Source organism: Lynx rufus, unplaced genomic scaffold, assembly GCF_022079265.1.
Source record: "Lynx rufus isolate CCGP_SWC_20201006 ecotype Redwood Valley unplaced genomic scaffold, mLynRuf1.p SCAF_20, whole genome shotgun sequence".
Classification (NCBI taxonomy): Eukaryota; Metazoa; Chordata; class Mammalia; order Carnivora; family Felidae; genus Lynx; species Lynx rufus.
Window position 1 is genome coordinate 27551245 of NW_025814835.1, and position 257525 is coordinate 27808769.

General features: G+C 43.9%; 2 protein-coding genes and 1 pseudogene across 6 annotated transcripts; 2 read left to right on the forward strand and 1 right to left on the reverse strand.

Moving 5' to 3' along the window:
* Positions 1–45998: 45998 nt before the first annotated feature.
* On the forward strand, positions 45999–145951 carry PIAS2 (protein inhibitor of activated STAT 2). Of its 5 annotated transcripts, none has more exons than XM_047086165.1 (14): positions 46001–46156; positions 75764–76238; positions 87275–87359; positions 97582–97632; positions 97755–97845; positions 107377–107511; positions 109901–110006; positions 111388–111461; positions 121296–121456; positions 122653–122786; positions 124397–124568; positions 130898–131037; positions 135759–135796; positions 138466–145951. In XM_047086165.1, exons 1-14 carry the CDS (start codon positions 46133–46135, stop codon positions 138646–138648), a joined length of 1869 nt encoding a protein of 622 aa, XP_046942121.1. In that variant the 5' UTR covers positions 46001–46132; the 3' UTR covers positions 138649–145951. The 5 variants fall into 5 exon arrangements, with proteins under 5 accessions (XP_046942126.1, XP_046942121.1, XP_046942122.1 ...); XM_047086166.1 differs by having other exon boundaries at positions 46002–46156; positions 138469–145951; XM_047086168.1 differs by lacking the exon at positions 46001–46156 and adding an exon at positions 61313–61347.
* LOC124516971 (40S ribosomal protein S25-like) lies at positions 129267–129640 on the reverse strand (annotated as a pseudogene).
* A 48791-nt stretch (positions 145952–194742) lies between the features above and the next one.
* ST8SIA5 (ST8 alpha-N-acetyl-neuraminide alpha-2,8-sialyltransferase 5) lies at positions 194743–249226 on the forward strand. Its single transcript, XM_047086318.1, has 8 exons — positions 194743–194873; positions 211777–211884; positions 226104–226196; positions 237609–237695; positions 241111–241255; positions 245138–245250; positions 246051–246143; positions 247277–249226. Exons 1-8 carry the CDS (start codon positions 194743–194745, stop codon positions 247743–247745), a joined length of 1239 nt encoding a protein of 412 aa, XP_046942274.1. The 3' UTR covers positions 247746–249226.
* The last annotated feature ends 8299 nt before the right edge of the window (positions 249227–257525 follow it).

A 257525-nucleotide genomic window follows, 5' to 3' on the forward strand; every position in this document is an offset into this window, starting at 1 on the left:
CAGTAATACCTCCCTTATTTGTGAATAACTTACCTGACATCTTTTTCTAAGGAGCATACAGGTAGGAACTGGATAAAAGCAAAAAAGGCCCCTTGGTGGCCCAAATAAACACGCTCATGACATGTATAAAGACTTTCAGACATTCATCCGAAGCTTTCTAAAAATTAATGTAATACAATTAAAACATGTGTGCAGTTATTTAAATCAAACAGTATTGGGGTGCCTGGGTGGCTTGGTTGGCTGAGCATCCGACTTCGGCTCAGGTCATGATCTTGCGGTCTGTGAGTTCGAGCCCCGCATCGGGCTCTGTGCTGACAGCTCAGAGCCTGGAGCCTGCTTGGATTCTGTGTCTCCCTCTCTCTCTGCCCCTCCCCTGCTCACACTCTGTCTCTGTCTCTCTCTCAAAAATAAATAAACATTAAAAAAAGAATCAAACAGTATTATAAATTATTTTTTTCTTACATTGCTTTTTTATGATGAAATATACATAACATAAAATTTACCATTTAAGCCATTTATAAGTACAGTTTAGTGGCATTGAGTACATTCATATTGTTGTTAAGCCATCGCTGCCATCCATCTCTAGAACTTTCTTCTCTCTCCCAACTGAAACTCTGTATTCATTAAACAATAACGCCCTAACCTCCTCCCCCTAAGCCCTGGCGCCCACCATTCTACCAGTCTACTTTCTGTCTCTAAGAATTTGCCTTTACTATGTACCTCATGCAAGTGGACTCACTTCAACAGTATTTGTCCTTTCGTGTCTGGCTTATTTCATTTAGCATAATGTTGTCAGGGTTCATCCATGTTGTAATATGTGTCCAAATTTTCTTCCTTTTTAAGGTTGAATAATATAGTACTATAAATTTTTATTTTTATAATTTTCTTAGGATTGAATTTTTTTAAGTAATCTCTACCTCCAACGTGGGGCCCAACCTCGTAACCCCGAGACCAAGAGTCTCATGCTCCACTGACTGAGCCAGCCAGGCACCCCGATAAATTTTTAACAAAAAATAGACTGTGCCCCCACTCCACTACCTCACTCCCCACTTCCCCCCTAGAGGCAACAACCTTAATTAGCTTAGCCATTTCTTCTGACACTCACCTCCATGTTTCTAAATACATCACTGTTTTGCGATACGTGAACACTAGGCATTAACTGTTCACATCCTGTTAAGGTAGATGAGAACTACGTTGCCATCCAACTTCTCACCCTCCCCTCCCCGCTACACTTATATCAATATTCAGTGCTTACATTATTATGACCATGTAAATAATGTTCACTGCTGAGTCAGAAAGCACTTACCCATTTCTGTACATTATTTTTTCTTAGAATGAATAATTGCCTCATTGTTTGTAGCTTGGCTGTATACATATTACTAATTTTCAAACAGCAACACACCTCTAAAGTCCCCTCCTATCACTTTGTTCACCATCAAATACATCAGATAATGTGTCACATACACTTTCCCCACTCTTCCAAGGAATGCATTTTCCTTCAGTGCAAAAGAAATGGTCTCAGAATGCACGACAGGGAAGAAGGCTTAGGATTGCCCTATGGAGCTTCCGTTGCTTTAGCGTGTGTGTATATGGGTTGGGACCCAACCTAAAATGTCTTACAGTTGGGTCACAGTAACAGATTGAAAGTCACTACACAAAATGACATTTTCCTGATCTTAAGATATTCAACACTGGCCATTTTTGCTCATTTTTCTGAAGATGTTGACATAACACTCTTGATAAAGACTGAAGCTTTTCTAATTTACCATATTTAGTAACTTTGACTCTGATGGTCAAAATCTACTCCCCCTCCCCCACTCCGTTTTTGTTTGTTTGTTTTTGTTTTTTTGTTTTTTGTTTTTTTGTAATTTGATTTGACTTGCTTGTAGTGCCATCTAGTGTATTAGGAGGCGAACACTTCATGAAATTTAGGTTAGTTCCAAATTATTATTCGCATAAAAAATGACAATCATCGCAAAATTCAGTCGAAATCAGGTTTGCAAATAAAGATATAACCACATGTTAGAGAAGCAGTAATAAGATTGATAGGATATGTTTCTAAGTAGAAAAATTCTCAAGTTCAGGCTTGGGGTTTTGATTCAGAATTTTAGAAGTCTAGAAGGTACTGGGAGATCATTGAGTCTCAAGAACCTAAGATCCAGATAAATTAAGGGATTTGCTCAAAGCCTGCAGACTTGAGCTCAGAACCCAGTGCTCTTCCATCAGTTCCTCCCGGTTTAACCCCCTTCTCGGCAATCTCTGCTCCCACCCCTACACCCCTACTACAGACTAGAGAGAAACTGCTATTTTAATTTGCCAAAACCTGCCAAATTTGCTAAAATCAAACAACTGTGGTTACCAAACAGTCTTTCTTAGCGGACCTCACATAGTAACACACAAGTGGTGGCTCTTACAATTCCTCAAACCTAAAATCCCACAATTTTAGTGACCATTTCGAAGCAATTACTGGCTAGACCTCCTTCAAAAAGTCAGTCTCCTTGCTGCACCAGGAGTGTTGTGTCTCGTAGGATGATCATGCTTTTTAATTTCTGAGTAGTCAGATTCCTGCTGTAAATGAAGCTAATCCATTTCACATGCATGTAAAGGTCTTTGAGAACAAAAGGATTGGAGCTAAAGAGCCATGAAAGCCATGCACATTCTCAGAGGCGCTTCAGTGGACACTGGCTAGTGCCCTTTCCAACTGGGCAGTGTTTTTGCAGACTGTGGGGTGCTGTGCCCGTATCAGGGTCAGTGATTGGTGGGTGCTCAACAGCTGTTAGTTGCTTGTTCGTATAATTCAGAGTCTCTCCATCCTTCACTCTGGAAGCATGCACTTCTTAATCTAAACGTGCACAGGTGCACATGTTCTCTTATGAGTAGGATGCTGAGAAAAATTAGCTAAGGAGCGTTTTGCTTCTGTTCCTCAGTACTGCACACACTGCAATGTGTTTGGATGATAGCTCTAGATTTCCTAAAGAGGAAGGTCTGGGTAGAGCCAGAAAACTTATTAGGTGAACAGAAAAAGATCTTGAGAGGGATGTTTTTAAAAGGGGATGGGAGGGAGCGCCTGGCTGGCTCAGTTGATCTGAGCATGCAACTCTTGATCTTAGGGTGGTGAGTTCAAGCCCCACACTGGGCATAGAGCTCACAAAGAAAGAAAGAAAGAAAGAAAGAAAGAAAGGAAGAAAGAAAAAAAGTGGGGGATGGGAGGGCTGGGGAGGATGGAAGAATGGGGTGGGTAACAGTTAAGGGATGTACAGTTTCTTTTTGGGGTAGTGAAGATGTTCTGAAATTACCGTGGTGATGGTTGTATGTGTACCTCTGTAAATATACCTCGGGTGAGTTGTCTGATATGTGAATTATATCTCAAATAAGACTGTTTTAAAATGCAAAAAAAAAAAATGGAGAGAGGTAGAGAAAAAAAAGACTAAAATTAATGTAAATAATTTGAGTAACTTTTTTACCCTGATTCACAAAACAAATGGTCTGACTGAAAATAGAAATCCTTTTGTGCAACATTTTGAAGTGATTCAAAATGGAAATGGTGGGGAGAAAGAGCTGCTGATCACCCACATCGCTGTGAGAGCCTGCTCCCCACCCTGGCGGCAGAGCCCGGGCCGGTCCTGGTCCCGGGTCCCGTCGTGGGATGCGGCGACCACTGGCGCTCCTTTATGTGCTCTGATCAATCAGCTATGTCCAGCCAGCGAGCCCAGCGTGAGCACTGGGTAGGTGTGCTGGACAGAAAAGAAAACACGAAACCCTCTGGGCAGACATTTCCCTTTACTGTATACTTTTTGGTTTTGTCATCATGGGCCATGCACATAAAAGTTGAAGAAACCACCTTAGGGGCACCTGGGTGGCTCGGTTGGTTAAGCCTCCGGCTTCAGCTCGGGTCATGATCTCATGGTTTGTGAGTTTGAGCCCCGAGCCAGGATCCGGGCTGACAGCTCAGAGCCTGGAGCCTGCTTTGGATTCTGTGTCTCCCTTTCTCTCTGCCCCAATGCCCGCTCATGCTCTGTCTCTGTCTGTCTCTCAAAAATAAATGAAGATTAAAAAAATTTTTTTAAGTATTTAAAAAAACACCCGCTCATGCTCTGTCTCTGTCTCTCTGTCTCTCAAAAATAAATGAAGATTAAAAAATTTTTTTAAGTATTTAAAAAAAAGTTGAAGAAATCACCTTAAATATTGTTAATATTTCTTCAGTTCATTGGACAAAAATAAGACTCTTTCAGTAAAACAAAAATTCCTTTTTTTTTTTTTTTTACAGAGAGAATATGTGTGCATGTGCGTGAGTGGGGGACAGGGAGAGGGAGAGAGAGAGAGAGAGAGAGAGAATCTTAAGCAGGCTCCATGCCCAGCCCCAAGCCCAAACGTGGGGCTCAATCCCATGACCCTGGGGTCATGACCTGGGCAGAAATCAAGAGTCCCACGCTCACCCGACTGAGCCACCCAGGCGCCCCTCAAATTTCTTTAAAAGAAAGATCTTTTAAAGATCTGGCAAGGTCTGAAAGAATATGCTCTCACATATGACTGGTGGAAATGTAAACTAGTGCAAACCTTTTATAGAGCAAATTGGCAAAATCTATCAAAATGAAAAACGCACAGACTCCTTGAGCCAGCAATTCCACTCCTAGCAATTTCCATTGTAGAAGATCAATTATATTATATCGTAGAAATAGTCCATGTATGCACAGTGATTAATGTTCAAGGATGTTTAATACAACATTATTCGTGTTCGCAAAAAAATAGCAATAGGCTATAGACATCCATCAGTGATTAAATAAGTCATGGCGCAAGCTCACCGTGGAAAGCAAGGCACCGGTAAGAAGAATGAGCCGGATCTATTTACACCGCTGAGGAAAGATTCTGAGCACGTCGTGTTTTCGCTCCACATGCTCACTGCCCCCCCCCCCGCCCCCAAATATTGTGTTACTTGGGGCAAGAAAGCTTGAAACACAAGCCTGAATTAAATTTGATTAAAAAAAACTTCAAACAGTACAGTTTAAAAAGAAAAGATTCTTGGGGACCTTGGGTGGCTCAGTCGGTTAAGCATCTGACTCCTGGTTTCCTCTCCGGTCATGATCCCTGTGTTTGTGAGTTGGAGCCCCACATTGGGCTCCTCGCTGACAGCGCAGAGCCTGCTTGGGATCTCTCTCTCCCTCTCTGCCCCTCTCCTGCTCGCTGTGTGTCGCTCTCTCTCCAAATGAATACACTTAAAAAAATTTTTTTTAATAAAATAAAAAATAAAAATAAAAGATTCTCTCTTCTTTCTATCCACTATTTTAATTTCTTGTGTAATCGTTCAGAATATCATCTCATACCTATCAACATACCTATGTGCAACTTTTTTAAAGTTTATGAAAACAGGATAGTTTTGTTTACACTGTTGGGCATCCTGCCTTTTCCCACCACTTAATAATGTATCTTGTGAATCTTCCAATTCCAGCATATGTAGATCTATCATTCTAAGACATACTGTAAAGTGAAAAATCACATACACACCTACAATCCTTCACTCATAGAAGAAGTAAGGAATAAAACCCAGATATGTAATTACCTCTGGGCACAGGAATGGGATGGGGACACGGCAACTTAAGTGCCAATCCATATGAATTGTTTAAATTTAATACGTTGGCAAGTAAAAAGCAAACAAAATGTCAACTTGGGTTGGACTGTTCACAGATTAGAAAATTTCTAGGCCAAGGAATTACATCCACCACCTTGGCAGAGAGCCACTCTGACATCCGGGTTCCCTGCCCAGGCTTGGTAGGTATGGGGTGCAGGGCTATGTTTTCATTCACAGGGAGGGGAAGATCCATACAAAGTCACCCAGAGGCACCTCCTCCTCCACACCACGCTGCCTACCCTCGTGACTCCAGACCCCACCTGCCTCACTTCACCTCACATACACAGAGGCTGAAAAACCTAGGAATCGTATCGTCCTCCATCCATAAGTAGGGCCTTTGGTTTCACAGCCACCCCGACAAAACTTGAGCTGGAGGATTTGTCAGAATTATCTCCCTTGGATTCCCTGGAGTGTTGTTTACACAGTGGACCCTCTGACCTGTGAACTCATGGAGATCAGGCTGAACTGGAGGACAAAAGTCTAATGCTTGAGAGGGAGGCACTTCTGGACCCTAGGCTGATCTGGGCAATGTTGGCCATATTCTTCAAAGAATATAAATAACCTATCAGAGAGGCTTGTTCGGGTGTTTGATTTCATTCCTGGAAAATGGTAGCCATCCCAGCACTAGTTGAGAGTATTTCCGGGGGGTTTTGGCCAGAATCACAAAGTTTGGCAAATAGTCCTGATGTCTACGGCAGATGATGGGGATTCAGGGGCATCCTTTGGTTCAGTGATTCAGAATTCTGTTTGGTAACGAAGCTGCTTCAAAGAGAGCTTTCCTACTATGCATATTGTGAAACGGCTTGTACTTGGGGGCTCCAGGCCTGGAAATAATACTTCAACTTTTTCTTTGAAACAAGTTTGGTGGTAGTTCGGAATTTAGTAAGAACAGAAAAAAGGTATAAGAAAATACTGTTTAAATACCTAATGCGAAATATTTAAGATGTGCTATCACTTGAGATACAGAATGTGGTCTTATAAAGTTATTGATTAAAAGTGTAAAGTTTACCAGATCTGTAACATCTTTATACTCCGGCCATTCAAATTAGCATGGAAAGTTGTCTTCTGAATGAAAAAACTAAGAATGGATCATCAACAAATGGCCAATTTAAACTGTAAAAGATGGTGTGCCCCTGAAATGGACACAATTAGATGCTCAATTAATTTCTGTCTACCAAAGAAAGGAGGACCAGAAGTGAACATAGAACGGGAGGTATCTCATTTGTCTCTGCTTCAATGATCTGGCTGTTTTCTTCTTCCTTCATTTCCTTTGTGGGCAATTGTGCAACAAAAATGCCTCCATTATCAGTTTCAAAATTGAATCCTATGATACTGTAGCCTGAGGAAAAGGAAGCATTGAATATCATCCCTAGTTTTAGACCCAGAAGATATTTAGGAAATGTTACTGTATATACACCACATGCAACATTAGTGCTTTTAATTTCTTTTTTACGGGTGCAATGGAGATTAATTTGCATGGGCTCGTTTCAATTTCTGTAATAAGATCCAAATTTTGCATTAAGCTTTCCATCTCAAAAACAAACAGTTAAAAAGGACACATTTCTTCTTTCAAATGTTTTTATTATAGTTCTATTTTACAGTCCCTGCATCTGATATTCACTTAAAAGCTTGAATATATACCCATAGGTTCTAATTTGTTTTTTGTTTGTTTCCTGATTACCTCCTGTTTGTACCAGGAAACTTGCTAAGTTTCAAACACTGTACAACTTGACAAAGCACTAGAACTACCAAAAGAGTGTCTACGGATCCAGGGAAGGCATTTATTGTATTTAATACAAAGTCAGAACTGGTCAGCTATGCTCAGGAACAGTGTGTTCCATGAGAAGAGACACTTGTTAATCCTGAGTATGAACTGGTGATGGAATTTGGGATTTCAGAGAAGTGTAAAGTCTACTGAAACACAGAAGACTTTCCATGCCGCACGGTGCCATTGTTATTCAACACTGAACCAGATTGCGGAATTATGATATTTGTGTTCTTTTCAAAAGCCCATGCTCACACAGGCTACTTTCTGCTTGCAACAGAGCTGCACGATGGGGAGATCAGACTGCCGGGCACAGAAAGGCGATATCAGTCCCCTGACATGTGCGATGTGAAGTTCTCAGTATCACCTATGAGGTAAATGAAAGGATTTGATGTAAATCCATCAAGCCTTTAGAACCAACTTTTCTTTCTCCAGGGATCGAGCCTCAGAGATAGAGATCTCAAGGAAGCAATCAGACAAATCTAGGAGGGGAGATGTTCTGCAGAACGGTTCTCATGGTTTCTGGAACAAGTCAGTGCCGTTGAAAATAAAAAAGAAAAGAAGAGAACAATAGAGAAAGTACGGGTGGGGGCTGTGGCAATGCAAAGAGACTTCAGGGCTATGACAACCACATACAATGCATGACTAGTTAGAGAACTGTCTAAGTTCTCTGGTTAGAGAACTAGTTGGTTAAAGAACAGTACTTACTATATGATTTCATTTTGATAAAACGTGTGTGTGTGTATGTAACTGTATACACATAGAAAAGGATCTGGAGGGGTGTAAAAACTGTCAGGAATTCTTAAATCTAATAAATTCTAAGACTTGGGGTATCTTTAAACCTAAAATGATGGGGAAAATCTAGACTATAAATAAACTACTATTTATAATGTTAAGACAACTGGAAAGTGAAGGAAAAGTTGAATAATACTTAAAACATATACCCATAGCATTGTTCAAGAGATTAAAAACTTTAAATATAAAAAGATAAAGGAAGTGCAACCAGCGAGCTTTCCTGATTTGGGCAAGGGGTCTGGCCAGATGCATTCCTGGAGATCTGACTATGATCTAATTGGATCCAATCCAATCAAAGCTATAATCAATGCTGCCATTTTAAGTTAAGACTATTAAGTGATTAGTTTTAGTTGTAATAGTAGTAATAATAAAGTGCAGGGGCACCTCAATGGCTCAGTTTCTTAAGTGTTGGACTCTTGATATCAGCTCAGGTCATGAGCCCAGGGTTGTGGGATGGAGACTCACATCAGGCTTTGGCACTAAGCATGGAGCCTGCTTACGTTCTCTCTCTCTCTCTCTCTCTCTCTCTCTCTCTCTCTCTCTCTCTCTTTGCTCCTGTCCCCTGCACTCTCTCTCTCAAATAAATAAATAAAAATAAATAAAAACTAAATAAAATGTAGTCCTTCTAAGATAAGGGTAAGTGCCCTCAAGGATAATTAGGGGGAGTCGGGCTTAGGCTCATCTGACTCAGGCTTTACTGCCGATGTTCAGGTGGTCAGAGCAAATGGCTGTTCATTCATTCATTCATTCAAGAATGTATTCGATGCCTGTGTCCTACACCACTTTGGGGACAAGCCAGATGTAGGAACTATTACCACCCTCACGGGGCTAAACTGTGTGACTTTGAACTATTCCCTTTCTCTCTCTAGGCCTCAATTCCTCCACCTACTCAGAGGTGTGTGTTCACCCAGAACCTAAACTACTTTGATTCAGGTTCCAGCTTCACCTCTTTCCGTTATGTGACCACATGCAAGTTAATTTGATCTGTCTAAACCTCAGTACTCTCACTCATAAAATGGGGGAAGTATTACCCGTTTTGTTGGGTTAAGCTGAGGTTAGAAAAGATCGTCAACAGCAGGCGCAGGGCACTAGGGACCGGACCAGAGCCGGGCAGGGGGCCCAGGGACCCCCTACAGGAGTCAATTTCCTGGGGTAAAGGTCCACAGCCCACACAGACAGCGTGGGTGGGTCTTTGTAAGGCCAGGGTCAGGGTCCGGGGCTGGGCTGGCCACTGCGCTGGCTCCGCACCCCGAGGACCAGAAGCCGGGCTGCCGGGCACGCCCAGGCTGCAGGCCCAGCTCTCCAGGGCACGCTGGTCCGGGCCAGGTCCACATGGGGCCAGAGGTGGTACCCGAGCCGTGCCCGAGCAAGGGCAGAGAGGTCGGGGCACCCCGTGGTGCAGGAGCTGCAGGCGAGCCAGCCACAGGCCCTGACCCGGAGAAGCTGCAACAAGATTTGAAGGGACTCTGCCTGGCTCCACTCAGTAGCTGTGCTCGCCGAGACCAGGGTGGCGGGACAGTCAGTCGCCTGCACAAATACCAGCAATCCGGCGGCCTGGCCGGGGACGTGGCCCAGGGGCAGAGGCTGGCTCCCATGGATCAAACACTGAGCCTGCTTTGGAGAAGAGGATTCCCCAAAGCGTCCTGGAACCGCTCCTTAGGAGGCCGGAACCGAGGGAGACCAGCCACAACCCTGCAAAAGCCTCCAGCGGCCGATCAGACGGCCCTGAGCACAGACAGAAAAACCACAGAAAAGCCTCCGAGCTCAAGAGGCCCCACCCGGTGTCCCACAGTCGTGAGAGGAGATGGGAAGAGCCACAGCGTTGCTCCAATTTAGCCCTGAGAACAGGAATCTTCTGGTTACACACTGTCCCGTCCACTGTCTGCGGGTCCTCAGCAGTTGTCCGGAACCAGCACAGATCCCTGTCAGAGGCCCATGCTGCAGTGGCCTTCTCCAGACCACTCTGGTGCCTCTCAGGACAGACGGGGACACAGCCAAGAATGCCACCTGGGTGGCCCCAAGGGAAAGGGGCTGTGAGTCGAAGCAAGGGGCACCAGTCTTCCCAAAGGGACAAAGTCCTGGTGGGTGCCAAAGGACATGAGAAGTCCTCTGCTTTGCTCGGCCAGAAATCACGCCAGGCCTTCTCCAGGGAGGAAAGCCCAAGGCCTCTCTCCCAAGACAACACAAAGAAGAAACACCCTCTGTAGGGCTGTCCAGAAAGAAGGAAAGAGGGCCACTGCCTTCACAAGTGTTCACTCCGTCGCGGTTGCTTCAGACTGCACCGCCTTAAAATGCAAGAGCGCAAGGCTCAGAGAAAACCAAATCAGACAAAAACAAGCAAAGTCTAGACAGCTTAGACTTGGAAAGTGGGCAGGAGGCCTGTTGCCCAAGGCGAAAGAGAAGGTTCTAACAACCCAAGGATTCAGGAAGGGAAAATAAAAACTTTGAATTTGGATAGAAAGCCAATGGGCTCCCTGAAGTTGAGGACGCAGATCTGGGTGATGAATTGCAGCCACCCACTGTGTCTTTTGAGTCCTGCTTCAACTATGACCGCCCCCCCACCCCGGGGCAGGGGGTAGGAAGACTGAAAACTTCAGCTACTGCATTCTGAGAAAAAGGACTTCAGAATGACTCTAAAAGCACTAGTGAAAACTTGGACTCAGTTCAGAAATGACCTCAGGTGAACAAAAAAGCAAGTCAGGGAAGGCACAGCCATCTGGAGCCCATCGGGCCAGGCGGAAAGAGGTACCCGCTGACTCACTACCAGTGTTGACAGACCTCCCATTACCCAGGGCACAGGCCCGTTACCGGCCTCTCGTGTCTTTGCATTGATGTGCTCCTTCCCACCAAAGCAAGAAGCGCTGTCTTCACCCCAGGAAGAGGAAGAAGCTGGATTTACCGGACGCAGAATGAATTCAAAGATGCAGGTGTTTTGTGGTCCCAAGTGTGCCCACCTCCACGAAATGATGACCTGGTGCAACCAGTGCATCCGGATACTTAAAAACAACATCGAGGGGCGCCTGGGTGGTGCAGTCGGTTAAGCGTCCGACTTCATCTCAGGTCATGATCTCGCGGTCCGGGAGTTCGAGCCCCGCGTCAGGCTCTGGGCTGATGGCTCGGAGCCTGGAGCCTGTTTCCGATTCTGTGTCTCCCTCTCTCTCTGCCCCTCCCCCGTTCATGCTCTGTCTCTCTCTGTCCCAAAAATAAATAAACGTTGAAAAACAACATCGATCTTTGAAGTGGGAGGAGCCACGCATTCCATTCCTGAACCCATTTTGGAGATTTTATGCCGATCAGCTATATCGCATACAGAAATACAGTCGTGTGCTAGTTGAAGAAATCGATAAATTATGGAAAACTCATTGACACCAATGAGAAGATCCAGAAGAGCGTGAGGCGTGGTGGGCGATGTTCGTGCAGCTTCGGGAGGCCCGAGGGCGGCGGCTGTGAGGGCTGACAATGAACGTGGGGTCTGCACGGGCCAATAAGCCCTAGGGCTGACCAGCAAAGCTGGTCCTTTTCAAGTCGGTGGCCCAGCGCCCTACTGATGTTCTAAGGAGCCGGGAGACGTTTGCACGGAGGAGCCGCTGATCAAGCTAGCACCACACCATGCCCTCGGCAGCGGTGACGGAGGGACAGCTTTAACCTATTCTCAGAGAAGCCGGCCTGCGACCGCCCGAGCTCCGCAGTGCCCACTGGGCCGTGGAAACCCGCCAGGAAAAGTGCCCAGATGACGGCCAAGCCAGTGTTAGACTTCAAGAACACATTCTCCCCACATAAGCTGAGACTTGCCTTGGACATGGAATTTGGGGTGGGGGAGACAAGGGCGGCGGGGGTTCCGAGATGGCACTTCCCCAGGAGACCAGAGGCTCTTGCTTTGCGGAAACTTCGGGACTCTCACTCCTGTAGTTTGCAAAGGTTGCACCTGAGAACCTATGTGCCACAGCCACTGCCTCCCCGCCTGGAGCATACTCCAGAATTCCCAAGACGTGAAGCCTCAGTTTTACCGAGGATTTAAAAAAAAAAAAATTTTTTTTAATGTTTTTGTTTATTTTTGACGGGGAGAGAGAGAGAGACAGAGCGTGAGCGGGGGAGGAGCAGAGAGAGAGGGAGACACAGAATTCGAAGCAGGCTCCAGGCTCTGAGCTGTCAGCAGAGAGCCCGATGCGGGGCTCGAACCCACAAACTGTGACATCATGACTTGAGCCGAAGCCAGACGCTCAACCGACTGAACCACCCAGGCGCCCCTTTACTGAGGATTTTAAGATCAATTAGAGTTTTGTCAAGTAGCCCCTCTGTAAACAATAAGACATTGTTTTAATTAATAAGTAGTATTCTCAGATTGTTCATACATACGTATGGCATGGAATTATTTTTTTTAATCTCAGAGTAAATAAGGCTTTCTTGGACACAAACCCAGAAACCATTAATTAAAAAGACTGGTAAATTTAACTACATAAAAATTTTAGAAATCAAAAACAAGGTCAAAAGACAGCAATCTGGAAAAGATTTACATTTTTTTTTAAACATTCAAAGGCCAACCTCCTTTATATATAATAAGCTCTCACAAATCAGCGGGAAAAAAATTTGCTATAAAATTTACCACAATTTGCTATAAAAATGAGCAAAACATAGGAAAAGATGGTTCACTGGAAAGGAAACACAAATGACTCTTAATTTTATGAAAAGATGCTCAATCTTACAAAAATGCAAATGAAAAACATAATGTGATACAAAATTTTACCTATTAGATGAGTCAAGTTCAAAAGAACAGCCTGCTGTGTTAGAACAAATTATCATGCATTACTAGCAGAGGTGTAAATTGATACAACGTTTATTGGAGTTAATAGGCAAAATGCTGAAAGCATACATTCTTTGGTACAGAAACATCACTTTACGAATGAGAGACTGAATATATAAGTGGGTAATGGTCAGACCCACATAAGCTCAGGAAGCCAAACCACAACCTCTGCAGCAACCAACCCAGAACACCGGACCACAGCCTCCACGGCAAGCAGTCCCGGAAACTAAATCACAGCCTCTTGTAGCAATTGGCCCAGAACGGTCAGGATTCGGTCAACAACTGACAGCCTCACAATTTTTGCCCCCAGCTTCCAAATCAGGACAGAGCAGAGAAAGCCAAATATGCTGTCCAAATCAGGTACATAAGGTGCCCTGCTTCTGGGTAGCCTGCCTCCAGCTTTCCCCAAGTCAACAACCTCCAATCAGAAAATACCTGAAGCCTTCCTTTTTTTCACCGCAAAGCTTTCCCACTCCCTTGCCTGCCTTTGATTCTCTGCCAGATACATGCAAGTGACGGTACCCGACTCCTTTGCTACAGCAAGCTCAATGGGGATGGTTAAAAAATGCTGTCATTTGGATGGTTTTCATTGAGTTCCACAAGAACTTTATTCTACAGATGCACCTATGCCAAATATACACATATAAAAACTCTTGGACATAACAACTTCACTTATAGGATTTTATTGCCCTATAGATCTACCTGCGTATGTACGTGTATTCATTAATCCACAGACATAACTAAGACATTTAAGCCACATTTTCCCCAAGTATATTTGCCTGCCTCTAAGATACTAAGATGCCAAGTAGTATGTTTGACAACCTCAAGGTGCTATAGGTGCAAAAGTTGGAATCTAGGACACAGCATAATAGGGGATGCTGGTAAAAAATATGAAGGAGGGCTCAGTCCTAGGACTCAGGGCTAAGGACAAAGGAGAAGTTAAGCTGCCCAAGCTCAGTTTCCCATTGTCTATGTGGCTCAGAAAAATCTCAGTCCCCGAAATTGGATTAAGATGTTCCTGGATTGCTAGTGTCTTCCCCCTCAGGTACAATAATGCCTCCTATCCCCACTTCTAGTCAACATTATAATAGAGGTCTAAACCAGGAAGTTTAGGCAAGAAAACCAAATGGCGTAAGAATTTGAAAAGAATTAATTCTGTCTTTATTCATGGATAATATGATTGTGTAGATAAAGAAGTCAAAAGAATCCACAAACAACTCTTAAAATGAATGAATGAATTTAGCGATGCTGCTCAAATAAAATCAACATACAAAAATCAATTACTTTTCTACATACCAATAATAAACATAAAATGAAGTTTAAAAAAACAAGAAACCATTTGCAGTGACCACTTACAATAGTATCAAGAAACTAAAAGCGTATCTAACAAAAGATGGACCAAATATGCAGAAAACCCTACATTGCTCCTGACAAAAAATTACGAAAGTTGTCAGAAAAAAGATAGGCATTGACCAGAAGGCTCATTATTTTTAAATTGTCAATTCTCCTCACGTTTATCTTCAGATTCAATTCCATCCCAATCAAAGTCCACCAATCTTTGTGGAGTTTGACAGTTGATTCTAAAATATATAAATATGTCTTGTCAATAATAGTAACCATTTAACTTAAAAAAAACCAGTAGAAGTATTTGATTTAATAGATATGGAGATTATGCAACTATAGGTATTAAGACAGTGTGGTATTAGCACAGGAAATAGACAACTAGACCAGTGGAACAGACTTGAGGGCCCAGAAACAATTCTGCATATACATGGATGAAGAACAGTGTTGGAAAGGACATCTTTTCAGTAAATGCTTTTGGAAAAATTGTATGTCCTACCTCCTTCCTTACACACAGACGTGTGTCTGTGTGTGTGTGTGTGTGTGCACAAATCAGTTTCACATGGATTACAGATCTAAATGTGAGCACAATATGATTTTTAGAAGATAATATAAAAGAATATTTTCATGATTTTGGAATAGGGAAAAGATTTTCTAAGGGTACAAAAAAAAACATTAACTGTAGAAGAAAAGATTAATAAGGTGATTTTTATGGAGCGCCTGGGTAGCTCAGTCGGTTAAGCTACAGGCTCTTGGTTTTGGCTCAAGCCATGATCTCACGGTTCGTGAGTTCCAGCCCTGTGTTGGGCTCTATCCTGACAGTGCAGAGCCTGCTTGGAATTCTCTCTCTCTCCTTTTCTCTCTGCCTCTAACCTGCTAGCACTCTCTCTCTCTCTCTTTCTCAAAAGAAATAAGTAAACTTAATAAATAAATAGTGACTTTTATTAAAATATGAATTTGTGTTCATAAAAGAGAACATTTTGGTATGTTGAAAATATCAACATTTGAAAGAATTAATATACAAATACATAGTGAATTCCCCAAAAGAATCAATTAAAAAGACAAAGTAACCCAATAGAAAAATGGACAAGAAAAATAGGTGCCTTGCAAAATGACATCTCCAAGTAGCTAATAAACAAAAGGTACTTGACCTCATTTGTAATCAAGGAAACATAAAATAAAGGAAAAATAATTGGTAATACCACATATTGATAACGGTGTGGACCAATGGGAATTCTCATGCACTGCAAGGGCAATATAAACTGATATAACCACTGTGGGAAGTTGTCTGGCATTACCTACGGAAGTTGGACGTATGGCTAGTCTATGTTTCAGCAATTCCTTTCCTGGGGGTCCTATGTTTACCTGTTAGCTGCCTTCCCTACTAAAATATAATCACCATGAAGGTAGAGGAAGTGTCTTTTTTTCACCACTATATCCCCAGAACTTAACGTATCTCATTCAGGTTCTCCATAAATATTTGTGGAAAGACTTCCAAGATATGTAATAAAGTAAGGGGGAAATACAGAATGAATAAAATAATCTCTTCTGTGAAAAGAAAAAGATATAAATATATATGCAGTATGACATGTAAATATATTTCTAAATAGATATATAAGAAACTATAGGTGATAGTTTCTTACAGGGTGAGAAACCAGAAGTGGGCAGGGGGGTAGAGAGTAGGGAAGAAGGCATTTACTTTTCATTATATACCTTTCGGTTAAATACTGTTTGAATTTTTATACCATTTTTAATTTTTAAAAAAATTTTGTAATGTTTATTCAGTTTTGAGAGACAGAGACAGAGACAGAGCGAAAGCAGGGGAGGAGCAGAGAGACAGGGAGACACAGAATCTGAAGCAGGCTCCAGGCTCCCAGCACAGAGCCTGATGTGGGGCTCAAACTCACAAACTGTGAGATCATGACCTGACCCAAAGTTGGCCACTTAACTAACCAGGCACCCCTTTATTTATGTATTTTTTTGAGAGAGAGATAGACAGACAGAGAGAGTGCAAGTCGGGGAGGGAGTAAAGGGAGAGAGAGAGAGAGAGAGAGAGAGAGAGAGAGAGAGATAATCTTTAACAGGATCCATACTCAGTGCAGAGCCTGACGTGGGGCTTGATCCCACGACTCTGGAATCATGACCTAAGCTGAAGTCAAGAGTCAGATGCTCAACTAACTGAGCCACTGGGCACCCCTGCGTTTTTATACCATTTTTGAAAGCAACTTTATTAAGGTATCCTTTAAATATAGTTCAATGCATCCATCTCAAGTGTCCAGTCCCATGAATGTGTGCACATCTGTAATCAAAACTCCAACCCAGACTTAGAACATTTCTGTCACCCAAATGTGTTCCTTCTGCCCCTATGGCTGTTGGCAGAATTCAGTCCCTTATGAGCTGTAGTACTCTGAGCTTCAGTTTCTTGTCGGCTAGTGGCTGGAAGCTTCCTTCAGTTCCTTGCCACATGGGTGTCTCCGAGGGCAGCTTATGATGTAGCAGATGGCGTTGTCACAGTCAACAAATGTGTATCCTGCCTGCAAGTTTTTGAGTTTCTTGGGTTTGTGGGGAAATTTTGGCCATGGTTTCTTCATATTTTTTCCTCGTCTTCATCTCCAATCTGGGCTATGAACTGCACATACGTTAGACTACTTGACATTGTCCTTCAGGTCACTGAGGCTTTGTCCATTTTTTTCTTCAGACTTTTTCTATGTGCTGTGGTTTAGTTTCCAGTGAGTCTTTAGATTAAAATTACCGTCTTTTTCAACTCTGTAAGTTGTGTTTTATTCTTTTTGTATCTTCTGGTTTTTTCCTCTTTATGTTTTCCTGAGGTCCCCAAAGTCCTTGTCTGCTAATGCTGTCTTCTCTACTATTTCTAAACCCATTTCTGTTAACTGCTGCTTGTCCTGGTTTTATTATATTTTTCTGTTTCTTATGACTGCTAGTAGTTTTTTTTATTGAATGTCAGTCTTTGTGAATATCTGGATTTTATTGTCTTCTTTTAAGTGTGTTGAGTTTTATTTTGGCAGATAGTTCAGTTACTTACAGGTGAGTCTGATCTTATCAAGTCTTGTGTTTAAGCTTTGTTAGGAAAGATATATCTAAAGTAGCCTTGCTCTAGGGCTGGTTTAGCACAGAATCCAGAATCTCAGCTAAGTGCTCTGCTGGTCCACAACATTTCTCCACTCAGGCTGGTTGACATTAAGAAGACTTTCAATGCTATAAGGAGGTTCTATGAGCACCAGTAGGTAGGTGTTCAGTTTATTGTTCCCTGGTAATTGGTTTCCCCCCAGCTTTGTACATTTTTACTCGATGGATGCACAGCTTAGTATTCAGCCCAAACTCAGAAATATGGAGCAATTTGTTTGCATAGACCCTCCTGTCTGGTCCCCTTTCTCCCCAAACTCCTTTCTGTCTCATCTGTGCTCTGCGTAGATACTCCCGTGTGGGCCAGAACCCAGTTACTTCTTTCAAGCGGAAGGCCTTCACTCATGAGCACATTGTTCACTGTCTGAAAACAGATCATTCATCTATAATACAAATAAACTGCAGGCCAGTTTTCTAGCTTTGTACAGCAGGAAGGCTATCACAGTGGAAAGCAGAAGGCTATATCAATTGTTTTAATGCCTACAAACTTTATCTGGGTGGTGAGATATATACTTTTTACATTTAAAAATAGAACCTGATAAATGTTATTTTTTCCAAAGGAAAGGGTGTTTTTAACCCAAGACATCAAATATATAAATTCACATCTGTATACTCTCATGTTCTCTTTTAGTGGTTAAAAAAAGAAATAAAACACAAAAACAAGTGTCCAAGAGTAGCCATCTGACATCAGCAAAGTGTTCCAGGTTGTCTGATTAGTCTCCCTTTCTTGGTCCAAGTTCAGAAAGAACGTGGTCCCACGGCAGCCACCACATTTTACAGGATACCCACAAGGCTGCAGCAGTGGTCAGCAGTGAAGTGGTTAATCTTCCTTATGTAAGAGCAGAGAAGAGCACTTAAAACATAAAAGTTACTTAAAATTCAGCTTAGCTTTATGGTGATTTAGAGTTTGTTTAATTAGTATTTAGAACTGCACATTGTTTATAGCTATTGGTATTTCAATAGATGCTTAAATGTTTAAACATTTAAAGTTTAATGCGCCTCAGTTCTTTGAAGAAAAACATTGATGTAATTAAATTTTCAATTACTCTTCTTTTTTTTTAGGGGCCCATGCAATTAATAAAAGCTAAGGCATTTAACAACACTCATTTGCAAACCTAGTCAACCACCTCATTAATTAGCTAACACTTAGAGTAGATATTTTTAATATAAAGGCTCACAGATGCAAAGTCACAACTTTTGAAAAGTACATATGATGACACATGAGAATAAATAAAATTAACTTTGCTTCAGGATTATTTTGTGTCACACATGAATGTGTGGATCAATTATGGCTTTCCAAAAGCATTCTTGTGCACTGATACCAATTACTGTTTATTTGTTTTGAACGTGTGGTCAAATTAAAAACACGGAAGCAATTGCTCCTTGGAGGTGCCTTGCCCTTAGCACATTTTAGAGGATTTTAAATTCAGGTCGGAAAGAAGAAAGTGGCAGGGGCATACAGATTGGAAACAGTCTTATTTCAATTAAACACTACGTTTAAAATGGAATCAGAGCAAATTCTCCATTCCCAGATCTTTGCTACCCAAAGATCACCAGCAGTAAGAGTATTACACGAGAGCTCACGACATACACCCCACCCCAGAACTACCGGATCGAAGCAGCATTTTCAAAACATCTCAGTGTTTAGTGTGCATGTTAAGGACTGAGAAGCACTGAAAAAGCATGACCAGTGTGCTTGTCAGGAAAGAAACTTGCCAGAGTCCTTGCCCTTAAGGAGCTTATTGTCTCCTGGGGTGGGAGAAAGGGGTCAACAAGGAAGAATTCAATTATGATTTCCAGGGAAAAAGGAGGTGTGGTGATGTCTGCTTACTGCATCAAGGAGGCATCAAGTCTGAGAAGCAGGCTGACCAAGAAAGGCAAGTTCAGATCCTAAAGCACAAGACTTTATGGGGCAGAGACAGAGAAGCTCATCGAGGAAGCCAAGAAGGAAAGTAGAACACTAGGAGACTGAAAACCAAGTGGTAGTATCATGAAAACCAAGAGAAGAGTCATGTTCTAAGGGTAATCAACAGTCAATACTCCCATTTATGGATATCTCAGTATACCATGTTTGATACATGTTGGGCGCTGTTTACTAAGTATTTACCTCAGTGTTAAGTAAAAACCAGGATATGAATTAAAAAATGTCTAACTCTCTTATGCTCAGCCATCAGCTCCTACCATTTCCAAAGAAATAACCATATTTAAAACCAAATTTGAATACATAAGTATATGTATGACAAACGCCTAACTTGAAACCAACAAAAAAATTAAGTTATCTTTTCTTTATTTTTAAAAATTTTTAAAGTTTATTTTTATTATTTATTTTGAGAGAGAGAGAGAGCATGCATGAGTAGGGGAGGGGCAGAGAGGAGAGACAGAATCCCAAGCAAGCTCTACCATCAGTGCAGAGCCTGATGTGGGGCTCAGACTCACAAACTGTGAGATCATGACTTAAGCTGAGATCAAGAGTCCAACGTTTAACCAACTGTGCCACCCAGACACCCCTAAGTTATCTTTTAGATATGAATCATACATTAGTTGATTTTATATATTCACTCCTCTGAACCCCTGCAAAAGCAACTACTGTGATTCATTGTACTCAGTAGGTATTCAATAAATATCTGTGAAATAAAAAATGCTCTAGAGACCATTTATCTTTTATTCCTCCAAAAACCACATTAAAACTATGATAAAGGAATAAAAACACAATGATCCATCAAGAACAAAGACTCCACCCACCATGGGAGCACCCAGATACATAAAGCAACTATTAACAGACATAAAGGAAGAAATTGACAGCAATACAGTAATAATAGAGGACTTTAACACCCCACTTAAATCAATGGATTGATCATCCAGAGAGAAAATGAACAAGAAAACAGTGGCTCTGAACCACACATTAGACCAGGTAGACCTGATAAATACGGAACATTCCATCCCAAAACAGCAGAATACACATTCAAGTGCACATGTAACATTCTCCAGGATAGATCACATGGTAGGCCACAAATCTCAGTAAATTAAAAAACATTGAAATCACATCATGCATCTTTTCCAACTACAACACTATGGAACTAGATATCAATCACAAGAAAAAATCTGCAAAGAATACAAATACACGGAGGCTAAATAACATGCTACTAAACAATGAATGGGTCAACCAAGAAACCAAAGAAGAAATCAAAAAAAGACATGGGGACAAATGAAAATAAAAACACAATGGTCCAAAATCCACGAGATGCAGCAAAAGCTGTCCTAAGAGTGAAGTTTATAACAATAAAGGCCTACCTCAACAGCAAGAAAAATCTCGCAATCTCAAATAAACAACCTAACCTTACATCTAAAGGATCTGAAGAACAAAGTCCAAAAAGCCAGTAGAAGGAGGGAAATAATAAAGATTAGAGCAGAAATGAGTGAAAAAGAAAAGGACAAAGACCCTAGAAGAGTGACAACAAGCAGTTATGACCACAAAATTGACATATGAATACAGGAATGCTGATGCATAGGGGCACATGTACCCCAATGTTTACAGCAGCTCTTTTAACAATAGCCAAATTATGGAAAGAGCCTAAGTGTCCATCAATGTATGAATGGATAAAGAAGATGTGTTTTATATATACAATGGAATACTACTTGGCAATGAGAAAGAATGAAATCCTGCCATTTGCAGCAACGTGGATGGAACAGGAGGGTATTATGCTAAATGAAATAAGTCAGAGAAAGACAGATGCCATATGTTTTCACTCATTGGTGGGTCTTGAGAAACTTAACAGAAGACCATGGGGGAAGGGAAGGGGAAAAAAAAGTTACAAACAGAGAGGAGAGAGGCAAACCATAAGAGACTCTTTTTTTTTTTTTTTTCAAATTTTATTTATTTTTGGGACAGAGAGAGACAGAGCATGAACGGGGGAGGGGCAGAGAGAGAGGGAGACACAGAATCGGAAACAGGCTCCAGGCTCTGAGCCATCAGCCCAGAGCCTGACGCGGGGCTCGAACTCACGGACCGTGAGATCGTGACCTGGCTGAAGTCGGATGCTTAACCAACTGCGCCACCCAGGCGCCCCTATAAGAGACTCTTAAATACAGAGAACAATCTGAGGGTTGATAGGGGTGGGGGAGAGGGAAAGTGGGTGATGGGCATTCAGGAGGGCACTTTTGGGATGAGCACTGGGTGTTGTATGGAAGCCAATTTGACAATAAATTTATTTAAAAAATAAAAAATAAAAAAATGTGACATATGGAAAGCAAATAGATAAATGCCTGCTGACTTAAGAGAGCAAAGAGGGGCACCTGGGTGACTCAGTCGGTTGAGCATCCGACTAGATTTTGCCTCAGACCATGATCTCACGGTTCATGAGATCAAGCCCCATGTTGGGCTCTGTGCTGACAGCATGGAGCCTGATTGGGATTCTCCCTCTCCTCTCTCTCTCTCTCTGCCCTCCCCCGCCATCAAATAAACAAATAAACATTTTTAAAAAAGAGCAAAAAAAGACAAAAGCAAAGACAACCAAAATCAAAGAAAACCAACACCTGTAGGGAAAGTAGTGAACAAGAAGCACATAAGTATGACAGAGGCCTAGACAATTACAGGAACTCATGGCACTGGCTACTTCTGGAGTCACCAGGCACCTCTAAGGACAGAAGTAATGAGTAGCAGGCTGAACACAGTATAAGAGATTCCCTCCCTCACCCCGGTCAGGTGACAATCCCTCCCCTCCCCTGGCTAAAGATTGGACATTTACCCTGAGGAGAAACACAGCCGGATAAACTTTGGGAAGGAAAGAGTAATTAAGTATTCAATTACATATATTTTTTTAAAGTAGGCTTCATGCCCAGTGCAGAGCCCAAAGCAGGACTTGAACTCACAACCCTGAGATCAAGGCCTGAGCCGAGATCAAGAAGAGTTGGACACTTAGTTGACTGAGCCACCCAGGTGCTCCAGTACCCAATCATGTAATTTTGGAAGGAGTAATTAAGTATAAGTAATAAGTAATCAAGTGAGGAAAAACCCCCACTTTCCACATAGCTGCCTTTCCCTGCTTAACTCCTACAATGATGGCAATCATGCTTATTTTGCCCTCATTCCTGTAGGAAAGTGTAGAGGATGTCTTCTTGGAGAAATCGAAAACCTCAGAGCAACATATATACGTATAAATATATATATACATATGTATACATACATATATATATTTGAAACAACAATAAAAATCAGCCGAATAAAAAGCATGTATTCTGGAAGTCCTAATATAGTAGATGATGTAGATGATCAAAATTCCTTGTGGACACACAGTCCTTTTTATATCCAGTTCACCAGATCGCCGCACCCACCTCCACCTTATTCCTTCTGCAGACACAACTAATCACAACTCCTTGCACTTGCACCCCCTGCAAAATCGAGACACCAATGGGCATACCTAAATATGTCTCTCAGCACCACCTAGGGAATAAAACGAAAAAATAAAACTGGGTGTGCCTTCAGGTTACATGAATTCTGTTGGAGAGGCCTCGTTACATGCAGGAAACAGATAGGAACAAATTAATCACAATTAAATACTAACTTGTATGGTACAGAGTATATGGAGTTCAGAGACATGTCAGATCAAAGAGAACGTGCCACAGATCAAAGGAGCTGTGGGAGGCAAAGTGGAAAGTGGTGAGGAAGAGGCTGGATGTGGAAGTTGGGCCACATCATTGCAGTACTCTGTAGGTTATGTCAAAGTTCGGGGGTTTTATCCCAAGGGTAATGAAAAGCCAATAAAAGGACCCCAGCCAGGGAGTGACACGATTTTAGGAAGATCACTGGATGAAGAATGGACTAGAGGGAGGCAAAAACCAATGGGAAGAATAGTTAGGAGGTTGTTGCAGTGGTTCAGGTAAAAAATCATGGTGGTTGGGTCAGGCTCTCAGCTGTGGAGAGAGGGATGATTAAAGACCTATTGTAGAAGTGGAACAAAAGGTTTGCTGCTGTCTTCCTTATGTAGAGGACAGAAGGGAGGGACTAGGAGGAAGGAGCTAAGGATACTCCGAGAATTCTGATTTGAGCAATTGGGTGGATGTTGGTTTCACATTCCCAAGTAGACGAAGGTACAGGTTTTAGAAGAGAAGGCAAAAAGTCAGATATTGAACAAATTAAGATGCAGACACATGACACAAGATTTGTCAAGTAATCTGTTGATTCATTGTCCTCTCTGTATTTCCATTTTCTAGGACACTATGTGGGCTTGGGGCCCAGCAAAGTAATCCAGTCTAGAGTCAGTTTGGGTAGTAGGGGGTTGTGGGCATATAGATGGCATTGGAAATCATGAAAATGTATGAGACTATTTAGGGCAATGGGTTTTATTTATTTTTAATGGTTATTTATTTTTGAGAGACCGAGAGACAGAGCATAAGCAGGGGAGGGGCAGAGAGAGAGACACAGAATCCCAGGCAGGCTCCAAAGCTCCGAGCTGTCACCACAGAGCCCTGTGCGAGGCTGGGACCTGAACAGAAGTCGGAAGCTTAATCGGAGGGCAGTGGTTTTTAAACCTGGGTGTGTGTTTATAAGGCGCTTTTCAAGACCTTATCCTAAACTATTTCTGATTCAGTAAATCTTGGTGAGATCCAGGAATCCGCTTTTTTAAAAGACAACACAAAAGGCTCTTATGTGGGTAGTTTGGGCTGGATTGAAATGGGCTTGAGCACAATCCAGACGTGAGGCAGTAGCAACACAAGCATCACCAATCTTTTCCAGAAGCTGGAATGGAATGGAGGTTGGTAGGTAGAGGCGAATGTGAGGCCAAACAGAGGGTTACATCATCTTTTGTATTGTTAGTATTTTTATTTTTTTATTAAAAAATTTTTTTTAACGTTTATTTATTCTTGAGACAGAGACAGAGCATGAACAGGGGAGGGGCAGAGAGAGAGGGAGACACAGAATCTGAAACAGGCTCCAGGCTCTGAGCTGTCAGCACAGAGCCCGACGCGGGGGGGGCTCGAACTCAAGGACCGTGAGATCATGACCTGAGCCGAAGTCGGACGCTTAACCGACCAAGCCACCCAGGCGCTCGGTGTATTGTTAGTATTTTTAAAAAGTGGGACACACTAGAGCAGAGGTTCATAACCTTGGCTACACACTGTAATCACCTGTTGGGCTTAAAAAAAAAAAATGTCGATGCACAGAACCCATCCCAAATCAGTAAATCAGAATCTCTAGAGGTGGGGCCCAGGTGTAAGTTTTTTTTTTTTTTTTTAAGTTTATTTATTTTGAGAGAGAGCTAGCTGTGGGGAGCGGGGGGAGCAGAGACAGAGGAAGAGAGAGAGAATCCCAGGCGCTAAGAGTGCAGAGCCTTAAGCAGGGCTAGATCTCACCAACAGTGAGATCAAGAGTCCCACGCTTAACCCACTGAGCCACGCAGGCACCCCCATCAGTATTTTTTTTAACTTAATTTTATTTATCCTCTCTCCCCACCAAAGCATTGTTTTCTCCGCAGTGCCTGGCATTATGTCCTCAATTCATGTGCGTTGTTGTGGAAAGTACTGCTGGCCTTTTAGCAGATGATACAACAGAAACCACGTACGTATTGTAAAGTTCATGTAATCTTCGTGTGAAAAGGATTATAGTCCATTTACTTTATTTTCAAATAAGGTAACTCAAGCCCGAGGGGGGAACTAAATACCTAAGATCCCTCGGCCTCGGTAAGTGGCCAATCAGGACCAGAACCCAGTGTCCCAGCTCGCAGGTCAGAGCTGTCCTGCTTTTCAACACTCTTCATTTTGACCACTCCCCCAAACCCGCTCACCCATCAAGGCAGCCTGTTTAATAAATACCAAACCGTTTCCTCAATCACAAACTGCGGCCCCTTTCATCAAACCCGTAGTCACTCCCAAACCCGCCCCTGTCCCGGATCCATCCTATCCCCATCACCACCTCAAGCCCAGCCCCGGGAGTTGACCAGTGGGGCCTACCGTCCCTCACTGCGCTTGCGCCACGCGGCTGGGGACTCTGTCGCCATAGCAACCAGAGACACGCGAATCGGCCTGAAGCAACAGGGGAGAGGAGTTCCTGGTACGGTTCCTTTTTTTTCTTTTTTGTATATGCTTTCCTTACCGCTTCCCGTGCCTGGTGCGTGAATTTGAGGGTCTGGTAAGAAAGCTCCATCGGCTACTGTATTAGGGCCGGAAAGGAGAAAAGGGCCAGTCACTGGGCTGACCAGTACTTCCAAGGAAAGCTGCTTGGGGGAACCTGACGCTTAACCAGCCCGCCCCTTTCAGGATTGGCCGGAGCCTAGACAGGTCAGCCAATCACTGGGCACCATTGGATTCTTTCTCATGCCAATCAATGCTAAAATAAGCCCGTTTAAGCCAGAGCGTTTGCACTGCACTGACCAATCAAGAAATGGAGAGGGGATGATTGACAGGACTTGGGGCGGGGCTTGAAATTGTTTCAGCTGGCTTAATTCTGTCTCTAAAATGCAAGTTACCAGGTTTGTGTACCAGAGTACTTGTCCTTGATTTCGGCAGTTGTTGAGTTCTTTGTGACCCAATGTTTGCGTTCCCAAGACTACACTTTAACATCCATCTTTTCCAGGCCTCCTTCTCCCTCCCTTTTAAGGTAAAGATTTGGAAGGAGCTTCCTGCTTTACTTTGAGATGCCTCCAAGTGGTCCTTTTAGACTGGAAGAATCTGCTGTGGACTTTGGCTGTCAGAGGCTTTCTGGGATGCAGAGTGTGCATCAACCTTTCCCTCCTCCTCCAACTCCCTCCACACCCGACCTAAGATCACTCGAAGTGGACAAACATGGACTTGACATTTTCCTCTGCTTCATTTTCTTCTTTGTGTTAGCTACTTTGTGTCTTCGATATCTTTCCCTTCTGTCTCCCTTCCTGTTAATCCTATTCTAAACCATCCCTTCTTCATTATCTTCGGGTTTCTTCTTCCATCCTCTGCCCAGAGGATACAAAAATATTCAGATTTCCTCAATCTAAAACACACACACACCTTCTAATCTTATGATTGTTGAATTGAATCACCTCTCTCCCATCTACTTCATGCTTTTTTAATGTTTATTTATTTTTGAGACAGAGAGAGACAGAGAATGAGCTGAGGAGGGGGAGAGAAAGAGGGAGACACAGTATCCAAAGCAGGCTCCAGGCTCTGAGCTGACGTAGGGCTCAAACTCATGAGCTGGGACGTCATGACCTGAGCCCAAGTCGGTTGCTCAACCGACTGAACCACCCAGGCGCCCCCACTTCAAGCTTTTTGAAAGGACTGGCTACCCTCTTCACTTTGTTACCTCCCATTCATTTCTCAACGCATTCTGCCTCTAGCTCTTTGAAGTTGTCCTTACTAGAGTCTTCAATAACTTCCTAATTAGGAAAGCCAATTGTAGATTATTTTACACTCTCTCTTATTTAAATTTAGCACCATTTGAAACTGTTGACCACTCTCCTTAGAAACACTAGCTATAATTTACTAAACATCTGTAGTACCAGACAATGCACTATGTGATTTATGTGGCTATCTAATTTAGCCATGGAGAAGTTATTACTACTCCCAATTTACAGTTGTGGAAATGGGCTCAAAGAGCCAAATTAGCCAATTCTAAGTTATCCAACAAGATAACGTTAGGATGCAAAACTAGGTCTCCTGACTAAAGCAGTGTGCCTTTCCACTACACCATGCTGCCACCCTCCCTGTCCAGGCTCACTTGTCATTCCCACCCCAACCCAGGCATACTCCACCCCACCATCCAGCATACATGATTTATAAAGTACTGAACGTTTTCTTTTACTTGGAGGATCACTCCCACCTCATTTGCCCAATAAAACCCTATATTGCCTCCTAAGACTCAGCTTAGAAGTCACCTTCTAGGACAATTCAGTGGAGCTTTTTCTATCACTACAGTTACCCCAAGCAGAGTTTAGGCAGAGAGAAAATTGTTCCTGATTTCTTTACATACCTTTCATGCTGCTCTTATTACATTGTTTTGATGTGATTTTCATAAAATTAAAAACGTAACCCTTTAATATGAATGGACACATGTCAAAGATTCCCCTTAAGTCCTTGAGGGAGCCAGTTAAATGGTAGAGGCGGTTTAAAGAGCATTTTGAGGTACCAGGTATTTGCAGGCACTTAAAGAAAACAAAGTTAGCATAAGATTGCTAGGTGAGATACAAAACTGGTTAATGTTCTACAGGGTAATACAACCACAGCCTTTGGAATTTTTTCTAAGAGACACAGATACATTCCTCTAGTTTTGGCCATTGACATTTAAATTTTAATTAAAATTAAATAAGGTTATCAGTTCAATCCCTCAGTCACACTAGCCACATTTCCAGTGATTAGTTGTCACATGCAGCTAGAGGCTAATATATTGGGCAGCACGCGGATAGAACATTTCCATCATCACAGAAAGTCCTACTGGAGAGAGGTTGAACCTCTTAAACATTGTTCTAGTGTGACATTGAAAGGTCATAATACTCTGTTTTGCCTTATTTCCAAATTTAACATAATTTTTTTCTAAAGAATCTCCTTCACATGACTACTGGCTTTCAAACGTTTCTAACCAAGACTCACATTAAGAAATTCATTTTGATCAACTAATATTTGACAAGTGAGCTGAGAATGCTCTAGGGGGGAAGGATAGTCTCTTCAATAAAAGATGTTGGGAAAATTAGATAGTCACATGCACAAGAATGAGACTGGACCCCTATCTTACAGCACTTACAAAAATTAACTTGAAATGGATTAAAAACTTAAACATAAGACCTGAGACCATAAAACTCCTAGAAGAAAATGTAAGAAAAAGCTCCTTAATATCCATCTTGACAATGATTTTTTTTGGATATGACACTAAAGCACAAGCAACAAAAACAAAAATCAACAAGTGGGCCTACATCAAACTAAAAAGCTGCTTCACAACAAAAGAAACTATCAACAAAATGAAAAGACAACCTATGGAACAGAAGAAAATATTTGCAAACCATCTTTCTGAGAAGGGGTCTGTCTCCAAAATATACAAGAAACTTACACAACTCAACAGCAAAAGAAACCCAAACAATCCGATTTAAAAAATGGAAGAGCTACAAGGGAACAACGAGTACATGAAAACATGCTCAACATCTCTAATCATCAGGGAAATGCAAATCCTAAGCACAATGAGATATCACCTTACACCTGACTGTAAGAATGACTATTATTAAAAAGCCAGGAGATAACAAATGCTGGCAAGGATATGAAGAGGGAACCCTTGTGCCCTGCTGGTAGCAGTATAAAATGGCACAGCCACTATGGAAAACAGCCTGGAGATTCCTTTAAAAGTTAAAAACAGAACTACCATTTGATCTTGCAATTGCACTTCTGGATACATATCCAAAAGAAATGCAATCACCCTCTTGAAGAGATATCTGTACCCTCAAGTTCATTGCAGCATTATTTCCAATAGCCAAGACATGGAAACGACCTGGGAATCTAGATGACTAGAGAAATACATCTCTAAAGTGCTGAAAGGAAAAAAAAATAACCATGAACTTAGAATTCTATATGCAGTGAAAATACTCTTCAGAAATTTAAGGTGACATTGAAAAGATGACCGCCAAGAGCTGAGAGGTCAGAAGGGAGGTTATGGAAGTAGTGTAGATGAAGAATAATGGGGCAGGGACTGTAAGGACTGAGAGGGGAGATTCTCAGATGAGGTCTTTAGACATCACCTGACCACAGAGTTATGCCCAGAGTGGTGTCCCAGATCATCCAAACTCTTCATCTTGACATGTGTGTCCCTCCCCAGTCTCATCTCACCATGTCTTAAAATTAGTTTTCATTAAAGCCACCACTTTAGGGGAGCCTGGGTGGCTCAGCCAGTTAAGTGTCGACTCTTAGTTTCAGCTCAGGTGACAGTCTCATGGTTTGTGAGATCGAGCCCCGCATCAGGCTCTACGCTGACAGAGCAGAGCCTGCTTGGGCTTTTCTCTCTCTCCTCTCTCTCTCTGCCTTTCTCTCTCAAAAAATAAACATCCTTAAAAAAAAAACCCACCACTTAAAAAGAAAAAGCAAACACCTAAGTTTTCCCTTTGAGTAAGGAACTCAGGGGCGCCTTGGCTGGCTCAGCTGGTAGAACATGCAACTCTTGATCTTAGGGTTGTGAATTCAAGCCCCACGTTGGGCATAGAATTTACTTAAAAGAAAAAAAAGGAAAGAACTCAACTTTTCTCACTGAAGTTCTCTGCTAGCTAGACTTGTTGCGCTAGGGCGGCATTTCTCAAACTTGCCCCTATTGACATTTGGGGAAAGATCATTGTTGTGGGGGACTGACCTGTGCAGACTAGGATGTTTAGTAGCACCCCTGGCCTCTCTCCACTAGTCACCAGTAGCGTTTCCCAAAATTGTGACAACGAAAAATGTCTCCATGCCTTTCCAAATGCCAAATGTCCCCTGGGGAGTAAACTCATCCCTAGATTAGAACCTAGAATGTACACATAGGCATGCACACCTTCCCTCCCCAACCCAGATAAATTAAAAGAAAAAAATAAGAGCAAAATTCTGTTCAACAGATATATTTTTTTTCTTTTTTAAAAAGTTTTATTCCCATATAGTTAACATAGAGTGTTCTGTTATTTTCAGGCGTACAATGTAGTGACTCAACAGTCCTACACATTACTCAGTGCTCATCAAGGTAAGTGTACCCTTAATCCCCTCCAGCTATTTCCCCCATCCCCTCTGTTCAACAGGTCATTTTATCTTCACTTCTGGAAGATGTTTCCATGTCCCATCCCATGCCCTCCTCCTCTTGGGGCCACATGAACCTCTTCCACTGCTGACCCTTGGGCCTGGTTTTCTTTTCCATTCTCTTTAACATGGGCACACTTTTGGGAGTGTCAGGCAAGATCAGAACAATCTTGCTATCCTGGGTGTATGCCTCCAGCTATGCCATTTGTCATCTCCGTAGGGGACTGTGATATTGGACATCTGGCAGTTCCCATTGTCCTCTGCCTCTGAGTTTCCCACAATACACCTCAACAGTGTTTGTCTCTCGTGTTGTGGCCTTCAGCATCATGTAGGACTTTGACCGACACACCGTTAGACAACTCAACGGGAAGTGAGTGTGGCCCAGCGTCCTCTTCCTTTCTGGTGCAATGGTAACTCCAGGGACTGTGAGGGTGTGAGGTGAGCGAATGGTCGGTTCCAGGCTCTCAGAACCAAGTTTTTTAAGGTGTCAATTAGCTTCCTAACCTGTTAATACCTACAGAGAAAAAGAAAAATTCTCCTTTTTCTTAGAAAAACTTATTTTTGGGGCGGCTGGGTGGCTCAGTAGGTGAAGCATCGGACTTCAGCTCAGGTCACGATCTCACGGTTTGTGAGTTCAAGCCCCACAACGGGCTCTCTGCTGTCAGTGTGGAGCCAGTTTCGGATCCTCTATCCCCTCTCTCTTTCTCTTTTAAAAATAAAATATTGGGAGAAACAAGAAAAACTTATTTTCCCTCCTTTTATACATCACATTAATATTTCTTATGCTTGTGTTTTAAACAGTTTAAATACTGGGGTGCCTGGGTGGCTCAGTCGGTTAAGCGTCTGATCTCGGCTCAGGTCATGATCTCACGGTCCATGGGTTCAAGCCCCGGGTCGGGCTCTGTGCTGACCACTCAGAGCCCGGAGCCTGCTTCGGTCTATGTCTCCCTCTCTCTCTGCCCGCCCCCCCCCCCCCCGCCCCGCTCATGCTCTGTCTCTCTCTGTCTCAAAAATAAATAAAACATTAAAAAAAATTTTTTTAACAGTTTGAATACTTACCAAAGTAACAAAATTGTGTCTGATGCACACATTGTGTCATTTGATGTATATGAGACAGAGCTCAAGCTTTACCACTTGTTTCACAGGGCATATTATTTTCTCAAGTATTCAAAACATGGGGCGCCTGGGTGGCTCAGTCGGTTAAGCTTCCGCCTTTGTCTCAGGTCATGATCTCATGGATCATGAGTTCGAGCCCCTCGTAGGGCTCTGTGCTGACAGCTCAAAGTCTGGAGCCTGCTTTGGATTCTGTGTCTCCCTCTCTCTCTGCCCCCTGCTCTCAAAAATAAGTAAATATTAAAAAAATAAAGTATTCAAAACACAGTCCAACTTCAGTTGGAGAAAACAAGTTATTCCTCTCTCTCACACAGCAAGGATGTTATATAAAGTGAATTCTGAATGTTTTTCAATCATAAACTTTGATTTATTGTTTACTCTCTTCAAATCATACCTTAATCTATCAATCCCTACCAATTTCTCTCCCCTAGCCTCTCCCCCAATGAACACTTGGATTTCTGTACTCACAACTTCACTTGTGTCAAACCGCCCTCCACGGGACTTCTCTAGACGTGCAAGAATGAGGGGGAGTTTTCAAGAATGACCAGAAATATACCTGCCTAACTGCAAACGCTGTGACAGTCAACTATAAGTCACCTCTGAATATATGTCGTTAAAACTCCACATTTTACGTTGCTAAAAAAATCCTGCCATTCTTTCAAAATTGTCAACTCCGTCAATGGGAAGAGAAAATGTTTTAATCATACAGACATTCCGTGTCGATAGAAATCTCCCTCTGCCAAAGATTGTTGAAATGCAAGAATAAAACTTTTTCTGGATCTTATCCAAAAACAGAATGAAATCTGGGTTTTGCCCCATCACGGAGATCAAGCTCATTTTCTAATTTACCCCCAATAGTATTAAAATGTTTGCTCTGTTTTCCTAACTTCATCTCCACAACAGCCCCTCCCTCTGCCCTTCCTACAGCCACAGGTAGCTGCTCAGCGCTCCTCTCCAGAGTCAGAGTCCAGAATGGCAAACTTTACTGCTCTGTGATACTGGGAACAGTATTGGACCTGCCCAAGTGCTGTCTCCTCATCTGTAAGATGGGAATAGTAATACCCTCTCATAGTATTGTAAGAATTAAATGAGACCATGGCTGGGAAAGACTGTCTTAGTCAAGTTTCTTTGATCAAGAGGTTGTTTACTTTTCTGCTTTTAGGATGAGTCATCAACAAAACAAAGAGGCTTACCCACATTCATTTTAAAAATGAAGGGACTGGATTTCATGGGAAGGATAGAGGGGTAACTATGTCTTTAAGCCAAGAAAATATTGACCAACAAGTCCAGAAAGGGCAGATACCAGTGCAGCTTCAGGGACCTCAACAGCTGTTCCCATCATTCAAAACTGTCCTGCCATTAACGTGACTCATCTTCAAACTTCTTTAGCCTGTGCGTCTCTCAGCACAAATTTTCAAGAAAAAGAATCTGATTGCTTCCTCCTGGCTAACAGATGAGCTTTTCTCACCCAGCCTTTGATCCAGATCCAATTAGCTGTGACTAGGGAGGAAAATTTCATGTCACAGATAGGTTCTCAGGGCCTACGAGAAGGGAGGGAGGCCGATGCGCACCCCAAAAGTTTGTGGTCCTCGTGTTTGGAAATGCCCGGTACATAATGTGTGCTTACTGAGCCTTAGCTATTGTTATTGTTGACAGAGTACCCTGTAATTTTCCCCTTCTATGTGTTTGATTATATCTTTAAAAAATTTTTTTTCTAACATTTATTTATTTTTGAGAGACAGAGCATGAGTGAGGGAGGGGCAAAGAGAGAAGGAGACACAGAATCTGAAGCAGGCTCCAGGCTCTGAGCTGTCAGCACAGAGCCTGACGTGGGGCTTGAACCCATGAACCGTGAGATCATGTCCTGAGCCGAAGTCGGATGCTTAACCAACTGCGCCACCCAGGCACCCTAGATTACACCTTTAAACAAAACAAAACAAAACAAAACAAAACAAAACAAAACAAAACAAAACAAAACACTAGAGTGTCATTCCTCTCCTTTTTGAATGAAAAAGAAATCTCTCATTTATTTGTTCATCCAAAAAACATGTCATACTTAATGAGTCAAAAATATTCCCAGCACCAAAGATATGGCAGAGAGCAAGGTCCCCACTTTCATGGAACTTATATTCTAGTGGAAGCTGACTCTAGGAATAACTATATCCATAAACCATGAATTAATATAATTTGAGGTAGTGAGAAGTTCCAAAAGAAAAATAAAACCGTTTGAGGGGATAAATAATGATAGTAGAGGAAGAATAAGATCTTAAGAGCTAAATGTCCAAGATAAAGCAAGGGCCTGTGGACTGCGGTATGGAGTTGAATTTTTATTTTTAGAGTGATTAAACCCACTGAAAGGTTTTGCATAGGGAGATGGTAGATCAGATATATATTTATAAAATATCATTCTGGCTAGCATGTGGAGAATAATCGTGGAACAAGACAGAAAGCAAGGAAATGAGACGGGAGGCTACCGTGGTCATTCAGGAACAGGGAATTAGTAAAGAGTGATCAGATTTAGGATCTGTTTTGTTTTGGTATGAAATGTTTCAAGCACACAAATATAGAGAAAAGTAGATTGGTATATCCACCTTCCGGGTCTGTCATATCTTAACACTGTGCCATATTTGCTTCAGGTCCTTTGTTTTTTGTGTTTTTTTAAAATTTATTTACTTATTTTTGAGTGGGTAGAGGGGCAGAGAGAAAGGGAGAGAGAGAATCCCAAGTAGGCTCTGAGCTGTTAGCACAGAGCCCAAGGTGGGGCTTGATCTCTCAAACTATGAGATCATGACCTGAACTGAAATCAGGAGTCGGACACTTAGCCAACTGAGCAACCAAGCTCTCATGCCTTTTTTTTTTTTTTAACAAAAAACTTTATAAATACAGTACAATCTCCCAGAATGCCCCCACAGACCCCATTCCTTTCTCAGAGGCCCCAACTGTCCTGGTTTTGGTATTCATCATTCACATGTTTGTTTCTGAACTTCTATCACATATGTGTATATCCATAAATATATACCATTGTTTCAAATTTGGGAAAATTTGTAGAAAGGATATATAACTTTTCCCACCTTGATTTTTTCATTTCATAGTTTTTGAAATTTGTCCACTTATTATATATGTAACTCTGGCTTATTCATTTTTCTTCTTATACTATACACATAGCATTCTTTTTCAGGAATATAGCGCAATGTTTATATCCACTCTCTTCTTGATGGAGATAAGTTGTTTTCAGGATTTCATTATTACAAACAGTGCTTATTACAACACACTTGTACATGGGGTGCCTGGGTGGCTCAGTCAGTTAAGTGTTCGACTTTGGCTCAGGTCATGATCTCGCAGTTTATGAATTTGAGCCCCTCATCGGGCTCTGTGCTGACAGCTCAGAGCCTGAGCCTGAGCCTGAGCCTGAGCCTGCTTCGGATTCTGTCTCCCTCCATCTCTGCCCCTCCTCCACTCATGCTCTGTCTCTCTCTCTCAAAAATAAAAATACACATTAAGAAAAAGAAAGAAACACTCTTGTACATATCTCCTACTGTGCCTGTGCGGGTATAAGAGATTCTCTAGGTGGGTGCTTCCTAGCCTTTTTCAGGTCACAGCACACAAAGAAAATGATAAAACTTCTGTGGCATGTTGATAATTTGGAGGGGATTTAGAACACCTCTTATGGGCCTTGGTAAAAAACAAACAAACAAACAAACAAAAAACAAGCTCATTACTTTTTTCTTATAATTATGAGAAAAAATGGAATAGTAAAGTGCTATGGAAACTGTGAAATATTAAACTTCTATAAAACTTAAAAAAAAATTTCAAAAGTTTAATGAAAAGCTTGAGAGAACTTCCATAAGCAGGTTTAGTGCTTGAAATGTCTATACTTCCTGATCAAGACATTTTAACGACAATGTCTTCAAATTCTTATAGATACATCTGAAAATAAATTTTACACTTTTACCATTATTTAAAGGTTGAAATTGTTAGCAAACTGGAGCAGCCACTGTAGAACACAGAATGGAGTTCCCTTGAAAATTAAAAATAGACCTGTGATCCAGTAATCACGTTACTGGGTATATACCTAAAGAACACAAAAACACTAATTTGAAGGGATATGCGCAGTCCTGTGTTTATTGCAGCTTTATTTACAAGAGCCAAATTATGGAAGCAACCTGTGTCCATCAATACATGAATAATAGGTAAAGATGATGTGGTATAGGCCACCTGGGTGGCCTCGGTTGAACATCCCACTCTTGATTTTGGCTCAGGTTGTGATCTTGAGGTTCATGGGATCCAGCATGGAGCCTGTTTCAGATTCTCTGTCTCCCTGTCTCTCTGCCCCTCCCCCACTTGTGCTCACTCTCTCTCTCTCTCTCAAAATAAATAAATATTTAAAAAAAAGACAATGTGATGTATACACACACACACACACACACACACACACACACACACACAGGAATATTACTCAGCCATTAAAAAATGAAATCCTGCCATTTGCAAAACAATGGACAGAGCTAGAAAGTATAATGCTAAGTGAAATAAGTCAGAGAAAGACAAATACCACATGTGGAATTTAAGAAACAAAACAAATGAGCAAAGGGGGAAAAAAAGAGGCAAACCAAGAAACAGACTCTTAACTATAGAGAAGAAACTGATGGTTACCAGAAGAGAGGTGGCCATGAGCGGGCGAAATAGGTGATGGAGATTAAAGAGTACGCTTGCTGGGTGCCTGGGTGGCTCAGTCAGTTATGCATCTGACTTTGGCTCAGGTCATGCTCTCACTGTTTGTAAGTTTAAGCCCCGTGTGGGGCTCTGGGCTGACAGCTTGCTCAGAGCCTGCAGCCTACTTCAGATTTCTGTGTAAACATCTCTCTTTCTGCCCCATACCCCCCACTTGTGAGCACTTTCTCTCTCTCTCTCCATCCCTCCCTCTTTCTCTCAAAAATAAATATTTACAAAAAATAGAGTACACTTGCGATGAGCACTGAGTAATGTATAGAGCCCCGCTTCTCTCTCTCTCTCTCTCTTTCTGTGCCTCATGGGATTCTCTCTCTCTCTCTCTCTCTCTGCCCCTCACTCACTTGTGCCCTGTCTCTCAAAAAAAAAAAAATCTAATACCCACCAGGGTGCTTGGATGGCTCAGTGGGTTAAGCATCTGACTCTTGATTTCGGCTCAGGTCATTATCTCACGGATTCGTAAGTTCAAGCTCCACATCGGGCTCTGCGCTCATAGTGTGGAGCCTGCTTGGGATTCTCTCTCTCCCTCTCTCTCTCTCTGCCCTCCCTCACCTGCACACACCCACACTCTCTCTCTCACAATAAATTAATAAACACTAAAAAAATCTAATGCCCCCCAAAATAAAATAACAAAAATAAAAGTCTAATAGCCATTTTATTTTCTATCATTGGAAAATACAATTTTGAATGATAAACATTTTATCATTACAATATGGTTTATCATTTTATGATCAACAAAATAGGCTTTACATTCTAGCTGTGCTTATAGTATAGAAAATTCACATATACCCAGTTCCCTTATTATTAACACCTCATATTAATGTGGTATATATGTCACAATTAATAAACAAATAATAGTACATTATTATTAACTAAAATTCATACTTTATACAGATTACCTTAGTTCTTGCCTAATGTCCTTCTGTAGCAGGATCTCAGCCACATTATATTTAGTTGTTATATCACCTTAGGTTCATCTTGGCTGTGATTGTTTCTGACTTTCCTTGTTTTTTGATGACCTTGAAACTTTTAAGGAGTATTGATCAGGTACTTTGGAGAATATCTCATAAGTGAGATTTGTCTGATGTTTTTCTTTTTTTTTTTTTTGAAAAATTTTTAACGTTTATTCATTTTTGAGAGACAGAGAGTGACAGAGTGTGAGCAGGGGAGGGGCAGAGAGGGAGATACAGAATCCAAAGCAGGCTCCAGTCTCTGAGCTGTCAGCACAGAGCCCGAGGTGGGGCTCCAAACCCATGAACCATGAGATCATGACCTGAGCCGAAGTTGGACGCTTAACCGACTGAGCCACCCAGGAGCCCCTGATGTTTTTCTCTTAATTAAACTGGGGTTATAGGTTTTTGAAAGGAAGACCACAGAGGTAAATTGCCATTCTCATGATATCATATCAAGGGTGCATACTATGATCATAACTTACCGTATCTCATCAGAACTGGGGAGATGATAAAAAACTGTCTCATGACAGTCTCTGTGATACAGAAGCAACTGAGAAACAGACTTGTAGCATCTCCTCACAAATCTCCATGTTGGTTTTTAGTCATTTGATCCTGTTTTCTGGCATGTCTGGTAATTTCTGAGCACATGTCAAGCATTGTGTGTAAATTATATATTAGTTTTCCCCTTTATTAGTTTCTTCTTATGTTTAGTATGTCTTTCTTCTTACTTTCCTTGGATATTTTTCTGTTCTCTTATTTAAAGTTGTTCAGGTCAACTGACCACCAGCTTTTTATCCCTAACTGTAAATTTAAGGTTAAATTTCTCTATAACTGTAGTTATAGGTACAACTCAGGGATCTTTTTTTTTTTTTTTAATTTACATCCAAGTTAGTTAGCATATAGTGCTATAATGATTTCAGGAGTAGATTCCAGTGATTCATCCTCCACGTATAACACCCAGTGCTCATCCCACCAAGTGTCTTCCTTAATGCCCCTTACCCATTTAGCCCCTCCCCCCTCCCACGACCCAAGCAACCCTGTTTGTTCTCTGTATTTCAGAGTCTCTTATGTTTTGTCCCCCTCTCTGTTTTTATATTCTTTTTGCTTCCCTTCCCTTATGTTCATCTGTTTTGTATCTTAAATTCCACATATGAGTGAAGTCATATATTTGTCTTTCTCTGACTGACTTATTTCGCATAGCATAATACCATCTAGTTCCATCCATGTTGTTGCAAATGGCAAGATTTCATTCTTTTTGATTGCCGAGAATACTCCATTGTGTATATATACCACATCTTCTTTATGCATTCATCTATCGATGGACATTTGGGCTCTTTCCATACTTTGGCTGTTGTCAATAGCACTGCTATAAACATTGGGGAACATGGCCCCTTCGAAACGGCACACCTGTATCCCTTGGATAAATACCTAGTAGTGCAGTTGCTGGGTCGTAGGGTAGTACTGTTTTTAACTTTCTAAGGAGCCTCCATACTGTTTTCCAGAGTGGCTGCACCAGTTTGCATTCCCACCAGCAGTGCAAAAGGGTTCCTCTTTCTCTGCATCCTCGCCAACATCTGTTGCCTGAGTTGTTAATTTTAGCCATTCTGACTGGTGTGAGGTGGTATCTCATTGTGGTTTTGATTTGTATTTCCCTGATGATGAGTGATGTTGAGCACTTTTTCATGTGTCTGTTTGCTATCTGGATGTCTTCTTTGGAAAGTGTCTATTCATGTCTTTTGCCCATTTCTTCAATGAATTTTTTTTGGGGGGGTTGTTGAGTTTGATAAGTTCTTTATAGATTTTAGAGACTAACCTTTTATCTGATAGGTCACTTGCAAATATTCTCTCCCATTCCATTGGTTGCCTTTTAGTTTTGGTGATCGGAGATTTTGATACGTAGTATTTTCATTACCATTCAGGTAAATAGTTTAAAATTTTTCATAGTGATATTTCCTTTGACTCATAGGCTATTTAGAAGGGTATTTCTTCATTTCCAAAAATGTGGCGATTTTCTAGTTATCTCTTACTGAGTTTTAGTTTAATTGTGCATAGGTCATAATCTGTATGATTCCAATCCTTTTAAATTTAGTGAAAATCAACAACAAAAAAACCCAAACAACCTGATTTTAAAAATTGGTAAAGGTTTTGAGTAGACATTTCTTCAAAGAAGATATATATGTGGCCCATAAGCACATGAAAAAGTACTTACATTAGTAATCATTAGGGAAATGCAAATCAAAACCATAAGATATCAGCTTGCTCCTATTAAAAAAAAAACAGAAAATAACAAGTGTTGATGTCGATGTGGAACATTTGAACCCTTGTGCACTGCCGGTGAAAATGTAAAATGGTGCAGCCACTGTTGAAAACGGAATGGCAGTTCCTCAAAATGTAAAAACAGAATTACCATATGACTCAGCAATTCCACTTCTGGGTATATCCTGAAAAGAACTGAAAGCAGGGTCTCAAAGAGATATTTCTATACCCATGTTCATAGCAGCATTATTCACAATAGCCAAAAGGTGGAAGCAACTTTCTATGAACGGAATGTCTGAGTCCCCCCCCACCACCCCCCCCGACCCCAAACCCATCTGTGTTAAAGCCCAGTTCCCAATTTGATGGTAGTTGGAGATGGGGCCTTTAGGAGGTGACTGGGTTTAGCTGAGGTCACGAGAGTGAAAGCTCTAAGATGGGATTAATGCCCTTATGAGAAGATGAAGAGAACACAGCTCTTTCTACTGTGTAAGAATACAGCAAGACGGCAGCTATCTGTAAACTAGGAAGCAGGCCCTCATCAGACACCAAATCTGCTGGCACCTTGATCTTGAACTTCCCAGCCTCCAGAACTGTGTATGTGTGGGGGGTAGTTGTTGTTCAAGCTACCCGGTGTGTGAGATTTTGTTTTGGTAGCCCAGACTAAGACACAACCTGTGTTGACATATGAACAAAATATTGTATATACATACAATGGAATATTATTCAGCTTTAAAAAGGAAGAGAATTCTGTCCTATGCTACAACATCGTTGAACTCTGAAGACATTATGCTGAGGAAAATAAGCCAGTCACAGACACAAAGGCCCTATAATTCCACTTACATGAGGTACCAGGAGCAGCCAAATTCATGGGGAAAGCAGTATGGTGGTGGCCAGGGGCCAGGGGCAGAGGAAAATGGGGAGTTATTTTTAGATGAGTTTTGGTTTGGAAAGACAAAGAGTTCTGCAGATGGATGGTGGTGATGGTTACGCAACAGCAGCTATTCTTTTTTTTTTATTAAAAAATTTTATTTTAATGTTTATTTTTGAGAGAGACACTGCGAGTGGGGGGGAAGGGCAGAGAGACACAGATTCTGCAACAGGCTCCAGGCTCTGAGCTGTCAGCACAGAACCTGATGCGGGGATCGAACTCACAAACGGTGAGATCATGACCTAAGCTGAAATTGGATGCTTAACCAACTGAGCCACTCAGGCACCACAACAGTATGACTATTCTTAATGGCAGTAAGCCGTACACTTAAAATGGTTTAAGATGGTAAATTTTATGTGGTTTATTACAATTTTTTAAATTGTTGAGACTTGCTTCATGGTCAGTGTATGTTTAATTTTTGCAGATGTTCCTTAAGTGCTTGAAATAACACATTTTCTGCACATTAAAGTCACTTGGTTCAGTTTGTTAATCATGTTCTAACAAAAATCTAGATCTTTAATGATTTTTTCTTTGCCTTTTTGGATCAATTACTAAGGTAGGTATGGTAAAATGCTTCACTGTACTTGTGGATTTATTCTATTTCTCATTGTGGTTCTATATGATACATGGAAGTCATGCCATCACTTGCACACAATTTAAAACTGCTATATTTTATTGGTGAATTAAACTCCCTTGGGAAATCCCAAGTATGGCCTCCCTATAAGGCATTCACAATTCATTTATAGTCAGTTCCTCCTGATCTAGAGGCAGTTTACTGGTCAGCAGTCGTTTTTAATTTTTTAAATGTTTATTTATTTTGAGGGAAAGCTCATGAGAGTAGGGGGCGGGGAGGGTCAGAGAGAGAGGGAGGGAGAGAATCCCAAGCAGGCCCCGTGCTGTCAGTGCCGAGCACAATACTGCGCTCAAGCTCACAAACTGAGATCATGACCTGACCCAAAATCAAAGTGGGACGCTCGGGGGTGCCTGGGTGGCTCAGTCGGTTAAGCCTCTGACTCTTGGTTTTGGCTCAGGTCATGATCTCAAGGTTCTGTGGGTTTGAGCTCTGAGTGGGGCGCTGCACTGGCAGCAAGGAGACTGCTTTGGCTTCTCTCTCTCCCTCTCTCTGCCGCGCCCCTGCTCACACTGCCTCTGTCTCTCAGAATAAATAAATAAACTTAAAAAAAAAAAAAGAGTGGGACACTTAATGAATTGAGCCATCCAGGTGCCTCCAGAGGCCATTTTTTAAATCATAACACTCTATCAGTTTCCAGTGAACAAAGTTGGAAAGTTAACTGAAGGTCAAGTTCTCATGCAGGATGGGAAAGGGTTTTGTTACCCTTTCACCTAGTGTTTTTCATCAGTCTGGAAAGTCTCAGGTTTTCTTTCTCCTCACATATTACTTCTGCCTCATTCTGACTTTCTTGTTCTTTGAGGACTCCAATTAAACATCTTTTGGACCTTTTCAACATCATCTCATGTCTCCATGAGATGTCTTCAATATTTTCCTAGGCATTTTCCATTTTTTTTTCTTTTGTTTTCTCTGTACTTCCTTCTGACATATGTTCTGGTTATTGTCTCCTAAACTGTGTGTAATATACTACTAAACCTATGCATTGAGTTCTTAAACCTCTCAATTCTGGAATAGAGTTTCTGCTAGGTTATTTTTTTATGCTTTTTATTTCAGTCTTCTGACTACATGTTGGTCATGTTATTTGGAAAATTATCCGTGTCGGGTAATTTGAGGTTTGGGGTGATGATATCTTCATCTGGAGAGAACTTCAGTTTGTTTCTGCCCAGTGCCTATAGCTTGCCACTCTAGGCCCTGTTTATTCAATATACAAAACTTGAGATTTTATTACTGTTAAACCTGATTGCAATCTGTGGAAGTGCTGATTGACTCCTGGTTCATCTTTACCCTATAGGGTCTTGTATTAAATATGTGGGGTGTTTATTAGACTTTCCATCTTCTGTGGCACTACATTTAGACTTATTTCTCTCTTGCTCAGCAATCCTGCAAAAGTCATAGTTACTTTATAGATTTTACTTTTGGATCATTAAATGCCTTCAGGACAAATGTTTGGTTTCACTGCCTGGAATACTTCCTTCTAATATTTTGGCTGGATAATTCCTTATACAGTATTGGGCATGTGGTTCTGCTTTTCTAAACCCAGATTTTTATGTTGGTTTTCAGGTGGTGAGTTGGATCAAATGACCAAGTTGTTTATTATATATGCTGTGTGAAACCATCCTTGCATTACAAAGGTAAGAGCTGTTTATAAGTTAGATGGAAAAACTAATTTTTGTCTAGTTTTGGCATCAAAATTATTATAGCACTTAAAAATAAGTAGAGAATGTTGCTTCATTTTTTAGTTCTCTCTATAGTATTAGAAATCAGATCATTGGTTGCTTCTTGTGGGAGCTTTGACTGGGAAGGGGCAAGAAGTAACTTGGAACTTTCGGGGCTGATGGAAATGTTCTGTATCTTGATAAGCATTTTTCAAAACTAATTGAAGAATTTACTTAAAATATGAGGATTTCATTATATGTAAATTATGCCTTAGTAAAAATTATTGTTCAAATATTAATAATTGTTGAATCTAGTTGGGATATATACAGGTGTTCATTGTATTATGCTTTCAACTTTTCCTGGTGTTTAAAAATTTGAGGGGCTCCTGGGTGGCTCAGTTGGTTAAGCTTCCCACTTGGGCTCAGGTCATGATCTTGCAGTAAATGAGTTCGAGCCCTGCATTGGGCTCTGTGCTGACAGCTCAGAGCCTGGAGCCTGCTTCGGATTCTGTGTCTCCCTCTCCCTCTCTCTCTCTGCCCCTCCCCAGCTCACGCTCTGTCTCTCTCTCAAAAATAAAACATTAAAAAATAAAATAAAAATTTCAGAATAAAAAGTTGGGGATATGAAGTTAAAAGATAAATTCATTGTTCAGTTTCTTTCATATTAGTTTCAATAACGGTCAAGATCAAACACTATCAGAAGAGTGTTAAGGAGTGAAGAAATGTGATTAAAATAGATGTATGCTTGGCAAAGGAAGAAAGGTGGCTTGGAAATATAGGAGGCTTGAAAATCATGATTATACAGAGGAAGAAACAAGTGGAAAAGAGAGATGTTGAGATCAGGGAGGGTTGATGGGTTTAGAGATAGGAAGGAAAAGGATTAACAAGACAGGTGCTTGGAACTGAATTAAAAACTTCACTGCATGGTCCAACCACGTTAAGTCTTTTCTAAAGACACTGGTATATATTACATGGGTATATGAGAGTCTCTTAATTTTATTTTGGTATGTGGTTTATCAGCTGTTTAGATATAAAAAAATCATCACCTATTGCTTTGTAAGTTCATAAAGTCATGTATCTTAACTCATTTACTCCTTCACCATCCTGAGTTCAGGAATAATCATTCTTGTTTTATAGATTAGAAAATGAGGTTGTGACTTTGCTAAAGTTACACAGCTAATAAGTGAAAAAGCCACTCCTGAGACTTTTGACTTCATGTAACCTTAGGCTACTTTAATTACAATACTGAGGTTTTAAAATTTGAGCTAGATTAAGGGGGTGGATCAGTCAGGTAATTGCCTTGAACATCAATTCATATAAACTGTTGACACATTCTATCATTGAAAATATGAGGGGGGGGCACCTGGCTGGCTCAGTTGGTGACGTGTGTGACTTTTGATCTCAGGGTGGCAAGTTTGAGCCCCACATTGGGTGCAGAGATTACCAAAAAATAAAATCTTAAACAAAAGGTAATAAGGAGAAAATTGCATTTAATGTAATTCCCCCCTGGGGTAATAGTTCTGTGTGTGGCCAGAAGTGGTACTTTGGTATGTGGCCTCAAGTGGTGGTAAGGTTACCACACCTTCCTCCTCCCAACTCTGCTCCAAGGACATTTCATGCCACATTATAAGGAAGTTAGATTCAAGTAAGTGCAGGGCTTTCTTTCTCATGAGTAGGATACACAAATTTAGACCAGAGCTAAACTGTTTGTGACAGTAAAGAGACAGGCGTCTTCTCTACCCTTTAGCACTCAGGCCTTCCTTAAAATAAGTATTGGAATGAGTATTCAGAGTATAGTTTAGAAAAGACGCCAAGTTAGTAATCTGGTCTAGGGAGACAAAGTAGCATCGTATTTCAAATGCTAATAGCAAACCCATCTAAAACTATCTGAAACAGTTATGGAAGGGTATTGGCTTATGCAAGGTGACAAGTACAGAGGTCAAAGTTAATTCTGATATTGTTAAGGTGATTCTTCTCCATGAGTTGGGCTGGCCCCTCATCGTAGCAAAATAGAGCACTCCACAAGCTAGAAAGTCTCATCTCTCATCACTGCATAAATGGGCCCACTCTTGATCTCATTGGCAAAGCCTGAAAATGCCCTGTAGTAGTGGATTTACAGGTTCAGTTCTGACGTAATCACGTGGCAAGGAAGACATTAGTTATTATTAGGCCTGTCTGGGGCAGCACTTAGAATTCTTTGCAGTCAAACCTGCCTAACCCTATAATGAATACTACAAAACAAGCCTCAGTGAGGCCGTGCTTCTCTTAATTTTGTGTGTATGTTGGTCCCTCTTATGTGCTGTAAGCTTCTTGATGGAAGGATTGTATTATATTCTATTCATCTTTGTTATTCCCTCAAAGCTCCCAGTTCACAGTGGCCTTCACTTAACGCCTGTTGAACAATGTTAAACTCCACTGAGGTATAAACCAAGGCCTAAGCAGAATCAGCGAAGATCGAGGATGCGCCACGCTAAGACCCTAAAGTTCATGGTAGAGAGCCAGCGTTAGAACCCACTCTAGATACTGTTCACTCTTTCTTTTATTCATTAAACATCCAGGAAGGAATGGGAAGAAGCACGAGGCAGGAACCGGATTAAACAGGGCCTTGCAAATTATAATAAGCGTTTTAATATTCTGTCGTGGGTGGGTTTCATTCACTTCTTCAAAGAAATTTGAACCCTGTACTTGGTCCGGTGAGTTTTCTCAACAGCTTGACTCAGCATCTTCTCTCATCCTTTATCAGCACGTCAGGGCTGCCATCGAGCTTCCTTCCATCTATTCTGCCCTTGGCATTTCATTCTTTCCTAGCTATCTGATTTCCCTGACCCCTCGACTTTTTAAAAACCAGGGTTCTTCTGAGCGCTCTTATTTCGCTCTCTTATTTCACGTCTCCCCAGTCCCACCGCCCGGCCCTCTCAACTCTGCAGTCCATGACATTCAGTCGCCCTTGAAAGTCTGAAGGAATCAGCCAGGTTAGTACTTCGAGGATATTACCAATCCAAAGAGATCTCACCCATCCTGCACCATTAGATCGGAACAATGGCTTACCCGACACCCATATTTTGATTGTTCCGCTACTACAATGGGGGATGGTTTTATCTGCGGCTGCTTCCTCCAGCTACAGCCACCGTGTGGAAGGGCACCGTTAGAATTTTCCCGAAATGTTGCCGCCAGGAGTCAGGAGTCCCGTTCACCTCTTCTTCCTCTCCGCCGCTCCCCCGGGCCAGGCGCTCCCGCGGGCCGGCCGGTAACGCTCAGTCGCCACCGCGCTTCCAGGGGAGGGAGGCGCCGTGCGGGGCCGAGGGGTGCACGGCCGCAGGCCCGGGCGATGGAAGGCGTGCGGGAGGCGGGTAGGCCGCGGGAGAGGGCGGGAGCTGACGCGCCGCGAACGCCGCGCGACGGGAGCCCGGGCGGAAGACGTGGGCGGAAGGTGGTGGGCCCGAGGGTGGGGGGGTGGGGGTGGGGGCGCCGGAGGGCGGGGCCCGCGCGCCCCGGGGGCGGAGCTCCCGCGCCGGTCACGTGACAGGCCCGGCGGCGGCAGCGGCGGCGGCGGCAGCGGCCGCGGCGTCTTCAGCGGCGCCCAGTGCAGGATGGTGCTGGAGGCGGCGGCGGCGGCCGTGGTGGCGGCGGCGTCGTTGGCGGCAGCGGGAGGGGGTGCTGTGGCGGCAGCGGCGCCCGCGGGTGGTGTAAAATGGCGGATTTCGAGGAGTTGAGGGTAAGCGGGGGCGCGGGAGTGGAGAGCGGAGGCCGCGGGGGAGGGGAGGGGAGGCGGGGAAGCCGCAGCGTCGCCGGCCGCCACCTCCTTGTTTCGCGGGGACCGGTTGGCGGAGCCGCTAGCCCGGCCCGAGTCCGAGCGGGCGCGGGCGGGGGAGGGGAGGGGAGCGAGGCGGCCGAGGACGCCCGGGCCGCGCGGGGGCGGCGGACCCTGGGCCCCGGCCAGCGGTCGGTGGGTCTGGCCGGGGGTCCGCACACCTGGCGCGGGGCGGGGGCCGCCGTCGGGAGGGGCTGGTTGGGGACCCTCCTGCCTCGTTTGAGGGCTGAGGTGGGAAGCGGGATTTGCTTTTCCACCTTTACGGGGTGTACGTGTGCGTGGCGATTCAGAAGTCTCCACGTTACTCACTTGGTGGGAGACTGTTTTCTGAAACGTGAAGTTGCGTTTAGGAATCCTCTCTTGTGGCTGATGCTACTGTTTAGTGAGATCTGTCACGAGAAAGGCCCCTTCCACCTACCAGTGCTGCTTCCTCTTGGAGAGAAGCGTGGTCTTTGGGGGAGCATTGCTTTTAATAATCGACCTTAAACCTTGAATATTTTCTTAGTGCGGTGGTAGAACACCCGCAAAGGCCGTGTTGTCAGGAGGTTTGTGAACTCCTTTTGCTCTTGAGGGAAAACATTTTTTCTTCGTAGCCTTAAAACAAGGTCACAACTTTATTGTTGATATCTTTGTATAGTAGAGGTTTGAAAATGGGTGTGCTGGGGATGGAACGGAAAAGATAGCTTTCTCCGGGCTGCTAACCTTCAGAGTCCTCAACTGAAACAAAACTGTGGTAAACGAACAGAATTTATGTTTTACGGATCCCTGAATTATTGGCGACGTAAATGGATTACTTAAGGACGAAAACCCTGATTTAAAAAAAAAAAAGTCAAAGTAGAGATGAATGTGAACTTGAAATTAACTGCAATCTTTTTGCGTCACAGAGGTAGGATATCAGGGTTACTTTTTTGGAATAGAAAGGAAGAGGAATCCGATAAAAGATTCAGTTTTGTATGTTTATTGTTTTTTCGACGAGAGATGGAGTCGGGGAAGGATGTTGGCTGCTTACCTGGATGATACAGTGGACATCAGCAAAAGAACGGATTGGTGATTCCGATCTAAAGGGAGAGTGTGTTATAGTTTGCAAAATACCTGCCATTTTCCCGTCTTTTGTTTCAAAAAGAATTGCTTAATTCCTAGTGAAAAGTGCATTAATGCATTTTATGCCCCATGTTAGTTTATGCAGAGAACCTTAACAGTAGGTTAAGGGGTGTTCGTGTTTGTAAGTGTAAGGGTTTTTGTGTCCAGAGCCCCAGCTGTGGAGCTTTTAACACCTGTGGAGCTTTTGAAACAGCCAGGCCTGAGCCTCAGCTATGTAAATTAATACGTTAGGTTTAGGATTGGTTGAGAAAACTGAAATTGAGGCTATTTTTTTTTTTTTTAACCTGCAGTATCCTCTTAATTTTTGCGTAGTAGTATATGCATACAACTTATCCTCTTCTAAGGTTTTTGTTGATGAAAATCTTTCCAAGACTTGTGTTAGACTTTTATAAATGTTGTTGGTCAATCTTAATAAAAAGGGGAGGATTTATTTACCGGTAGAGGGCACAAAGGGCAGTCAGTGCTGAGGTTCTAAGTGGAACTGCAAAGTGGTTGGCAACCAAGCAAGCTTTTTTTCTCTTTGGGTCTACCTTTCCCTTCTTCCTTTTCTCTTCCCCCACCTCCTTTCCCCCTTTGGCCCTCTCCTTCTTCCCCCTCCCTCATCTTCCCCTCCACAATTTGTTTTGTGGGTCAGCTGCATCATCTCTTTCTGTAAACCAGCTGTCTTTGCTTCTCCCTATACTTGATGGAAGATGGCCCCTCTTGCACAGTTCACATCAGGTGCCCAACAGAGACTGACTGGGGAGAGTTTTCAGAGGAGGGGAAGGTGTGCAGATAGATGCTGGAAGAGTCATCAATCCCAGTCTTTGCCTTAGTTGCTTAGCAGCACCCTCTACATTTAAAGGTGCACTGTCCCTCTCTGTGCCCTGCCCCCCCATTTCAAACAGTGATGATGATAATGATAATGGCAGGTATCCATTGTCATATAGTGGCTATTACATGCCTGGCTGTGGTCTAAGCACTTCATATACTTGTTTAATTCTCAGGACAGTTGTAACAGAATTGTTAGAAGAAATTGTCAGAAGAAATTGAGACAGATTGAATAACCTGACACAGCTTGAGCTGGAAGACCTGAGGTTTTTAACCTCAGATATGTGGCTTTAGAGTCTATCTTGTGTGCAGTTTCCTGCAGGTCCACCTGGTGCTGCTAGCCATCATCCTGCAATCTGTGAGCTAAACTGAATGATAAATAGCCAATGCCCTTCTTGTGTGACATATAATACTGGAGGGGAAATAGGACAGCTGACTGAAAATCTAATAGAAAGGAAAAGGGGAAGAAACATGTAGGGCATTCTAAATGGTCTCTGCTTCAGAATGTATTCTGAGGATCAGAGAGATAGTCAAGTAAATTAAAGGACCAGGAAAAGTAGCCAGCATTAGTTTGTTGGTTAACTTGGCAGTAGAAAAAATAGCCGACCTGGATGTCACGTATTTGGCTGCTAATTCTGCTGCTGAAGGGATTTCCATTATCTTTAGCCATCATCATTCAGGGCTACTCCCTAGGGGCATGTATAACCAGAGCAGGTCACTCTGGCTCTGCTGCCCTCTCCTGTACTGGAGGTCAGGAATGCTGGGAAAGGTCATCCTCACTGTTCTTTAGTGACTCCTGTGCCTTTGCTTTGTAAGCTTGGGGTGGGGTGGGGGATATTTGATGAGGCAACGTCTGTGGAACCTTAAGAGGCTGCCAGAGGATCTTAGTTTTTGAGACTGCTGTGTAAGCCAATACCAGAGTTCTTGTCCGGTCATAGCAGAATATGGCAGTCCTATGCTTTGCTGCTTTCATTTTAATAGAATACCAGCACACCTTTCTTCTAGTTCTTCTGAGAGAGAGGGTCTGACTGGCTGAGCTTAGGTGAGCATCCACCTGTGTTCTAATCATCTGTGGCCAGAAGGTTAGAGTCCTATTACGCAGACCTGACTCATGAGATTATCTTGATGGATTGGGGGAAAGGAAAAAGCAAGTTCTCAGTATGGAAATTGTGGGCTGAGTAGTCAAGGATGATTATAATGTGTCATGTATTTGAAACTTTCAAGGTGCTAGAGAAGAAATTATTCAATCCACTGGTTGCCCATTTATAGCATTTATGTTGGTAGAAGTTTGTGAATTTACTAGTTAGCTAGTTATGAAAAAACCTGGGACAAGCTCATAAGATCTGATGGCCTGGGCCTCTCTTATTGCCACCTTCTTTTCCCCCCACAATAGTCTGTAGCAGAGCTAAGCACATAGGCAGAAAAGTGGGGGTCCTGAAGTCCCTCATTCTTTCAACCAGAGTGGCTTTTTTTGTAATCTTTGTCTTTCTCTTCCCGTTGCGTAATTGTATACTGTGGGCTGTGGGTGCAGTCTTTTGGCAGTCTTTCTTAAAAAGGTTCCTGCTAGGGGTACCTGGGTGGCTCTCTAAGTGTGCAACTCTTGGTTTTGGCTCAGGTCATGATCTCACGGATCGTGGGTTTGAGCCCCGTATCGGGCTCATGCTGGCAGCAGAGAGCCTGCTTGGGATTCTGTCTCCCTCTCTGTGTACCCCTCCCCTGCTCAAGTGCACACAGTCTCTCTCTAAATAAGTAAGTAAGCAAATACATAAACATTAAAAAAAAAAAAAAAGTTCCTGCTACTTTAACCTCGTTAGTCCACTCTCCTTACTTCTCACCACCCGAGTGTGGGGATGGAGGGGGGATCTATTGCAGTAATTTTTTTTTAAGTCTCTTTTTCCTGTATTCCTCATCCTCATCCTTTTTGTGCATTGAGTTTATTATCTCTGTGTGTGTCAGAACGAGAGTGAGTGTGTGTGCAAAGTCTTGGTGTGTATTTGGGCAAGTGAAAGTGAGTGATCATAACTTTCTTGACAGATACTGGTAAACTAGATGCAGAAGATTGTTTATGCTGAGTCTTAAGTACTTCTACAACAGCGATTTTCTACCTAGAAAGCTTGAGGATTTGTTTGGTTCTTTACACCTAGGAAGACTTGCCATTCTGGTAGCTTCAGATGCTCTTGGGATGTAGAGGGAGCGTCAGAAGTGAATCGGGGATTTGAGGTTAGAGTTCTTCATCTTTCATAATACCCCCCAACTAATGGGCAAGAAAATAGACTAATATATATGACAGATGTAACAGAATACCGTATGATTCAAAGCCATCATTGGACACAACTAAAATTTCAAAGATGACTTCACTTGAGATCTTGCCTATGAAAGCAAATTCTCACCTCAATATTTAACTTAAATAGATAATTTTTAATAGTAAGCCAAGATATTGTTAGCTATAGTAGATATTTTTGCATTGGTTTGGTCCTTAGGTCCGTCCCCTCCCTCTAGTAAACATGAATATCTTTTCTGATAAAGCTGGCACTTTTCTAAGTATAATATTGTCCAAATGTTTCTCTTTTCTCGGCATTTTGCCTTTGTTTTTCTGGATTGCATCTTAGCTAGTTTATTTTTAAATTTTCTTATTGAGATATAATTGACATACTATAAAATTCAGCCTTTCAAAAAATGTTTATTTTTGAGAGAAATTTGGGGCTGAGATAAATTGAGAATTATATCTCAATATACATATTGTATATGTATACAATATACATATAATGTACATATACAATACCTATACAATATGTATATTGAGATATAATTCACATGCCATAAAGTTCAGCCTTTAAAAAAAAATGTTTATTTTTGAGAGAGAAAGGGGAGGGGGCCGTCAGCACAGAGCCCGGCATGGAGCTTGAACTCACAAATTGTGAGATCATGACCTGCACTGAAATCAAGAGTGGGATGCTTAACTGACTGAGCCACCCAGGCACCCCTAAAACTAAGCCTTTTAAAGTAGTTTTGGTCTATTCACAAAGTTGTGCAAGCATCACCACCATAATTCCAGAACATTTTTATCACCCCAAAAGAAACCCCATACTCGTTAGCAGTCACTTCCTGTTCCTTCTTTTGCCCAGCCCTCAGATTCCGGTAATCTTTCTGTCTCTATGGATTTGTCTGTTTTAGACATTTCATAGAAATAGATTCATACACATGGCTTTTTGTGTCTGGCTTCTTTCATTTAACATAACCTTTTCAAGGTTCATGTGGTAGCATGTATCAGTGCTTCATTCCTTTTTCATGGGTGAGTAATAGTCCATTGTATGGAATATACCACATTTTGCTTATTCATTCATGAATTTATGTACATTTGGGTGATGTCCACTCTTTGGCTAGTATGAACATGGCTAGTATGAACATGTGTATAAGTTTTGTATGGACATACATTTTCAGTTATTTTGGGTAGTTACATAGGAGGGGCCTTATTGGGTACATGTGGTGACTCGGTTTAAGTGTTTGAGGAACTGCCAAACTTTCGCTACAGTCATTTTACATTCCTGCTAGTAGTTATGAGTTCTGATTTCTCCATATCCTCACCCACACAGGTGTAAAGTGGGCTCTCATTGTGATTTTGATTTGCTTTTCCCTGGTGACTAAGATGTTGAGCATCTTTTCATGTGCTTATTGGCCATTTGCATGTTTTCTTTGGAGAAATGTCTATTCAAACCCTTTGCCCATTTTAATTTTTTTATTTTATTTATTATTATTGTTTTTTAATGTTTATTTATTTTTGAGAGAGAGAGACAGAGACAGAGCACAAGCAGGGAGGGGCAGAGAGAGAGAGAGAGGGAGACACAGAATTTGAAGCAGGCTCCAAGCTCCGAGCTGTCAGCACAGAGCCCCACGCGGGGCTGGAACTCACAGACCGTGAGAGCATGACCTGAGCCGAAGTCGGACATCCAACTGACTGAGTCACCCAGGTGCCCCAAACCTTTTGCCCACTTATAAATTGGGTTTTTGTTTTTTAAGTTCAACTTCTTTTAAAAAAAAAAATTTTAACGTTTATTTATTTTTGAGACAGAGAGACAGAGCATGAAAAGGGGAGGGGCAGAGAGGGAGACATAAAATCTGAAACAGGCTCCAGGCTCTGAGCTGTCAGCACAGAGCCCGACGCGGGGCTCAAACTCACGGACTGTGAGATCATGACCTGAGCCAAAGTCGGCTGCTTAACCGACCAAGCCACCCAGGCACCCCAAGTTCAACTTCTTTATATAGTCTAGATACATGTTTTTTTTTTTTTATCAGATACATGGTTTGCAAGTAATTTAGTCCTTTTTATGGACTGTCATTTAACTTTCTGCATAATGTATTTTGAAATACAATAGTTTTTACATTTTGACAAAGTTTAATTTATCATTTTTTTCTTTTCTTGCTTTTAATTTTGATAAGAAAACATTGCCTGATCCAATATCATAAAGATTTATGTTTGTTTTCATGTAAGAGTTTGTATTTATAGTTTTAGTTTTTACATTTAGGTTGTTGATCCATTTTGAGTTCATTTTGTTTATGGGGTGAGGTAGGATTCAAACTTCTTTTGCATGTGGATATCTAATTGCCCAGCATTATTTGTTGAGTTTAAGAAATTGCACAGTGGAAATAAAAGTGATGTGTGGAATCATTTGGTATCATAGTCCAAACTATTCTTTATGAATGTTTACTTTGAATCCTCTGGTAATGTGACTTTTTTCCTAGACTTTATTGGAAGAGTGGTTTGACACAAGAATTTTTGTGACTTTGCAGAGAACAGTATAAGCCTAACATAGCCATTCAGAGTGCTCCATTTGATTATTCATGCAGGTCAATAAAAGCAGTTCTTGATAATGTTGCCAGACAGTTGTTGTTTTCTTTTCTTTCTCTTGCTCTCTCTCTTTCTCTCTCCCTCCCTCCCTTCCTTTTTGATATTAGCTTTGGGATGAGTAGCTCTTGACTGTATGACCGTGGCCAAGTTATTTCACTTTTTCTTTAACCTGGAAGGTGGTTTTAATAATAATTTTTTTAAGTTTATTTATTTATTTTGAGAGAGCGTGCGAGCTTGAGCTTGGGAGAGGTAGAGAGAGGGGAAGGGAAAGAATCCCAAGCAGGCTCCATGTCGTCAGTATGGAGCCTGATATGGGGTTTGAACTCATGAACTGTGAGATCATGATGTGAGCTGAAATCCAGAGTCAGATTCTTAACTGACTGAGCTACCCTGGTTTTAATAATAGTTTTTATTCTTTGCTCCGTTCCTCATTTTTCCCCCCCCAAATGAAAGCAATACTGTGTAGATAGTACAGAAAAACTCCTAAGGGAAAGTAAAAGCCCTTCCTTTCCCAGTAGGTTCCAAGGTTCCATTCCTGATGTAACTGCTTTTAACCGTGTTTGGGGTTTTTATTTTTGGTTTGGTTTGGTTTGCCCTGGTCTCTAGTCACCCCCCCCCCAATTTGGTCATTTGTTTCTTAAATTCCACATGAGTAAAATTGTATTGGTCTCTCTCTGACATATTTCACTTAGCATAATACTCTGTAGCTCCATCGGTGTCATTGCAAATGACAAGATTTCATTTTTTATGGCTAAGTAATATTCTTGTGTGTGTGTGTGTGTGTGTGTGTGTGTGTGGCCAGCCACATCTTTAACCATTCCTGTATTGATGGATACTTGGGCTTTTTTGTAATTTGTTATTGTAGATAATAATATTGCTGTAAACAATGGGGTGCTTGTATCCCTTTGAATTGGTATTTCATATTCTTTGGGTAAAAATCTAGTGATGCGATTGCTGGATCATAGGGTAGTTCTATTTTTAACTTTTTAAGGATCCTCCATACTGTTTCCCAGAGTGGTTGCACCAGTTTGCATTCCCAGCAACAGTGCAGGGAGGTCCATTCCCCTTTTGCCACATCCTTACTAACACTTGTTTCTTGTGTCATTGATTTCAGCCATTCTGGCAGGTGTGAGGTGATATCTCGTTGTAGTTTTGATTTGCATTTCTTGATGATGAGTGATGTTGAGGATCTTTTCATGTGTCTGTTGGCTATCTGTATTTTCTTCTACCAATTACATTTTTTTTTAAAAGGAGATCTGTTTTATTCCTCTTTGCACACATCAGTGTATGAAGGTGGCTATCTCCTGACTCCATACATCTCTGACACAGAAATGCTCCCTCACATATGCCCAGTTATTCACCCCTCTTCAGTCTGGGAGAATTGGCAGTTAGTGGGTGGGACAGAAGCTTTACATCTCAGGAAGGTGTTTTTTGTTTTTTGGAGACATTTTTGTGGGAAGTTTTGGGTCAGGGGGAAAGATAAGATCCAAGAATGGGTATTCCATCCTCCATGTTCTTGGGGAAATCCAAATCCCAAAGGTTTTCTGAAGAAAGGCATCTCTCAGCAACCCAGGAAGGGAAAGAGCTCAGACCTACTGCCTACATGTAAGTCTGAGACAGAAGAGGGGGTTAAGTGGCAGAGATTACAGACCCAAGGCAGAGGAGTGAAATGCTTGTGGGGGAGCGAAGGGGACAGAGCCCGAGAGGCCCAAGTCGTAAATCCCACCCCCTCCCCAGTTTTGAGCAAAAACTCTTTTTTGTTTCTAATTCTCGTGTTAATTTTACTTTTTATTTTATTTTATTTTATTACATTTATTTATTTTTGAGAGACAGAGCACAAGTTGGGGAGGGGCAAAGAGAGGAGACACAGAATCCGAAGCAGGCTCCAGGCTCTGAGCTGTCAGCACAGAACCCGATGCAGGGCTTGAACTCACAAACTATGAGATCATGACCTGAGCCGAAGTCAGACACTTAACCGACTGAGTCACCTAGGCGCCCCTAATTATTACTTTTCATAATAGTTAAACTTCTGTTTCTTGACTGATCAGTTTTAGACAACATCTTTTCAGTTCCCAGTTCACTTCCCTTTGTTTCTCCTACCTCCACCCTTTGTCTGCTTCTAACCTTCATTTTCTGTTGCATTGTCAAGATTTATAGCTTTTATATTATAACTTTTCTAGGCTTTTCTGTGCTTATATAGGAAGATTGTAGAAATTGAGTACTGATGGCCTTTGTAATATGTATCCTGATAGAAATATTAGTCACTGTAAAACCAAGTAATGTGGAGCTATAGAAGAGCTTGTGTTGCTAAACCTGCGCTCCTTTAAGGAGAAATGTAATAAAGTCCTGCTTGGGTGAGGAGAGCTTATGGAAATTATTTTTTAAATTTAATATTATAATGTGTTCTTATATGTAACCATTCAGCTTTTCTTGAAGGTAGGCTTGCTGGAGCTCTCAACCTTCCTTTTCTTATTTGGGCAGCTTGCTGTCTAGTTCTGCTGTACAGCTGTCATCCTGGGCTTACATTGTACTCCTGGATTAGGTCTGTTGCTTGAATCCCGTGTCTTTTTTAAATTCCTTTTTTAATATTACTGGAATGTAATCATGAATAGTTGTTTTAGTAAGGACACGTAATGAACAGTCTTAATTTCTTCAGTATCCGAAAAATGACTTGCCTTTGTTCCTGATTGGAAGTTTAGATGTAGAACTATAAATTGGTAGTATGGTTTTTCCTTACGGATTTTGAAAGCTTTACTCTAGGAATTTAAAACATCCAATGTTGCTAATATAGGTCCAGTTACAAATCCGATGGTTATCCTTTTGTAGTCATCTTGTTTAAAATCTTTATGGTGATCTTTTTATCTTTCGTATTTTGTGAAATATGTCTGGTTGTAAGCCTTTTTTCATTCTTGGGGGAGTCACTTTTCAGTTCTAAGACTCACCAGGTCTGGGGACTGTCTTCTATTTCTTTGATAATTTCTTTCCCTCCTTTTCTGTTTTCTGTGAGACTCTTGATGGGTGAATGTTGGACTTCTAGATTGATGTTTATTTGTTTATCTGAAGGTTTCCTTGGTTTTGTTTTTGAACTCTTCTATAGAATTTATTTCAGTGATCGTATTTTTAGTTTATAGAATCTTTTATTTTCTTCTTTCTTTTTTCTTTCTTTCTTTCTTTCTTTCTTTCTTTCTTTCTTTCTTTCTTTCTTTCAGTGGCAACTTGTCTTCTTTTTATGGGGAAAAATGTCTTGAACTGAGGATGCTAGTTGCTTTAAAAAGGTCTCTTGAGACAATTTTCTTATTGTAATCGTGGTTTGTGTATTTGGGTACACCATGCTACCCTTTTTTATTTCTTAAATGTTTAAGTTATTTCATAAATACAAAAGATTATTTATAACAGGTAAAGGTACAGGTAAATAAACATGAATATAGCCATCATGTAAGTTAAGAAAATAGTTCATTAGGTCAGCAGGGTGCCCTTTCCTGGTTTAATCCATGATAACATGATATCATGTTATTTTATAGGTATATAAAATCATGTTATATCTATGTAAGTTTTTATGTGCTTAAACATTTTATACAAATGGAATAATACTGTATTTGGGGTTTTTATTTATCATTGTTTTTAATTTTCCACTGTATGAATACCACTTTATCCATTCTCTTGTTGGAAGTTTGTGTAGTTTCCATTTTTTTCCTATTACAGTCTCTCACGTTCCTTATCTACACTTTGGAAATCCAAAAAGTTTTGAAAATGCAAAAAAGAAAAATTCTATAAACTTACCCTGCACTGATGTGACACTGTTTGGGAATTTAGTGATCTCATTTAGTATAAATATTTGTATATTTCACCATACAAATTCTAGGAGTAGAATTGCTGGGATTTAAGGGTGTGTGTATCTTCAAATACTGGATGATGCTAGATTGTTTTCTAAAGATTGTGTCAATATTTGCTCTCTCCATCAATGCAGAAGTTTTCATTGCTTAGCTTTCTTGCTAACACTTAACTTTTATCAAATTGAAAGTTTTTGCCAATGAGTATAAAATTTCACTTGTTGGATTTTAATGTTCTCCTTTGGTAAGAAGGTGAGCATCTTTTATTATGCTTATTACCATTTTCTTAACTCTTCGGAGATTCTAATTGTCTATTCTGTGTCTTTTGCCTGTGTTTGTACTAGCATAATTTTTTTTTTTTTTTTTTACTAATTTGTAATAGTTCTACAATCGGATCTGTCTGTGCTTTCTGGATTCTGATCTCTTAGTCTGTGCTAACAGCACCATCAAATTGTCTTAATTTCTCTTAACTCTGTAACAACTTCCACAAAAACTTCTGTTGCTCTAGGGCATTCATATAGAAAATACATAGATCGTGAGAGTACAGCTGAATGATTTTTTTTCAATATAACCATCTGTAGATGAAGAAATTGTACATTACCAGTACCCTAGAGACTCCTCTTGAGTTCCCTCCCAGTGACTAACCTCTGCCTCCTGAAAGATACTACTGGCTTGACGTTAGTCTTAGATTAGTTTTGTCTATTTTTTGAGCCTTACATAAATGGAATTGTCTGATGTATATATTGTTTGCGTCTGACTTTTTTCTCAATTTAGTTTACAAGATTCATTTGTAGGTAGTTGTAGTTTGTTCATTCCTTTCCACTAGCAAAATAAGGGTTCCAGTTGTTCCATGTTCTTTCTTGTCTACTCTTTTAGTTTTAGACATTTTGGTGAATGCTTGGTGATTTTAATTTGCATACTCCTAATGAGTAATGATTTTAAGCCCTTTTTAATATATTTATTGCCCATTTGGCAGTCTTTATTAACATGACCTGCCAGATTTTTTGCCCATTTTTGGGCCATCTGTCTTTTTCATACTGATTTGTAGGAGTTCATCATATATCCCAGATATCAGCTTTTGCAGGTTTATATTTTGTTAGTAATCTGCTCGATTCCCCAGCCCTATAAGTCTATTCAAAGATCTTGACTTCTCAGCCTATCCATTGCCCTTTCCCCATTGGCAAATATTTCTAGGCGAAAAGAGGCATCAAATGTTGGACTCTATTTTCTAGACTTCCCTTCTTTCCACAGTGTTGGCCTCTCACGTCCTTGCTGACTTGATAGTGCTTCATGCCTTCAGATGGATGTTTTTCATATTATATTCCGTTTTTAAATTTTCACAGAGAGGGTTGGTCTCAAACTGTTTACCCATCATTGAGGGATAAGAAGTAGGTCAGTTCCTCCTCCCTTGTAGTTCTTGAGGGAACTCCTTGGCTGTTTGATCCTCTGTATAATTTTAAAATCATTTTTTTTAAGTTATGTAGACGCATACAAACATGCACAATCTGTTGGGATTTTGATGAGAAATGCACTGAATCTGTAAGCCAGTTTGGAGAGAATGAAATTTTCTTAACCATGAACATTGTGATCTTCATTTATTTAGGTCTTTTACAATATCTTTCATAAAGTTTTGTAATTTTCTTCCATTAAGCTATTGCAAATATTTTGTTAGATTTATTTTTAGGTGCTTTATTTTTTTGTATCAAATCATAAATTATGTCTTTTCATAATTTTCTACCTTGCTGGTGTATAGAAGCACAATTTGACTTTGTGTAACAACCTTGCTATACTCCTAAATGTGATAAATTATCTGTAGAATTCTTTTGGATTTTCTGTGTAGACAGACCTATCTGTGAATAATGACCTCTTTGTTTCCTCCTTTCCAATTCTTATGCTTTTTTTTTTCTTTCTTTCTTTTTCTTGTCTTAATGTGCTGGCTAGGATCTCCAGTACAATGTTGAATAGAAGCGGTGATGGGGGCATCCTGATCTTGTTCCTGATTTTAAAGGGAATGCTTTCAAAGTTTCACAGTTAAGTATGATGCTTGCTGCAGGTTTATTGTAGATAATATTTTCAGGTTAAGGATGTTCCTTTCTATTACTAGCTTGCTAAAGGAAAAAAAAAAGTCTTGAATGGATGTTGAATTTTATCAAAAGCCTTCTCTGCATTTTTTGAGATGTTTTTCTTTTATAACCTGTTAACATGGTGAAATACATATAATTTCAAGTATAAAGTCAACCTTGATTTGTTTCCTTTTTCATTATTGGACTCAAATTGAAGATAGTGAATTTAAGTTTTTTCTGATAATTAGTAATATTGACTTATAATTAAAAAAATACATTTTTCTTCTTGTGGAAGAATTTATTTAAGATTAGAGTGATCTGTTTAAGTGTTTGGTAGACTCCCTGGTAAAATTGTTACTGGTGTTTTCTTTGTGGGACACTTCTTAACCACTGATTCAGTTGCTTTGGTTATAGGATTGTTCATATTTTCAGTTTTCAAGCCAGTTTTGGTAGGTTATACTTTTATAGGAAGTTGTCCATTTTATTCACATTCTTGAATTTATGGTATTAAGTTGTTAATCTCTAATTTTGTAGTCTGTAGTTAATGTCCCTTTTATCTTTTTTTCTTTTTTTTTTTTTAAATTTTTTTTTTCAACGTTTTTATTTATTTTTGGGACAGAGAGAGACAGAGCATGAACGGGGGAGGGGCAGAGAGAGAGGGAGACACAGAATCGGAAACATGCTCCAGGCTCCGAGCCATCCGCCCAGAGCCTGACGCGGGGCTCGAACTGACGGACCGCGAGATCGTGACCTGGCTGAAGTCGGACGCTTAACCGACTGCGCCACCCAGGCGCCCCTATCTTTTTTTTTAATGCCTTTAAAAAAAAAACTTCTTAAAAAAGAATCAAATCCCTATTTTTTTGTTTTTGTTTCTGTTTTTTAATGCTCTTCATTGTTTCCTTCCCCCATTCGTTAATTTCTGCTCTTTGTTTCCTTAAACTTCTTTTGGGTTTATTTCTATTCTTTTTCTAATTTCTTAAGTTGTACGCCTTTTTAATTTTCAGGCTTTTAACATAGGTCTTTATTGCTTTGCCTGCATCACACAAGTTTTGATGTGCAATAGTTTCATTATTTTTCACTTGTAGTTTACAATTTTCCACTTTGAATTCTTTAGTTTATGAGTTATTTAAAGATTTTATTTCTAAACACATGGGAGTTTCTTTAGTTGTTGATTTGTAATTGTGTTGGGTTAGGAAGCATGATCTATATGCTACTAATCCTTTGAAATCTCATAAGACTGTGGTCTGTTTTTATTTTTGTTTGTACATGGAAGAGAATTTGTATTTTGCAGTAGTAAGCACAGTTTTATACATGTCTGGTAGTCAGGCTTGTTAATTCTGTTCAAATCTTCTGTATGTTTTTAGAGAGCCGAAGTATGTTAATCTTTTAGCAGAATGTTTTTCCCCCCAGTTTTTTTCTTGTAGTTCTACCAGTTTTTAAAATATATTTGTTACTAGTACATGGAAGTTTAAGCATGTATTTTCCTGTTGAGTTGGAATATTTATTCTATGTGGTGACTATGTCTATGAATGCTTTTTATATGACATACTACTGTTTTGTATTATACTATTTTCTTCTGGTCAGCTCACTTTTTCTGATTTTTAAAATTCTCCCTCCTATATTTTTGTCTTGTTTTGTTTTAGTTTTCTCTCTTGTGAATATCATGCTATTGAATTAAAAAAATTAATCTGCTCTGGTAGTCTTGGTCTTTGTAATTTTTAATTAAACTTTTTATGAAGATAATAGTTTGCTCACAGTTAAGAAATAGTACAGAGACATTTCATGTAGTCTATACCTAGTTTCCCATAGTGGTAACATCTTGCAAAACCATATCAATATCACAAGGATATTGACATTGACACAATCAAGATATGGACCATTTCCATCACTATAAGGATTCCTCAGTATTGTCATTTTTATCACCACACCCACTTTCTTCCCATTCCCTTAATATCTCGGACCCACTCATCTGTTCTTCATTTCTATGGTTTTATTTTTTCTAAGAATGTTATATACATGGAATCATACAGTATGTCACCTTTGGGTTTGTTTTTTGTTGCTTTGTTTTTGTTTTCATTCAGCATCATTCTCTGGAGATTCATATGTGTTGTTATATGTATTAATAGGTTTGGATTTGTTTAACCATTTACCTGTTGAAAGACATCCGTGTTTAGAGTTTTGGGCTGTTACAAATAAAAGTACCTTAAGATTTTGCAAAAGTTTTTTTGTAAACATAAGTTTTCATTTCTCTGGGATAAATATCCAGGAGTGCAGTTCCTGGGTTGTATGGTTATTGTATATATAGTTTTTTAAGAACTTGCCAAACTGTTTTCCAGAGTGGCTGTACCATTTTACATCCCTACCAGCAATGTATGGAGTGATCCAGTTTCTCAGCATCCTCGCCAGCATTTGGTGTTATCACTGTTTTTCATTTTAGTCATTCTGGTATGTATCTAGTGATCCTTCCGTGAGGTTTTAATTTGCATTCCCCTGGTGGCTATAATGATACTGAACATATTTTCATGTGCTTATTTTTTATCTGTATATCCTTATTGATGAAATGTCTCTTCATGCCCTTTGCGCTTTTTTAAATTGGATTTTTTTTTCTGTTGAGTTTTGACAGTTCTAGATAATATTCTAGATACCAGTCCTTTGTTAGATAATGTGGTTTGCAAATACTGTTGCCAAGCCTGTTGACTGTCTTTTCATCTTTTTAACAGGGTCTTGCAGAGCACAGGTTTTTAATTTTGATGAAGTCCAATGTATCATTTTTTCTTTTGTGGATTTTGCTTTGAATGTCAAGTCTAAGAACTCTTTGCCTAGCCCTGGCTCTTGAAGATTTTCTTCTGTATAGCTTTATTCTAACATTTAAGTCCATGATTCGTTTGGAGTTAATTTTTGTATGAACTGTAAGACATAGTGGGATGCATAATTTGCTTCAGCACCATTCGTTGAAAGGCAGTCTTTCCTCCACTGAGTTACTTTTGCATCTTTGTCAAAACCTCTTTGGGCATATTTGTGTAGGTCTGTTTCTGGGTTCTCTGTTCTGTTCAATAGACCTATGTGTTACTTCTGCTAATAACACATAGTCTTGATTACAGAGCTACGTTGTGAAATGAAATAGACTGATTTCTATTTTTTTAAAATTGTTTAAGTTCTTCTAGTTTCTTTGTCTTTCCAGAAAAATTTTAGAATAATCTTATCTATATAAAGAAGTCTTGGTGGGCTTTGGGCAGAAACTGTGTTAAATCTGTGTCAGTTTAGGGAAAATTGATGTAGTTCCTTTGTTGAATCTTAAAAGCCATGGAGAATCCATTCATTTAGATTTTCTTGGACCTCTTTCATTAGCATTTTGTAGTTTTCAGTATATAATTCCTGTGTATGTTTTACTTTTAAACATGCATTTTCATTTTTTGGGGAGTGATTATGAATAGTATCATGTTTTTAACTTGTGTTTTTACCTGTTCTTTGTTAGTGTATAGAGATGTGATTGGTTATTTGTGTGTTGGTCTTGTGTCCTGTGACCTTGTTGAAGTCAGTTATTGGTTTTAAGAGTTGTTTTATAGAGTCTTAAGGGATTTGCAAATACAGGCAATTAAAATTTTTTTTTCTTTCCAAACTACATGCCATTTATTTCCTCTTCTTGTCTTTTTCCTTATCCAGAACTTACAGTACTATGTTGATTAACAGAGCGAGAATCGGTATTCTTGCTTAATTTCCAATTTTGGGGTGATGTGTTCAGTCTTTTCCCGTAAAGCGTAATGTTAGCTCTAGATATGTTGTAGGTAATTTCTATCAAGTTGAGGACGTTCTATATTCCTGTTTTTCTGAGAATTTTTGTTGTGAGTGGGGTGTTGAATTTATTAAATTCATTTTCTGCATTGACTGTTTTGATCATAGGGTTTTCTTCTTTTAGCTATTAATAAGGTATACTGCATTGATTTCAAACATTGAACTAGCCTTGTATCCCTGGAATAAACTTCACTTGGTCGTGGTATATAATTTTTTTGTATATTACAAAATTCTGTTTGGTAACATTTTGTTAAATATTTTAACATCCATAGTTGTGATGGATATTGGTTTGTAGTTTTATTTTTATACTACTTTTGTCTGGTTTTGCCATCAGGGTAATATTAGATTTATAAAATGAATTTAGAAGTATTCTCTCATCTTCTATTTTCTGGAAGAAATTATATCAAATTAGTGTTAATTCTTTTTTTTTTTAAGTTTATTATTTTGAGAGAGAAACAGAGAGATAGCGCATGCATGGGCAGGGCAAGAGCAAAGGGAGAGAGACAGACAGACTCCCAAGCAGGCTCCATGCTGTCAGCACAGAGCCTGATGCAGAGCTTGAACTCAAAAACTGAGATCAAGACCTGAGCTGAAACCAAGAGTCGGACACTTAACCTACTGAGCCACTCAGACACCCCAATACTAGTTCTCCTTTAAATGTTGGGTAGAATTCTCCAGTAAAACCATTTAGCCCTGATCATTTCTTTTTTGGAAGTTTTAAAATTATGAATTAAATTTCCTGACTAGTTGGTGGGGTATTAAAATTATCTATTTCATTTTGGGTGAGTTGGGTAGTTTGTATTTTTCAAGGGATTAGTCCTTTTTTTTTTAAATATTTTTAAAAGTTTATTTATTTTTGAGAAAGAGAGTGCAAGTGAGGGAGGGGCAGAGAGAGATTGAGACACAGAATCCGAAGCAGGCTCCAGGCTCTGAGCTGTCAGCACCGAGCCTGACATGGAAGCCTGGCACAGGGTGAGATCATGACCTGAGCAGAAGTTGGATGCTCAACCTACTGAGCCACCAAGGCGCCCCAAGTCCTTTTCATATAAATTGCCAAATTCCTGTGTATAGAGTTGTTCTTAGTATTCTTGTACTATCTTTTTGATGTCTGTGGTTTCTGTAGTGATATCTCCTAATCTTGCTGTTTTAATTGGAAAGTTTATTTCATTTTTATTTGTTGGGATTATTGATGTATTTATATTGTATTTGTATTTACTCCTTTATTCTGTGCTATCCATTTTTTGTGTGTTTTGTCTTCCCATCTGTTTTCTTGCCACCTTTTGGGCTGATATTTTCCTGCCCTCTTTCTCATGTTTCCTGCCATTTGCTTTCTCACGTACTCTTAGAGTTTTCTTAATTTTCTTTTGAAATTTTAATACGTCTAAGTCTAAAACTATCCTATTTTAATCTACAGAATACTTCAACCTGCTCTCCACTCTACCAACCTCCACACATACCATTGTTGCCTGGCAGTTTTGTTCTGTCATTTCTTAACCTCACAAATTTGATACTGTAATTTTATATAGTAAATACATGTTTAAGCTAATCGCCTCATTCCTGGGTTTGTCATTTTCTTTGCTTATCATTCTGCTACCTTAGATTCCTCTGGTTCAGCAGTGATGAGCTTTTTACTTTCCCTTCCCTGTGTTAGACATGCTTTCTTCCTCAAAGGCTTTTGCACCTTTTGTGGCCTATGCTTTGGAATGCTTTTCCTTATATACCCATTGGGTGCCTTGTTACTCCTTCAGTTTCTTATTCAATTACCTTCTGAATGAGACCTTCCCTCTTTAAAATTGCACATCCTTTACCTTTTCATTATGTTTCCTTTTTTCCATTATTTTTGTTCTTTGTATTCATCACCACCTGCCATATTATATATTTTGTTTTTTATGATAAGTTTTAATCTGTGAAACCCTTCAACTCATTCATTGGAATTTTATTATATTTGTAAAATAAAGTTGAGGATTATTGACATATTTTCAGTATTTACTATTTTTATTTACTAACATGATATATTCCTTAATTTATTCAAGGGTTCATTTATGTCTTGTTGCTTTTATGCAGCTCTTGCAAAATTTTTAAATTTATTCCTTTGTATTTTATATTTTTGTTACTTAGACTTATCTTTGCATTTTATATTTTTATGTTATTTAGACTTTTTAAAATACTGGTTTTCCTTATCAGTCACTTAAAAATCTATTTGATGTAGAGAAAACTACAAATTTTCTTAACTTATTATTAGGTCTTAATTTTCAGTGGATTTCTTTATTTTTCCTTTTTTTAAAAAATTCTTTTAATGTTTGTTTATTTTTGAGAGAGAGAGAGAGAGAGAGAGAGAGAGAGACATACACACACACACACAGTATGAACAGGGGAGGGGCAGGGAGAGAGGGAGACACAGAATCTGAAGCAGGCTCCACGCTCTGAGCTGTCAGCACAGAGCCTGACGCAGGACTCAAATCCATGAATTGCAAGATCATGACCTGAGCCAAAGTCGGATGCTTAACCGACTGAACCACGCAGGCGCCCCTTCTTTACATTTACAGTGTAGAAAGTTCTGTCATTTGCAAATGATATATGTTACTTCTTTTATTCTTTTAAATGTTTATTTAGAGAGACAGAGAGGATGAGCGAGTGAGAGACTATGTGCAGGTGGGGAAGGGGCAGAGAAGGAGAGAGAGAGCATCCCAAGCGGGTTCCATGCTTTCAGTGCAGAGCCCAGTGTGGGGCTTGATCTTACAAACCATGAGGTTATGACCTTAGCCAAAATCAAGAATCAGATATTTAACCAACTGAGCCACCCATGCACCTCTAAATGTTCTACTTTTGTAGTAGACAATTTGTATTGTCTAGATACTTCAGAATAACTTTCAATGAGAAAACTTATCTTTTGTAGGTGTTTATGATATAGTGTTTCATCTTTAAAGGTGATATTTGCTACTGATTTCTGATAGCTACCCTTTATCATGTTAACAGAGTTTCATTCTGTTTATTGAGAAGTTTTATCAATAATGTAGATAGGACTTCTTCAAATGCCTTTCTGGCATTAATGCAGATTAATCACATGGCTTTTTTTTTTTTAACTGACAAATCTTTTTGTATTGTTTTACTTCCTTTATCAATTTTCAGAATAATGAGTTTCTCAACATCCTGTAACAGAGATCAGTGAGCTGTATTTTTTGGTTTTTGGTTTTTTCATTAAAAAAATTTTGTTTTAATATTTATGTTTTGAGAGAGCATAAGTAAGTGGGGAGCAGACAAAGAGGGAGACACAGAATCTGAAGCAGGTTCCAGGCTCCGAGCTGTGAGCATGGAGCCCAGTTTAGGGCTGGAACCCAGGAACTGTGAGATCGTGACCTGAGCCGAAGTCAGATTGAGCCACCTACGTGCCCCTGGGTTTGTTTGTTTTTTTTTTTTTTTAAGTAGGCTTCATGCCCAGTATGGAGCCCAGTGTGGAGCCCAGTGTGGGGCTTGAACTCATGACTCTGAGATCAAGATCTGAGCTGAGATCAAGAATTGGACGCTGAACAGATTGAGTCCCCAGGTGCCCCAGTTGTGTATATGTGTTTTAAGTATCATTGTGAACGAATGATTTTTAATGTATTTGATGTGTTTGAATCGATGCGGTTTTTGTTGTCTTCGATGGTCCAGTTGTCGTCTTGGGGCTATTGGTTTGTTTTCTGTGTCCTTCTGACAAGATTCCAGTAGTGTCTAATAACTTCTTTGCTTTCTGGTATGATAAAATCTTCTAGGCTCATCTTGTGCATTTTCTACCCCTGACTTGGAGTTAGCCATTTCTTTAAGGAGCCTGGTTTCCTTTTGTGGGAAATGGTATTTAGATCACAGTCTGTTTTTCCCTACCTTCAAACAATGTTTACTTAATTAAATTTGTAATACTTTTAGATTTATGGAAAAATTAGGAAGATTGTGCAGAGAGTTGCTATATACTAGTTTCCTCCATTCAAGCCAACTTTTTACTATAGAAAGATTCTTACATTTACAAGGTTGAGAATTCCCCCTGTACCCAGTACTCAGCTTCAGCAATTATCAGCTCATCTTTTTTCATGTATCCACTCCCCCCAGTGATTTTTTTTCAAGTTTCAGATATTTTTTATTACTTTCTTAATTGAGGTATAATTGACATATAATGTTATATTAGTTTCAGGTGTACAGCATGATTCACTATTTGTATGTATTGCAAATGATTACCACAATAAATCTAGCAAATATACATCATCTTACAGTTACTAACATTTTTTAAGTCTGTTTTTTTTAAGTTTGTTTATTTTGAGAGAGTCAGAGTGTGCAAGCGGGGGAGGGGCAGAGATAGCAGGGGACAGAGGATCCGAAGCAGGCTCCATGCTGTCAGCAGAGAGCCTGATGCAGAGCTCAAACCCACGAACCATGAGATCATGACCTGAGCCGAAGTCAGACACTTAACTGACTGAGCCACCCAGGCGCCCAACTAAAAATTTTTTTCTTAGGAGAACTTTTAAGATCTCTCTTAGCAACTTTCAGATATACAATATGCTATTACTAACTATACTCATCGTGCTGAACATTATATCCCCATAACATTTAATTTATAACTGAAAGTTTGTACCTTTTGATCCCTTTCACCCATTTCCTCCCTCCCCCCACCCCAACCAAAACCACCAAACTGTTTTATGAGCTTGGTTTTCTTGTTTTTGTTTTGTTTTTAGGTTCCACATTTGAGATCATATGTTATTTGCCTTTCTCTATATGACTTATTTCACTTAGCATAATGCCCTCAGGGTCTGTCCATGTTTTCGCAAATGGCAAGATTTCATTCTTTTATATGACTGAGTAATATTCCATTGTGTGTGTGTAAGCTGCTATATATGTAAAGCTGTGAGGTGTATGTGTATATATACAGCTTCTTTATTCATTCCGTTTTTGGACACTTAGGTTGTTTCCATATCTTGGCTATTGTAGGTAAATAATGCTGCAGCAAACTTGGCAGGGGTGCATATATCTTTTCAAGTTAGTGTTTTCATTTTCTTCAGGTAAATACCTGAATGGAATTCAGTGGAATCGCTGGATCTTTTTACAGTTTTATTTTTAATTTTTTGAGGACCCTCCATGCTGTTTTCCATAGTGGCTGCACCAATTTACACTGCGGCCAGCAGTGCGCAGCGGTTCCCTCTTCTCCACATCGTCACCAACGTTTGTTATTTCTTGTCTTTTTTGATAGTAGCCATTCTGACAGGTGTGGGGGATATCTCATTGCGGTTTTGATTTGCATTTCCCTGATGATGAGTGATGTTGAACATCGTTTCATGTCTTTGTTGACCATTTTTTTAAATGTCTATTTGAAAAGTGTCTATTCAGATTTTCTGGCCAATTTTTAAAAAGTATTTAAATTCCACTTAGCATACAGTGTAATATTAATTTCAGGTGAATGTATAGGGATTCATCACTTCCATACGACTGGTGCTCATTGCAAGTGCACTCCTTAATCCCCATCGCTTATTTTACCCATCCCCCCCCCCCACTTCCTTTCTGGCAACTATCAATTCCCTGTAGTTAAGAGTCTTGGTTTGCAGCTCTGTTTTTCCCTTTGCTCATGCTTTGCTTCTTAAATTCCACATGTGACTGAAATCATACGGTATTTGTCTTTCTCTGGCTGACTTCTTTCACTTAGCAGAATACTCTTTAGCTCCATCTATGTCCATGCAAATTTGCTCAATTTTTAATTGGATTTTTTGGGTTCTTTTTATGAGTTCTTTATGTATTTTGGATATTAACCCCTTATTGGATACATGATTCGCAAATATTTGCTTCCATTAACATAGGTTGCCTTTTCGTTTTGTCGATGGTTTCCTTTGCTTTGTGGAAGCTTTTTAGTTTGATGTAGTTGCACTTAGTGTTTTTGTTGTTGTTGCTTTTGCTGGTGGTGTCAGATTTAAAATAACATTGCCAAGGCCTGTGTCAAGGAGCTTGCCAGCATGTTTTCTTCTAGGATTTTTATGGATTCAGGTCTTGTGTTCAAGTCTTCAGTCCATTTTGAGTTCATTTTTGTGTATAGTGTAAGATGTTGGTCCAGTTCGTTCTTTAGCATGTGGCTGTTCAGTTTTCCCATATTGAAAAGGCTGTCCTTTCTCCATTGTACAATCTTGGCTCCTTTGTTACGAATTGATTGACTGTATACGAGTGGGTTTATTTCTGGGCTCTCTATTCTGTTCCATTGATGTATATGTTTTTTCATGCCACTACCTTACTGTTTTGATTATTTTAGCTTTGTAGCATAGTTTGAAAATAGGGAGCCTGATGCCTTCAGCTTTATTCTATTTTCTCAAGATTGCTTTGACTATTTGCAGTCTTCCCCAAATGATTTTAAAGGAAATCTCATGTATAATCTTATCCATAAATATTTTAATATGCTACTATAAGGATAGAAATCCTCTAAACTAAATAACGTACAAGGTTTATGTTAAGCCATTTTTATTTTCCTGGATTAGACTATATTTGGGTACTTTGAGGGCTTTTGTGTCTATACTCAATGGTAATATTGATGAAAGACTTCGCTGGTCCACATTGGGAAATGAGAAGAAATAGGTGGTATTCTAGGCTCCCTTTTTCATCAGGCTTTTGCTTAAAATTTGGTTGGATGAGTCTGACTCCCTGATGTTTAGAAAACAAAAAATTGCATATTTAAAAAATTTTGTCTTCAACAGATTTTTTTGTTTGCCTTCTAACACGTATTTAACTTAAAAAAAATTTTTTTTTTAAATCTTTATTTATCTTTGAGAGAGAGAGAGAGAGAGAGAGAGAGAGAGAGAGAGAGAGAAAGCACGAGCAGGGGAGGGGCAGACAGACGGAGAATCTGAAGCAGGCTCCAGGCTGTGAGCTGTCAGCAGAGTCTGCCGTGGGGCTCGAACTCATGGACCGTGAGATCATGACCTGAGCCAAAGTTGGACTCTTAACCGACTGAGCCACCCAGGTGCCCCCCAAAAAATTTTTAATGTTTATTTACTTGAGAGAGAGAGAGAGAGAGAGAGAGAGCGAGCGCGAGCGTGCACGCGCACACGCGTGCGCACACACCAGTGGGGGAGGGGCGAAGAGCGAGGGAAACTGAATCCTAAGCAGGCTCCAGGCTCTAGGCTCTGAGCTGTCAGCACAGAGTCTGACGCGGGGCTCAAACCCATAAACCATGAAATCATGACCTGAGCCGAAGCCGGAGGCCCAACGATTGAGCCACCCAGGTGCCCCTGTATTTAACTTTTTGACTTATTGTTTTGAACAGCTTTTAAGAAACAGAATTCCATCTTTTCCTTGAAGGCTTGGTAGAAACTATTCATTAAGCTGTTTGGTCCAGGTAGGTGCTTTTGGAAGTAGTGGGGGCAAAGATAATAGATCTCTTCTCCAAATCAGGTTGCGTATATTTTTGTAGGAAGTAACTTTAAGTTATTAGAATATAGTTGCATGTGCTGTTCTCTTTGTTTAAAGAAATTTGCTTGGTGTTTGTGGTCTTTAATGTTCTTTTTCTCATTCTCAAGACTGTTTTCTTTCCCTTTTATGGACCTGATGTTAGAGACTTTTCTGCGTTTGCTATATAATTCATGCTTTTTTAATCTTTTAATTCTTTACTCTTTTGAGGGTGTGCGTTACTGTTTCGCTTTTCTAACACTTACTAATTTTAAATTTTGTATTGTATGATAATAGAAGCATTTAGGGAGATGTTCTCCCAAGCTTTGGCTTACTTTATAAATTTTGAAGTGTAGTATTCTCTTTATTTCTTTTATTTTTAAAAAGTTTTTTGCTTTTAAGGTTTATTTTTGAGAGAGGGAAGGACAGCGGGGAGGGACAGAGAGAGAGGGAGAGTTGTATCGCAAGTAGGCTTTATATTCTTGGAGCTTGAACTCACAAACCTTGAGATCATGACCTGAGCCAAAATCAGTAATCAGATACTTAACTGACTGAGCCACCCAGACACCCCTTTATTGTTTCTTTTAATAGTTGATTTTCAGTTTTGATTCCTTCAGCCTAGGAGTTAATTTAATCAATGTGTTGTAAGGAAGAGATCCACATATGTTCTCTCAGGTAAAAGGGATTTAATTATAGGGAAAACATGAATTCACAGGAATACAGTGCTACGAACTAAAGCCTCCTGTGACCTCTGAAATGGATAGGAATTAGAGTATTTTTCTAATTTGTCACCTAACTTCTCTTATGGCTTGGCCACTCCTTTGATGAATTGGTATACATCTGGTAGTTTTTCTTTATCCATTCCTACTTATAAAAAAAGATGTAAGCTGTTTTAATATTGTAGTTGGGGGGCACCTGGGTGGCTCAGTTGGTTAAGTGTCTGACTTTGGCTCAGATCATGATCTTTCAGTTTGTGAGGTCGAGCACCACATTGGACTTTCTGTGGTCAGTGCAGAGCCTGCTTTGGATACTCTGTCCTCCTCTCTCTCTGCCCCTCCTCTGCTTGTTCATGTTCTTTCTCTCTCTCAAAAATAAATAAACATTTAAAAAAATATATTGTTGGGATAGACAGTGTTAATAATGTGATTTATCAGCTTCCCACTGTAGCTCCTTTCCCTACCGTATATAATACATCCTAGCAGATGGAGGATCTACAAAGTTTGTGTTGATCTTTACCATGGCTTCCAACCTATTAGAACTTCCCCAAATTCTGAACTACTTGCGCAGTTTCTGTCTTATGTTTAAGAGTTGAAGAGCAGGGCACCTGGGTGGCTCAGTCAGTTGAGTTTCCGACTCTTGATTTCAACTCGGGTCATGATCTCACAGTTTGTAAGTACAAGCCTCGTGTTGATCTCTGCTCTGGGAGTATGGAGCCTGCTTGGGATTCATTCATTCATTCATTCATTCTCTCTCTCTCTCTCTCTCTCTCTCTCTCCCTCCCTCCCTCCCTCTCCCCCCTTTTCTCTCTGTCCCTCCCCGACCTGCTTGCTCTCTCAAAAAAAATAAACCTAAAAAAATAAAGTTGAAGAGCAGTCTCAGAAATCTTCTTACTACTCATTGGGTATTGCATGTGAGTATCATGTTTACTTCCTTAATGAGGTGTTTTCTAAATGTAGCGCTTTTCAACTTGCCTTCACTCCTATAACTAATGTTCCAATTATATGTCCCAGCTTTAATTTTTAAAATAATTTTGTTACTTTAATTTGATAAATAAGGTTGATTTAAAGTTCCAGTTTTAATTTATATTAGCTTTTCTTTAGAAATCCAGATTGTTTATGTATGTTCTTAAAAATTAGTCATGCCAACATATTTCTAGTTCATAGAATTGCCTTAAAATCAGTTAACAAGTATTTATTGAAATTCTTTTGTGTAGAGCATATAGGAATTGTCACTGAAGTTTTAGGAGACAGACTTTGGGAGGCAGCAGGGTGGACTGGATAAAGTCCATTTGAAAAAAATTACACTAAAAATTATACTAAAGATATAGACATTAGAGGTTGGTGTAGAACAACAACTGAAATCCATTCTTGGTAGGATTGGTAGCAGGCCCACCTTACCTGGTGACAGCTGAAATTTGGTTGAAGACTGAGTTAAAAAAAAAAATCCCTTTAAGAAGAAATGGGATCCAGCAAGATTTGTCAAGAAAAATACACCCATAGAGCTTGACTTAGCTCCATAGAGAAGTATCTTAATAGCAAATGCTAACTAGAGGAGAGTTTTTGCTGTTGTTTGTTTTTGAATAGAAATAGATGGCCAGAGGGATGAAGTGACTTTTCCAGCATCCTGAGTTTTGATGCCAGGACTTGACCTACATGCAATTACTAATTGCTGTTGTGAGGTTTTCCACAGGACACCACTGGCTCAAAGCCGTCCTTTTTCGGCAGTACTTCACCTTTGCAGTATTTTGCAATACAGAGAATGCCCTTTCCTGGTTTCCTTTGCCCTTCCCCAAACCAAGGGATTTTTTTTTTTTTTTTGCTTCAGAATTTCCTGATTCCACATTCATGTGCTGCGTTCTTATCTCTTCCTTTTTGTTTATATATTTACAATAGTTAATAGAGCCAATTGCATTAGCATTCTTTGCCAGATAAAGTTACCATTGGAAAATAAATGATATGAGACCTCCCAGAAATTCAGTTTTGAGATCACAGCTTAGGGTGACTTTGTGTTCTTTTTTGTCATTTCTGTAAAAAAAGTCTCCTTAAAGACTATCCGAAAATAAGGAGAGAAGCAAAGTAATGAATTCAGAGTTAGATTTCTTTAGAAGGTATCACAGATATATCTGTATGACTGCCTTTGTTAGTGTTCTCATGATTTAATGTTGCTTACGCTACTGTAATAATATAAGCCAGCTTCAACTGAAGTATTAGGATTGGGGACTTTGGGAAAGGTGCACTGCATTGTTGCTTGGGAAGGCATTTGGCAAAGCTGTCCTGGTCCTTTTTATACGTGAAACCTTGAGTAAACTGTAACTTGACATAGGCCAAGAATGTTCTTGTTTTTCATCATTGTCCATAGCATTGGGGTAAGATAGATAAAATCCTCATTTTAACATATGGAGGAAATGGAAGTGAGTTGAAGTGGAATGGCCATGGTATATGTTGCTGTTAGAGGATGATTTAGGCTGCGTAGTTCAGTGTGGTAACTGTGGGCTGCTGAGGCTCTGAAGCACTTGAAAGTTGTTAGTCCAAATGGAGATATGCTCCAAGTGTAAAATATACTGGATATTGAAGACTTAGTATTAAAAAGCATCTGAGACTTTTTTAAAAAAATGGATTACTTTTAAATCACAAAAATTGATTACATGGGGAAATAATATTTTTGATAAATTGGGTTAAATAAAGCATATGAAAATTTTAACTTTTACTGTAACTGCTAAATATTTAGAATTAAATATGTGGTTCCTATTTCTTTTTTTTTTTTTTTTTTTTTTTACGTTTATCTATTTTTGGGACAGAGAGAGACAGAGCATGAATGGGGGAGGGGCAGAGAGAGAGGGAGACACAGAATCGGAAACAGGCTCCAGGCTCTGAGCCATCAGCCCAGAGCCCGACGCGGGGCTCGAACTCCCGTACTGCGAGATCGTGACCTGGCTGAAGTCGGACGCCTAACCGACTGCGCCACCCAGGCGCCCCTGTGGTTCCTATTTCAATTGGACAGTGCTAGTTGAGTATAAAAAATGGTTGCTAGGATTGCAGCTTCTAGGATTACAATGTTCTCTGATTTGTACAGTATAAAATACGGAGATATATGGAGGAGAACTATGATACAGCTTGTACATGCAGAGTACTTTGACATATTTAAATTTTTTTTTTATTTTTTTTATTTTTTTATTTAAAAAAAAATTTTTTTTTTCAACGTTTATTTATTTTTGGGACAGAGAGAGACAGAGCATGAACGGGGGAGGGGCAGAGAGAGAGGGAGACACAGAATCGGAAACAGGCTCCAGGCTCTGAGCCATCAGCCCAGAGCCTGACGCGGGGCTCGAACTGACGGACCGCGAGATCGTGACCTGGCTGAAGTCGGACGCTTAACCGACTGCGCCACCCAGGCGCCCCTGACATATTTAAATTTGTTTGCATTTTAGAAAACTAACAAGTATCATTCTTGACAACTATTTAAAAGCCATCCAGAGTTTAAACAATTGCTACTGGGCTATCCATGAGACGTAAAAGTGCATAACTGAGGACCTACATGAATCAGTACCAGCTGTAGGTATTGCCTCGCATACTTACCAGATTGGGAAGGAATCCCAGGTAGCTGTGGAGTGTGTAGCACTGAGGAGAGGTGGGCAAATAATCCTTAGGGACGATTTGTGAGGGTCAACTCAGATCTTACTCTTCTTTCTGACTAGATGGGGCACTTGTGTACCAGTAAATCAGACCCGAGTGTGGTTTAACCTCCCAAGTTCTGAGAATCACTAAGTAGATGGATGTAAGAGGCAGCCAGTTATTAAAAGTATCTGCTAGGTTTTGTTAATAAATAGATGGCGAGATGTGAAGCAAGAACTGCTTGTAAACTTCATCTTATACCCAAGACCAAGTTAGCAGAGTGGCATGGGGAGAATCTTGCCCTTTAAGATTTATGACCGATCCTTTCCTTGCTTTTCAGAGGTCTTTTCCTCATTGGATACTCAGCTGGGGATTTCACTTGTTTTAGAAGTGTGCTAAATAAGATGTATGTGAATTTTAGCTTTAATATTTAAAAATGACTTATTTTCTTACTGTTAGGGTCAGGCGTAAGGCAGGGTAAAGATAGGAGTCAGAGGCTAAAAAGTTTTAGCAGTCAAAGGCTTTATTTGGGAACTAAGGTCTTGGGCGAGGGTCTGTGACGCAGGGAGAGAGAGAGGAGTCAGGGAAGTCGCACCCAGGTGTGGTGGGGTGGGGTTTTTAAGGCGCAGCGGTTCCGGGTTTAGGTCTGGGTGGGCCTTTTTCGCGTCAGGTCGTGCTGTCGCTCGGTGATTGGTTGACCTCCAATTCCTTCCGGCACGCTACTGGGGGCTTTTCATTGGGTTGCGCTGGCAAGATGGCCGCCCCCTCTACTGTGGTTCCAAGGACATCCTAACACTTACGTGGTCTGTTCCTCAATAATTTGAGTTGGGATGAAAAATTCGTTGGATTTTGAATCACAATTTTGTCTTGATTTTGCAGATTTACTGCTTCGCCTCGGAAGTTACGCTTATAGTTTTTGCAAAAATCTAATTTTTTGTTTGGTTAATTTATGACAGTACTGTAACAAACATTACATTGTGTGTTGATAGGGCTTACTTTTGTAAAGAAAATTTTCATTGGTTATAAATTTCATAGGCGTAAAGCAAATATGCGTTTACACTTGAGCATAATCAGATAATGAAGTGGTTAGTAGAAACCGATAGACCGTAGATTATCAAAATTAAGAATACAGCAAAACATAACACCATAACTTGAATATAACTTGGACAGGCAGTGGCTCTATAAATAGGATCAGTTCTAAGTGGTATGTGAAAATGCTGGTTATTGGCGTATACCAGTTGATAAAATGCTGGTAAATCAGATTTTACAGTCTGTCTTAGTTGGATGGAGTTTTTATAAGCTTGGGGATGACTCTTGGCTTATGTCCTTTTTTTTTCCTTTCCTTTTAGAATATGGTTTCTAGCTTTAGGGTTTCTGAACTACAAGTGTTACTAGGCTTTGCTGGACGGAATAAAAGTGGACGCAAGCATGACCTCCTGATGAGGGCGTTGCATTTGTTGAAGAGTGGCTGCAGCCCTGCGGTTCAGATTAAAATCCGAGAATTGTACAGACGCCGATATCCACGGACTCTTGAAGGACTTTCTGATTTATCCACAATCAAATCTTCGGTTTTCACTTTGGATGGTAGCTCATCACCTGTAGAACCTGACTTGGCCGTGGCTGGAATCCACTCGTTGCCTTCCACTTCAGTTACACCTCACTCGCCATCCTCTCCTGTTGGTTCTGTGCTGCTTCAAGATACTAAGCCCACGTTTGAGATGCAGCAGCCATCTCCCCCAATTCCTCCTGTCCATCCTGATGTGCAGTTAAAAAACTTGCCCTTTTATGATGTCCTTGATGTTCTCATCAAGCCCACGAGTTTAGGTAAGTGTTAGAGAAATCAATTCCTTGTAGATGAGAGAATAAATAAAGCAAGAGGCTTTCAGCTATTGATCAATGATTTGCTGTTACTACTATAAAATTGAGACATTAATGCCAAATAAATGCCAGATAAGAAATATCGGCAACCATGATGGAAATCTAATATAAAACTGTTCATTCATCATACCAGCATTCTTATGGCTTAGAACTCAAATTGCTTCTGTCTATATAGGAACAGATACAAATATTACTGTCTGTAATTGGTATTTTGATGCTTTTACAGAGATTTAGTTTCTGTTTAACATAGTGTTTAGACTACTTTCCTAAGAAATAAACCTTTCATACTTCATTTTTTTCTAAATTGGCATGCAGAGTTTAGGTTTTTATTTAATACCCATCAACTGCTCAGAAAATTTAATGGATTTTATCATTACTAAAAATTGATACATGGGACTTTAACAAATTTTTACCAACATTGATGGCTTCTTTGTTGTAATGGTATGATTTTTTTTTTTTTTTTTTACCACCTAATGGAATTGTTTATAGAGTTCTTGGGATTTATTGATGAAATAAATTGTTTGGGAGATGGCGTTTCATAGTTAATTTGGGAGATTTTTCCCCCCCATCCTGGGAAAAACCCTTTTTATTTGGGTTTTTATTTCAAGTCATCTGAAAATTCTCTTAAATATATCAATGTGCTTTTTCCCTTTTGTTTAGCATTATGCTGGTGTATATCTTGATTGAGCCAGAAGGAAATTTTGAGGGGTAGGGCTTGTTAATGGGGTTGGTATGGCCTGATTGATGGTAAGCCAAGGTGGCTATGCTTTTCCCAGCTCCTTTATCCTCACTTTATCTTTCTTTCTTTTTCTTTCTCTTTCTTTCTATCTATCTATCTATCTATCTATCTATCTATTTAATTTTGAGAGAGAGTGAGCAGGAGAGGTGCAGAGAGAGAGGAGGATAGAGGAACCGAAGCAGGTTCTGTGCTGACAGCAGAGAGCCTGATGTGGGGCTCAAACTCACAAACTGGGATTATGAGCTGACCTGAAGTCAGATGCTCAACTGACTGAACCACCCAGGCGCCCCTCCCTCCCTTCTCCTCGCTTTGAATGTTTTTATTTAGCAATACTTAGCCAGACAGAGTAATGCATTTTATTCCTTCATTACATTCATTATGAAGTAAGGGTTCTGTGTTCATGTTTTATTATTTGTGCAAAGTCCTCTGAGTAGAATTATTGTATCAAAGAGTAAGAACATTTTAATTTTAAACTCTTGATAACCTATTGGTAAATTAGTTCCCAGAAAAGCTGTGCCATTAAAAAAAAATTTTTTTAATGTTTATATATTTTTGAGAGAGAGAGAGACAGAGTATGAGCTGGGGAGAGGCAGAGAGAGAGAGGGAGACACAGAATCTGTAACAGGCTCCAGGCTCTGAGCTGTCAGCATAGGGCCTGATCCAGGACTCAAACTCACGAACTGCAAGATCATGACCTGAGCTGAAGTTGGCTGCTTTACCCAACTGAGCCACCCAGGCATCCCAAAGCTGTGCCATTTTAAACTACACAAGCAAAATGAGAGAATGCCTCTCATTGCCTTTCTTCCTGCCTTTATTAGGTATTATTAAAAACAGATCTTGGCAGTTTCGACAGGCAAAAGCTTGTATCTTTAGATTTTTTATTTTTAAAACATTTTAATTGTTTATTACCCATTTAACTTTCTTTTATGATTTTACAATCATCTTTAACCCTTTTTTTTTAAACTGGTTGATTTAACTGGTTAAAATGTTTCCATAATTCTTTTTATTTCTCCCTCTTGTCATGGTTTTTGGTTTATACCAGTGGACAACACGGCTCATTCCCATGTTTCTTTCTCAGCAGTTGTTGCGAGTTTATTTTTTGTATGTATTTTGAGAAAGATTCAGACTGGTAATATGCCTACTAGGAGGCCCTACCTCATGGGACTCCTCAGGAGTATGGCTAAGGTGAGGGTCTTACCTTGGGAGGTAAGAGGGTCTGTGGGGTTGTAGTTAACACTGGAAGGTACTTAAGAGACATGATTGCATGCCTAGAAAGAAGACTGGAGAGAAGGTGAATCGTGTGTCTTCTGTGCTTATTAGCGTCAGTGGTGCACCAAGGGGTGAACTCTGGAGGGGCTTCGTGAGATCTTTTCTCATTTTCCTGCTTTGTTCAAAAATAGAAAATAGTTTTCTTGCTTTTCTGTATTTCAAGAGTTCTGTTTATCTTTATTTTTATGAACTTTATAAACTGATACTTGTTTTATCTACTTTAAAATTTTTCTTAATGTTTATATATTTTTGAGGTGGGGGGGAGAGGGGCAGAGAGAGGGAGACACAGATCTGAAGCAGGTTCCAGGCTCTGAGCTGTCAGCACACAGCTGGACATAGAACTGGAACTCATGAACCGCGAGATCATGACCTGAGCTGAAGTCAGACTCTTAACCAACTGAGCCACCAGGGCACCCTGATACTTGTTTTAAAATGAGGCTTAAACATTTCCGTACCCTACCTTCCCTAAAGAGAAGAAGTTTTCTTACTGTGTATCATCTTGTTATGTTAGATTGATAAAGCAGTGATCTGAGAAATGCTCTTAGATTTGGAGGCAGAAAGTTAGAAAATCCACATTAGTGTATAGTCTGCCAAATGAAAGTGGCAAAAATTTAATCATTTCCAGTAATGACCTTCAATTGAGAATTTTTCGTGTCATATTGTCTAAAGCTGCGTAATGACATCCAGAAGTTTTCTTAAGTTTTATTAATTTGGTTTTATAATATTGAAAATACATTATAAAAATAGAAATTCTGGGAAAGTCCTTTTGTTTGGAATCCTGCTATGGAGAAACCTATTTACATTTGGGAATTGAGAATTTAAAATCCTTAGGAGTCAAGCGATGTCAAATCCATATTTCAAAGCACATACTCTTGACATCTGTAAGCCAGTCTGTGTATTCTTGTTTTTATATACAGTTGATTAGATGATTTTTAGGCCATCAGCATATTGTTAGGTAGGAAATTATTGACTACACGAAAGAGAATAGAAGAACCAGGTAGAAAAAATAGACACAAGAGGTAAAAAAAAAAATGTCCTTCTAAAACCTCTTGATATTGAAGCCAATAACCCTTTAGTATTGAGGGAATTGCTGTTACAGCATGGCACATACATTGATGCTTAAAGAAAGAACACAGGGTCCCTTGGTGGCTCAGCTGGTTAAGTGTCCTACTCTTGATTTTAGCTCAGGTCATGATCTCACAGTTTGTGAGATTAAGCCCTGCATTCGGCTCTGAGCTGACAGCACCGGAGCCTGCTTGGGATTCTCTCTCCCTCTCTCTCCCTGTCTCTCTCAAAATAAATAAACGACCTTAAAAAAAAAAAAAAAGAACCCCTAAAACAACCATCATATGTATATTCTATTTAATAAGATACATTGTTACATAGTTTTGCAGTGTGGAATTATTTCCTTTAAGAATGGTTAAAATAAAAATATTTTAGCATTTAAAATGAAAAACTGTGGCATCTAAAAAACATGAGTGTACACAATACTAAATGACACAGACAGCTTTTTTCCTTCTTTTGTAAGACAGCTTCTTTTAAAGATGCAATCCTTTGGGATTTTTCTATTTAAGAAATTTGTGTTCAATCTGTACAAAAAGAATATATATAAAACATTAAGCTATAAAGGACATCAGTGAAATGAACACTTGTGAAACCACAATTTCATTTTTTTTAAAAAAAAAAATTTTTTTTTAAACGTTTATTCACTCCTGAGAGACACAGAGAGACAGAGCATGAATGGGGAAGGGGCAGAGAGAGAGGGAGACACAGAATCTGAAGCAGGCTCCAGGCTCTGAGCTGTCAGCACAGAGCCTGACATGGGGCTCGAACTTGCGAACCGCGAGATCATGACCTGAGCCGAAGTCGGACAGACACTCAACTGACTGAGCCACCCAGGCGCCCCCAACTTCCTTTTTTAAAAAGGAACATTGCCAATATCTTCAAGCCATCTCCTTGCCTTTTCTGAGTTAAATCACTATTCTGAATTTATGTTCCTCTTCTTTGCTTGTTTTACCATATGTGTATGTGCATTTTTTTTTAAAGTAATGTTAATTGACTTTTGAAATTAGGTGATGGTATATATATTCTTTTGTGGCTAGCTCTTTTTGTTCACTCTGCCTGAAAGCATTATATGTTGATACATCTGGCTGTTGGTATTTTGTGAAATACCTTCAATATATTTTGAGCCTTTCATTCCTTAAAATCTCCTCATTTTGCTCTTCAGATTACAGAAGTAATTTATGCTAGTAATTGAAAATTCAATAGAAATATAACGGAAAAGGAAAGCCCCTCATAATGTCATCTGTTACTCAGCTAGAGTTGTATCAATAGTTAACTGTTTTTCTGCATATGTTGTGTCATCTTCTTTTCTCCTTGTTCATTTAAAAAGCTTTTTCTAACTACAGAGCCACTGTGCCACATTTCTAGCGAGAGAGGACACGATTCTACTTGTATGCTCTGTGAATACCACCTCCTGGAGCTTTGTATCATGATAATCTTTCTTAATTAACACAGTTTCTTGGAAATATATTATAGATTTCTTGGAAATATATCTATAGATTTATAGATAAAAGTAGATCTTTTATCTTGTAGATGTGCCATAACTTAACCAGTATTCTGTTGATACACATTTTCAATTTTTTATTATTTATTTGGAAATATTTTGGTATCTAGCATGTGTCAGTCATTATTCTTGTAGTTTTTCAACATTGCACTGTTAACATTTTGCATACGTGGTTCTGAATACTTGTGTGCCTATTTATGAAGTGTAATGTGTCTGTGAAATTGTTGGGTCAAAGAGTTAGGAGTACTTAATATTTTGATATTCAACTTTTGGAGAGAATTTCAGCAGTTGCTTCAGAAGCCTTGTGCCAGTTTATAATCCAGTAGTATATGAATGTGTTGTTTTCTCTACACCGTCATCAGCATTGGTCTTTTAATTTATTATTGGTCTTTTAATCTTTAAAAGTTGAAAAATTAATGAGAATCAGCATCTTTTCATATTCTTAAATTCCCAAGTTATTAGGAAATAGTCATTAAGCTTCTGGGTACAATTAAACAGGTTTAAAGTGGTATGCACATTAATGGAAAGCCATTAAAGTAGAGTCTCACTTCTGAAGAATTTGGATACATTCAGACACTATACACATCATTTTTATTAACCCAGTTAACACATATATAATGAGGATGTCATTTGAATATGGTCATTGTAGTCTAATCGTGGAGAAGTCAGAAGTATGAGATGAGATTAGGAAGTTTGTTATGTAGTTGGGGAGGTAATGTTAACATGAGAGTCAAGTAGCAATGAGGTATGTGCCTGTATGATGAAGCACTGTAAATTGTGTATCTGGAACTCAAATGTCAGACTAAAGAATGGGGAAGGCAGTCAAGACTTGTTGGAGTAGGAGTGAGACTTTGAAGGATGAATTTGTCTACTTTGAATTGGTGGTGTTCACAGGAGAAGAAACACCAAGAGAGGGGAGAACTGTGAGTAGTCCCAGGAGTAGAAATGAAAGTGGCACAGTTGTGAGACCTCACTGAGGAAACTGCTTTTGAGTAGAGGACGCCTTGAGGGGAGACATTGGAAATGCAGGTTTGCTAGGGAAGAGGTGGCCATTGTTTTGGGGACCCTTCTAGATAAGGGGGTTTAGATTGGGCTCATTTGGAAGTAGGGCGCTGCTGAGCATGTCTGAGCAGAGGAGAGGTGGTGAAGGTGATGCCAAGGGTGACTCGCTCATTTCTGCTGGGAGGCAGCAGAAGGGCAGCGTTGAGACTTTGTTTGCACAAACAGGTTTTAAATAGGATGGTAGTAGTGAAAATGGAGAGGAAGCCGTCAGTGAGAACATCTTAGAAAGCAGGACTTCATGACTAATTGGATATAGAGGATGAAGAAGAGGACTGGAAAGGGAATGAATGATTTCTAGTGACTGGAAAATTGGTGACTAGTCTCCTTTTCCAAAATTCTGAATTAGGGTTGCCTGGGTGGCTCAGTAGGTTAAGTGTGCGACTTCGGCTTGGTCATGATCTCACAGTTCATGAGTTTGGTCTCTGTGCTGACAGCTCGGAGCCTGGAGCCTACTTTGGATTCTGTGTCTCCCTCTCTCTCTGCCCCCACCCACCCCCCTCTCTTTCAAAAATAAACATTAAAAAAAATTTCTGAATTAAAGTCACTGTTTTTATAAGAAGCACGAAACCTCAGTACTCTACCCTCCCCTCGTGATCTTTGCAGCTGTTGTCTAGGGAAAAAAGTATTTTCATATTAAATATCACTGATGATTATTAATATAGTGATGGTTTCTGTTTAGATAAAATTCTTTTAAACGACTCAGGTTTCTGAGTAAATGTCATTAAATTAGAACAGTTTGGGTGTGTATATAGGAGGATTATCATTTAAAAAGTATTCACATAAAACAGGAGTGATAGCTGTTTGTAAACAGTTGAATATTGGAATATAAAATCACTTAGGTGTTTATCGAAAGCATTCTATGTGCCTGTTATGTCCAGTGTGTTAAGAAATAAGTTATCAAAAATGAATAATTTGTGAATATAGAACAGAACTCCTTATATTTCTTCTATTATAACTTTTTATATTGTTGTGTGTGTGTGTGTGTGTGTGTGTGTGTTTTATTTGTACATGTTGAAGTTGTTCCTTCTACTTTTGATGCAGAGATACAATGGGAAAAGAAGTAAAGTAAGAGTATGCTTTGATTGGCGGTGATGGTACAGTTAATTGATGGGTGACAGGGAAGCAGATAGCTCAGGATACAGATCTTAGGTAATGCGGTGTAATAAACTGATTTATTCATTGTTACTTTATGAGTTATTTTATTTACAAATAAGCTAGACTGAGCCATGATAATGCACAAAGCTGCCTATAAAACATCTTGGTTTCTCTCTTCTTTCCTGAGTGGGAAAGCCCCTGTTAACCTAGGCACTCACTGCTAGGAAGTATTCTTGACCAAATATAAACCAGTTTATCAAAAGGTGTCCATGTAACTTTCTGCGCTGGGGGAACTTGGGAGGTTTCCTGTTTCACTAAGAATATTTCACATTGTTAGGCATGTTACAATATTTTCTACCTGAATATCTTACCAGGAAAAGTCATAATTATTGAATAGTTGGCAAAATGCATCTGTTGGACTGTATTTCTTTTTTCTCTTGAAATTTTGCTATCTCTTTCAAAACAGACACTTTTGGGGCACCTAGATGGCTCAGTCGGTTGAGCCAAAGTCCAACTTTGGCTCACGTCATGATCTCGTAGTTCGTGGGTTCAAGCCCTGCATCAGGCTCTCTGCTGACAGCTCAGAGCCTGGAACCTGCTTTGGATTCTGTGTCTCCCTCTCTCTTTGCCCTCCCTCACTGTCTCTGTCTCTGTCTCTTAAAAATAAAATATACATCAAAAAAATAAAAACAGGCTTTTTATTAGTAAAAAGCTTTTAATTAGTAAGACTTTTAATTAGTAAGACTTCTGGAACTGAAAATATTATCACATGTTTTCAGAATGCTTCCACATACATTATTGATTTGATCCACAAAATAGCCATTAAGAGGCAGCTGAGCAAAATGTTATTCCCATTTTAATTGAGGAGTAAAGAAGGACTTGGAAGATCTTATGTGAATTTCCTATATCACTTGGATAGTAACCAGTAGGGCTAGATGAGGATACGGGAATGTTCTGGTCCACTAATGCTTCAAAAGGTGGAAGGAACCAATATCCATAAAGGTAGAGTAGTCATAAGTATTATGTCATATCAGCAGGCCTCGTCAGTTAGTTAATTATAAATGAAGCTGGACACAATGATAGAACTTGGAATTTACAAGATTAATGCTAAAATTACTTTATGAAATTGTGGCATAGTTTTACTTATTGCTGTATAAAACATTGTTTCAAAGTACAGTGATGTAAAACAACCATCTTATTATGTTCATGGATTTTATGTGTTAGGAATTGGAAGGACAGTGTGGATAGCTTGTCTCTACCCCAAGATGTCTGGGGTCTTAACTAAGAAGACTTTAGGGTTGGGGGTGACTTGATGGCTGGAAGCTGGGATTGCATCTTCACTCGTGTGGTGGCTATGCTACCTGTTGGTTGGACTCAGCTTGGCTCTTGGCTAGAGTACTCACATAAGGCTTCTTCCTGTGGTCTCTTTTGTGCTCAGGAGCAAGGAAGAAGTGCATGGTGTTTTTATGATCTAGCCTTGAAAATTATATACCATCACTTATGCCACACACTATCGATTAAAGCAGTCACAAAGGGACATTCAAGTTCAAAGGGGGGGGTAATAGAGACCCCACCACTTCACTGGAAGAATGTCAAGGTTATAAGAAGGGTGTGATGGAAGATATTGTTGTAGCTGTCTTTGAAAAACAGAACATACCTTATGGAGGTTTGTTTAAAAAAGAAAGGGTTTGAGTAAAGTCATACCTGATTCATGTCCCGGAGTCATGGTCTTTTTCATTTTTCATTTGCTGCTGTTAACATAAAAGTGTTCATGGGATCGGTGTAGATTTGGTTTTCTGATCCCAAGTTGGAGACACTACTGGGTAGAAAATGTACTGTAAAACCTGCAACTTTCTGCTTGATATCCTGCCATTTTTTTCCCCCTGATTTGTATTAAAATGACAGTTCAGCTAATAGATTTACCTTATGGCAAGTTTTGTGTGCTTTTGGCTGCTATTCTGTCATAAAATTGTCTTGTCAGTGTTAATACAAATTGGATTTTATTAGCATATGCACTGCTTTTTTTGTTGTAAGTCCCTGAAGTTCAGTAATGGTACACAATGATGAAACATCTTTTTTTTTCCCCATAGAAACAAGGTAGTTATTTGGTATTATATTTTAAAGGACAGAAAATTGGGCATCAAATAAATTGGCAAAAACTATGTCAGAAAAAAGGCTCTGCAAAAACATGTTAAGATATAAACTGCTAACATGAAACTGCAGATTCTGTAAATTGTACATGTTGGCATATGCTGATTATGGAAGCATTCCAGTTTCAATGTAAGTTTCATGGTATATGGGTACTTTCTGGGTAGGTGGACCCCAGTCACCCAGTCAAGGCCTCAAATACTGGCATTTGCACTGGGTGAATTGACCAAAGGTCTTGCACCTAGTTTTGCAGTTGTAGATATCTGACATTTTTAGTGCACAAAGAGTGGATCTGTCCCTGGGGAGACAGACCTAGGTTAATCAAGTTTATCAGAATGAAATAAGAATCACAGCCGTTGGGCAGAAATAACTGTATCCTTTTTGCCATTGTCACATCTTCTGCGTATGTTAAAAATCCTGCCTTTCAGTGCCATTCCTTTTGCTTTAAAGGGTTATCTTTTTAAGGAATTCATAAAAAACAATGTATTCTTTTACCTTTACCACTTATTTACTGTTTGTATTGGTTTTCATTCCTGAAAATTTGGTTTTGAATTTGGTATCATTTCTTTTTATCCTGGCAGTTTCCTTTACATTTCTTGTAGTACTTGCTTTCAGCAAATTCTCTTGGCCTTTGTTTATCTTCAAGTCATTATTTCACCCTGTTTTTGAAGGGTATTGAATTTTCAGTGACAGTTTTTCCTTTCACCACTTTAAAGATGACTTCTGGCTTGTGTTGCTTCTGGTGAGAAGTCAGCCTTTATTTGTATTGTTTTCCCCTTGTATGTAATGTTTCTTTTTTTTCCTGACTGCTCTCAAGATTTTGTAGTCATCATTGGTTTTCAGTAGTTTGATTTTGATGTGACTAGGTAGCTTTCTTTGTATTTATTTTGCTTGAGGTTTGATCCTGTAAGGGCTTCCCCCCAATCAAGTAATATTTTTTCATTATTTCTGCAACTTTTTTTTTTATTAACTGTTTGAAAATGCAGAGTGTGCACCTCTAATCTCAAAGTAAATGTTACTGAATTTGACAGTTAAGAGCTCATTGATGCCTTTAACTGTGGATAGAGAGTGGGAAATGGAATTTGCACAAGAAAGAGTTGAGAAGTGAATAGGAATTGAAGAGATGGACAGACATACTATTGTAGCTGCCTTTGTGTTTTTTGCCCCATACTTAGAGTTTTGTTTGACTTTTAGGCTTTCATCATAAATAGCATTCCTTTCTCTCCCCTCCTTTTTAAAATGTTCTGGGAAAATATGAGCCACTTTATGACATGATTTCTAGGAGCATAATTGTTACACTAAACTATGCTTAAATAAAAATGTTTTACTCAAGTTAATGTTTTTCTTGATTTGGTGTGTCTTGTGGAAGGAAGTTTTCTGACACTGGGTATTCAACTGGCACCTTGTTTATTCATATTCGTGTATCAGGAAAACTGGCCACTCACACACACGAGAGCCGTTTGACCTTTTCTTGTGTGTTGTTGCAGTACTTGTTGGGAAGCAGCCGGTCTCTATTAGCTTTTGCTTTGTTTTGTTTTAAAGTTCTTAGTGAAGGAAATACATTTCAGTTTTAATAATATAGTTAAGGATGACTTCATTAGGTAATTTTTTAAACTAGATAATCTGTATGCAAATAATTATTATATATCTTTTTTCAACTTAGAAGCTAAAGTTTAAAATTTTATCTTCTATGAGTATTCTATGTAATGGAATATAAAGGCTCGAAAACAAAACAAAACAAAAGACCAAAAGACACCTAAATCTGGGATAGAGATCTGGGGGGAGTTTGTGACTTCTTCAAGTTTTCATTTGAGTCAGTAGAATGAAATGTAATTTTGAAGAGTTGTGTTGTATTTTGACCTTATTATAATTAGTCTGTTAGAGTAATGACTAAATGCTTAAAATTGAGCCTGCTTTAGAGTGACTTTACTTTCATGATTCCAAGATGATTGCAATTTAGTACTTATTTTGGAGTTATTTTAACCATAAAAATTCCAGAATTTGGCAGACTTTATCAGAAGTGCATTGTTATTGCAGATGGTTACATCTTTGTACTTGTTTCGTTTTGGATATTGGAATGTTATCTTTTTTTTTCCTCCTCAGTTCAAAGCAGTATTCAACGATTTCAAGAGAAGTTTTTTATTTTTGCTCTGACACCTCAGCAAGTTAGAGAGATATGCATATCCAGGTAAGAAGAATGTTTGGAATATATGATGTTTCTTCATGAATGTTGTTACATTAGTCCACTAGGGCTGCCATTTACAAAGCACACAGTGGGCGGCTTACACGATTGAAATTTATTTTCTCAAAATTCAGAAGGCTTGAAGTCCAAGATTAAGGCTTAAGTCAAGAGTTGGTTTCTCCTGAGGCCTCTCTCCTTGGTTTATGAGGATGCCTTCTTGCTGTATGTACCCACTTGACCTTTCTTCTCTGTGTCTGTGCATCTCTGGTCTTATAAGGACACCAGTTGTATTGGATTAGGGCCCCACCCTTATGACCTTATTTAACTGGAATTACCTTTCTAAAGTTCCCATCTTCACAGATAGATTGGGGGTGGGGGGGGTGGTCAGGTCTTCAATGTGAATTTGGTGGGGGAGGGAGGGGACACAGTTCAGTCCACAACAGTTGAACTATTGTTCCTTAAGTAAGCATAGTATGCATTGACTAATGTTAGCCAAATATTTAATAAATACTCTGTATTAGAAAACAGTTTTAACCTTTGACTAAAACCTCATCCTACTTTTTGAATTCCTTTTTGGCAATAACTTTTTTAATGAAAATTTTATTCCAAATATAGCAACATAAAAAAGAACTTGTGACAACAGCCCAAAGTAGAATGTCTATAAACCTTATCATCCAAACTGAGGCACTTTTAAGAGTTAAAGTACACATCATGTTCTTTTCCCAGAAAAATGAGTACACTGGAACTGTTCTGGGGTGCCTGGGTGGCTCAGTCGGTTAAGCATCTGACTCTTAATTTTGGCCCAGGTCATGATCTCACAGTTCATGAGTTTGAGCCCTGTGTTGGGCTCTGTGCTGACAGTGTAGAGCCTGCTTGGTATCCTCTCTCTCTCCCTTTGCTCCTATCCTACTCCTGCTTGTTTTCTCAAAAAATAAATAAACTTAAAAAAAAACCAAAAAACTGGAACTGTTTTGAGCTAGGCGGTTACCTGGGCCATAAAATTAGCAGAAATCAGAAAACAATTATGAAAAATACTTAGCTTTGCCATTTAGAAAAATTGGAGAACCTTAAACACATTTATGAAGAACAAACTAAGATGTAAGAGGAAAGAAAAGGAAGTATGTAGTGTATACTTTTCCAGTTAAAAATATAGTCATCTTAGGTGTCAATAACCTGACTCTTTGAACTTGTGTTCTTAAAGATACAGTATTAGAAAGCAGAGGCTCTAGGAGGTTAAATGATTTTCTGGGATTGTAAGGTTAAAAGTAGAACAAAGAATTGAGCAAATTAGAGGTTTTTTGCCTCCTTCCAGCTGTTCATTAGAAAGCTCGTCTTCTCTGAGATGTTACTAATTTACAAAAATAAGGTCTGTAGTTAGATTTTGGAAATTCTGTATTTAGCCCAATTACATAAGTTCTTTACAGTTGGACTTTTTGGTCTTTACTATCTTCATGTGCATTGTCAATCTCCCAAGATGGTGAATCCAAACTTAGAGGCCTCATGTCTCCTTTAAGCACACTAACTTCTTGAGGATGCTGTTTCTCTGTAGAAAAGTCTGGGAGAAAATTTTAGATTCTTTCATTAGTCATATCACCCTTATCAATATATATAGGGAGAGAGTGCTGTTGTCAGAATCTCAAAATGATTGTTATGTTCTGACCCTGTAAAGTTTGAGCTCTCAAAGAGTATTGTGTTAGATAGACTGCCTCTTCCATGAAGGGGGAAAGTGTTCATAACTAAGTAAAAAAAAAAAGAAAAAAAGACAATGTAAGGATTAGTCCAAATGATCCAACATCCAAATAATAGTTTCAGAAAACATGGAGAAAATCATCAAAGAAATAAAATGGTTCCTTCTCACCAAGGGCAAGACATTGCAGTGAGTTTTTGTACATTAGAAGTGCTTTAAATCTTGGGGATTTAAACCAACTAACAAATAAATAGACTAAATTAAAACTTTAAAAATTATGTTTATATTATTAAAATTATATTTTTTAAGTGTTTTTTAAAATTTATTTTGAGAGAGAGCGTGCATGAGTGGGGGAGGGGCAGAGAGCGAGAGAGAGAGAGAGAATTCCAAGCAGGCTCCACACTGTCAGCACAGAGCCTGCTGCAGAGCTTGAACTCCCAAACTGTGAGATCATGACCTGAGCTGAAATCAAGAGTCAGCCACTTAACCTACTGAGCCACCTAAGGTGCCCTAAAATTATATTTTATACCTAAAACCGTATCATTAAGTTTTGTTTGTTATTCATTGATGATCCTTTGCTTGGTATCAATGTTTACTGTTTATTAGGTACAAAGCATATATTGTAAAACATGACCTTTTTCTACAAGTTGGCTTGCAGTCTTGTTAGTGAACCAGCTCATATATATAAAATGATCTTGGCATTAGAAGGTGTCATGAAAAGATCCAATTTCAGTAATTACAAATAACTACTGATATATAGGAGGGATGAGGTTACTATTAACCTTGGTGGTCTTGGAAAGCTTCAACCGAGTGTTGGGTGGGTCTCCGAAGGAAGGAAATTGTTTAGAGTAAGTAGATTTATTTATTTTTTAATGTTTATTTTTTGTGAGAGAAACAGCGAGAATGCTTGAAAGAGCACGGGGGAGGGGCAAAGAGAGGGAGAGGGAGAGCGAGTCCCAAGCAGGCTCCAAGCCCAGCACAGAGCCTAATGTGGCACTTGATCCCTGGACCTTGGGATCATGATCTGAGACGAAATCAACAGTCAGGCACTCAACCAAATGAGCCACCCAGGTGCCCCTTGAGTAAGTAGATTTCTTTTTACGTTTATTTTGAGAGAATGCCAGCGGGAGAGAGGCAGAGAGAGAGAGAGAGAGTAGGCTCTGTGCTGTCAGCGCAGAACCTGATGCGGCACTTGAACTCACGTACTGTGAGATCATGACTTGAGCCAAAGTCAAGAGTCCAGTGCTTAATTGACCAAGCCACCCAGGCGCCCCTAGAGTAAGTAGATTTAAAGATACAGATTTCTTTTTTTTTTTTTTTTCTTTCAACGTTTATTTATTTTTGGGACAGAGAGAGACAGAGCATGAACGGGGGAGGGGCAGAGAGAGAGGGAGACACAGAATCGGAAACAGGCTCCAGCCTCTGAGCCATCAGCCCAGAGCCCGACGCGGGGCTCGAACTCACGGACCGCGAGATCGTGACCTGGCTGAAGTCGGACGTTTAACCGACTGTGCCACCCAGGCGCCCCAAAGATACAGATTTCAAGATACATTTTTAAGTGAACAAAAACAAGGCATCAAAATGTGAATAATATACAACCAATTGCCCTAAAAAGGTGTGTGTGTGTAATTTGCTTTAAGTGCTAGAATATGTCTGGACAAGTATGATCAGCTGCCTCTGGACAGGGGAATTGGATGGCCAGGGCCAGAGCTGGGATAGTCTTTTTCAGTTTATATTCATTCTGTATCTTTTTGAACTTCGAACTATGTGAATTTATTAAGTAGTCAAAAAATGAATGACTAAAATTTAAATAATCTCAATTAAAAACTTTGATAATGTTCTGGAGATGGATACTGGTGGTGGTTGCACAACAATGTGAGTATACTTAATGTCACAGAATTATACACTTAATGGTTAACATGATAAATTTTATCTTATGTATGTTATGTATAAAATTTTTTTAAAAACCTAAGACTATTTATAACCCTCCTTCCAAAGGAAAAAAAATAGATCGAACATACACATGTATAGACAACATCCAGTGTTTACTGAGTTGTGTAATAATACAGTATCTCCTTCATCCTGATAAATGGAAGTGAAAGTTTGGTACCCATTAAACAGCCTCAGTGATTATCAACATTTTGGCAGTCTGTATGTGGACACCCCCCCCACCCCCCCCCCCGTTTTTCCTGAAAGATTTTTTTTTTTTTTAATTTTTTTTTTCAACGTTTATTCATTTTTGGGACAGAGAGAGACAGAGCATGAACGGGGGAGGGGCAGAGAGAGAGGGAGACACAGAATCGGAAACAGGCTCCAGGCTCTGAGCCATCAGCCCAGAGCCCGACGCGGGGCTCGAACTCCCGGACCGCGAGATCGTGACCTGGCTGAAGTCGGACGCTTAACCGACTGCGCCACCCAGGCGCCCCTCCTGAAAGATTTTAAAGCAGATCACAAGTATTATATAATTTCAGCTAGAAATATCTCAAGACACATTTCAAATCAATTCTTAATCTAATCACAGTAAAATTAATAATCCTTTAATATAAAACAATGGCTAGCTCCTATTCAGATTTTCTCGGTTGTTTTAGAACTTAAACACAGCCATGTAATTACTTTTGACTTCTTTATCTCCGAAGACTTTTAAAAACTTTATACTTTGAAGTTTCTATGGATTCATAGAAAAGTTATGAGAATATACTCTTTACCCAGCTTTTCTTAATAGTAACATCTTGCATAACCATAAGAACAGTTATCAAAACCAAGAAATTAATGTTGGTATAATACTATTAACTATAAATTTTATTCAGATTTCACCAGTTTTTCTGCTAATGAACTTCTTTTGCTAGATCCAGTCTAAGATACCAAATTACATTTAATTGTTACGTCATTTTAGTTTCTTTCGGTATTTGACAGTTTCTTAGTTTTTCCCTATTTTTCATAACTTTTGATAGTTTTGAAGTGCACTGGCCAGGTATTTTGTAGAATATTTTTCAGTTTTGGGTTTGTCTGATATTTTGTCATGAGACTATGCGTTTTTTGGCAAGAATACCTCAAGTTATATGCCCTTCTTAATGTATCATATCAGGCTACATAATATTGCTACATCTTATTTTTGGTGTGTTAATTAACCTCGATCACTTGAGTAAGGTACCCTTTACTAGATTTTGGCACTAAATCTAAGTTGGAAAATCTAAGTTGCTGGTTTTTCCTTTGTTAGTAATAAATCTTAAGGGAGATACTTTGAGACCAGGCACCTGTTCTGTTTCTCGTCAGATTTTTGTCCACCAATTCAGCATTCTCTGATGGACCTTTCCTTCAGCAGTTACTTTGTCCTAAACGTTCTGTGTTCGATGGTGTCGTTTTCTGTTGTCCTTACTCTTTTTCACATTACAGTCATTCTTTTGTAAGGAAGAGTTATTCCTTCTTTCCCATTTATTCAGTTATTTACTTGTATCCGTGTAGGCTCTTGAGTATTCTGGATTATAATGCAGCACTATGGTAATTTATATTGTTCAAACTGCCTTACCTTTGGCCATTGGCTGTTCTTTCCGGTTGGCTCTTGTGCTCTTTGGTATGTCTCCATCTGTTTCTGAGCACTATTACTTTTGGGCACCACAGGATGCTTCAGGTTCATTTTGTCATTTCTCTGCCCAAGTTCTGGAATTGATCACTTCTCCAGGGAACTCTGTTTCCTCTCTTACAATGCTTCTTACTATCCTCTTTGAAAATAGTAGTTCATTGATTCTGTAGCATATTACACATTCTGGATTTGGATCCAGATGCACTTCTTGTGGTGTCATTTAACTTCTATGCCTGTGGTTCAAAATGCTTTGCTGCATATTAGAATCACATGGGGGGCTTTTAAGGCTCTAAATACCCATGTTTCATTCACGCCAGTTCAATTAGAGAATCTCTGAAGATGGAACCCAGTTTTTCAAGTTCCCCAGGTGTTTCCAGTGTTTCACAAATTTGAGAATCGCTGTTGTGCATCCAGCTTTTCCCCCCTTGCCTGTAATGGTAGTAAGGTCTAAATGAGGCTCTAATACATTCAGGTTTGGGTTGGTTCTTTTTATATTATGTTTGGTGAAGATTGATCAGTGAGTTCAGCTCTCTTCTTGGTTTTCACACTACCCCTTCCACTTGCCTCTCTAATCAGGCCGACTCAGCTCCTCACACTTACATGTTCCCGGGAATCAGTCTGTGATTCTCTTCTCACTACTCCTTGATAGTATCCGTGAATGTGCTTTGTTGTTTTTATGTTGGTGGTTGCAAAATCTCTGCTTTGCCCTGGAGTCCTTACTCACTGCCCTGTTTTGATGACTCACAGGCACATCGAACACGGCACATCCAGAATTGCACTTGCCTTCCTCCCAAACCTGCTTATTTGTCTTTTGTTCTTTCACTCATTCATTTAGTCTCACGGCAGATATTTATTTACTATCTATGATGATCCAGGCACCAGGGGTGCAATGTTGAAAAAATAAACTGGCTTCAAGGAGATTTTTGTTTGGTATATTTTCTCCTGTTGCCCATTTCATCAGTGCCATAGGATCTGCCCGGACAGAGGACAGAGCCCTCGTTGTATTATCCCACACTGCCTCCACCACATCTCATCAGTTTGCTGCTCTCCACTGATCCTTCTTTTATGTCTCTTTTGTGATTTAAAATTCCATGCAACTCTCCCCTTGAGGGAGCTAGCATGGTCTTTAGAGTCATACCAGTTGGAATCGGAATTCTGGCTCAGCCACTTAAGTCTGGATGCCCCTAGGTGGGTAAGTTATTAAAGCCTGTTGAATCTTACTTGTACAGTGTGTAAAATTGGAAAGATAATCACCACCTCACTCTGTGGTTGGGGCGATTGAATGCCAGAACTTGCTTTACCTTTTAACCTGCTGAGTAGCAGCAACGTGAAGCCAGTGGCACCATTCCAAAACCTGGGTCCAGCCTAGATGGTCCCCTTCCCTTATCCTACCTTCTTGTAGCCAGTCATTGAGTTCTGTCAGTTTTTATGCCTAAATATCACTCAGTGATGTTTCTGTTGAAATAGATTTCATCTTGGCCGATATAGTTGCAGTGGTCCCCTGACTCTCCCAGCTGATCCTGTGATCTTTCTAAAGCCCACTCAGTTTTCTCTCTCTTCTACTTAAAAACCCTGGAGTGATACTTTGTGAAGTCCACACTCTGTTGCCTGGCAGTTGTCTCCAGCTTCTTGTGCCGCTCATCTTCTGTATCCTCACATCTCCCTGGCAGCTTATACTCCCGACTGGGCTGTCACAGCTCTGTCGCTTTGCATATCCTCTTCCTCCCTGTCCTAGGGCATATCTTAGGGCCAGTTTAAAGCTTAGCTCTTCTATGATGCCTTTCTGGATTTCCCCCAACACAGACTTTGTCTCTCATTGCACTTTGTACGTAGTTTCTATTGAAGCCTCCTTGCGTTTATTTGAGTACTTGAATTTACAAACTTGATGAAAGCAACACCTTACTCATTTTCATATTCTTAAAGCCTGTCACAGTCCCTGGCATATAGTAATTCCTGCTTCATATCTGATGGATGGGATGTACATGTGTAGACCAGTGACTGGTAGAAACTGAATGTCAGAAGATGCTTCCTCATTACTCATCATGTTTGTGAAGATATATAGCCCATTGCATTTCCCAGTTGATGTTAATTTCCCATCCTGGAATAAAGTATAAATCCTTAAACAAGCTATTTAAAACCCTTTATATCATTCTCCCATTTATCCTTGTAGTTCTGTTTTTTGCCATTTCTCTTTTTCCAAACGTTTCCCACCACAACAAGATTTTGTTACGTATCTCCAGTTGGTCTTCACCCGATCCCCGCTTTTTTTTTTTTTTTTTTTTGCTGAGAATCACTGCAGTGGTGACCACTGTTACTGATGGAAGTGTGTCTAAATAGAAGTAGGTAGAACCACTGCTGTGCAAACCCGATTTTCTAGTTTATTGAACTAATGGTGATAACTGCCTTGAACTTTAAAAAAAAATTTTTTTTTTTTTTGGGGGCGCCTGGGTGGCTCAGTTGGTTAAGCGTCCAACTTTGGCTTAGGTCACGATCTCATGGTTTGTGAGTTTGAGCCCTGCATTGGACTCTGTGCTGACAGCTCAGAGCCTGGAACCTGCTTTGGATTCTGTGTCTCCCCCCCTCTCTCTGCCCCTCCCCTGCTCGCGTTCTCTCTCAAAAATAAATATACATTAAAAATAAATTTTAAAAAATTTTTAACGTTTATTTTGAGAGAGAGAGCGTGTGCAGAGGAGGGGCAGAGAGAGAGGGGAGAGAGAATCCCAAGCAGGCTCCTGCATCAGTGCAGAGCCTGACATGGTGCATGAACTCACAAACTGTGAGATCATGACATGAGCCAAAATCAAGAGTCAGCTACTTAACCGACTGAGCCACCCAGGCGCCCCTGCCTTGAACTAAAAAAAATTTTTTTAATGTTTATTTTTGAGAGAGTGAGAGAGCTAGCAAGCTGGGGAGGGGCAGAGAGAGAGGGAGACACAGAATCCGAAGCAGGCTCCAGGCTCCGAGCTGTCAGCACAGAGCCCAATGTGGGGCTCAAACTCAAAACCGTGAGATCATGACCTGAACTGAAGTCGGACGCTTAACCGACTGAGCCACTCAGGCGCCCCCCAATTTTTTAAATGTTTATTTTAGAGAGAGAGAGAGAGAGCAAGCAGGGAAGGGTCAGAGAGAGAAGGAGACACAGAATCCAGAGTAGGCTCCAGACTCTAAGCTGTCAGCACAGAGCCTGACATGGGGCTCGAAATCACAGACTGCAAAATCATGGCCTGAGCCGAAGTCAGACGGTTAACCGACTGACCCACCCAGGTGCCCCCCTGCCTTGAACTTTTAAGACAGAGTTAAACTTCCATCTTTTCTGTAGCACTTGTTTTTCAGAATTTACTGTAACCTTTAACACATTTTAGTCCTATGTATCTGTTACCTACTAGCTGTTAACCTACTAGCATGACACCTTTGAGAGCAAATATGGAGTCTTCATTTGTGGTAGAACCAGCACCCAGACTGTGAAATGTTTCTCGATTTTCATGAGTGGAGTGATATGGGTTACTCACAAGAGGTCAGTGTTGTCTAGGATACTGGGAGGTTTTGAATAGACATTTGAGAAGGGTGGAGGCTATTGGCAAGGGAACGTGCAAGCAGAGTTAGTAATGGTAGCAGCTGGCTGCTCACACTTGTTGGGCACTTTTTCTGCCCAGGCACTTTGCATGTGCTATTAACACATTTAATCATCACAACTCCTCCATGAGGGAGGTGCAACAATTTTCCATCTTGAACAGATGGAGAAACAGAGGCACACACAGGTTCAGTAATTTGCCGGACTATAGAACTCAAGCTGGTCACTGTTGTGCTTTACTGCCTTCGAGGGAACAAAGCGGAGCAGAAGACTGACCCAGTTAAAGCAAGGTGAGGGCTAAATGCCCTCTCAAGAAGGAACTCGTTTCTAATATGCTTCTCTCTGACAGGGTCCCAAGATTTACTTCTTACAGTATAACGTGCTTTCGTGTCCCTTGGGGATCATGGGAAAGCACAGATTCTAATTCTGTAGGTCTGTAGTGGGGCCTGGGATTCTGCATTTCCGACAAGCTCCCAAACAGTCACAGTGCTGCTGCATTGTAGGCTCCAGTTGGGGTGGCGAGGCTTTGGAAGGTTCAGTGCCAGAAATATTTTATTTGGCACTCCTTTAGGTTCTCATCTAGAAATTCTAAGACGTTCTGTGTCCTTAATTGGATATTTGATTATAAAGTTGCTGTGGTACAGAGATGCCAAGGCTCTAGGCATTTGTTCTCCGTTTTGCTTCTATATAAGAATCACCTGCTGTAAAAACTAATGCTCAGTCTAGGGGTGCCTGGGTGGCTCAGTCGGTTGAGCGTCCGACTTCGGCTCAGGTCATGATCTCACGATTCATGGGTTTGAGCCCCGTGTTGGGCTCTGTGCAGACAGCTCAGAGCCTGGAGCCTGCTTCGGATTCTGTGTCTCCCTCTCTATCTCTGCCCCTCCCCAGCTTGCACTCTGTCCCTCTCTGTCTCAAAAATAAACAAACATTTAAAAAAAAACAAACAAACTAATGCTCAGTCTGTATTGCAGACAATAGACTATCTGGTGAATGGGTCTATATAGTTAAAAAAAAAAATCACATGATTAAAATGGTCAGCCGGGGTTAAGAACCATTATAAACAAATAGCTAAATTTATTAAACTCTTTTAGAACTGAGGGTGCTCCTTCTCATGTTAACCAAATCTGTTGCCTGTTGCAATAAACACTGTATCATGAGAAGTTCCTGTGAATTGAAAATACCTTAAAATTGCTGTAAGGACATGACCAAATGTTAAGTGAATGATGGTTGTCATCACAACAGTGTTTTGATTAAGGCTTGTGCTGTTGGTAGGGTATTGTTCCTCTTCAGAGATAAGAATAAAAATACTAATAATGCTTTCTTTCTGGTGAGAATGTTTTGCGAATTCTTGTTTTACCTTCTTAACCCAGTTTCTTTCTCTTTCCAACAGGGATTTTTTGCCAGGTGGTAGGAGAGATTATACAGTCCAGGTTCAGCTGAGGTGAGTTTGAAGGTTTCTGTTAATTTTATACTTGCTAACTATGTGCATATAGTCCTGAACTTGAAAATACATAAGCATGTTTGGGTATACTCTTTAATAAGAATTTTTTTTTCTTAATGCAGACTTTGCCTGGCAGAGACAAGTTGCCCTCAAGAAGACAACTATCCCAATAGTCTATGTATAAAAGTAAATGGGAAGCTGTTTCCTTTGCCTGTAAGTTTCTTTTTTATTTACCAGGCTTGTGTGTAAGTTTAGTCTAAATACAAGGCATAGAATCAGTGACAACTCAGCACCATTGAACAGTCTTACTCTCCAGGTTAAATACTGTTTTCCACTAGAGGGATTCATGACTCCTTGAAGAAATGGCTGATTCCAGGTCTAGGGGAGTTGGAAAAGGTGAGCCTGGAATGTCTTGTGCCAGGAAGCAGGGAAGCTGTGAATGACTCTTAGGATTGTATCAAATGGCATAATAGGACATGACTTGCATATAAAGGGCAGCATGTTGTGGTAGTTGTCTGACTGAGCTGGGCCTACTCCATGGATGAGATGGTGAAAGGCAGAGGCTGCTGAGAGTGACCGAACATGGAGATCAAGGGTTCCAGGCTTGGGCTTTGGGGAATGGATGAAGTGGTATTTGATTGACAATCCATTGTTTAAGCAGTGAAGCTGTATATGGGCGTCAGCACTTAGGGGAGACACACACACACACACACACACACACACACACACAGAGTGGGAACAGCCTGTTTCTGGCCTGATAGATAACTCTAGACTCTTTAAATCCTGTTAGTCAGATCTAAAAATAACACTTAATTGTTGAACTTGATTGTGTATCTGTCTTCTCTAAGGCTTTGAATAAGCCAGTGAATCAGTGCAGCTGTTCAGTAAAGCCATAATCAGAAAAGTAGGAGAGCATGGCCTGTTTGTCAGGCACTACCAAGTGGAGGTGTATTTAACTGAGGATGTGCTGTGAGAACACTGATTCCACCAGTATGCTAAGTTGCCATTCCAGCACAGCAGAAACCATCGTGACTACAGAGAAGGAGTTAGGGGAGCTGTTTAGCATCCCTGCTGAGCACTCAGACTTGGCTCTGGAGTAGATAATAGAAGCAGCACTCGTGAATAGCTAAGCAGGCCGGACAACATGGTCCAGGACTCTGGGCTCTACCAGAGCCAGATGATGGTATTTGTGCCCCCAAAGTGAAGCTAGCCCATGACCAAAGCCAGTCCTTGTAGTCAAAGATCTGACTTGGTCGTCAGGAGTCCCATTTGTCTCCTCACAGCTTGTGGGTTTAGAGACCTGAGAGGTGCCCAAGAGTTTGAGCAACACTGCACTGTTGCTGCCTGACTCCTTTTGAAAGATATCCGTGGGTCTGAGAGCATGGAGATCGTCCTTTGGGGATGAGAGGGGAAATTACAGAGGCTGAGGAGGTGTGGTCAGGAGGAATGCTTACATGGCCTCTGGCATGTTCAAAACCCAGGTGAGACATTTTGCTTCTCGGGTTGTTGGCAGTCAGCCACAGTGGATTCTCAGGAGCTGTCTTTTATCTGGATCGATCATACAAAGATCTGAACTAAGGAAAGAAGCAGTTTTACTTGGAGCTGAAGGATGCCGGTGGGTGGCCAGATGTGTGGCAGAGAAATTCTGAGAAAATCACAGATTGTGGAACCCCTTGTGCACACTTTCCATGGCTATTCATATCCAGTTTTCTTTGTTTGGGGTGTGTTAAAATCTCTTTGACCCTTGACTTTCATTGCTATTTTAACTCTGTCACCACCCCTGAAGAAAGAGCAAACTGTGAAGATCTTTTTGGTGTCTATGAGACCTACCTTGAAGACCTGTCCAGTATATGACTATGCCAGTGATGCGGGCTATCTGAAATGTGTGAGGTTCTGTGGAAACTCTGGCTTTGCTGCAGAAAATATGGTGGGTACACACACCAGTTCCACAAAATACTCCAAATACAGCAGTGTTATGCTTTGGAATGATGTCCTCATCCATGAGATCTGCAGTACCATTATGGAACTCTGAGTATCTCTGAATTTTGTCTCTTTCAGTCCTTTTGAGAGAGAAGAAATTAGGCAGTGGAGTACTTTCTCTGGTGCAGTGTTACTCAGTTACTGCTGGTTTCTTTCCCGAAGCACCAGCTAACCCTTCAGTACTTACATGAGGCTGTTTGTGAACAGATCAGTTACTGTGTGATGAATCTGGCCTTCCCCTCTGGAGCGAGGGCCCTGCAGGAGCTCCCTGAGTACTTGTGAAGGAGGTGAAGAAGTGGAGTGTTAGGACAAAGGCAAAGGCAGATTTTAAAAACAAAGCAGTGGGAGCTTGGGGATGGGTAGGGGGGGCTTTTTTTGACCCTGATAGGGCCATCCCTGAAATCAAATGCCAGCCTCTCCCAAAGAGGCTTTTCAGCCCTGTGAACTTCTGTGAATGACTGACATAAATTTATATGCAACTGATAGAAAACTCCTCAAACCCTCTCTTGATCCACAATTGTTATTGATTGAGGTAATGAAATATGGAGCGTTTACTGGCATGAAGCAGGTTTATGAAAATCATGTTGAGTATACTGCAGCCTCAGAAGAGGAAACTCCAGTGACCTTGCGGGAATTAATATATTGAGCTCTTCACCACCATGAAGATCCTCAGGGACTTTGTTCCAGTTATAAGAAACATTGACAGATCTCAAAGAAGTTTAATATGTGGTCCTTGCCTGTGATCCTAGTTTATTGCATAGCAAATCCTAGAGGAATAAGCTTGACACAGTCATGGAATTTCCCATGAGAACTGTGAATATATTTGAGTTTGTGTCCTGGAACAAGTTCCTCTGTGTAGACCTTACTGCAGCACTCAGTCATTATGGAACCATGATACTGCGTATACAGGGAGACAACCGAATGAGAAAGGGTATAACCTTGATAATAGCATCGTGTCCCTAGATTCTTAAGGGTCAAATAGTGATGAAAGCAGTTTCTGTGCGGTTTTACCCATGTCATGATAACAAGTTTTAGGAGACGCCTTCATGCATTGATTTTCTAGATTACCTTGATACAGGGACAGCAGTAAGCAGCTCATAGCAGGACTTGTGGAATGACAAGTGCAGCATGGACAGACAAAAATGAAGTGGTCTCTGAGAGTATCCCCCTCACCCTATCTTTGACTTCCAGACTGACAGCAAGATGAGAACATTTTATGTTTTTAAGGACAGAAGGGGTGGGGAGGGAAAGATCCTCCTTGCTTATTAGAGTTATTGTGAGAGACTGAATTATTTTTCTTTTTAAACAGATTTTGAGAAATTTCTGTCATTCTGTGGAGCTGTAAGGTTGGGGGGTCGTAGAAGTGGATTGACAGTGGGAGTATTACTCGGAAAGATTTTGTAGAATGGCGAGGACGTGTGCTACAATTCAGCTGACAAAAATCAAATATTTCCTCTTGGTGCAGTCAGAATTCTTCTCAGTGCTAGGCCTCTTATCCTAATATATTCTATTTCTGTGTTCATGGATTTCTTTTTTCTGATACATGTTTTTTTTCCTGTATGTATTAGTCATGCAGATGGTCTGCCTCACAGTAAATCTGGAGGTAAAGTCAGCATTTTCTTCTTTTAAACATACACCTCTGTCCCCCAATTTGAAGAGATTCTTTGGCCTTAAGATAGGATAATGTTGGCATCTAAAAACTACAGTGGACTCAAAACCATCACATACATGATCAAGTTTATCATTATGCTGAAATAAACTGCTGGAGTTGCACCAATTCATTATTCTGAAATTGGTAAAGGCAGAGAGTCATTGATTTCAGGGTAACCCAATATTGACATGGTCGAGTTTTTTAAGGAAAAATTTTAATATAAGCAAAGGGAATAATGGATAAGAAAACTGTTCTTTTCAAATCTCTAATTATATAATCACTCTAGGTAACCATCAATGGATGCTAAAACCATTAGGTCAAAGCTTGATGGGGGAATGTTACTGTGGAGGGATCGGCTGACATGAGCTGAATTCCTGTTCAATCTTGGCATCCCTGAAAATGGGGCAAACTTGCTTCATGATATGGTGCAATGGAAAGTATGTAGCACTCCCCTTGAAGTTTTGTGTCTGAATCTGATTTGAATCTTAATCTAATCAAGTCTGCATAGCTAATTACCAGCTTAAAACGTGTACAGGAGATAGAACAACAGAACTTCGTACCATGAGGAAGCAATATGCCTCATTTAGAAGGTAAGGTCATTCTTCAGGTCAAAAGTCCTGGTAACTCCAACAGAAAATGACATTGGAAAAGAAGAAGCGAGGGTGGGGGAGAATAAAATTTATTCTTTAGTGTGTATATGTATGTATGTGTATGTACACATATTATTCTTTAGTGTATATACACACATATATATATAGTATATATGGACATATATATATGGACTATATATATATATAGTTTATATGGATATATATATATGGACACACACACATATAAATAAAGGAGATTTTAGAGACAGCTAAGCATAGTGTGAGGCTTGGATTCTGAATCAGTGGATTCAGAACCTACTGAGGTTTGGATTCTGAATCAGACTGTAAAAGGACATCTTGTATACCAGGCTGTATATGGATAAAATGATATGTATGGGATTTGCTTTAAAATAATCTGGGATGGGAGTATTAAAGTATTGAATTGAGTGATGGGTATATAGGAATTCATTATACTTTTTTCTCTATTTTTGTATGTTTGAAATGTTCAATAATAAACCATTTGAGGCAGTTGGGAAATTTGAATATAGACTGGATATTAGGTAGTTTTTAAGAATTGAAGTTAATTTTGTAAGGTTGTGATTTTATTTTGAAAGACGTTATTAAAGATGTGTATAAAAGTATGGATCAAGTGGCATGTCTAGAATAAATGTGTATATGGGTAGGGTGTGTATTTTTGGGTGGGCTGCGGGTGGAGCCAGAGTCAAATGAAGCAAGATTGGCAACATGTTGATAATTATTGAAGCTAGTTGGTGGGTACTTCCTGTTCTCTCTACTTTTGTGTATGCTTGAAAACACTTTTTTTTTTAAAGTTTATTTATTTTGAGAGAGACAGACACTGCAAAAGGGGGAGGGACAGAGAGAGAGGGAAACAGAATCCCAAGCAGGCCCTGCACTCAGCGTGGAGCCTGATGCGGGGCTCAAACTCATGAAACCATGAGGTCATGACCTGAGCTGAAACCAAGAATTGGATGCTTAAGTGACTGAGCCACCCAGGCACCCCTTGACAATTTTTATAATGCAGTAAAAAAGTAAATCTTTGTTGGTCGTTTTAAGGTAGTGGTAGTAGTAGTAATTAGAAAATGTCAGGGAGGAGCTCCCGGGGGGGCTCAGTCAGTTGAGCGTCCAACTTCAGCTTAGGTCATGATCTCATGGTCAGTGAGTTCCAGCCCCGAGTGGGGCTCTGTGCTGATGGCTCAGTGCCCGGACCCTGCTTCACATTCTGTGTCTCCTCTCTCTCTGCCCCTCCCATGCTCAACCTCTCTCTCTTTCTCTCTCTCTCTCTCTCTCTCTCTCTCTCTCAAAGATAAATAAACATTAAAAAAATTTTTTAATTAAAAAAAAAATAAGAAAATATAGGGGGAAATGGTAAAGGAACAACACCGTCAACTTTTGTCCCAGTTACCAGTCAGGTAGGATGTCATACAGCACAGCACAGAAAGTTTTTGAATCTTTTATTGGAATATTAGGTTGACACTAACAGACTATCTTTTACTGGCTCTCTGGCAGCCCTTTTTAAGAAAGCTTTTAAACTTGTTCCAGAGGTCCCCTATCAAAAGAACTTAATTTTATTTTTGCTTTAGCTGTGGAAGATTGTTAGAAATATATTAAAGCTACACATTTATATTCTAGAAAATTGCAATTATATAACCTGTTCTCAGTAACCAGGTAATTGATGATTGAGTGGAGGTGTGATGCTAATGCTCAGAAGGAGAAGAGAAGTTAACAGGTAACTCAGAACTACCAATGAAATCAAACTGGTCAGGTGGGATGGAGAATAGATTTAAAATACTTTAGGTGGCTAAGACTAGTACCATAATTGATTTTGCATTTGCAGACAACCTCATTTTTAAAGTCTCTTACTCTCCCTGCTCTTGGTGCTCTCTCCCTGTGTCATACTGACTTAAAGCTGTTGCTCGGTGTCTCAGATTCCAGTTTACAGAGTTCACTGTTTAGCAAGTTCGTGTGTTATTTTTATCATCTTGGCAGACCCTGTACCATTGTTTTATTTGGTTAACCTACCAGTGGACATACCAGAAGACCAAATTAACTTCCAGGCCAGAAACAGACAAAACAGGTTTCGTTCAGAATTACCCAGATCTTGGTGTTGATATTCCTTATACTGTTTGCTCATTGAACCAATTCCTAGAGTCTCTTTATAAGGGAATGATTTTTGTTTGTTTGTTTTATTTCACTTGAACAACTTTAGATGGGCATAACCTTTCTACATACATGTACACAGGCACACACACACACAGTTTCTCTTTTCCATAGTATAAATGGCTGTTAAGTTACTCTCTTTGACTTTCTTCTCCCCTTCTCAAACTATTTTTAGTGATTTTCAGAGTCTTGATGCAAGTTGTAGATTGCAAGTTAGGTGAATTCCCACTTAATAATTACTATCCTATCTCCTATGAGGCAGTGAAGGATGTCCCCTAATTGTGTAATACCACCAATACTATATTTCATTGTTTCTAACATGCATATTTCAACATCACCAAAACCCAGAGGTATCTTACAATTGCCGATTACCAGGTGGCAGCTGTAATGTATTGTCATTGCCTATACTTGTGCAGCCTTGATGTTGTTCCTGTGGCATGACTGGTTAGCTAGCCTCCTTGGGTTTTTTAGCCAATAAATGATTTAAGAACATTTTAAGGAAGGTTCATGAATCCTGGTTGTTGTTTGAAAACCTTTGATCAGTACATTGTCATAAGATCCAGACTGTATCAGCATTAACACATGCAGCTGATTTAAGGGTGTCAGTGACCTTCAGGGAAATCTAAGAGACGCTAGTGGAATGGAATATAGTTTTAAGGAATACTTTTATCTCCAGAGCTCTTGGTGGTGTATTGGGAGATACCATGAAACATATGCATTGATAACTGAGTGAAAAGTCCTTCAGAAGATTCTTCAGTATATTTAAAAGGAATACGTTAGCCAATTCATTTTGCTTATATTTCTTTGCTGTGCATGCAGAAATAAGTAGTAATATACTAGACTGTGTCACTAACTTTGTATTTTTTTCTTCTCAGTGGTACATAGTTAAATTACATACCAAGATATGGTATTTGCTTTTTTTTTTTAAATACATAGATGTTTTCACAGCTAAGAAATTTTATTTTATTTTATCATTTATTTTAATTTTTTTAGGGAGTGCCTGTGGCTCGCATGAGTGGGGGAGGGGCAGAGGGAGAAGAAGAGGGAGAATCTTAGGCAGGCTCCACTCTGGGCATGGAGCCTGGTGTTGGGGCTCAATATCACAACCCTGGGATCGTGACCTGAGCTGAAATCAAGTGTCAGACACTTAACCGATGAGCCACCCAGAAATTTTAATTTTCTAAAAAATATATTATTTACTTTTTTTTTCTTCAGTATATGAAATTTATTGTCAAATTGGTTTCCATACAACACCCAGTGCTCATCCCAAAAGGTGCCCTCCTCAATACCCATCACCCACCCTCCCCTCCCTCCCACCCCCATCAACCCTCAGTTTGTTCTCAGTTTTTAAGAGTCTTTTATGCTTTGGCTCTCTCCCACTCTAACCTCTTTTTTTTTTTTTCCTTCCCCTCCCCCATGGGTTTCTGTTAAGTTTCTCAGGATCCACATAAGAGTGAAAACATATGGTATCTGCCTTTCTCTGTATGGCTTATTTCACTAGTTTACTTTTGAAAATTACAAACTGAAAAGTCTTTTGGTAATTGAGAATTGGGTGTAATGTGAATCAAAAATGAGTACACTTGCTATTTAAAACAAATACTAACTGGAAAAAGTAGAATAAAGCTTAAATTCCAGTGTTAGAGTCATCAAGCTAGTTTAATGTCAATTGAAGTAATGATTATTCTTTGTCAACATGATCTGGTTTCAAAGATGACCGTTTCTTTTCTACTGGAGTGAAGGCAGTGGAGAGCTTTTTTCTTATTCATAAGACTTTAGTAATTCCTTTGAGATTCATTAATTTGTTCCTTTTTTCCCCACAAACTACAACAAATATATATTATTATTTTTTTAAAATTTTATTGTTTTAAAATTTTAATTCCAGTATAATTAACATACAGTGTTACATTAGTTTCAGGTGTATAACATAGTGATTGCACAGTTCTACACATTGCTCACTGCTCATCATGATAAGTGTGCTCTTTAATCCCTACCACTTATTTCACCCATCCTCCACACCCATCTGGTGGCCGTCAGTTTGTTCTCTATAGTTAGGAATCTGTTTCTTGGTCTGTTTTTTGTCCCTTATTTGTTTTATTTCTTAAATTCCACATACGAGTGAAATCATATGGTATTTGTCTTTCTCTGACTTAACTTCACTTAGCATTATATTTTCTAGCTCCATCCATGTTGCAAATGGCAAGATTTCATTTTTTTATGGCTGAATTTAAAAATGTACATATATACCACCTCTTCTTTATCCATCCATTCATCTGTTGATGGACATTTGGGCTATTTCCATAATTTGGCTATTATGGACAGTGCTGCAATAAATATAGGGGTGCATATATCTTTTTGAGTTAGTGTTTTTGCATTCTTTGGATAGATACCTAGTTCTCTTTTTCATTTTTGGAGGAACCTTCACACTGTTTTCCACAGTGGCCGCACCAGTTTTCATTCCCACCAGCAGTTTGCACAAGGGTTCCTTTTTCTCCACATCCTTGCCAGCACTTGTTTCTTGTGTTTTCGATTTTAGCCATTTTGACAGGTGTGAGGTGATACACCTCATTGTGGTTTTGACTTGCATTTTCCTGATGTTGAGTGATGCTGAACATCTTTCCATGTGTCTATTGGCCATGTGTATGTTGTCTTTGGAGAAATGTCTGTTCATGTCCTGCCCTGTTTTTATTTGGATTCTTTGGGGGTTTTTTTTTAGTGTTGAGTTGTTTACGTTCTTTATAGATCTTGGATCCTAACCCTTTATCAGATATATCGTTTGCAACTGTCGTTCATTCAGTAGGTTGTCTTTAAATTTTGTTGATTGTTTCCTTTGCTGGGCAGAAGCTTTTTATTTTTATGTAGTCCCAGTAGTTTATTTTTGCATTAATTTGTTCTTTAATTCCCAGACTTTGTTTTCCCTCTTTCCCATCCCCAGTATTTGAATGCATTTTTTTTTTAAGTTTATTTTTCTATTTTGAGAGAGACAGAGCGAGCAAGCGAGCAGGGGAGGGACAGAGATAGAGGGAGAGAGAGAATCCCAAGCAGGCTCTGCACTGTCATCACAGAGCCCAGTGCGGGGCTCTAACTCTTGAAGCATGAGATCAGAACCTGAGCCGAAGTCGGACACTCAGCTGACTGAGCCACCCAGGTGCCCCAAAATACAACGTTTTTAAGAAGATCATTTTCCTCTTTTGGGTTGGTGAACTTAGGATGACAACTGTATGATTTCCAGGATAAGAAAAGAATAACTTAGTATAAGTGAAATCAGGCAAATCTGTATCTGTCTTGGAGAAGATGTTTGATCCCCTGCAGAGAATATAAAATTATTTTTCTTTCTTATGGTTCTAGGGCTATGCACCACCACCTAAAAATGGGATTGAACAGAAGCGCCCTGGACGCCCTTTGAATATTACATCTTTAGTTAGGTTATCTTCAGCTGTGCCAAACCAGATTTCCATTTCGTGGGCATCAGAAATCGGAAAGGTAAAGACTCTCTTCTGGGTAGCCTGAAAGGGATCTCACTAGGAGCTGATTTGTTTTTTCTTAGCTCATGCTACTAGCTCTAACTTGTCAGTTTTCTGATTGTAATCTCCAAGAAGCAGTCATTTTCAGTTTGGGGTGGAGATGTAGAGATTCTCAAGGTTAAAAAGTTTAAGGTTTCCTGAATGCCATCTCTTTATTTTCTTGGAAAAGAAGTGAGTGTAATTACAGTATTTCTTAAGGAAATTGTTTAATCACAGTTGTGTTTGTGTGTTTAAGTGGTGTTCTAAGAAACTGGAAACTTTGGATGATGTTATATATTTGTGAAGGGGAACAAAGCTTTATCAGGCTTTGAGGAAAATGTTTAAATGCGCTCATGTTGTGGTTGGAAATAATCCATTCCAAGCTTTACATGAACAGCTTCCTCAGATAACATGGTGAAAAATACATTATTTTTTCATAATGTAGCTGTCCCTTCCCTAACGTGCATTTGGGAATGGGAGTTAATTTGTCAAAGTTTTTCTTAGAAGAAAGCCAATATTGGGTTCATTTAAAGATTTGCTCAAGGCCATGTATGAAGTGGTCTCTTCTTCCAGAATTAGAACTTTGAAACTCTGGATTTGAAGTGTTAATTCACATCCCTGAATTATGAAAATACATTATGTTTTCAGTACCTTTATGTTTGAACCTGGCTTTCTACTAATTCTTAGTCTCAAAATGTGTTATATCATTTATGGGGTACTGACTAATACAACATGGGATTTCTATTTTAGAACTATTTGTTTATATTTAGAAATAATAGAATGGCAAAAGAGATTTCAGTTAATTTCTGAACATCAACTTTAATTTTGCTGTTTCATAGAGGTAAAGGGTAATATTCCTATTATATGGATGGAGAAATCGAGTCCTATAGCAGGAATTTTGTGGTTGTGTCACCAAGGCAGTTGCAGAGCTGGACATAAAGAATATTTTGTATTAATATTTGGACTATAAAAATATTACTGTCTCTTTAATGATTGTTTTCTTGAGCTTTCATATTTGAATTGTTACTGTTCACTTGTCTTTATTATCATAGGGCACTGATTCCTAATATTTTTCATTTTCACAAACTGAATGTGTAATGTAGTGAAGCATTGGATAAAGATTCAGAAAATTTTGGCTTAGTCCCAAGTTGGCCCTTGTTTGATTTTAGCAAAGTTGCTTAATTTCCTGAGGCCTACTTAACGAATAAGTAAAATCTTGAGAATGGGTGTTGTATGCAAGGAACGTTGTTAAATGAGCAAGTATTAAGGCTTTAAAGCTTAGGAGAAGGATTCGAATAGAAGAGTATATCTTTTTGAAGTAATTATTAACTTGCAGATTTTTGAGTAAATGATTGTAGACATGGAAGACCTAGAAGGGTTTTTTTGCCACATAATGAGAATAATATTCTTTCCTTATAATTAAAATGATTAATTGACTTAAAACCTGCACACTATATTGGGTACTCCTCAGATACTTAAAAGGACTGTTGGAGAACATTAAAAATAATATTTAAAATACTTGTTTTGGTAACTATTAAAAGTATTCCATTTATTGTAGAATCAATTGAATGAATATATGTAGTTAAATTGCAAGAGATTTTTAGTATGTAGGTAAAATTATATTTCATCTCTTCATAGCTCTATAAATAGCTAACGAAGGTTCCTTTGTGCCAGATCCTAGAGGTATGGGATTGGATGCTGTTTTTTTTTTCTGGGCTTGTCTTTTTGATTTTTATCGTTTCTCCGTGCGTCTTATTTACTACAGTAGCTGTCCCTTCCCTAATGTGCATTTGGGAACAGGAGTTAATTTGTCAGAGTTTTTCTTAGAGGAAAGCTAATACTGGGTTCATTTAAAGATTTGCTCAAGGCCATGTATGAAGTGGTTTCTTCTTCCAGAATTGGAACTTTGAAACTCTGGATTTGAAGTGTTAATTCACATCCCTGGTGTTTGAACTTTTTTTCTGCAGTGGAACCTGTTCTTCAGTGAAAATATTCTGACAGTTCCAATACATAAAAACAGAACAATTTTAGTTAGAAGTAGGCATGAGAGGGTACATTCTCATTCATATCATCATTGCCCCTAAGATAGCAGTTTTGCTAAATTAGAAACACAGTTTGAAAACTACGGATATATGTTATCTTTCACATGGATGTTTTAAAGGGTTAAGTGATTTAGAAATACCTTTAATATGATTGAGTTTTTGTCTTCTGTAGAATAGCTGAGTTGATTTTTTTTCCCTTCCCAGTCATTGACCTTCCTGTGAAAGTTATCTTGAATGTTATTTTTAGCAACCAGAATTTTTAGACAAGTATTTTTTGTAAATAGGCTATTATCTCTTGTCTTTAATACAGATTATCTTTCTTTGTAGAATTACTCCATGTCTGTATATCTTGTACGACAGCTCACGTCAGCCATGTTATTACAGAGATTAAAAATGAAAGGTATTAGAAACCCTGATCATTCCAGAGCACTAAGTAAGTAAAGTTAGTAATGTTTGTAAGACTAAGCATATGAGATGCTTTAATGGGGAGGGAAAAAAAAAAGCAAGCCTCACATATACATCAATACAGGAATAATTGGGAAGAATTATTAGAAACTTGAAATGAATTTTGAGTTAAAAGTATTCTAAGAACAGAGCCCTCTAACGTGCAAAACCATTCTCTTAGAAATCACTCCCAGTGCATCAATTTTAAAATCCCAACTAGTCTGATTTGGGGGTTTTTCATGAAAATTTATTTAGGTAAATGTCAGGTTGGTGGTAATTTGGATGCATACATTGACTTGCAAATAGAAATGCAAGTCTTCAGAACCTCCAGTGTGTAATAGAATGTACCTTTTAAAAATTCCTAAATAAGAGGCTCTTTTTGCAGAAGAATGTTGATAACTATCAACAGTATTTGCCTTCTCAGATGCTTTGTTTTATGTAATAATAGAGAAAAAAGTCTAACCCAAACTGTAAATAATTCAGTTCAGTAACTTAATTCAATTGAACAGACATTTTCCTGGGAAAGAGAATATTTTCCCTCAAATTACCTTCCATACCAACTGAATGAACCGGAAGGGAAAAGAGGATCTACAGATTGAAAAGGGAGCCAAGTAGGGCTGTTGAAATGATGTTGCGTTGCTTGTACTTAAACCATCCTCATCTCCTGAAATGACACAGTATCCATCTTCCTGCCTGGAGCGGGAAGCCAGAGAAGCCCGTAGTTCTTCTTGCTTGCCCTGTTCGGATTCAGCGGCCTCCATTTCCTGATGTATTCTCAGGATGGTGTTGAGAATTAGGCACCTAAAGGCCACACGTATAATTGTTAGCTTGTGTATACAGTACCTTGTATCCATCACCTGGTCAATAAAATTGCAGAGACATTCCACGTCCATTGTAGTTTTCAGTTGTCAAAGGAAGTGTAAGAATATTGTGCCCCTTCTGTTTACAAATTACTCCCTAATAAAGTTACGAGTGTGTGTGAGGAAAGCGTTAAAGCCCAGAGTACTGCTGGTTTCCAAGTGCCTTTCCTAACCGTTGGATTGTTCTGAAGCCTTAAGCAGCTTTCTGTTTTTGAAACTCTTCCTTACCTGCAATTTTACTTTTAAAAGGAAACTTAAAAATTCAGTTAAACATGTGATCTAGAGTTTGCAAGTTTGTAATGCTTAAACCTGATACTGGAAGTAGGATTGTGTTTTCAGTATGTTAATCCTTAATGTTTCGGGGGTTTTTATGTTTTTATAGTTGGTTGACCTATTGGAAATGTTTGGGAAACGTATCAACAATAAGATGATATATATTTCTGTAATTCTGTTCATAATTATTACAGTTCGTTGAAAAACTTTTTAAATTCTTTTTCTTTCTTTTTAAAGTTAAAGAAAAACTTACTGCAGATCCTGACAGTGAAATTGCTACAACTAGCCTCCGGGTATCTTTGATGTGCCCTGTAAGTAATGCAGCAAGACATTCTGGGGTGTTTCGCTTTCTATAAATTACTAATTTTCCTATAAAAGTAAGTGTGGGACAAATGATATAATATGATAGAATTCTGAACTTTTGTTGTTTTTCCATTCAGGAAGTTTAATGATTAAGCATTATAATTCTAAAGAATGCAGACATTGTTTAAGCACTAACTGAACAAGAAGAGACCTAAAAGATTGTATCAAAGAGGGAAGAGAGCTTTATTTAGTAGGTTCAAAATAATCTGTCAGAGTTTTTTGCTCTAGACCATCCACAGCTAACAGTAAACGTATGTAGAGAGTTGGCTCCTTTTATCGGAATATAAACAGTATTGAAAAGTAGCAGTAAAATTACCAGTACCTGATAATGCTGATTGATAGTTCTGGTTTAATGAGTTAGAATGTGTGAGATTCTTAATCTATAATATACTTCAGAGTTGCACAGTAATTTTTGTTTTCTTGAGAGAGCCCACACACACGAGTGGGGGAGGCACAGAGAGGGGGGTGAGAGGGAAAGGGAGAGGGAGGGAGAATCTTAAGCAGGCTCCCCACCCAGTGCAGAGTCTGACATGGGACTCTATCCCACCACCCCTGGGATCATGACCTGAGACGAAACCAAGAGTCAGACGGTCAACCGACTGAATCACCCAGGCACCCCAGTTGCACGATAATTTTTATATCTCTTTACATAGAGGCTAGGGGTAGAAATCAGTCAGGAACATTCAGATTCTCCTATGTGCTTGGTACTGAGCTAATTTCGGGAGAAAATACTGAGGACTTGATAGGAAGTTGTCAGAAAGTGAAGAGTCTAGTTTGAGAGATAAAGCTAACTCGTACTTACCGCATGTAATCTTGCTAATAGAGTACCAAAGAGATGGGAGGGGTCAGGAATAGTGAATGACAGTTTCTTTAAAATCAGTACTGTTGGAGGGGACCCTTTCCAGATGTGAGGAACTTTATGAGAAAAGTCCTGGAATCAGGAGTGTAGTTTTGGGAGCAACTCATGACCAGCCACCATTGTGAGAAATGTACAATATTTTACATGGAGAGAGAATTGTGTCAGAGGGAGGGGGAGAGAAGGGAATACTTTGTTGAGTTCCTATCATATGGTCCTTAATTTAACTGTCTTAGCAAAACTTTGCAGATGAGAAAACTAAGACTAAAAGAGGTTGGCTAACCCAAATCACACAGTTAGTAGTAGAACAAGGATAAAAATTTTGATCTTCTGACATTATTCCAGTTCTCAGAACAACATGCCATAATGCCAGACTGGGCTGAAATATATCCTGGTTAGAAGTCCACCTCTCTATCACCCTGGAAAGTGGTGTTTATAGATATCTTTCTTTCTGAATTTATTTTTTAAATTATCATTAACTTGAACTAACTTAGCTTTATTGAAAAGGATTAGAATTGCATGAAATTGGGATTGCTTAGAAATTGGGAATCTCTGGTTATTAGACCCAGAGAGAATGTCTGCAGTCTCAGGAGAGGGGGGGAACACAACCCATGCCCCGATGGGGAGGCAGAGGCCCTGTAGGGCTTGTGTTTGGACCCGGGACCTCCTCTTCTACTTATAAGCTGTGTGCAGACCTTGCGGCACAAGTTCTTCTATCTTCACATTACCCTTTCCTCCCTCTTGTGTTAAAATTGATACTAAATTGAAACACAGGAAATTGTCATTCTGTTAGTCAAAAACAGTTGAATATTGACAGTTCTTTATGGTTTAACACTAGTATATCAAGTAAATGTTAATTGCTGGCTATATTCTAGGCATAGTCGCTATATGCGAAGGGAATTCATGTTACCTTTATTGTTTTCTTTTTAATTTGTCTGCAGCATTTAAAAAATGTTTGTTTATTTTAAGAGAGAGAGCGAGTGAGTGAGCAGGGGAGGGGCAGAGAGAGAGGGAGAGAGAGAATGCCAAGCAGGTGGTGCACTGTCAGCACAGAGCCCAATGCAGAGCTTGAACTCATGAACCGTGGGATCACGACCTGATTGGATATCAAGAGTCAGATGCTTAACTGACTGAGCCACCCAGGTGCCCTGTATTATTTTTATGCTTTAGTAGCAGAATGTTCGGTCAGGAAGAAAGTGCTTCGATACAACTTACCTGAGGAGTTCTAACAGTTGCGTGATGCCATTTTCTGTCTTATTTTCTTGGCATTTGTTTTTTATTCTTTTAATTTGTTTCCTTTTTTTTTTTTCTTCAAACACTGTGCCATTCTGTATGAGAACAACCAAAACAAAACACAATAACCCAACATACTAATGGATTTTCAGATTTTCAAAATAGTGAAGGTGGTATATCAGAGTGGTTAGGATTCCTTCTGTATAAGGATAGGGAGCAGTTTCTTTTCAGTAAAGCTGACCGTGTTTAAGAACATTAACATTTCAATTTTTTAAAGAGATGAAGTAACAAGATCCTGCTTTAAGTTTATTAAATACTCTCTTTCTCTGCTGACAAGTGAAACAAGTCTGTTCCTTGGACTGTCTTTTGAGCTTAAGTATTCATCCTACCTGGTTTGTTCAGCACTAAGAAAAGCATGAATGGTTCTTTTCAGGCTGTGGTAGTGGTAACATGAAGTTGAAGCTAACTGTAGGATATGATGCATATTAATTAAAACACCAAACAGGTGTTTCGATCAAATGAAACGAATGACAGTCGTTTTTGAGGAAGAGACAGTACTGGTATTAGTTGAAGAAAGCAGAAAAGAGTGCAACTAGCTGGCTGTGGAATTAACACAGGATGTGGTGCAGTGGTAGGAAATAGAGAAGCACAGAATGGATCGTAGGCATTTGGAAGGATAAGAGGTGAACCCTGGGATAGGAGGCAAAAATGAGAGAAAATGATAGCTTTAAGGTAGTAGAAGAGATGTTAGTTATATTTCACAGTATGTTTACAAAATGATTCAGACATGAATCTGGATAGTGGGGAGCACAGTCCAACGCCTCTCTCCTTGGGACCTACGAAAGGTAATTTTACAGTCATTATTGAAGGCGGGATCTGATTGAGTGTGTGTAATTATATTTCTGAACACAGTGAATTTTACACAGGAGTTGTATTGTAGTGATAGCAGCTAGTGATTTTCAGTCTGTCCTGCAGACATGGGCTGGGTAGCTGGGGAATAGAAAACGAAGCTGGGTTTGATTTTATCTCTTAAGATTCTGACTCATATATAGCTTGGAACCACTGATTTGGGCCATTTTTTACTTACACACATTCTTTATTAATTTAGAGAGATACTGATTAGACTATAGTAGAGTGAAAATCAATTTAGACACTCTGCTTAACATTTTACCCTGGTACTTATTTAAAAAAAATTTTTTTTTAATGTTTGTTTATTTCTGAGAGAGATTCAATGTTTGTTTATTTTTGAGAGAACAGGAGCAAAGAGGGGCAGAGAGAGGGAGACATGGAAACCAGAGCAGGCTCCAGGCTCTGAGCTGTCAGCACAGAGCCTGACGCTTGAACAACCCAGGAACCGTGAGAGGATGGCCTGAGCCGAAGTCAGATGCTTAACCAACTGAGCCACCCAGGCACCCCGTACCCTGATACTTATTTTTAAATGTTTGTTTATTATGTTGAGAGAGCATGAGTGAGGGAAGGGGAAAGAGAGAGAATCCTAAGCAGGCTCTGTGCTGCAGGATATGATGCATATTAATTAAAACACCAAACAGGTGTTTCGATCAAATGAAACGAATGACAGTCGTTTTTGAGGAAGAGACAGTACTGGTATTAGTACTGGTATTAGTACTCAGCAGCGCAGAGCCTGATGCGGGACGCAAACCCATGAACCATGAGATCATGACTGGAGCTGAAATCAGGAGTTGGACGCTCAGCTGACTGAGCCAACCACACACCCCTTACCCTGATATTTATAGCAGCATTATGTGGAAATGGCCCATGTGTCCATTGACTGATAAATGGATAAAAAAATGTGGGGTGTGTGTACAAACACACACACACACACACACACACACACACACACACACACACACACTGGAATATTACTAAGCCATAAAAGGAAAGAAATCTCTCCATGTGCAACGACATGGATGGAGCTAGAGCATTAATGCTGAGCGAAGTAAGTCAGTCAGAGAAACAAATACCATATGATCTCACTCATGTGGAATTTAAGAAACAAATGAGCAAAGGGGCAAAAAGAGAGGCAAACCAAGAAACAGACCCTTTTTTCTTTTTCATGTTTTTATTTAAATTCTAGTTAGTTAATATATAGTGTAATATTGGTTTCAGGAGTAGAATTAAGTGATTCATTACTTATAATACCAAATGCTCGTCATAACAAGAGCTCTCCTTAATACCCATCACCCATTTATCCCATCCCCCATCAACCCTCAGTTCTCTATTGTGAAGAGTTTCTAATGGTTTGCTTCTCTCTTTTTTCTTTCCCATATGTTCATCTGTTTTATTTCTTAAATTCCACATGTGAGTGGAATCCTATGGTATTTGTCTTTCTGACCTATTTCACTTAGCATAATATACTCTGGCTTCATCCACGTCGTTGCAAATGGTGAGATTTCATTCTTTTGATGGCTGAGCAACATTCCCTTGTGTATATACCACATTTCCTCTATCCATTCGTTAGTTGATGGACATTTGGGCTCTTTCCATAGTTTGGGTATTGTTGATAATGCTGCTATAAGCATCAGGGTGCATGTACCCCTTTGAATCTGTATTTTTGTATACTTTGGGTAAATACCCAGGAGTGTAGTTGCTGGATCATAAGGTGATTCTGTTTTGAACTTTTTGAGGAACCTCCATACCATTTTCCAGAGTGGTTGCACCAGTTTGCATTCACACCAGTGTAAGAGGGTTCCTCATTCTCCACATCCTCACTAGCATCTGTTGAGAAACAGACTTAAAAAAAAAAAGGTTTTATTTATTTTTGAGAAAGAGAGCACAAACAGAAGAGGGGCAGAGAGAGAGGGGACAGAGGATCCGAAGCAGGGTCTGCACTGAGAGCAGTGAGCCAAGTGTGGGGCTCGAACTTAACGTGAGATCATGACTTGAGTTGAAGTCGGACACTCGACCGACTGAGCCACCCAGGTGCCCCAAGAAACAGACTCTTCACTACAGAGAACAAACTGATGGTTAACAGAAAGGAGGTGGGTGGAGGATGGGAGAAGTAGATGATGGGTATTAAGGAGTGTATTTGATACGGTGAGCACTGGGTATTGTATGAAACTGTTGAGTCACTGCATTGTATACCTGAAACTAATATTGCACTGTTAACTGGCATTTAAAACTTAAAAATTTTACAAATCAAAAAAAGTGTTGAATTGGTTGGGAACCATTTCATTCATAAAACAGCACCATCATCTGACTAAATAGAATATTTTATTTTGTTATTTTTTTATTAGAGACATGTGCTAGTGGGGAGAGGGGCAGATGGGGAGAGAGGGAAAGAGAGGGAAAGAGAATCTTAAGCAGGCTCCACACTTTGTGTGGAGCCCCATGCGGGGCTCAATCCCATGACTTTGGGATCATGATCTGAGCCGAAATCAAGAGTCAGGTGGTCAACCGACTGAACCTCCCAGGTGCCCGTTATCCATCAGACATTTGACTAAATAGAATTTAACGCATTCAAAATTTCTTTTACTAACACACCATGATCAGTATTAGGAAATTGGTCACATTTGGCCAGATGGTAAGAAATGCCTTTTTAACTTGGGAAATGCTCATTAACTCTTGAGAGATGGTAGAGTAGGATTAAATTTAGGATCATTAACTTCCACAGCAGTGAATGTTTTCAGTTCTGTATGTTGTGGAAATTCTGAGGCAGTGACAGGAGAAATGAAAATGGCACTGAAGAAGATAAAAGGCAAATTCTCAAAGTGTGACCCAGAGATACTTGGGGTCTCCTGAAACTTTTCGAAGAAGTTCACGAAGTCAGAGCTATTTTTATAATAATACCAGGACAGAGTTTGTCCTTTTTCTGCTCTCATTCTGTCCTGAGTAGACAGTGGTGGTTAACAAGGGTCACTGATGGTGGTGTAGTGTGTACTTGTGTATTCTTGTTTTAAAAATGTCTGCTTTAATTTCTATAGTAAATATTGATTAATATATACATAAAAATTATTTGAGATTCTCGATTTTTAAGAGAGTAAAAGGATTCTGAGGCCAAAAGTTCAAGAACTAGTAGCCAAAAAAAACATAGTAGGCCAAGTTAGAGCATTATTTTAAAGGAATAAATTATGAAAGTTGACAATTAATACCTACTTTATTGTAAAAGTATTCAGATAAAAAATTTTTAATTGCTTAAGTCTGTTACTCAGAAGTAACATTACTAATGGTATGAAATACATCTTTCTAGATTTAGCTTTATTCATAATCATGCATGTTTATTGGAAAAAATTGTGCTGCATGCATGGTTCTGTGCTTTACTTTTTTAAAATTAACAGTATATCTTAAAAATTAATGTGTAGATGTATCTTATTTTAGTCACTGTAGGTATTTTGTTGATTGGGTATGGTGTAAATTACTTGTTTAACCTTTTTAAAAAAAAGTTATTATTTCGGTTATTTCTAGGCACTTGATTGTGTAAAAAAAAAAAAAAAAAAGCAATGATGGAAAATTCCTAAATACAACACTAGCCACTAGAATCCAGTACTTTAAGAAGAATCCAGTATTTTAAAAGAATAATATGTGATAACAAAGGGATGCCTCTTAGGAATGCAATGGTTTGATTTTAGAAAATCTATTAAAATTATTTATATTAATAATTGAAAGGTGGGAGGGAACCCCTGTGATCATCTCATTAGGTGCTAAATCCATTCCTAACAGAACAAAAACTGTTAGCAAAATTGGGAAGGATAGATAATTAAAAACCGAGAACCGGGACCATGTATGATGTAAAAACTAGGAGGGTTCTCATGGAAGTGAAAAACATTTGGGTTTGTGTTCTAGCTCCAGCCACTGTGTCTCAGTGAGTGTGGTGTTTGTAGTCTCATGTGGCCTCAGCATCTTCATTTCAAAAGCATTAATATAGGTACTACTCTTTCTGGAGTCATAGGGTTGTTACGAAAATTATGTGAAGTTTATGTAAAACTCCTTAGCACACAGTAAGATTCTACATCACTTAAGGGATAATTTGTTATTAAAGGAAAGGAAAACATAGCAAGTATCATAAGAAGAGAAATTGCCTATTTTAGTTCTATTCTCACTTTTTTTCTGCCTTAAATAATGAGTTGTTTGTGCTACATACTTGCACGAATCACGGTAACTTCTAAGATCCCGTTTAGAATTCTAGTTAGACCCCAGATGGAGTCAGCACAGTGATCAGGAGTATAGACTCTGGAGCCAGGGCTGCTTGGTTCACATATTGGCCCTGCCACTTTCTGACTTTGCAATGGTCATCATTACTTACCCTCTTTGTGCCTCAGTGTTCTCAGGGGCGGATGATAATATAGATGGATCATGTAGCACACTTGTTAGGTTTAAAAGCTCACTAGGATTGGGGCGCCTGGGTGGCGCAGTCGGTTGAGCGTCCGACTTCAGCCAGGTCACGATCTCGCGGTCCAGGAGTTCGAGCCCCGCGTCAGGCTCTGGGCTGATGGCTCAGAGCCTGGAGCCTGTTTCCGATTCTGTGTCTCCCTCTCTCTCTGCCCCTCCCCCGTTCATGCTCTGTCTCTCTCTGTCCCAAAAAAAAATAAATAAACGTTGAAAAAAAAAAATTAAAAAAAAAAAAGCTCACTAGGATTAATAAATATACTCAACGTTGCACTTCGCGTGTAAGTAGAACTGTGCAAACATTAGTTATGGCTGTGATGATGGCTTGGCTACGTTATTTTCTTTTTAATTACAAAATAACCAAATGTTCATTTTAGGAGAAAGAAATAAGAGGTAAACCAAAAGGGAAAAAAAACAAACAGGAACATTCTAAAAATCCTACCCCTCAGGCAAAGTTAACAATGTAATTTTGCTGTGAATTCTTCTGGACTTTAGAGGGCATATAAAGAAGTCCTTCCTTCCTCCCTTTTCTCCCCTTTGTTCCCTTTGCCACTTTCCCCGTCTTTTTCCATTTGTTCTACCATCTGCTCAACAAATACTGCGCATATGCTGTGTGCCAGGTACTGTGCTGTGACACTTGGATTATAGTGGTGAACAGTGACGTGGACCTTGTCCTTGTGGAGTTTAGAGTCCATAGTGGGAGAAACACATTTTCTGTCAGAATAACAGAGAGCTGGTCATAAACTGATAGGTTCTCTGTAAAGGAAATGTATAGGGAAGGTTGTTGAAAGACTCTGTCTAATCTGGGTGTGTGTCTTGATGTTGGTGTACCTCTCTCAATTGGAATAAGAATTGAACAGAGCACTGAATTATATAAAAGTATATTGGAATATCAGCACATGTGATTATACACAAGTAAAACATTTTTGTAAATAAAAAACACATTTGCAATTCATATCACATACACGAAGCTGACTTAACGTAAAGCTTCTGTAGATAAATAACCAAAGACTAATAGCCAACCAGGAAGGAGAAAAGGTTATGTATAGACTGCTCTTGGAAACACAGATAACTCTTAGAAGTAAAAAAGAACAGGGCACCTGGCTGGGTGAGTAGATTTCAGCTCAGGTCATGATCCCAGGGTCATGGGCTCGAGCTCTGTATCGGGCTCTGCACTGAGCATGGAGCCTGCTTAGGATTCTCTCTCTCTCCTCCTGCCCCACTCGCATACTCACTCTCTCACTCTCTAAAAATAAAAAGTAAAAATAAGCTCAGCTTCACTTATAATAAGAGAAATGTAGTTCACAATTATAATGGGGTGGTTTTCACTTATCAGATTGGCAGAGATCAAAGTGAATTAATAGGACTGTGTTGACAAAGTTGAGGGGAACCAAGCTCATTAATGCACGTATATGCATAAATCAATACAGTTTGTTAGTATGACAGAAATCACAAATGCACTTTCCCTTTGACCCAAAAATATCACTTCTGGGAGTTTAGCCTATAGTTATTTATTACAGCATCATTGGTAGTGATAAAATATTAGGAACAATTTATATGTCCATCACCAGGGGAGGGTACTGGTTAAGTAAATAATGATCATTCATATCACGTACTTCACATCAATTATATCTTCATATCATGGTAGCTTTTTATGTACTGAATATACGTGAAATAATTATTAAGTTGTATTATGTGACAGATGGCACAGAATTGTGTGTATTGCTTGCCACCATTTATGGGAAAATGTATTTTTAAAATACACACTGGGTTATACATAGAATATCTATGAAGGAGCATACAAGAGGTGGGTAATAGTGGTTCCCTCTAAACAGGGTAACAGGTGAGAAAGAGACAGGTTTTTGTTGTATATGTATTTTTTTCTGCATCTGAATTTACGTGTTAATTATTTTCAAAAACTGAAATGGGCTTTTATTTATTTTTTTAAAATGTTTATTTATTTTGAGAGAGAGGGAGAGAGTGCAAGCAGGGGAGGGGCAGAGAGCAAAGAATCCCAAGCAGGCTCCACACTGTCAGTGAAGAGCCCAATGTGGTACTTGAACTAACAAACTGTGAGATCATGACCTGAGCTGAAATCAAGAGTCGGATGCTTGCTTAACCCACTGAGCCACCCAGGTGCCCCTGAAATAGTCTTTTAAAAGTCATAGGGCAGTGAGTGAACACAAATAATATATGTAGTGATCTTGATTAGAAAGAAATTCTGGTTTGAAAATCTTCTTCATTTTGATCTTCTTGTGAGATCTTTTCAGACTTTTGTGACCGACTTCTTGCCTTTGAGGCTTTGCTACCCTTTCTGAAAGGTTTCCCCTGTTGTCTTCCCTTTCTGTAGTTAGGGAAAATGAGGCTGACGATCCCATGCCGTGCAGTGACTTGTACACATCTACAGTGTTTTGATGCTGCCCTTTATCTGCAAATGAATGAGAAGAAGCCCACCTGGATTTGTCCTGTGTGTGACAAAAAGGCTGCCTATGAAAGTCTAATTTTAGATGGGTAAGTATATCCCAGCATAAGTGTTAGCTGTGTAAACATGCAGTACAGCCTCATGTAACTTCTAGTCTAGCATCATGTTATCCTTTTTATCATTGGCTTTGTTTTGCTAAATTTCACGAGGGATATTCGTCTGTTGCTTTCTTGTAATGCCTTTGTCTGGTTTTAATACTACAGTAATCCTGGCCCCATACAAATGAGTTGGGAAGTGGTGGTATTTTGTCTCCTCAAATATTTGGTAGAATCCCCCAGTGAAGATGGTTGGGACTGGGGTTTTCTCTGTGGTAAAGTTTTTCACTACAAATTCAGTTTCTTTAATATACGTGGGGTTCCTCAGGTGATCTGTTTCTTTCTGAGTGAGCTTCAGTCTGACCAGAAGGTTGTCAGTTTTACTGAAGGTTGCTAGCCTTTTGTTTTGATTGATTTTCCTCTTTTTCTATTTCATTTGTTTCTGTTCTTTGTTGTTTCCCTTTTTGTGTGTACTTTCATTTTAATTTGCTCTCTAGTTTCCTTTAGGTAGAAGCTGAGGTTTGATTTGAGTCCTTTCCTAATATAAGAAGATTAATGCTGTAACTTTTCCTTCAAGTACTGCTTTAGCTATATTCCACAAATTTTATTAATTTTCATATTCAGTTCAAAATACCTTCTAATTTATGTTTTTATGTTTTCTTTGTCTCATTGGTCATTTTGTTTAGTTTCCAAATATTTGGGCGTTTTCCACATATTTTTCTGAAGATTCAGACTTCATTATGGTCATAGAACATAATTTGTATGCTGAGTTCTTTTAAATTTATTGAGACTTTTTAATGGCCCTAATTGCTCCTTTCCCCACCCCTATGACATTTTTTCTTGATAATAAGCTTATAAATTATTTTTTGTATAATAACCTTTATATTTGCTCATGTCTGTTTTGTATGTTACTCTGGAGGTTGCTCTTTACTACCAGTCCTGGCTAGGAGGCTCCAGGTGTCTATTTAGTCAACTGGTTTCTTAGATGATACTCAGTAAACCCCTTAAAGATCTAAAACCTAGGAGGGAAAGGGGGGTGTGTAACAGCTGTTGTAAAGTGTGAAGTATTGAAACACCAAAACAAAAAGGTCAAATAGCATCACTTTTGTCTCCAAGGCAGTATGTGTTACTTAGCTCACCTTTGAACAAAGCCATGGATTACATTTATGCACTTCTTAATTGGTTTGTAGGCTTTTCATGGAAATTCTCAATGACTGTTCTGATGTGGATGAGATCAAATTCCAAGAAGATGGCACTTGGTGTCCAATGAGACCGAAGAAAGAAGCTATGAAAGTGTCCAGCCAGCCGTGTACAAAGATAGAAAGTATGTGCAGGATAGCCACGGAGAGCAAAGCAATGAGACCCCCGCACCGTTGTCTTTATCGTTGACTTTGGCCACTAGACCTGCATTTGGAGCTTTGTTTGCGAACTGTATCTTTTGATCGTCTGTTACATACGTAATTTCCCTCAAGCGGTTTTTACTCTTACCGTAAGAAATTTGGTAAAGTGTATGTCACCTTATAATTAGCTTTTTCGTAGTATATTTGTCATATATAAAGTAAATGAAATAATCACCCCAAGTCATTTTAATATAATGTGTTTGTTACAGAGTGAAAAGTTATAAATGACATTTTTATGGATAGCTTTCAGAATTTTTTTGAAACTTTTGGGGGAAACCCCAAGTTTAGGTGTCCTTAGGCCACATAATCCATCAATGGAGGGTAGAGGCAGGTGCTCACAGGTTAGTTGCTAACGAAGTGAACAGACTGTTTCCATTTCTTTGTGGGAAGAAATTTGACCATTGCCTTTACCTAGGATGTATGCTTAACCTTCAACTCCCTATATCTGCCCACACTGAGTGGGGAAACTAAGGGACAGTTATAATAATTGAACCCATAGGTGAACTGAATGTTTCTTCTTATCTGACCATGTCCACTCACTGCATTTGAGTTTTGTGTTGATTATATTTGACATTCTAACAATATAATGAATAGTGAGTATTCAGAGTAAAAAGTAAAAGATTTATGTCACTATTAGTCATTCTTTTGGGGCACCTGGGTAGCTCAGTTGGTAAAACATGGGACTCTTGATCTTAGAGTCATGAGTTTAAACCCCCATTGGGCATGGAGCCTATTAAAAAAAAAAAAAAAAATTCTCCTTGATTGTTACCGAACCTGTAGGTAGAATGATCGAGGTTTCCCTCATCTTTGAGAAGAATAGTGATTTAGTTGAGTAGTTGCTGCTGCTTTTCCACTATCAGCCAGCCTTAGTTTTCTGTTAAACAGATTGTAGGACATAATGTAATTTCTGTGAAATGGTGAGTTAACATATGGTAGGTATATGTGGGCAGAAAGGAGAACCTAAGTGATCAGTAGATGGTTGATAAGAAGAGCTTCAAATATCTGAATAACTTAAATGAGAGGCTTGGAGTTTTTTCAGTTCATCGAGGTGAACATTTTTACCCAGTTTTGGCTTACAGAGAGGGGCCTATACATGCTTTGACATGGGTACTGCTTTGCTGTAATGGAAGTGCCTGATTCTGACTCAACACTGCCACACGTCTATGAGAATACACAGCTAGTGAAGCCACATACTTTTGTCTGTGACTGGAGATTGGACCCCTAACCCCAGGCTGTCTGTAAAATGATTGCTTACCTGGGGAGACAGCTTGAGCAGCAGGATCTGAACAGATTTTTTGGCAGTACTGGGGAGATAGCTAAGAGCATGCTGTCCAAAGGAGGCTTTGACTGTCTGGCAGGGCATAGAGCTCACCTTTTCTCCCAGGTGAGCAGTCATTTTATAGATAGATGTCCAGAGTTAAGGAGTCTCCATCCATAGAGCAGAGTATGTGGCTTTTTACTGGCTGTATATTCTCCTGGATGTGTATTGCACCTTTGATTTTTTTTTTTCTTTTCCTTCTCTTCCCTACATCAGGTTCAAGTGTCCTCAGTAAGCCTTGTTCAGTGACTGTAGCCAATGAGACAAGCAAGAAGAAAGTGGATGTTATTGACTTGACTATAGAAAGCTCTTCTGATGAAGAGGAAGACCCTCCTGCCAAAAGGAAATGCATCTTTATGTCAGAAACACAAAGCAGCCCAACCAAAGGGTTTGTTAATTTATAGTTCACTATTGTTTATTACACTTGGAACTAACTGTTCTTGGTATAGGTTTGTAAATGTCTCTTTGAGAGTTGCATAACCATAGAAGGCTATTTTAATTTGCCTTTGTTCAGTTGAAATCTTTTCAAGAGAGCACATTGTTTAAAGGAAAGAAAATTTTGATGAAATTATTTACATCTTTGGGAAGTGAGAGTTCAGGTCTTCTCATGTCTGAGTATTTATTTCATATTTGATCCTTTTTGTCATTTTCTTGAACCAATTTGTAAGGAGTATATTTGGCGTCACAGACCAACATGAGGAAGCCTGGTGTAAAATGGAGTGTGGAATTGGGAATCTAACAAGTGTGGATTCCAATTTTGACACCATTGCTTACTCGTTCTGTGATCTTGGATGAAATACTTGTTTGAGCCTCTTTTTTTGTGTTCTGTAAAATGGGGTTAAATGATGCCTACCTCATAAAATTATTTTCAGGTTTCAGTAAGATAAGGAAAGAGTTAAATTGATTGCTTTCCCTTTTCATCCTCTCCAGGGCAAACTATGGGCAAGTAAATGCATTCTAGCATGTAGTTTTTATGATTCATCTGGTAGAAGCTGTTACTGTCCTGTATAGTGACAGGTCTGAATACTTAGCAATAGGTGCTTCTAAAAAATTTTGGAACCTGCAAGAAAGTAGCAGAGGGTTCCCTTGACATTCCTTGAACATATTGTTTCAGACTTGGGTGTGCCAGTCTTGTCCTTTGGGCCTCTCAGTGCACTTACTTTTTCTAATGGCTTTATTGGGTCGTTACTTATATACCATAAAAATGTCCCGTCTTAACTATTAAGTTGCCCAGTTCATTGATTCTAATAAATTCAGTTGTCCAGTCATCATCATAATTCAGTTGTAGAATATTTCCAGCACCTAGTTAACTTCTCTCTTGTTCATTTGCAGTTAATCCCCATTCATACCCCTGAACTAGGCAATTGTTGATCTTCTTTCCATCTGTATGAATTTGCCTGTTCTAGACATTTTATATAAATGGACTTCTACTCTGCATTTTGCTTTAAAAAGTCTGTGAGTTGCAGCTACCCAGCTCATTCATGAAATCAACATAATTCCTAGTACCCAAATGAGATTTGTACATTAACAACCGTACAGAATGAAGCTGGCTCATATTAGAAAACTCCATGAGAGTTCTCAGTTCAATCTTAGGAAATCATTTAATTGTATATTCAAACAATATCCATCCTTAGGACAAAGTAGGGTACCTTCAGGAATGCTTTATTATTAGGAAATACATTGATAAAATGAATCTTGTCATAAGGATGACTGTGAAGTCATCTTAGTGGATTCTGGAAAGGTATTTAGTTCATCAGTAGCCATTCCTGATAGGAACTCTTTGAAACGTTAGAATTCACAATGGTTTGAAAGGTTTACCACTCTAGAGCTGATTGATTCTTAGGCTACGTTAATGAAAGAAGCATAGTGTCCAGGAGATATACCCATGCTAGTTTTATTCTGTTTATGTCTAAGTGATTTTCACTTAATACCATCTTAGTCCGTGTTGATCATCAGGAGATGAGAACAGGCTGGTAAACTGTGCAGATTGTAACGTGATGGATGGATGGGTCTACGGACTGAAGCTGTTAAACCAGGACAAGAGAATATGTGAATGTGCGAATATCTTGTAATTCTTAAAAGGGAATCGTTGATGAAGAGGATTAAGTTTATTCTTTGTTATAATATTTGGGAGATCTAAGTCCAGTGGAGGAAAAGATAACATGGAAAGACTTTCCATAGGAGCTGAACACTAGGAAAGTTGATGTTTTATACTAAAATCACATCTTCTGTGTTGAGGTAGAGTGGATGCCACCTGTCCCAGCGGGTGTCATGGATCCAGACTTATGCTGTGGTTAGGTCACCTCTGTAATCCTTTCCAAGTCTTAATGCTTTTCTGGTTTTGTTCCTGGTCTTCTTTTCCCTATTCTGTCTTGTGGCTCAGCATCCAACATTTTCATGGTTTTCCATTGCTGTAGAAGTTTATCATAGGACTTCTTGGCCAGTGATAGTAAGCAAATGGGAAAGAATAGAGAATAAGAAAGCAGGAAAAACTTGCCTTCAGTTAAATCCCGGAGATCTGAGCAGTTATTTTTTAGGAGGTACTGTTTTAGTAAAAATTACTCTTAAGAACAATTTCACAGTGCATCAAGTAGAATGCATTCCACCTAGACATAACCTGTGTTAACATTTTGACAGGAATCCTTTTAGCCTCTCTCCTTATGTACCTATTGTAGTCCTTAAATGCATCATACAGTACCAATCAGAAGAGACCGACACCTTAACCTAAGACTTAGAGAAACCTCTGATATTTTTGTACATGGAAAGATAATTTTAAATATCGTATCCCTACCACATTCCCTGAGCCAATGAATGATTGCTTTGTCATTAATAAGGTATTCTAAAGACAGCAAATTTTGGTAGCAAAATTGAGTCTTTTTTATGCTTGTATGATAAATTGGGAACACAGGGAATTTCAGGTTTATGGATAAATATTCAAGTTATTGAACTGTTAACTCATTTTCAGACATCTAAATGTGGGCCAACTATGATGAATTCCGTGATCCAGTGCACATTGTAGAATACTATTTGCTGTCCAGCAATGTTCCAGCAGTATCTTTGTGCTGTGATGTTATAGGTAAAGCTACAAAAATTTCAAGCAGATACATACACGGGCATATGTATACATTAGGCATATGTACCTAATGTATACATATGCCCGTGTATGTATTTGCCAATTCCATGAGGAGGCAGTAACATGTTACAAACTTTAAATTTTTCTTATTACTTTATAGCATCACATTTTTATACCCACAGTTCCGTCAGATATAGCCATTTACATTTCTCCATGGTCTCTGTTATTCCATTTTTATAAATGCATCTATTTTTGGCATAGACATTAGAATCCTTTACCTTTCTGAATGTTGTCTTTGTGAATATTCTGATTAAAACCATAATCTGCTACATAATTTGATAATGGTAACAAATGGCTAATTTACCCATTCTATAAAAATTGAATTTGTGTTAATGGTTACAAAGTTCAGCTAATAGAAATTAATCTACATTAAATAGTTTTTCAGATGTTTGCTGAGGTTTTAGATGTTGATTTAATAATTTGTACCTTCATTGCATTTTGACATTTTCACATATTGTGACAGTCAGCGTTTTGTATTGGAGAAACAAGGAGTAGTTACTTAATCATTTAAAGTTTCATGTTATGAGGTCAGAACCTATGCAATAATTAGATGTTACTGTGATGATAGTGAGTTGGGACACTGACTTGACTCTACAGGTGTAAGTAATGGGGCTTGGAGGAAAGGAGTTTTGTTATTGTCGCCTATAAATCTGATTCAAGTTCAGGGTTCAGTTCAGGGTCAAGACAAAAGACACTTTCAGTATGAGATATGAAAGAAAGAGAAGGGGGAGCAGGAGGAAGGTAGGCACAGACATGCATGTGTGTGTGTGGGGGGGGGGTGTGTGGGTGTCTGTCTTCAAAAGCTTATCTCTTACATTTAAAAAATACGATTAAGATATTAATACTATGAGATAGAATAATCAGAGCCACTCTTTTAATCCCTTCCTCAGCATGAGCACGCCAGTCTCTTTCCTTTTTACCCCCTCTGCCCCCTGTTTCAGATACGTATTCCCATGTTGATGGTAGGATCACGTGTAATTTGAAAACGCTTTTGGTGATTACTTGTTGTACTTTTCATCCCTGTAGAGGACCACTGTTTTCAAACCTCTAGGAAAAGATGTGTTTTAATACAACATAACTTATTTGATCTCATCCCCAGTTTGTTCTTTCCCCCTCCAGAGAATCTGCCTTTTCTAGTATTGTTCACCTCCTGCTTGTGATTTTAGGTCTCTAGGTAACAGTGGAGACCAGGAAGCCTTCTGATTCTAAGTTAGGCAGGTTGCTGTTTGGATGATGACTTCCATCTTCATCTACCTCTGGAAAATGTGTTTGAAATGCCAGGCTTCTGTTAATTGTCTCAAGTGTATTGTTCCCGGTGGATCCACTTTTAAGACTTCGGAACTCTGACCTGTGTTATTTATTCATTATTCTGAGAATAACACAGTTGTCAACATAGCCATATATGTACTCTGAAGATGCCTTCCTTTTCCACATTTCCAGTGACATCCATATTTTTGACAGATAGTGTAGAGTAAGAGCTGGACAAGATCCTCGTGTCATCATGCAAACTGGTTTTAGAATGACTCCAGTGCCTAAATAGGTTGTGATTATTTAAATGGTTTGAGGTTTAAATTGAGGTCATGAAATATTTTGTCAGTTGTTTAGGGTATGAAAAGTGTCATGAAACCATGTCATCAATTCTTACCGTTCGTATTTAATAATCTGAGCAGTGACAAGAAGAGTTCCAGCCAAAGGAAAGGACGCCTAGAGGTCCTCACGGTCCTCTTGGTCTAGCTTTGTGACCATGGTCCTAAGTTTCTGTTGGCTTCGTTTTTGTAATGGTCCCTCCCAGCTACATAATTCTGTGCCTCTCTCATGAAGCTTATAGTAAGTAGTTCATTGGCAGTGCTTTGGGATGCCAGCATTAATGTCCCTATGTCTCTGTCCCCTCTCCTTTTTTTTTTTTTAGTTAATAACAAAGTTGTATTTTTCAAAATGTACAGTTGGTGGAACCTATTTATGCCTCTTTACTAGCGGCAAGGCATCTCCACCCTTGGTGTTTCTGGTGTAAATCACTTGAACTCTATGTTTTGAAAACAGTTTAATGAGTCCTTTACTAAGGAGCTCCTGAAGGGGGCTGCCCTGGCCAGGGAATTGCAAATCTTCAATTTCTTAGAGACAGCCGCTGGGGTTAGAGATGGGAACTTCCTTGCAGAGTTTGTCATATGTGGCCTTGTCAAACAAGACCAGGTTAGTGATCTCAGATCCCAAACTTTGCCTTTGGACTATTTCTTTTTTGGTCTTGCCCCCAGATTGGTTCAGTGGGTCTTTGCCTTTCTTGTCTGATTTGCCTGCCTGTTTTGCTTCTTGTCGTCCTTGGGTGGCATCAGGAAGCTCAGAGAGTAGCTGCTACCACTGCAGCCTCACCAGGATGATGGCCAGAAGGGATGACCACCATCAGCCACAGGGTCCATCACATTGCTTATACTGTCTTGTAAGGTTTACTGTCTTGTTTAACCTGGGCTAAGAGAAAATGAAAGCTCAATAGGAAGAATGCAAAATCATCTCTTTATTCCTGAGCATTAGAAAAAATATGATTAACTAAACTGCTTCTTGAAATTATAAAGCTGTAATTGTGTGTGTGTGTGTGTGTGTGTGTGTGTGTGTGTGTGTATCTATTAATCAGTTAATGTATTTTTAAAGTGTATTTAATTTGTATTCTTAGTAGCATGATTAGTTAATTTCAAAGTCTATAAACCCTCTTAAAGTAGATGATATCATAGTAACTTAACATTTTTATTTCTGGATGTTTTATATTAAGTCTTGAGAAATCATCTTATTCTAATTTCTGATTGCTGCCTGTCGTCAGGTTGGCTGGCGTTAGGATTGGCAATGTTGCCTCAGGTGATTCTCAGATAAGATTGCTAGTAATTAACACAGTTCAAGTTAGAATGGAAGAAATTCTGGTTGAACTGTATATAATAGATAGCTTTACTTATCAAGGTGCCATGATTTAAATCCAATCTTAGGAGGCCTCAGTTTATTTCTGACTTTTTTTTTCTTTTTTTTAACGTTTATTTATTTTGAGAGCAAGAGAGAGTGAGTGAGTGAAAGCAGGGGAGGAGCAGAGAGAGAGGGAGAGACAGAGAATCCCAAGCAGGCTCCACACTGTCAGCGCAGAGCCTGATGTGGGGCATGGTCTCGTGACCTGTGAGATCATGACCTGAGCTTGAAATCAAGAGTCACTTAACCGGCCGAGCCCCCCAGGTGCCCCTCTAAGTTTCTTTCTAGATACAGTTACTAATATCCACATCCATGTTACACATACATTCATAAAAGCATATGTAAAATATATTTCTCTCTGTGGATGAAAGTTTTATGTATTCCTCCAGCACCGTACACTATGTTTTAATGCCAACTTGCTCTTATGTCACAGCTGCTGTTGAGAGCCAGCATACGTTCATGTTAAAATGAAGACTGTTATGAAAGAGGAGAGTAGAGTGGAGTACTGTGTAGTGAGTAGCCGCCATGTAGTTGTGTTGAAACTTAGTGCGCTGACGACTGAGAATGCCCGGTGGTGCAGCCCTTCTCTCCTGTGAACTAACAGCCAGATTGTTTGTAATTTCCCATGCTATTTAAAACAGGGTTCTCATGTATCAGCCATCTTCTGTAAGGGTGCCCAGTGTGACTTCGGTTGACCCGGCTGCTATTCCGCCTTCATTAGCAGACTACTCAGTACCATTCCACCACACGCCAATATCAAGCATGTCATCAGATTTGCCAGGTATGTGAAGAGTTGTTTTCTTTTGTTACCAAGTTTTATTTGTTTTTCCTCTAAATCTGTGGAGCGAACGTAGTGTTACAATTTAAACGGAAATACTGAGGAAATTTGAAGCCTTCATATAAAAGTCGTATCTGTTTTAATATATCACATTCAATTCCTGTCATTTTAACTACAGAGCAATCTGTGGATTACTGATGATAGGAAATCTAGTAGGACAGTAGGAAAGTTTTTTTAGGGGTTGCTCTCCCTCATGAGGAATTTGTACTCGGAGACACTGTCTTTGTCATCGAAGCTTCGCAGGTTCGGTAGAGTGTTCTCTCATAATCTTCTCGGTAGCCCATCACAGCTTTAGAACGTCCTGGTGTACCACAGGGTTAACATTATCAGTGGCTTTGCCCTGTGAGGCTGTTTTGCTCTGTAAAAATAGGATCTACCAGCTCTTTCCTTAGAGCACTGCTTAATATTTAGGGATATCTTTTGAAAAAGGCAAGGCTGCTCGAATAACCCTAGAACCAAGGCCATATTATGAAATTTGGAACTCCCCCACAGACCCCCCACTTTTCTTCCCTCCATAGCCATTGTTTTTGTAGGCATTTTTGATCAATCAAATTGGAGCAAGCTGAAGCCAGTGCCTCTTACATTCATGACTTTCCTTCTTTCCGAAGGGCCCTTTTAGTGGAATACCCTTCTCTTTTCCTGTTAATAATCTTCTTTTCTAGATTTGTAAAGTTACTTTTGACCTACAATTTATTTTTCACATCCCTCTATATGAGGCCTTTATTTCAAGCACAGCATATATTTTGTTGGGCAAAATTTGTGTTGTTGAAACAGTTGATAGTTGTGGTACCTGGCCCAGTGTAATCTTGCCACTTGAAATTTATTCAGATTATTTGAGTAAAATTTAATGGAGAAGAATAGACTAATAATAGTATCTATCAAAAAATTTCAAAAAACCTACTTAACTGTCTATGTTTACTCCGTATGTACTTGGGGAATTGGCATTTTAAAACTTGGTTAAGTCCAGTGGGCACCAATTAAAAAATATTTGTTGTATACAAAGCTTGATTCTAAGGTACAGGGGCAGTTTCATGGTCCATAAGACAGATGGAAACTCAGAGATACTTAGTTCGTAACTGCCAAGTTTTCCTTTAACTGTGGCTAGTTTTAAAGGAGGTTGAAGAGTGTGTATCATCTTCATGTGTGTTACAAACAAACATTCCAGAAGGATTCGTTTTCCTAAAGACCTTGAAATCACAAATAATCCTGAAAAAATTTTTGTTTACGAAAGCGACCCTGGCCATTTAGGAATAGAACAGCCACAGTTTACAGATCATTTGTTTTCAAATTACGTGAGTCTGGATGAATTTTTAATTTTGGAGAATTGACATTATTTCAAAGTTTGGGCATAAGGGGAGACTATAAAAAGTGCAGGCGTAAGAAGCAATAAGTTATGTGAACTGTGTATTTTGTAAAATACGTTCCAAGCTGGTATTAAGGAACTAAGACTGATATGCAGGGCTGATACTTAGCGAGTGTGAACTAGGATGGTGACACTGCTTATTACAACGTTGACCTGCTTTCTTACCGTTTGATAAATTGAACAGAATAGGGTCTGTTGTACTTCAGAAGAATTACCAGTTTGTCATCATCTATGAATTATGCAGTAATTGCTACATCTAAATAGTCTAGTTTTTACTTTGTTTTATTGTTAATGTGCTCTTCTGTAGTTAGTGCTTATTTTAGTTTTATTTTTGTGCATAATTTTTATGTAATTAGTCCTACTGTGCAGAGTTTTCATATTTATAAATTTAATAATTTATAATAAAATATTAAATAGAACAAGAATGGAGAGATGACAAAGTTTTAATACATTTCTTAACATTCCTTTTAAACATCATAAATATGAATCTTCTGAATCTGCAGGAGAACAAAGAAGAAATGATATTAATAATGAACTGCAGCTTGGATCATCTTCTGATACTGTGCAACAATGAATTACAAAATAAAACAAAAAATTTGTATTTATGGAATGGAAAACAGCTTGATTATTTCAAGAAAGAATATGACTGCCTTATTATTGCTAGTGCCATATTGTCAGGTGTGAATGGTGCTCAAAAGTTGTACATTAAAATTGGAAAGTGCTAAACATTTACATACTTAATGTTTTGTTAAAGTTCATGGCTCAAGTAAGGAAAATGTGGTGTTATTAATAAGACATGTAGAGTCAGTTTCACTTAAGGAAGCATTTAAAATCCAGAAACTACAATTTCATCAGTGTTAATAAAACATTTAGAATGTACCATCTGAATTTTTAACACTACCTGCTTTTTAGTTAAAAATAATTGAGCGTTTTCACCCATGAAATATGTAGGTGGGCATAAAAACATATCAGTACAGCATATTGCAATTGAAACTTAACGGTGAAATAAGAAAACAGCATTTTACTAAACTTACAAAAACAAGGCAGCAATGTTTTAGTCAGTATTCATGAAACCTCATCTATTTCGTGTAAGAGTTTTAATAGTATACTTAATATGTAAAATGCAGGACTTTAATAATAGTTTAAAGTTTTTTTGTCAGAAGGAATAACATCTGAAATACCGCATCAAACCTCAGTGTTAGTGTTTGAGAAAAAATGGTTTCAGTGAAAGTATTTCATTACAATGTTGGATTTTGTATAGAGAGCATCTGCGTAATGCTAGGGAGAAAGTCAAGTTTAACCAAACTTAGAAACATTTCTAGGTGTCTTATTACGGCATTTTATAAGTCACCATATTCAGTTATCTTTGGATAAAGTGTCAAAAGATACAGATCAAGTGTCTTAAATCTCTCATCGGTATATATTGACTGGCACACATGAAATGATCATCAAAGACAATTAGAGTACATCTGAAGAGCTGAGAATTGAACTAATGAAAAAGTGAAGCATCTTTGCACCTTGCCGGGCAGCCTCCAGTGCTGGAGCTGCACAAACCGTTTGAAGACTATATCAAGCCTGTATATTTATCTCAATTGGTTATGAAGTGGGGATATTTAAACATGTAGAAAATAAGCATTTTTGAGTGATTTGGCTCCAATGCACAATATTGCAAGAGATATTAATACTTCCTTCCTTTAGCTTTATAAAAAAAAAAAAGAAAGGTTTAAGTTATTCAAATGGACTGATTGAACAGACATTAAAAGTGATTGAACATATAAAATTAAGTAAGCTACAAAAAGCAGAAGCTCTTTTAAAAAGAAAAATGTTATACCATTTGAAGCAAAACCAAATTAATAAAATTAAGTCAATTAAAAGACATGCCAATAAACTGTCTTTGTGACTTGGTCAATAGTATGAAATGTTGACTATATAAAATTCAAAAGGTACTATAAGGGCTAGATAGATTTTGAGTTACTCTCTTCAGAAGCACAGGATTTGCTGAACAATATTAAAGTGAAGAAACTCTTGGCTTATTGAGATGTCATCTAGTGAGTATCAGTTTAATGGGGAAGTCGTTGGAAAAGTTCGTTGTGATCCCCTTTGTCCAGTTTTGGCTCAAATTCCATTGTATCATATAGCTAGTGACAGGCATATGGAGTGAAAAATCATATTAACAGTTTTTAAAGATGCTTTAGAAACTGATTTCATTGAAATGATTGGTGCTATAGCGTGTATCACTTGATAAGCATTTTTATCATATCCTTAGAGATTATAAGGGAATAAATATACTTTAAAAGAGTTATAAATTATTCATATTGGTTATTTAATATATTAAATATCATTTCCACAGATATTCTCTATTTTGAGTAACAGTCTAATATCAGACTTGTATTCTGTATGATCGTTATATTTGAGGTGACGTTGAATGCTAGCATATAAAAATTCATAGAATTGAACAAGAAATTGGCCTGTCTCACTGACCTATACCTAGTATGTGATTTTTTTTTTTTTTAATGTTTTGAAATTTAGGGAGGTTTAGGGGAACTGACTTTGAAGTTTATTGCTAGACTTTTCACATCTGAAAATTTTTACTATTTATTGTTATAATTTTAATACTTTAAAATGGTATTACTGGGCAACCTTTTCCACATTCCTGTTTCTAAAGCTTAATTGGAGAGTCCCAGATCTTTGGTTCAGAAAACTGCATTAGCTTATAACCCAGTAAACCCTAAGATTTGGCTTGTTAGCGAGCAGCAGTTAACCAGGTGCCTGCTTTGTGCAGAGCACTGAACTGTATACTACTCTTGATGTGGGGACAGAGTGACAGAGAGCAATCCATGAAACGGATCTCTGTTTAAGAAGTGCTATTAGTTGAAGCTCAATGTGGTTGGTGTATTTCTAAAAAAATAAATGTGAAGTATCTTTTAAGAGCCTAAGTATGGTTTTTTTTTTTTTAATAGTCCGAATCCAGATCATTCTCTCATCATTTTTATTGCTTCTCATTCTATTAAATGATGAAGGGGAAAAGTTGACTTTGACTAGTCCTCCTCTGGCAGTTTTTGGACTGCTCCCTTTAAGTCTCTGGGTGGTGGTTTTTCCAGTTGTTTTGTGAGGGAATATGTTCATTTTGGGGTTTTATGCATCTAAATCTCACTGATCATGGTATTGAACTTCTCTGTGGCAGAATGGTAAGCACTTACCCCAAATGTTCTATGACTCATGATAAATACAAAATGATTTGGGGAAATAATTCTTGTCTCCAAACTATGAGACAACTATTAACAAAACATTTTTGTTTTAGGTTTGGATTTTCTTTCCCTTATTCCAGTTGATCCCCAGGTATGTATCCTGAATTTAAGCAACTAATTTGTATTTGATTGTTGGTTATGTCATACTAACTAAAAAATGACCAGTTGCATAAAATCAGGACAGTCAACTTGCAGTTACTTAACTTGATGGAAAGGAATTTCTTTGTAAATATTTCACAATTTTATTTGGAGGACTACAGTTGCTGTTTTTAAATTTATGATATTTTGACTTAATACCTGAATTTTTAGTTATATTTTATTTAGTTTTCAGAATCAGTTAGCATTTCTTACAAGCATTTGGGTGATTAAAGTGAGGGGAAGCAGTGCTGATGACTGGAAGTTAAAATTTCGGAGATTATCTGTGAAGCACTCGTTCTGTGCATAGAAAATAGCGGAAGCTGATTCAACAGTCCTGAATCATTAGCTTGATTCTTCCTTGTTTTTAAAGGCCGTCAGATACAGACTTTGGGGATGCCCCAATCCAAAGTTGCTATAAACCGATCATTCCGGTTTTCTCTGTCAGCAATAAGAAACTCGAGAATCCCAGGGACCCAATAGTAAACGTGGACTGACGGACGTATATATCAGAGGCAGAACGGGGGGAGAAGGGAAAGGCATGGGGAAAGCAGATGGGGAAAGTGAAGCAGAGAGTGACTTTGAGAGAATTGTTGCAGGTAGGGAGGGCCAGAGGAAGACCCACAGAGCACTGCTTCATAGGCTGCAGAGGCCGCTAACCACAAGTCTTATACCGGCCTCCTGTGTCCGTACTCTGTATCTGATCACGCAAGCAACACTGGAAATTTGGGCCCAGGATAACGTGTGCAGAGTGAGGAATTTCTTCTCACTCTGAGTCAACTCTGTTACATTAGTAGATTCTATAGCAAAAGTATCTATATATCTTTCTAGGAAATGCATTCTTCAGGCTTGAAATATTACTGAATCTTAAGAGAACCACCCTTCTAAAAAATGATCTTAGAACCCATAGGATTTTGATTTCATAGTGCTATTTGGCATCCTTAGTGTCAGGCTAACTTATTTGATAAGCCAGTAGAAGGGTAAGGTTGTGCCTTCCGTTTTCCTTAGAATCCTTAGATTTGTCCTCCTTTACCTCCATAGTACCCCCCTTAGGCCCTGTTACCTTTGTGCAGATACGTGCCAATACACGTGGTTAGATACACATGGTTAGAGGTAAAATGGCTGCACCCTGAGTATGACAAGAATTCGTAGAGCCTATTGATAGCAGAACTGTGGTATCTAGCGTTCATCTTATAAATGAAGAGAATACCTTTTTACTACTAGACAGTCAAAAACTGCCTGAGAGGAAGTAGAAATAAAATGTAAGTTTCTGGGCTTTTTTCCAGAAGATTTAGCGGAAAATCAGAATTGATTCAATTTTAAAGAAGTTTAATGCCTTAGAAGTCTACTCTCTTTAGAGCACCCGAAACGCTCTCCCCCCTTAACCAGAATCCCTTTGATCTCTTTGTGTATGACATTTATTTTATGGATGAACCAAGACCGTTACCCATGCTAAACACTGAACTACTTTTTCTGTCAGGTGGCCTACATTTCGGTCGTTGCTCTTCCACTGATTGGCAGCATGAGCCTGGGGCTGTCGTTGCCATTTTAAGATTTTTTGGAAGATCGTGTAGTGAAAAAAACTTCAGTTTTAAGTTACTGTTTGGTAACTTAGTAGCTCTAATGATAGGCTGGAATACTTTATAGAATTGATACCATTGATTGAATATTCTTACTGATCTTTTTTCAAATAGTCAATCTGAACACAAATTTTTAGGACTCCTCCTCTTGTATATAACTGGTCCTCACTTATTTTACTAAAATCAGTCGGTGCTGCTGTTTCTCACATTAAATATTTTCGTGGCGGTATTTAGCTCTTGTCTCTCTACTCCTCTTGGACGATATTATAGTGTTAAAACTTCAGGTTTGAATTTGAGAGTCAGCGATCAAGATGGTAAGGAGACTTGAAATCGGAATTCTTGAAGGGAGGCAGTATCAAGCCCCACAAGGAAGATTATATCTCCTTTCAGATTTATCCCCAAATTTTGTGATTATGTGGGATAATTCTCTGTTCTGAGTATCCTGTGGTAGTTAGCTACTGTATGGTCTCTGTTTTAGAATGAATGCTCTCTTCCTGATTACACAGGTATCATTTCATGTATGTCTAAAGGATTCAAGTGGTACTGTTGAGTTGATCAGTCTTAAAATTCTTGCTAAAGAGCCTGATTGACACTAAATTTTAAAAGAATTATTGAATTTTGTACTAGCATTTTTGCTTAATGCCATTAGAAATAAATATTGTTAGCCTTTATGATGTGCTTTAAAGCTGGCATAAATGCATTTAGTGAGCAAATTCTTTTTGAGGTTAAGTATGAGTCATAATGGTGGGGCCAGTATTTACTATTAAATAATCTTAGTAGTTGTTGACATTTTGTACTTGGACCTGTATACTTGGTCTACAAATTCTGCAAGACTTGAGAGAATCAAAAATATGCTGCACTCACTAAACAGTAAAATAGCTAAAATCATACCACCTTCCATCCGAAGATGTGAAGTTTTGAGAAATTCTAAATCCCACTAGCATTTAAATATGTGGCTATCACTTATGCATATCTAACAATTTCTAGTCTCTTTATTTAAAACCAATGTAGCCTCTTCCTCATCGGCATCATTGTTTGTTTCAAGCAGTACTGTCCTCCTATGTTTTTGGATAGTCTCACCTCACCCTTAACAGCAAGCAGTACGTCTGTCACCACCACCAGCCCCCATGAAAGCAGTACTCATGTTAGTTCATCCAGCAGCAGGAGTGAGACAGGGGTCATAACCAGCAGTGGAAGTAACATTCCTGACATCATCTCATTGGACTAAAGGAGGACTCCCTCGATTCTAGGAATCATTCATCAAAACTGTTCTTTCTTGGATCTCTGGTCCGTGGAAGCTATTTTTTTTGTAACGGTTACTTTGCTATTTATTGAAACGTCAAATGGATTCTTTTGCTTTCTGAGATGAACGCAGATGACTACAGCAAGAACCAAATGACATGCAAGGATTTTTCTTACTCATGCTGTACTGAGCATCAGATACATTCGGCCATAACTGTATCTTCTCGAGAGATGGATTTCAGTTTCATGTGTTCCTGGATGGATTCTGCATACACATCGGTTAAAAATTTTTTTTGTTGTAATAAACAGCAATAAAATTATGTAAATATTCAAGTAAACTTTTTTCTAACTAAAAAGATGTAATCAGTGATTCTAAAATGACAGCAACTTCTGTTTAACCTGATGTGAAGGCAAGATACATGGAAGGAAGTCGTGTTTGCTGAATGAGTCCTTTCCACGGAGATTTGTTCCATTTCATTGAAGTAATGAAACCCTGATAAGTGGCCACAGCTTGGGTTCCTCTTTTCTTCCTGATATCAGCCATCAAAGAGAAATGGCCTGTGTTGTGTATTTTCCCTGGTTGTCATTTACACTTTGATGTTGTTTGCTAGCAATTGCAGAGGAAAGTTCTGGGACTTGGCTGCTCTTTATCAATGATAGTGCTAAAGAACGCTATGCAGATTCTGCCCTGACATAACGTGTGTTATTTTTGGTAATTGTACATGCTCATTCTAGAGATCTCTATAAAATTGGGCTTGCCTTCTCGAAAAAGAAATTCTATGCAGCCGTTGAATGTTGAGTGAAATGTTTTTGGAGTAACATGTGGCTAGAATGTTCATTAGAATTTTGTTCACACTGACCAGAAATATCGAGAGCTTTGAGGCAGCAGAAGACCAGATTGGGGGGCGGCAGGAATAACAAGAGTTTAATCTCTTCCTAGGAACTTCTTTGGCTCATTTATTTTATAGAATAATACACAAATACTTGTTGAACCTTTTCAGATTTTACTAACACTAAGAATGCAAATATGGTTTACGACCCTGGTTTTATTTCTCACCTATACAGTTTCAGTGTCTGTGATGATTTTCAAACGTAAAGAAAACACAAACAATAGCAAGGCATGGGGACTGCATCAGATTTCCTTTTACTTTTTTTTAAAAGGCAATCTTTCCTGATACCATGAAGGACAAACAGAATTAGAAATGTTTGAATTTGAGTAAGGAAGGTTTGGGGAGAGTGGCCTGTAGCCAGCCCACTTTGAAAACCACTCATTCAGAATGTGCTTGATTTTAAAAACCTCAGGAGACTGAGTTTTACCCTTAGAGAAACATTTCTATCCAAATTTTCTATTTCCCTTTGTTTCATTTGGCTTCCTAAATTTTTGAGGTCTCAAGGAATTAATACTTTATGTTTAGCTTTCTCTCCCTAGCTGTGTCTATTTGAAAAATAAAACCCTTTTTAAAAATGACTTAATCTAACTGATTTCTCAAACCAAAGTACCCAGATGAAGAGTCTCCCAATGTCAGTTAGACTAGGGACACAGTCGCATTACTTCAGGGCTGGTGTAACTCCCAGAAGCTGATTTGTCACTGCTTGGGTTTGTTTTGTTCTATTTTGTGGGTTTTTTGGTTTGTTTGTTTTTCTTTTTCTTTTTCTTTTTTTTTTTTTTCCTCTCAACACCACCTCAAGTTTTCAGGGCCACTGCTGTCTTTGTAAACAGACTTAATTTCATGTGATTTTCTTACATCATCCCCCCCCTTTGGCTACATCTTCCCTTTACTTAATGTGTTACCCCCTTTTGGAGAGCTGCTTCCCCATTAAAGCGTAGAAACAAAACCACGTCTCCCCGCCCGGGTTGCGCCATGGTGGCCATTTTACTTGCTTAGTCATCAGATCTCCAGTCCGTGTTACAATCTTTTGGTCCAGGTAGGGAATTTCTTCTAGTAAAATTTTCTGTTGCTGCTCGAAAGACAGACGCGATTTCTGTTCACTCTGTAATCAGATAGAAAACGTAACCCTGATTTGTGTGGTATAATTTGTTAATAAATAAATGATGTATATTTGTTACCATTTTGCTACCCTGTAGATTCTCAGACTCCCCCTCCCCCATTTAATCTACTACAGAGTTTTATAAGGTAAATGGAAATACTCGTAGAAGTTCATTTATGTACTTGGTTCTTGTAACCAATACCTCTGTGCTTTTATAGTTTTGCTTTGTTTCCTTTTCTACTATTTTATGTGAACAGTTTTAGTGTTCATTTTTGGTGCTTTACACTGAAATTACATACAAGATTTTAATTTATACAGGCAACTAATGTTTTTAAAAACACATTTTTAAGTTTATAATCTTAAGATTGGGCTTTTAGTATGTTATCTTTGAAGGTGAGTATTTTCTTTATGCTTTCGCTTATGACAACAGCATGATCCATTAAGCCATTACGGTTTCTTTTCGTTTTCATTTTTGTTTTTTTTTAGTATGGTCACCAAATACTTTTACTGAGACCCTGACTTTTCAGCAGTGTGTTTTGCTTGCCCAGATTTCTGCTTAACCAAGTGTAATACAGTTTCAGAGGACATTGTCTTAGCTGTCAGCCAACCAGTGATTATGTGGACTATCTTGTTTAAGGAAGGGAACTGCAGCTTCTAGTCTCCTCTTACAAACACTGAGGCAACCTATAGTTTTGGTCTTTATTCCTGTGTAGAAATGGGAAGGGCTTTTCTTGCCTTTGGTGACTCTTGACACTGTAATCAGTGCTGAATATAGCTTCACAGCTAAGCTCTGCTTACATTCACAAACTTTCTGGCCCTAAGGTGAGCCGCTTTAGGATTTTATGTCCATTTCTGCCCAGAAGGTAAAAATCCTTGGCACGTGTCATAGGATAATTAGATGGCCAAATGAAATAATAGAGCTAAATTCAGGTTATGTGGCACTTATCTTAGAACGTGCTTCAGGAAAGCTAGGATGAAAATACTATGATTAGGTGAGGGTTGTAACAGCGTAGGTAAGTGGAGCCATATAACTCTTGGTGTAAAACAAGTTTCTCTAGGGTAGAATCTTAAGGAGTTTGAAGGAAGGTTAAAATGTTGGGCTGTAGGTGGAATGGTATTCAACAGAGACTATTTTGACTTTGAGATTAGACCTTTCGGGCATTCTGCCTTCAGACCAGTCCTGGACACGTGTCACTTAGTAACCAAGTTTGTTTGTTTTTCTTCTGCTAATAAGCATTCATTAGTTACGTTTTGTCTTTTTCAGTAAATTTAATTCTTACAAACCATTAGTTTAATTCTCAAATATGCTTTTTATTTCTCTCTAGCCCCTAATTGGTACAAAAGCACTTAACTATTTACTTTTTTTCCTCTTTTTTTTTTTTTAAGTAAACACTTGTTTTCCTAATTTTTTTTTCATTTTGAAAAATGCAGAACAGTGCGCCATTTAAACTTGGGTCTGATGTGTTTTGTGGCCCTGGATCCACGTGCTGTGGGAACTGTCATTAAGATCAGTGATTGCTGGCTTGGCCCGCTTCACCATCTTTTCTGCTGCAGTTCCACATGAATATGGTGAAACTTGGGGAAAACAATTTAAGAAGTTCTCTGCCATTTTTTGTTTTTGTTTTTGTTTTTAGTCTGATGCTTCTGTCAAATGAATGGTTTGTAGGCCCCTTTTTTTGTTATTAGGAGCCACACTCCCAATTCCTAGCAGAACAAATAAAGCTGTATAAAAATGCCCATTCTTCTTTAATCCTTGATTCAGTAATGTTTGTTTTTTTTTTTGTCTATGCCAGTAATACACACTCATTTTGGAAATTTTAGACAATACAGAAGGCTTATAAAGAAAAATAATAATTGCTTGTATTACATCACCCAAGAAAAAAAAGCCCTTTGATATTTTTGCATATTCTTGCCAGTCTCTTTGCTTCTTGTACATGTTTTTACATAGGTTTATTCATTCTCGGTATAATTTGTATCTTGGTTTTTTCCTCAGTCTACATGTCATTAAAAACTGTCAACTCTTATTAATTGCTTGATATTCCATTGTATGGATGTGCCATGATTTGTGTAACCTTTCCCCATGGGGCATTTTAGATTGCATCTCATAAAGTTACAGCAAATGTCTTTGTGCATAAATTATTTCCTTAGGGCGAATTACTAGAGGTGGAATTTCTGGGTCGAGGATATGAACGCTTTTGTAGTTCTTGACTCATGCCACTTTTCCAAATGATTTTACTGATTTGTCCTCCAACCATATGATATGAGAAGAACCCTTTAACCATATTTTTCAAGAATATGCACCGTTTACCTTAGTGCCGGCGTCCACACTATGACCCTCAACCCTCCCCACCCTGGTGAGCGGGGGCTGATTTGGAAATGGTTGGCAAAGATGTTCCCCGGCTGTGTCAGTTTCAACTACATCTACCTGACATGTTCCAGAAACACCTGCCTAAGATATCCAAGTAATTTTTCACATAGTTTTACTTGCCCTGTGAAAGTCCACTGTAAGACTGTATTTTCCATCCTAGTTAGAAAGTCTTGACGTTTTTTTTTAATAAAGCATTTGTGCCTAGGGCCAGCCCTTAGTAGCCAGCTTTCTTTTTTCCTTTCTGTAGGCTCCATTTTGGGTTTTCTGAGCTCCCCAAAGCCAGTAGGATCTCCTGAGCCCAAGGCAGTCCAAACCAAACTGGAAGAGTGGTAAGGCTAAACAATGAAAGCAGGGCCAAATTTTGCTTGTTTCACTTTGTGTTCTTTTGTGTTTCCAATGGCATCTTGGTGTTCTAAGGGCAGCTCTGGCGAAAGAAAAACATTGCTTCCTCAGATGTTCAAGGTGTGTTATTTTCTTGATTGGCATACCACATAATTTCCCAAACTGCTTTTTATTTCAGAATGGCTTTTAAAGCTTCCTTCGTCTTGTGTTCTCAAAGCTTAACTCTTAAGTGAAGAAGAATATTGTGTTATAAAATAGAATATGCCTCTTATTTTGGCCTTTGTCAAACTATTCAGATATTCAGTATGTTTTATAAGTGTTTATGGGATAGAGTAGAATAAAAGATCTGGTCCCAGGCTTCAAAGGGCTCGTAATCAACTTTTCAGAAATCAAGAATTCTTAACCTACGTTGTGCTAAGAATTTTACAAAAGTGTCTCATTCCTTACAATAGCCCTTCAAAGGAAAGAGGTATTGTCCACATTTAACAGATGAAGGACTAGATTTAGGAAAGTTTCTCAGTGGACTTGGAAGTCTTAAACGGACCTACGTCAAAAGCCCTCATTAAATGGAAGTGACATTAATCAGGCTATTTGAGAATCTAGACATAAGATCATGAGAACTGATTTTAGGTGATGGCCCCAGGAATATAGAAGGAGGACACTGGAGCCATTTCAAAGGAAGACTCAAGATTCAGTGTCGTGAATAGATACAGGAGTAGGGGCTGAGTCCGTTTCTCAAGCCTGGATAACCAGGGTAATGGTGCTGTTTACAGAGACAGGAGGCAGTTAGAATGGGCATAGTCGTTTAGGAAAGACCGTGAGTTTGATGGTAAGCATGAGATTTCAAAAGGGAAGGGTCCACGAAGCTCATGTTTGCTTTTCTGCAGTCTTTTTAAGATGTGCAGCCTTCCTTCGTCTGCCATTTCATCCACTTGCCTTCATTCTGTAGGTATTCTGGTCACTCCCAGTTGCCCATCAACCCTTTTTGCTAAACCATGCTCATGGCGTCTCAGCCTTTTCTTTGGATTTTTCCCTTCACTGCCTTGTCACCCATACCCTGCACCTCTCGTCAGTGTGGGCTGTGTTCACTCACATTCCACGTAACTTAAAGAGGTGGGTGGTTGCTGCCCTTTCTCTGTTACAGTTTCTAAATAATTTTTCCCAAGGCCTCTGACAAAAATATGCCCCATTTGTAGCCCATGCCAAGGTTATACTGTTAGTACTTCTACTCTTACCAAGGAACCTGATTGTGACCTTGGATTTGCTGAAGGCGTCGCTTCCTGACTCACCGTGTTTCTTGCCGTCTCTGACTTTGTAGTTAGTCTTCAACGTTTTGATGGATGATCCATTCAACAGTCTAGCCTGTAAGATTTTTGGTTACCTCCAGTTTCTTCCACTGAAATGTCCGGCCACTATCTCACCATCTCACCCCTTGTATTTTCTCTGTATTTCTTGTCTAAGGCTCCTCCTTCATTATTACAGCCACAAACATATCCTCAGACCCCTCCTTCAGGGTCATCTATTCATCCTTTGATTTGACATCGCATGTTCCTTTTGCCCATTCTTGTCAGTTATCACAAGTGTGACTACTCTCAAACCGCACCTGTGTCTGCAGATGACCTTACTTCCTGATGCGCTCAGAAGATTCAGTATGTCAGCACGATTTTGTCTCCATGTGTGCCCACTTTCATTCTCCTTCATTCCAGTCTGAGGATGAGGTGGGCCCAGTTCAGCCACATGGGCTTTTTGACTCTTGTCTCCTTTTGTCATCCTCAGGACCTTCCTCCATCACACTTCCTCTTTCCTGCCTGCCTTTCACCTCTCTACCGCTGCTTTTGGCCAACAAAATCTCAGTTATCCAATATTAGGTGGTATTGTTACATGCCAGGCATTATATCAGGTTCTCAGAACACAGGAGAGATCCCCTTCACCAAAGCTGCGCTTGAGTAGAGTGAAGATGAGTGAAGTAGGGAGATTACAGTGCAGTGGTACAAGGCAAAATACAGGGTGCTGCAGTAGTGTGTAGACGGGGCCACGAATTGATTTCATGGCCGTGTCGCACAAGTAGGACCATGGGAGTGGAGGAGCTGTCAAGACGATGGCAAATGTTCAGAATAGCTGGACGTCTGCTAAGGAGTATTAGGAATGCAAGAAATCGTGAAGGGTCCTGTAAAGACGTGCGAAGGGTGGAGGTGTTCTCACGGTCATTAACAGCAGCGTTCGTTGAGTTTGGTACGATGGTCTCCATTTTACAAGTGTGCGAACACATTGTGAGAGGCTGAGTGACTTGCCTGTGGCCCCCTCGTGAGTGGGGAGGTGGGCTTCAAGTCCAGCTTCTGCCACCCCAGGCCGTCCGTGGTCGTTCTGCCTAAACAGTACGTATTTCCTAACACATCACCCCATTTATAATTCTACATGGCACTTGCCGTAACCTGTGCTTATTTTACGTGTTGGTTCACTGTGTGTTGTCTGTTTCCCTTACTAGATTGTAAGCTCCGTGAGGGCAGGGGTGATCTCCTTTCACTTGCATCCCAGAGCCTAACAAGGTGTGTGGTGCAAAGTAGGTGCTCAATAAATATTCGTAAATGAAGAAATGGTGGGTAACCGTTTGTATTTGACTTGTGCGGACTGGAACTGATTTAATACGCAAGCAGCAGACGTTCACCAAGAGAGGAAGACAAGAGAAGGTACACATTTGGGGCAGAAGGTGGAGGTGACAGGTGCTTGGGATTTGGGAGGAAGTCAGTGCAGTGACCTAGACTCCAGAATCTTACAGGGAAGAGCCCTGGGAATGGGGAACTGGTAGGGCAGTGCACACTGAGGATATGTGTGCAGACACAGCCTCCTGTGTGTATATACAACTGCGGAAATTCTGTGTGTAATCTATGTACTTAGGACCACTCATCCCAGTCAGGTACACTGCACTGAGTTACACAGTACAATCATAGATGTAATTCTGGTTTATCAGCTATAGTCTCTGAAGGCCAACAACGACCCAAGTCATCACGGGACTCTGTACTTTGGAATTGGAACAAGAATCAGTTAATGTCAGTTGCAGATGTCTCTGGAAGTCATGCCCACATGCCATTAGATGAGCAATAGGTGTATCCTAAAACACACTGGTAGTACTGAAACCACAGAGGTGTAAGAGCCCAACCAGAGAAGTCAGTGAGAGAAGTTCTAGAAAAGGAACACAAGGAGATTGAGAAGAAGCACCTGTGGTAGAAAGGAAATCGGGAATGATACCAGAGAGCCCAAAACCATAGAGTATTTCAAGAAGAGAGTAGTCGGTGGAGTTAATAGCTCCTATAATGTAAAAAGTATCCATTAAAAAAAAATGAATTTCAGAAACACCGTGTTTGATTGAATCTATACTTAATTGATTGTAACGGCTTCATGTAAACAAAAACCGAATTAAACTATGCCCCCTTGCTTTCAATCCCATTGACTTTAGTAAGATGTAGCCTCGTACAATGTGGGGGAGGAGTGAATATGCATCTATTTTAGAATTTAAGAGTTATGATAATCTCTCTTTCCCTGGTTTTCTCAACCAGACCATATCTACCAATTTCACCAAGAACAATTTCAGCGGCACGATGAGGGTAAATCTAGGTTGCAGTGGGGTGAGGACTGCAAAGTACAGACATGAAGTGTGCAAGTATAGATAACGCAGCTGGCTCTGATTCAGGGTGAGGCTCTAGCAACAGAAACGTGTATGGTTGAGGGAATCTTTTTTTTAAGATGGGAAAAACTTGAGTCTCCTGTTTAAGTGCTAACTGGACAGTGGGATGCAGTCCGTAGAGAGGGAGAGGTGAATGTGGGTGGTGCAGTAGGGGTTGGCCAAGATCATTGGTACATCTAGATTCTTAAGCAAGAGGGAGAAGTTGGGATCCCTATCAGAGGCATATGAGGGATGGGTATGCACACAGGTGTGTCAGTTGGATAGCAGAGAGTTTGAAGTTTTCATCTAATGGTTTTGCTTTTATGTTTTTGAGAACCAAGAGATACAAGGACAATAGAGATCGAAATAACAAGTGTTAGCAAGGCTGTGGAGAAAAGGGAACTTCTGTGCACTGTTCATGGGAATGTAAATTGGCACAGCCACTATGGAAAACATTATGGAGGATCTTCAAAAAATCAAAAATAAGACCATACGATCCAGCAATTCCACTTGTGGGTATTTGCTTGAAGAAAATGAGAACACGGATTCAAAAAGATATATGCGCATCTATGTTTGTTGTAGCATTATTTATAATAGCCAAGATATGGAAGCAGCCTAAGTGACTTTCAACAGATAGATTTAATAGATGTATGGATAAAGTGTGTACATACACACACACACACACACACACGACAATATTATGCAGCCATAAAAATTATAAAATCTTACATTTGCAGCAACATGGAAGGTCCTAGAAGGTATTATACTAAGTGAAAGAAGAGAAGGAAAAATACCATATGATTTCACATGTGGGATCTAAAAAACCAAAAAACAAACAAATACAACAAACTGGTGGTTGCCAGAGGGGAGGGTGTGCCGGCATGGACGATACAGTTGAGGAGGATTAAGAAGCACAAAGTTCCAGTTACAAGTTAGGGATGAAAAATACAGCACAGGGAATATAAGCAGTAATATTGTAACAATTTTATATAGTGACAAATGGTAACTATAATGGACAATAGACTTGGCAATGGCATACATTTTTCTGTAGGACTTTTCAGCAGTGCTCATTGGTAAAGTCTATTATTCAGGGTTGGGTTTTGGTAAAGTTCGTGCAACAGAAGAATGACAGGAATAACATCTTGAGGGAGCTGGCAAGTAGTTGACACAATGAAAGCTCAGCTGCCATCACACTCCTGAAATTATTCTTACTGAAGTCAAAACGTGCATGTAATCGTCAAAGTTGGACTTGACTTGTCAACATCTGCATTTGACACAGTCCCTTCCGTTCCTTGGTTTTTGTGACAACACAACTCTTATTTCTGACTTTTTCAGGAACTCCTCCTCTTCTCTCTGCCCTGGAAATGCAAATGTAGCTGTGACCTTGCTTGGTTGACTGCTTTTCCCAGCCACTTGACCCACATTCCTTGTTACACTCAACTACTCCACTAGAATGTAATTTTCACGAGGGCTAGAATCTTTGGTTTTTTTTAACCACACTATTGCAAGTGCCTAGAATAGTTTTCCTTTCAACCCATACCATTACCTTTGAAGTGAGTTTCTTGTAGGTAGCGGACGGTTTGTTTTATGGTAGAACGTTTATTGAGACATAATTCACATATAGTTGTAGTTTGCAAGGGCTGCTGTGAAAATGTTCCACAAATGGGGAGACTTAAACAACGGAAACGTATTTTCTCATGATGTGGAGGCCGTAAGTCTGAAGTCAGGGTGTCTGGAGGGTTGGCCCTCTCTAAGGGCTCTGAGGAGGATCTACTCCAGGTCTCTCTCTGGCTTATTGGTGGCCGTCTTCACCCTATGTCACCTCACATTGTCTCCCCTCCATGCCTAAGGACACTATTTATATTGGATTAGGGCCCACATTAATGGCCTCATTTTAACTTGATTACTTGTAAAGATTCTATCTCCAAATAAGGCCCCATTTTGAGGTACTGAGGGTCAGGACTCCAGCATAACTTTTTTTGTGGGGGACACAATTCAACACATAGCCCACACAGTTCACTCATTCCAAGTGTACAACTCATTGGTTTTTGTTAAATTCACAGAGTTGTGTGACCACACCTTTTTACAACTTTATCATCGCCCCCAAAAGGAACTCTTTGCCCATTAGCAATCACCCATCCCGGGGTGAGAGAAGAAGTCTAGGCTTTCCACTTGACCTCTGCTGATGGGTAGTGATGGAACCTGAAGTTTTTCCTGTGGTGTTTGACTGGAGTGATTAGTGTCTAAATTATGATTTAAAAACAACCAGACAGGGGCGCCTGGGTGGCGCAGTCGGTTAAGCGTCCGACTTCAGCCAGGTCACGATCTTGCGGTCCGTGAGTTCGAGCCCCGCGTCGGGCTCTGGGCTGACGGCTCAGAGCCTGGAGCCTGTTTCCGATTCTGTGTCTCCCTCTCTCTCTGCCCCTCCCCCGTTCATGCTCTGTCTCTCTCTGTCCCCAAAAAATAAATAAACGTTGAAAAAAAAAAATTAAAAAAAAAAAAAAACAAAAAAAAAAAACAACCAGACAAAAACTAAGATGTCAGAATGTTTTGTTTTCTCAAAAGTCCATACAGCGGGCACCTGGGTGGCTTAGTCAGTTGAGCATCCGACTCTTGATTTCTGCTCGGGTCATGATCTCATGGTCACGGTCGGGGAATTGAGCCCCGCGTTAGTCTCTGCGCTGAGCATGGAGCCTGCTTGAGATTCTCTCTCTCGCTCCCCCCTCCCCCGACCCTCTCTAACAATAACAAAAGGCCATACAGCAAGTGTTGGCTAATAGAAATCTCTAAGGAAAGAGCTTCAACAAATTGCTAGAACTACTATACATTATTAAAGAGTTAACAGTGGTTAATCTCAGGTTGTGTGGAATGATTCTGTCAATCTGTTGTTCATATGGCATTTCATTGTCTTTTGCAAAGTTCTTGAATTTCAGCGTCCCCCATGTTAATCACAGATTCTGGATAGATAGGTAGCCTTGGTCGTGGTTTCGTCATCCCTCCCCTCCTCCCTGGGAGCCATGGCGGAACGATATCAGAGAAGGATTTCACAGGTGGGGAAGCAGGAGAGAGCGGGATGTGTGTATCTCTTCTGAATACAAAAATAATAGTCCTTGTAAAAGAAAGACCTGAAATTATGATGAAATGGATGTTTCACCCAGAAAAAAATTACATTTTTAGTCTCGCATTTGTTTTCTTTCAATTTGCTGCCAATCCGTTAACATGAAAGCTTCATTAATAGACGTTTCAAGGGATGATAATTGTTTGAGATTTGATTGTTTCTTAAATCACATGCCTGTACCTCTCAGGGGAGAAAGGACAAAAAGTCTAGCAAAAGCTCTGGCCACTGGATTTAGTGATGTGGAAGGCATCAGGGACCCTGACAAAGGCAGTTTCAGTAGAGTGGTAAGAACAAGAGCCTACTGGAGGGGTTCACGAGGCAGTGGAGGAGAGGAAGTGAAGTCAGTGATTACTGGCCACTTCGGTAAGAGCCTGGCAATCATTTAAAAAAAAATTTTTTTTTAATGTTTATTTATTTTTGAGAGAAAGAGAGCGCGAGGGGGAGAAGGACAGAGAGAGAGGGAGACACAGAATCGGAAGCAGGCTCCAGGCTATGAGCTGTCAGCACAGAGCCTGATGCAGGGCTTGAACTCACAAACCATGAGATCATGACCTGAGCGAAGTCGGACGCTCAACCGACTGAGCCACCCAGGCATCCCAAGAGTCCAGCAATCTTTAATGCTGAGGTATATTCATAGAAGGGGTCTGAGGATGGGGAGAAAGGCAATATTATTAAAGAAGAGGATGTGAAGGAACTGAGAGGCCAGGGTTGGAAGGGCCATCCATGCAGATACTGAGGTCACCAAGAAATACAACAGGCACGGCGTGGGACAGAGGGACTGAGCCACTCAGCCAGGGGCTGGCTTCAGGGAGTGAGGTAAGTGACCTGTAGATCTGTAGATGACTCTGCACCAGGGAGGGGTGGTATAATCCCACGGTGGGAGCTGGCGATTTTCAGGGAGGGGAAAGGGAGAATCATCTGGATGCAGTAATTGGTCTTTCCACTGGGAGGAGTAAGAGAAGGTACATCCATCCACTCAAGAGTATTGCAGGATAAGTAAGGTCCTTAGGGGAGAGACAGGGTTCTACTAGATCAAGACATTGAAGGGAAATTTCGGATAATGCATGATAATTTAGGGGATTTTGCTGATGATGGATGGACCCTGAATTGCAGAGTGCCCAAGGGGAGGGGACGGAGGATCGAGAAGTAATGGCAGATGTTATTGGGGCATGTTCCGTGTCTTAATGGGATGACAGTCTAGGTGGATGTGGGATTCTCTGGCTTCCTGTGATGACATTCACAGAGATGTGGGCATGATGACATGTTTCCTGATGGTGTCTGGTGTAGGTTTTTTGTTTTTTTTTTTTTAAGTAGCAACTTTATTCAGATACAATTCACACACCATACAGTTTACCCAATTAAAGCGTACAACATTGGTTTCCAGTATATTCACAGAATTGTGTGACCGTCAATTTTTGAACATTATTCTCACCCCACAAAAGTAACTCCATGCCTATTAGCAATCGGCCACCCTCATTTTCCGATCCATTACACCAGCACTAGGCAACCACTAATCTACTTTCTGTCTATATGTTTGCCTATTCTGGACATCAAATCTGTGGCCTTTGTGATTGACTTCTTTCAGTTAGCCCCAAATGTAAAAATTCATCCATGTTGTAACACGTCCTACTTCATTCCTTTTTATGACTGAATAATGTTCCATTGTATAGATGTGCCATACTATGTTTATCCATCCACCAGTTGATCGACATTTGGGTTATTCCTGTCTTTTGGCTATTATGAATAATGGTACTATGAATATTCGTGTACAAGTGTTAATGTGGACATGTTTTGTTTCTCTTAGGTGTATACCCAGGAGTGGAATTGCTGGGTCGTATAGTAACTCCATGTTTAACATTTTGACTGTTTTCCAAAGTGGCTGCACCATTTTAAATTCCCCCCCGACAAAGAAATCAGGGCTCTGATTTCTTCATACCCTCACTAACATCTGTTTTTTGTTTATTATTATTTTTTTATTTATAGTCTTCCTAGTGGGCTTGACGTGTTACCTATTATGGTTTTGATTTACATTTCTCTAATGATGTTGATCATCTTTTCACATGCTCGGGGGTTATTTGTATATCTTCTTTGGAGAAGTGTCTGTACAGATCCTTTGCCCATTTTTAAACAAAAATGAGCACGCTTTGCTCCCCCATTTATCCCTCTCCCCCACCCTCATCCTTGGCAACCACTGATCTTTTTTACTGTCTCCATAGGTTGCCTTTTTCAGAATGTCATATTGTTTTGGATCATTCAGTACGTACACTTTTTAGATTGGCTTCTTTCACTTAGTAACAAGCATATAGGGTTCCTCTGCTTGATGGTAAGAGTATGTCAGGTTTCATAAGCAACTGTCAAACTGCCTTCCAAAGTGGCTGTACCATTTTACATTCCCGCCAGCGATGAACTTGAGTCCCTGTGTTTTCTACGTCTTTGTCAGTATTTGACACTGTCAGTGTTTTGGATTTTAGCCATTTTAATAGCTATATAGCAGTATCTCATTGTTTTAATTCCCTAGTGATGTGTGATGTTAAGTATCATCTCATATGCTTATTTGCCATCTGTATATCTTCTTTGGTGAGATGTCAGTTCAGATCTTTTGCCCATGTTTTAATTGGGTTGTTCATTTTCTTACTATTGAGTATTAAGAGTTTGTTTTAGAAATCAGTCCTTTATCAAATACATGCTTTGCAAATATCTTTCCCCAGTCTGTGGCTTGTCTTCTTATTCTGTTTACAGTGTTTTTTGGCAGAGCAGAAGTTTTTAATTTTAATGAAGTCCAATGTAGCAATTTTCTTTTTTCTCTCATGGATCATAGTTTTCATGTTGTATCTAAAAAATCATTGTGACCAATCCAACATCATCCAGATCTTCTCCTGTTATCGTCTAGAAGTTTTATACCTCGTGTTTTATATTTAGGTCTGTGATTCATTTTGAGTGAACTTTTGCAAAGGGTGTAAAGCTATGTCTGGGTGTTCGTTTTGTTTTGTTTGTTTCATGTGGATGTCTGTTCTACTACCATGTATTGAAAAGATTATCCTTTCTCTGTTGACTTTCCTTTGCTCCTTTGCAAAGGAGCAGTTGACTGTATTTGTGTGGGTCTGTATCTAGGCTCCTTATTCTCTTCCGTTGATCTATTTGCCTGTTCTTTGGCCAATACCACACTGTCTTGAGTACTGTGGATTTGTATTAGGTCTTGAAGTCGGATAGTGTCAGTCTTTGTTCTTCTCCTTCAATATTGTGTTGGTTATTCTGGGTCATCTGCCTCTATATAAACTTTAGAATCGATTTTTCAGTATCTACAACTTACTGGGATTTTGATTGTGATTGTGTTGAATGTATAGATAGATCAAGTTGGAAAGAACTGACGTCTTAACAATATTGAGTATTCACATAAATAGACATGGAATATCTATCCATATATTTATCTTCTTTTATTTCATGAGGGTTTTGTTGTTTTATTCACATAGATTTTATACATAATTGGTTAAATTTATACCTAAATAATTGTTTTCCTTTGGTGCTAATAGTATTGTGGTTTTTTTATTTCAAATTTCAATTATTCATTGTTGGTATATAAGAAAGCAATGGACTTTTGTATATTAACCTTGTAGCCTGGAACCTTCCTGTAATCACTTATTAGTTCCAGGAGGTTTTGGGTCCATTATTTTGGATTTTCTAAACAATCATGTCATCTGCAAACAAAGACAGTTTTATTTCTTCCTTCCCAATCTATATACCCCTTATTATCTTATTGCCTTAGCTGGTTCTTCCAGTATGCTACTGAATAGGAGTGGTAAGAGCTAACATCCTTGCCTTGAGTTTCTGATCACTAAGTATGATGTTAACTGTACATTTTTAGTAAATATTCTTCATCAAGTTGAGGAAGGCCTTCTCTATTCCTAGTTTGCTGAGCATTTTTATCATGAATGGGTCTTGGATTTAGTGAAATACTTTTTCTGCATCTATGGATGTGACCATGTGTTTGTCTTCTTTAGCCTGTTGATGTGATGGATTACATTAATTGATTGTTTTAAGTTTATTTTATTTTTGAGAGAGAGAGAGAGAGACAGAGTGTGAGTGGGGGAGGGGCCGAGAGAGAGGGAGACACAGAATCTGAAGCAGGCTCCAGGCTCTAAGCTGTCAGCACAGAGCCCGATGTGGGGCTCGAACTCATGAACTATGAGATTATGACCTGAGCCAAAGTTGGAAGTTTAACCGACTGAGCCACTCAGGTGCCCCATTAATTGATCTTATTTATTTATTTATTTTCTCTTTTCTTTTTAATGTTTGTTTATCTTTGAGAGAGAGACAGAGTGCAAGCAGGGGAAGGGCAGAGAGAGAGGGAGACACAGAATCCAAAGCAGGATCCGGGCTCTGAGCTGTCAGCACAGAGCCCGATGCGGGGCTCAAACCCACAAGCCAGGAGATAATGACCTGAGCTGGAGCTGGACGCTTAACTGACTGAGCCACCCAGGCACCACCACCCCCCCGTTAATTGATTTTTTTAATGTTGAAGTAGCCTTGCATACCTCAATAAATCCCAGTTGGTCATCGTGGATAATTCTTTTTATACATTGTTGGACTTGATTGGCTAATACGGAAGCATCATTCATTCCAGAAACATGCTTGTAATCCAAAGCACTTGTATATCAAAGCAAATTTCAAGAACCAGTGGCTTAGTTGTGATCATATGACGTTTGGCATCACATACTACTCATGTTGCAAGACATCGATCATTTATCAAATTTTAAAATACTACAAATGTCTGCTCGTCTTGTGGAACACTTGCAGAACAATTTACTAACAATCCAAGATTTTAGTGTATTTTGTTGAGGGTTTTTACAGCTAGGCTCATGAGAGAGATTGGTCTGTAGTTTTCTTGTAATATCTTTGCCTGCTTTTGGTATTAGGGTAATGCTGGCCTGCTAGAATTAGTTAGGAAGTACTCCCTCTGCTTCTGTTTTTTGATGAATTTATAGACAATTGGTATCATTTCTTATTTAAGTGTTTGGTGGAATTCTGTGAACCCATCTGGGCCTGGTGCTTTCAGTTTTGGAAGCTGAATGATTATTGACTCAGTTTCTTTCATAGATATAGGCTTAGCATCCAGACTATTTATTTCTCCTTGTGTGAATTTTGGTAGTTTATATTTTTAATTATATATATTTTATTTTAAAGTTTATTGGCTCATTTCATCTAGGTTATCAAATTTGTGGGCATGGAATTGTGCATAGTGCTCCTTTATTATCCTTTTTTAAAAAGTTTTTTAGATATTTATTTATTTTTGAGAGAGAGAGATAGAAAATGAGCAGGGGAGGTGCAGAGAGAGAAGTAGACACAGAATCTGAAACAGGCTCCAGGCTCCAAGCTGTCAGCACAGAGCCCAACACAGAGCTCGAACCGACGACCCCACGAATCATGACCTGAGCTGAAGTCAGTTGCTTAACAGACTGAGCCACCCAGGCACCCCTCCTTTATTATCCTTTTAATGTCCATGGTATCAGAAATGGCTTCCTTTCTGATATCAGTTATTTGTATCTTCTGCCTTTTTTTCTTAATTAGCCTGACTATGGGTTTATCAGTTTTACCGATGGGGGGGAGGGAGTGGTTCATTGGTTTTCTCCACTGATTTCCTGTTTTTAATTGCATTGATTTCTTCGCTAATTTTTATTATTTCTTCCAGTTTCTTTGGATGTAATTTGTTCCTCTTTTTCTAGTTTTCTAGAGTGGAAGCTCAGATGATTGATTTTAGATATTTCTTCTTTTCTAATGTGTACATCCATTGGTATAAATTTTACCCTACACAGTGCTATTTGCTACATCCCATAAATTTTGATACGTTGTACTTTCATTTTCATTTATTTAAAAATATTTTAAAATTTCTCTTGAAATTTTTGGCTCATGTGTTATTTAGAAGTGTGCTATCTAATCTCCAAGCATTTGGGGCGGGATGGCAGGTTCTGCTTACTCTGTTATTGATTTCTGATTTAATTCTCTTGTGGTCTGAGAGTATACTATATGTTTTCTGCTCTTTTAAGCTTGTAAAGGTATGTTTTCTGGCCCAGAGGTGGTCAGTCTTGATGAATTTCTGTGTGAGCTTGAGAAGAATGTGTGTTCCGCTGTTGGCGGATGAGGTAGTCTGTCGCTGTCACTTCGATCTGGTTGATGGTGCCGTGCAGTTCCTTACATCCTAAGTGATTTTGTGCTGTTGGATCTGCCCATTCCTGATAGGTGTTGACATTTCCAACTGTGTGGTGAATGTATCTGTTTCTCCTTGAAATTCGATCTGGTTTTGCCTGAAATATTTTGACTATTGAGTGCACACACATTAAGGACTGCTGTGTCGAATGGAAGAATTGACTCTGTTATCATATAATGCCCCTCTTTATCCCTGATAGCTTTCCTCGTTATGACCTCTGCTTTCTCCGAAGTTAATAGAGCTATTCTAGCTATCTTTGGTTAGTGTTAGCATGGTACGTCTTTCTCCATCCCTTTACTTTTTATTAGCTGTGTCTTTACATTTAAAGTAGGTTTCTGGGGACACCTGGGTGGGTCAGTCGGTTAAGTGTCAGACTCTTAGTTTCGATCTGGTTGTGACCTTGCAGTTTCGTGAGTCTGGGTCCCGTGTCAGGCTCTGCACTGGCAGCGCTGAGCCTGCTTGGGGTCCTCTCTCTCTCCATCTCTCTCCCTCTCTCTCTCTCTCTGCCCCTCCCCTACTTGTGCTGTGTCTGTCTCTCTCAAATAAATAAACTTAAAAAAATAAATAAAGTGGGTTTCTGGTAGACAGCATAGTTTGATTTTTTTTTTTTTTGATCCACTCTGACAGTCTCTGCTTTTAATTGGTCTATTTACACCATTGACATTTAAAGTGATTTTTGATGTAGGTGGGTTAATATGTGCCGTATTTTTCCTTGTTCTCTGTTGCCTATGTTATTTGGTGTTTCCCCCCTCTTTTTGTGCATTTTATATTCCATTTTTTTCTTTGCAGGATGTCAATTTTATTTTTGAAAAAAATTTTTTTTTAAGTGGTTGCCCTTGAGTTTGCAAGATCCATTTACAACTAAGCCCTGTTCTCTGTCAGGTAACACTATACTGCTACATGGGTAATATAAGTGTCTTATACAGAGTGTCCCCAATTCCTCCCTTCATCTCTTATGACACTGCTGTCCTGAGGTGCCTGGGCTCAGCCGGTTGAGTGTCCAACTCTTGATTTTGGTTCAGGTCATGATTTCCTGGTTCATGAGTTCAAGCCCTGTGTTGGGCTCCATGTTGACAGTGCGGGGCCTGCTTGGGATTCTCTCTCTCTCCTCTCCTCTCTCTCTCTGCCCCTCCCCCCACTCACTCACTCTCTCTTTTTCTCTCTCTCTCTCTCAAAATAAACTTTTTAAAAAAAGTGATACTGCTATCCTTCACTGAATTTACCCACAGCTATAATCACTGAATATTTTGTTGCTGTCATTATTTTGAACAAACTGTTCAAATAAGAATAAGAAAAATAAAAGCTTTTTTTTACTTTCATGTTATTCTTCCTCTAATGCTTTTCCTTTCTTTAAGCAGATCCGAGTTCCTGACCGACATCATTTTCCTTCTTTCTGAAGAATTTCATTTAACCTCTCTTGCTAGACAAGGCTATGGTTAACAAATACCCTTTATTTTTGCTTATCTGAGACAGTCTTTATTTTGCCTTCACTTTTGAAGGATAATTTTGCTAGGGAGATAATGCTGGGATGGTAGGTTTGTTTTCTCCCACCACTTTAAATATTTCACTCCACTCTCTTTCTGCTTACACGGTTTCCGAAGAGAAGTCCAATGTAATTCTTATCATGGCTCCTCTATAGGTAAGATGTTTTCTCCCTTTGGCTTCTTGCAAGATTTTCTGTCTTTTTGATTTCCTGCACTTTGAATATAATATGCTTGGTGTGGATTTTCTAAATATTTATCCTGCTTGGTGTTCTCAGAGCTTCCTGAATCCGTGGTTTGGTGTCTCATTAATTTTGGGAAATTCTCTGTGATTATTGTTTCAAATAGTACTTTGGTTCTCTTCTCTTTTTCTTTACCTCTGGTATTCCCATCAAGTATATGTATCCCTTTATAGCTATGTCACAGTTCTTGGGTATTCTGTTCTTTTTTTTTTTTTCCCCATTTCAGTTTTGGAGGTTTAAAAAAAATTTTTTTTAACGTTTATTTTTGCGAGAGACCACTAGTGGAGAAGGGGCAGAGAGAGAGGGAGACAGAGAATCCCAAGCAGGCTCCGAGCTGGCAGCACAGAGCCCAATGCAGGGCTCGAACCCACGAACCGTGAGATCATGACCTGAGCTGAAGTCTCACACTTAACCAACTGAGCCACCCAGGTGCCCCTGGCAGTTTTTACTAACATTTCTTCGAGGTTACTGGCTCTTTACTCAGCCATGTCCAGTCTGTTGATGAGCCCATCAAAGGCATGATTTTTGTGACAGTTTTTCATTTCTAGAATTTATTTTTTATTCTTTCTTAGAATTTTTATCCTTCTGTGTGTGTTATGTCTGTTCCTGCATGGTGTCCCATTTGTTTTCTTTTTCATTGGAGCCCTTACCTTATTAATCATAAATTGCTCTAAATCTCGGACTCATAATTTCAACATCTCTGCCATGTGTGAGTGTGGTTCTGGGGCTTGCCCTCTCTTCAAACTGTTTTGGTTTTGTAGTATGCCTTACAGTGTTTTTGTTGGGAGTCAGACATAATATATACTGGGTACACGGGGCCCAGTACTGGTTCCCGTGAAGATTTCTCTCCTGGGCTCCTGCTCTGGTTGGTTGTGATTCTCTGCATCTGCCCGTCCATCTGTCCAGTTTGGGGGACAGCAGTTTATACACTGTGATGCTACTTCTCTGCTGGATCTAGAAGGGTGGTTGGTTTTCAGTTTGTTCAGCCTTCTTCCTGTTGCTCGGGTGGGAGTGGCAGCTTCTAAGCTCCTTTCATGCTGGACTGGACTCTTCAACTTTTAAAGGGGGCTCTTGGCTTCCTCCCGCATTCCCACTCCCTGCCCTGTGGCCTGAAATATAGGTTCATCTGGGCTGTTTCCCCGTCTCTCTCGGATCACTTTCCTTCATTGCCGTATGTCCAGTGGCTTGAGAACTACTTTTTCCCATTTTTTTTCCCACTGTCTCCAAGGAGTAAATCTGACTCCTGTCATCCAATCTTGACCTGAAGCAGAAGCAGCCAGTTTTATTTTCAATAATAATATTTTTTAAAAAAACTTTTTTTAATGTTTATTTATATTTGAGAGAGAGAGAAAGAGAGAAAGAAAGAGAGACAGAGCATGAGCAGGGGAGGGGCAGAGAGAGGGAGACACAGAATCCAAAGCAGGCTCCAGGCTCCGAGCTGTCAGCACAGAGTCCAACATAGGGCTCGCGTCCTACTGAGCCACCAGGCACCCCTCAATAATAATATTTAATGCCAATTTTCCTCCCAAACACTCTCTATTTCTACCTTTATTTCTTGGGCCTGTCTACTTTAAGTGAATGAGATGAGACGTAAAGGAAGCACCAGTTGACCTGTGTCTGAGTCAAATTTGGCAACATTTCTCTGGGTCACCCCAGCTTCCCAGCTGGTTTCCCCAGCTGTTGTAAACTCTTTTACTCAAAGGTTATACCTCTTCTTGCCCAGGCTGTGAGAACCTACAGCCTTTCTTCCCTGTGCCCTAACCTCAGAGTCCGTCCTTGTCTTTCACAGCATCGAACGATAGCTCGCCTCAAAGCAACCCCACTCATGTCTTCAGTTAAAGAAGTAAAGCTCTAGCAGTACAATTAGGTCCTTAAAGGCATTTTGTTTAAATGGGAGAAGGCACGGTAGTAATAGCATTCTAACTTAAAAATGATGTAGAGTTAGGCACCTGGCTGGCTCAGTCAGTAGAGCGTGCAACTTGTGGTCTCAGAGTCCTGAGTTTGAGTCCTACGTTGGGTGTAGAGCCCTACTTAAGTAAGTAAATCGTTTATTTTTTATTTTAAAAAATTTTAATGTTTATTTTTTGTGTGTGAGAGAGAGAGACAGGGAGAGAGAAATCCCAAGCAGGCTCCACGCTCTCAGCTCAGAGCCCGATGCGGGACTTGAACTCATGAACCTTGAGATCATGACCTGAGCCAAAACCAAGAGTCGGACACTCATCTGACTGAGCCACCCAGGCACCCCAATAAGTAAATAGTTTTAAAAAATAATGTAGAGTTGTATTTCCCACATCATTACTTCATCTGAACCTCATAATAACTTTGTGTGGCAGGTTGGACAGGTTGGACTGTGTGCACCTGTATTACTCATTTTAAAAGATAAAGCTGAAAGAGAACTTTGATCTAAAATGTGTGGAATGTGAACCAATCCTGGTTCCTTGGTGGTTTATATAATGATTTGGAGAAGCTGCATATTTTCAGAGCTCATGGGCTGACTCTGTCATTCATGTTGGGGATACACAAGCCTAGGTTTTTAATTCTTGAGGAAAACCTCCTTCTGTCTCAGCAGGTAATTCATGCTCTGGGGTGGGGGGTCATGCTACATATGTGTCTTCCTCTTACCTGGACTATTGTAACTGTAGGAAACATGTCTTGTCACTTTCATCCCAGCCTCCCTACAACTACTTCTTCTTTTTTTTTTTTTTTTTTAATGTTTGTTTATTTCTGAGACAGAGGGAGACAGAGCATGAACAGGGGAGGGGCAGAGAGAGAGGGAGACACAGAATCTGAAACAGGCTTCAGGCTCTGAGCTGTCAGCCCCAACCCAGGGCTCAAACTCACCGTGAGATCATGACCTAAGCCGAAGTCGGTCACTCAACCGACTGAGCCACCCAGGCGCCCCATCCCTACAACTACTACTTATAGCAACAAATTTGTCATCTTAAAACACAAATCGGATCATGTAACTGCTCTGTTCACAACCCTTCAATGTTTTCCTGGCTCACTCAGGGTAAAATCCAAATGTTTTTACCATGACCTACCAGGCCCTCCATTAGTGATTTTAAAACTTTCACTTGTGACCCCACTAAGAAATATATTTTACATTATATCTTAATATATATACTTTATATATACACACATATTTTTAACAAAAGTTTCAAGAAACAGCATTTGTCCTTATCTAAGAAGCGTTTATGATTTCATTAACATTTAAATACAGCATTACTAATCATCTGATAATTTCATTCAGTATATTTTTCAGCTCTGGAAGTTCATTTGGGGTCTGAATTGAGTCTCTTGCAAGTTGCTATTTGATTTTTGAGCATATGAATAAAGTTACAATAACTATGTTACTGTACTTATCAGCAAATTCTAACATCTGGGTTCTGTTTTGGTTTTGGTTGATTGACATTTCTCTTCATTATCGGTCGTGTTTCCCTGCTTCTTTGTGTGCCTGGTAATCTTTGTTTATATACCAGACATTGTAAATGTTACCTTGTCAGGTGCTGGATATATTTGTATTCCCATGAATATAGTTGAGCATTGCTCTGGGATGCAGTTTTGTTACTTGCAAACATTCGATCCTTTCAGGTTTTGCTTTTAGGATTTGTTAGGTACCTCCAGAACAGTGCTCTCTCTAGAGCTAACTGTTCCCCACTACTGAGGCAAGATCTACCTGGGTGTTAAACCCAGTGTCTCTTGAATTACGAGGTTTTACACTCTGGCTGTTGGGGATAGGTACTATTCCTGGCCCTGTGAGTGTCCTAGGTATTGTTTCCTTTGATTCTCCAGGGCAGTTCTTTCCCCAACCTCAGATAATTTCCTCACATGCACTTATAACCACCGTGATGAATTTCTTAGAGGATGCTTCTCTGTTTAGCTCCTTGTCTCCAATACTCTTTCTGGCAGAGTCTTACCACCTTGGTCTCTCTGGATTCTTGGCTCCATTTTCTTAATCCAGGGGTTCTGCTGGGCTCCACCTGGGTTCTCTTCTGTGCTGCAGCTTAGAATCTCTCAAGGCGGTAGGGTGCACCCCATTTGTTTCCTCACTCTCAGGGATCACTGTCCTTTGTCGCCTGATGTCCAGTGTCTTAGGGGCAATTGCTTTACATGTTTCTTGGATATTTTGATTGTTGCAGGCATGAGGTTAAATCCAGTCCTTTCTTGGGCAGAGAGGAGGTCACTGAAATTTTGTTTAATGTTTCAAATTTCTCTCTTGGAATGTAGTAAAAGTTGTGACAGAAAAATGAGATATAATACCGTCTTTATTTATAGATTTCATTCAGACCATTGTCATAAAAACATTCACATTCCTAACAATGTTAGGAAATATGGTAGAATGATAACTTATGAGTCTTGTTTTTGACTTGGAAAATGCTACCCTTGATGATATTCTCTCTGAACAACAGACTCATCAGGATTGAAAAACTGTCAGAGTATTGACATGTTTACCAACAGTAGATTACAGTACCAAGAGTGGATTATGTTAATAGAAAATTCAAACAATACAGCAGTGACCCTGCACGTGCCAGAAAATCAAATGGAACACCGTTCTACAAGAGGTGAAAGGACCCGGTCTTTCCATTTCATATCATCACATGCCCTTCACTAATTTTCCTATACTGTTCGTCTTGGTTGGCTATAGTGTTTAGTGAGGCATGTCGAGTTCTTGCAGAAAGTCCATGGGCGCTCTCACTTAGGTATTTCCTATTCCAGTATCTTTTTTAATAGTTATTTCTGATACTTATTTCTATTTTTTAAAAAAGGCTGATTGTGACCCACTGCATTGATTTCCTGACACATTAAACTGTGTCAAGCAGCAGTTTGAAAAGCACTGCCTGACAACACTGGGTGTTGTCCAGTTGGGGGGGGGGGGTTCAGACAAATGCGTAACCAGGTGAGTGCCTTCTGCTAAAACAAGCAACTTCCAAACTAGGAGGAGGGTGATGGGGATGTAAAAACAAATAATAATAATAATAGCTCCAACAATAGAAATAAAGGATAGAAATAGAAACATCAAAATTTGGGATAAATGGGAGGCACATATCTCAAAAACTACATACAGTGAAAATAGATTCTAAATCTCCACTTACGTGACAAAAGTGGTCAGATATGAATATGCTGTTTACAAAAAAATCTGAAAGAAGAGTGCAGAAATATTGAACTTAAAAAAGATAGCAAAAGATGTGCTAGGCATGTTCTAATACCAAGAACATGGATGTAGCTGCATTAATATAAAAAAAAAGCCGTAAGATTACCAGATAAAACAGTTTCAAAGCTACATGCACTTAGTAACATAGCCAAAATATATACTGCAGAAAATGTCAGAACTGCATACAGAATTTTAAAAATCCAGTTGTGGGGCCCCCGGGTGGCTCAGTCAGTTGAGCGTCTGACTTTGGCTCAGGTCGTGATCTCACAGCTTATGGGTTTGGGCTCCACGTCAGGCTCTGTGCTGACAGCTCAGAGCCTGGAGCCTGCTTTCTGATTCTCTCTCTCTCTCTCTCTCTCTCTCTCTCTCTGCCCCTCCCCCACTCACACTCTATCTCTCCTTCAAAAATAAATAAACATTAAAAAAAATTTTAAAGAATCCAGTTGTGATAAATAGTAGCACACCTGTCTTTGTAAGGAATAGAAGAAGTATATTCAAACGTTAGAAATGTACAGAATTAAATAACATTAAAAGCATGATTTAATGAATAGATATAGAACACTCTGTCAAATGTGCAGAATACACATTCCTTTTGAGCACAGGTGGGACCTGTCATAAAAACTGACCAAATTCTAGGGCCATAAATTTCAAATCTCAAAGGGTTGAAACAGAGAAATACGTTCTCTGACCACAATGTAATTAAGCTAGAAGCCAGTGCAAAACATTCTATGTCTGGAAATTAAGAAACCTACTTCTAAATAACTCCTGAGTGTGAGAAGAAATTGTATTGGGCATTATTAGGAAGTATTTAGAATTGAATGATAATGAAAACACAATACAGCAAAATTTTGGGGATGCAGCTAGAGTAATATATATATATATTTATATATATAATTATATTTATATATATTTATATATATAAATATATATGCACACACATATATACATACATATATACATATATATATATGTGTGTGTGTGTGTGTGTATATATATATATATATAGAGAGAGAGAGAGAGAGAGTGAGAGAGAGAGAAGGGGAGGGGCAGAGAGAGAGGGAGACACAGATTCTGAAGCAGGCTCCAGGCTCCAAGCTGTCAGCACAGAGCCCAATGCAGGGCTGGAACCCATGAACTGTGAGGTCATGACCTGAGCTGAAGTCGGATGCTTCACTGACTGAGCCACCCAGGCGCCTCTAGAGTAATATTTAGAGGGAGGTTTGCAGCCTCAAAGATGTACATTAGAAAAGCTAGGCTGCAAATGGATGAGACAAACATCCATATGAAGTTGGAGTAAGACTAGCATCCTAAGTCAAAAAAATGGAAGGAAAAAAATAAGAGTCGAAATAAAAATATGAGGGCGTCATCAGTATGTTTTCATCCCACCCTACACCCTCTTCAGCTTCCTAACTTATCCTTCAGATTCCAGTTTGGCCATCCCTTTCTCTAGGACAGTGGTTCTCTAAGTGTGCACTCTGGGTATCTGTCAGAACTGGCACCGAACCAAGACTCTTGGGGTGAGGCCTCTGAGGCTCTACAAACATTAATCTGTGTTTTATGGAGTCCTCCAGAAGATTCTGATGCCTGTTTGAGAACCTCTGTTCGAACCACTATTCAAACTTGAGTTTGTATCAGGATCCCCTGGAGGGCTGATTGAGTAGATCTGGGACGGGATTTCTAACAAGTTCCCACAGGACATTAATGCTGTTCTTTGAGAGGCTGCTGTTCTAGGGGCTCTTTAAAAATTGCTTAAGAGATTCTGATAGATTAGTGTGGGCGGTGGCCTGGGCTTGACAATCTTTTAAAATCTTCCCGCGGTTTCTAATGTGCGGCCAAGGTTAAGGGCCGCTTGTCCAGGAAAACTCCAACAATCCCTGTCCTCCTAAGCTTTGGGCATGTCTCTGTCTCAGGAGCAATCCCGGCATCCTATGCTGCCCTGCCCTGCCCTGGAGCAAGTATCCTGCTGCCCAGAACAGACAACTAGCAGCTTACCTTTCCTCTCACCAGAAGGTAAACCTCTTGTAGGCAAGGACCTTGCCTCCTTTGCTCTTTGACCCTCCATGCTTTGAAAGGCGCTCAGTAAATATTCGTTGAATAGTGACACGTGAAACACCTCTATTAGTAGTGCTCACAAGCAGTGGGGACAACACTCTCTTTCGACATCAGTAGAAACACAAAGGCCTGTGTTCTGTGGTTTGGGAGGAGGTTTCTGGAGGGAGAAAAACCAGAACGGGAGCTGAATGAGAGATGCTTCCTGTCACTTGGAATTGAGCAGAGTCTGGCCAGCTCCCGTGGCAGTGGTTAAGAGCGTGGACTCTGGGGCTAGATTGGGTTCAAATCCTGTGTCCTCTCCACCACTTGCTACCTGTGTGATCTTGGCAAAGTTATGTAAGTATTCTATACTCCAGTTGCCCCTCGTGCAAAATGAGGATCATTGGAGTACTTTACTTCTGGGTTTGTCATTTTTGAGGATTAAGTAAAATACATGAAAAGCTATCAGAGTAATACCCAGCACTTAGTAAGTACTATCATTTCACTCCCTTTCAATTTGCGGAAGTGATCGAAACGATCTGATTATTAAATCTCAGGTTAGAATAAATGGTTCTCATTTGCCAAACCCCTAATTAAGCCTAAATATTAAATTTTTTTCCTCTTGAAGGGACCTCAGATGTAAGCAAAATAAAAGTAGTGAAGCAACATAAGCTGATAAAATTGTGAAACCAAAGGCATGAAAGTATTTGCTGCCTGAACTCAAAGTATTTCACTCAGTTTGAGTTTCTGGTTTGAAACCATTTTGGTTTTCAACGGAATGCCCCTTAGTATATTTTCTAATTAGATATATTTGGATATAATGTCACTACATTTTTTTGTTTTGTTTTGTGACTCACACCAGGCCTACATTGTGTTGCCTTTATTAATTTGGCAATAACCCCGCCAATTTCTTTGCGGTTCTCCTCAGAGCTTAGAGGTAAGATTACTGTAAGCTCTGAAGAAGGTTAAAGATATTAAAACATATCTCCTGTATTAGGGTATTGAATTTATTAGGGATATATAAAAAATAGACTTTTATATAACTTTTTTATCCCCAAAGAGTTATATCCTATAATCCCATGAGGAACAGATGGCAGAAATCTTCTCTCTCTCTCTCTCTCTCTCTCTCTATTTTCCAAAGGGAAAGTAGACTACAGAATATTAATATTCACCAAAGGTCAGACAGGACTCCAAATGGATTTCCAACCCAACACCTTTCCCTCGGGCCCTGCTGTCCTGGGAGGAGCAGTAACCATCCTACATAAAGCTCGAGAGGAGGTAGTGGCACGTGGGTGCCAAAGGACATTGTGAATTCACCCATTTCATCCAAAGCCACAAACTCCTAATCCAGTGGTCCCCGGCCCTGGCTGCACATCTGGTCACTTGGGGAGCTTTTAAAAATTAACCTGTGCCTGGGCCCCCATCTGACCAGTGAAGTCAGTTCCTGGGGAATGGCGATCCAGCATGGGCACTTCTTAAAAGCTCCAGATGGGGGGGGTGGGTGGAGAGATTCCAAGGTGCAGCCAGGGCTAAGAACCATCGTGCCCGCAAGTAGGGTCCATATCTGGAATGAAGGGGTAGGTGAGTGGACCTGTAGGAGTATAGGAAGTTGCCGCTCACTGAGGCCCAGGCACCTGCTGTAGGGAAGGTTAATTATTCCAGAGGCTCCCTTGTACATGAGAGAGCACTAGCTGTGATGGAAAGCCTGCTGCAGTCAGCGATAGGAGTAGCAGAAGCACACGCTGAAGCTCCAGTTCCTTTTCCTTCTTCCCCTTTCCTCCACTCCGTCTTCCCCTCGCACCCCAGCGTAACTGCGCACCCCAGTGGGTGCCAGCTCCTGGGCGCTTGTGCCAAGTTAGGAAGCTACCCTGGCTTTCGGCCCTTTGAGGGAGTATTGCTGCAGGGCCTTGGGGTGGTCAGGATGGTTTTCCCCACCCAGACTTAAGACAGCCTTCCAAGCGGGGAGAGAAGACAGTGGGTTTCTGATGGCGATCCGGTACAGGACAGCCAAAGGTGTGTCAAGAACTCAGTTCCCAAGCATGTCCAAAGAACCTGCAGTCCAGAGTGCCCGCAGGAGCCAGTGACTGGTACCTGGGACCTCTCAGACCCCAGCACCTCTTGGGTCTGGGTGTGGGGGAAGCTCATCACATACCTGAGGCTGAATTTCCTATCTGTTCCGTGAGTGGGAGCTGGATGGAGACACAAACAGGATCATATTTATTTAGATGAAATAAACACAAATGCCAGAGTTTATGAACAGACTTATTCCTGCTACGCATGCTGCCAAACAGAAAGGAATTCGCCTTCCTCCAGTGTCTAACAATAGCTAACATTTACTGACCCCTTACTACAAGCCAGGCACTGGTTAGCTCGCTTAATCAGCACACTGACCCTGTGGGGAAGGCACTGTTGTCTCCATTACACAATGGAGACATTGAGGAGGTGCCCAGAGTCACAAGCCAGTAGGTGGGGGAAAACGACATTTGAGTTCAGAGCTCCTCGTTCCAGCATCTTACTCAGATTGCTGGCTGTGTTTTCACCTGCACCTTCACCGTCCTCAAGATAGCCTCTCAGGCGAGTGCATTTCACCCACTATCCATCAAGGAGACTGGGGCACTGAGAGGTAAACTTGCCCAACCCATCACAGCTGTAAATGGGGGGGCTCAACATCTGTCTGGTGATAAACGCCAATTCTGACTCACCACGTTGCCCCTTTCTGTCTTCCCTCCCTTCCAGAGGGAGTAATGACAGAGCCAGGCCTAGCCTGGCCTAGCAAGGCAGGCACACGTGCATCTGAAATGTAACCAATGATGTTGTAATGTGACAAGTGCTAAAATAAAGTCATGTGTGAAGTGTTAGGGATGGTGGGGGTAGGGTAACGACACTGCCTCGGAGGAGGGAGAGCAAAGTTCTGGCAGAAAACCGAAGGAAGTAGGAAATTTTCAGGTGTCTTGACTCATCCCAAGTGAAGGTATTAGCATGAGAAAAGGTCCAAGAGACCAGAGAACCTGTACTCAAGGGTAGATCCACATTTTTTTTTAATGTTTATTTTTTATTTTTGAGAGAAAACGCGAGTGGGAGAGGGGCAGAGAGAGAGAGAGGGAGACACAGATTCCAAAGCAGGCTCCAGGCTCTGAGCTGTCAGCCCGATGCGGAGCTCGAACTCACAGACCGCGAGATTGTGACCTGAGCTGGAGTCACTTAACTGACTGAGCCACTCAGGCGCCCCAGGGTGGATACACATTCTGTAGAACTTGAAAATTATGCAACTTTGAGGTCCCTCTTTGGGAAATACAGTATTAGGAATAGAAGGTTAGATGTGAAAGTAGATATTTACTGAGAATGAAAAAGATTATAGCAGTTCAAAATTTGAAAAGCTATGTTGCAGGTCTGCAGGACCACCCTCAGGCTCAGTGTTAAGCTAGAAGGACGCAGAAAAGCAGTTATGTTCCTAGTGGTGGTTTATTACGGTGAGAGGATGCAGATTAAAACCAGCAAAGGGGAGAGGTAGAGAGGGTGGAGTCCAGGAGAGACCAGATGCAGGCTTTGTTCTCTTCCGGGGGAGCTGCATGGGCAGCACTTAATTCTCCCACCCATGATGTGCATCAGCTTATGCAAAGTGTCCTGAGACTTGGGTCTAGGGTTTTACTGGGGGGAGGTGTCAGTCACAGGGGCATGCAGCTCCCGGGCAGCTGACCTTAGCCGCTCAGTCTCCAGCCCCCCAGAGGTCAAACTGATAGAGTATTGCCCAGGGCTTTGGACATATAAGAGCAGGCATTCACTCTCAGTCTCACTGTTAGCATAAACTATCTGTTCAATCTGATAGAATGTGGCCCAAGGCCTCAGGTATTTAAAAACAACCACCTATCAGGATATTCCAAGAGCTCAGAAATTCTCTCTCCGGAGGCCTTGAAGGGTGAGAATCTTTTCTTTGGAATGTGCAATCTGAATCTGTTGAGTTAACCCTTTACTGCACACTGACAAATACCACAAAGTCCAGAAAAAATTAAAAAGAAAATTTTTTTAATGTTTATTATTTTTGAGAGCGAGAGACAGAGAGCAAGCAGGGGAGGGGCAGAGAGAGAGGGAGACACAGAATCTGAAGCAGGCTCCAGGCTCCGAGCTCTCAGCACAGAGCCCGATGCAGGGCTCAAACTCAAAGACTAAGAGATCATGACCTGAGCTGAGGTCAGCTGCTTAACTGACTGAGCCACCGAGGCGCCCCGGGAAAAAATGTTTTTTTATTAATTGCTTGACATAGTTCTATAAAACATTGTTCCTACATTACTGCATATTCTTGTCTTTTCACATTTTGTAATATTTTCTATAGAGAGAACAGAAAGTTCAGTTTTCTAGTAGTTGATCAGAATTTATTGCTGATAGTTAAGATGCATAAAGATGCAGCTTCACAAACAGATGCACCCATTGTTTGTAGTCCACTCACTACAGTTTGTGTTTGAAAAACACCGGAATTCTGATACACTTGATTTTTCACAATTCGCATTAAAAAAAATCATGCATTTGTAATTGTAAATGTTGCATTACTTACAAATGTTACAAATACGTATGACTAGGTAAACACATTACTAGGGCCCTTGCAGGGCCTTTCAAGGGGTCCCAGGAGCTTAAGTTTATTCAGCTTCATGGTAAAGCCTCCTCTGGGTTAAAGAATTAGTCACTCGCAGCCTAGCCTACGCCCAAAGCAGTGCTGAGTTTTATGGGAGCACCAGAGAAGGGATTGTGCTGATTCCTGCATATAAGTGTGCATGGTCCTGTTAGGGAGCCAAGTAGAACACTGCACAAATAAGGAACATGGACCCAATCTCAAAACTGACATCCTGGCCTAGGAGAATTTAGGAAGTGCTTTATTCTGGGCTGAATTTACAAAGTACCACTGAGTGGGTGGCTTACAGACAACAGACAAGTATTTCTCACTGTTCTGGAGGCCAGAAGTCTGAGTTGGGTCCGGCTGTGGGCCTGCTTCTGGATTGCAGACAACTAACTGCATTGTAGCATGTGCTGAAGAGAGAAAGCTCTGGTCTCTTCATCCCCTTATAAAGACCCTCATCCCGGGGTGCCTGGGTGGCTCAGTCGGTTAAGCGGCCAACTTCGGCTCAGGTCATGATCTCACAGTCCGTGAGTTTGAGCCCCGCGTCGGGCTCTGTGCTGACCGCTCAGAGCCTGGAGCCTGTTTCAGATTCTGTGTCTCCCTCTCTCTCTGACCCTCCCCTGTTCATGCTCTGTCTCTCTCTGTCTCAAAAATAAATAAACGTTAAAAAAAAAAAGAAAAGACCCTCATCCCATTTTTGAAGGCCCCACCCTCATGACCTCATTGCTTCCCAAAGGCCCCACCTCCCAACACCATCACACTGGGGGTTAGGCTTCAACACAGGAATTCTGGGAGGACACAAACATTTAGTCTGTAGCAGGATGTCTGCAAAGTTTTCTCCTTGAGGTCCCCTGCCCTAGGGTCCCACTCTTCAGATTTAGCTATGACCCAGGACCACTTAGGATCCAAGGGCAGAGTGGGGCTAACCGAATAAAGTGACAAGCCAGCCAACTGCTTTATGACGAACAGAATGAATTTTGTGAAGTTCACATCTCCATGCCTACTTCACTTAGCAAATGTGGTGGTTTTTTACCAAAATTATTTAGTAAGCCGTACTGAAACTTACTCAGTGTCTACTTGACCACTGGTTTGTTTGTATTTAATGGGGAAATGAAACAAATTATGGAAACCAAAGTCTACTATTATGATCAAGCTATCAACAACAACAACAAAAACCCCAAGGTTGACATATAAATTAGTGAATAAAAATAAGGTGCATATACATTTTTTAAGTTTTTATGTGAATTCCAATTAGTTAATATACAGTGTAATGTTAGTTTCAGGTGGACAATATAGTAATTCAGCACGTCCATACATCACAACAGGTGCACTCTTAATCCCCATCACCTGTTTAACCCATCCCCCCAGCCACCTCTCCTCTGGTGACCATCCGTTTGTTCTCTGAAGTTAAGAGTCTGTTTCTTGATTTGCCTCTCCCCCCCCCCCCCCGCCCCGCCCCTGCCGCCACCTTTCCCTTTCTCTTTGCTCATTTGTTTTGTTTTGTTTTGTTTTCCCACATATAAGTGAAATCACATGGTATTTGTTTTTCTCTGACTTATTTTTCTGACTTACATTATACCCTGTAGCTCCATCCACATCATTGTAAATGGCAAGATTTCATTCTTTTTTATGGCTGAGTAATATTCCAGTGTGTGTGTGTGTGTGTGTGTGTGTACACACATACATACACATACCACATCTTGATCCATTCATCAGTCGATGGACACCGGGCTGCTTCCATATCTTCGCTATTGTACATGATGCTGCTATAAACGTTGGGGTGCAGTAAAGTGTGTATATTTTTTTTTACGTTTATTTATTTTTGAGACAGAGAGAGAGCATGAACGGGGGAGGGTCAGAGAGCGAGGGAGACACAGAATCCGAAACAGGCTCCAGGCTCTGAGCTGTCAGCACAGAGCCCGATGCAGGGCTCGAACTCACAGACTGCGAGATCATGACCCGAGCCGAAGTCGGTCGCCCAACCGACTGAGCCACCCAGGCGCCCCAAGTGTGTATATTTTTAAATAAACTAGGTTTAGACTGATAATTAGGTGGAAAACTACAACATATTACCAAGTTGGCTACAACGAAAGTGTTTTAAAGGTGCCTCACGAGGCAGTGTGGAGACCTGAGTCGTGGAATGGATGGCTCTTCAGAAACGGCATCGGCCTGTGCTTTCTGGGGAGGGGCAGTCGTGGAAAAGGAGAGAGGCAGCTATAACCCTCAGGGTCGGGCTGGGCAGCAGGGATGCGTCTTGGCTCACGAAGCCTGCTCACCTGAGAACTCCCACGAAGGATCGGCGACAACCCCTGTAATTTGAGCAAGCGAATTGTTAGGAAAAACATGGAGGAGGTCGGTCCATCTGAAATCAGCACTGGTAACTGAAGGCCCGGCTGCCGCCCAGCATGACGTGTCACCGAACAGCAGCTACAATGGGAGCATCCGAGGGTCTGAGAGCCTCATCCTGTCACCCTCACCCTGCAGGTTCTGATGACACTAATAGGTGACATTCACTGTAGCTTCAAAGCCCGTTTACATATATTCTCTTACTTAACCACCCAGCCCCAGAGAATGATGTACCACACGTTATGGAAAGAAAGATGCCTTACAATTTATGATGGTCATTCTCTACCTTAGCTACATACTTGAAACAAACTGGAGGGGAGTTAAAAATCTGTGATGGCCACGCTGCACCCCGGGCCAGTCGGAACTCAGGGGCTAGGAGCCAGGCAGAGTGGTAGCCGCATGGAGAGCTGCTCTCTGCTCTAACAGTAACTGGGCCTTGGCCTGTGTGAGGGGTAGAAAGGGCCTCTGGCCTCTGGACAAGCTCTGCCTCACTGCCCAGGAACGGCTGGCCCCGCAGAGGGAGGCACATGGAGCCTGAGGCCGGAGGGCACGAGGCAAGCAGCTTTGAAGGGCTTTCTGGTGAACGGAGATTTACTTAATGAAGCAGGAACTCAGCCTGCTGTCCAGCTGCCCCAAATTATCTGAATTTAGAAAAGAACACACGATTGCGACAAGTGCTGTGTTTTATTTTAGGTGCGGCAAACCCAAAACCATGGGTAGAAGGAGAAAAAGTAGAGGCCCCATTCAGAGTGTACCTCCTCCAAGAATTCGAGAGATTTCTCATTTGTCTCCCTGTCAAGGATCATTTCACGATTCAGAGTAGCTGTCTCTCTTTTATAAGCTGTCTCCACTGTTTACCAAATGGCTGTGCATGTTTTGGTCTATTCCTGGACTTTCGATTCTGTTCTTTTAGTAATCTATTCATTCAAGTATCACTACCATACTGTTTTTTTTTTTTTTTCCAAATGTTTATTCATTTTTGGGAGAGAGTGAGAGTGGGGGAGGGGCAGAGAGAGGGGGAGAGAGGATCTGAAGCGGGCTCTGCGCTGACAGCGGAGAGCCCGATGTGGGGCTCGAACTCCCAAACTGTGAGTTCATCACCTGAGCTGAAGTTGATACTCAACCAACTGAGCCACCCAGGTGCCCCCCTACCATACTGTTTTCATTATGGAGCGTTTGTAATGCATTGTAATATCTGGTCACCCCCTCGTACTGTGCTGCTTTTTTTTTTTCAGAACGGGAGAAAAAAGTTTAATCCAAGTCACAAGTTTATCTACTCTAGATTTCATCTTTCATGTCCACGGTTTGCTCCTGGTCCCTCTTCTCTTTCCTTCATCTTTGGTGAAACTTTGTTTCAAATGACATCTCCTAAGTAGAGGAAGAGGTGGAATGGGGGTGGGGCCCTGGGAGCACGGCCACAGAAACCTATGTTTTGAAGAAGGGTCTAAAAATCACTGATTTCTGTACTTAACGCTGCATGACAATCTGCTTGAAATGGCAAAGCAGTTCTGAACAACTGTCATTAGTATCATTTTTATATTGACAACTCATTACATTTTTTTTCTCTTCTCCCTGTGTAAACACTCCAATCTATTGACTATTAATCGTATTCTCTTAGCTGATGTCTCCATCTCTCTTTCCTGCACACCCACACACAGACACACACAGACACACATTTCAGGGCACAGACCCAGATCTTGCCCCATACTCCTCAGGAATAGTGCTAGGTATGGCATGATTTTAGGGCAACATGCCCGTAAGACCTTCTTCATCTCGTTATTAATGCTTCTCATTTCTTTTACGAGAGAAAAATCTTTTCATGGCATAAAAGAAACTGGCAAGCATTCTTGTGAATAAGCTTTGCTTTCAAGCACAGATGATTTTTTTTTTTTTCTCTCTCTTTTGGACAGCTACCAAGCAAAAAGATGAGAAAACCACAGAGGCCATCTAGGGTGGCAAGGTCATAGGAAAGGGAGGGTGGGTATACAGAAGACTCCCAGGACTTCACAATTTTGTTGTGATCTCGCGTCATTATTTTTCTACCCGCATGCATGTGTACAGAGAGAACTGTGGAGCCAGAAAGGTAGGGTTCAGCCTGGAATTATGAGACTTTCATTTTTCCTTGTTGGTAAACTGGCCTGTTCAGCTATCATTCTACCGTATGCAAGGTGCTGTGGAGAATACAGAGATTTTTTTTTTTCTTTTTTTTTTCAACGTTTATTTTTATTTTTGGGACAGAGAGAGACGGAGCATGAACGGGGGAGGGGCAGAGAGAGAGGGAGACACAGAATCGGAAACAGGCTCCAGGCTCCGAGCCATCAGCCCAGAGCCCGACGCGGGGCTCGAACTCACAGACCGCGAGATCGTGACCTGGTTGAAGTCGGACGCTTAACCGACTGCGCCACCCAGGCGCCCCAAGAGAATACAGAGATTTAAAACCTCACGGTCTTTATGATTTCTTGGAGAAATAGGCAACAACCTCACAGAAATACACGCGAAAGGCAAATGTGCTGAAAGATAACACAGGTGAAAATCTGTATGACCTTGGGTATGACGATGACTTTTTACCTACAACCTCGAAGGCGTAATCCACGAAAGAAATAGTTGACAAGCTGCACTTAATTAAAATGAAAAACTCCTGCTCTGCAAAAGACATTGTAAAGAAAAGGAGGAGACGAGACACAGACAGGGATAAAATATTTGCAAAAGACATCTCTGATAAAGGATCGTTACTCTAAATATACGAAGACCTCTTAAAACTCAACAAGAAGAAAACAACTCGACTTAAAAATGGGCAAAAGGCCTCATCAAAGGAGACATACGGATGGCAGGTAAACATACGAGAAGATGTTCCAGATCATATGTCATGATGGAACTGCAAATTAAAACAACCTATTAGAATGGCCCAAATCCAAAACACTAACAACACCAAATGGTGGCGAGGATGTAGAACAAGAAGAGGTCTCATTCATTGCTGGCACAGCCGTGCTGGAACACAGTTTGGCAACTTCTTACAAAATGAAACATCCTCTTATACCAGATGATCCAGGAATCATGCTTCTTGGTATTTACCCAGAGGAGCAGAAAACTTGTGTCCACACGAAAACCTGCACACAGATGTTTATAGCAGCTTGAGTTATAATTGCCGAAACTTGGAATCAATAAAGATGTGGAAGGATAAACTGTGCACATCCAGACAATGGAATGTTTACTCAGCACTGACAAGAGATGAGTTACCGTGCCGTGAAAAGACACGGAGGAAACGTAGATGCACGTTACTGAGTGAAAAAAAGCCAATCTGAAAAGGCTACATCCTGTGTGGTTCCAACTCTATGACATTCTGGAAAAGGCAAAAGTATGGAGACAGTAGAAAGATCAGGGGTTGGTAAGGATAGGGGTGAGGGAGGAGACATAAATAGGTAGAGCACAGGAATTTTAGGGCAGTGAGACTATGCTGTATGATACTCTAAGGGTGGATACATGTCATGATACATTTGTCCCAAACCATCTACTGGACAACACCATGTGAACTGTGGCATGAACTATGGACTGGATGATAATGATGTGCCTGTGCAGGGACAGGGACACACTTCCCTGCTCCGGGAGGGGATGTTGATGGTGGAGGAGGCTGTACGTGTGGGGAGGGGGTAGGCGGGGGGGGGGGGGGGTGCATGGGAACTCTCTGTACTTTCTGCTCAATTGAGCTGTGAGCCTAAAACTGCCAACTGAAAAATACAGTTGTATTTGTCGTTGTTGATTTTTAAAGGCAGTGTCCTCAAACACTGTGAACCTCATCGGCTTAACAAAACTGCATGGAAATGCCAACTATCAACAGTTGCCTCTAAACAAAGGAATTCCTGGTTAAGAAAACATGAGTCCCAGACCTAACTGTAATACCTGAAATTGTGAAACTGACAGAAGAAAACAGGGAGAACATCTTTAAGCTCTTGTTAGGCAGAGAGTTTTTAGTCAACACCATAAACACTCTCTAGGAAAAAAGATACATTGAACTTCATTAAAATAAAGTTCTGGTTTTTTGTTTTTTGGTTTTTTTTGAAACACACCGTTGAAAGGATGAAAAGAGGAGTTACAGACTGGGAGAAGATATTTGCAAAAAACACACGTGTATCTGGAAGAACAAATACAATATATATGTATGTGTAAACATTTAATCAAGAATGAGAAAACAACCCAATTATCAAATGGGCAAAATATCTGAACAGAAATTTCACCAAAGAATAGACACAGGTGGCAACTAATGTATACATTACCACGGATGTAGAGGGCGAATAAATCAATGGGGGAGGACAGATGGCCCATGGAGAAGAATTCCAAGTAATTTATACTCTACCCTAAGAGATGTGGGGCATAACTCTCCACTAAGTATGGCTGCACTTACTGACTTCTTTCCAAAGGGTCTAGTATGGAGGGGGTGGGGGGGAGTAACTTTGCAGTGGAGAAGGCTGACCAACACTACCTCAGCCGGGTGACCAAGGTCAAAATCAACAGTGATTAGTTATGTTGATGATATGTGCTCTTGACACGCTATGATGAAAATGGCACTTTGCCTCCGTGGTCTTCTTGCCAAAAACCAATGAGCTCAGTCCAATCACAAGAAAAACAGCAGATGAACCCCACTGAAGGGCATTCTACAAAACGCCCGAGCAGTACTCCTCAAAACTGTCATCACAAACAAGGAAAGTCCGAGAAACTGTCACAGCCCAGAGGAGCCTAAGGACACTTGACAACTAAATGTAATATGGCATTCGGGATGGGATCCTAGAGCAGAAGAGGGATTTTAGGTAAAAGCTAAGGACATATTAATAAATGCTAGACTCTAGTTAGTAACACCATATCAATATTGGTTCATTAATTGTGACCATAATTAGTGCACCACACTAATGTAATCTGTTCACCATAGGGGAAACTGAGTGTGGGCTATAGAGGAAGTCTCTGTCCTACCTTTGCAATGTTTCTTTAAAGCTTTTCTAGGGCGCCTGGGTGGCAATTTTGGTTAAGCTTCCGGCTCAGGTCATGACCTCATGGTTCGTGAGTTCGAGCCCCACGTCGGGCTCTGTGCTGACAGCTCAGAGCCTGGAGCCTGCTTTGGATTCTGTGTCTCCCTCTCTCTCTCTCTCTCTGCCCCTCCCCTGCTCACACTCTGTCTCTCTGTCTCTCAAAAATAATAAATGAACATTAATAAACATTTTAATCTAAAGCCGTTCTAAGAATAGTTTATTCTTAAAATGCTGTTTATAATATCAGAAAAAATAATTAGGAAGAAATTTAACAAAAGACACGGGAGGCCTTTATGCTGAAAACTACAGAACATAGCTGCAACTCAAGGTATGAATACATGGAGAGGCATTCTATGTTCATAGATTGGAAGACTTAATTTTGTCCAGATGTCATATTGTTAAGATGATATCCCAATTATCATCCCATTAGGCTTTTTGCAGAAACTGATAAGCTTATTCTTAAATGTACATGAAATTGCAGAAGGACCTAGAATAAGAAAAACAGTCTTAAAGATTGAAGTTGGAAAATTTATACTGCCAGATTTCAAGACATATAAAATTATAATAGGTAAGACAATATGGTATTGGCATATGGATAACTAAATAGATAAATGGAATAGAATATCAAATCTGGAAGTAAACCCATATAGTATAACTTGCTTTTTAACAGAAACGCTAAATGAATTTAACAGGCGAAAAGAATGTCTTCTCTGTAAATGGTGTTGGAATACTGAATGTCCTTATGGAGCAGAAGTGGACCTTGACCTCTGCCTCATGCCATGCCGAAAAATGAATTTGAAGTAGGCCATAAATTTAAGTGCAAAAGGTGAACCTGTAAAGCTTCTATAGAAAACATTCTTAGAACACAAAAGTCTCTAATCATAACAAAAAAAATGGATAGATTGGACGTCATTAAAATTAAAAATTTCTACTAATCAAAAACAACATTAAGAAGTGAAAACACAGACCGAACTCCAGGAGGAAATATTTACAGGCCACTTATATCTGACAAAGAATGTGTACCTAGAATATATTTTGAAAGCCTCCTACAAATCAATAATAAAAGACAACAGTATAATGAAAAGAACCAAAGACCTATGTAGGTTCTTCATAAAGGAAGATATGAAAAAGGCTAATAAGCATATGAAAAAACTATCCATTTGTCTTCCTCTTCCTCCTCCTCCTACACCTTCTTTAGCCATTGGTATCAGATAAGTGTGTGGGGGGGGGGAACGAGGGTAGAATCGTTCACTCAGTGTATTAGAGTTCTCCAGAGAAACAGAACCAATCGGGTGTGTGTGTGTGCGTATAAAGAGAGAGAGTGTGTTTAAGGAATAGATTCTCGTGATGGTGGGGGTTGGTGAGTCCTAAGTTTGCAGGGCAGGCCGGCAGGCTGGAGATCCAGGGAAGAGATCTAGTTGCAGTTCTAGTCTAAAGGCAGTCCAGAAGCAGAATTTCCTCTTCCTCGGGGAAGGTGGATCTTTTTTCTCCTAGGGCCTTCAACTGATTGAACGAGGCCCACCCATATTATGAAGAGTAATCTGCTTTATTCAAAGCCTACTGATTTAAATGTTAATCTCATCTAAAAAACACCTTCACTGAAATATGTAGAATAGTGTTCAACCAAATACCGGGTACTGGCCCCAGCCAAGTGGACCCATAAAACTGACCATCACATTCAGCCAAGAGCAACGGAACATAACTTCCCTAGGTATGCCCATTGGTGATACAGCAAGGAAGCCGCTATCTCACCATCGCCATCTGACAGGCGTGGCAGCTTGCACACACAGAGGAAGAAGCCATGAACTCACCCTGCAGGTAGGCATGAAGGAGTGTGGGAAAGCTTTTCAGGGGTCGTGACAACTGAACTGAGTCTTGAAGGTTTGTTGCTGTATTCGGAGCTCCTGGAACAGTGCTTGGCACATAGCAGGTGCTCCATAAATATTTGTGAATGAAGTTGGAAGCTGTAGAAAGCGACGTAGAGTAGGACAGTGATAATCTTTGCCTGGCTAAAGAGTTGACTGCAGTGGAGAGTGCCTGGTGGGTTGTTGTTGGTTTTTTTTTTGAAGTCTATTTATCTATTTTAAGAGGGAGTTGGTGGTGGGGTGGGGGGCGGGGCGGGTAGAGAATCCCAAGCAGGCTCCGCACTGTAAGTGTAGAGCCCAATGCGGGGCTTGAATTCACAAACCGCGAGATCGTGACCTGAGCCGAAATCACGAGTCGGACGCTTAACCAGCTGAGGCACCCAGGCGCCCCTGATGGGTTCTAAACAGTATGGCAGTGTGGAGAACAGACTCTAGAGGCTGGGGGGAAGTTGGAAGGGGACAGTCCAGGGTCTACTACATTAGACCAGGCACAACATATTATGAATAGGCAGTTGACTAAGGCATTGACAGGCCTAATTGGTGAGGGATGGAGAAGAGAGAGATTTAGGGGCCAGGACTGAATGCTGGAGAGGCTCCGGGCATGGACCCAGCTCAGGAAGGACCCTCACACGTTCTTATTTTACAGATGAGGAGTCTGAGACCCAGAGAGGGGATGCAACTTGCCCATGGTCACACAGCATGCTGACAGAATGTGTTAGGCCAGAACCCAGGTCCTATCTCTGGTCAGGTGCTCCTTCCATGCCAGATGGCCTGTGTCCTGCTCTCTCTTGCTCCCCTAGCCCACCTCGCCCGCAGGAAAGTTTCCAACGTCGTCCCGGCCTCTGCAGTGGGAGGTGAGTCCCCAGGCCTCCTCGCTCAGCACTGCCTCCGCCTGCAGAAAAGGCCATGGTGCCGCTGACGGGCTGGAGAGTCCGGGGGATGGTGATGGGGCAGCGGTCAGCCGAGGCTTCTTCTGGGCACAGTCCTTACCCTGGAGCAGCTGCCTGTGATGCATGGCTGAGGCTGACCCTGAGAGGTTGTTATTTTAGGTAATTCACGTTGGAGGGAGGAAGTGACTGAAGAAAATGTGAAAATGAGTAGCTACTGCAAGATGTGTGTGATAAGCGAAACGGGGAACATAGAGACAGACGAAGAGGCACCTCTGTTATTTTTGCTCCTTTTTATAGCCACCTGTAAGGCAGACTTCTCACACTGAGTAGGAACCCTTAGCCCCTGAGCAGTTTCCTGGCCCCAGCCCTCATCAGCCCCGATGGGAACGGTGGAGGACGGTGGATGCGGCTGGGGCCGCGAGAACCCGCGTGAGCCCCAGAGCAGCACCCCAATTCCATGCCCTCCCGGCAGGGCGGGAACCAAGGTTTTGTGCAGGAGGGGTTGGTGCCCCCCCCGCATCTATTGAAGGGTGGGGCTACCTCCGTCAGCCCCTAAACCCAGGGGTGTGTGCACTCAGCCTGCTCCTTTTAAGCAGCCAGGAACTCGAAGGGGACGTTTCCAGAAGAATATGGACACGGTCCCCTCAACGTGGGGAAATACTGACATTCTCTCCCATGTCATTTTGCCTCTTTGCAGAGGTGGGTGGTGCGCCTGGTGCCCTCGGGCCACTGTGAAGTCAGGACAGGGCCTGGCACAAGTGTCAGGGGGTGCTGAGGGAGCCAAAGGATGCCGAGCTTTCTTCGGGGGGAATCGCTCTCTGTTCTGAGGCCCGTCAGCTGCTGGGGGGACCACTGCCCCTGCAGCATCCCGAGGCGGCCTGCTTGCGGCCTCTGACCTCCCCTGGGAGTCTCCTTCGGAGTGAAGCATGGATGCTATGGTTAAAGACACAGTTTCTAGATGAAACGGGTAGTTGTTAGGGCCTCTCATCGGTTCATTCCTGTTGACTGTAGGATTCAGGGGAAAGAGAAGGTCTGCTCGGGCCAGGGCAACGGTCACCTCTGGTTGCAGCTAGAGCTGCTGCAGAGGAACGACAAGGATATCTAAGCAGGGGAGAGGGAAGGAGGAAGGGAGCCAAGGGTGGGAGGAGTGTTTCAGGAAAGTGACTGAATTCTTGGAATAACTGCCATGAGGCATGCAAAAGAGAGGAAAAAAGGCCTTGTCCAGGAGTGTGGGGGGCTCAGCTGGGCTAGAAGCCACAGCCTACAGAGGTGTGTGTCAGCATGATTGTGTTATTTTCTCCAGCAGCAGGCCAGCCTGGAAACAGAAGTAGATGGTGAAATCATCACTGGCTGTGGATTGGCCAGGGAGGTACAGTGGTAGGACCGTCCTCCCTCTTTTTCCCTCTTATTTGGGACAGGAGGTAAGCAGTGACTAGGTGAGCTTATGTGACTGGGTTCAAGCTGATGGGATGGGAGAGGAAGGTGTTGGATGGGGAGGCTCTCCTTCTCCATTGTGCTGTCTGGAATGGAGACGCCGTGGCTGGAGCTCTAACGGCCATCTTGGACAAGGAGACAATGTGCTTAAAAAAAACAACAACAAAAAACAGCAAGAGAAGAGGAGCACAGGTCCCTGAGGCACTTAGACCTACCATCCCACCTGTGCGCTAACTACTTCTGGATTTCTTTTATGTGAGAGAGAAAATACACTAATGATTTTAAGAACTGTTATTTGGGGTTTTCTATGATATACCATTGAAACTAATCCTAATAGAAACAGACCAAGCATGAGGAAATTGTGGGTAATTATAAGAATGTCAGTAAAGGGATCACCCGTGGGGTCTTAACGGAGCAGGAAAGGACAAGAAGCCGGGGGTGGCCGGTACACTGGAGAATGGGGACTCCAGCCCTTGGCACACTAGCACAGCAGAGTAGGCTACTGTGGGCAGAAGATCTTTAAGAATGAAAATCCATGGGGCACCTGGGTGGCTAAGTCGGTTAAGTGTCCATCTTCAGCTCAGGTCATGATCTTGTGGTTTGTGACTTTGAGCCCCGCGTCGAGTTCCATGGCGACAGCTCCAAGCTTGGAGCCAGCTTCCGATTCTGTGTCTCCCTCTCTCTCTGCCCCTTCCCCACTCGCACTCTGTCTCTGTCTCTGTCTCTCTCAAGTAAACATTACAATTTTTTAAAAATTTCTTTAAAAAAAAAAAAGAATGGACAACCAGGGGCTCCTGGGTGGCTCAGTCGATTAAGCATCTGACTTTGGCTCGGGTCATGATCTCACGGTTCATGAGTTCAAGCCCCGCATCGGGCTCTGTGCTGACAGCTCAGAGCCTAGAGTCTGCTTTGGATTCTGTGTCTAACCTCTCTCTCTGCCCCTCCTCTGCTCATTCTCTCTCTCTGTCTCTCTCTCTCTCAAAAATAAATAAACATCAAAAAAATTTTTTTCTTTAATTGAAAACGGGAAGTTGTGGTTAGAAAGTAGAATTTCTGATTTTATGGTTTCAGAGCTGGCTTGACAAGTTGCGGTCACAGTAAGCACTAACATTGCCTGAATGCTTCCTATGCAGCTGACTGCCTTTTTAAGTAGGTGATAGTGGGTTCAATCTCAGTCCCTAGCATAACTCTGGAAGGGAGTTTCTTTTATTAACCTATTTCATAAAGAAAGAAACTGAGACTCACAGAGGCCAAGAAACTTCTCCAAGGGAGCAAAACGTAACTGGCTGGGTCAACATTAGAACGCAGGAAGCCTGACCCCAGAGCCCAAGCTCTCGGCCACGCCGCTCTTGTGCCTGGCCCGCGCTGGGGCCACCGTGCAAGTGCAGAGAGGTGGGGGCCCGTGAGGCTGGCTGCTGGTTGCATCCTCCGGATGGCCACCCAAACCCTCACTCAGCCTGGTGGCCGGCGGCGAGGCGGAGGGGAAGGCAGCCAGCCTCAGTGCCAAACACTGAGTTTACAGACCGGGCTGAGAAGAGGGTGGGACCTTGTGATGATGAGAGCCTTGAAAGGGTGTGAAGGGCTCAGTCGGGGCCACCCAGGAGCAGACTGACCCTGCCTTGGGCCCTGTGGTTCCGTGGCACCGGAGAGAACATGAGAATCGAGGGAACCAGCACCCTGCAGAGTGACATCAACACAGAAGCTGAAGGGTGGCCTCTAGGACCCGATGGCCTGGGTCCGGATCCCATCTGCTCCTCTTACTAGCTCTGTCACCTTGGATGGCGCATCTGTGCCCTCCTGTGTACAGGCAGGCTTGAGAATAGCTCCTCCCCTTCATCTACCGTCACTCAAGGGAGATTAAATGACTTACCGGCAGGGAAATACCACGAGCAGTGCCCAGCACACGGCGCGTGCCTGTGCTGTTGACTTTGCTGTTCCACAGCCTCTGCGGAGAGCTGGTGAGGAGCTGTGACAGGACGGGGCCAGATGAGGAGAGGCTTCTAGAGTGGACAAGGAGAAGCCACAGGGCTTGGCCAGCTGCCTCCAGGGGAGGCTCCCATCCTTGTCCTCTGTACGTCACTTTGGACACATCCCTAGGCCTCCTCTCCTAGGGTTACTTGCTTGTCAGTTTTATGTCTCTAATATAAGGAAAGACCTGGCCCCTTCTAAATAAATGCCTCAACACCTTAGGGAGGGGAGAGGAATGCTTCTCTGAGCCCCCCAACCATTTGTAGCCACGTATCACCCAGCGCCTGCCCCAGGGTCATTATCCGAGTCGTGTTTGTTGGGTAATGGCACGAATTGCCCCAGCATTGCCAGCACGGCTGGGATGGGGCCTGACTTTGGTTCACTGTCCTCGTCTTCCCGCCAGGTGCCCTGTTTGCCAGCTCCAGGCCCCGCCCCTGTCCTGGCTGCAGACGCTGCCTTGACCCTGACTGCCCCACACTCTGTCTGGTCCTGGAGGGTCCCACGCGCTCTTGGCACGGCCAGCCATTTACTCCTCCGTGTCTGCGGTTATTATTAGGCACCCCTGGAACTCACTCCTGCTGAGGCAGTTTTTGTTAGCAGGTGCCGTAAGGTTGGCATTTGCGTGTCTGTTTAGGAAACCTTCTGGCGAGGCTGAGACGACTATGAGGGTGACGGGGAATCTGTTGAAGAACCAGGCACCTCCGGGCCAGACAAGCCTCTGGGTGGCTGTGGGCCCGGAGACACATGCGATCTGCCTCCCTGGTCTCAGCTCCTCTGGGCCGCGAGGGCTGCGGCTCTAGGTCGTGCGCCGGCCCAGACTCAGAGCTCCGAGTCTAGCCTTCGCTGTGTCGCCGACCCACTATGCAGCGCCGGGCAAGTCATTTGGCCTCAGTGTGCCTCTTGGCACTAATCTGTGAAACAGAAATAACGAGTGTTGCCTCACAGGGCCCAGCAAAAAGAATAAAAATGAAAACGCAGTGACGGTCACACGGGCCACCATGCGCGCGGTGCCCGGCATACTGCAGTATGGTGGTCTGACCCACCGGCCAGTGCTTGGGTAGGTATTAGAGGGTTTCCGCCTCTTGCTTGGATTCACAAAACTGCTGGTCAGAGGACCTGAGATCTAGATCTTGGTAGATGTGGCTCCAAAAGTCATGCTATTGCCACTGTGCCAGAAGCTAAGACTGTCCCAACATATCACTACCACCACCACCTGCTCCCCGGGTTTCTGAGAGGCCGGGGGAGTGAGGCAAGCAGAAGAGAAGACAAGGATAGGACAGAGTTGAGAAGGAAAGAACCGGACAGGGCACATGAGACTGAGGGGAGCGCGAGGCGGGTTCTGGGGACCGGCAGTTTCCTCCTTTCCTTTTTCTTAGCGGTAGTGACACGGGTGTCTTCACTTTGTGATAATCCGTGGAGCTGTGTGCCACGATTTGCGTACTTTTCTGTACATATGTTAGACTTCTTAAAAAGGTCAAAAAGAAAATAGGAACCTTGCAGCACATAGTTATTGAGAACAAATGTATTTTTAAAGTTCATACACGATTACTTATGCAGCTCTAATCTGCATCTATTCAAATGACATTAAAAGTTATGTTGAAGAATCTGGAGATACTCTGGTAAAATTCTCGAGAGTCTGGACCAATGTATAGATCCCAGAACTGAAATTCTGGGAATTGTTGCCCCCTCCTCGTGGCTGACTGGTTCCTGACATGGAACCCACCACTGGTCACGGGTCCCCCCTCCCTGGATCTTCAAAGACTTTTTTGAATGGAGCCACTCTCCCGGCCTCACGTTGTTTACCTCTGAACATCTGTTATGTCACAGGAAAAAAAAAATGTGTATATGAAGCTTTGTTACTTGAGGGATTTCTGTACCGGATTGTAACTCATACTCCTCCCCGCCCTGTCACGTGAAAGACACGATGACTTTCCTTGTCTTCCTTGGACCTCGCGGTTCACCATGGAGCTGATGGGAGCCCAGGCTTAGGCTGGTCCAAAACTGGGAAGCCTCACCACCACTGGGTCACTCACCACCCTGAAAAATGCCATTAACTGCTTCAAAATTAGGCCTTATGTGAAAGCCGAATGGATAACCCAAGTCGAGTGATTTTAGGGGATCAGGGAGTCTCCTCTTTCACGTTCATGGTGTCTGAAATTCCATCTGTATTTGTTAATTCATAACGGTATACATCTATGAGAATGCCTACTTAAATACAAAATGATTCTAGGTGGGGGAACCATATTATAGTGCCTCTCACATTAGCATGAAGTAATTTGTCTTAGAAGTAGAAACCGAGTTAGAGATTGTAGAGATGAATGGGCCCTTGAGGGATCATTCAGCTCACCGGTTTTCAAACTATGCTTTGGCAAAGCCCCTGCGCTGCCATTCAGGCCGAGAAGGGCAGGAAGGAAGGATGGAGGGAAGGATGGCAGGCACGGAGCACCGTTTTTGCTTTGAAGCTAGGTTTCCACGCTGGAGAAAGTTTTAGAAAAACCACAACTGTCTTTTATTTTATAGGTTCAAAGTCCATGGTTACCAATAGGTTAATCTAGCCTAAATTCAGGTGGCCAGTTAGTGTTACAGCCAGATCTAGAATTCAGGTTTCTGACCCTTAAGGCTGTGCTGTCCCACCGTTTCACACTTCCTTATGTTAGTTTCAGATGTGTGTTAAGGAGATGGGACAGTGAGACTTGAGATGGGTAAGTTTCGGGAGGAGGAGAGTGGAGGGGGCGGATCCGGGTCTGGTGGAAGCTGTTATGGGCAGCAGACATTTCTGGGCTCTCGGAGTAGTCAGTGCTGACGGGGGAAGAGGGAGGCCGCTGATGACACCTGACCACCTTCAGAGACATGTTGAGACTCAACATCTGTGAAATCTCTATCTCCGGCCATTGTAAATAATGCTGTTTATCTTAGAGTTATACAGCTTTATAGCTTACAACATGCTTTTACATTTTTATACTTAATCTCCACAAACTCCTACTTTGAGGGCTAGATACCATGTTTTCCAGTTTACATGTGAGGACGCCAGTGGGTTAGAGAAGGCAGGTGTCTTTCCTGAGCTCCTAGGGCTGTGACCTGAAGCATGTCTCTTCTGACTCCCCATCCTGAGCTCCTTCCTGCCGTCCTGCAGCCCCCTCCCACCACCATGCTGGCAGCTGCTTTCTCCAGCATGTCACAGCCTTTGCAGCCAAACACCAAGTCATTCAGACATAAACATAATCTGTTTCCACACTTCTCATTTGGCTGACCTGTTGCCTGGCTTCTTTCTTTCACTAATAGCTTGGTGATTATAGTCAGAGATGCTAGCTAGCATCAGTGAACCTGTAACGTGTGTGTGTGTGTGTGTGTGTGTGTGTGTGTGTGTGTGTGTGTGTGTGTTTGGGGAGATGGACAGGACACAGGGCCACAGGTGATGCTCTTCATGGTTCTGAAACAACATTTTTGGGACATCAGAAGGGCACATCTTCTGTCTTGTTTGTCATCAACACTACTCAATCACAGCGACAGTGCTCCATCAAAAGGAGGAAAGGAAACGTAAGTGGAAAAAAATGCTGCTCTTGATGGTGCGCCTGGGGGTTGACTCTCCAACATCATTCCATCTCCATCTGTGTAAGCAGCCATGTGGTTTCCGGAATTGACCCTGGCTCCTGGGGAGGGTTCTCAGTAGACTAAACCAAGTAGGAGAATAGCATCCCCTCATCAGTGATTGGCTCAGGGACCTAGTGTAAGCCAATCAGCACATGGCATCCCTCTGGTGATTATTACTGGTCTAGGTTGGAGGGGTTTCTTCTCTCTCTCTTTCCTACTATCTTCCCAGTTACTGACGGCAGCTATCATATGACCATGAGGACACTCTTACAAAGAAGCCTATTCTTTAGATGGCAGAGTAGAGGATAGGGAGAATCTGGGTTCTAAAAATATTGTTTACCCAATTGTAGATCCTTGCCCCACCTCCAGTTTTTCTGGTATGTGGGATAATAAATTTCTCTGTGGCCTTTGTTACTTTGGTCAAAAGATCTTAACTAACACAATGACCTCTAGGACACAAGAATTTATTGTCGCCAGAAGTGAGATAGAGTCTCACCAAGCAACCCATCAATGTGTTCAGTAGTCCCTGGTGACCAGGGGCACGTATTTATGGAGCAGATGGTCAAAGTGAGAGGGCACTTTATGCGTGGAAATGTCATCCTAGGATCTCCAGGCTGTACTTCAAGGGTAGTTGAGTCTGTGCAAATGTGTTGATGGTGGATGACAGATTAACATGTTATAATTAACAGGCCTTTGTAGACATAATGCCTGAACATGGGGGGATGGCTTCCACAGAGACTCCTTAGTTCAGTGGGTAGGACTTTTTGCATGGGGCTCTGCAAATCACATAGTATGGACCCGGGGCAGCAAACTGTAGCCTGTGACCAACTCTGGTCACACTCATTTGTTTCTATATCGTTGATACGTTCACACTACAACAGCAGAGTCATGTGCAAAAGAAACTGTATGGCCCACAAAGCCTACAGAACTTACTGTCTGGTCCTTTCAGAAAAAGTTTCCTGACCCCTGGCATACACACTGTCTACTTGGCCTATGAGTGGTGGCAAACCCACAACACGGCTGGGCTCGGACTGTCACACTGGTGACCACACTTGTGAACGATGATCTGTTTCCAGGGCGTTCCGGCAGACTCCATCAACTCTGTTGTTTTTCCAGTGTAAGTACTGACATTATTGGCTGACGAGAAATTTCCTTTAAAACAAATCCTATTTCCACTAACTCCTACTTATAATATCGGGTATGTATTTCTCTAGAAAACCACTCCCCGTTCGACTGCACTGAAAACATCTGAGGATGTGGTCAAGGTGATGGTCACCTGTGGGTTTCTTTACCTTGCTCTGAGTGCAGTTCTCGTAGGACATCACCTTTATTACAGGCACAGATGATCCTTCGGGTTAAGCATCTCTCCATCGGGAACACTAGGATATAAATGGAAGCTATCAGAGCCTTTCCCAAAGGCAGGATTTTCAAAGGGAGGAGGAAGAGAGCGTTTCTGCACCGGGAATCTGTGGAGCAGAGGGAACCCCAGAAAGTGGCAAAAAGAGTGGCCTAGAGACCAGCTCCGCGACTGCAGCGTATGCAGTGGACGGGCGCTGACCACGCCTACCCGATTTCCATGACTACCAAACGAGTAGGATGAAAAAGCGCTGAGTACAGAGACAGCTTTCATAAGGCAGTAATCCTGTGCCTCTACCCTCTGCCGGCTCCCCTGCAAGGGGGCAGAGAATTCCTTCTCAAGTCGGTACCAGTACCGCAATGAGACAGAAATGGTGGGGCGGCCTGCCCAGGGCGGGTACGTGAGCCTGCGGCAGCGGGGAGGGGTCTGATGGCGGCCAGGGAAAAGAGAGGCTGTCACGTCCATGCCTTTTCAGGCGTTTCTCCCTCAAACTGCTCTCTACAGACCGGGAGGCTGGATTTAACTAACATGCAAATCGGATCATATTATTCCCGTTCTTAAAGTCTTGCAATAGTTCCACCGATAAAATCCCAACTTCCATGCTGTGGCTCCTGCCCACTCACCCGGCCTCACCTCTCCAGCCACACTGAGCGGACGGGGCCATGTCCCCCACGGCCAGGCTTTGTCCACATTGCTCCTCTTGCCCTACTCCTTGGCTCATCATCCTTCCGCCTCACAATTCACGGCAAGCACCACCTCTTTTGGACCCCTTCTTTGCCTTTCCTCCCGCTCCTCCACGCCCCACCCTGCCACCCCAGTTGGGTTAGGGGCATACTTCTACTAAGGGCTCTGTCTTCTTCACTGCCACATATATTCCTTCAAGGGCACAGACTGTGAATTACTCATTCTTAGTTCCCTGGTACGTCACGTGATACCACATTGTGGACACTTCCACCACATCCACTGAAAGCCTGGAGCTTTTAGAACCTCGGACAGACGTGAAATGACACACACTTTGCTGTGGCCATGGCGTTGGGATTGGGAATCTCCTCTGGTGTTTTAGAAATGGATGATCAGGGGCTCCTGGATGACTCAGTTAAGCGTCCGACTTCAGCTCAGTCATGATCTCTCGGTTTGTGAGTTCGAGCCCCGTGTCAGGCTCTGTGCTCACAGCTCAGAGCCTGGAGCCTGCTTTGAGTCTCTGTCTCCCTCTCTCTCTGCCCACCCCCCCCATAAAATAAACATTAAAAAAAATTAGAAATGGATGATCATAGTGGGGCACTCACCCCTTTTTGCTTTTCAGGTGTCTAAGGAACACTAAGCATTTCTAAGCAGCTGTATTCATAGGGCATCCTCTTGAAATTTTAGTATTCTACAGACCCCCAAGGTGCTGAGGAGCCTGCACTGGGCTGGAAGTGGAAAACATTGTCTCAGCTGAATTTGTCAGAGCTCCTCAAAGGGTGCACCCTGAGCCCAGTGTTTCTACCCCAGGGCTTGGCCTTTAAGGTGAGCAAAGAAGATACCGTGTCATCTAAACGCGTTCGGAGTGATCTCATTATAAATAGGATAGCTGCTTCCGGCTACCTGTGGGAGCATGACATTCCCAAGAGGGGAATGGGTCTTTCTGCTCTGCGATCCAGGAGCCATTGTGGATTAATAACAAGAAGCATGTCTCCACCTGTGGAGACAAACCGGGTAAATCGGGGCAGGTGCCGGAAAGGAATCCCCGGGAGGTGGTGCTAAGACCAGAGGAAGTGCCCTCTCAGGCTGGAGACGTGAAGGCCAAAACGTGACTTCATAGCCTTGTTCAGGATCACTTAATAAGTTATTTCGAAGACCCCTCGTACTTTGTGAGGGAACTGAACAAGTGGGTTTAAATTCTAGTTCTATTCTGTAATAATAACCTACCGAGAGCAAGACGGAAGAAGCGGGATCCGGTGTCTGCATTTGGATCACGCGATGGCAAGCCCCGTCTCTCTAGAGCATGAGGTTATCCCCGGGCATTTCTGCTCAGTGGCTGCAAGACACCTTCATCACAGACAAAGTGTCCCCAAACCAGGAATCAGCCTCTTGGAGCCTGTCTTGTTCACACAAATATAAAGAGGCACAAGAACAGCGTGTACTTATCACAAACTCCTTGAACACATGGTTGGAATGTCACTTACATAATCTGGCAGGCTGTGGTTGTGCCGTTACGGTACACACCCCAGCTTCCTTAAACCAGGAGGAATCTCTAAGGTCTTTTTTAAAAAGGAATCTTTTCATTTTCTGTGGGAGACGATGCTCACAGCATGAGTAATGCCCATCAGTTATCAGTAATTTAGCAGATTGTGCCAGTGTTGACATTTGTTCTTGGCTTAATTGTGCGTGCGTGTGTGTTTTCAACAATGATGCAGCTGTCCCCGTTCCTGGCAATTAGGATATAAAAATGGTGTTCGCTGAATCTGGCATGGCGATCAGCTATCCATGTGTTTACTCTTTTGTTTGCGAGGCCTTCTGAGTGTTTGCTGCAATTCCACAACCAGAATATAAATTCGGCTTAAAATGGAACCCGGATCCATATTAATAGCCGCAACAGGGGCTGCAGACGTCCGTGTTTCGCGATCTTTGCTCTCTGACTCCACAGACTATGCTCGTGTTTGTGTGTACATTAAAGGTAATTCCAGACTTGATATAAAGATGGTGAGGTCTTAGGCACCGGTAGGATTAGACGAGCCATGTCGTCAGAGGCGCACTGGACGACTGCTGATCTCCTTGCCGGCTATCCAGTGGCCAAAGTCAGCATCAGCCTTCACTGCTGATCCCTGCAGGTGACGGGGCCGTTGAGAAGAGCCAGTACCCAGGGTTAAGTAGTTACTTTCCCTTGACTATTTTGGCTCTTGGCTCAGTGTTTTTTGCTTTTTGGGTTTTGTTTTGGGTTTGGGTTTTTTGCTGTTGGATTAGCTAGTTAATGCTATTGTCAGCTAGGGTGGGGCCCAATTGCTATTAGGTCATGGCAGGTTGGAATAATATACCTATGAAACAAAAATAACCTGGCCCTTCAGGAAGCCGTTTGCCAATAATCACTAAAGTGGAACCTTCTGTGATCTAGCAGTTCCACTTCTGAATAGTGATACCCAGTAGATATGCATGCATATAGTCACGAAAAGCATACACTGGAAAATTCCTGGGGACAGCTATCCAGGGGTCCATCCACAGTAGAACGGATAAGTAAGCCATGCTCCAGGCCAGCCATGACATTCTCTACAGAAATAAGATGGAACCAACTAGAAGTGTATCCACAAACTAAATGATAGCGCACAAAGTACTTGCTTTCTAACACCGTGAAACAAGAGACCACAAACTTAGTGGCTGAAAACAACACACACTTACCAGCTCACAGCTGTGTGGGTCTTAAATCTGGCTTCTCGGCAGAGGGCCTCACAGGCTGGGGCTCAGACCGTCTTCCTAATTTTCATTCAGGTTGTTAGCAGAACTCAGGGTCTTTTTTTGTGATCGGAGGACTGAGGTCCCCCATTTCCTTGGGGCCTGTCAGCCGGGAGCCATTCTCAGCTCTCAGAGGCAGCCCGTACCTCCTGTCATGCGGACTCCTCTGTCCGCAAAGCCAACGATGAAGAACTTCCCTCGCGTCCATCTGTCTCATACTTCAAAGCTCTTTCGCCAGGAAGAGCTTAGTCCCTTTTAAGGGCTCATGTGATCAGGCCCACTGAGAATAGTCTCCCCTATCTTGAAGCCAACTGATTTGGGCCTTAATGACATCACAAAATCTCTTCACGGCAGCACCTAGATTCACGTTTGATTGAGTAACTGGGAGAAAGTGTGAATTAGGAGAGGATGAGGAATCTCCGGGGGCATCTTAGAATTCTGCCCACCACGCCCGACAACATGGATGAATCTTCTAGCCAACGGCGAGCGGAAGAAGTCAGACACGAAAGAATATATAATGTATGATTCTATTTGTAGAAAATGCAAGAATAGGACGTACTGATCTTTGGGGTTAAAAGTCAGAATAGTGGTGGCTCTTGAGTACATTGTCACTGGAAAAGAGCAGAAGAGGGGTCTTGTGGTGGGGGGGGCGGCGATAATATTTTTGTTTCTTGATCTGTGTGCTGCTTACACGGGTGTGTTCAGCTCGTGAAATCTCAGCAAGCTGTGCATTTTTAGCATCGTTTAGATTTCTTATTTTAAAATAGATTCATTTTGTTTTTCCAAGGAACTGTGCATTAAAAGACAACTATCAGAGCGGGTACCTGATAGGGGTGGGGAACAAGCAGAAGAAAGGAAACAAGAGGGTCTTGCCTGGAGTGGTGATGGTACCTTACGAGCTGCACAGGTGAGGACCAACCAAGTGGAACATTCGTACTCCATCAGCTTGGACGGGTGCGCAGGACCCTCTGCCTCATTTGTGTGGCCTAGTGCAAAGCAAAGTGCAGCGTCTCCTAGTTCAAAAATTATTAAGAAGTTAAAGACGGCAAGAATGGAGCGTTGGGTGAGGGGTGAGGCAGTAGGGGAGGCCCTGGTCTGCATCCCAGGAAGCCTGTGTGGGAGAAAATGTCACATCTCCCATTCCAAAGACTTCCTGCTAGATGAGCTACTTTGGGCATCTAGAGCTTGGATCCTTTGGACTGTAAAGTGGGTTAGCTAGAGGCTGGGAGGCGCTAATTCAATTGATATGCGCAAGAGCAAGCACTTGTAAGACACCAAATAAATACAGGCGCGATTATAAGAATGGGCCATCTAAATGGTTATGCGTTATTTCTTTAATTGGTTAAAAAGCCTACCTATGACCTCATTGCTAAATATCTGGTACATAAACTCTTTACAGAGAGCACAGGGTCCGCTTCCACCTTGTCAATTAACACGCATTCCAAGTTATTGATGAATCCCCGATCACGAGATTTACCCCCGTGTTCCTTGCTCTTTCCGGCTGGAAGAACGAAGTAGCAAAGGGTAAGGCCGGAGCAGGGGAGTCCTCATCAAAGTTCTATTTGCTGGCTGCGATTGGAGTCAGTCCCGTCGAGAGCTGAGTCCTTGCCCTGACTCCAGAACCTCCCTAGCGGCTAGAGGGCCGTGAGAAGCGGCGCCCTGAAATCATCCAGCGAGGTGAACGCCGCTGGCACGTGACACCCCAGGCCTCGAGAGAGACTGCGGTGTCAGGATGGCAGGGCTGTCGCCCAGCCCGCAGGGCGGGGTGTCATTGGGAAAAGAGGAGCGCATTTAGGGGCTTGGATTTCTGAAGAGGCACGACTCTGGCATTGCATTTCTGTTTATTTTCCCTGGCGTGCACTCTGAAGCACAGACCTTTCCAGACTTACTGACTTACTAAAGCTTCTGGCGACCGTGGTACCCTAAGGCGGCTGCCTGCCTGACCTAGGCTTTACGAGCGGTTCTAAGGATGAGACAGGGTCCCTGTGTCTTGGTAACAACAAGGTCTTTGACGACCGGCCGCGGGCTGCAGCCTGGGGGGGGCGGGGGGAGGGAGGAGGCCTGTGGCCGGGGTGTAGAGCCTCGGAATTTTCTCCCGGCAGGAGCTGGGTGCCCGGAGCGCAGGCGGCAGCCCCGCAGGCCATCAGCATGCAGGAGCCGCGCGCGCCGTCCTTGAAGGGCTGCCCGCTGACCTTGCTCCGCTTTCTCCGGAGAAATCTCCCGGGCGCGAGGACGCGGCCACCGCGGTGACTCAGTGCCCCTGCGCGCCGCGAGCAAATGCTCCCTTCCAGCATGCCCAGCTCCGCCGCGGCTTCCCCTTCCTGCCCTCTTTTTTAATTCCACGATTCAAACCCGGCGTTTTCCGCTCCACCCCTCCCCCTCTCCACCGCCCTCCCGTCATTCGCCAGACTGTCCGGGTGTTTTGTCCCCCACCTCCCATCTGCAGAGCCGAAGGCCAACCTTCGCACTCCCTCGCTGCGGGCCGGGAGTCGGACGGGGCCCGCCGGGGCAGGGAGCCGCGCTGGGCGGCCGCTACCCGAGCCCGGCCGGAGGGGGCGGTGCGCCGCGCTCTTGGGTGCCCGGGCGGACGGCGCGCGGGCCCCGCTCCCCATTGGTCGTCACCTCGGCGGGAGGGGCCGCCCCGGGCCCGGGGCACCTGGAGTCGCCTCTCCGCAGGGAAATCGGCGGCTGCCCGGCACGGGCGCCCAGAGGTAAAGGCGTCCGGAGGGAAGGCCCGGGGCTGCGGCCGAGCTCTCCGCGGCCAGCCCTGCCCTGCCCGCCGCCCTGGCGCCGGCCACGCTCGGATGCCCCCTGTGCCCGCCCCGCCGGGCGGAAACTTTGCCTGGCCACGTCCCCTGCCCGCCTAACAGCGCCGAGAGGCTCCCGGTCGGCGGCGCGCCCTCCGGGGCCGCGAAGCCCCGCGCGTGATTGCGGGGCCCGCCAGGCGCCCGGCGCCCGCCGCGCCCCGCCGTGCGCGAGCGGCCGCCAGGATGCGCTACGCCGACCCCTCGGCGAACCGGGATTTGTTGGGGAACCGAACTTTACTCTTCATCTTCATCTGCGCCTTCGCCTTGGTGACCTTGCTGCAACAGATCTTGTATGGCAGAAACTACATCAAGAGGTAAGAAAGTCTGAGCGCGGGCGGGGGGTGCACGGAGCCCGCGGGCGAACCCCCGGGTGGCGGCCACAGAGTCGGCCCGGGTGTCCCCGGGCTGAGTGACGGTGGCTCCGCACTCGGCTTCCAGCACTGCCGCGTTAGGTTTGGGTCGTGGCTCTCCGAAGCGCATCTCATCTCCCAGCGGGAGGAGAGCGCCTGCCCAGCGTGGGCCAGAGGGGTGCGACAACTTTGTTCTCTTGTGACAATGGGGGGCAGGTTGGAATTCCGAGCCGCCGAGCTGCCGATAAATCCATCTGAATGCCCCGAGGAGCCACGGGGTCAGATCGGAGTCGTCCACATCTACAGTGCCGTGGCCATTTGGTTGGAGGGGAGGCTCCCAGGAGCGGAGGGCTCAAAACCCAATAGGATCACCCCGTGAATCCTGAACTTTTGTTAGGGCTTCCAGGTGGAAAGCATTCCCCCTCCCCGCAGGAGTGCAGGGTAAGGTGGGGAGTGAGAGGTGGGCGGGACGGTGCCACAGGGATAGGGAATTTTAATCACCCAGTAACCGCTGGGTGTGTGAAACTCACAACCCGATCCCTTCTGAGACAAATTGTTCTTTCTCCACCTTACACGGAAGGTCAGAGCTGCGGCAGAAGTTAGCTCTCCCCTCGTTGGCTCGCTTCCCACCCCACCCCGTCCACGCGCGAACTCCCGTTCAGAGAAAGAGAGCAGTGGGAGGGTGTCACGGCCTCGGTCGCTGTGTGTGCGAAATGCCAGCCGTTTCCTTCTGCGGGGGGGCGGGGGGGGGGGAGACGCTTCGGTTACTCTAGCTGGTTTCAGAGCTGCGGGAGAGCGCTGACCCTAGGATACTCCCACATCAGAGCCTCTTTTGGAAATAGCCTACCTCTCCTTCGGGCTGCAGGTCTTGGCTGCCGGTGCCTCCCCACATTCGCTCACTGCCCCTCCCCCCAGGCCGATGGGAAACAAGAGGCCTCTCCAGCTGCATACACGTCTTGTCTTCTCCAGACTTCCAAATATTAAAACGGTTGTTCTCTTTTCGTCGTTTGGGTTCCACATCAGTCACTTGTGCCTCTAGTTCGTGCCCCTGGTTTGGGTGAGGGTTGCTGCTGGGTTTCCTTCCAGAAGCAGGAAAGCCAGGCAGTTAGGCTATTTCCCCTTCCACGTCCCAGAGCTGGGGTGTCTGAGGTCCCTTGTCCAGGACGTTTGTGGACATTTGGCCTCTGCTCCTGACCTCCCCAGGCAGCACTGTTGCCTGGTTAAAAGCAGCTGCTGAGCTTTGCATGGTGCGGGGGGCTTTGAAGGACAGTTTCCGAGTTTCCTGGCTTGCCCGGGTTTGCCTCCGCTTCCGGCCACAGCTGCCCCTGCAAGATAACCCTACACAAGGGCCGCTGGGCCCCAAACGGCCTCCACCTGCACTTGCGACACAGCGGGGTGGCTCTGGGTTCCTGCACCCTGCTGGTACCTGCAGCACCACTGGGGCTGCTGGGATCCCTGCTGCCTTGTCAACAGTGGGAAAACATCAGCGCCCAGGGGAAACGCCAGCTCAACTACTAACTGGTTGCTCTGGCAAGCCCTCCCGGGTGTCGGTGTCGGGTGGGGGTGCTAGCTGCCTCCCATCCCTCCCTCACACAGAGATCCTGACTCCCTAAATCTCAGCTGCCACCTCCCAGGCTGCACTCCATCGACTTGGGCTCATCCAGTCAGGCAAACAGAACCTGCCCATGCCTGATCCTGGAAGGATGCTATGAGGGTCTGTGAAGATGATTCCGAGGTCCTGGTGTTCAGGGGCTTTGAGGTCTCTTTGGGGGAAACAAAAGGACCACAAAGGAGATAGATAAGTAGTCAGTGTTAATTAAATTGCCGGAGGAAGGAAGTTCCAGTGGACTGGAGTAGTTAGGGAAGACTGCCTGGAGGAGGTAGAAATTAAGCGGGGCCCTTGAAGGAAGCAGAAGATTTAGGTGGGTGTGTTCGGGGCATGGGGGGGGGGGGTGGGTGGGAAGGGGAAGTGCACATTCCAGAACTGAAGAGGGTGCGAGCAAAGGCGCCACACCCTTCTACATCTCCCGTGCCTGGACTACCCACCTACCTGTTTACCTGTCTTGTTTGTTACACATCTCATTGTGATGAACTGACCTGATGTGATTATTGGTCTGTGTCCTGTCTGGAAAACACTCCACACTTGAGTGTTCCCCAGACAGAGGTCTTGAGACAGCCTCATGAGAATCACTCACGGGGCCACTGAAATGCAGATTCTTGGGCTCAGAATCTGAGCCTCGGGGGATGGAGCCAGTACCTGCTTTTTTCATAGGCTCCCCAGCTGACTCGTAGCAAGCTCCGCCTGCCGCTCTAGATCCACAGTTCTCTGCGGGGAGAGGAGCGTTACCCCCAGGCAGTATCTGGGCACATTTTTGGTTGTCATACTGGGAGAGAGTGCTACTGGCACGTTAAGGGTAGGGGCCAGGGATGCTGCTAAAGATCTGACAGTGCATCACCTGCCTCCCACAAGAAGGCATCGCCCAGCCCCAACTACCAGTGCTGAAGTGGAGAAACCCTGCTCTAGACTGAAAGCCCCAGGAGGCAGGGATTCGCTCTGTTTTGTTCCCACCTGCACCCTGAGCACCAGATATGGTTGCCTGGCACACAGTAAGCTCTCGATAAATACTGGATAATGAAGAAATGATTGAAAGTGGTGTGTGTGCGCCCAGGGTAATCGGAAGACGCAGTGAAGAAATGGGTCCAGCTGGTAGAAGGGGGAGTGTGGACAAGGAGGACCAGATGTAACGTTGGGCGAGAAGCTTCAGTAGGTGCTTTGTGGATTGGGAAGGACAGTTTGAACTTGGTTCATTCAGTTGTAGGGAGCCACATGGGGTCTTTGAGTAGAGTAGTGATATGATAAAAGCCACTAGGAAGGAAGTTTATCTGGGCTTTGTAAGGAGAGGTTAGCAATGGGGAGAGACTGGGAGGCCATTGTCACAACCTGGTCAAAAGTGAGGAGAATCTGGTGTAGGGGCAGATCCCCTTTAGACCTCGGGGATTCCTGAAGGCTGCTGCCCTTTGCGTCTGGGCTGGGCTGGGTTGATGATGTATTCAGCAAAGCCTCCATTGTTTACCACCTCACAAAGAGCTCACGGGCACAAAGATAGCAGACTGTTTCAGTGAGAGTCAGGGACAGGTTTCACTAGAAGGGAGCGGGGGATGTGAGTGGATATGTGTTCTTTCTTTGGACGCCTGGCCTCTCAATGTGCTGTGCAGTGGTCACTTCTGGGAGTTCCCAGTCAGGACTCTGGGGACCCATCTTGCAAACACCTCTGGTGGTCAGGAGGGGAGAAGGGGGGCAGTGCAGAGGGCCCAGGGGACATAGTGTCTCTAAGGAGACTCTGTGGATTGGGAAGAAACAACATGAGACACAACTGCGAAGTTTGTCCTTGATGTTCTTGGCTTCCTCGTGTCTGTTCTTGGTTGAACAAGTACTTAGTGAAGATTTGCTGTACGCTAAACGGTGCACTAAATTCTGAGGACAGTGGTGTGCAAGACGAACACAGCCCAGGGGCTCTGGGGAGCGTGCAGTCTCTTGGGAAGACAGAAAGGCACATGATACACGCATAAGCCAAACTGGAGGTGTGAGCAAAGGACTCCAAAAATGAGTAGGGGGCCGTAGTGGATCAGGATGGTTTCAAGGTACATGGAGGCATATGAAGGGAGTCTGAAAGAGAAATGACTACAGGCATAGGGGGAGGTGGAAGGAAGGGGGATGAAACCCAGCTTGAATAAGGACTGCAAAGTGCAGAGGGAAGCGAAGTAATTCTGCACAACTAGAATGTCACAGCTGTATAGTGGGGGGTGGGGTGCAAGGTGAGGCAGGCAGGGCTTGATTATGGAGAGTCAAGTAGGAGATGTGTGAGAAAAGCATGTTTGGAGGAAGGAGGGTAACAGATTTGAGTCAGGATCTGTTAAGACACTGCAAGAGATCCACCTAGAGCAATCCTGCAGCTCCTTGGGAATGAGCTCCAGAACTGGGGCGGGGGTGGGGGGTGGAGAGCCAAGCTAGCAATGGAGATGGTGCAGTCACCATCAAAATCAGCATTTTCCCACCCTTAATCATTGTTATCCACAGTAAGAAATAGGCCAGAGATCTCGAACACACTCATATACACATCCATCTGAAACAAACATTTTGTGAAACAGTATTTGGCCTTATGATAAGAAATATGCTTTTGGGGCGCCTGGGTGCCTCAGTCAGTTAAGCGTCCGACTTCGGCTCAGGTCACGATCTCCCGGTTTGTGAGTTTAAGCCCCTCATCGGGCTCTGTGCTGACAGCTCAGAGCCTGGAGCCTGCTTCAGATGCTGTGTCTCCCTCTCTCTCTGTCCCTCCCCCACTCGTACTCTGTCTCTCAAAAATAAATAAACGTTAAAAATTAAAAAAAAAAAATGAAAGAAAGAAATACGCTTTGGGCGCCTGAATGGCTTAGTTGGTTGAGCATCCAACTTCGGCTCAGGTCATGATCTCACAGTGAGTTCAAGCCCCACCTCGGGTCTCGCTGCTGTCAGCACAGAGCCTGCTTCTGATCCTCTGTCTCCCTCTCTCTGCCATCCCTCCGCTTGTGCTCTCTCTCCCTCCCTCAAAAATAAACAGTTAAAAAAAAAAAGAAAAGAAAAGAAATATGCTTTAATATGTTTTATTCCACTTCACTTTAAAAAACAAATCCAGCCTTAAAAAGGAAGGGAAATCTGATGCACGCTACAGCGTGGATGAATCTTGAAGACGTTCTGCTAAAATAACCAGGCGCAAAATGACAAATATGGTATGTTTCCCCTACATGAGGCACCTGGCGTAGTCAATTCATAGACACGGAAAGTAGAATGGCAGTTGCTAGAGGCTGGAGGTGGGGTGGCAATTAGTGTCTAATGGGTACAGAGTTTCAGTTTGGGAAGATGAAAAAGTTTTGGAGATGGAGGGGGGTGATGGTTACCCAACAGATTGGGTACACTTAATACCCTTGAACTGTAGACTTAAAAATGGTCACAATGGTAAATTTCTGTTGCGTATATTTTACCACAATCCAAAAGCTTAAAAAATTCTAGGGGCAAACCACCCACACGATCTTACAACCTGTTGGTTTGAAACCCTTCGTTGGAAAAACACTGGTCCCTGTGATGAGGTTGGATGAGGTCACCCAGGAGAGAACAGAATGAAAGATGATGAAGGTCGGGGCACAAAGGAGAGCCTTGAGGTATGCCGGCACCTAAGGGTCTGGAGAGGAGAGCTGGCTCTGGAAACTGAGGCTGCATAGAGTAGAGGGGAACAGGTGTTAAGGAAACCAAGGGATACTGGTGCCAGGCAAGGAGCAGTCACCTGTGACACACACAGCAGAGGGATCAGGTAGGATACGGCCCACTTGGATTTGGGGAGGATGGGTGAAACAAAAGAAGGAGTTTCTAGAATCAGGGGCATGAAAATTGTACCCTCTTCCTTTAAGCCCTCCACTGCCTCCATGCTCCTTTGTTAGTGAAGCTTTTACTTCACATAAACTTGCATCCCTAGAGTGCTGGGGACTTCTAGGACTTACACCTTAACAGAGGGTCAGGGAAAGGGCAATAGTTGTTTTTGTTGTCGTTGTTGTTTCTTTTTTAGGTAGAAAGAAAGGTCATGGCAGATTTTTGTACAATCTGGTCTCAACCTGCCTTTTTTTTTTTCACTTTAATTTTTTAATTTTTATTTTTTTAAGGTTTATGTATTTTGAGAGAGGGAGGGAGGAGGGAGGGAGAGAGAGAGAGAGAATGAGAATGCAAGTGAGTGGCGGAGGGGCAGAGAGAAAGGGAGAGAGAATCCCAAGCAGGCTCTGCATTGTCAGTGCAGAGCCAGACTTGGGACTGGATCCTATGAACCCTGGGATCATGACCTGGACTGAAATCAAAAGTCAGACCCTTAACCGACTGAGCCACCCAGGCACCCCATAAAAACATAATTTTAAAAATTATATTTTCTAAGCACTTGTAGCTAGTATATAGAAATCAATTTGATTTTTTTGGTATAGTGATTATATAATCAGCAACCTGGATAATGTATACATAAGGACAATAATTTATCTGTAGAGTCTTCTGGAATTTCTACATAGACTTTTTCTCTTTTATCCCAACCCTATACCTTAATTAGTTTTCTTGTCTTATTGAGTTGGCTAGGACCTTTGCTGTAATGTCCAATAAAAATGTCATAGTGAATATCCTGGCCTTAATCCTCATTTTTTCCTTCTTTTTAAACTTTGTTTTTAAATAGCTTTATCAAAATATAATTTGCCCACTTAAAGTGTACAGTTAAATGACGTGGGGTATATTCACACCATTGTGTGCCCATCACCGCCATCAATGTTAGAATATTTTCATTACCCCAAAAAGAAACCCAGGACTCCTTAACCATCATGACCCCTAGTACTCTCATCCCTCCCAGCTGTAGGGATATATACACACTCTAGTGTATTTCCTGTCTCTATAGGTTTGTCTCTTCTGGGCATTTCATACAAATGGCATCATATGCTATGTGTCCAATATGACTGGCATCTTTCATTAAGCTTGATGTTTTCAAAGGCCATCCATGTTATAATATGCATCAAGTACTTCATTTCTTTTTGTTTATCTTTTTGTTGCTCAATAGGATTCCATTTATAAATAGGCCACATTTTGTCCGTTCTTCAGTGGTAGAGATTCAGTTCTTGTTTTTGCTGTTATGAATAATGCTGTGATGAGCATTTGTGTGCAGGTTTTTGTGTGGACATCCATTTCCATTTCTCTTGGGTATATACTGGCAAGTGCAATTTCTGGGTCATGTGGTAACGCTATGTTACGCCATTTGAGGAATTGCCAGACTCTTTTCCAAAGTGGTTACACCATTTTATACTCCCTCCAAGCAGTGCATGAGCACTCCAATTTTTCCACAGTTTTTAAAACACTCATTATTGTCTATCCTTTTGGTCATAGCCATCTCAATGGGTTTGAAGCGGTATTTTGTTGTGGGTTTGATTTCGTATTTCCTTGATGACTAATGATGTGGAACAGACTTTCAAGTACTTCCTGGCCAATTGTATATTTTCTTTGGAGAAATGTCTATTCAGATCCGTTGCCCATTTTCAAATTGGATGAGTTGTCCTTTTATGATTGTGAGAGTTCTTTGTAGATTCTAAATATAAGTCCCTTATCAAATATATAATTTCTAAAACATTTCTCTCATTCTGGGGGTTGACTTTTTTACTTCCTTTAAGCATGAAAGTTTTTAATTCTGGTGAATTCTGACTCATGTATATGTATTTTGCTGTTGGTCTCTTGTGCTTTAGATACCATATCTAAGAAGCCACTGCCCATGCCCGCTGACCAGCGTCACAAAGATTTACCCCTGTGTTTTCTTCTAAGAGTTTTATAATTTTAGCTCTTAGGTTGAAGTCTTTGCTCCACTTGAGTTGAGTTTTGTGTATGGTGTGACCAAATCTAACCTTAAGGGGAATGATGGTTCAAGTGTCTGCAGTGAGTATATCTGCTTAGTGTTTTGGTTTTTTTATAGATAAGCTCTAAGAGATTAAGACGACTCCGTTGTAGAATATGCCAACACATTTTGCTTACTTGTTTTATGTTATTTGGATATTCATTTTAGCAGATGATTTTTCTACCTTGGTTGGGTGATATATGGATTTTTTTTTTTTTGCCTTCAATCTTTTGATGTGATAAATTCCATTAGTAGATGTTAAACTTATAATTTTAGGGATAAACCCAGCTTGTTGATAGTGTATTATTTATTTTCTGTGACGTGAGATTTTGTTGAGTAAAATTTTTATTTAAGATATTGTATCTTATGTTATTGAATGCTACTGGCGTGTAATTTTCGCTTATAATGCTGCCTTTGTCTTGTCTTAAAACCAGTCTTGTGAAAGGAGTTGGGGGATATTCCCTCTTCATTCTGTGGAATGATTTATGCAGGTTTGAGATCATCTGTTCTTTGAAAGCTTGGTAGAACTCGCCTGCACAGCCATCCACACCTAATGTTTTCCTTGTGGGAAGGCCATAAGTTACTAATTCCATTCCTTTAATGGTTAAAGATGATTTGGGTTTTCTATTTTTTCCGTCACACAGGAGCAGAGGTTGGGTCTACTTTGTCCTGCCTTTCGTGGAGGAAACTCCCCTGTACGCTCTCTTCCCTCCAGCCTTGCTCTCTCCTGTGTCAGGAGGGTGCAGATCTGGGCTGCCTGCATGTGGCTGGTGCAGGCCTGAGACCTGAGGATATGAAACTGGGTCAAGGAAAAGCACAGCCTGACTCTGTGCTGTATCTGAAGTGTGTGTTTGAAGCCTCTCCTCGAGGAGCCACCCCTCCTTCTGTTCGGCTGCCCTGAGAAGCAGGCGCAGCCCAGGAGATGGGACCATAGGGGCTGGAGGGTCTACCCAGGGGCTGGTTCTGGAGGGGAAGGGTGCCTAGTGGGGACCTGGTGGAGATGGACGGTCCCCCAGAGAGGAGAAGGATGCCGAGCTGACTGCCACCAGGGTGTGTGCCGTGCCCGCAGAATGACCTTATCATTTCTCTGGTCAGAGCAAGCTTGTCTTGAGCACCTGCTGCAGGGCTGGGACTCGGGTGAGGCAAGCCAGGCACCCAGGGGACAGAACTCATGGAGGCCTCCCTCTTTGGGGTCCACCCTGCCCTTGCACGAGCCTGGGATCAGGGGCTGCCTGCAATTTTGCACCCCGGGAGCCTTGCTTGCCTCAGTGCAGTCCCGCGTCTGACCTGCTGTGTGCCCCTTCCGCTCTTGGTCGTGGTGTCAGCTCCCCGTCCCTTCCCCAGAGGTCCCCCAGAGGCACAGTGCTGTTCTCTCACTCTTCTCCCTACCCCTCTCTCTTGCCAGTTCTTTTCTTTTTGACATCTGTACTTTTTCAGGGAAATTTTACCTCTTAGAGGACTTGGCATCTCTTCTTTGACTTATCCAGGCCCACTCCTCATCTAAGACCCTCTCATCCAAAACATCTCTAGTTTAGCCCTTCACCCTGTGTGTAAGGACCCCCGCCCCTTCCCCACCACACACAGCGGAAGGATTCATTAGCTAATGATATTATTAACATTCCTTAAGGGTTTATGAGCCAGGCTCTGACCTTAGGAGATAATCCTAAAGGAGGATTATTTCATTTAATCCTTACAGCAGTCCTGCTAAATAGAGACAGTCATCCTCATTTAATACTCAGAGAGGGTGAGTAACTTATATGAGGTCACAAAGCCTGTAAGACCCTTAAAAGAGGTGTTTTTTTTTTTAATTTTAATGTTTATTTATTTTTGATAGAGGGAGACACAGAATCTGAAGCAGGCTCCAGGCTCTGAGCTGTCAGCACAGAGCCCAACGTGGGGCTCAAACTCACGAACTGTGAGATCATGACCTGAGCCGAAGTCAGACACTTAACTGACTGAGCCACCCAGGTGCCCCTAAAAGAGATGTTTTACCCATCTCCCAATTCCCAGGACCCAGCACAGTGCCTGACATTGATCATTGAATGAATGGATACATACAAAGGGAACCTCTAAACTTTTCCTAAAAACAGACAAACGTCAACTAAATGTGCACTCGGCTTTGAACCAGGGGGAGGAGGGGATGTTACCGAAGACTTATGAGATATGATACATGTTCTTAAGGAACTTACAGCACACTTAAAGAGACAGACATCAAAAATATGTAAACTGTATAAATAAGCCTGTAACTGTGTGGCATAGACGACAAATTTCATAGGTTTCAAAGGTGAGAGCAGTTGGGATGATGAGTAGCCGGGTGGGACCTGATGTGGGCTTTGGAGAGCCAGTGCGCTCCAAGGGGGTGATTCAGGGGGCAGGCTGGGGTGTTGAGGCTGCAGGAGCAGGTGATGGAAACCACCGAAGGCTTTTGAATTTCTTTTATTCCCTAGTGCTCTGTGAGCCGGGGGGGGGGGGGGGGGGGAGCCTCTCTGGTCTCTGCTGAGTCCTCTGCAGTGTGAGTGGATGGCCAAGAGGGCTGCTCTCTCTCTCCCGGCTCTGATGAGGTGGGCCGGCCCTTCCGGACAGAGGCTTGGGCCGGGCTTTGCCAATCCTGTTTGCAAGGGGCCCACGGGTCCTGCAGAGCCCCTGGATGGTGGGGGATGGAAACGAGGCTGGTCAGCCAGGAGATGGCGTGTGGGACACCGCACAGCGAGGGTGCCAAGCTTATTGGGAGAATGAAATGCATCCGTGCTCACCCCAGCCTGAGAGTGTATGCGATTTGTGCTGCTTCTGTTGAGTCTCTGAGCAAAGGAACCTAAGCCTCCGCCTCCACCCCCCCCCAACCCCAGCTCACCATTCTTCCCCCTCCATTCTTCCCCAGCCCATCAGGCTGAGGATCAGTATTTCTGGGATCACCACTGCTGTTTCCCCAGAAATAAACCACAACCTTCCAAAAGAAGGCTTAAAGGAGGCGGGACTCTCCTTTAAGAGAAAAAGAGTGTTTTCTCTTTCTTCCCTGTCAGGCTGGGCTGCTGTCCTGACACAGGTTCATGACTCTGGGTCCAGTGCATGTAGAGCTGATGTTCCCACAGCTCCCACCCAGTGCCCTCCAGCTGGTGGGGTGGGGGCATTCTGCACATCCAGTCTCACTCAGCCTCGCCTTGGGTTGGTTGATTAAGTGCTTGCCTTCTCGCTTCATTCGTTCATTCGTTCGTTCGTTCATTCATTCATTAGTTTGTTCGTTCATTCAGCAAGCATAACTTCCATGCCCTTTCTATACCAGACCTTTGGTGTCCAATATAATAGCCACTAGCCACGTGTGGCTGTGGAACACCGGAAATGAGACAGATCTAAACTGAGGTGTGTTGTGTGTAAGTATAAAATACACGCTAGATTTCAAAGACATAATATGAAAAAAGATGTAACATATCCCACTAATTTTTAAATTGATTATATGTTGAAATGACAATTTTTTGATATATTAGATTAAATACAAATATATTGTTAAAATTTATTTCACTTTTTTTTTTTTTTACTTCGTAGAAACCTTTTTATTTTGAGAATTGTAGACTCACATACAGGTGTAAGAAATAGTCCGGAGAGAATCTGTATACCCTACTCCTGTTTCTCCAGATGGTAACATCTTGCAAAATTATAGTACCGATGTCACAACCAGGAAATTAACATTGATACAATCCATCAACCTTATTCAGACTTCACTGGTTTTACACACCACTCATTTGTGTGTCCGTGTGTAGTCACTTCTATGGAATTTTATTAGGTGTTTTTATTGTGGCTAGCAGAACATTCTAGATTATGCATGTGGCTCCTGGTGTATTTCTGTTGGATTGTTTGGCTCGAGTTTCTGGTTGCCGAGATGTAGCAAACAGGTTCCCTTTCAAGGAGCTCATAGGGGGAGAGGGACCAACTACTCATGAAAAGTTCACAAACTCTGTTACATACTAAGGACCAAGTGGGCTGGGGTTCCAGGACAGAGAGACTCCTGTGGCCTCAGTCCTTGTGGAAACCTGTGTCTTCAATGGATAAAGGAGACTACCGGTTTGAAACAGGGTGGGGGCTCCAGTCCTCCCCACCTGGCTCCCTCTTCCTCACCCCTACCCTCCACCACGTCCCCTCCCTCCTCTGCAGAGTCTCACGGGGTACCCCAGTGCTCCACAGAGCCAAGCTTGGGAATCACTGGACGAGGCTGAGGATTTGAGGGGAGTCTTGAAGAAAGAGGAAGGTCTTGCCCTAGAGGATCAGAGAAGCAACCCTAGTCGGGTCTGGGGGAGCCGCTGTAACAAAGTACCACAAACTGGGTGGCTCCAACCGAAAGTTCTGGAGGCTGGAAGTCTACGATGAAGGTGTCAGCAGGGCTGGTTCCTTCTGTGAGCTGTGAGGGGGAACCCGTTCCATGCCTGTCCCGTAGCTTCTGCGGCTTTGCCTGTCGTCTTTGGCCTTCGTCGGCTTATAGGGTCTCCCCCTTCATCTTCACATGGCGTCCCCCCTCTGCGTACGTGTCGCTGTCCGAATTTCCTTTTTTTATATGGGGGCCCACCCTACTCCAGTATGACCTCATCCTAATTTAACTAATACCATCTGTGATTCCCAAGTAAGGTCACCTTCACCGGTAGTGGGGGTCAGGACTTCAACATACGAATTTTGGAGGGACAGGATACAACCCGGAGCGGGAGCCAAGGCTGGTGCAGGAATGAAATGACTGGAGAAGTTCAGCCAGACGGGGTTCCCCAGGTTTGGGAGAAGAGTGTGGGCTGCTGACCCCGGAGACACGCGCACACACAGGATCTGGGACACGTCATCAGAGGGAAAAGACAGAATTAGCGGGAGCTCTCAGAGCGGTTGGACTAAATGCATGGATGAGTGTTTGAGGGGACCCGCCCCCGATGTCTACATCACCCTTCTGCCTTCCAAGGAGCCAGGGGTCCCCACTCTGCTCACTGTGGTGTGCCATTTGGGCCCGGAGTGCCAGAGGACAGCAGGAAGGCTGTGTGTGTGCCCGCAGCTCCTCTCTCACCCCGTGCTCCACTTGCCGCAGCCCCTCTTGGAAGGGAGGTCTGGAACAGCGGCCCAGAGAACGCTGGATGTTTGGATGTCGGCTGAGGGGCCCAGGCTCTTCCGTGGTCTGTAGATTGGGGGTGGCAAGGTGGTCTCAGGACTGTGCCTGGAGCTTGTCTGGTTTCACTCTCTCTGGACCCCTCCCCTGGCTGGGTGTCTACATGTGCACCTCCCCTGCCCCTGCCCTAGCACTGTCAGTGCTCGGACAGCCCCGGGCCCTGGCCCAGCAGCTCCTTAGCCAGAAGCCTCGGCAAAGCCACGGACGGCCGTTAAATCCAGGAGGCTCTATCTGCTCCCTGGGACCCTGGGTCCCAGGCCTGGGGGCTCTCAAGGAGACCTCTGCAGTGCCTCAGGGGAGGACAGTCCCCCACTCCTCTGCTCCTCCCTCAGGAAGCTCCCACTACAACAGCTTTTCTGTTGCCCCAACTGGGTGAACCCTGGGGATGAATCCACTTCCCTTGCCCTCCTGAGGTTCTTCTGAGGGGGATGTTACCACCCGGCCCTTCACAGAGAAGTAGTGAGTCACTGGTGAGTCAGGAGCGGGGACAGGCGAGGGAGCACGGGGAACCTGGCAGTTAGGCCCATTAATCCCACTGAAAAGGCTTCCCAGCTGGCAGGCGTTTCTGCCCTGATCGGGGTGGGAAGGTCCAGGCACCTTCTCGGAGAGGCCTTTTCTGACCAGTTCCTTCTGTGGACCCGGAGCTGGGGGAGGCCTGGGGGGCCTTAGCGCTTGCAGACTCCTGGTGGCCCAGCTGAGCTCTTGGCTCCTCAGAAGATGACATTGGTCTCACCTCCCTCTCAGATGGTTTTGAGGGACCAGAAAGGTGGCGCTGTTTCTCTGAACGGATGCCCCATCACCTGCCGCCTGCCCTGTCTCACGCGGGGTCACTCTTGCCAGCCCCAGGAGAAGCCATCACCTCCGGCCTCGGGGCCCCTGCAGGTGTTGGCGCTCTCCTGGAACATCCTTCCTCCGGACCCACCTGCTGCCTCATCACCCACTTCCTGTCCTGCCCCATATCGCCTTCTCAGAGACGCCCTGACCCGAAACTCCTTACCCCCTCGCCGCCCTTTATTTATTCCACGGCACCTTTCACCCTCTGACACACTGCACGTCGATGACCTGTTAGCTTATTGTCGTCGTATCCGTCTCTCTCTGGTCGAGGTCCCTCCCTCTGGGGCAGGGCTTTTGTCTTTACTTTGTTCATTGTTGAATCCGAGCCCCCAGCCTGGCAGGGCTGTTCGATAAACATAGAATAATATAATAAATATTTGGAATGTGTCTATGTATGTAATAAAATAAAAATAAAATAGCGTGAAGACAAAGGAAAGGTCTCCTCAGTCAGCTGTGAGGGACAACACAAGCGATTTGCTGGTTAATAATGGAAAAGTGGTTGTCCATTTCATTTCACAAACTTGGTGCGAAAGAGCTCATTTCCTTTTTTTTTGTTGTTTTTTTTTCTTTTAATTAAACCTTATCCAGGGGCGCCTGGGTGGCTCACCTGGTTGAGCGTCCGACTTCGGCTCAGGTCATAATCTCACGGTTCGTGAGTTCGAGCCCCGCACTGGGCTCGCTGCTGTCAGCCCAGACCCCGCTCAGATCCTCTGTCCGCCTCTCTCTGACTCTCCCCTGCTCACATTCTCTCTCTCAAAAATGAATAAACATTTATTTCAAAAAAAGAAAAAGCCCACCTTATCCACCAGCTGGTGGGTAACTGAGTCTATCATCATGGAGGTGCCTTCCTTTTACCCCCCGCCCCCACCCCAGGGTTTGTGCGGAACAAACAGTTGGGGGCTCCCTAGCCACCCCAGCCTCGATCAGTCTGCGCACTGCTTTCTGGAGGCTTTTGGAGCCCTGGGTGCAGCTTCCTGGGGTGCCCCAAGCAGTGGGCTTTCTGAGGCCCTGCTGTCTGTCTAGAGGGGGATGTGGTGGGGAAACCCCGGGCCTCCTGGACTTGAAGCATCTTCTGCCAGCCACCCCTCCTAGACCTGGGGGACCCCCTCCCCTCCTGGTGCAGCTCAGTTTCTTCAGGGGGCTGGGAAGCTTTCAGCCTTCACAACCCACAAGGCCCTAAAGAGGATAAAAAAGCCCAGCTCCCTTCTTGGAGCGGGGGAGGGAATAAATAATTCAGCAGATTATCCTCCCACGAAAGTTACATACTGATGTTTTCTGAATGACTTTCTTCTTTTATGGGTTTTTTTTTTTTTTTTTTTTCACATAGAGCGAACTCAAGGTTACCCTTGGCAATAATAGCAGGTCAGGCATGTGGATTCCTACCGCACACTCCATCAGTGGGCGAGTGGGCTGAAAGAGGGTAGTCATGGGCTCCGGAAGGGCAGGGTGCTCCCCTGGGCTCCCCGGAGGGGGTGCTGTTGTGGTGGTGAACTTGTGCACTGTGCATGAGGCAAAAGGCTGAGGGGGCTGACCCAGCCCCCGGGACGGAAGACCCTGACGCGTGCTGTGTGCGGCCGGCTCCCGGGACGGGATCCAGAACTTCGGTGGCACAAGGACTAGACTGAGAGTCGGGACTCCTGAGTTCCAGGTCTAGCTTTGCCACCCGCTGGCTGAGAGGTAATTTCTCACCCAGTGCCTCAGTTTCCTCAGCTGTGATGGATGATGCACACTGTCTCCCTTATGCACGGGGGCTTCTGGCGGGGGGTCCCCCAGACGGCATCCAGCAAGCAACATGGCGTATTTGGTCCGCACAGTGTTTCCACCTTGAATTCATGGGCGGCACTTAAATATTGGGGCGCCCTAGACTCCCAAGGAGGGAGCAGGGTGGGCATGGAGGAGACAGCTTAACTCTGTGATGCTCTGGTCCGGGGCTCTGGAGACATCCGAGACAGCTCCCCTCGCCCGAAAGATGGGAACAGAATTCTGAAGATTTGCCGAAGGTCACCGGGCTCATTAGTGGCCGATCCAGGTTGACCAGACGGCAGCTCAGACAACCATCGCTGTCCTGTTCCTGTAGCTTAGAGACTATGTATTTTAAGGGTTTTTATTAAAAGTTTTGTTTCTTCTTTCATTTATCTCTTTTCCCCTGAGTCTCCCCCCTTTTTGCTGTTTGTTTTGTTCTCTGACTTTGAAGTTCAAGCTTTTCTCACAACGCCTGTTCATATTTAAGGGCAAGCCAGTCTCCAGAAGGTTCATTGGAGCCCTGTGAGGAGGGCATTGTCTTGGGACAGTGGTTCTCAGCTGGGAGGATTTTGCCTTGGCGGCGCGGGAGACATTTGTGATCGTCCCAACGGGAGGGTGGAAGATGAGGTGCTCCTGGAATCTAGAAGGTAGACACTGGGGGTGCAGCTCATCCCCACCCCCAATGTACAGGACAGTCCCACACCACAGAATGACCCAGCCCCAAATGACAGCAGCACCAGGTTGAGAGGCCCTGTGCTAGGGCGATCGGGTGACCCAAGCCCTATTTTTCCATGCCCCCCCCCACTCCTTTTTTTGACCTGGTCTGGTTCCCTCCGCAAACCCACCGTAGCCACCGGTGGGGCGGGGTGTGGGGCAGGTGGGTTTCAGATTAGCTTGTCCGTGAATGAGGAGAACTGAGGCACTTCCGTGGGTCAGCTCCCCGCGGCGCGGCCTCCTGACAGCCGTGGGGTGGGCAGGCCGATGCCACAGCGTCCATAGGCGCCTCATATGAACCTAGGTCCCCGGCCTTTCAGTCCCATTCCGCGCTCCTGCCTTCAGGGGCCCCGGCCCCCCGGTTTCAGAGCCTTCTTGAGTTGTGCACGGGGAAGAGATGCGCTCCTCATAAACGGGGCTCCACTCTCTCAGGTCTGAGGGAGTTAGTTACCCATCTGCTTTCATCTTGCGCGGTGCTGCGGCTGGCCTCTCCTGTCACCTCTCCATGCTCGCGGCCTTGTCCGTTCCTTTGCTATCATTTCAGTCAGGGTTGGGCAGGCAGCGGAAATAACCAGGTGTGTTGACCAGGAGAGCCAGACTTCATTAAAAGCTTTGCAGCGTGCCTGACTCCCGAGGACGGCAAAGTGCTGGCAGGCGGGAGGAGCTCTTCTGGTAGAAGTCTCTAGAAGGTGGGGGTGGAGGGACGCACCACACAGGAGGTAGGAGAGCTCTATGACCTTGACCTCGCCAAGGCTCAGTTTCCCTGTGTATCCAGCACGTAACCTCAGCTCTGCAGGCAGAGGTGAAAGGGGGGGTGGTGCTGGATGTAAGTGAGCGGAGCTGTGGTTTGTTACCGTCAGTCATCCTCGTGGGTAGACGTCACCTCTGTCTCCAGCGAGTGCGTGGTCAAGGCGATGTGTCACTTGGTACAACAGAAAGTGGCTCTGTGGTAGATGGGTTTAACCCGGCATGTGGGCCTTGAGTACCGACTGCCTCGTTTTCTTGCCAGAAGCCTCCAGTTTGGTTGGCAGAGTGGCGACCAGCTGGCCAATTGGACGGGGCTCTTTAATGTCACGGACGACCCAGCAGTGCAGAGCGGCAGTGACTCCAGCTCCAGGTACAGACCCCCGGCGAGTGACCAGGGAGGGGGGAAGCCCATCCTGAGGTGACCTCGTAGCCCCTGCCCCATGCTCCGCCCCAGAGCTACCCTCAGGGAAGAAGCAGGCCCTAAGCTTACTGCCTTTTGGCATCGGCCTTGTCTCCTTTGCCGTGAGGGGTGAGGGCTAGACCCAACCACAAGGTAGGGACTCACTGGCCCCTCTCTGACTGGAGCTGGAAGGGGTGCGGAGTCTGGGTCTCGAGCTTTCATTTGAGGTGGGGGCTTCGGCTCCGTCCCTCCCACAAGGATTTCGGATGTCTGCCTGCAAGCGTGAGCAGGTGTGTGGGTGGCCTCAGGGCTGGGTGTTGGGCGTGGGTTCGGGTCCTCTGACATCCCACTGGGCAGGTGTTTCCTACTGTGCCCCCAGGCGGGGCTGACCTTGACTGGGGAAGAGCCATTCCCATCAAGATGGTGCTGACATTTGACATTCATACGGTCACATGGATATTTCTTCTTGCTCTGCTGCCGTGTTTGGAGTTCAATCAGTAATGAAGGGCACTCTGTATGTTCCGGAGTTCAGTGTTTGTTGAATCCTCAGGTGGGGCACGCTCATTGCAGGGAAGGCGTCGTGGGGAATTCTTCCAGACTGGCAGAACTCTCTCTGCTCAGAGCTGGGTGTGGCTGGAACCCGCCAGCTAAGGGTTTCCAGGGGCCAATTAAGTCGTTTGGTCCCTTCATTTTTGCATTTCTAAGTGAGTGCTAACTCTCGGGTCTGTTTCCCTGGAAAGAGGCCTGAGTTTTGTTGTTGTTCATTTTGACATCAGAACATTAAATGGACCCCACAGAGAAGAAGTAGTGTGTTTTTCAGGGACAACCCCCCCCCCATATGTGTGATTTTGTTCAATGCTCTGAAAAAGTAAAAAAGTGGTGCCAGTGTCAGAAAAACATCAGTCGGGGCAGTGTCCACAGACAGGCCTTAGGACGTGGGGTAGTCTCGGGGACCTGGTCTTATCCTGGCCTTTACGAATACGGTTCTTTCCATATATGAGTGGTAGGAGCCCTGGCCGGCTGCTGGGCCCCTGGGCTGTCACCCGGTGAGAGCAGGGAGTCCAGACTTGCCCCTTCCAAGCACTGAGCCCCCAGTGTTGGTCTTTCCGTTTCCTTTTGTGACTCGCTCGCCTGGATGGCGGGCGGTCTAGGTGTCCACCTTCCTGGGAAGGACTCTGAAGAACCCCCTGGGAGAGGTTTGGCTAGAAGGTGCTAATGAACTGAGCTAGATGGCACAGGCATTTCCGGGGGGAGGGGAGACTCCAGCAAGAGTTCTGTTTCCTCCTTTTCCGGTTGCTTGTAACAGCCTTTCTCTCTCCTCCTTTCTCTGCATTTTGTTGCTAATTTCTCTGCCTCCCTGCCCCACCTCCTCTCCCCTCCCTTTCTTCCTGCCACACTTTCTCGGTCCCCATTTCCTGCTTCCCTCCCACCTCCTTTCTTAACTACTCCCCCTCCCAGTGACCCAGGCCAGCCTCCCCTCCCCTTTCACCCAGGATCCCCCAGGGTCAGGGTCACTGCTGGCCTCTTCCATTTGGCTTTGGAACTAAGGCACCCTTTGTTCCACATCCTCCCCAGCTAGCTGAGTTGATTTCCTCCTGGAGGGCTGCCATTTGACCCAGAGCCCCCTTGGTCATGGAATAAATGTGATGACCACACATCCCAACTTCTTCTGGGACAATCCCAGGGTCAGATCCCAATTTCTGGTTGACCCCGCAAAGTAGCTACTACGTATGTGAGAAACCACAATACGTACAGTTCCCGTGTGTCGGAAATAATGGTTAATGTAATTAGAACTGCACTATACGTTGGAGCTTCTGCCCTTCTGCCGTCCTTAAATTGGTAGGACAGCTCTTGGCAGGAGATTTGCAGGGCTTGGGGAGGGAGCTCACGCTGCTGTGGAAAGTGCTCTTCCGGGTGAAAACACATCACCTCAGTGAACAGCCCTCCACGCATGGAACGTGTGCTGTGCCTCGTGGTATTATTCACCTAGTGAGTAATTCAGTGCGTATGCCATATTTTGCTCGCTATAGTTGTGTGGTGTGTCGGAGTGTGGTGAAGTGTGTTATTTATTATTAACACGGTTGGAAGGGAAAGTCAGGAGTTACCATATATAACCAGAGGACAAGAAGAGGCAAAAAAAAAAAAAAAAAAAAAGCGAATGACTCATAAATTGTATATTCAACCAGGAGCCCAGGAGAAGGAGCAGGTCCAAGCGATCGGTCTGGAAAGCTCCAAATAAGACCACACAGAAAACCCAGGCCAGATAGAGCTCCTAATGGCTGTGGTCAAGTGTTGTCCAAGGAGAAGACCGGGGAAGGCCAGGCCGAATTGGAAAGTGTGTGAGTCGTAAAATATATATCGACATATAGCTTTATTAATTCAAGTGCAGGTCTAAAAGTGTCCAATAGGAGTCCTTAGGGGAACTGCTTTAGGGAGCCGATAGGGATAATTTTTAATCAGCAAATGCTGCTATGTAAGTGGGGTGCTTTGAACAAGCAGGAAGATCTTAGAAGACAGTTCTCATCACGTTCCAGTTACGTGTTTATGTTTCTGTCTCCCTCACTAGACAGTGATTGTGCTTCTCCACCTCTGAATTCTCAGCAGCCAGTGTGTAAGTAGAAGGGGCTCAGTAAACGTTAGTTGAATTACGAAATGAATTAAGCAGGCACGTAGTCAAGGCTATTGGTAAAAAAGCACACTTAGATGTCAGTGTGGCCGAATTCTCCCTTAGAGATCTATTCCTTTGAATCAGTCTGTCTCTGGTACTGGCTTTGAAAATTAATCCCCAGAGGGGCCACACTTTGAATCACAAACTCATTCACAGTGTGGAATGATCTGAGAAGAGCAGGTGGTAGGGAAGTCTGGGCATTCTGGGCAGCCGGGTGGGGAAAGGGAGGCTGTTGGGGGGGAGAGGGGCGGCTAAGAAGTAGAGAAGGCAGTGAAGGCAGGTTGTGTACTTGTGCAGTAACTGACTGAGAAGCCCTCCCAAACACCTCCCACAGAGCATCGTGGCAATTGTGGGACGCGGATGAGGGAGAGCTCTTGTCCTCCACGGCCAGCTCAGTGCTTTGAGCCACCTCGCCCGGCCCAGCCGCCTGCCTTCCCCGTGACCACCCAGAGGGCCGGGGAGGCAGCAGCGCCCTTGGCGGTCACGGTCCTGCAGGGTGGGCGGTTTTGCTTCCGCTGCCTCCGCGTGTCCCAGGGAAAGGACCGGGTCAGAGGGGCTGAGGGCCGCTGGGGCAGGAGTCAGTCCTACAGGTGCTGACTGTCAGCCAGGCCTGCGGCCGCAGCATTAAACGGCTTGGCTCAGCTGCTGCCAGCTGGACCCCAGCCCCACATCAATTCCTTATCATCCTGCCAGTATCCACCTCCCACCCCACCTCCTCCCTGAAGCTTTCCTGGATAGCCTCTCTATATTCTATAAGAAGTATCTGCACAGAGGAATGCTTCTATCATTTCACGCCAGAGAACTCTCCAGCAAGTGCACGTACACAGTTCTGTGTTTGTTCAGGTATCCCCCAAATCCCAAGAACGGTGCGTGCATCTCCAGGGCCCTCCAGACCCACCAGCTTCAGACACAGCCCACAGGTGCCCTGACTGGCCGGCCTCATCCCCCCTTCTCCCAGAGTCTGCACCGCCCTGGCCCTCCTGGTCTGGGTGTTACGGCAAGAGCCAGTGTGCAAAGACGACTCCAGGAACTTTTCTCTCTGATGTCTACAGCAGAGCTGGCCCCAGGCCACTGCCCATCCAAGCTGCCCGTTCCTGGGACAGCATTCTTCCTGTGCTGCTGGGCTTCCAGGTTGGGGTGCAGGGGACCCTCCCAAGTGCAGGGGACCTCCCAAGTGGTGGTGGGGGGGGGAGGGTAGCACCAGCCACGGGACGAAAGAGCAAAAGCCCCCAAACTGACGCGACGAGAGACTCTGTTCCGCAGAAGAGCGAGCCACCTGAGTGTCCAGGGCCCGGGCCAGAGCCCTTCGCTCTGGGGTGAGGTCTGTGTGCGTGTCCAGCACGGCCTCTGCAGTCCAGGGTTTGGGGTTGTCATTTTTCAGAGCTGGCATTCAATTTCGCATTGCGTTATGCTGTATTCGGCTATTCCCTAATTGTTTCAAGACAGTGTGTAATCAGGTACTACATTTGCGAGGCACGGATGGTGGGTGTGCCAAGAGCTCAGTGTGGAAGTCGGAGGTGCTTCCGTGAGGGGCAGAATCGGGCTTGGATCCTGACAGGCGATGCCCACGGCCAAGTGCTCCGGGGGCTGACGGGGTGCCCGGCGCTGTGCCGGGCGCCTGCCCCCCATCCTGCATTTCATCCCCCTCTGCCGTGTTTGAGGCGGGTACTGTCATTGCCCTCATTTTACAGATGAGGAAACCGAGGCCCTGCAAGTGATGGGGGATGGAGCTGGTCACACCATGTACCGTGTGACTCCAGACTCCCCGGACTGACAGCCCGTGCTAGACGGAGGGATTGTTCTTTCTGGACTGTGGACAGGTCAACCCGGGTAGGGTCGGGTGTTCGGGTACCTCTCTAGGGTCTCTCAACCGCCCCCCTCCCCGCCATCTCTTTGCCGCCTTTTATCCTCTGTGTCTTTCCCCCACCCCCTTTGTGGTTAGTGCTTTCTTGACTGTTACCCCTGACAAATGCTTCCTTCTACCTGCTCCTGGAGGCTCCACATTTCAAAGAGGAGCCCTTGGGGGCAAGATTAGCCCGAGGGAGGGGCGCCTGGGTGGCTCAGTCGGTTAAGCGTCCGACTTCGGCTCAGGTCATGATCTCGCCATCCGTGGGTTCGAGCCCCACGTCGGGCTCTGTGCTGACAGCTCAGAGCCCGGAGCCTGTTTCAGATTCTGTGTCTCTTTCTTTCTCTGACCCTCCCCTGTTCATGCTCTCTCTCTCTCTGTCTCAAAAATAAGTAAACGTTAAAAAAAAAAAAATTTAAGATTAGCCCGAGGGAAAGAATGTTCGTGCACTGCGCCCTACACACCTGACTCGTGAGTGCAGTCTGGTTTAGCATCAGCCTTTCCGGTCAATTTTTAAGGCTGTGAGAAAAGACAAAAAAATAAATAAAAAGACGGCCGGAGTTCTCTCGGGCTCCATCCAGCTGGGAAGAATTTGGAGAATCAGGTTTGGCAGAATGTTCTGGGCTGGGTGCTGGAAAAGCAAAACAAAGATGGTGCAGCTTTCGCATCTCCTCCCACATACCTGACGTGGACCTCTGGTGGCCAACAGGCAGGAGGCTGTCTGTGGAGGCCAGGTCGTTGGCGTCCTGGGACCCATCAAGTGGTGGTGTCCCGTGTGGTAAAGTCCCCCTGGTCCTCGAGCTTTGTGGCCCTTGGTTGAGTCTGAATGGAGTCTCCTGGGCAGATGACCACTTGGGTGCATGGGTCTGTGCCCCAGTTCCCTCATCCGTTGAACTGTCACCTTGTTCAGGCACAGTGGTGGGGTCCCCCGAGAGGACCTTCTGGGTGGATCCGGGCCCCAGCTTCATCCTGACTCATGGCTGAGTATGAGGACTTTCTCTCTGAGCCTTGGTGTCCAGATCAGATGATCGAAGGTGCCTGCCAGGGCCTCCCCCAGGTCTGCTCCCAGAATGGCAAGTAAAAGGGGAGTGGGGTCAGGCTGGAGGACCAAGCATGCACCCGTGATCAGCAGTTTAGGGGGCTCCCGGATAGGAAGGCGCCCGAGGCCATCCCAGTTTCACACTCCACGTAGCCATGCACACAGCCTGCACCTGCTAGGTTGATGGCCATAAAGACTGTGCTGGGGCGGGGGTGATGGGGCGATGGGGCTCACAGAGGCTGTCCTCCCGCGCAGGCCTCCTTGTACAGATGTAAACCTTCCCCCCGTCACCCTCCACCGGGGCTCCTACAGAGCACTCGGGTCTCTTCCTTCTTCCTCTGGCGGGTCCCTCACACGCAACTGACTGTCCCTCCCAGTTCTGCAGGCTGCATGTTCGAGATCAGGAGGAGAGCACAGTTCAGGGTCAGATGCGAGCCCACCCTGCCTGGTACATCGTCATCTTGCTGTGCCCTCGCCTGGTGGGAAGAGGGTGAGAGAGCTCTGTAGGGTCCCTTTTATAAAGGCACCGATGCCATGCGTGAGAGCTGCGCCCTCATGACCTAATGGCCCTCCAGTGATCCCGCCTCCTAATGCCATCACATTGGGGGGTTAGGTTTCAGCACGTGAGTTTGGGGGGGGCACACATCTTCAGCCCGTGGCACTCACTCTGCTCGTCACGCAGACTCCCGCGGTGACCGTGTCCAGCACCTCCCACTTCCGTCCTCACCTCAAGCCATGCCAAGTGGGGCGTCTGCCTCCCGGCTCCCCTGAATCTGCGCTGGTCAAGGTCACTGATGACCGTCTGGTTGCTAGGGCAGCAGGACCTCATCCATCCTCCTCTTCCTTGGCCTCCATTAGCTCTGGACAGAGCCGACCCTTCTGTCCTGGAAATGTTCTCTGCTCTTGACTTCTGTGGCATTGGGCGTTCCGGGTTTTCCTTCTTCCCACAGACTTCCCTTCTCAGTCTCCTTCCGTGGCCCCTTCTCCCCTGCCACCATCTGAATGTCGGAGCTGACTGCACGCGCCCCTCTGTGCTCTGCCCTCCTCTGAGATCTCACTTCGTCCTTTGTGCCTTGACCCTGGAACATGTATCTCTAACCCTGGCCTCTGCACTGCACTGCTGACTACCTACTTACGATGTCCTCCCGAATGTCTGAGAGTCCCAGCAGCCTTACCGTAGCCCAGGGGCTTCGGACTTCCGCCCACGCTGTTTATCTTCATCGTTCCCTCCTCTCGAAATGGCTCTGTGATGCAACCAGTTGTCCAAGCGAAACTCCTAGGAGTTACCGTTGATTTCTCTCTCTGTCGCTGCGTAGATCTTGTCATCAGCTTATCCTTAACCCATTTCCTGCTCTGTCGCCTTCTCCCACGTCTTAGCTGCCACTCTGTGCAATCCCCCCTCTTCTCAGGCGGCAACAGTCCCGTCTCCCTGTCTGCTGTCGCTTTACAGTGCGTCCTCCCTGCAGCGGCCAGAGGGAACTTTTCCATCAGACCGTGCGATTCCTCTGCTTCAACGCCCGGCTGTATCGAGGGGCCCACAGGCCCAGCCTGACCTGGTGCCGCTCGCCTCTCTGGCCTCATGTCCTCTGCCTGTCCACCCCACCGCCCCCACTGCCCTGTCCCTGCAGCCCGCTGGCTTTTTCCATCCGCGGGGTGTTTGTGTTTATTCGCCCTTCCCTGTCTGCAATGCTCTTCCTGCGCTCCTGCTGAGGGCTCCATTTCTGTTTGTTCAGAGAGGCCTTCCTTGACCTCTTACCAGCCTTCCAGGGACCCTCCAGCCCCCTATCCTGTTTTACTTTTATAGAGCTCATTACTACTTGGCACTATGTTGCATTAATATTTCATTTGTCTCCTCTCGTGGAAGTCCAGGAGGGCGGGGGGCGGGGATTGTATCTGGCTTGGTCGTCAGTGCATCCTGGCCTGAAACTGTGCCTGGCGTGTAGCAATGGATCAGTAAATCTTCGGTGAGTGAAAGAGGAGAAGAGCCATCCATCGAGGGGAGTTGCACAAAGTCCAGTTTACTAAGGACTGAGCTGGGGAGCGTGCCGGGGGCTGTAGGCACGTTCGAGGCAGAACACAGAAGGCTGCCAGGAAGCCGGCCTCTGATGTGCAAGCAGGTAGCAGCCAGGAAAGACACAGTGAGGAAGAGCGTTCCCGAGAGAGACACCCCTCCAGTGAGAAAAGAGGACCGATTCACGCCCCTGGTGCCGGGAGGGAGAGAAGGACCCCCCCCGAAGGGAGCAGAGGTGGCCAGCTGGGGTGGGGAGGGGAGGGGAAGTACGAGGAGGCCAGTAGGTCTCAGCGTTTAGCTTGGGCCCCCGGGGCATGGTGGTGAGGCGCAGAGGGGCAGTAGGGCGGTGTCTGCTCGTTTAGACGAGTGGAAGTGTGCCGGGTGATTGGGCCGGATTTTAGAGGGGAGCTTTCCAGGGCTCCCTGGTGCAGCGCAGAAAGTAAGGCTCCCACGCGTGCACTCTTGCGTGGACTGTCTGCACACTGGGTGTGGGGCCCTGCAGACCCACAGGGCGGGGGTGGGGGGGGGTGGAAAGGAGGAGTGGCAACAGGCTTTTGCCCCTGACCCCCCAGCCCCCACTGCATGCCAGGAACGACCCTCCAGGGAAGCTCGCGCCGACAGCGGATGGATCACGGGACTATCGAGGGTTGTATTCAGAACATCAGGCTTTCTTAGCTCTCCGTTCTGATCCTTCAACCCCCTCTGCAGATCCCCACGGATGGATGAGGAAATGGTGGCCCAGGGAGAGCCAGCGTCCAGCCAGGGGGCCGAGTCAGGTCTCTCTACCACCCGGGGAGGGGGGAGTGTCTCCTCTGGGCAGCTGTGACCTGCAGTTGACAGCCCAGCTCTTCTTGGTTCTCTCTGCACCTATTTGAGAAGACGCCACAGTCCTCTGAATTGTCAGGCTGCAGTTTCCAGACTCTGGTTTCTGTGCGTTTGCTCTGACGGGTAGCGCGCCGTCTCGAGATGGCAGCTGTTCTGGCCCCGAAATAGCACGGAGCTCACTGAAGGGGAGGGGGTTGCTCGCCGAGAAATCCCCCCCACCCCCCCCATAACCGTGGCTTGTCAGAATCAGGGAGAGGGAGTACACTGCAGTCACTGAAGAACATAGGTTCTGGGCTCCTGAAAGCCTGAGGTCCCCTTTCCAGCACCCCCATTTATGAGCTGAGTGACTTTGGGCAAGTTGCTTTTCCACTTACAGTCTGAATCTTGGGTATAAAAATGGGGAAACAATGCCTGTCCTCGTAGGGCTGTCGGGAGAATTAAACAAGACAAAGTTAAAGAGTCCAGTCTCAGACTACCACATACAGTTGTGCAGGATGGGCACTGCACAAAGATACCCAGCCAAGGGGTCAGGCAGGGTTGACATCCAGCTCACTCTCACTTGATAAATCATGTGACTGGCATGTGGCTTAATTCATCTGGAGAAAGAGGTACTTTTTCCTAATTTGCACAGAGGTGCCATACCCTCACTGTATTCCTACCCAGTGTGGAATACATAAACCACTCTGTGGTCCTCTGAAGCTCTGTATCAGGTTTGAGAAGAGTGCAGGGGTTCAGATTGCTGAGCTGGGGCCGCTTCCCTGCTCTGGGCTGGTGGAGGCTCTTGAAGGACATAGAGACCTCCTTGGGCTCCTGTCCTCTTGAACACCATCAGCACCCGGGGACGAGGGGCAGTGTTAGATAGAAAGCTGAAGGCATGCACCTTATCATGTTCCAGCCAGGTGCTTGCTGGGGCTCAAGTTCTGGGACCTCCAAGAAAGACCCCACAGTCTAGGGTGCCTGCGTGGCTCAGTCGGTTAAGCATCCGTCTTCGGCTTAGGTCATGATCTCGTGGTTCGTGAGTGTGAGCCCCACAGCAGGCTCTGTGCTGGTGGTGCAGAGTCTGCTTGGGATTCTCTCTCTCTCTCTGTCTCTCTGTGTCTCTGTCTCTCTCTCTGCCCCATCCCTACTTGTGCTCTCTCACTCTCTCTCAAAATAAATAAATAAGCTTGAAGAAAAAAAAAAAAGACCCCATGGTCCTGATGAAGCTCCCGAGAGGGTTCAGACCAACAGGAGGGCCCTACGGGGGGCAGGCTCATGGACAAAGGCTGGCAGGGATGCGTGAGGGCCCCCGGCCACGCTGACAAGAGACCTCCTCAGCCTGCAGAACTGGAGCCGGCGTCCGGGTGGGAGGATGGAAACTAACACGCAGTCCTGCCGTGGTCACCTCTGAGTTCGTCTTCTCCCTTAGCAGAGGCCATCACCTGCTGGCTGGGCAGCCTGGGCTGCCTGGCCCTTCCCCCCGCCCCCCCATGGTCCCTGAGGGCACAGAGGAGGGGGCAGGATGGAGGCAGCTTGGCGCCCGCCCCGGACTTGACTGCCGGAAGCCAAGGGGCATCTGAGATGAGCTGGTCTGAGCGGCCGTGACTATTTATACCCGTGAGGCGCCAAATGCGATGCCGGGGCCCCTCCCTTTGCGCCGGGCAGAGATCGGCTTTCGAGAATTGGACAAAGAGGCAGCGACTGACTCACCCTGAGAGGCCAGCGGAGTTCAGAAAGTTGGAGAGACTGCTTCTCTCAGTCTTCTGGCAGTGTGACGGGAAGCTCGAACTGTTTCGTGCGAGATCTAGGACTTCAATAAAGGGGCATCTATTAGTGCTTTCCAATAGCGGAAGAGTCATAACCCCATTACAGAAAACTTCCAAAAGTACAGAAAAGTATGTTAACAGTCGTTCACCATCCCATTATTCAAAGAAGCCGCCCATCAGGGCTTTGGTAGGGCCCTTCCCTGCGGCCTGTGCCTTCACCGTTCTTTCGGGAGATCGCAGTGCGGTAGCTTGTGTTTCCCGTTCAGCATCATCCTGGGAGCGTCTTCCCACGTCATTACACGAGGAGACGGAAGCCTCACTTGTGGCGTCCGCATCAAAGTCTGTGTCCCCGCCAGACAGGGATTACCGTGCTTTTTCCAGAACGCAGCCCTTGGGTGTCCCGTCAGAAGCGGAGTCCGGAGGGGGGTGCTCTCGGCAGCGGTTGTTATGATCTTGCTTCCTCGAGTGTTAGCTTTAGAGACGGCGACGAAGCAGCGCAGCTCAAAACAGCAAGGCCGGGTAGGATGGAGACCGGAACAGGGCCATTGGCTCCGTTTTCAGACAGGACACCTGGGGCTGTAGACCCCGGTGTGGGGCGCTTTTGACAACTTGGCTGAGGCACCACGTGGGGTGTTTTCGGGGTAGCTGGGGCTCGGTATCGTCACGTATGGCAAGACTCCACGGAAGTGGGAGTCAATGCCACGAAGGAGGAAGACTTTATACTCGCAGATCCGTAGACACAGGAGGCACGTCGCACCGTAAAGGCCACATAGGGGGCCACCAGGGCTGGTCAGGAGGCAGAGAGGGTGAGAGGGGAAAGTGGGCAAGGGCCTTCACAGGGGTTTCTGGGGAAGAAACAGCCGAGTCAGGGGCACAGGGATTGGTGGACTCTGGGGCCTAAGCGCTGTCCCTAGCTGTGTGGTACCTGGTCCTGGGATGATAAGGGCAGGGGGAAAGAGGCCCTGAATGTGAGAGGAGTGGTGGTGGCGGGTTATGAGCTCTGGATTGGGTTGCTTGCGTAGGAAACGTGCGCTCACGGGAGGCTACCGTCTGGAGGGATTGGCTAGCCCCAGGGTCAACCAGGCCCCGGATGTTAAAGCATCCGAAACACATATAGCTTCTGCACGGAGTCTGCCGCAGAGTTGGGTGATCAGGGACAGTCCCATGTCCGGGCAGAACACGGCATGGGCTTTATGCGCAGGGTGGCAGGGGAGAGGTTTACCAGTAGCAGCGGAAGGAGGACGCCAGCCGGTCCAGATGGCAGAGGAGCTTCCTGAGGTTCGTCGTGCCCGACTCAGCTCTGCCATCAGCCAGCTGAGGTCCAGAAGCAAGTCGCTGACTCTCTGGCCACTCCTGTCCTTTGATGGCAGGAGAAAGGAGAAAAGAACGGAACAAACGTTTCTTGGGCTCTTGCTGCGTGCCAGCCACTGTGCCGGGGCTTTCCGTGAAATTCTCATCGCTATCTTACCTCAGCCCTGTCACACGTGCGCTGCCCTTTCTCACGTGTGGATTTTACAGATGAGGAAACTAAGGCTCACAAAAGCGATGGGCCTAGGGTGGCTTGGGCCGGGGGGCGGGGGGGGGGGGGCAGAGAAAGAACGTGACCCCGTTCTGAAGGCCTGTCCACCTAATAGCCACCAGACACGAGGCGCGAGACCATTTGGAGTCACGGCACTGCCTGGTTCCCTGGATGGGTGAGGCTGGGGGTTCAGGAGAGCAGGAGACCGAGTGGAGGCTGGCAGAGGTAAGGCAGGGATGGCCTCACGGAGGCGGCGGAGGGGCTGGTTGATCTTCGCGAGCTTCTTCCTCGTGTCGGTGGATCATTCATCCACAAACTGCGTCTCACTCTGGCTTGGTTAGCGAGTGGGAAACACTGAGGGAAACTTGGGATCATATTGTCGTGCTGGCTGGGGCCTTGGCTACCACCTAGTTTAAACCGATTGTTTTCAGGAGGAGAAAGAAGAGGCCCAGAGAGGGGAAGCGATTTACCGAAGTCACACAGCTGGGTTTAGAGGCACGTCCACGATGTGTCTGTAAGACCCCCAACCCCCTGAGAGCTCTGGGCTAAGTCTCCCCCGAAATAACCCCTGCACCATTTGAGTCTGGAGCTTTTCTTAGCAGCAGCCTGAGACCACGGCTTCAGGTGACCCAGTGGATTCCGGAGGACCTAGTGGCCCTGGCTCTGGTTGCAAACAGTGATCTCCGTGGTAAGATGCCACACCTCACTTACTGTTGTGTGACTGGAAAATGATGTGAGTTACAGCCAAGGTCGCAGGCTTTTCTGGTGGCCTCATGCTGACCCCTTGTTCTTAATTGCAGATATCAGAGCCCGTTTAGCTAGTGAAAGGAGAAAGGGATTTATTTAGGGCACGGCCAGCTCGGAATCTTTGGGAAAGCTGAAGAAAGACCGAAGGCTGAGCCTCCCCGAACTGCACCGTGAAACGGGGCCACCGTGAAAGCTGCTGCCCCTGATGTAATCAAGAAGGTGCTGCTAAGCCTGCAGTTTCCAAGAGCCGTGCCCTGTGCCCTTCCGCCACACTCTGCACCCGCGAAACAATGCCTGGAGCCTTGTCATTGTTCACCTCTAACCCAGCTCTGAGTCAGTCTCGTGCAAATGCTTCTGATTGGTTGAACCTAGATTCTGTCCAAACCCTAGCTGCAAGGGAGTCTGGGAAATGTAGGTTTTAGCTTTCTGGCCTGTAGCGCAAAAGGTACAGAGGTAGCAAAGACAGAAGTCGGACGCTCAACCGACTGAGCCACCCAGGCGCCCCTGCCCCTGCCCAACCCCTTCTGTGCAACCTCCAGAGAGAGGCCACTCCAGAGGGAGAGAGAGGCCATGAGGAGAGGCCCCGTCCTGCCTCTGGCCGAGCCCAGCAGTGAACTGCTGTGTTTCGTCTGCAGGAACCCTCCCCCCACCCAGGCCCTCTTCCTGCCCTGGGCTGGTGAAACTTCAGGTGCGAGGAGGGTGTTTTAAAGGTCTCCTCACCTGGTGGCTGCGGGAGGCCACAGGGCCCTTTTCAGGGGCCACCAGCTGTCCTCGGTGGAGCGTGCACAAGAGCAGCCTCAAGTCAACGTGTCGGTTCATGCCCCAGCTTTGCCACCTACCATCTGTGTGACTCTGGGCCAGCGAGTCAACCCCCGGGGCTTCTTCGGGATGCTTGCGATGGTCACTTGCCTCGTAGGCTGGTTCTAAAGATGAAAAGGGAGCGCATCCAGGGCAAGCGTGTGGCCCGAGGAAAGGGCTCGGCAGGCGCTGGCCGAAATTGGCGTTATTCTGCGTGGAGCTGCGGAAGGGATCCCGAGGTGGCTCTGGCTGGGGGAGCCAGCCAGCCGGTGTTGGAAAGTGCGTGTGCCCCTCTGCGGTGGGACCCGGCCGAGCCTGACCCTGCCCTACCGCTGGTGTGCCCTGGAGCTCTATCTGTTTAGCCTCAGTGTTCTCAGCTGCCAAATGGGGAGAAAGAAACGTCAGTCTCACCCAGTCACGGTGGGAGCATGAGAGTCAAGGGGGCTAATGAGTAGCAAAAGCAGAAGATCTTGGCCGTGTTTGAGGCTGTCCCCGTGTGGCACTTGCCCAAGGGGAGGAGAAAGGGACAGGAAAGTGCAGGACCGGTTGAAAGTCTGGGTCTCACTGCCCAGACTCCCAGCACCGCCTCCGGCAGGGGCCGATCACAGGAAGCTGGAGAAGGACATGGTACTCAGAGCGTTCTCCCCCCCCCCCCCCCCCCGCCGCTTCCCTTCTCCTTTGCAGCTACTAGTTTGGAACCCAGCCTGCTTCAGAATGCCATGATTTGCCACGATGAGTTCATGCCTCGTAAAGGCTTACACTCCTGGGATAGTGGGGTGCTCTGAGTAGTCAACCACCCGGCGATCAAGCCAGAGGGCCCCCGAGGTCCTGGTGCCCCCTCCCACTAGGTCATCTGCTGGGGTGGCATTGATGTGCTGTATGTATTTGACCGGGTAATAGACCCACCCCCACCTCCCACGAGAACCCCGCAGTCCCCCAAAGGTCTGGCCGGCTTCTCTGCATAGTAACCTCTGTCCCTGTTGGTTCCCAGGTACTTTGAGTTTTACGAGGGCCCATTTGAGTATAACTCCACAAGATGCCTGGAGCTGAGACACGAAATCTTGGAAGTGAAGGTGCTGTCCATGTGAGTGTGGCCGGGGTGGGTGGTGGGTGATGGTGTACATGGGATGGGGCAGGACCAGGGGGCAGGGTGGGGCATGGGCCGAAGGAGACAGGAAGGTGGCTGATCTCAGCAGAGCAAGAATTAGGTCCTCCTTCCTCCCTCCCCGCCCCCCCCCCCCCCCCCCCCCCGCCCCGCACAGGGCCTCTGGCATTTGGAGAGCAGGGATAATTGCATTTAATGAAAAAAAGGCCAGGTTTGCAAGTCCCCAGGACTCTAGGGATTCAGTCCCTGTCTCAATTTCCAGTCTCCGTGATATCATCGCCGGGCTCCTCTTGTACAGAAACCGAAGAGGGCACAGGAGCATCTCACCTGAAATCCAGTACTCCGAGCGGAGGCTTTAAGCATGGCCCTTTGCTATTGCCTTTTAAAAATTTTATATTGATTGATTACATTTCTTACCAAATGTTGGTGTTGGAGTGATACAACATTCAAGTAGTCCAAAAAGGTACACAGTGAAGATTCCCCTGCTCAAAGCCCCCCGTTTCTTGTCAGAGGCGACCAGCGTGTCCTTAAGCGTCTTCCCAGAGAGTCTGCGTAAACCAGCCTTGCGCATGGATCTATTTCTTTTTTCTCTTTTTGCACACATCGCGGAAGAACTGTACTTTCATCTTCGCGCTCAACAATACGGCGCCTATGGCTCTTTTATAAGCCACGGGAGGAGAAGCGCATCCTGTGCGGAACATTTCAGCTTGTGTGCCCACCCCCTTCTTCTCTCCCACACGGGACCACCATGAGTCCGTCGTCCCCCCTGAGAGGGACTTTGTTGTGTGAATCACGATACTTAATTTCTTAAATTTTTTTTTTTAACGTTTATTTATTTTTGGGACAGAGAGAGACAGAGCATGAACGGGGGAGGGGCAGAGAGAGAGGGAGACGCAGAATCGGAAGCAGGCTCCAGGCTCTGAGCCATCAGCCCAGAGCCCCACGCGGGGCTCGAACTCACGGACCCCGAGATCGTGACCTGAGCTGAAGTTGGACACTTAACCGACTGAGCCACCCAGGCGCCCCACGATACTTAATTTCAAATAAAATTCCTATGTGTTTGAAAACGGTTCTAGCTGGATGTGGAAGGAATATGGTCTATTCGGGGTCAGGTGGTGTTGGATGCTCTTGTGGACTCGTGGGCCCCTGCCGTGATCCCTGGGACCACTGTCCATGGCCCACGGGCAGGAGCCATGGCTCCTTTAGCTATTTGACATGATTTCCATGTGGTGTGGAAATCAGGTCAGAGCATGGTCCCGGGGGTCTGGCAGGCCTGGGATCTTACAGCTCTGCATCTTCATACAAATTACTTAACCTCTCTGAGCCTTTTCTTACCTATAGAAATTGGGACACTATTACCTAGCTTTGAAGGGTTTCCATAAAGACTAGATGAAATAACATGTGAGAGCAGAGAGCCCACATCCATAGTAGCACACAGAGGTGCTCGATAAACAAATAAATGTGTCTCCCTCCCTTTTCTTTCCTTTTTGGAGCCACCACCAGCAGCGGCAGCTTTTCTGGCCTGTCATTCAGAATCCTTAAGTTTAGTAGCTGCAGGAAAGCTCCAAGAAATCCAGCTGGGAATAGCTGCGTTGTTTCTGGTCCCTGTGCTAACCAAGGGTCTACGTAACCCTCTCTAGAGGTCAACGTGTGAGGCAGCTCAGCCTCCCATCAACACCACCCAGCCCTCGGCTGCGCACGCACCGTGGTCTCTGCCCTCATGGAGCTCACAGCCCGGCAGGGAAGCAGACATTAATAACTACCCTAGAGAGACAAGGGGATGGCAGGGAGCTTGACCTGGGCTCGGGTGGGGAGGGGGTTGTCAGGCAAAGCTTCTCTGAGGAAGGGATGCCGGTGCTCCCATCGGATGAGCAATAGGAATTAAGTAGGCCAGGAAGGTTCCAGACTGAGGTTCCAGTCTGTGCAAAGGCCCTGTGCCAGGAGGAAGCCCGCTGTGTCCCAGGCTCTGAAGGGGAGCTTGAATGCCAGTGTGAGAGGGGGACCCGGAAGCCCTGTGGCTGGAGGGGCACACGGGGGCCCGACCTTGTGAGGCCTAGCAGTGTGGTCTGGGATCCAGATTCTATCATCATCTGAGGGCCGTGGGAACCCGTGAGAAAGCTTTAAGCAAGTGGCAGTGCAAGTGCATGTGATGTGCTTGGTTGAGGACTTGGGATTTAGTGGCAAACGTGGCCACCGGGACCTCAGGCGCGAGCCAAATTCATCAGCTTCCAAGCAGAGATCCTTTGTCTTTTCCCAGAATTCAAAGACCTCAGGCCCTTAACCGTGACATTCTGGAAAGCCAGAGCGCACCTGTTGACAACATTCCTTAGTGTTTTCAAAGGCAAATAATTACTTTTTAAATTACACAACGCAGATAGTCTCTTCATGGTTACTTCGTGGTCTAGACTCAGAGATCTGAGAGACCCATGAGTTGGTCATCCTTCTACATAACTTCCTGTTCCACAGGCCAGGGGCCTAAACAACGGAACTTCATACGCCACAGTTCTGGAGGCTAGAGGTCTGAGAGCAGGGTGCCGACAGGGACGGCTTCTTCGGAGGCCTCTCTCCTTGCCTTGCAGATGGCCGCCTTCTCCGTCTTCACACGGGCTTCCTCCTGTCCCTCCTGTGTCCTAATTTCCTCTTCTAATGAGGACGGCAGTCATATTGGATTAGGGCCCACCCTAATGACCTCATTTTAGCTTAACTACCTCTGTAAAGACCTTGTCTCCCAAGACTCACATTCTGAGGCCTCAGGGGTTAGGATTTCAACATATGAGTTTTGAGGGAGAGATGATTCAGCCCATAACAGTCTCGGTTGCAGCTTCCATTCGGGGACCGAAGTCAAAATGACCCAGGCCCTACACCACAAACATGGTGGGGTGGGAGGGAGGAAACTCGCGCTTCGGTGATCTGTGCAAACCTTTGTCCCTTGTCGTGGATGCGAGTCCGGTGCTCCGCGTGTTTAGCTCGAGCTCTCATCCCTGCCCTCGGGCGCCCTCTCTGGTCTCCTGAGCTGAGCAGCCGTCCAAGCTGGTGACCCCTGGGCCTCGCACTACCCCATTTCTTCCAGGGCCCTGGCCCCCCTGCGGTCCCCGGGCTCTGAGAGGAGAGGCAAGACAGAGGCTCTTTGCGGGGCATCGGTGTGAGGCTGGTGGGACGGTTGGGAGCAGCGAGCCTGCTGTCTGCCAGACTGGCTCTGCGAGCCTCAGTGGGCTCTCCAGGGCTGAAATCAGAGAGCCCAGAGGCCGGCCTCTGATTCGGATGGTTCTGGCATCACCAGGACACCCGTGGGTTTTACTGTGCTCTGGCCCAGAGCCATGAGCGGTGCTCGCAGCGGAGACTCTGAGTCATTGGGGAAAGGTTAAATCGCCATCTGTGAACGGGAGGGGGCTGGACGGATGGGCCGCGAGGCCCTTTCGGCGTAAGAATGTCAGCTGGCGTTCTGAGGAGACAGGGAGGGGTGTGAGTCATCTGGGAATGATTCCGATCCAGAATTGCTCGGAACGCTGGTAGAAACCAGTCAGCCGGAAAATTCCCACATGGAAAAGGCCTCGGTCCCTGACAATGTCAGATGCAAGAGGAATTACTCCATGGCCATTTATCATGAAACGCATTGTCACGAGGGCTTGTACAAGTTATTTGTTTGCATGTGATCGTTCTAGAGTCTCTTTATTTTAGTTTGGTTTAGTTTTTAATTTTATTTATTTATTTATTTATTTATTTATTTATTTAGAGGTTCTTTATTTTTAAGCCAGATGGGGGTGGTACCTGGGACGTCTCCCTGGGGCCTCTCATGCCACTCCTCCTCCGTCTTTCTGGGGCGGGCAACCCTGCGCTGAACCCGGGAAGGGAGGCTGGGAGCAAGGGTTCTCCAAGGGCTGAGAGGCCCTTTGGCGCCCAGACTTCTCTGGGTCCCTCGAGCGAGCGTGACCCTGCACGGGCTTAGGATGTGTTTGTTACATGAATGAACGGATTGGGCACGTGTATACCTGAGAACTGGGTGGAAACGGGAGGCCATCAAGAAAAGGGGGAGAAAGAAGAAGGAGAACAGAGATGGCCCTTATCACCTAGTCATTACCCTCATGGAAAATCAAGTAGGATACAAAAGCTGGTGATAGTAAAAAGCCAGGTCCCTGCTGCACACCTTCTTCCACCCACCCTGCTCCTTTGACTCTTGGCTGTTTCTTCCTGTAATTACTTCCACACCTATTGGTAATATGCACCTGCTGTTATTTCTTGACCCACCGACCTACCAAGTTTGCACAGCGTGCACTCGCCTCCTGCCTCAGTGGGTGAGGATTCGGCCCCCTTGCACCTCCCCTTTACACACCCCCCCGCCTCCTCCCCTCTCTTCTGGGTTGAGAGATATTGTTATTTTTAGTTCTTCTGTCTATAGATTGCCCGAGGAACCTGTTTCTTGTTCTACCAAATACTGGCAGTGTCTCTTGATCCTGTACTTTGTGAGATGAGGCTATTAAAATTATCCCCTTATTTTGGTTCCAGCCTCTGGCTCCAGTCACCCACGGGTTTACCTTTAAAAGGTCAAGGCTGATAACATTTACATTCGGTTTGTACCCATAGTGAGTCGTTTCGGGGTTTTCTCGATAGGTTGGCTCTAAAATTTCAAGATCAGAAAATAGTGATTCTGCTTCCTTCCTTGTACACCCCCCTTCCCCCTTTTTCCTGGAGCTTCTTGTCATTTTTTCCCTCTTGAACTCTTTGTCTCTTTTATGCCCTAGTTTGGTTTTTAGCCTGCCTCTCCCATCAGCCAGGCCTTCCCCTCAGCTTTTCCCTTCGTCGTCTTGCTCCAGCGTGGACAGGCTGCTCTCTTGGTGGGTCACACGCGATTGTCCTGGGAACTTCCCTCCTCTGCCTCCTTGGGTTGGATTCACTTTTGCTTAGAACCCATAGCTGCTGCTTGTTTACTCCTTCATTTTGCTTCCCACTCATCTTCTGGTAATCTCCCAAAAAATGATGCATCAGGGGTAAGGGTTTTGAGTTCTTCGAGTTCTGTGTCTCAATGACCTAATTCTACCTTTATACCTGATTGTTGGTTGGACGGGGTTGGTGTTTTAGGGGCGAGTCGTTTTCCTGCAGAATGCCGACGGCTCTCCCCATCACCTTTGGGCATCCTGGGCTAGAGGAATGTGTTGCTAGTCATTCCTTTGGAGGTGACCTGTTTTCTTTTCTCTGGAGTGTTTCCAGAGCCTGTGGTTCTGAAATGTCCCAGTGGTGTCCTTCGGGATAGACACCTGTGGGGACCTCTTAATTTGGGGCTCATGTCCAAACTCTTAAATGTTCTTTTGGATTTTTAAGAATATTTCCTTCTCTCTATTCTTCTCTACTTCCTTTTTTTTTTCTAGTGCCTCTAAGAGTTGTACAGTGGACCTTCTGCATCGCTCATTTGATCTCAGCTTTTCTGTCCCTGCCCATTGTTTCCACTTTCTGAGACGAGTCCTTGACTTCATCTTCCAGCTCTTTGAGCAAACTTGTCCCCCCAAGAGCTCCTTCTTTGTTCTGAGTGCAGTCTATTCCTGTCTTTAAGGATGCCGTGTCTTCTAGACTATCTCTGGAGACACTAAGTAGAGTATTTTAAAGTTGTGTTTTGTTCCTCCAGCATTTTTCTCTTTGTATATTTTTTTAAGGGAGGGGGAGAGTCACTGAGGGGGTAGGGGGCGGAGAGAGAGAGAGAGAGAGAGAGAGAGAGAGAGAGAAAGTCCAGCAGCCTCCATGTTCAATGTGGAGCCTGCCATGGGGCTTGATCCCATGACCCGGGGATCTTGATCTGAGCTGAAATCAAGAGTTGGATGCTCAACAGATTGAGCCACCCAGGTGCCCCCTCTTTGAATATTTTAACTAATGGTTTGTCTTCTGTTTCCATCCAGTTGACCAGGTGATTCTAGGTTATCTATTCATATTTAAATTTAGAACAATAAAAAGCTGATAGAAGCTGACAGCAGGCTTTCCTTAAGAGTTGTTGTTGGAGGGGCACCTGGGTGGCTCAGTCTCCGTTTGAGCGCGTCCCACTCTTGATTTTGGCTCAGGTCATGCCACGGTTCGTGGGATCGAGCCCTGCGGCAGGCTCTGCTTTGACAGCACAGAACCTGCTTGGGACTCTCTCTCTCTCTCTCTGCTCTTCCACTGCTGTCTCTTTCTCTCTCTCAAAATAAATAAACTTAAAAAAATTAAATAATAAAAGAAGAGTCACTGTTGGAGAGGCTGCTCCTTTTGCTGCTAGAATGTCCAGATCATTTCCCTGGGAGTGACCGCTTTTGGTCTTTTGTTTAGGGACTGACTGACAGTCTGGTTCAATCCCTCCCCTCCCTTTGCTGGACACTAAATATTTGGCTGCTCTGGGGGTGGCTTCGATGGTTCCAGATACAGACTTACAAATGATGCTCATTTCAGCACCATGCCCCTTCCCCACCCTCCACCCCTCTTTAAAATATCCCATGAGGTTGGACTCTGTCTCTGGGCTGTGTCACCCCTCCTAATGTCCCCCCTCCTCCTTCTACACACTTGTCAAATCTCTCTTCCATTGGACTCCCCCCATCCCGGTCATTCTATTCATCTGGAATATTAGTGGTATCTTGGGAGAAAGGAGATAAGAGCCTGTGATCAACCCCTCATCTTTAAAGTCAAGATGATCTCTGCTTTGGTAAAGCAGTTTATAAAATATCGTTATGTATATTATCTCATTTGATCTTTCTGACAACCCTTGAGGTTAGCAGGGCAGAGATCACTGTATCTGTCTTACAGATAAAGCACCTGAGTCTCAGAGAGATTAAATGACTTGTGTCAGGTCACACTGCAAGTTGGGGCAGAGCCAGGATTCAAGGTTGGGTGTTCAGGCCCCAGCCTTGGTCCAGCGTGTGACAGGCATTGGAGGCACATAGAATGGGGCCCAGACACTGGTAACAGTTGGAACTGGGACCCTGGCCTCAGTCTTGCCAGGGCTGTGTTTCTAGAAGGTGTTTGGAACATTGGCCTTGTAGGGCACTGCTCTAAGGGCCTGGAGGTTGCAGGGTACAGGGGAGGGAAGCAGTGGGTGAGCCAGGGTGGGGCTGTGTAATGGCACCCTTGTCTGATGTCACATTAGCCTGAGATGTGACGGTTGCTGTGGGAGCTTTGGAAAAGCCAGAAGGAAGGCATCAGGATGGAAGGCTGGGTTCCTTCCAGCTCCTTAAAGCTACCAAGTAAGTTCCCAGCCTTGTGCCTTTGCACTCACTTTTCTCTTTGCCTGGAATACTCCTTCCCCCAGATAATTTGCATGGCTCACTCCTGATCATTTCAGTTCTGTGTGCAAAGTTCGCCTCTTTGGGGAAGGCTTCCCTGACCAACCCTTCTGAAGCAGTCCCTTGTTGGTTCCTTGGCCTTGCTTCATTTTTCTTCATGGCTCTATTAGCTGTTTTCTTTTTCTTAATGGGCGAAAGAACACTTCACATGAGATCTACCCTGTCAACAAATGCTTAAGTGTTTAATACGGTGTTGTTAAATGTAGGCACTAAGCTGTACAGCAGATCTCTAGAACTTAGGCATCTTAAATAACTGAAACTTTATATACATCGAACAGCAAGCAGCTCACCATGTCCCCTTCCCAAAGTCCCTGGCAACCACCGTTCTCTTCTCTGTTTCCATGAGATTGACTATTTTAGATACATCATGAGCAGAATCATGCTGTATATATCCTCTGTGACTGGCTTCTTTCACTTAGCATAACGTCCTCCAGATTCATCCAACTTGTCACATGTGACAGATTCCCTTCTTGTAAAAGGCTGAGTAGTATTCCATTGTATGTCTATAACACGTGTTCTTTATCTGGTCACTGGTCAGTGGACATTTAGATTGTTTGTCTTGGTTACATTGACTAAGGCTGCAGTGGACATGGGACTGTATGTAGTTCTTTTAGATCCTGGTGGCCATTCCTTTGGATGTATACCCAGAAGTGGGACTGCTGGATCACGTGGTTGTTCTTTTTGTAATTTTTCGAGGCACCTCCGTATCATTTGCCGTGCTGTCTGCACCGTGTTACCTTCCCACCAACACCGTGCGAGGGCTCCTTTTTCTCCACATCCTCGCCAACACTTGCAATCTTTTGTTTTTATTTTTTTTGTTTTTTTTTTAAAAACATGTTCATTTGTTTTTGAGAGAGAGAGCGAGAGCAGGTGCGAGGGTGTGTGTGAGCCAGGGAGGGGCAGAGAGAGAGAGGGAGACAGAGGATCTGAAGCAGGCTCTGTGCTAACAGCAAGAAGGAGCCTGAGGCGGGGCTCGAACTCACGAATCGCAAGATCATGACTTGAGCCGAAGTCAGACGCTTAACCGACTGAGCCACCCAGACGCCCCTTTTGGTTTTTTGATATTAGCCATCCTAACAGGTATGAGATGATATCTCATTGCAGTTTTGATTTTCATTTCCCTGATATTTAGTGATGTTGAGCACCTTTTCATATGTCTGTTGGCCATTTGTATGTTTTCTTTGGAGAAATGTCTTTTCAATTCTTGTGCCCATTAAAAATTGTTTTTTAATGTTTTATTTATTTTTGAGGCAGAGAGAGACAGAACATGAGTGGGGGAGGGGCAGAGAGAGAGAGAGAGAGAGAGAGATACAGAATCTCAAGCAGGCTCCAGGCTCTGAGCTGTTAGCACAGAGCCTGATGCAGGGCTCGAACCCATGAACCGTGAGATCATGACCTGAGTTGAAGTTGGATGCTTAACCAACTGAGCCAGCCAGGCACCCCATCTTATGCCCATTTTAAAATCAGGTTATTTGGAGGTGCCTGGGTGGCTCAGTCAGTTAAGCGTCTGACTCTTTTTTGTTTTTAATTTTTTTTTTTTAACATTTATTCATTTTTGAGAGACAGGGTGCGAACGGGGAGAGAGAGCGCGAGAGAGAGAGGGAGACACAGAATCTGAAGCAGGCTCCAGGCTCCTAGCTGTTAGCACAGAACCTGAAGTGGGGCTCGAACCCACGAATCGTGAGACCATGACCTGAGCCAAAGTCGGACACTCAACTGACTGAGCCACCCAGGCACCCCAAGCGTCTGACTTTTTTTTTTTAATTTTTTTTTTTTTATCGTTTATTTTTGAGACAGAGAGAGACAGGGCATGAATGGCGGAGGGTCAGAGAGAGGGAGACACAGAATCTGAAGCAGGCTCCAGGCTCCTAGCTGTCAGCACAGAGCCCGACGCGGGGCCTGAACTCACGGACCGCGAGATCATGACCTGAGCCGAAGTCGGCCGCTTAACCGACTGAGCCACCCAGGCGCCCCAAGCGTCTGACTCTTGACTTTGGCTCAGGTCATGGTCTCACGGTCATGGGATTGAACCCTGCATTGGGCTCTGCACTGGGCGTGGAGGCTTCTTGGGATTCTCTCTCTCTCCCTCTCTCTCTCTCTCTCTCCCTCTGCCCCTCTCCTGCTCGTGCACTCTCCCTGAAAATAAATACACATTGAAAAATAAATAAATAAAATCAGGTTATTTGGCCTTTTGCTATTGAGTTGTAAGAGTTCCTTATGTGTTTTGGATATTAACCCCTCATCAGATAAATGGCCTGCAAATAGTTTCTCCTGTTTTCTGTGTTGACTTTGTACTCTGTTGTGGTCCTTCGCTCTACAGAAGCTTTTTAGTTGGACGTAGTCCCACTTGTCTATTTTTGCTTTCATCGCTTGTGCTTTTGTTGTCATATGCATACGTACCTGTTTTCCACTTGCCTCCTTCCTGCTATTTAAGCTCTGTGGAAGCAGAGAGTTGTTTTGTTCACTGCTGTATCCCCAGTTCCCGCTACAGAGAAGAGTTCAATAAATAATTATAGACTCTCTTGGAACTCAGACTTCTTGGTTCATTCACCGGTTTATTAATACGCTCAACACATATTTACCACACGTCGGCCGTGTGCCTTCGCCCTGGATTTATGGTGTGAACTCAGGCGTGATCCCCTGCCCCTCCCGTTACTTACTATCTTGTGGGAAAGATCAGGAGTGAGTAGGGATGGGTTATGGGTTTCACAAAAGGGGAAAAGTCCAGGGGGCTGTGAGCGAGCAGAGTCTAGGCAGTGCAGTTTAACCATAACAATAGCTTACATCTACCAGGTACTTTCCGTGTGCACTTTCCTATGCTTAGGCCTTTATTGCATCACCTCATTTAATACTTTTCACAGATCTGGGACAGTGAGTGATAATCTATTATTATGCCCATTATATAGATGAGACTCAGAGAGGTCGAATAACCTGCCCGAGGTCCCATAGTTAGGGGGAATATGAACTCTGTCTGAGGCCCAGCTCCTCTTCTGAGTGCAAAATCCACATACTTTGTCGCTATTCTGTATTTCTCCTGTACTCACCGCTCCCCCATCACCCCTCCCCGTACCAGTCATGTATGTGTTCCTTCTGTGGGTGAGGCTTGCCCTGTTTGGGAACAACCCTTTCCCCTCCATTTAAACACAGGGGATCTTGGGGCGCCTGGGTGGCTCAGTCGGTTAAGCGGCCGACTTCAGCTCAGGTCATGATCTTGCGGTCCGTGAGTTCGAGCCCCGCGTGGGGCTCTGTGCTGACCGCTCAGAGCCTGGAGTCTGTTTCGGATTCTGTGTCTCCCTCTCTCTCTGACCCTCCCCCATTCATGCTCTGTCTCTCTCTGTCTCAAAAATAAAGAAACGTTGGGGCGCCTGGGTGGCGCAGTCGGTTAAGCGTCCGACTTCAGCCAGGTCACGATCTCGCAGTCCGGGAGTTCGAGCCCCGCGTCAGGCTCTGGGCTGATGGCTCAGAGCCTGGAGCCTGTTTCCGATTCTGTGTCTCCCTCTCTCTCTGCCCCTCCCCCATTCATGCTCTGTCTCTCTCTGTCCCAAAAAATAAAAAAATTAAAAAAAAAAAAAACAAACGTTGAAAAAAAAATAAAGAAACGTTAAAAAAAATTAAAAAAAATAAACACAGGGGACCCAGCTCTGCAGAATGAAACTGGTTTTTACTTTACAGTTAAGTGAGTGTTTGTCCTGGTTTTGGAATCAAGGACCTCTACGGGAAGCTGGTGAAAGCTTCAGATTCTCCCCAAGATATGCACATGGGCAGACAGAAATGGCATCGTGCCTGTAACTCGGAGAGCTCCTGGGTTCCCTTAAGGCTGGTGGCTCTGTTGATAAAGGAGGCCGTGAGGCTTTGGGCTCAGGACGGGCTGATTTGCATGTGGAAGGCAGGCTTGCAGGAGAGCGGTTCACTCCCCCTAGGAGTGAGCAAGACCCTGGGTGCCCGAGCATCGAGGACACCAAAAATAAGAAACCACAGTTAGCGTAAAGGACCACACCAAGATTGGGCACATGGGGAGCAGGAAGGGGTGACCGCGAATGCCGACGCTCTGCCCAGCCTGGCCCTTTCACGTTCTCTTCTGTCTCTACTCCCAAAGGGTGAAGCAGTCGGAGCTATTCGACAGATGGAAGAGCCTGCAGATGTGCAGATGGGCAATGAATATCTCTGAGGCCAACCAGTTCAAGTATCTGTGACTTGTCTGCCCTCCCCCGCCCTCCCGTTGGTGATGTTCTCCTTCCTGCCGCCCGTCCTGCAAGGCCCGGCCCCGGGGTCGTCTTTTCCCCGGAGCTGGTCCTGGCTGGGCTTTGGGATCTGGGCAGCGGGGAGGTTCTGACTCAGTACACAGGCCGAGGTGGGCACCCTGCTGGCCACGACCCCTGCATTCCGGCCCCTAGGCCTTGCGGCAGCCCCGTGGGGGGCTGGGGGGAGGGGTGCCGTGTGGCCACTACAGCTCCACCTTGGTTCCAGGTCTCCAGCAGGCCTGAGGGGTGAGGTGCACTGAGCCTTCTTCTATGGCCTCGCCCTGTCACCAGCCCCTCCGGGGGCAGCTTGCTTGCACCAGACGCGTGAGGCCTGCTGTAGATGAGCTTCTAATTGCTCCCTGACCCAAAGCAATAGATTATAAACTCCCAGAGAGGCAAGAGCCATAGTTTAAGGTTCCCCTGTCTGCAAGAGATGAGCAGATTAACGTGAACCGTAGATTCATCGCTAAAATTCTGTGAGCTCATGGTGGGATTTTAGTGCAGACAGACCTTACCGAATGGGACTGATGGGACCCCAGGCATGTGGGTATAGACCGGATGCAGGCTACTCAGGCTGAAGTTTGGATGTAGTCAGGAGCCATCAGCATGCAGGAATCCTACCCGGGGGGGCTGTGAAAAGCAAATGATACTAAGCATTTTGTCTTTTCCTTATGAGTCATTTGGTCCAGTTTTCTGCAATTCCAGGCCACGTCTAGAGACTGAGTAGTAGTTTTAAGTGGCACATTTTTAGAAATGTGGATGTTTAAAGTGATAACCCCCGAAGAGCAGGTACCGGCAGCCGCAAACCAGAGGCCTCTGTGAGACTGCAGACTCCCAGCTAAGGCCCAACAGGAGGGCAGGAAGACCCCACCTCCACCACCAACCCCCCCCCCCCCGCCATCATAAAAGTAGAACATGAACTTGAGCAAAGTGCTGGGAGGCGGGAACAGGTCCAAGGTCTGTGCGGCAAGTGCCACCCCAAATCCAGCCCTTAGCAAGAGGTGTTAGTGTAGGCACTGCCCTGGCAGACGCCCCCCGGGGGTGGGCGGGGCCTGAGCAGGCTGATAAAACACCCAGCGCAGAGGTCAGCGAGGTGCAAGGAGATGTTGTCTGGGCTGGGAGCTGCATAGGAGTGTCCTCCGTGGGATTCACATATCTAAGGAGATAACGAAGCAGCAGGAAGATGATATGGCAGCAGAAAAACAAAGATTAAGTGTGGGAGCCCCTTCTCAGGGTGGGGGGGTAGGGGAGTAGTTTCAGGTGTGGAAAAGGGAGATGACATCAGGTCTTGCCAGGCTCCAAATGGAAAAACCTTCAAAGCCAGTCGGTTGCCTCCCTTTGCTCTCATTACAAGCTCATTCAACGATGATGAGATCCTTCATTCAGGTTTGCAAGACCCTGGTATGGTGAAATGGGGAGGGGTGGAGGGGACGTGCTAGAAGGAGTCCTGTAACTGAGGCCTTCCCTCACCCTACTGCCTACAAATGGACGTGTTGGCATTCTGGTTTATAGCTCCGTCACTGCTAAGCTTGGTTAATATGAGAGAGTTTCCATCAGTGGTGAACTCTCCAGCTGGCTGGCAAGATTGAGTTTCTGGACCAGCAAAGCTAAATGGGCCAGTGCTGACTCATGGCCTCTGCTGGCCGGGTCCCTGGCCTCCCCTCTGAGAAGACTCAGTCAACGTTCTGAAACTCATCACTCCACAGGAAGGCCCTCTCCGATCGGCAGCAAGCTGAGTTTCCCCAATGAAATCCCTACGAGAAATAAAGTCATAAAACATAATTTTATAACCTTCCTGGCTTTGGCAACCTGGAGTCGCAGAATTATAGAGGCTCAGAGGGAGAAGAGCCAAGACTACATTCTATGGATGAGGCGGTGGAGGCCCAGAGCCCAGAGCCCCCCAGCTGGCAGGAGCGGAGCAGAAACTAGAACCCAGGCCTCCTGACACCGGGTTGGCAGCCCAAGTTTCCATCCCAGACCTTGGATGTGAACTCTCCAGCAAGCCCCTCCTCAAACGTTGGTGGTCGTCATCATCCCGGCTCCGTGGAGGTGTCCCGTCCCTCCTGGGGCCACCTAGACACTGCACGTGACAGTGCCTGGAGCCAGTGTCGGCGGGAGGAGGCCAGTGTGGACTCAGCATAACACCTGCTGCTTTGGGAGAAAACGGAGCCTCGCGGGCTCAAAGCCCTCCCCACCCCACCGTGTGGGAGAGCAGCAGCTTGCCTCCCGTGTCAGGTCCAGCCCCTGGGCAGCCAGGGTGGGGGGCTCTGGGCCCCCAGGGCAGGGGAGAGCAGTGCCCAGGACCCCGCCCCTCAGCAGGCCTCGGAGAGAGAGTGACCCGGCAGAGCACCAGCTGAGGCAGAGGGAAAACTCGGCCTTCTCCGGCCTGGCCCACTCCCAGGTCAGCCTGAGCAGCCACCTTCTCCCTTGGAGGGCTTATTTTTATTTTTATTTTTTAGTTTTGCAAAGGCTGCTTGCATCCTCTAAGCTTTAGCCCTTCTGTGGCTTGTGTTTGACTGCTCTTGTGAGTGAAAGCCACAGGGCTTTTTTTTTTCTTTCTTTTCTTTCTTCCTTTCTTTCTTTCTTTTTTTTTTTTTTTAAAGAAACAATGGACTCCTGAAAACCTCTTTAGGAAGTCAGGCTCCTCTTTCTGCAGGGAGTTATCAACCAGCACCAGCCCACTTCCTGACCTCCCCTCTTCCTCAGACACTTTCTAAATGCTTCTGTTGACCATCGGTGTCTTGGGTTTTTGCCCCCCGTGGGATAGGGGTAAACACCTCGTCTAAGGGGCCAAGAACCCAAGGGCGCGCTCTGTGTCCCCGGATCTCCATCAAGGCTGGATAAAGAGTGTTTCCAGAAAGTAGTAGAATGTCTGGCAGACCTTGGCGAACGCCTGACTGAGGCATGACTCATCCCACGACAGGCCGGCAGCTGGCTGTCGAACACCCGAACACTCGTGCGACTGACACCGTGCAGGATCCGGAGAGGCAGGGTGCCTGCCATCAAGGGGCTTTCGTTCAAGTGGGGAGGGGGTTGGTAGGTGACGAAGTGGGTGGTAGCTGGTCTGTGCTCCGGGTCCTCGGAGGCCAGTGAGGTCAGTGGGGTGGGCAGCTGGGAGCTCCCGGAGAGAGAGGCGAGTGTGAGGAGGGGAGGCAAGGCCCAAGCTTTGGGAGGCATGTTGAAGGGGGAGGGGACAACATGAGCAGAGGCGAGGGGGTGGGAGTGAGTGTGGGAAGGGGTGGGGGGGAGAGAACGGCTCACCCCGAGGGGCCTCAGCTCCCTGACCCCTCTGTTCTTCCAGAGGCTTTGCTCTGCCCTGTGTCACCTGTCCCTCCTGCTGTGTCTCCTGCCTGGCAGGTCCACTCTGTCCAGGTGCTGCAACGCCCCCTCCTTCCTCTTCACGACGCAGAAGAACACGCCCCTGGGGACGAAGCTCAAGTATGAAGTGGACACCAGCGGCATCTACCACATCAACCAGGAGATCTTCCGCATGTTTCCCAAGGTGCTGCTTGGGGCAGGGCAGTCTGGGCAGGGCAAAGGGGCGACCTCACGTGGCCCTCTGTGGCCACGCCCATGCAGTGTGGCATCACTCTGCTGTGCCCTCTGCACCCGTTGTCCTGGCTCGGGTTGGCTCAGTGGACTGTCCTCCGGGGCTCCCGTCTGGGCAGAGTGAGTGCCAACTGGCTATTATTTGAGCGACTTCTGGCAAGAAAACGGTTGTCAAATTTTGGTTATTGCATTGCTTGCAGAGGACATCCCGAAGATATCTGGGAGAGTGATTAGGCATTTGTCCCCCACTGGAGGCAGGCGCAGGAGCAAAACCATTCATGCAAAGGTTGCATGCATGAGAAATCACGGACCAGTAGAAAGCAAATCGAGAACGATTTGATCTCACGTTGGATGACCTTGGACGGTTCTTATATCTTCCAAGGCCCCAGTCTCCCTGTCCATCACACTGGACTGGTTTAGGCTAGGAATAGGTTTGGCTGCTTATAACAGAAAATCTAAGTTAAACAAGATAGACGTGAATTGTTTTCCTTCCGCATAAAAGAAGTCGGGAGGGCTAGTACGGTGGCTCCCTGGTCATGGGGGACCACAGGATAAGTGATCTCATGAATGAACGGCTCAGGGCACTGAAGCTCTGGCTTCACTTGTGGCCTGACCACAGCGTCCGAGTCTCAGAGAAAAGGGCCTGGAACCTGCCTTTTCAGCTCATTCTGGTGGTTATTACCATCTGAAGAGGAAGAAGGTTCCACTGGATGTGTTCATAACCACCACCTGGAGAGCAACGGGTCCAGGGCAGGACTTAGTGAGTCCAGTGTGCAGAAATGCTGAGTGGGGGCATGTCAGGTCTTTCTGGATGAAATCTGAGGGCCTGGGCTGCCCTGCTTCAACGGGAATGCTCATGAAACAAAGCCCACGGCTCCCTGTGTTCTGTTACTTAAACGGAGGGTGCTGATAAGATTGGGCCTTGTGGGGGCAGTGGGGAGGAGCACAAGGTGGAGAGGTGTCACACATTCTCTCCCCACGTCACTGGGCTGGAGGATGATGGGGATAAGCCACATTTACCAGGTGGGTCTTTTTTTTTAATGTTTATTTTTGAGAGAGAGAGACAGAGAGAGAGAGAGACAGAGTGTGAGGGGGGAGGGGCAGAGAGAGAGAGGGAGACACAGACTCCGAAGCAGGCTCCAGGCTCCGAGCTGTCAGCACAGAGCCCAATGCGAGGCTCGAACTCCCAAACCACGAGATCGTGACCTGAGCCGAAGTCAGATGCCTAACCGACTGAGCCCCCCAGGCACCCCTACAGCGTGGGTCTTGCAAGGCCTGGAACAGGATGTCCGACAGGTGGACTTACATCTCATGCGGGTCATGCCAGTGGGTGACAGTTCAGTTATGACATATGGGTCCAACAAGGGCCGTGGGTATAGACGGCCGAGGCCCAGGGAGTGAGAGCAGGGCTGCCAAATGTTCTCTGGAAAGGGCCAGAGAGCAAATATTTTCAGCCTTGCAGGCCATATGGTCTCTGTCACAGCCACTCACCTTTATGGTTCCGGCACAAGGCAGCCACGGACCTTCACGAACAAACGAGTGTGGCTGGGCTGCAGTAACACTCTAGTTCCTATCAGACACTGAAACGTGAACTTTACATAATTTTTACGTGTCACGAAGTCTTCTTCTTTTGATCCCCACCCCCAACCGTTTAAAAATACAAAACCCATGCTTAGGTCACAGGCTGTATGGAAACAGGCAGAAGGTCCGAGGTGGCCCGCAGGCCGTAATTAGCCACCCCCTGAGTTAGAGCCTGTGACTTAGAAGGATTCATACCCTCAAGGTAAATACTTCTTTGGGATTGTATAAAATTCAGCTTCTCCACCTCCTCCCCCGACCCTGGAGATTCTGATTCCGTGGTTCTGGGAAGGAGCCCAGGAATTTCTATTTCCAGAAAGTACTCCAGGTTGTTTTTGATGTACAGAAGTTTGGGAGACACTGACATAGAACATAAAGGCCTTTGAGGATCTCTCCAAAGATAACTTTGGTTTTTTCCTTTCCCTGGTAAAAGTCGAACAGTGCAGTTTTCCCCAATGGCTGTGAAACACCCTTGTTTTCCCCGTCCTGGCCCCTGGGCTTGTCCCTTCAGGGACAATGGGCCTTGAAGGACAGTCTCCCACAGACAGATGCAGCATCTTCTTCAGATTTAGTCTCCTTCCTGAGGACCCACTGTGGTGTGATTGCCCATGACCCCACCGGGAGGCCAAGGTGCCGACCAGGGCGGCTGTCATTCAGGGCTGGCCAGGTGATGTGTGCTGGAAGGGGAGCTGTCCAGTAGGCTCCTGGGGGGAGGGATCTTTGGGGACTAATGACAGTAATAATCTGGTCCTCCTGCCGAGATACCTCTGGGCCAAGCATCACCCTGGATAGGCTTTTCATTTACACTAGTGGTTCTCAACGCTGGGGACATTTGGCAACGTTTAGAGACATTTTGATGGTTATGATTGGGCGTTACCCTTGACATCTGGTGGGGAGAGGCCCAGGGATGCTGCTAAACATTCTGCAGTCCACAGGGCAGCCCCCTCCCCCCACCCCCCACCCCCCAGCAAGGAATGAGCTGGTCCAAACTGTCAACGGTGCCAGATCGAGAAACTCTGCTTCACGTTGTCTCACTTTTGAAAAGCACATGGAATTATCCTAATTTTACAGATGGGAAAACCGAGTTGCTGAGAACTCAAAACACTTGTCTATGGTTCCTTCACCTCATTATCACGCAAAACCAGGGCTGAACCTGGGTCTTTTGCCTAGGGGACCCCATCCTGGTTGGTCCCGGGCTTTCCTGGTTTGACCCAAGGGAAGCCCTGCATCCCGGGCAGAGTTCCCCAGTCCTGGGCACACTGGGGGTTTGGGCACCCTGCCCTTGACTCCAGGTCTGTGTTCCTTTCTGCCTGTGCCGTGCATGTGGCTGCTTGGTTCCATCTGCCTCAGGTTTCCGGGGGGGGGGGGGGCGGATTATGACCCAGAGCAGGGACGGGACAGAATCGGGACCCTTAACCCTCAGGCCAGTGTTTGATTTTTCCTGCTGACGTGCCTGTGGTCCCCTGGAGAGCATGCCCAGGGAGCCTTGTGGGGAGCCGGTGCCCAGACCAAGATAACCCCAGCAGTCAGGGTGTGACAAGGTCAAAGTGCCGTGAGATGGTCACTCCCAGGGCTCCTGCAAGTGTGACTGTCACTCAGGCTAAGTCCCGGGCTCCTCTGCACTTCGCAGAGATTTCAGGAATTTCCGGCCTCTCACTGTTCCCCAGTGTGGCCTTGCTTACTCAGCCCTTGGTCTCTTGTCCCTGCTGCTGCCAAGTCCTGCCATGTGTCCCGGTCCATCTGATCTTTGTATCCCAGGCACATGTCCCCCCCTGCAGAGCAGAGAGAGGGTCTGTACCATGCCTGAGCTGAAAGGGGTGAGAGCCAGGTTTAGGGCCCTGGTCCCAGGTGGCCCTGTCCCCATCTCTGCTGCTGTCACCCCCCAGAACATCTGCATTAACCAATAAAATATGCATACTAGAAGTCCTAAAGATGAGCTTCCCAACATTGGCAAAACCAAAGGCAAGCAGGACTAGCCACAACCTGTACTCTCTTCTTTCTGGAAACCTGAGGCATCCCAGAGCTTATTGAAAAAGGTTGTGGAGACCTGGCTTCTGTTCCAGCTCATTCGTACTGGCCAGTGGGACTGAGAACAAGTCTCCTGGCCTCTCTTCTCATCTGCAAAGTGGAGTAACCACTTTTCTCCCACATTCCCTGCAAGGCTGGCTCGTAGACGTGATCATGGGTACAGGGGTGAGGGCACCCGAAGAAGGCAGGGAGGGCATTGCCTGTGACAGCCGCGTCCCTGTCTCCCCAGGACATGCCCTACTACCGGTCCCAGTTTAAGAAGTGTGCAGTGGTGGGCAATGGAGGCATCTTAAAGAACAGCCGCTGTGGGAGAGAGATCAACAGCGCTGACTTTGTCTTCCGGTAAAGAATCCCCCAGGCTCTGCACCTGCTGCTTCTGCCCCCACGGCCCTCCCTCCGGCTCTGCGCCCTTCCCTCTTGTGGTGCCCCACCCCCATGCCCCAATGCTGTCCTTCAAGAGATCAGCCTTCACTCCCCAGCCCTGCACACCCTCATGCTCTGGGTTGTTTCTTGCCCTCTCCAGCCCTATCCCTTGGGGCCAGTGGCCAAACCTCTCAGGTCCTCTTGTCTCCACGTCTGCGGAATGAGACGTGTGTAAAGAACGCCTCTGTTTTCAAAATAATTAATTTTTTTAAAAAGAGCATAGCAGATATATGAAGGTCTGTGCAGATCTGTGGGTGTGCAGAACCCTCCCCAACTGGGTTCTTCTCTTCCAGAAGCAGGGCTTGGAACAAGGGTGGCCTTGGGGCTGGCACCAATATTGGCTTCACCCTGGCTTAACTAAGTCAGAGATGGGTCCTGGTATTTCTTCTTCCTCAGATAGAGCCCCTTCTAGCCTCTTTGGGTATCCTCGTTTACATCTTTAGCCTGGATAAAGAAGATGGGTTGAAAATAAAGGCTTAATGCAGAGGGATTGGGGTTGAGGCTGTCCACCATCATTGTGCCACTCGGGGGAGGTGGGGAGGAGTAAACTTGCCTCTCTATGCACAGGCCACAAAGATTCCATCCAGCTGGCTGCCTCTGCCTCCCTCTGCCCATAGGAGCAACATCTCCTCCCTCCCCACACCCTCCCCATGCCTGCTCTCCAGCTGTGTCTAGAATGACTGAGCACATACAGCCTGGGTGCCTTGTCTCTTGTGCAGGTGCAACCTACCCCCCATCTCGGAGAAGTACACCATGGATGTGGGAGTGAAGACGGATGTGGTCACTGTGAACCCCAGCATCATCACCGAGAGGTAACTGACCCTCTTCTAGACTTGTGCTGTCCAGTATGGTACCCGCTAGTCACATGTGGTTACTGGCCACTGGAAATGTGGCTATCCAGATTGACGTGGGCTGTCTATAAGTGTAAACACACACCCGATTTCAAAGACTTAACATGGAAAGGAGGATGGACCATATCTCATCCATTGTTTGTATCGATTACCTGTTGAAATAGTAGTATTTTGGGTACAGCAGGTTAAATAAAACATAGTGAGCATTAAATATAATATAAAAATTAACTTCACCCACTCCTTTCTACTTATTTAAATATGATCATTAGAACATTTTAAGTGAGATATGTGTCCTCAGTTCTATTTCTTTTGGACAGCACCGGTCTAGAGAGTCTTCATGTAGATGGGCCAGAAAGCTTTCCTGAGTGTGATGGGGGAAGACAGCTCCCTACCCTGGTGTATCCAGGGGGCCCTGGGAGAAGACTCTTAACAAAGATCTCAGTCCCCACCTAGTTCCCCTCCTGGGGTTTGTCTGCCTGGGAGGCCTTGGGGAGGGGGGGGTCAATGGGTTAAAACAACAGCCAAGGGCCTAGTCACATCATCCAGGTCAGACCAGGGGTAAGAGAGGGGACAGCCAGAGACAAGAGGCTAAAGAGTTGGTAAATCAGGCGAGGAAAGCACGAGTGAGGGGCTGCGGGGCAGGAAGGAGAGAGCAGGCACACTCATTTGGGGTACTCATTGGGGATCTTGGGAAAGAAAGTACATGCGTCTGCCCTGAGGGCCCAGGGAAAGCCTCCACTTCCTCCCTACCTCCCCACCGACGAGTCCCCCCTTCCCCCCCCCCCCCCCCCCCCCCCCCCCCCGCCCTTGGATGCTCTCATCCCTTTGGGTTAAGCACTGCCCTCCCTACATGGTCGTCCCTTTGGACTCAGATTGCTTCCACTTAGAAAACAGAAGGCAGGCCATTCATCTTAGGAGGTGAATGAGATGAAAGGAAGCGGGGTGGCCTTGAGTCCCCTGCATTTTCTGGAAAGGCCCCAGGGTGCCGGATGGGGGCAGCAGGGGCGGTGGGGCGGGGGAAGAGGCGCACAGGCACGTTGGGGGTGGGGGTGGGGGGAGTGGGCCGACCACCCTTCTGCTCCGGTCCCGCCCAGGTTCCACAAGTTGGAGAAGTGGCGGCGGCCCTTCTACCGGGTGCTGCAGGTGTACGAGAACGCGTCGGTGCTGCTGCCCGCCTTCTACAACACGCGCAACACCGACGTGTCCATCCGCGTCAAGTATGTGCTGGACGACTTCGAGTCGACGCAGGCCGTGTACTACTTCCACCCTCAATACCTGGTCAACGTGTCGCGCTACTGGCTCAGCCTGGGGGTGCGCGCGAAGCGCATCAGCACCGGCCTCATCCTGGCCACGGCGGCGCTCGAGCTCTGCGAGGAGGTGCACCTGTTCGGCTTCTGGGCCTTCCCCATGAACCCCTCGGGCCTCTACATCACCCACCACTACTATGACAACGTCAAGCCCCGCCCCGGCTTCCACGCCATGCCCTCTGAGATCTTCAACTTCCTGCACCTGCACAGCCGAGGCATCCTCCGCGTGCACACGGGCACCTGCACCTGCTGCTGAGGGCGGCACAGGCTGGCCGGCCACCCCGGCAAGCAGAACCTCGCTCCTCCTCTCCTTCCTGCGCCGGGCAGTGCGTGGGCCAGGAGGCAGGGATGGGGGGGGCGGGCACAGTCAGCTCTGTGCTAAGCCTCCTGGCCTCAGCCGGGGGCCCTATGACCCCACCCTGCCCGTAGGTAGCATGCTGCTGGGCCACACCCCGAGATCAGGGGCCTTGAGGATTGCCAGTGATTAAAGCACATTTGCACTCAATTTTAGCATTCGGGAGAGTGCAGGCTGTAGTGGCCTTGTCGCAGCTAAAGAAAGGCCCTACGGAATGGAAAAGGGGGAGACTGGATGTGTGAGCATGGTCGAGATTTAATTCAGACTTTTGGCTTCCTGAGTTTTATACTGAGGCCTCAGCTGTGAATCGCTATCTAGAATCTCAGAGCTTACAGAGCAACCCAGCAGCCAGACCTTCCTGTGAAGACAGAGTGGCTCAGGGGGGTCCAGGGTCTTAACCACGCCCTTTCAAACACATCCTCAGACACACACATGCACAGTCTTGGTGCCTCCGGGTTCAATCCTGTGTTTGATATTCTGATGAGAAGGACCAGCCATTTGCACTAAGGTTTTCAAGCCAATGTGATTGACTCAATACGTGCTTAGCAATTTGCTTCCTCTCCTGTCTCCTTATTTCCAGCTCTGTTTTAACCAGGAGTTATTTATAAGATCTGTTCCTCTTTATGCTCCAGAATCCTGCAGAATCCTGCTACATTGTGTTTCTGACCTGTGGGCTCCGGGCTGGAAAGCACTGAGATGCAACCGATGAGCTTTGCAGACGGGAGTGCATCATGGCCTCCGACACCAGCATCACTGAGGCTTCTGCTGTGAAGGCAGGACTTGGCACTTTACACAGCCGGGTGGCCTCACGCACACGGACCCACAGAGCCTGTGCTTTGGGAAGTTAACTGTGCCTGGGCCAAAAGGGGTTAACGTGGCATTTCACATCTGAAGTTCATTCCCTTTGCTCCCTGCAGGGTGTTACCACCACGAGCGTGGCTGTACCTAATAGACACCCACGGTGAATTGCCTTAGAACCTAGCTGCACGGACTCATAGAATGTTAGTTCTGGAGGGACTTCAGACTCCAACCTCTCGCCTTCCCTCCCTCCCTCCCTCCCTCCCTCTCTCCGTTCTTCCCTTCCTCCCTTAGACACTTCCGAAAGCCTATTCTGCTTTGGTCTGGGGTTGGCCTTGGGAAGACGTGATGACAAATCAATTCAGTATTGATTTCTCCTCGGGCCGGAGGGCAGACCGTATGCAGGCCCGAACCCAGCTGCTGGGTGCTCTGGGGAGGACGAGGGGCTGTGAGGTTTCAGCAGGGAGTCGGCCTGCCATTTGATGGCCTCCTTGTACAACGCAGAGCAGCACATCCCGCCAGTGAGACACAGAGGGGAGCGTGGGCCTGGTCCCAGGCCTCTAGGCTCCCGGCCCACGGCTCCTTCCTTGGCAAAACTGCTTTGTTTGGGCTTGTGTTCCACGCTGGTGGGTTGTCATGGAGTGCATGCTTCCGCCTCTGTTCTGAGCCCTGGTCCTGACCGGGAGACCTCGCGCTGCTTGTCTGTAGGGCAGGGAAGTAGCCACTGAGACTAAGTAGACCCTAGTACGCCATGAACTGGGGAAAACTCCCCAGGGGCGGTGGAGGGCTGCGCTTTCTTGGGCTCTGCCTGTTCCTCCCAAGGTACTTATGGAGGTTTCCAGCCACTTGTTTGTGGTTAATTGAGTGCAGTTCTTGAAACCGTGGAATGTTAAGACTGCAAGACTCCTAAAGACCATTTTGTCCCATTTAAGGGAACAGACCTAGAAGGGGGAGGCGGCCTGGGTCGTGCCTGGGGCTCTACTGAATGGCCAGAGCCCCTGAGTGACACTTCTGTTCCAGGTGGGGCAGGAGCCGCGGTGAATCAGACATCAGGGTTCCCACCACTCGAGGGTGCTGCGGGTTGGCATCTGCCCCAGCAGGGCCCTCGTAGGAGCTGGCGATAGGACATAATGATCCACACCCATAGAGGAATCGGGACTCGTGGTCCCATTTCTGCCTGCGGGTCTTAGGGCGAGTTGCTTCCTCTCCCCACAGATCTCACTTTCCTCATCGCTACAACTAGAGGCTTAGGAAAGATCTCTGGGGTCATTGCAATCTCTAATTTGTTGTTGGAGGTGTTCCTGATGTATGGATCTGAGCCACAAATAGTATTTCTTATTACAATAGTTAACATTTAGTGTGTTCTCATTCTGTGCCAGACCCTGCACAAAGCACTTTCTTTGCATTATCTCCTGTGATCATCACAAGACCCCGTAGGTAAGAAGGCTCCCATCAGGTGGGGAGGAGGTCAGACACCCAGCGGAGGAAACCACACCCAGGCGTGTGGAACCCCAAAGCCCATGCTCTGGACCTCTGTCTTAGCTGCCTCTCGGCCAGTGTCACAAGGGCTGGAACCAGAGGGATCCTGACGGAGGTGGCACTGCAGGGTGGACCCTGCTCCAGGGACACATGCTCTGGGAGGCCGTCTTGGGTCCGAAGGCAGTCTCTGCCTGGAGTTGTCCCCCACCCCCACCCACAGTGAACGTGTGCTGTCCTGGCACTGGGGGTGGGGTGGGTTGAGGGCATCTCTATGTCTGCAGGTGAGGAGAGATGCCCAGAAAGAGTGACAACATGTTGACTGACTTGTCCAAGGCCCCATGGCCAGGTAGGGCCTCGTTTGGGACTCACCTGGTCTCCTGACTTCCAGGCCATCCTCTTTCTCCCGCGGTCAGTGTTTGTGGGGAAAACATTTTTTTCAAAGGTTCAGAGAGACCTGGGCATCGATTCAGGAAGCCCCCACCATGCTCCTCGAAGCCCCGACACCCTCCCACCGTGCAGTGCAGACTAGCAGTTTAAATTCTTATTTAAGGGAAATCGATTCCCCACAAATAAAACAACCCTCGTGTCTTCCTTTGTGCTAAACCCATGGCTCCAGGGTTGAAAGGCAGCAGAAACAAGCAAATGACTCAGTGCTTAGCCAAGCAGAACGGAAGGTAGCTCAAGGTCAGATGCCGCCTTTGAGGCGGTTTAGCAATGCTGTCGAAGCAACTCTGCCCACCAGTCACCTGGTGCCATAGAGAGCAGAGGGCCTCACGGCCCTTGACTTTGCTGACTGTGGGGAGGGGGCAGGGACGGCACTTCCTGACAGTTGAGGGAGGGTGCAGAGCTGGCTTCAGCCAGGCCTTCAACGAATAATTATTGGGCACTCACTTTGTGCCAGGCATCGTGCTAGGTGCTGGGGGATGAACGATCGATCGAAATGATCAAAACGTAGCCCCTGCCCGCCCCCGGGGCTGACAGCCTGGTGGGCGTGTCCAGACACTGAACCAGGATCCCACACGTGTGCTAAAAGCTGGCAAGTCCGAGCTCGGGGACAGTTACCAGGGAAAGAGGACGAAGGTGTGCTGGAGTTAAGCTGGAATTCTGCAGGCTGGTGATTGCCAATGCAGCGGCTGCTTCTCAGACCTCATCCTTGAAATCCGTGTGACATGTGACAAGGGTGGCTTCGCTGTCCTTTTGAGTCCTCTCCTCCTTTGTTTCCTAACAAACCACTCTCCCCTGACTTCCTTCCTGTCTCTGAATGCTCCTTCTCAGGCCCCTTTGTTGACTCATCTTCTGTGAACCTCAGGGTTCTCTTCTCTCAGCAGGAGAGAAAGCTCATCTATTCCCAGCCTGTCTCTCCCGTCCTTGCGTCTTAGCCCCCTTACCTGCAGGCTGGTTCTCCCTTGGATCTTCGGAAGCACGCTCACCCCGGCCTCCTGAACATCTGTCCCTGTGCTGCATTGCAAACCTCATCATGTCCTCAACTGGCGTAGTTAAAAGGACACCCTGGATTCGAGGTTGCCTCTTACCACTTACTAGCTGCGTGACCCCGAGGGAGCTGCTGAAGTCCCTGGAGGGTCTGATTCATTATCTGAGGAGTGAGGCCAGGACGCCAGCCTCTCCAGCCGTGGCGAGGGTCAAGTGAAATAGGGCTGCACAATGCCTAGCACAGAGCCTGGCACAAACTAGACACTCGGTGAGCCCAGCTTCCTCGGCCTCCTCCCTCCCCCAACCCTCCCCCAGTGAATGGCTCTCCTGCACTGGTGGTCGCTCACCCCAAAAACCTGGGTCACGCCTGGCTCCTCCTTCTCTGTCACCTTCCGTATCAGCACAGCTGACGGAGAACCACACTCTGCAATGCCTGCCATTCAGTGGCGGCTGCCCGGTGAGTGGTGATGTCCGGCGTGGAATTCAGATGAGATAGCGTCTTAAGTGAGCAAAGAGTGAAAATGAAAATCCGGCACACAACCCCACTTCGGCCCCTCTGTGAAGACGAATATAAGATATAACCCACTATTAAACTAGCAACACAAAAATAATCGCTTGGGAATCGATTACATTTATGAAATCTGTTTTGGCCTTGACACGATCAGAGATTTTTTTTTTTCCTCTATTTTTGATTGTGGTAAAATACCCATGACGTGAAATCGACCATTTGAGCCATTTTTAAGCACACAGTTCAGTAGAGTTAAGTACGTTCACGTTGTTGTGTAACCAGTCTCCAGAACACCTTTCATCTTACAAAACAAACTCTATGCCCTTTAAAGGACAGCCTCCGCTTCCCCTCCCCCAGCCCCTGGAAACCACCACCCTATTTTCAGTCTCTGTGAATGAGATTATTCTAGGTATCTTGTATAAGTGGAATCATATGGTATCTGTCTTTTTGTGACTGGTTTATTTCATACAGTATCATTTAGGTAGGTACAAGCTGTTCTCAGATGGCATTCGTTGTTTTCAGTGTCTCTGTAATACAATTCTGATTTTCCTTTTGGTCCGGAGCAGTTCTCCTGGGCCCTTGGTCCATCCCTGGCTTCTGATGACCTTGACACCTTTGCTGAGGCTCAGCAGACCCGGTCTGCTTTGCTAGCTGGGCTCAGCTGTCCTGGCCACAGCCAGTATCCTGAGAGGCAACAGCTCTGCCCATCTTTTTTAAGTCATTAGATGTTTCCCCTGCAGAGTCTCTTCTGTGAACCCTCCTTCTTTTTTCATTTCAACAAGCAGAAAAGGCAGAGGGAGAGCGAGAGAGAAATACACACTTCAGTCAGTGACTTAGCGCTTGGCACAGAAGCCAGAAATCAGTGACTGTCTTTCTTTCCATTCGGGGGACGGTTCCCTTGGCAACTAAGTAACTCATTTCCTTCAATAAAAATGACTTGCTCAGCTTTGGGGTAAAAGTTTTATTTCCTCTAGAATTGTGGTTCTCAGCCTTGTGTGCACATTAGAATCACCCGGGGATCTTTATAAAATAACCCTCATGCCGGGTCCCAGAGATTCGCCCAGAGAATCTGATTCAGTTGGCTTAGGGATAGGGCCTCGATCCTTTCAAAAATCTTACGTGACTCTGCGGCACAGCGGTTAAGATCCACTGTCCTAGGACGGAGGGGCTCTGCCTCGGCTGCACTTTGGAGTCATCTGAGGAGCTTTGAGAAATACTTGTGCCTGGACCCTGTCCGTCCCAGAGGCTCTGATCCAGTTGGTCTGAGGTATGACCTAGGTAGTCAAGTCTTTCAGCCTCTCCCCATGACTCGAATACGCAGCCAAGGTTGAGAACCATATTCTAGAGGTTCTTGAACCTGAAGCTGCGTCAGAGTCACTCGGAGAGCTTGGGGGTTCCCGGGCCCCAGCCTGCGGTCTCTGCTTCGGTGAGCTGGCGTGGGGCCTTTCTTGCCGGCTCCCAAGTGATGGTGATGCCGGTCCGGGGATGAGGGGGCCCCATCCTGGTTGGCCTCAGATTTTCCAGGTTTGACCCAAGGGAAGCCCTGCATCCCGGGCAGAGTTCCCCAGTCCTGGGCACACTGGGGGTTTGGGCACCCTGCCCTTGACTCCAGGTCTGTGCTCCTTTCTGCCTGTGCCGTGCATGTGGCTGCTTGGTTCCATCTGCCTTAGGTTTCCTGGGGGGGGTGGGGTGGGGATGGATTCTGACCCAGAGCAGGGACAGGACAGAACCGGGACCCTTAACCCTCAGGCCAGTGTTTGCTTTTTCCTGCTGACGTGCCTGTGGTCCCCTGGAGAGCATGCCCAGGGAGCCTTGTGGGGGGCCGGTGCCCAGACCAAGGTAACCCCAGTAGTCAGGGTGTGACAAGGTCAAAGTGCCGTGAGATGGTCGCTCCCAGGGCTCCCGCGAGTGTGACTGTCACTCAGGGTAAGTCCCGGCCTCTTCTGCCACGCTGCACTCTTTAGCACAGAGTTCCTGGCCCACTGAGGGTGGAAGCTGGGTGCAGTGATCTGTCCCTATCCCCTACCACACCCGTGGAAGACAAGCAGGAAGGTGGTGATGAGGGAACGTTCCGCAGAAACGGTCCATGTGACCCAGGGACTAAGTTCCCTCCCTATTGCGCTGGGCTCTTCCTTCCTTTTCCACCTTCCTTTGGAAAAGGTTCCAGTTGAATCCATCATCTTACCATCTGAATCCTGCCTCAGTCCCTCCTCCCCACAACTGGAGGCAAGTCCCTTGCCCCTTCCCTCTGGAGATGCCTCCAACGATGTGGTCCCAGCAAGAACTTTATCCGCATAGCAGCTCAGAAGCCCATATTCAACGGCAAAGTTTACAAGACCCACTGAACACCTTGCAGACTTGTTAAAGGAGACTATGATTACTTTCTTACTGAAACAAGGTCAAAGCACACCTCACTTCCCGGGACCACTTACCCAAGCAAGCTCACTCAGCCCTTAGGTAGCTGGGGACTCAGATGAAGGAAAATTGATTTTGAGCCCCTGAAATAGATGCTGTAAAGCTCTGTGTTAAAGACCAAACATTCTGCAAACAGCGGATCCCTTGTGGCGTTCGCTTTAATTTTAAATTCAATTCTAGGGAACTTGATTCCGGTTTCTCATAATAAAGTGAACGAAGAGAATGACAACAGGTGCTAGATTTAGCAAGAAATGGCAGCTAGTAGCCTAACAGTAATGGCATTAAAAAGACCAAAACTTGACATTTTGGAAAACAGCCAAGTGATCTGAGGCCCGTTAGTGGAGGTGCAAATGTGCTGTGGTAGCCCCGAGGGCCCAGAGCATCTTAGATCTGCTCACCCTGTGACGTCGGCGACCACACCGGGGGAACGGGAGCAAACAGCCTTCGGTATCCTGTGTTTAAGAAGGCGGAGGAGCAGCTTACCCATTTCGGAATTACTTCCGTTCCCAAGCACAACACAGTCCTAGAAATCTTGGTGCTTAAAAGTTTGGCCCTCAGATCTCTTGAAGTTCGGGTGGGTGCAGTAGATCATTATCTGAGAATGTAGGGTAAACGAGATAGGCAGACTCACTCTTTTGGACCGGCGTGTTCCCTCTGACTCTTCCCCCAAGAAAAAGAAGGCCAGGAGCAGGAGGGGATGCGCCCCTTCTGCTCCCCCCACCAATCCCTGGAAGGGAGCTTCGCAGCGTGGTAGACGGTGGTTGGCACGACATTCTCTCTCTGCACCTCTCCTTCCGCTGGTGGTGTCCTGGTCACGCTGGGGCCAGGGCGGTCTCTGCAGTGACTCCGGCCCGGAGTCCTTTGTGAATTTAAGAACAGGACTCTTTTTCTCCGCCCGCAGATGAGCACTTCCTGCTTTCCAGGCACCGTCGTCCTCGGTTTTCTCACCAGGCCTCCCTGTATTCGTCTGAGAAGGGTGGGGCGGTCAGGGGGCGTCCCGACCTCACTGGGGCCCAGAAGGACGACTGTGGCATGCCCCCGGTCACATGGGATTGGTGGTAGCATTCTGGGGTCGGGCGCCCCAGCTTCCTGAGGGGACAGAGGGGGGTAGTAGCCATGTCCTGCGCTAGCCTCTCAGGCTTCTCTGCTTTCTTCCCGCTGAGGTTGCCAGGCTGATTGGAGTCTGGTCCAGGCCTGGGCTTTACCCCGGGCCTCGCGCCCTGCCTCGGTCTGTGGAGGGCTCTTTGTAGCATTCATTCCTCTCGAGGTCCTGCGAGCGGGGCGCCCAGAGCCGGAACACCGGGTGGCTGTGCTGTACTTGGCAGAGGGTCGCCTAAGGCCACAGGTCTGAGCAGAGGGGGACTGTGGAGCAGGTCAGCATCAGACCCGTGGCGCCGTAGCTGTTTGGGAGGAGGCTGATGGGGGCCCCAGCGACAGGTCCTCCCAGCCCATCCTGGAGCCAGCCCTCCCACACTCTTCTTCAGCGGGACCCTTGACTCTCACCGTGGCCGCCTTCTGAGCATGCCCTCCTGCCCAACGTTGCTTTGGGGGACAGCTAGTCCCTCCCTGGGGGCTCCCACACTTTGCACAAATGTTTTAGGGTGCAACAGGGTGTTCTTGGTCGCCTGCAAATTTCATTTTTGGACCCAACCGCCCTCCCCACAGAAAGCTGTAAGTCTTCAAAGCTGTGTTGTTTGAACCGTGAAACGTATGCAGATGTGTCATTATTATTTTTAACTAACACACTATCTCAATGAGCACACGCCGGGTCGTTTAGTGTTAACAGTGTGGAGTCAGTCCCCTGCCACCCTGCTGCCCGGATGAAGCTTGGGGGGGGGGTGGCAGACGACAAGGCCAGCAGAGGAAACCTGCCCACCGCCCCGCGGCCGTGCTGGCCCCGCGTCACTTTGCAGGGAGCCCTGCCCAGGGGCTCACGTGAAGGCAGAGGAGTTTGTCCCCGAGGGCTTGGTGGCACCGACGCCACTCCGAGTGGCCTGCCGTGTGTGAAGACAAAGGGGCCACGTGGCCGTGACCTCTGGGGGCTTCTCGGCCCGTGCCTGTCTCGCTGTCCTTTCCCAGGATCTGAATCACACCGCACGTGCTCCACGGGGCCGTTCCCACCGGAGAAGCAAAGGGAGGGCGAGGTGTCACTTGCTGGGATGTGGAGACGGGCAGGCTGAGGGCGAGGGGGCTGATGCTGAAGGACGTCCCTCTCTGGCCGCCCGGCTCGCTCCCTCCGCCACCCTGAGGCCTGATGCCTCGGAGGGAGACGCTCCTTGCCGGGTACAGACGGGGCGATGGGGAGTGCAGTCCGTGCACAAGAGCAGGGGTTCATCCAGGGGTACGTCCAAAGTACATCCGTCCAAAGTACAGCTGTGTGCGGCCGTCCCTGAGGGATTCGGAAGCGATGACTGATCTGTCCTCGGAGTATAATCAGGGCACTTTGTATCTGTCACTGTGCTTGCAAGGCCCTCAGTTTCTACCCAATAAAACCAGTCACGTGGTTCATCTAGCAAAAACTGGCTGTGGCCGTGTGTGTGTGTGTGTTTGGGGGCTTGGGCTCATGCGGCACAGCCCAATGCGAAGAGGCCGCCGGGACTTGGGAGGGACCCGTGGCCTCCCTCGGCATATCTTTGGGCGGTCTTGGGTCCTCATGTGACCTGCTCCTGTCTGAGCAGGAGAGCAGGTGGGCTCAGAGATCAGATCCAGACCATGTCGGTGGGGTCCTGAAGCAACGCCCCACAGGCCTCAGGAGGACATGGAGAGGGAACCGCAGGCTTGTGTCTGCAGAGGGAGAGTCCCGGGGAGGGCTGGAGGGCTGACCTGAGCCCTCCCCAGACGCGCTCATACCTGGAAGCTACACAGGCCTACCTCTCTTGAAGCAAAGCAGCCGTCAAGGTCTGGAGTCACATCAAAAGGCATTGGAGCACAAATTACCTTCTTATAAAGTTTTTTTTTAATGTTTATTTATTTTTGAAAGAGAGACAGAGAGCAGGGGACAGGCAGAGAGAGAGGGAGACAGAGAATCTGAAGCAGGCTCCACGCTGTCA

Bases quoted from the DNA above. Each gene is read 5' to 3' on its own strand.
- PIAS2 (XM_047086165.1), top strand. From the start codon at position 46,133: ATGGCGGATTTCGAGGAGTTGAGG. The intron at 97,846-107,376 runs GTAAGTTTCTTT...TTATGGTTCTAG, and splicing joins GGAAGCTGTTTCCTTTGCCT to GGCTATGCACCACCACCTAA. The intron at 121,457-122,652 runs GTAAGTATATCC...ATTGGTTTGTAG, and splicing joins GAAAGTCTAATTTTAGATGG to GCTTTTCATGGAAATTCTCA.
- ST8SIA5 (XM_047086318.1), top strand. From the start codon at position 194,743: ATGCGCTACGCCGACCCCTCGGCGAACCGGGATTTGTTGGGGAACCGA. The intron at 226,197-237,608 runs GTGAGTGTGGCC...CTACTCCCAAAG, and splicing joins GAAGTGAAGGTGCTGTCCAT to GGTGAAGCAGTCGGAGCTAT. The intron at 246,144-247,276 runs GTAACTGACCCT...GGTCCCGCCCAG, and splicing joins CCCAGCATCATCACCGAGAG to GTTCCACAAGTTGGAGAAGT.